This window comes from Anabrus simplex, chromosome 2, assembly GCF_040414725.1.
Source record: "Anabrus simplex isolate iqAnaSimp1 chromosome 2, ASM4041472v1, whole genome shotgun sequence".
NCBI lineage: Eukaryota > Metazoa > Arthropoda > Insecta > Orthoptera > Tettigoniidae > Anabrus > Anabrus simplex.
Window position 1 is genome coordinate 185757914 of NC_090266.1, and position 288358 is coordinate 186046271.

Sequence of the window (288358 nt, forward strand, 5' to 3'; positions counted from 1 at the left end):
TTTCCGGCTTCAGTTCTTGTTTCTTTTTGCCAGTCTATTTACAATGTTAGTGGTGAACAGCCAAAAACAATCTAAGGTAGACGTTATGTTTGAAGCTGGTAGGAATGTTCAAATAGAACAAGAAATAACTGTAGAAGCGCTTGCTAATGATGCAGTAGCGGAGTTTTTCGAACAACCAAAACAGGAGATATCAGCAGCTTATTTTGTGCCTTCTCGGATGAAGAAAATTCGCAGTGCACCGCTACGTAAAACTTTCAAGAAGAAATCAGAAAGGACTCGATGTTCATCCATCAAAAAAGGCGACATCATTATCAAATCTTTTGAAGGATAAATTAAAACGCGATATTAGTAATGATGCATCCAAACGCTACCGGCAACAACGGAAGGCTGAGGAGCAAAAAATGCAACTTCGTCTTGAAATGTTCGAGAAACGTAATAGAGAGTTAATGATGAAATGCGATGAGCTGGAAAGATAGGTGGCTGCGTACGCCTTGATGTTATACCGGCGTCAAGGGTGTGATATTTAATGAATGTATTGGATCCCCAGTGTAAGAATGATATTCTAATAGGATGGTTTTTCTTACAAAAGCAGGAAAAACTATTCCCGTAAGTTCATATCCACATTAAAATAAGTATAAGCCATAATAAATCTGCTGAAATTTTGTTTTGTAAATGTAATGATGATCGTTGTACATTAGTATTATATTAAAAGAGGGAATACAATTTATCATCCCTTTTGTGCACCAGTTTTGCCTTGTATCTTGATTGTTAAATGGTGTTCAATTCCTACCCTTGTTGGATAGACATTAATAGGCCTAGTTATTGCTTCAAAAACAACCATAATTTTAAGAAATTGGATTAATAGTGCACTCTGGTTTTCATTCACCTTTCTAGTTGCTAATTGTATTTTCTTCCACTGAGTACTCATTAGTTCCTTAATGTCAATGGAGATCACGAAGTACCGATGGAGAGGTAGCTTTAACATAGCATTTGTCACGTGTTATCTGAGAGATACACGGTGGTGATTATCTGCTGTAACTGAGCTCATTGAGATAAGAAGCCCAGCTCCCCTCCGAGCGTCCTATCTCGGAAGTAGTGACATTCAATAATGTTGTGATTCAAACAATACAAATGTCACAAGCTGCTGCCAGCTTTATCTCGCAGATACGACCTGAGTAACTTTATTAAGTATTCATGTTTATCTCTAACGCGTATGATTTACTGTGAATTAGTTCGTAATTGTTTGTGCTAGTGCTTGCGCTCAAGATCGTTTGAAATTGAAAATGAAGATGACGATTTTTAAAACTGTTTTGTGTTCAGTAAGGTGTTTGACTGATCAGTAACATTACGATCTCAGGATCCTGAAGATAGTGAAAAGAACAATGAGACAGTTAGTTTAATTGTCTCAAACATGCCAGTGTCCTTTCTTAATGTTTCAATGGATATGTTGTAAATAAACCTTAAAGTGCATTTTATGTTGGTTTCTATTTTCCACAAATTATATGGGGTTTGTGTAGATAGACTGAATTTATGTAATCTCTCAGATTAGACGCGAGCACTAATGCTAATTTTAGGATGCGCCTGATGCAGTCTTAATGTACAAATGTTTGTGGACACTTTTCATATAGGCCCTAATGTAATAAGAACTTAACCCCTTCAAACCTGAATGATTTTGTGCAATGGAAAAATATTTTAATACTATTTTTTGTTTATTATACTCAATTATGTAACATGATTTACCTAATTTCTCTGGGTGTAATGTCTAAATTGCCGAATTTTGATGTGCATAATTATGCACAATTCTTCCCAAACGTTGCATATTCAAGGTGAACAGCTACTGGTTGATCAGTAATACGAATTCATCTATTAGTTGTAAAATGTTTATTCATATGTTAAAATAGCTTATATACAACACATTAGAAACAATGAAATACTAGAAATATATTATTAAAAAAAAGAATTCAATCCTGTTATACGTCACAGCAGTCTTTCGAAAGTAACAAGTCACTTTACTTTGTCACTGTAATTCTGCCAGGAGGTGGAAATCAACGAAACAATTTATGTCCTTCGTAATACATAAGTGTACCATACAGTTGTCGCAATAGAAATGTGCTTTTTGACTGCAAAGTTTGTTTTTACACCGTTTGCCTTCCTTGTTTCCATCTAAATGTGGCATGTGGTCAACAAGGTCTTGACGAACGTCTGGAATACGACGCTGTTCCTCTTTACTGCACTTGGGATTGTGTTTAGGTTGACTTTCTCCACAACTTGGTCTTCCACGTTTCTTTAATTGGGTTTTTCCTGCCTTTATAAGACTTTCTGCAATACGCATTCTAAAATGCAGAAGATCAAGAATGTTTTTCACTGGAACACCAACGGCAGCACAGTCGCGCTTATATTCCAACCAACTGCAAACAATAGCAAAGTCAATAATGTGGAAAATAAGTCTGAAAGTCCACTTCCTTAATCGAATATAAATACGATACAGAGCAATCAGCTGATCCAATAGATCGACACCACCCATTGCGTGATTGTAAATTCTCACAACCTCTGATCGTGAAACATTTACATAGGTTTTCAGTACTCTGTCCCACCTTTCAACTAGGTCTAACTCACTAGACCCAACAAAATTGGAAGCAAGTGCTACTGACCGATTGTCCATCCATTTAACCACTACTACATCACCATCAGCACAAACAACTTGATCAAAACTTCCTTGCCCCTTCTTCTTCACGTCCTTATCACATAGGAGAGGAGGGTTAGCAAACCTGTTGAGCCTTGCAGTATCTCCTGCACATATCTTTCTGCTTTTTAATAGCTGAAGAAGATTGTATGATGAGAAGAACTGTTCGTAAAATAGTTGTGACCTTCTCCGTCTATTCGTTTTGCTAGGTGTAGAACAGGAGCTCCCATTCCAAATTTCTTGAGGGTATCTTGATCAAGCTCAGGAAGTCATAGGCCTGACCTGAATTCTCACACAATAAAAAAATCTTTACTCCCCAAGGAGTGGGCTTTCCTTTCCTCCAAAGGGCACTATTTATTCGTCTACACAAAGGTTTTCTTCCAAACTTAACTGAAGACATTGTTCCATAACAGAATTTTACAAAGGTCTGACTTTGAACATTTTATCTTGACATAATTCGGGTCTGTCAAGATTGTTGACAATGTGTAGGTTTGTACGTAGTTTGAAAAACCTCTCTTTAGACATAGAATCTAAGAACAAATTCATTCCAACGTACTGATCCCAAAACAATCTAACCCTTGGAAGCTTCAAAGTACCAGTTGCAATCTGTGGGCCAATTAGAGTCTGAATTTCGAGCATATCTGTAGGGTTAAAATTTAATACATTATTCTGTAGGGCATAAATGTTTGTAAAATTTGCCATTTGTTCAAAAATATTGTCAGGAAGATACAACTTGAAATAATTGATAGGATTCATGTGCACTAAATCAGTTTCAGATTCAGACTAATGCCAAAGATTGTGAAGTTTGTCAAATGAACGCCTTCTGCATTTTATACTTTCTTTTCAGTCGTCTATAAATTATCATTACTTTCACTATCCACATTGTCTCTATCAAAATCCCTATCCCAGTTATTTGCTGCACCATTTTCTTGCACTATATCTTCAGGCAGCACTCTATCACCTCCTTCACGAATAAAAGATTTATTGGACTGTACATCAGGTTCCACATTATCATCTTCATCACTCAGATCCGAATCCGATAGGTTTCCAGATTCTAGGCGCTGTAATATTCTGTCCACATCATCTGCACGGAACACCTCTGCAAAAAATACACCTCTGTAAAAACAGCTCTATTGACAGAGTTACAAAATTCATACTGATTTCGAAGGCAGTGTCAGCTGAATAAAGGTAGTGAATATCTCTAAAATAATTAAGAGATTCATTAAGAATTAAAAGATAGCAAAATGATAGGAAATGTGATGATTCCACCACACAATAATAGACAAGAAGTCAAATTAGGCTAGTAATACACCATTACTACAAGTAAACATTTTACCTAAACAATGCAACCTTTCAGTCTGGGTGGTCATTATGATGCACATCATTTTCAAGATGAGAAAGTGGAGTATCATCTGGCTCAAATTAAGTATATTATGACGTACAACTATCTTATTAACTCTCTTCTGTAACATTCATTACAGATATTTCAAAATTGCAGTTGGATTATATTCTATAAAAGCAAAAATATGTGAGCTTACCTTAGTCAGTAGAGTAGCAGTCCGCCATGCTTTCCTCAATGTGGCTTAGTTCCCTGTTTTCCACACAGGAAGGACCACTGCTGTTGTTATGAGTCTCAGCTCATGTCCAGAATTGTGAACAAATCTTCTGAACGTTTGTAAGGATAACATGCTTCCATTTAAGATGCTTTAAAACTGATGTGCATAATTATGCACCGTAGGTCTGAAGGGGTAAAAAAAGGATTCCTTTCCCAACCGGGGAAGTTTATATCAGTTTTTTATTCCTTGCAGAGGCTTGGTGTTATGTCATAAATTATGTAGAGACCAGAGGCATCTACAGTTATAGCCGGAACGTACGCTTGGCAACTCTGTATCTACCTCTCAAGTGGAGGCCGAGAGAAAAGGGGGCTGTCCGACTTTGAATGACTTCACCCATATTCACTACATTTAGACCAACAAAGTGACTATAAGTGCACACTCTTCGTAAAATTATACTAAGAAACACACACATCAAAAAATGCATTCACTGTAGTTAGAAAATACACATTTTACATGAATAAAAACACAACACTTTAAGAAAAGTTCTCAGAAGCTCAGTTATTGTGGAGCGTTGCTAGCTACCTCCCCTTAATGTTTTAATCCCCACTGCTGACATAACTCCGGGGTTTCATCTGCTTTATATAATCATTTAACATGGCACTGGAAAATACATACAACAAACAATCTATCAAAACATTATTGTCACACCCACAATGACCACGTTCAAACTAGAACTACTGATTTTTCATTTCTTCCAAAAGCATCTCGGGATAGAGAGAAGACACATTCTTTACGATTTTCACAATCCAGGTAGTCTTCCTTGTAGTCTTAACATACCAACGAGGTAAATATTCCTGTCACTGTTACGCAGACACACACAGCACAAGCTGATGGCACCACAAACCCACGTCTCTGTAGTTCTTTAAAATAAGGGTCATCTGTTTCATTACTCTGCTGGAGACCTAAACATGTGTCACACTTTATCTTTCTGGATATTATTCTTGCCGCATACCCAGTGTTGTATATTAACCCTGGCATCTCAAAATACCCACCAAAAAGTTCACATGATAAAAGTGAGTCTAACTTGTTTATTTCTTCCATATTGTGCCTAATATCACGTGTCTCGATGGAATCAGACATTTCTAATAGACTACAGTCAAATTCCACTTTTCCATACCATCACCACTGCAAGCCTAGAACACGCTTAATCCTTTTTTTTCATCTCACTTACTGGGACTTCAATTGTAGTAACTGTTGTGTGTGTCCTCCGACGCCTGCAAGCTCCGCAACCCGCCCACCCTTCGACGCTTCTAGATACCACGAGGTGTGGACTGCAGCGCGCTGACGTAATCGTGTGTGACGTCAGCCAGCGGGTATAAATTGGGCGACGTCTTCTCCACTCCAGGCACTCCACAGTGTCCAGCGATCAGACTACACTGTATGTCAGACACGGAGATACCCTCTCAAAAACGTGTTCTGAACAGGTGGACTAATTCTGATCGGGAGGTCTCACCTCAAGACATCTTCGCCTCAAGTGATCCTGCCTCCCGTATCACCGACATATATTCCACCTAGCATTCTGCTATTCATGAACTTTACCACAAGTTCCCTGCAAGCTCTCCAACTTCTGCCTAGCATTCTGCTACACAGAATTTTACTCCAAGTTCCCTTTATAATTCTCCAAACTACAGATAGTCTCAGCTATCACGAACATTCGTTCCTTCGAGCATCCTATCTTATCAAGATAGATATCATTGTACATATAAAATTCCAGGTGTATAATTTTTTGTACATATTTCTCAGACCATCAGTCAACTAGTTTATGTTGTTATTTAACGTGTACAGCACTTCAAGCAACAAGACAAATTTCATTCATTTTGTGTATACTGTGTAAATATTTATAAACTAATAAACTTTTCTGTTGTGCTTTGTATACCGTGATTCTTGTATACAACAGTAACTTTGTAGTTACAACCACTAATTAATCAATCAATCAATCAATCAATCAATCAATCAATCAATCAATCAATCAATCAATCAATCAATCAATCAATCAGTACTGATCTGCATTTAGGGCAGTCGCCCAGGTGGCAGATTCCCTATTTGTTGTTTTCCTAGCCTTTTCCTAAATGATTTCAAAGAAAATGGAAATTTATTGAACATCCCTCTCGGTAAGTTATTCCAATCCCTAACTCCCCTTCCTATAAACGAATATTTGCCCCAATTTGTCCTCTTGAATTCCAACTTTATCTTCATATTGTTATCTTTCCTACTTTTATAAACGCCATTCAAACTTATTCGTCTACTAATGTCATTCCACGCCATCTCTCCGCTGACAGCCCGGAACATACCACTTAGTCGAGCAGCTCTTCTTCTTTCTCTCAATTCTTCCCAACCCAAACATTGCAACATTTTTGTAACGCTACTCTTTTGTCGGAAATCGCCCAGAACAAATCGAGCTGCTTTTCTTTGGATTTTTTCCAGTTCTTGAATCAGGTAATCCTGGTGAGGGTCCCATACACTGGAACCATACTCTAGTTGGGGTCTTACCAGAGACTTATATGCCCTCTCCTTTACATCCTTACTACAACCCCTAAGGTATCGGTACCGACCAAACCGTCTTTCTAAGTCATCACTATGAAACTTAATAGTAAATAACTTGCTTTCACAGTTTCGAATTAATTTTTGAGTAACTCTTCGTCTTTTTAATGTAAAGTTCGAATCATTTCCTTAAAAATATAACGTAGGACAAAGAGTCTGTGCTTTCACTGCATAACTTACGAAACTCTATGAGCTTGCCGAGTATTTTAAATACATTTCTTTGTACACATTCAAAACTAACACTTCTAGCAGTGGCTCCGGTGTAATTTAATAAATATTCAATTAATTGAGACCACTTGGATATTTAATCATCAGCTAAACATGTCATTCCTTTTACTGATACCTGATAACTATTAACATACAGGGTGAACAAAAAATGCCGCACGTGGAGGTCGACATGCGGTTCCTCGTCGAAATTCACGACAAAATTTTATCTTGCAAAACCTAGTCCCACCAATAGGTTTAATAGAAATGCGAGTTAAGAAACAAGGCTCTGGCAACGCTCTAACGGCGTGCAGCGTGGCCAAGCATAGGTTGCATGAACTCGGCGCTCTGCCGGAGCTGTCTCATTAGCTCAATTGTATCCGATGTACACCTCCACTATGCAATACACTATGTTCTGTCTTACCGTTACAGTTACCTTTATTTAAACATTCGAACATAACATGAACTTCTTACAGGCGTAAACGACCACTTTGTTTCGCCCATGACGCAAATAAAGCCAGTACGTAGAATACAATAGGGAATACAGCATCATCGTCTCTATCCAATGCGGTACAAGGAAACACAATACAGTACAGTAGGTAGGCTACAATGGATTGCCCATTATGCTACGCACAATAATTCCGTAGTGTACATGTGACGTCCAGTCTTATCTTCACAGAGCCGGTACGTACACTTAAGAGCAACTTTCACTTCACAGCAAACACATCGCCACTCGCTGCAGCATACTTTGCCGGACCCTACGCAACACACCTGCATTCACCATTGCCGATGCAGCATGCTATTAGGTCTTGTACATTCAGGGGTGGAGTACTACAAACATGTTCCTTTAAGTGTCCCCACAAATAAAAATCTAGTGGATTAAGGTCCGGGGAACGTGGAGGCCAGAACATTGAACCTCCACGACCAATCCATTTCCCTGGAAACGCTTCATTTAACAAGTTACGCACAATCATTGCAAAGTGTTGCGGTGCACCATCATGCTGAAACCATAGCTGTCACCGAACACCAAGTGGAACGTTTTCTAAAGCGCCAGGCAAATTACTGCTCAGAAACGTACGATAGCGGGGCGCATCTACTTGTCCGGCAATAGGTAAGGGCCTAAAAGCACTCCCCCACGATTCCAGCCCACAGGTTTTTGCCAAAGCGTGCCTGAAAGCCACGTTCATGGGTGACATGTGGGTTGTGGATAGACCAATAATGGCTGTTGTGATGGTTGAAAATACCCTCCCAAGTGGAGCTACGTTCTTCACTCCATATCACATTCTTTATAAAATATTCGTTATCTTCAACTTGTTGCAAAAGCCATTCATAGAACTGTACTCGTTGAATGCGGTCTTCTGGCCGCTGATGTTGAGTTAACGTGTAATGATATGGATGCAATTTTTCGTCATGCAGTACGTCAATAACCAGTGTTTGAGATACCTGGAACTGCCTAGCAATATCACGGGTACTTCGCCGAGGTGATTGGTGAACGGTTTCAAGAATGTCGTCCTCTGTTTGTGGAGTACGTTTGGTCCTTGGACGACCTCTGTCCACTACTTGTGGACGAAGATTATATGTTTCCCGCGGGCGTTGCTCAAGGCGACGAAAAATATTGTAATCGGGATGGTGCATTTGAGGGTACCGTGCTCCATACTCACGAGCAGCAGCAGAAGCTTGGTTATCGGATGCACCCAACACTAGAAGCATATCGACGTATTCGCCGTTTTTGTACTCCGTCAGGAAGCCGCCCTACATGCACTTGGCAGGACCAGTTATGGTTGTGCACTGCGTGGTTAGTCGACTCATGCATTCAGTTGAATGGATCACACTGTCATGTGTTCGACTATTGTCATATGACAACAGGATGCCATGCTTACAAACGCAGTTACACGACGGGAACTAGGGACCTGACGTCACACACACACACACACAAGGAAAAACACAACCTGATGTAGATTCGAGCCGTAGCTCCACGGTGCATGTGGGTTTGATAACCGAGTCATATACTCAGTGAGCTGCGACGACGGGGTGCGGTAGAGAGGGATGATGCACGTTTCTCTATTACATTCCGATGCGCTGCAGGATGTGGCAGTGTTGCCAGCTTCTCATTTTCGACTTGTTTTCCAACAGCACCAGATCCGATTTGGCTATATAAACTTTTGTCTTGCAATGGGATGAGGAATCGCATGCCGACCTCCAAGTGCGGCATTTTTTGTTCAGCCTGTATACAGAGACATTAATATCTTGGTTAATTTTGAGTAAGTGGCTTACATTTGGCAAACCATCCACTTTATTGTTTTCCCTACTTTCCATTTCCAGTCTCCTACCTTCAGGATCTATTCTTTTAACACTTTTCGATGACAAATATTTTGGAAAATTTGGAAAAATAATTTGATATGTACCGTATCGGGAAGAAGCTCATTAGGTTTAGGTGGTAGTATAGTTACGTTGCCTTTACTATCACTGACTATATCCCCTGTTGAAAAATTTTCGTCTGTGGAATGTCTTATACACACGACTGAATCCCTACCAGGTTTCCCAATTATCCCGTTTAAAGCGAGAAATCCATTTTTATATTAATTCCTTGTCTGAAGGAAACCTAAACGATGTAACAAAATCTTATTTTTCTAATACTATAGTCAGTGATTTAGTTGGAACAAAATATTTACAGGAACTCACATTATTAATTCAGCAATTTCCAAATGGACTCGCATTGGGTGCCAAAATCAGCGGCTTCATGTTTCCGACAAGTTCTTTCATCAGCTGAACGTCTCCCCTTTCGTAGCCATGACTTGACATATGGTTGTGGGTTAAATAAATGCACAGGAGGTCCAACGCTGCTTATGAAAGTAAGTCCGCTTGATCTTTCAACCAGCAGTCTATATCTCTTTTCGATGTGGATCACATTATGGTACTGAAAGCTCTTTCAGATTCTGCTGAAGAAATGGGAATGATCTGTACAGTCTTGATTAAAGGCATCAGCTCAACTGGAATTTCCTTGGTCTCGACATACTTTCTAAAAGCATTAATGTACCTCCTCTTGTCTGACATGTGGAAAATGTCACAAAGGTTGCCAACACTCTCATCACTATAGCAGATATCCAAAGTAGAAGTGGAGGGCCAATTAGTTGAATCACTGATAACTTTTGTCATTCTCTCATATCTCTGCTGACTAGAGCTGGAAACAGGATGAGATGATGTCGACACATTTCCCATAAGCCTGTTATTTAAATTGTTCACAAGACTTCTGAAAAACTGCTATCTGTCAATTTTTACAACTTTGTTTTAGAATCATGTAATCCTATGTTTCTAAACTTTTGGTTTTCTGCTGCTTTAAGAACTGTTCTGTAGTATTATCCAGAAGATGAGTTACACGTAGATTCACACACTTTTATAGTGCGGTTGATTGCATTTTGAGCCTCTGTCAGACTTGTCTCTCTTTTCTGCGACTCTAATGACAAATCAACTAACTCAACAAGAGCATCATACATAATTGCAATATTTTCTAGAAGTTCTACAGATGATAACATATTTTCTAGACCTTGGAACCTTGCCCTTTCTTTGGAGTCTCTCTGCTGGTCATTTTTGGCCTCACTAAAATGTTTTACTGGTGCACTATAGTTTTTCCCAGACAGCTTTTACAGTTCTCTGGCTTGATGCTACCCATATTATTGTAAATATATTCCCAATCTTCTTAACTCTTTGTTCCAGTGAAGCAACACAAATGTTGAGTTCCCTTTGATTTTCGGGAGACATGCTGTATAAAGAATACAATTTGTCAAAGAAAGAATGGAAATGGTTAACACCTGTAACTTCATTTCTTGTATCAGAAACGACCAATTACAAGCGATGGTTTAAACAGTGCCAGATTATTAAATCTGGATATAACTTTAAAAACTGTGCTCAAATCCGTTTTTTTTCTACCTAACATTACAGAGGCTCCATCACATGCTAGACCAACTAAATGTTCTGCCAGAAAGTTTTCATTCATCCCATACGAAGAAAGATTCTTCAATATCTCTCGAGTAATAACATCTGCTGTAGTTGATTCAAGTTCTATCAAGTCCCAGAAAAAAGGAACAACTTCAGAATTATCTGAAAGAACACATCTCAAACATAATACTAAAACAGATTTTTACACTAACTGTTGTTGATTCGTCAATCATAATACTGATTCTTCTCTAATTTTCTGTTATAGATTTTGCTATTTTATTTCTCATTTCCTGTGAAATGTGTTCAATAATATTAGGTCTACGAAGGGTCTATTTCTTTTCGCAATTGAGTATGCTGTTCGAAATACTCGAACGGTGGTTTCTAGGTGTTTGACAATCATAGTGTCCAAGCAACTTTCAAATATCTTTTTATTAGATTCTGATTTCTGCAGCATAGCTTTCATGTGAGATTCTGAATGTTTGTGCTCAAATATTTTTTCCGAAGGCTTGTTTGTTGTTGATTAATATTATTTCCGTTGGGATGAACGTTGCATTCTACCCATAATTTCATTAGCTTAATTCCTGCCCGTTTAAAAACTCCTAATCCTAATTTACTTTCCTCTTTACATATATTGCAGCCTAAAATTTTATTTTCTACAAATAACCACTTGTTCTCTGACAAAAAATAACTGTACTGAGACTAGTTCGAACAGTCTGGAAAATCTTGTTTTCGGTAGCTGGGTCCTTGAATTTCACAGTCGATGGTAGAAGGTGTAGAACCATAGCCCATATTCTCCCTTGAATCTGCATCACACGTTTCAGCAACATTTAACGCAGGTTCTGTCTTTATACTTACGTCTTTAATGATACTAATGTTCTCGGAACTCCATTCAGTTTCGTTTTTACTTGAGCCATCACACACCTTTTTAGTATTCTTTGATTCTTCGTCTTCATTCCCAGCACGTTTTTTAACCCAGCCACTTCAGTAAACTCATGGTCTTTACGATTTCACTGACACTTTGCGCTCTCTACATCCCCCATATACGTTGCTCAGATATTTCTTTCCATCTGTCCAAAGTCCTACACTCTCACATATATCCACCCCTCCGTCGTTCCACTGCCCTCTCCTGCTTATCCCTTATATGTTGGCCCGGTGTGTATGTTTTGTAGAAGTCGCTGAGACGGCCACTCTAGCGTGAAGATTAGTATATCTTGTGTCCCTGTGCTTTTCCTATATCTCCTAGTCTTGTATACGTATTTCCTCACTCTCAGTTGTCTAGGTGCTACGTCTTTTCCTGAACTACTTCAAGTGCTTTGAACCCATTTTGTGAGTCCGCTGCATGGTCTACTTCCCTCAATCTTCAAGTACTTCGTACTCAGAAAACATTGTAAACTGCATTGGTGTACTACTTTATTGGAATTGTGTGCGCGTGTAGAACTAGTACAAATATATTACAGTATTGTGTCTGGGTGAAATAACGAGCCCATATCAACATCACGAACAGAACAGAACAGAACAGAACAGAACAAACTCATGGTCACACTCACAACTCACTTTCACAGCCACTGGGAAACTTGGAAGGTACTACGGGGCTACTGATGTCCATTGAATGCAGAGAGATTCCATAATATTTGCTTCAGAGCAATACATTGAGCAAAACATAAAATAAAACTTGGATTCACACAAACGTAAGGAGTGGAAGAAAGGTATTGTGCTCACTTCCCGCTCTCCGAATCCAACAGCAGTGTAGCCAAACTTAGAGGACCAGAAAGCCGCCCAGGAGTGTAAAAACGACCGTATCTTATGAACATAAAACTGTAAGGTTCGATATTAGTCAGCTAGAGTACACCCATGACGTTTCAGCGATATGTATAGATTATACGATTTTCTTAGTGAATGTAAAAATGTTACGTCATTCTAGAGCGGGAAAATATTTTCCGGAACGGCGTTCTGGCCCGTTCCGGTCCAACTAAACCACTGACTATAGTTGCTACGATACAAATCCAGTTTGCGCGTTCACAAATAACGATGTTACTTTAATGTCCCAGTGATTACTTTTACGTTTCTGGGAGACGCCGATATGCCGGGATTGTGTCCCGTAGGAGTTCTTTAACGTGCCAATAAATCTACCGACACGAGGCCAACGTATTTGAGCACCTTCAAATACCACCGGAATGAGCCAGGATTAAATCTGCCAACCTGTGCCTTCCCTTATTCAATTACTTACCTACTTATTTATACTCGTGGAAAATGAAATGAAACACAAGAGGAAGTTCACCACATATCAACATAGCTCCCGCGCTTTCACATTGGCCTCCGCTTCACGTAGCCAAACTTGCATGATTCCGGCTTGTAACTGTAGTTGGTTATGGTAGGGACTGTACCTTTTTGTATAGCGATAATTTTTATCTCCATATGTACGGTGTTCATGAATGAAATTCTGGTGTGAAGGGTTTTTCCTTACTTATTTTTTATTGCATTAGGCCACTATTATGTCATATAGCAATGCTGGTTTTGCTGTTGCTGTAGCGTTCCTGGTGGCTGTGTTTGGAAATTATTATCTTTGGAATGTTTGCTATCTTGCCGTATCTGAAATATGTTACTTCTGTTGTTATTTTTTTATTTTTGTGGTTGTTTATGTTTTGCCGGTAGCTGTCAAAGTATGCACTATACGAATCATGCAATCATGAGCCTGTAGATATTGTGGGCAAAGTTTGCCCCAAGTTTTTTACGGAATTAAATAATAGTGTGCTGAAGACACGTGAAATATGTTGTTTTTATTGTGATTGTTAACCTGTCAAAATGGCTTTGACAACTCTGTCAAATAATCCTATGAACTTCACAGAGAATCAGCATGGGAACGCTATACTGGAGAAACTTAAGTTACAGAAGGAACAAGGAAGATTTTGTGACGTAACTTTGTATGTTGAAGGAAAACAGTTTAAAGCACATAGAAATGTCTTGGCTTCGTGCTCACCATACTTCGATTCTATACTTAAAATGCACAGAACTGTGAAGGAACGGTTAACTGTTACCTGTCAAAATTCGGATGTATTTCAATGTCTTTTAAACTATATGTATACTGGTTCTGTGGTTATTGACAAGAATAATGTTGCAGAATTATTAAGACTTGCTAACCACTTTCTTGTTTCTAAGATCAAAAGTTACTGTGCGGAATATTTAGACAGATATCTAGACATTACAAACTGCCTGTCAGTCCGAGAAATGGCAGAAAAATATAATATGCCAGCATTATTGAAGGCAGCAACATTATTTATACAAGTAAACTTAAATAAAGTAATTCATCAAGATGAGATTCGGAATTGTCCATTGCCTAAAATTGAAGCTTTCCTTTCAGAAAAGGTGATTATTCTTTTATTTCCTTGCATTGCATGTCGGTTAAATGATCGTTAATGATGAAATTTGTTTGAAATTGTAAAGAATTTAGTTTGCTGGTGCTATTATGTACTGGTGTCTTTGTCTTATTAAGCTATGTTCATTACTTAGAAGGAAACCTTTCCATCTGCTAATCTCCGATCTGATTGAGATTTGGTACGATAACTTCAGTAGGAATGTTTTATTCAGCCATATCAAAATTAGTTGCCCAGTCGTATATTTAGCACCTGTCTTGGGGTGTCAAAATTTGCTTATTTAAGCACCGCATAGGCAAGAGTAGCGGTGAGGCAGCTGGCTGATTCATGTGTCGTGCTCTCACTTCTTCTCTCTCTCTCACCCACATACATTACTTCCCTAGCCTCGGCAATCACTGGCACTATGCGGTGAATGGGACCGCACTGTCCTGCGTCATATATACATAGTATGTAAACACGGACACACTACCGTGTAAAGAAAATGACAATTATTGATTTATAAAACCTTTTCTTTTATGATGCATTAACGTGGCAGTAACACATTGAAGCTATTCTGTGATGCAAGGACAGGAAGGTGTTAGGAATGTCAGGGAAGCGGTCGTCGCCTTAATTAAGGTACAGCCCCAGCATTTGCCTGGCGTCCCATTCGCCTCGATGGAGTGGCAGCGATTGCAGAGTTTAGGGAAGTAGAGAGAGGGAGAGAGTGTGTGTGTGAAAGAAAGAGCGACAGTGTGACACATGAATTTGCAGGCCACGCCGCATGTACCTGCTTCCCACCGCTACTTCTTTCTATGCGGTGCTTAAATGAGCAAACTTTGACACCCCTGAAACAGGTACAGTACTAAATATATGACTGGACATCTTCTTTTGATATGGCTGAATAAAACATTCCTCCTGAAGTCGTCATATGAAACCTCAATCAGATTGGAGTTTAGCAGACGGAAGGGATTCCTTGTTAGTTCATGTTAAAAATTTATGACTAGAAGTGGTTAAATTTGCTTGTCAGGCTTTGATTTTATCTAATGAAATCTTTTAGAGGGACAACACATATTTATCATTCCTGCATATTCCTTACCATGGGAAAAATTGGGGCTGGTATTTTAGAGTCTGAACCGTGGACTTCGGGCATGATACGTTATACATCCATTAAATTGTTCTTAAGAGTGGTGATTGTGCTGCTGATTATTTTAGAAGGAAGTACAACTGGGCAAACTTATTAGGAGTGATGATGAATTTTAGAACAAATTTCTTTAGTATATTTTACACTGGCATTGTTAGCTGGTATTGTTCATCATTACTTCCCTAGCCTCGGCAATCACTGGCACTATGCGGTGAATGGGACCGCACTTTCCTGCGTCATTTATACATAGTATGTAAACACGAACACACTACTGTGTAAAGAAAACGATGAAGGACCACTCTCATGCAAAGTAGCTAGTAGAATACACTGTTATTTCATATATGTATCCTGTGTTGACTCCTTTCCCTGAAGGCTGAATTGTAGAGACAGTAGAGTAATCTCCAGCTTCGTGCCTGACTGGTCATTGTCTTCACCCTTGGGTCTTGGGGTCCCAGGTTCATTCTCGGCCATTTCATAGGATTTTAATCATGCATTCCTGCAACTCGCATATGTGCTTCCATCCATATTCTCCACCACAATACCACTCCATTTCTGACATGCAATAAACTGAGTATGGTTCATGGTGTGGGTTACTGTAGTCGCGCCCTAGTTTGTGAACCATGGGCAACGGCTGAGTGGCCTAGTAAGTGGTCCTGAGAGTCGGGATACCAGTTGCTACGGAATTGGAGTGGGCATCTCGGATATATTCTGAGTCATGACCCTCCTTGTGCTCAGGCGGCTAGGACTAGACAATCCACCGGTGGTCAATAACCCATTAGAGTAGAGATCCTCACTTGGACTATGTGTAAGTAGGGTAGCATCCTGCTTCACAAATTTACTGAGCTCAAAACATTTTAAGCAAGCCTTGGACCTATGGGAGTAACGGGGTCCCACTCCAATTTGACAGGCAAGGGACTCCTTGGAAACAACTTGGCGAACTAAATGGAAGTCGATGGGGAGCGATCAATATTAATGGGGCTTATGGAAGAAGGAAAGTGGAACTGGCTGATTTGCAAAGAGGATGCATCTGGATGTGCTAGGAGTAAGTGATATTCGGGTAAGGGGAGATAACGAGGAAGGGATAGGAGATGATAAAGTGTACTTGACAGGTGTTAGAAAGGGAAGGGCAGAGTCTGGGGTAGGGCTCTTTATCAGGAATACCATTGCACGCAACATAGTTTCTGTTAGGCACGTAAATGAGCGAATGATGTGGGTAGATTTGCCAGTTGGAGGAATTAGGACTAGAATTGTCTCCGTGTATTCACCATGTGAGGGTGCAGATGAGGATGAAGTTGACAAGTTTTATGAAGCATTGAGCGACATCGTGGTCAGGGTCAACAGCAAGGATAGAATAGTGCTAATGGGCGATTTCAATGCGAGAGTTGGGAATAGAAATGAAGGATACGAAAGGGTTATTGGTAAATGTGGGGAAGATATGGAAGCTAATGGGAATGGGAAGCGTTTGCTGGACTTCTGTGATAGTATGGGTTTAGCAGTTAGGAATACATTCTTCAAGCATAAGGCTATTCACTGCTACACATGGGAGGGTAGGGGTATCAGATCCATAATAGATTATATCACAACCGACTTTGAATTCAGGAAATCTGTTAGGAATGTACAGGTTTTTCAGGGATTTTTTGATGATACAGGCCACCATCTGATCTGTAGTGAACTAAATAGGCTATCTCTACACCTAGAATGGAGAAAGTCAAGTCTGTCTGCAAATGAATAAGGGTAGAAAATCTCGAGGACGAGAAAATTAGACAAAACTACATGGATGTGATTAGCGAGAAGTTCTGATCAGTGGACAGTAAGCAGGTTCAGGATATAGAAAGAGATGCTGTAGCAGAAACAGCAAGGGAATGCCTAGGAACACCTGTGTGTAATGATGGGAAAAAGCGAACATATTGGTGGAATGATGAAGTGAGAGCAGCTTGTAAACATAAAAAGAAGACTTATCAGAAATGGCTCCAAACAAGGGCTGATGCATACAGGGAATTTGTATGCAGCTGAATGAAATAGAGCGAAATAAATAGTTGTTGAATCCAAAAAGAAGTCTAGGGAAAATTTTGGTAATCACCTGGAAAGGCTAGGTCAAGCAGCAGGTAAACGTTTCTGGACAGTAATAAATTATCTTAGGAAGGGAGGAAAAAATGAAATGAACAGTGTTTTGGGTATTTCAGGTAAACTCATAATAGGTCCCAGGGAATCACTTGATGGTTGGAGGAAATATTTTGAAAATCTTCTCAACATAAAAGGAAATATTCCTGGTGGTGTCGCGAACAACCAAGCTCACGGGGAGGAGGAAAATGATGTTGTTGAATTTACCCTTGAAGAAGTGGAAAAGGTGGTAAATAAACTCCAGTGAGATAAAGCAGCAGGAATAGATGAAATTAGACCTGAAATGGTGAAGTATAGTGGGAAGGCAGGGATGAAATGGCTTCATAGAGTAGTAAAATTAGCGTGGAGTGTTGGTAAGGTACCTTCAGATTGGACAAAAGCAGTAATTGCATATCTATAAGCAAGGGAACAGGAAGGAATGCAACAACTATCGAGGTATCTCATTAATTAGTATACCAGGCAAAGTATTCACTGGCATCTTGGGAGGGAGAGTGCGATTAAAAGGAAGTTGGATGAAAACCAGTGTGGTTTCAGACCACAGAGGGGCTGTTGAGATCAGATTTTCAGTATGCGCCAGGTTATTGAAGAATGCAACAAGAGGAATAGACAGTTACGTTTATGTTTCGTAGATCTAGAGAAAGCGTATGACAGGGTACCAAGGGAGATGATGTTAGCCATACTAGGGGACTGTGGAATTCAGGGTAGATTATTAAAATCAGTCAAAGGCATTTATGTTGGCAGCTGGGCTGCAGTGAGAATTGACGGTAGAATGAGTTCTTGGTTCAGGGTACTTACAGGGGTTAGACAAGGCTGTCATCTTTCACCTTTGTTGTTCGTAGTATAGATGGATCAGCTGCTGAAAGATATAAAGTGGCAGGAGGGATTCAGGAGGGTGGAAATGTAGTAAGCAGTCTGGCCTATGCTGACAACTTGGTCTTACTGGCAGATTGTGCCGGAAGTCTGCAGTCTAATACCTTGGAACTTGAAAATAGGTGCAATGAGTATGGTATGAAAATTAGCCTTTCGAAGACTAAATTGATGTCAGCAGGTAAGAAATCCAAGAGAATTGAATGTCAGATTTGTGATACAAAGCTGGAACAGGTAGATAATTTAAAGTATTTAGGATGTGTGTTCTCCCAGGATGGTAATGTTGTGAGATTGAATCAAGGTGCAGTAAAGCTAATGTAGAGAGCTCGCAGTTGCAATCAACAGTATTCTGTAAGAAGGGAGTCAGCTCCCAGACGAAACTACCTTACATCGGTCTGTTTTCAGACCAAGTTTGCTTTACGGGAGCGAAAGCTGGGTGGACTCTGGATATCTTATTCATAGGTTAGAAGTAACAGACATGAAAGTAGCGAGAATGATTGCTGGTAAAAGCAGGTGGGAACAATGACAGAAGGGTACTCGGAATGAGGAGATAAAGGCTAAGTTAGGAATGAACTCAATGGATGAAGCTGTATGCATAAACTGGCTTCGGTGGTGGGGTCATGTGAGGCGAATGGACAGGGGTAGGTTACCTAGGAGAATAATGGACTCTGTTATGGAGGTTAAGAGAAGTAGGGGTAGACCAAGATGACAATGGTTAGACTCAGTTTCTAACAATTTAAAGATAAAAGGTGTAGAACTAAATGAGGCCACAGCACTAGTTGCAAATAGAGGATTTTGGCAACGTTTAGTAAATTAACAGAGGCTTGCACACTGAACGCTGAAAGGCATGATGGTCTGTAATGATGTATGTAATAAACTTGGTACTGCTTTGCTGACTGATAATGTTTCATGGTTCTAAGAAATGAATAAATTTATCATGTATTACTGTACATGTTTAATGAGTAGTACAGGATCAAGAAGACATTGCCTTTTTTGTACTTCTCAGTTTGGGGAAAATATTAAAAATAAGGTGTAGGCTAAAGAATAAACATGTGTATCAGTAATCTCTATGGAATTACTGTGTAATTTTTCACTGGCATTGATTTTTATCTCAAAATAATAATAAAAAAAGAAAGATGATGACTATTTAAAGTCGAAACCAGTCCTGCAAGCTAACTATTACGGTAATAATATTGTATTGATAAGGTGGAACCTTTTCTTGTCTATACATAAGTGAACTATCAATACGGAAATGAAACTAGTAAATAAAGATTAACCAATTATGGTTAAAATTCCCGACCCTGCCGGGAATCAAACCCGGGACCCCTGTGACCAAAGGCCAGCACGCTAACCATTTAGCCATGGAGCCAGACTGTAAGGGATAAGTAGGCTTCCCTTTTTTTAGTAATTAGTTTCAGAATGTTTTCTTTATTATCATCAAACCAGTCATTTATCTTCATTTTCTCATAGCCAGTTGTTTTTTCTGCCGAATCTTTGAAGATAGTTTGAAGTGTGGCCCATTCCAGCTCCACATCCTTGGTATTGATTGGCTTGGAAGTCAGCTGCTCTGTTATGGCATTTTGGAATTCTTTAGCAAGAGTTTCATTTTAAAGTTTGGTGGTATTAAATTTCTTCCTTGAAGGGTTTGTGAAACAAGTGTGTGGTTTCTGGCGCACCAAAATTCTGCTGATAAGAAGTCTATGATCCATCCAACAGTCATCGATGTTTCTAGCTGTCTTTGTGATGAGGACGTCGCTTTTGTCCCGTTGTCAGGTTATGACGTAGTCAATGAGGTGCCTGTGTTTTGAATGTGGCTGCATCCATGTAGTCTTGTATCTGGTTGGTAAACAGAATTGTGTGTTGGTGATGAAGAGTTCATGCTCAGCACAGAGGCCAAGAAGAAGTAATCCATTTACATTGCAGTTTCCTATGCTTTGATTGCCTATGACATTACGCCATAGCCGATTATCTCTACCCACTCTAGCATTGAAGTCGCCAAGTAATAATAATTTATCCATGGTGGGCACTTTGGAAAGTATTATGTTCAGTTGATGGTAGAATTGATTCTTAGAATTTTCAGAGCTGTCCAAAGTAAGCGGAGATGAGAGTGATGAATTTATCTCCAGAGACTGGTATGCGGAGGGTCGTGAGTCTTTCATTAACTGCAATAGGTCTTAACCTAAGCATGTTTACCAGTTTAGTTTTCACTGCAGATCCAACACCATGAATTTGATGTTCACCTTCATTTTTCCCTTTCCAGAAGATGGTACAGCCTGAACTAGATTCAGTAAGTTTTCCCTCATTCAGTAATGTAGTTTCACTTAATGGGGCAACTTCGATTTTGCTAGCTCATGAGTGACGCCGTTCGTCTTCCAGGTCTGGTATTGCTGGCTACTGGTAGTAATGTTCTGATATTCCACGATCCTATAATCAAAGTTCTCTCATGGTTATTTCCACAAAATTGGGGTGTCCCTCTGGGTGTGGTTTCCCAGCTGGGATATGAGTGTGGCTACCGATCTTTAGTACAGTTTACGAACTTTATCGTATGGATCCGTATTGATACAGTTAAAACTAAGAAACAATGTTAGGTTTTGGTCCAATGTGCAGGTCCAGACTAGAAGCTTCAGATTTCCCTAAATCTGCTTCCACCATCCGTATCCCATCGCCGTTTGACTTTGTAGGAGTAGCAGGAGAAAATGCCATAAGCATGACTTTGTTTAAGGTGAACCTCAACTTGCAGGGAGGAGGTCCACACACTGTGATTTCAGAGCCTTTCACCGCAGCACATGTAGTATGAGACAGGCAGTAGCAAGCTCCAAAACTGCAATGGACTGCCGCAGACTCCAAATTAGTTAAGTAGCGCCTTTATAGCCAGTCCGTCTGGCTTTATCCCTTTCCACCTCCACAGCCGTTGGGAAACAGTAACATTGGAAATGGATCCTCTTCTGCCTGTTTTGCCATTGGGCACGTTACCCTGTTGCCCTCCAGTGACAGTAAAAATTACTGACTAAATTTTGGTAATTTTTTTTATGACATTAATTATCATCCTGGTGCTATCAACCAATTTTGTTTACATACAAGCTCCCATGATTTTGTTTCAATATAGTAAAGAAATATGGTGACCTTGCTAAATTGTGGCAAATAATAATAATAATGATGATGATCTGCATTTAGGGTTGTGGCTTAGGTGGGCAACTCCCTATCAGTGGTTTACCTAGTCTTTTCTTAAACGGTTTTAAAGAAGTTGGAAGTTTATTGAACATCTCCTGGGGTAAATTATTCCAATCATTTATTCCTCTTGCTATAAACACATATTAGCCCCAGTGTGTCCACTCTAATTTCAAACTTATCTTCATGTTATGCATGTTGTGATAAGAAATATAAATATTTTAAAATATGAATAACATGTTACAGTCAGCTCATTTGAAAAATTAGTAATAATTTTATACTTTATATTGCACGTTGGACCCATGGTGACAGTATTCTTTGTCATAATAATTGAATCATTTGTTCCTATAACTATTTCTTTGGTTCAGGAATTGTCTAAAACGTAAACAAGACTTTAGTTATTGGCTAGAAGAACAATTTCAAGTAATGATTTGCAGAGCAGTTAAATCCGTTAACCAATGTATGACAAATATATTTGCAAACACATCATTGGGCCTTGGGATTCATAGGTAGGATACTGGGGAACCCAAGTAGGAAATAAATTTAATTCAAATGATTCAGTTTTACAAAGTTATTTACCGCTAATGTAGATGATATTCTTCAACATTCCTAAGAGCACTAAACCAATGACTACCATGAAATTCAGGATAACTTTTTTTCTGCCTTTTGCTGTAGGCTAAAGCTACATCGTGCCTGCGTGACTTATTGGAAATGTTGTCTCTTGAGGGCCACTCACTAAATCCTTGATACCCTCTTGGCTGTGGTTTTATTAGTTGCTCTCTTTTATGCAGTATAGCCAAGCTGAAATTCATGTCACTTCAGAAATTTTCTTCTTTGATTTTTCTTTGTGCTCTTGTTGTTAATGGTGAGGCCTCATTCTAGTCTTCAAAATTGATCACAGTACTGCCAATGCCTCCTTTAGTTTCATTGTAAAGAAAAAAAAGATTGATTTCAGGTTTATTCATCATACATCATACTCTAGGAGTGGATAAATTTGTCATGACCGGGCGAGTTGGCCGTGTGGTTAGGAGCGCGCAGCTGTGAGCTTGCATCCGGGAGATAGTGGGTTCGAACCCCACTGTCGGCAGCCCTGAAGATCGTTTTCCGTGGTTTCCCATTTTCACACCAGGCAAATGCTGGGGCTGTACCTTAATAAAGGCTACGGCCACTTCCTTCACATTCCTAGGCCTTTCCTGTCCCATTGTCGCCATAAGACCTATCCGTGTCGGTGCGACATAAAACAAATAGCAAAAAAAAAAATTTGTCATGTAAACATGCATTCCTACAGTACGATACAGTAAGGTTCATTTTCTTTTACACATATGCATAGGAAAATGAACTGAACGAAAATTCTTCTGTTGGATTACATATCAGTATGTGGCTGGGAGGCATGACCAGTCTTAAGGGAAATAAATAATAATAATGTTATTGGCTTTACATCCCACTAACGACTTTATGTTTTTTGGAGACACAGAGGTGCCGGAATTTAGTTCCGCAGGAGTTCTTTTATGTGCCAGTAAATCTCCAGGCACGAGGCTGACGTATTTGAGCACCTTCTAATACCACTGGACTAAGCCAGGATCGAACCTGCCGAGTTGGGGTCAGAAAGCCAGCACCTCAGCTGGCTGACCTTAAGGGAAATAGTGGATAGGAAGAGCATTGTCACATTCACGGTTTTGGCACAGCAGTGAGGATATTTGTTTCATGGTGAACTTGAAGAATGGATTACTGCTATTTTAAATATGATGTGAGTTCTACTTGACCAGCATTCATTCTAGGTAGTGGTTGACAATGGTCTACTAAATTCATTGTCCTGAAGCTCCTGTACCATCAGTAAGTAGCAGATGTTGAGTTCAACTAGCAAAAATTTGTCATTGGTACATCATTTGAAAATAGAACATACAAAAGTGATAGGTTATAAATAAAGAGACAATTGCTCCCACCACTTTTGTTTGCAGGTGATCATACCATAATGCAGGAAACTTTAGATGATCCCTTAACGAGTAAGTCACATATTACATATACTGTATCCTGCTAATGGTTGTAAATTATTGACAAAGTAGACTATGATAACGGCTTTTGCTAGAAAAATCCAATTTTTGCTTTTTCTTCTTATTATTATTATTAGTATTGTACCCTGCGTAGGTTTACAAACATTCCCCCAGAAGAAGGAAGGAAGGAAGGAAAAGCATACGGCCCCGGGCCTGTTTCAAGATAACATTGCTTTTAGAAAACCACATTTATTACAAATTCAAAACCCCTCAGTGGGTTTTCCCTTAATGTAGAACAATACAATTTAAATCTCAATACAGCCTCAGGCTGTGAAAGGAGTACATAAATACTGGACATTAAGTCCCAAAGGTTTAATATAACACCTCAACCAGGACATTCAATCAAGTTCGACATTCCAAAGCTGCCCTCCATATGAAAGCACACAGTGCATACAATACCAGGAAAAAACTTGCTTCGATTCATCATCTTAAACCATTGACGATGGAGGTGGCAGCTAATTTCCAAAGTGCCTGCACGTATACAATTACATTAAAAAGGCACTGAATTACAATTGTGTCATACGTCTGAATGTTTTACATACCCAGTAGTGAGATCCTCCCTTCGTCCTACCCCGTGCTAATACTTCAATTTTATCTAGTTAGTAGGGCTTACCTCCACTCCGTGGACAAGGCAGGGTTCGAAACCCAAGTGGACCAGCCGCTGTTACTGAAGGCACCGAGAGTATCTCCGGCCGCGGGCTACGAGTGCAGTCAAGTCAAGTCCCTGACCTCGGTCCGAAGCTCAACACAGGCGAGCGAGCGGCAAGCGGGAGGGAGGGGAGGAATGCCAGTCCCATTGGCTGGAAAAGCGGGGAAGGCACATTGCCATAGTAGCGCGATGGAATGACGACGGGAGAAAATCAACCTTTAGAAATACGTCGAAAGAAGGTGCTAGTTAGAGACACATCTGTAAATAATAACCCGTAAAAGGCCGATCATAGCTAATATTAATAATAAATGGAAAAAACAAACATCAATCTTAAAGGCGCAACCAGGCAGCCAACAAAGCCCAAAGAGGGCGGGGGAATTGCCTAAAACATACGGCACAGATCTCCCCTCCGAAGACCCGTACCGGGAGGGGGGGTAGTTTGGGAATCCCTTCACAAGAAGGGGCATCATTTTCCTTTTTTTCTTTCCTTTTGAAGAAACATACAAGAATTTTACACAAATATACAACTTGATATACAATTTTCATCATTTTGTTTTCGACGAACTCTTCCTTGTGGAGATGAGAGATGAAATATGAAGAGATGATATGTCTTCCGGGGATGACACGATGACAAATGACAGAGCTGATGAGTCCCAAAACACACAGTTGGACGAGACTGGCGAGCATTGGCAACAAGTCCGCAAGACGGTAAGGCGTAGGAGTAGGCGGCCCAGCACATCACCCAACAATGGTGATAGATGAGAAAGTTCGAAACCTGTAACTTAGGGCAAGGCGATACATGCTGCAGTTTGCAAGAATCTGCTGCTGACACACGGCCTCAGGAGAGTAAGATGCCCAGGAACCAGCTCCAGCGGGGGGCCCTCCCTCGAAGCTTGGGGCACAGGCGACGATCTTCCCGACACTGCAAACACAAAGCAGAGAGCCAGCAGCACATCGAAGCAAATAGATAGGCGATGAGGCGGAACGTCAGTCGAGGCGCCGCAGCGGCACAATCAACGGTGTGGAGGTCAAGAAAAGGAGGAGATGGGGGAACTCCAGGAGGATTTACAAACATGCTCAGATAAAACAACAATTAAGAAGGGCAAAATTGCCCAGATAATTAAATTACCCATTAAGAATAGGAAAACCCACCGAGGTGGAAGAAAATCAAGAAGTAATAAATAACAGAAACATGAAAAGCACGAAGGCCAACTCTCAAGCGGGTTTAACCTGGGACAGGTGCACTCTCAAAACTCTCGGTCTTCGGGTCACTGACCAGCAAGGTGACGGGGGTGAGGAAATCGAGAATAGTACAGGGGCTTCTGAAACGGGGAAGTAACTTACCAGATGGCACAAAGTTTTTAATAAACACCTTGTCACCAACAACCAAATCGGTAGGTCGGTGGCCTTGATTGTAGCGGGCACACTTCTGCTCGTAGGAGACCTTAAGGTTGTTTGGCTTTTTTCCAAATTTCCCTAATGTTAGAAGGTTCAATCTTCTCGGGAAGCAACTCATTAATATTCCACAAGTTCGAAATAGGAGAATTTGGCATGAAGGAACACATTAGGAAAACTGGAGAAAATTTGTGAGCTTCATGGACCGCGGAGTTGAAGGCGAAGGCGAGCCAAGGAAGGGCGGTATCCCATCTCGACACATCCTGATGGTGGAAAGCAATGAGGGCCGAACGAAGAAATGGAGAAATCGTGACATGGAAAATCGAAAGATTGAAACAAAACCTTCTAAACAAATTCGAAGTAAATGCCCTAGCATTGTCGGACACCAAAAATTGACACGGCCCAAAGGATGAAAAGATGGACTTAAGGTATCTAATAGTAGTTTCGGCAGTAGCAAGTCTGGTGGGAAAAAAACCAAGAAAAAGGGGTAAACCGTCCACACAAACCAAAATAAACCTATTCCCATCGCCCTTTGACCAGGGGAGGGGTCCCATGTAATCAATTTACATCCGCTCCATGGGACTAGTAGCTTGGTGGGACAACAAGAGACCCATTCTCTAATTCACAGTTGGCTTGCTAAGGCCACAGACCTTACAGGCCTTAACCATCTCGCGAACTTCCCCATCTAAGCTTTTCCAGATGAAATTCTCCCAAATCTTCTCCCTAGTCTTGAACATTCCTAGATCACCTAAAGGAGTTTCGTGATAATATTAAAAAATCACCGGAACCAAGACTGAGGGGATAACCACTTTCATTTTCTTATCGGACCGGGAAGGACAATACAGAACATCGTTTCTCAGGACGTAGGGGGCAATATTCTGCCCGGTTTTAAGATCCTGAATAATAGGGCCCAACACCGGATCCTCACCCTGAATTTTAGCAATCTGGTGGAACAACAAAGGGGTACCCAATAGGATACCACCAGAGAGAGGTAATGAGAGCACAGGTTCGGACCATGGGGAATCAGAAGAACCACCGTCGTGGTCAGAGAACATTCGACTTAAGGAATCGGCCACGACATTTTCCGTCCCTCGGATATGGTGGACATCGAATTGGAAAGCGGAAATGCGAATAGCCCATCTGGCTAAGCGACCGGTCCTTCTAGGCTTACCAAGGACCCAGCTAAGCGCCTGATTATCGGTTTCGAGCAGGAACTTAACATGCTCCAAATACATCCTAAACTTCTCTAGGGCGAATAAAACCGCTGAACCCTCAAGCTCATAAACGGAATACTTTGACTCGAGCGGGGACAGCATCCTAGAGGCGTACACAATAGGGCGCCTACCCAATTCCGAATCCTGTAACAAAACCGCCGCGACAGCGGAGGTGTTGGTTTGAACTACAAAAAGCTTGCTAAAATCTGGCATAGCCAGCACCGGGGCGTTAGCTATAGCCATTTTCAAGTCCTCAAAGGCCGCCTGTTGCGAAGACCCCCATTCAAACTTAACTCCCTTACGACGAAGCGAGTTAAGCGGGGCAGCACGATTAGCAAAGTTTGGGATGAACTTGCGAAAGAAATTGATCAACCCCACAAACCGAGCGACTCCTTTAACATCCGCAGGGGGCCGGAACTGGTGAAGAGCCTGGGTGTGAGATTGCTCAACCGAGACCCCGCTAGGGGAAACGATATGACCAAGAAAGGACATCTGAGGCCTAGCGAAAGAGACCTTAGAGAGCTTAACCGCCAACCCGGCTTGACGCAACCGAGTTAAGACTTCCTTGAGATGCTGAAGATGATCTTCAAAGGTTTCGAAGTACACGACTACGTCATCCAAATAATGGTACACGTAGCTGAATTTGATGTCCGAAAACAAGTGATCAAGGAGCGTGGTCAACACGGCAGCACCCGTAGAAATGCCAAAGGACACGCGGCAAAATTCGTACAGGTTCCAATCGGTCGTGAATGCAGTTAAGTGACGAGATTCTTCGGCCAAGGGGATTTGGTAGTAAGCTTGGTTCAAATCCAAGACAGTAAAATACTTGGCCCATTTGAACCACGAAAAACATGAGTGCAGATCTGGGAGAGGAACCGATTGCAATACGATCTTCTTATTTAACACCCTGTAGTCAAGAAAAGGGCGAAAGCCACCTTGCAGTTTGGGTACTGGAAAAATGGAACAGGAGTATGACGAAGTAGGAGGACGTATGATTCCGTCATCCAGCATTTTGTTAATAATTTGCTTCAACGCCTTTATTTTGGGGGGCGAAAGCCGATAAGGCGGAATCTTCACAGGGACGGAATCGTTGACTTCGATCTTATACTCAAGTATGTTAGTAACTCCCAATTTTTCAGTAAAAACGTCAGGAAACGCACTACATATCTCCCTAATGCACTGCGCCTTGTCCTCCGGCAAATGGCTAAGGTCAGAGGCCATTTCACCTTGAGGGGGTGCGGCACATGAAGCTAAAGCAGAATTACGCAAAGACAAACTGATTTTTTTCCGTTCAGCAAACTTGAACCAGCAATGGCTATTTTGCATGTCTAACACAAATCCAGCGTAAGCAAAAAAATTAGCCCCAAGAACCACAGGACACGATAAATCCTTGGCCACATAAAAGCAATACTTCCATGTAAAATGGGAAATGCGAATCTTACATTTGATTAAATCAGTTACTTCAAGTTTAGACAGGTTGGCCGAAATACACGAAAAGGATACAGGCTGAATATTAGCAATTTTACAAATGGCCATGTGTGAAATAACCCAAGATTCACTCACGAGAGAAAAGACACTTCCCAAGTCCAGGAGTGCCTGGGCAGGTTCATTATTTAACTCGATCGAAATAAAAGGAACGAAACCCTTAACATCACCTGATATTTTCAAGCATTCGGGCGGGCAATCAAACCCTGACTGAAGGGGAAGATGGGAATCACGTCTCTCAACAACAAGGGAAGAAGGGTTGGCTCGAATGGAAACTAACTCCTGGCCTAGTCAGAGCTCTGCAGAAGGATTAGGGCACCGCCTCGCCATGTGTCCCCTTAATCCACATCGAAAGCAGACGACTTCCGATAACCCCGTATTATTCCTCTCACTACCACCGGCACTAGGCGAGAAATTGGTGGAAGTACGAGGAGGACATCGATTACGCAAATGATCAATTGCCCCACAGGCATAACACGTCCTAACAAGAGCAGGCTTCCCAGACGAGGGTGGCTGAGTACGTTGGTTTGACAAAGGTACATTCGACTCGCGGAGAGAGTCGGCATGCCAAACTCCCTCGGCAGATACCATCACAGCCTCGAGTTCGATAAATGTGTGAGGGCGAGTAGCAAAGCACAGATAAGACTGATAATTAGGGGAGATGCCTTCCACGATCGTAGACACCATTTGTTCTTCAGAGTAACCAAGTGCGAACACCCGAGCATAAAATTTAATATCAAAAATAAAATCAGACAAGCTCTCACCTAAACGCTGCACTCTAAAATAATGTTTCTGAATTAGGGAATTAAGGGCACGTGCCAGAATAAAATATGTGCAAGGAAGTTTGGGCCGCTATGGCATCCACGATTTTATCAGCTAACACACAGGTGGTATAGGGGTAAATAATTTGGAGGACCTGTACGTTCGACATTCCGAAGACCAAGGCATGGTCCTGGAATTCGACCAAAAATCAAAGGAACAACACAACCTCACTTGCCGAGCTGACCGAATAACGAGAAGCCTTTTTCAGCACAAGACTCAAGGGTTGAGGAAGACTAGAAAACCCCGCGTTATAGAGCACCTAAATAGACTGCTGATCCTTGCATGAAAGGCCGTCAAGATTTCTTAATAGAGGCATAGACAAAGGGTCCGACTGCCCGTTTAGCTCAACTCTGTCAACTGCCTTATTCGATTCACCTTCAGCCGCAGTAACGGAAAGGCAAGTGTTCTTAGGTTTAGCTGACAACCTCATCAACCATGAATCAGCCTTCTCCATTAATGTGGAGGTTTCCGATTGCAATGCCTCAACCTGACCCTTAAGATCATCCTAAAGTTCTAAGGAGTGCAGATCTTCGATCCTATGTAAATAGTGGTTCAGACGACCTTGAACCCACTTTAACTGATGAACTGAAGCAACAAAAGTTTCCAAAAAATCCATGACTGGGATAATCTCTGTTAAGTTTGCCCGGATCAAGGACGTCACCCCACCGACCTCGCTATCAGTATAAACAGGCACAGTAATAGGTTTATCAAGGTTCGATCTTAATAAATTCTCATCGCTTTCCACAGTTCCTTTTGACTCCAAGTTCCTAATGGGCATTTCATACAATGACTCTTCCTTTCGCAAGGACCCTGGATATGGGACATCTCGAGCCGCCATAATGTTCTAACACTGTTAGACCCACAGGTTGAAAGAATTCCAAGAGTACACTCAAAGATAAACGGAATAATACTCGAATTGAAACCAGGCCCATTCAACCACGCTCCGGCTACCACTCTGTACCCTGTGTAGGTTTACAAACATTCCCCCAGAAGGAGGAAAAAAGGAAAAGCGTACAGCCCTGGGCCTGTTTCAAGATAACATTGCTTTCAGAAAACTACATTTATTACAAATTCACCACCCCTCAGTGGGTTTTCCCTTAATATAGAACAATACAATTTAAATCTCAATACAGCCCCAGGCTGTGAAAGGAGTACATAAATACTGGACATTAAGTCCCAAAGGTTTAATATAACACCTCATCCAGGACATTCAATCAAGTTCAACATTCCACAGCTGCCCTCCATATAAAAGCACACAGTGCATACAATACCAGGGAAAAACTAGCTTCGATTCATCATCTTAAACCATTGACAATGGAGGTGGCTGCTAATTTCCAAAGTGCCTGCACGTATACAATTACATTAAAAAGTCACTGAATTACAATCGTGTCATACGCCTGAACGTTTTACACACCCAGTAGTGAGATCCTCCCTTCGTCCTACCCCGCGCTAATACTTCAATTCTATCTAGTTAGTAGGGCTTACCTCCACACTGTGGACAAGGCAGGGTTCGAAACCCAAGTGGACCAGCCGCTGTCACTGAAGGCACCGAGAGTATCTCCGGCCGCTGGCTACGAGTGCAGTCAAGTCAAGTTCCTGACCTCGGTCCGAAGCTCGACACAGGCGAGCGAGCGGCAAGCGGGAGGGAGGGAAGGAAGGCCAGCCCCATTGGCTGGAAAAGCAGGGAAGGCACGTTGCCATAGTAGCGCGACGCAGGGACGAAGGGAGAAAATCAACCTTCAGAAATACGTTGAAAGAAGGTGCTAGTTAGAGACACATCTATAAATAATAACCCATAAAAGGCCAAACATAGCTAATAATAATAATAATAAATGGAAAAAACAAACGTCAATCTTAAAGGCGCAACCAGGCAGCCAACTAAGTCCAAAGGGGACGGGGGAATTGCCTAAAACATACGGCACAATTATTATTATTCAATCAACAATTGATTTTTGAGAAGAAAGAAGTAATCCAACTGTATTCTGCCATTTCTTAGGTCTCTTAATGCATTTAAAAGGACCATATACCGGTAAGACAGAATTGCTTATGGTATACTTTATCAAACTGTGTACAGTGAAAACTGCTTGTGTTGAAATACCTCCTCTACGATTGGTCACTGTCCTTTCTCTCTCTCCTTTGCCCTGTCTGTCTCAAACTACACTCTGTGCCAGGTTGAGTTGCTCAGATAAGTTAGAAAAGGCTGGCTTTTCTGAGCCGAGGATGTTGGGTTCAATCCTGGCTCAGTCTGTTTTATATTTGAAGGTGCTCAAATACACCAGCCTTAATTTGGTAGATTTACTGACATGTAAAAGAACTGTGGGATAAAATTTCTAGCACTTTGGCGTCTGAATGGGACTGTATAACAGCACATTTGTAGCTTATTTTATTACTATTTGTGGCAAGAGTTGGGTATATCAGGAGCATTTATACAATTGACTGTGAACCTTGAACTGTTTTTCAGGTTTGTGCCTGTCAGACATGACTGCAGTTTACGCCTAGGTATACAGTTAACACGTTGAGTGCCAGACCAAAATTCACCCCCTGTGTGAGGGAGATACAGACGAAGAATACACCCACGGTATCCCCTGCGTGTCGTAAGAGGCAACTAAAAGTGTAACATCCCCTGCGGGTGGGGGACGCAGATATAGGAAACACCCCGGTATCCCTTGCCTGTCGTAAGAGGTGACTAAAAGGGGCAACCTTGGCGCGGACATGGATCGCGGTTTGGTATCGTGTGTTGGACCCCCTGTGGATGGGAGGGACTGAATACATTCACAGGTAATCCCTGCCTGTCGTAGAAGGCGACTAAAAGGGTCATGTGGCCATGGTCCCCTCATTCTTTTTTATTGTTTTTTGAGGGTAACTTGTAGACCAATTCAAAATTCTTGTTGTGAGTGCTGCTCGGAGATGTGCCTCTTATATGTGCATTTACGCCCGAAAGCCCGTGCAGTAACCACCCAGGGAGCGGCGGGTTGGGGCCTCATGTACCCTTGCATTAGTATCCGCCAGATAAACAGGTCCCCACACAGCTGAATGCCAGAAGGACATATTATTTGTTTTTTATTTTTTCTCTATACTTAGTACTCTGTATACGCTATGGGGTACGTGCTGTTGCGGGTGACTCTAGGAAGGGAGTCCTAGTGCTCATTGCCTCAGTCATTCTGTATTAGGCATCATCCAACATCGGACGGCTACAGAGACCCCTGGTCGGAGTGGATGGCATTCGAGGAGGATGATTTCGGGCATGGCTTCGAAATGTCATCGCCCAGCCCAAGGTGGTCCCCCACCGAAGTCTTTAACATTTGATTCCTCGAGGGGTTCAACCATCTGGGTACAAGTGCAGCGTGAAGGAATGGGATCCAGCTTTCCTAAGTTTCTGGTTGCTACCAGAACTGATGGGAGTAACTTCAAGCTGGTAGAGTAAATTTTGTTTAGTAGGCACGTAGAAGGTGTCTACGGCGAACTGGAAGATCTGGAAAAAGAAAAAAAAATGTGCATTGGTGGTTAGTTGCTATAGACGCATACTGCCGTGCAAGCTGATCGGTTGCACAAGTGCGACCTCTTTGGCGATATTCCCGTCATAGTGGAGGAGCACAACACCTTGAATCTGGTTCATGGAGTTATGTTCCACCGCGATCTCATCTTGAACACTGACTATGAGTTGATGGAAGACGTGAAACACTGTGGTGTGAGACACGTCCGGTGCATTATGCGCAAAGTCAATGCCGAAGACATTCGTCTCCTTCAAATTGTCAGTGTTACCAGAAAAAATCAAGGTAACAACCTATCGCTGCGATGTGAGGGCGTACATCCCGCCTCCCATGCACTGCTATCATTGCCAGAGGTTCAGGCATATGGTATCTCGTTGCTCAAACAAGTTTGTGTGTGGGATATGTGGCACGGTGCGGAAGAGTGCACAACTCCTTACAGGTGCTCTAACTGCCCTGGTCTTCATTCTTCACCCCGAGATCAGAACTGTCCGGTATATCTCGGTGAGAAGAAGATCCAGGAGATCAAGACCCTGGATAGCCTTTCCTACCAAGAAGCACGCCGTAAGTTCGGTTATCGTAATCTATAATCTTCATTTCCCTATTGACGAACTACACAATTAGAAATAGGAAAGGATTTCCACCTATCAGTACTTGTTTATTGCACTTATTATGCTATAGGACCGGTTTCGACCCTTTACATAAGGTCATCTTCAGCTGAACCATACATACATATCTATGTGATGAAGCTATGATTAAGATAGTATTGTCAAAGGAATGCCATACGATAATAAACATTAGGTCACATCCAAATGGGGCATGTCGTAACGTGAACTGGCATATATGTCACTATGTACAACAATGCATTGTATGTCTAAAATAGTATGTTTAAGGTCTTAAAATTGTTTAAGGTCTAATTGTGTAAGTTCGGTTATACGAAGGTCGATCAAATATAAACAGGATTTTTGTTCCTGAACATCAACAGTTGGTAGGACTGGCCCCATGCTTCTGCTATGCTTAGGTGGGTCCCTTAGGAGCAGGGAGAATATGCTGTTAGATATTTCCTGCTGTTTGGTCAGTAATACTCACAATGTTGGAGCAAGAGGTGCATCCCTCCACTGCACAATGCATAATTATAAAATTTCTTGTTCGTGAAGGAGTTACAGTGGCGGAAATTTGCCAGAGATTGACTGCACAGTTCGGTGATCAAACATTGTCAAGGACGCGTGTGTTTGCCTGGCATAAAAAGTTCAAGGAAGGATGAGAACGTATGGAAAATCAGCAACACGATCGCTATCCTCGGACCAGCATTACAAACGAAAACATTTGTGCGGTTAAAGACATTATTAACGACGATCGACTGGCGAGAGTATCAGAAATTGCAGAACAAGTCTGAATCAGTTGTGGGAGCTGTCAAGCAATCATCACAAATGACCTACAGTTCTGTAAAGTGTGTTCCAGATTGGTCCCTCACCTTTTGACCGAAAATCCGAAGTTGATTCGTTTGCAGGTCTGTTAGAGGCTTACAGCAAGGTTTGCAGAAGAAAGTGATGCATTTTTGAGTCAGACGTCACCTGCGACGAAACATGGGTCCACCACTACACTCTCGAATCCAAAGAAGCCAGTAATGAGTGGCGGAGAAAAGGGGAAGCAGCACCAGTGAAAGCCAAGACTCGACTGTCAGCTGGCAAGGTTCTTGCAACTGTTTTTCTTGTTTGGCAAGGCATTTTGCTGATTGATTTTTTTGCAAGAGCGACGCACAATCAATGCTGCTTACTACTGCGAGCTGTTGAACAAGGCGAGGGTTGCATATTGCCGCAAAAGACGAGACCACCCAATTCAACAGGTCATTCTCCTCCACGACAATACGCGGCCCCATACTGCAGCTCTAACTCTCTCCAAGCTACGTGAAATGCACTGGATTACACTTGATCATCCTCCTTACAGCCCAGACTTATCGCCGTGCGATTTCCATTTGTTCGGACCGCTTAAAGAATCTCTAGGAGGGCAGTGATTTGAAGATGACGAGAGTGTGGAAGACTTTGTGCGCAACTGGCTGGTGACACGACCCTGTTCTTTTTACGATGAGGGCATCAAGAAGCTGCCCATGCGCTGTGACAAATGCATTTCCAAAGCAGGAAACAATGTGGAAAAATAAATTGTAATTGCCTTGTGTTTTTCATTAAATGAATTTAAATAAAAAATAAAATCCTGTTTATATGAATGCACCCGCCAAGATGCTATACTACACGAAGATAGCACAGAGTCTTCTAGGTTCATCATTTACTTCTTCTAAACCTGTTATGATTGCTGCGCCCAAGGTGGCTGTTGCTCCTGAGAGCAAAGCTACAAAAAGTAAAAGCTTGAAGGGGTAGCACCCCACCTTCGACCACAAACAAGTCTCTGGCTGGAACTCCTAAGCCGGTGCAGCTGGGGGGGGCCAAGTCTCACCCCCACAATGAGGTTGGCGAAAGCCATTCCCAATGTGGTTTTCGAGCCACTCAATCGACCACTGACCACTTGGTACGCCTGGAGAGTTCTATCCAGGATGCCTTTCTCCGAAAACAGCATTTGGTATCCATCAGTCCTGCATCAGTGGAGATTCCAAGGTAACTTGCCGGTATTTATTGCAAGTTTTTTGTCCCTCCATCTGTTCCATGTCCAAGTAGGGAGTGCATACTCACAATAACACATTCAGGAAAATGGAGTCCCACGGGGATTGGTTCTTACTGTCACTCTGTTTGCGACTGCCATAAACGGTATTGTCACTGCTGCTGGTTCAGCAATAATATTGTCACTATATGTGGATGATTTTGCTCTGCATTATAACTCGCACAATGTGGCAGTCGCAGAGCGACAATTACAGCAAGCTATTAGGAGAGTGGAGCAGTGGACTTTAGAACAAGGCTTTCGGTTTTCAACCACAAAGACCTCTGTTGTACACTTTTGCTAGAAGTGCACTCTTCATTCAGATACTGAGCTTTTCTTTGGGAATGTCGCTCTTCCTGTAGTTGACACATACTGATTTCTTGGGCTCCTTTTCGATAGCAAATTATCGTGGGAGCCACACGTGCGGCAGTTAAAAGTGCAATATATTAAGAAGTTGAATATTTTGAAGTTTCTTAGAGGCAGTACTTGGGTGTGCAGACCGCATGGTGCTCTTACGATTTTATAGGGCACATGTTTTATCCAGGTTAGACTATGGCAGTGCAGCACATGGATCAGCAAGGCAAAGCATCCTTGCCAAACTGAATAGCATCCACCACAGCGGGGTAAGGTTGGCAACGGGAACTTTCCATACATGCTAGCCTGCTCACTGAATCTGGTGTGCTGCCTTTACACCTGAGGCACTAGCAAATGCTTCTGTCCTATGCTGCAAATTTGCGACAGATGCCACTTCATCCAAGCTATCCTTGCGTATTCCACCATGAAAACCATCGGCTATACTCTGCTTATCCTTGAGCAACGCGGCCGGTTGTAATATGCTTAGATAGCAGTCACAGATTGTTTGATGTACCTTCAGTTCCCTGTCTTGTCAGACAATCAAGTGGGGTACCTCCATGGATAATACAACGACCTGAAATAATCCTGGATCTGCACACTGGCCCAAAGGAAAACATGGACCCCTCGATTTATCGGAGGCTCTTCCTGTCCGTTGTTGGCCGGTATCCAGATTCAGTCGTTTACACGGATGGTTATAGGGCAGAAATGAAAGTGAGCTGTGCATTTGTTGTCGATAATGATAGGTTTCTTTTTGTTCTCCCGGAAACCTGTAATGTGTTCACAGCAGAGCTCTATGCTATCTGTGAAGCTCTGCGGTACGCACTGTCGGATGAGCGCTGACACTTTCTGCCATGTACCGACTCATTGAGCTTGCTACAGTCTGTTGATACATGTTTTCCTCTGGTGCAGCAGATCCTGGACCTACTGGCCAGGTGGTCAGATGCCGGCATCAGAATCACTTTTATTGTTGCTCTCAACCCACATGTGTGTAGAGCGAAACGACTTAGCTGATAAGGCTGCCAAGGAGGCTGTTACATTGCACCCGTTGCCGTACAAGGTTCCAGCAAGTGATATTTAGTTATGTCCAACTGGGAGATGGAGTGGCAGTGGCAGTGGCAGGCCACTCCACTTCCAAATAAGCTGAGAGCTATAAAGGAACAACAAAGGTATGGAGGACTTCCCTTCAGGCTTCTCGGAGGGAAGCAGTGGTATTAGGTCGTCTTCAAATGAATCACAGTATAGTAACGCTCTCCTGTTTACTGAAAGGAGAGCACCGTCTGGTGTGTACTTGCGGCAATCATCTTATCATGATACACATCCTTACGGAATGCATGGACCTGGTCGATCTGCGCCGTAGGCTAAAACTCCCAAGTACCATCTCATCCTGCGAGATGACGAGCAGTCAGCAGACATCCTCATCCGTTTTATGAGGGATAGTGGTTTGTTTTATCACATATAAATTAGTGTTTAGTATTAGTCTTTATATTATTGTTTACTGTGTTTTATTAAATTGACTCTGTTTTAGTTTGTGTTTGCATATTTTAATGTGTTTTTTTTTAAATAGTAGTTTGGATGATATATTATTGCATTTTAAGGCAATGTCTTAATCTACAATAATCTATCATTATACCGAAAATAAGGCATTGCGAATTAGATCCACTGATTGTTTTAAACTCACACTCATTGTTCAATATCATTTGTTTCAAATTCTAGTCAGTGGATACATTTTAAGATTTTAAGTATCATATCATGTTGTCCTTCTCGTACCATTAGGGGTTAATGACCTTAGATGTTAGGCCCCTTTAAACAACAAGCATCATCATCATCATCATCATCAGATCAAAATTCCTGGGATTGCCATTTAGTGCTGTGAGCTAATAACACTGAGTTACTCCCTGGTGCCAAAATGTTCCATGGTATAACTGAGCAAGTGATTGCTGAAACGAGGATATACACTGACTGACAGAGCAAATGCAACACCAAGAAGGAGTGGTCAGAACTTTATGCCAATTGCAGGGTAGACTGACGTCACTGAGGTATGCTCATGATGTGAAATGCGCCGCTGTGCTGCGCACGTAGCGAACGATAAATGGGACACGGCGTTGGTGAATGGCCCACTTCGTACCGTGATTTCTCAGCCAACAGTCATTGTAGAAGGTGTTGTCGTGTGCCACAGGACACGTGTATAGCTAAGAATGCCAGGCCGCCGTCAACGGAGGCATTTCCAGCAGACAGACGACTTTACGAGGGGTATGGTGATCGGGCTGAGAAGGGCAGGTTGGTCGCTTCGTCAAATCGCAGCCGATACCCATAGGGATGTGTCCACGGTGCAGCGCCTGTGGCGAAGATAGTTGGCGCAGGGACATGTGGCACGTGCGAGGGGTCCAGGCGCAGCCCGAGTGACGTCAGCACGCGAGGATCGGCGCATCCGCCGCCAAGCAGTGGCAGCCCCGCACGCCACGTCAACCGCCATTCTTCAGCATGTGCAAGACACCCTGGCTGTTCCAATATCGACCAGAACAATTTCCCGTCGATTGGTTGAAGGAGGCCTGCACTCCCGGCGTCCGCTCAGAAGACTACCATTGACTCCACAGCATAGACGTGCACACCTGGCATGGTGCCGGGCTAGAGCGACTTGGATGAGGGAATGGCGGAACGTCGTGTTCTCCGATGAGTCACGCTTCTGTTCTGTCAGTGATAGTCACCGCAGACGAGTGTGGCGTTGGCGTGGAGAAAGGTCAAATCCGGCAGTAACTGTGGAGCGCCCTACCGCTAGACAACGCGGCATCATGGTTTGGGGCGCTATTGCGTATGATTCCACGTCACCTCTAGTGCGTATTCAAGGCACCTTAAATGCCCACCACTACGTGCAGCATGTGCTGCGGCCGGTGGCACTCCCGTACCTTCAGGGGCTGCCCAATGCTCTGTTTCAGCAGGATAATGCCCGCCCACACACTGCTTGCATCTCCCAACAGGCTCTACGAGGTGTACAGATGCTTCCGTGGCCAGCGTACTCCGGATCTCTCACCAATCGAGCACGTGTGGGATCTCATTGGACGCCGTTTGCAAACTCTGCCCCAGCCTCGTACGGACGACCAACTGTGGCAAATGGTTGACAGAGAATGGAGAACCATCCCTCAGGACACCATCCGCACTCTTATTGACTCTGTACCTCGACGTGTTTCTGCGTGCATCGCCGCTCGCGGTGGTCCTACATCCTACTGAGTCGATGCCGTGCGCATTGTGTAACCTGCATATCGGTTTGAAATAAACATCAATTATTCGACGTGCCGTCTCTGTTTTTTCCCCAACTTTCATCCCTTTCGAACCACTCCTTCTTGGTGTTGCATTTGCTCTTAGGTGAACTTCTTATTTATAATTAGTCAGATAGTGGGACCCCGAATGGGGATGTATTGTTGATTATGAATTATGCACATACAAGCAGCCCTGTGTGGAATTGCACTTACACCATAGTTAATATCAAAATGGTAATGTCCCATTACTTGACCAAATTTATCTTTTCCTCTGAAGGGATGGATTATATATAGTTTATGATGAGAAGCTTGCAAGCTTGTCCTTACAATGAGTTTGCCATATCCTAAACAGTATTCAGATTTGTAAGATGGACGACAAAGCAAATTTCAGGTAAAAGACAAACAGGATCTCAAATTTTATTTATTTTCAACATACGAAGTTACATAAATGGAAATTTAATCATTTTGTATACATGATATGTAAAATAATATAGGCTACAATAACTAAAATTGAATTGTTTTGTATTGGAGGCAATAACTGCATAATTTCTTCTTCATCCACATCAGAAGTTATCTAGGGAAAAAAGAGTAATTGCCAAACATTGTCGAGAAAACAGTTGTTTCTTCATTACATACTAGGAACTTCATATTCATCAGCCCCATGTGCTTGTGTGTAAGAAACCTACCTGAAAACCTGTCTTGTTGCAATGTCTATAGTATTGTGAACATAAACCATTGCTGAAATTGCTTACTGGTTTTTGTTTCAGTACAATTCAGAGCAGTTAACACACAAGTAGAACTTGTCAGGACATGACATGTAGACCATGGACACTTTCATTATGCTTCTTTATTGCTTATTGTCCGTCTGTACTCCTTGTAGCATTACTTGCAGAATCCACAATGTGCATAAAAAAGTCAGGAAATTTGATGTTGTTTACTTACTGTAACAAGGGGGTTGCATGGGAGACATCAGATGGCGTGAAGGAGCATATTGCTAGTAAAAACCACCATGCTGCAACGAACATGTGTAAATGACAATGCACAATGTTTGAAAGTATGGAAGGAGCAAAGACAGTTAAGGTATGCAGTTTAGGTTATGTTCTGCAGTCTCTTTCAGCATTAAATAAAATATCAAAGAGTATAGTTATTTTATTTATAACCAGTACATTGTGTTCGGTAGAGGTGCAACCTTAGCAAGAAAGTATATTATTTTATTTTGAGTTAGCAAATAAGTGGAGTGCATTGGTACATTGGAGATGATTGTGGAAAGCAAGTTATAGAACTGGCTTTTAGTATCTTCATCAGCATCTAATGTCAGAACATAAGCAGAGATGAGAGTCATGTAACTATTTCCGGAGGGTGGTATGCGGAGAGTCATAAGTCATAAGCCTTTTCCATCTGCATAAACTTAGATCCATCTTGAACATCAAAAGGGAGGACTGGGTCACCAACCTTCCAGTTCTTGAGAAGTCATATGCTATAAGCATTGAGGCTACCATCGTTGGCCACCATCTCAGCTGGATAGGGTACGTCCATCGCATGAGTGAAACCAGGCTTTCTCGTCAACTTCTGTATGGTGAACTCTGCTCCAGCACAAGACCTCATGGAGCCCCTTTGAGGCGTTTCAAGGATCAGCTAAAGCATACTATGAAAAGAGCTGGAATTAACACTCAATCCTGGGATACAGTGGCTGAGAATCGTACACTTTGGCGCCACACTGCTTCTACATCAGTTTCGGTGTTTGAAGAGGAATGACGGTGACGTGAAGAGGATAAACAACAAGCAGGGAAGCTCTGTCAAGCTCATTTCTGCCCTCCCCTGACCATTTCATGTGATATGTGTGGACGTCGTATGTTTTGTGCCAAGATTGGGCTACTGAATCATATGAAACATATTCACAAATCTTTGTGAGGATGAAAATGTAAACTGCTGAAGAACATTGTTTACTCAGATATGAGTTGCAGCCACGGCCGCGACTTTAGTTTGGGTATCTTGATTTCTAGGAAGCAAAAGTGGACTTCATCACCTCCACCATACAAATTATAATTTCCGCAAATATTCTGCTGGAAAAAGTTGACCATCTGGCATTTAAAGTGCGGGTAAAGCAAAACGCGGTTAGTGGAGGAGACCTTCCTGGAAGCAGTGTTCTACGAAGAAAATATCTGCCCTCCCTTGCAATGAAGAGGAAGAAAGCAACAAGAAGAGCTTTGAAGGACAAAAAGTTGCAATATTGTCTGATGAAATGACCGACAAGTTCGGTAGAGCTGTTTTTGTAATACTTTTGGCCATGGTCGAACCCTATAGCACGCAACAACAGTATATAGCAGCAATGACTTCTCTCGATGAAGTGAACTGTGAAAGTTGTGCTCGTGCTATTACAGAGGCCCTGCAAGGTATTTAAGTGTCCTTCGAAAATGTTGTAGCTTTTATAAGTGACTGCAACGTACATGACTTCACGCTTTCAGGTTCTCTTTATGCTTTTGCCAGAAAGTGCGGTCCACGTTCAGTGTTGGGTGCACAAACTAAATTGGTTGGTGTAGTTCTTACAAACAATCTTCCATCTTTAAATGAGCTTGTGGTGTCAGTAACGGGAATTTTTCTCCATGCAAGTAAGAAGAGGCATTCTTTTCAGCACTTTCTGCAGCTGAAAGGCTCCAAGGCAGGTCTGTTCCCTCTCCCTGTTCCAACTAGGTGGAGGTCTTGGCTAGAATCAGTAGAATGGTTGGCAGATAACTGGAAAATTCTCTTCAAATTCCTTCAATCAGACATCCATACCTTGAATGAAGATGAATGGAAAATCATTCATACAGAGGCTATTTTTGTTAAGTCACGGTCTTCTCTCCTGAAGCCAATGATTTTGAGACAAACTCTAAGCCAATCACTGGGGAAGTTTACCCTAAGTCGAAAAACTTTAATAAACGGCTAACAGTGGTTTCGGAGAATACGTTCAGTGATGTGCTAAATCGGAACTTAAGTGAGCTGAAAAGCCAACACAAAGAGAGGGCTGTCATTGAAATGAAATGTGCTGCAAGGCAAATGGAGGTTAAACTAGACAGTTAAATGCAGGGAGATCCTGCTCGTAAACTTCAACCGGTATCAGAACTGTGGCGAAGTTAGGGCTCAAGGCCCTCTCTTACACTTAACCACAACATTTAAAATAATTAACAGGCATATAATTTTTAAATATAACAAATCTTTTTAAAATTAATATAGTACTAATAGCAAATATGGAGATAGTAATAAAAGAAATAATTATTGAATGTACAGCATAACAATATAAATGAACATGATAATAATAATAAAACTAACACTTAGTAATAATGAAAGAAGGAAATACAGTAAAAACTTATAACTAGCAAATACATTTCTAATTTTTATGAAAATAAGCTCACTCACTCATTCACACATACAGGTCAGCTAGAAGTATTCAGCAAGTGATTTTGGCATTCCATCTTAAATCTCCTACGAGAATGCAAATCCCTGAAAGTAGCAGGGAGGGTATTCCACAGCCTAGAGGCAGTGACTACAAAGGAGCGGTCGTAAGTCCTGAAATGACTGAGAGATATTGTTAAACAGGAGCCAGATAGTGTATCGTGGTTATGATAGGAGGAGAGGTAATTAAAGTTTGATGCGAGATTATTCGGTACACCTGAGTTTAGAACTCCATGCAGAAGAGACAACATGTGGAGACTGTGACGCTCATGAACACGAAGCCATGACAACTCTTTAATAAGATGAAATGTGAGAATCATATTGCAGCCTAAATATAAATCGAATACAGGTGTTTAAACTCCGTTCGAGCATCTTGTTACTGTCTTGAGATATGTCTATAAGTACATTGTCGCAGTGGTCTAGAATTGGTAAGATTAGAGATTTTACCAGTTGTATTTTAAGATGTTTTGGAAATATGGTAGAGTAGCGTTTGAGAGGGAAACAGGATTTCTGCACTTTATGGCATGTATTTGTCACTTGTTCAGTCCAATTTAGTGTCTCGGTCATTATAACACCTAAGTTTCTTAATGACATACAATAGGGCATGACAGAATTATTTAAAATAATTGGGGGTACATGTCTTCTTTTTAACAAATTAAGGTTTCTTTTGGTACCAAATATTATCGTCTGAGTTTTGTTAGGATTTATTAACAGGCTGTTTATTTTGGCATAGTCATTCAGTCGTCGTAAGTCAAAATTTACTCTGTCAGTGGCTATGTCTTGTGGATATCAGTGATAATAAATCTGAAGATCATCTGCATAGAAGTGGTACTTGTTATATTTCAGTGCGTCCCCTATGTCATTCACACTAACAACAAATAAAAGTGGGCCCAAAACCGATTCCGGCGGGACACCTATTGACTTGTTGTGCCATCCTGAGTACATTGTTCCCACTGATACTCGTTGCCGACAGTCAGTGAGGTAGGAGCTAAAAAATTTAAGATATGTCTCATGAAAGTTGAGACTACGGAGTTTCAGCAGTAGTAACCCAGGGCTAACTGTGTCATAGGTGCTGCTTAGGTCTAGTTGTGTTGCTACAGTCGCATATTGTTGGTCTATTGTGATCTGATATTGTCCGTAACCCACAGTAATGCTGTTGCGGTACTATGTCCTGTTTTAAAGCCGGATTGAAAAGGGTCAAGGAGGGAATTCTGGGTCACGTATACAGTGATTTGTGTGTGTATCAGGAGTTTGAGTGCTTTTGCGAAGGGTGGTAGGATGGACACAGGGCGGTAATCTAATGGAGATCAAGGTAGTATTTTTTGGGATTGGCCTTATTAATGCGTCTTTCCATACGTTAGGGAATACTCCATTAATCAGGCAGTAGTTGAATATGTAAGTATTGACAGTACAGCCCCGATGATGTTTAAAATTATAGAGATACTGTCCTTACCTGTCGCATCGGAAGTGATAGAGTACAGCACACGTTTAGCATCATTTGCGTTAACGGTGTGGAAAGAGAACCAGCTGCACTCGGAAGGGCATGCGGAGTTTATGGGATTAGCCGGTAATGGAACTGGTCCGGCTTTTGGCTGAGAAAAGTAATAATTTAATGTATCTGGAGATATGGTGGGAATGTGCTCTTCTACGGCTTTGCCTATGTCCAAAGATCGTAGCTTCTTCTAGGTTTGGTTTAAATTATTATTTCCTGCTAACTGTTGAAAGTAGTGGCATTTGCTGTTTCTAATTAGCTGTTTCACTTTGTTTCTCAGTTTCCTGTATTGCTCAAAGTCATCTTTGTCACGTGTTCGTTTGAATTGTCTGTACCAGCAGTCACGGCTGGCCATAGCAGATGTTATCTCGGTCGTCAGCTAGGGGGAAGGGTGGCGGGTAAATTTTACCTGCCTCTCCGGAGCATGTTTGTCATACAAGTTCAGCACTAATGAGTTGAATCTGTTAACTTTTGAGTCAATGTCACGAAGATTGGGTATGTCATCCCACGGTAAGTTATATGCGTCATTGCGTAGGTCATCTAATTCAATATGCTTTATGTCTCTTAAAATAATGTAGCGTGCTTTATACTTCGGTCCTCGGTTAGAGTAACATAAGTAGAGTAAGTCGTGAGTTGAAATCCCAGGAGCTGGGATCTGTCCGTGCTTAATGACTTTCTGGGGTTGATTTGCAATTATAAGGTCGATTAATGTGTGAGTCGAGTGGTCAGGGTAGTTGATGTGGTTTGTAGCATTAAGTGGTAGGATTTCCATGTTCAAAGCATGGAATATGTGAAACAATTTGTCCGATTCACTGGCTTGTTTTAACAGGTCAGTATTAAAGTCGCCCATAACTATGACATCTTCGTAGATGATCTGTTAAAGCTGCTTCAAAGTCCTCCGTTTGTCTAATATTAGGGGGCTTATGTACAATTCCTATTAATATTTTCTTATTACAGTCGAGTTCAGCAAACATATGCTCAGGTCGCAGGGGAAGGCTTGGGTCTGAGGTGCAGATAATCTTGCATTTGAAATCATTCCTGTAGTAAAAGGCTACTCCACCACCTTGTCTGTCAGTGTAGTCATGTTGTAAGAGCAAGTATCCGTCGAGATTTACAGCACAAGACAGCAAATCTCCACGTAACCAGCTTTCTGGTATGCCAGTACAATGCACCTTATTGATTTTGAAAATAGCCTGTAGTTCTTCCAGGTGAGTTAAGAGGGGAGGCGAAGAATATGGGTCGTTGACACAAGGGATAGATTCGTCTACCAACATACCAGGAAAACTAATAGTAGCATTGATGCAACTGAGAGCAGTTTGAAAGCTCTCTTTGATCAGGTGCCAACCTTAAAGAATCTATCACCTGATGTAGTAGTACATGTGTACAGTGAACTGAAGGACATAGTTAAAAAATAGTCCTGGCTTTTCAGTGCATGAAGGTTTGCTGTCATTGCATGAAGATCACAGTGATTTTGTGGACAGAGCACTCCAGTCTATATGGGTTCCAGTTTGTAATGTTGACTGCTGTGAACGTTTCTTTTCACAGTTCTCATGTGTGGTAACAAAGACCTTACAACCTTACAATAACAAACTTAGAACTGTTGTCTGCGTACAACTTTGAGTATTAAATAATGTGAAGTATCTTAGAACTCTTGTCAACATAAAACTGAATATATAATTTAAAAATTTCAGGTTTACTCAAGAATTTCAAACCTTTTCAACCAAGAATTTTAGCCCTACTTATTCAAGTATTTTGACTCTCTACCAATGATGTCGCCTTTTTATTAACAGTCCTCTTTATGGAATCACAATTTTACAACAGCAGCACTACATAACATCCAATACAAACTAACATTATCAAGACCAAATAAAAATCCATTGTTAGTAGACATAACAAAAAAGAAGAAAAAGAAAGGTACTGCCTCTCTGCATGGCTTAGTTGCATGATCTTAATGGTGTGTGCTTTTGCTGTCCTATCTAGTGTGAGACCTGACACTCGGCAGTAAGTTGGCAGCTTATACGGCATCTGTTCTTAGGCTTAATGCACAGGTCCTGTCCTAATGTAAGTGTTATATGCTACTGTGATTGTTTCATGACTTAATTGGATTTCTATCATGGAAATACCCTTGGCACTAACTATTCCATCTGTAATCACAGCAATAGAACCAGCTTTTGGGTGGTTAGGCCGTGGGGCATAATGCAGAGTTTCGTCCAGACGTGCCATTTGGACTCATCAGCTGGAATGGCACGCCCCTCCAGGACTCTGCATAGCAGTGGCAGACCAAACTGTGTGGCCCCGCCGAGTTAGCAAATCAAGTTTGCTAACCTGCTAAAGGAGAAAAGATTTCTCCGTTCAAAAAATGCTATACTATACTATACTAAAATATAGAGCTGTAATTGAGATATGTCCCTTTAAACTTTCACAGTGTAGAAGTATTCCCGTGTATAATGAATGATCTCCCTGATTTTTGAACGGAGAAATCTTTTCTCCTTTAGCAGGTTAGCAAACTTGATTTGCTAACTCGGCGGGGCCACACAGTTTGGTCTGCCACTGCTATGCAGAGTCCTGGAGGGGCGTGCCATTCCAGCTGATGAGTCCAAATGGCACGTCTGGACGAAACTCTGCATTATGCCCCACGGCCTAACCACCCAAAAGCTGGTTCTATTGCTGTGATTATAAGATCTGCGGCCGTGAAAGCCTTTTTTTGATATTCCATCTGTGTTATCGAACATACATCCAAGCATATCATTGTACTACTCCTGTATAGGAGCAGGGCTTGATATTTTTAAGTTGTCTATAAACTATAAGTTGATAAACAAAATTTTAAGGTGCTGGTGGACCACTCTATATGATACAAGTATCAAGCCTATACTAAAATATAGAGCTGTAATTGAGATATGTCCCTTTAAACTTTCACAGTGTAGAAGTATTCCCGTGTATAATGAATGATCTCCCTGATTTTATCATCAGTTGTATAATGGAAGGACATAATTATTTTCTGTTGCAGTCATGGACTGTTCCACAAAATATGTTGTTAGAATTAATTGCACATTGGATTCGACATGATATCAGTTCAAGAGAACGAAGTATGAGAGCCTTGCTCACATTTGTTGACTGGAATGCACTGGATGGAGCTAAGATCACTGAGCATGTTGACAGAGAGCCACTTTATTCGACCAGTGAGGTTTCACTGTATTTTATTCTTCAATCTCTAGTAGAAAATAATTTGCTCTTTGCAAAGTATCAAGGTGTCTATCAAGCCCTACAAGAAAAGTTCTCACAGGTAATTAGCATGGTCCTAAAAATATTCTAGAATCTCTTTTACTATATTCACATGAATATATATCAATCTAACTTATTTCTTGTTTTATTGTTAAGACTGGATTTCCTTTGGATAGTGACTCCTTTTTAAACATGGCTGTTTCAACAGCTATTGAAGGACTACAGGAAACAACATCTGAAGATTCTAGTACGACAAATCACCATTCTGAGTTAACTCAGGTAAGATTCTAAAGATTTGAGTGGCTGGGACAGTATATTACATTTTTTAAGAGTGAAATTTCTTCTTCCATCTCACTCTCCCGTTTTTTAAGTTGAAGAATTGGATACAGTGACTGCTTAAATAGATTTACATTATTTTGAGACATAGAAGCATGAAATTTTGAAATGTTCTAAGTTAACAATAATATTTAGAATAACACTGAATTTTGCTTAAAGATATTTAATGGAGTCAGGAAATTAATTTCCCATAGAATATGATTCATTTCTTAGCTAATAAGAAAGAGTTATTTAAAATGTTCTTTATACACTGTTATTGCATAAAGCAGGAATATTATATTTTGTCTTATTCCAATATTGCTCAGCGGAGTAGGAAAGCATGATTGCCCGCTGGAAAGGGGCAGAGGAGACAATTTCTCTCACCTGGAATATCTAAAATGTCTACCAGATACCAAAACCAACAAAAAATTTGTCAACTAAAAAAGTTCTACTTGATTTTCCTTTTATTATGCACTCCTTTCTTCTTTGTTGCTTGAAGGACTGAGAGAGATTTGTTATGGTATTCTCCCCAACTAAGGTATTAGGCTATGGACGGTGTCATCATCCCCCCCCCCTCTCCCTGGAAAAAATTGGGAACTCTATAAAATTAGAAACATTTCTTTCTGAACAATAGTCTTTATTTCTCATTTTGATTACAAAGTGATTTCCTGAAAGAACTAAACAAATGAAGACAAAGAAAAAACAGATCACAAAGTATATTATTCAGATTTTGACTTTGCATTACTTCCTTGTTTAAAATACCATGCAAATACCATGTCTGACCAAAATCGTGATGATTCATCTTCACATACTGCGTCGTTAGACTCTGCAGACTCCTTACACACAGACATGATTTCCTCATAACATTTTCAGGTTTTAAGTATTGCATTAGTGAAAGAACATCAAGCCTTTTGGCTGCTTTTACACCAGATTTTCTTACATTAAGTAGCCTCAAATCATTATGACTGAGAAAGCCAGCAGTCCTCTTCTGTATCATGAATCTGTGCTTTCAGCAGAGGGCATTCTTAGAAACAGGTCGAAGTGCTGATACCCAGTCTCTTACTAACTGTGATGCCATTAATGCACTGAATGGTTCTGGATGTTTCCCACTGTCCATAATGTTCATATATTTTTCAAATGTTTCTATGCTTTCAACATGTTTTAGGAGAATGCCATATTTGCCAACATTCTATCACACTGGCTAAAAGAATACCCTCAAACAGGAAGAATATTTTCAGTCTTGACTTTCAACTCTTTTTGACAACCATAGCATTATTTTTATTTTGGCCACCACATGAGTCAACATGAGCACAACTTTTCTTTTGATGGGCATTTTCTGTAATTTTGTTATTTAAAAGAGCACACTGAATTGGGGTTCTTTCTTGAGTCACTTTCCAGAAGGCAATCAAAGGAACTGCCGCCATCATTGTGACAATACAAATAGAAGTTAAAAAACACCCACCTCTTGTAGAATTGAGCTGTTCATTAAGTTGAGGTTAAGGCAGGTTTTCAGCACAGTCAAATTCACTGTCCACTATCACATATCTCCCCGCTCACTTCCCATGTGAGCTACTGCGACACTTGACCTATGGCACTCACTTCTCAGCCTATACAGTGCCGTGCTCCCGGTCTGTGCGTCTACCTCTTGTTTTGAAGTATGTGTTCTGCGTGTCTGTACTCGTTTTACGGGTTCATTTGAGGTACCCATAATGAATTAATAGTGGCGCTCATGATTCCTGCTGTCTTCTAGCCCGTTAACACACACATCTCGTTATATTACCCCAGTTTAGGGAGAGGGACCGATGTCTTTCAGAATTGTAGTAAATGTGAAGGGATACATAAAACTGGACTGCAAGGGGCTGGTGGACCATCCGGTATATAATTTACCAATGTTTAATTTAGAGTTTTTCGAAGTATTTCCTGTTTATTTTTGCCCTGCATTCCTGAGCTTCCTGATGGGCAATCAGCCCCAGTGCTCTTCCGCAAGCTGCCTGACTTTATCTACAATTTTATTTGGACGGTTGTTGTGTTTGCCTCTATGATTTTCCAGAGCAGCACCTATAAAATTGAATTTTAGTTACTCCTTTGCCAAGCAGTAACTATGACATGTACATCTATATTTGCATCTATTTCCTATACCATATTAAAGCTATCTGTTCGCAAGGATTGTTGCATGATCTTTAGTCACGTTTCTGATATTTGGAATACAGGGAGCAGGAATGGTCAACAACAGGCTTCTCGTCATGTTCCACTTTTCTCCAGTAATTTCATACATTATCTCTATTTTTAGTTTTGTTTTGCTTTTAAAAGTTCTTTTCTTTCTTTTTTACATGTAACCCAGCAAAGCTGCATCCTGAGGCAACTTGTCCCCAGTCTCCCAAAATGATCTAAAAGGAATTCTTCCGCCCTTCATGCGTTACAGTTTCAAAACACCTGAAAAATAAGTAAAATGTATGAGCAACCCTTATTCACAATGCCACTACAATAACAGAATGAAATACCATTCTAATATTTATTTTTTGCTAGTGGTTTAACGTCGCACTAACACATCTAAGCTTTACGCCAATGCAAGGATGAAAAAGGGCTAGGATTGTAAAGTAGCGGGTGTGGCTTTAATCGGTACAGCCTCCGCATTTATCTGGTGTGAAAATAGGAAACAACGGAATACCATCTTCAGGACTGCTGATGGTGGGATTCAAACCCACTATCTTCCAAATGCAGTCTCACAACTATGTGATTTTCTGGAATATGTTCAGAAATTTCTTCTTTTCGATTTCTTTTCCACTTGTGAGAGAAACATGACTTGTGGCACTGTTTTCTGTGCGCTTTACAATATTTCTTTTCCGTGGATCGGTATCTTTCTTCCCCTGCACTTGGGCTTAAAACTCTCATCTAAAGAGGCAGTGTCATCAGATACTTCTGAATCACTTCCTACTGATGTCTCAGAAGTGACATCAATAGAAATATCAGCTCCAGCCACAAATCCTTTCCTTCCAATTGCAGACATACCCTCCAACCAAAGAACTGGCGGCAACTGAATGTGCTGCTTGCGAAGCATGCCTCGTGCAGTAATAGCATAGCACATGGCACCGGTTATAGTAAGCTCCTGACCTCTGGCAGCAACCTAGCAAACTAAGACCTAGACTAGGAAATTCAAAAACGGTGTTCATGCAATAACAGCATATATAGACTTAATGCTATTACAGTATTACATCTAACTCCTCAATTAAGAAGAAACATGATAGTAAAAAATTCTGTTGTAAAAAAATTTCTGACAAAAGATTTCACGGACAGCAAATGGACATATGGACGATACATGGTCTTACGAGTGTGGCTGGGAGGTGATGCTTAGAGTCTGTGTTCAATAATCACATAAGGGTGTGTTAGCTGAGTGTTAACAGTCACTGGCTTCTCACCAAGGCAGTTGCAGTTCGCATCCCAGCCAATGTGTGTGGGATTTTAAAAATCTAAAGTCACTTCCCTGTTTTTCAGATTCCATGTAAAATTGGAGGTCCTGTGGCTATGATCACGATATCAACGGTCACATAGAACTACGAGCTTGCTTTTTAATCGCAATATGAAGAAGGATATATTCCCTTGTTGAAGAGCTTGTGTTAGGTACATAAATTGGTAGACTGAATACTAAGAGGTTTTAGATTTTCTGAATTATTGTAAAAGTTAAATACAAATATTTTTCTCCATGTACAGTATTTGTTTATAAGGCAAATCAACATCATTCTTAGCATCTCCTGTAGCTTGATCATCCTTATTTCTTTAAAAGAATTGTTTTAACTTTTTGTTGTACCAGGTACTTATAGCCTATAAGGTCATTTGAACATTTCTGTATTCTGACTTCTGTACAAAAACAGTTGAAATGGAGATGAAAAATATTGTAATTATATTTCTTCGCTCTATGGGCCTCTTATAGAATCGGTCTCCTGTAAGGTAATTGCCCATTCTTCTCTGTCTCCTTCTCCAACTCTGCACTTCAACTCTCTCAGATCTTGCCCCACATCCTCCATCCATCTTATTCTTGGTCTTCTTACTTTTCTCCGTCCTCTAGGTTTGCCATCCAACACTCCAGCAATCTGGTTGCATCTTTTCTTATCACATGGCCAAGCCATTGTAACCTTCTGCTTTAATATCTGTCACTATGTGTTGAACTTTGTACTGTAGTTTCTCTGTCAGTGACATATATTTGAACTGTTGAAATTAGGATAAGCTTTATTGTATGTGTACTTAGTCTTATCGTTAACACTGCTAGAAATTCTGATGGTAAAACTCAACTACTTCTCATGGTGGAAAAGAATATGCTAGTCCTCATTTGTTCAACTGTAGAAGTAAGCCATTATTTATGGACTTCGGTAATTTAGAAAATGATGTGGATGTTAAAGCACTGCTTGAGGTAGGGAATAGTCCAGATCCATATCATATGAGAGATAGTGTTTACAGTGCTGTATGTATTCTGGTATGTGACAGAACACGTTTGTTACTTTCATTTATCTAGTCTCATCTTTGGTTTCGTATGAAAATATGAGCTATGCTGTTATTTTCTTGATTGGCGATAACATGTATTTTTCACTGGTGGCAGTAGAATTTCTTCCAACACTTGTCCCATGTGACCATTATCCTTGAATAGATGATAGATGATAGAAAGGAATGTTCATTTTGTTTTTAGGTTGTGATGAAGTTCTTCTTTCATCTTCCTGAACAGTCTTTACCATAATTACAAAATAATGCTCAAAAACATGTCTACCACTTGGTAGGTATGAGCTATGCTATATACTCCAGTAATTAAAACTTGAATAGATATTCTTTATGTCTGGTCATTCTGTAGAAAGAAATGAGTTTGCAATAATTTGTTCTTGTGGATGGTATGGAAATGGTTTTCTTTTCATTTATTAGCTTCCACTCATAAGAGTATTGGAGACGTGTGAATTTCAATAAATCAATCAATCAATCATGACATCTGAATTTAGAGATGTTGCCCAGGTGGCAGATTCCTTATCAGTTGTTTTATTATCTTGAATTATTTCAAAGAAGTTAGAAATCTATTGAACATCTCCCTTGGTAAATTATTCCAGTCCCTAAATCCTCTTCCTATAAACAAGTGTTCACCTTAATTTGTCCTCTTAAATTCCAACTTCATATTATGATCTGGTCCTTCCTACTTTTAAACACTATTCAAGCTTATTCATCTAATAATGTCATTCCGTGCCACCTCTCCACTGACAGCTTTAAACACATAATTTGGTTGAGCAGTTCATTTCCTCTCTACCAAATCCTCCCAGCCCGAAGCTTGCAACATTTCCTTAACACTACTCTTTTGTCGGAAATCGCCCACAACACATCGTTCTGCTTTCCATTTCTTCTTTTCTAGTTCTTGAACCAAGTAATCCTGATAAGGGTTCCATACTCAGGAACTATACTCTAATTGTGGTCTTCCCAGTGACTTATATGTCCTCTCCTTTACATCCTCAGTACAACCCCTAATTATCCTCATAACCGTACAAAGAGATCCATAGCCTGTATTTACAACTTCATTAATGTGATAATCCCAATGGAGGTCTTTTCTCATACACTGACTGACAGAGCATTCTTCAGCATGTGCAAGACACCCTGGCTGTTCCAATATCGACCAGAACAATTTCCCATCGATTGGTTGAAGGAGGCTTGCACTCCCGGCGTCCGCTCAGAAGACTACCATTGACTCCACAGCATAGACGTGCACGCCTGGCATGGTGCCGGGCTAGAGCGACTTGGATGAGGGAATGGCAGAACGTCGTGTTCTCCGATGAGTCACGCTTCTGTTCTGTCAGTGATAGTCACCGCAGACGAGTGTGGCGTCGGCGTGGAGAAAGGTCAAATCCGGCAGTAACTGTGGAGCGCCCTACCGCTAGACAACGCGGCATCATGGTTTGGGGCGCTATTGCGTATGATTCCACGTCACCTCTAGTGCGTATTCAAGGCACGTTAAATGCCCACCGCTACGTGCAGCATGTGCTGCGGCCGGTGGCACTCCCGTACCTTCAGGGGCTGCCCAATGCTCTGTTTCAGCAGGATAATGCCCGCCCACACACTGCTCGCATCTCCCAACAGGCTCTACGAGGTGTACAGATGCTTCCGTGGCCAGCGTACTCTCCGGATCTCTCACCAATCGAACACGTGTGGGATCTGATTGGACGCCGTTTGCAAACTCTGCCCCAGCCTCGTACGGACGACCAACTGTGGCAAATGGTTGACAGAGAATGGAGGACCATCCCTCAGGACACCATCTGCACTCTTATTGACTCTGTACCTCGACGTGTTTCTGCGTGCATCGCCGCTCGCGGTGGTCCTACATCCTACTGAGTCGATGCCGTGCGCATTGTGTAACCTGCATATCGGTTTGAAATAAACATCAATTATTCGTCCGTGCCGTCTCTGTTTTTTCCCCAACTTTCATCCCTTTCGAACCACTCCTTCTTGGTGTTGCATTTGCTCTGTCAGTCAGTGTATTAACACTCAGGTACTCGCAGTGATCCCCTTGAGGCATTTTCACCCCCATCATCATCATCATCATCATCATCATCATCATCAACCATCTCCATTTGCCTGGGTGTGGTGCATGAGGCCCCTCCATCTCCTTCTATCCGTGTACTACTCTCCTTCCACTAGTCATGTCTTCTCTGCAGTACATCCTTCTTCACTAAGTCAATCCACTTTCTTCTTGATCTGGTTAACTTCTTCCACCTCTTTTCTAAATTCCTTCCTTGCAGTTCTGTTGGCTGGCATCATTTTCATGTGTCCAAAACATTTTAGTCTTGATTTCTGGATCTTACTGAGGAGACAATCTCCTATTCCCACTTCTTCTCTAATCTTTTCTTTCGTGACCTTGTCCTTTTTTGGTCTTTTGTACCATGGTGTGAAGGAATTTCATTTCAGCTGCCTGGAGTTTAGAATTATCCCCACCGGGCGAGTTGGCCATGCGCGTAGAGGCGTGCGGCTGTGAGCTTGCATCCGGGAGATAGTAGGTTCGAATCCCACTATCGGCAGCCCTGAAGATGGTTTTCCGTGGTTTCCCATTTTCACACCAGGCAAATGCTGGGGCTGTACCTTAATTAAGGCCACGGCCGCTTCCTTCCAACTCCTAGGCAGGCCTTTCCTATCCCATCGTCGCCATAAGACCTATCTGTGTCGGTGCGACGTAAAGCCCGTAGCAAAAAAAAAAGAATTATCCCTGTTGGTCATTGTGGTGGTTTCAAAGCTGTATGGAGGAATCAGTTTATAATAAGACTTGTAGTGCCATCTTTGTTTTCAAAGGTGCCTGTTCATTACCATAGCAGCCACCTCATTTTGTGTAGATTTGTGTCTCCTTATTGATTCGGTTGTTCACCTCATGTTTTGCCAGATTGTCTTTTGAGTGCTGCCAGTTGTGACCCTAAGGATTGGACAGGCTGGGGACCTGGGTTTGATTCTAGGAGTGATTGACACCAAATCAGATCGATCATTCACCAAGGATTAACACCATATACTGACGTATAGTATTTCTCTGGATGGCACTTGGGAAACTTCCTACCCACTGTATAGTTTCAGTTCCGTTAGTAATAAACTAGAAACTTGGTCTCTCACATCAGTCCTTGATCTTAAATACAATTAATACTTAGCTCAGTTGGGTGATTTCTTTCTTCTTCTTTCTCTCTTCTCTTTCTTCCTCTTCCTTTCTTTCCTGAAGCTGTTGTCGCCTCGGACGCCTGGCTAACTAGTCAAACGAAAATGCAGATCCTCACACTCAAACTCCTGCATCTTTACTTCCTGTCCCCACTCCACTCTGAACTATGAATAGAGCTTCTCTCCAAGTATGAACCTTGTCACAGCTATGGGACTTTTACTCAACATGAACTTGACCACAGTTGCAGAACTTCTCCCAATACAAACTATCAAGCTTCTCTCACGACATGAACACCATCAAAGCTGCCAGGTCTTTCCCCGACGTGAATACTACCATAGCTCCCAGATTTCTCCCTCCTCCAACGTGAACACTGTTACAGCTCTTAGGCTTCTCTCTCTACATAAACACTACCACAGCGACCAGGATTCTCCCCCCTACGTCCTGTAATTCACACTTATAATATTCCGTCTCTCCTTCTGGATGTTACCAGAATTCTTACCAAATCACAACCCCTACTACTCGATGAATTTTACGTGCTCTATCCTGATTGGCTTTCGTGACCCTCCTACCACTGTAAGGGTGCTGTGGTCCCTGGAAATTGCTAGAATATTTTTCTACAATGTCAAGTTATTCTGGGGTTTACGTGACATTTTCTTCCAATGTTTTCGGGAACTATCCCTCAGGGCCTCATGTTGCGTTCTAAGTTTCTGTACCGGCACCTGCCTGACTGGAGATTTTGTTTTACAATATTACACATAGCACTGGACTTCTGTTTCCACGAAGCTTTGCTTTACACTGAATATGTGAATTATACTCAAATAAAATTATCACTCGCTTGCTCACTTCACTAAACATTTGAAACACTTAAAAAAAAAAATTAAGCTCTTTAAGCTTTTTCAATTGTGAAATTACCAGCATTTCACCCTAGTGTAGCAGTGGGCTCATCAGTTGGATTGCTAAACCTCTCCAAAACGCTGGCAGCTAGTGCGCCATTGAGACACCACTGCAAGCCTCTTATGTAGGACAATGCAGTGACAGTGCACTAGGGGAAGCACATGTCTCCACTTGTATAAATACCTGCCTTTGGCCTTTATATAAAAAATAAGGTTCCTAGTACTTCTTGCGCTGGGAAATATTTTCTTACATCTTAATACAACTCCTTCTTTCTCGGAGGTCGCAGATTCAACACTCACTCAAGTTCGTTCACTCCGTAACAAGGTACGAAGAGACACAATGTGACCCGCGGTTATGACATACCCAAGTATGTAAAATCTCGGACACTGTCCGGCTTTGCTTCATCGATCATGAAAACTGGTTTGTCTCCTTCCTTCTGTACCACCATTACCACTGCCTTTGTCTTGCTGATGTTTAGGCTGTAGCTCTTAAACTCATTACTCCAGCTTTGCCGTCTCTCTTCCAGTTTCTCTTCTGATTCAATCCAGATGGCCACATCATTGGCAAATATGAAGTATTATAGGTTAGTGTGTTCTTTTCTTTTAAATAATTCCGTTATGACATCAATCATGATGATGAATGAAAGAGGTGACAGCTAACTGCCCTGCTGCTTTCCTCTCTTTTCATTTTAAACCAGTTTGAAAAACCACTTGTTTCAACATAATGTCTGTTCCCACTGTATAATTTCGTCAGTTTGTCTGTGAGTCTGTCTCGTGCCTGCATTTCTTTCATGCATTACCAAATTGTTTTCCTTGGTACACTGTCTTTGGCTTTCTCATGGTCTGAGGCTTCATTCTATCAACCCAGTAATTAAAACTGAGTGGACTTTTCCTCTTGATGAAACTTACAATCTGTCTTTTCACCCCATTTATCATTATTTCGTTGTCTGCTGTCCATCTCACAACATTGTCAAAGTCCTTTTGCAGTTGCTCACCATCTTATAACTTATTTGTTACTCTATACACTGTAACATCATCTGCAAAAAGCCTTATCCATGATTCCAGTTCTCTAATCATATTATATACTGGGTGGTCCACAAGCCCCTTGCGATCCAGTTTTAAACATCCCTTCACATTTACAACAATTCTGAAAGACATTGGTCCCTCTCCCTAGACTGGGGTAATATAAAGAGATGTGTGTTTACGGGCTAGAAGACAGCAGGAATCGTGAGCGCCACTATTAATTAATTATGGGTACCTCGAATGAATGAACCCATAAAACGAGTACACAGAACACGTACTTAAAACAGGAGGTGAACGCACAGACCAGGAGCATAGTACTGTACGGGCTGGTAACGTAACCACACAGACACACACGAGATGCTGTCAGTTGGTACAATTAATTTTATTCACATATATACACAAATTAATACCCACATAACCTTAGTCACCGTATCACAAAACAAAAACACTTCACTTGTAGGATATCAACAAAGCCGCCATCTTCAAGCAGTTTACAACTGACACCGAATACCACGGAGGTTTCACTTTGAAACACAGTTAAAAACAGATGACTACCAGTCAATTCAACATGGAGACTGCCTCGCTCGGCATGTCACCCACGTGCTACTAAACAATAACTCTCTTCCAATAACTTCCAAACCACAACTCGTCCAACAACTGTCACTCACTTCACTCTCAAGATCGTCTCTTTATATATATGCTGGCCAGTCTTCCAGAAAGATACGTTACAAAAAAAACCTTCTTGAATATTCCAGAGTGTTCAATACATAGATTACAATGTATAGAATATTCTCAATTGTTCTTGTGCATATTACCATTCTGGAAGTTACAGTGTGTTTCACAATTATGGATTACAAATTATACAGGTAAGAATAAATTATAATATTAATTTACAGGTATTTACATTAACTGAACTGATATCAATGTCTATGTACAACACGTTTCATAACCTCACACACAATATGATCATTCGACTACGTAAATAATAATAATAATACTTATACTTTCATGACATAACCTTACACACAATATGATCATTCAACTACGTAAATAATAACACAAATACTAACATGATGTAACACTTCACAGCCATATATACAAGTAATAATAATAATAACCATACTCGTAAAATAATAATAATAATAATAATAATAATAATAATAATAATAATAATAATAATAATAATAATAATAATAATAATAATAATAATAATAATAATTTGAAGGTGCTCAAATACGTCAGCCTCGTGTCGGTAGATTTACTGGCACGTATTAGAACTCCTGCGGGACTAAATTCCGGCTCCTTGGTGTCTCCGAAAACCGTAAAAGAGTAATTAGTGGGACGTAAAACAAATAACATTAATTAATTAATTAATAATAATAATAATAATTCAAGCTCGATATCTGTATTCATTACCCATGGGTAAGAAAAGATTGTTTTCAAGTTATACCTGATATCGCACTAGCTTCAATATCCCCCCTATAACTTGAAACAATTTCCCCACTTTGTCACACTCTCTTGGTCCACACCATTTAACTGCACACAGATTCCCTCAGTCACGCAGTCCTCTTGTTAGCACTGTCGAAATCCACCGTGCGCAGCCCGGCGATTCCATCGGGGACCACCACCTTCCCATGGTGGGTCTGCTGGGTCTGGTCAACGGTGTCTTCGTTCCTGGTGATGGTGATCCACAGGTCCTTGTGTGGCATTCGAAGCTCCGCTGGCTTTCGACTCGTTCGTACCTTGGTGTTCTATCAGGTGGCACCCTCGTTTGGTGGTTGTCGGTTCAGACCCCATTGGTTCTCTGTCTTGTAGAGGGGGTCCCACTGGCTGTGTCATTGCCATCACTGCATCCATCTCATGGGACATCATCTGAGCCTCCCCATAGTTCTGTTCCACGTTGAACATCCTCTCTGGGTCGTTCACATTGCCATGGAGTTTACTGCAGCTGTCGAGCGCCTTGCTCTTCGTGTCATGCTGGTACGGCCCATTCACCGTTGCGTCGTCGGGTTGTTCGGTTTCGGCGTTGAACACCCGCGGCGTTCCATCGGCGTGCTTGCGCCCCCTCCCGCAGCTGGACTCGGCAGACAGCTCCCGGCTGGTGGACACTGCCGTGCGCGCCGAATTCTCGCACAACTTCCTCGCAGGTCGAACATGGCTGCGGGCTGCATCGTGCTTCCATATCCTGCTCATGAAGTCCAGCGATCGGGTATTCGGTTCCCTCTTCTGACGTTGCTCCGGTCTTGAACTGGGCCCCGGTTTTCTCCTCGAGTTTTTCCAACTGGGCCCCGATATTCTTCTCGAGTTTTCCCAACTGGACCTCGATGTATTTCTCGCGTTTTCCAAACTGGTCTTGAATAAAGGAAGTTAACTGTTTAAGCATCACCACGGTCCTCTGGTCGTACTTCATTTTCGAGTCCAATAGATTCAATAGTCCTGTCACGGTCGCCAATTAACGTATCCACACAGATGTACACGAGATGCTGTCAGTTGATACAATATATATATATATATACTAGCAAGATACCCGTGCTTCGCTACGGTATTATACTGAAATTTATAATTGAATGGATATCGATTTATATATAATCTGTCAAAATTCGAGATCTGACTCGTTTTCTGAGAGATTACGGCAAGTTCCCTCCCATTTTTCAATCTTTCTTTCCAGCAATCGATTTCGTACTTCCCGGGCTAGGACCATGTATTCCACCCGGTCAGTTCGATCCCTAAAAGTTTGCCATCTTTTCCTATAAGCATTTTTAATATGGATCAAATTCTTGAGGAGATTCGGCGTGGTGTCTTCTTGGGTGCCTTGGCAGTACTGAACCCGCGGCCGGACTGCATTTGTAGTCATTACCCGTCCAGACCGGTTTCCAGCGCGGTCCGCACATTTGACAACGGTCCAGAAGATTATTATTATTATTATTACTATTATTATTATTATTATTATTATTATTATTAGAGATGTTCTGGACCCCACAGCAAGATGCAAGGCCGCTAATTGGCGGTAAATTCTATCTGCTGCCATTGTCATTTTTGACATTGTGACCAGCACCATTGTCGCGCGTAGGCAAGTACGCGGAATTTCTGGCGATACGAATGACATACTTCCGTGCATTATTGACCTTATTATATAGGTGAACAATTGGACAGTCAATCTCATTCCTATCGTTTATTTCAAATGTTTTTAATTTTTATTTATATGCCAGGAGAATCTACTGTAATCAAAGAACGTTCTCCGAAGGAAAAGATGGCTCTTGAAAACGAACCCAGGAAAGATTAAAAATGATCGGTTTATGCTCAGAATAAGTACATCGAAAATCCACAGCCTGTTTCCAGTCATTCGACAGGGTCAGGAATGGAATGAATAAACAGTAAAATCAAATGCTCTAACCTCCTTTTACACCCCACCGTCGTTTCATTTCCCCCCCCACCCCGCAAAAAAGAAAAGAAGGCGTGTTTCTTTATGTTTAAAAGAGATTCCAAACTCCAATGTTCACGTCTATAACCTTCAGTTTTGAGATATAAGTATCCCCATAAAAATAATTCACTTTTTTCACATCTTTCACATTCCCCCCCTCCCCTAAGTGAATTTTCCTGCAACAAACTCGTTTCTTTAATTGTAAAGTATCTTCTAAATACCAACTATCACGACTCTAACTTCTTCAGTTTTTGATTTATGTGTCCTCATGAAAGGAACTCAACTTCTTTTCACTCCCGCCCCCTCCAAGATTATTCCCCCCCAAAACGCGTTTTTCTTTGATTTTAAAGGAGATCCAAATACAAATTTTCACGCCTGTAACAAATATAGTTTTTATTAGATGTAAGTATTCTCATACAATTAAGTCTATTAATTTTTCAATAATTTCACCCCACCCCCTCATTGGAGTTTCGGAAATTACGCGTTTCTTTACTTTTTAAAGCAGATTCAAAACATCAAATTTCACGTCTGTAACATCTTCATTTTTGAGATATCAGTAGCCTAATTAAAAGAAATCAACACTGTCTTCAGTCAATTTTACCCCCCCTCCACCCAAGTGGTATTTCCGAAATCTAAAAATACACTTTTCTTTATTTTTAATAAGATAAAAAATACAATTTTTCAATTCTGTAACATGTTAACTTTTTTGAGATATACTGTAGAAATTCTCATTTTAAAATTTCACCACTTTTAGTTCCCCTTAAGTGGTGTTTCCAAATACAAATCACCTATGTTTCTTTACATTTACAAGAGATTCTAAATACACACTTTTTACATCTGCAACAATTTACGTTTCTCAGATATTCTGTAGATATAGTCTTTCAAAAAATTCACCCCGTTTTGTCACTCCTGTTCAACCGCCATTAATTGGATTTTCCAAAAGCAAAAAAATACGTGTTTCTTTGTTTTTAAAGGAGATCCCATATACAAATTTTCAGTTCTGTAATATCTTCAGTTTCTGAGATATATGTATCCTCATTAAAGGCATTCAACCATTTATTCACCCTTTTAAACCCATCCTATTGGGATTTACAGAAAACAAAAAAATACGTTTTCCTTCAGTTTTAAGGGAGATTCTAAATACGAATTTTTACATCTGTAAACTTTTAAAGTTTTAATATGTAGACACACTTATTTTAAAAATTCACCCCCCCATTATTTGGATTTTCCAAAAACGAAAAAATACCTGCTTCTTTAGTTTTAAAGTAGATCCCAAATACCAATTTTCAGGTCTGTAATATCTCCAGGTTCTGAAATATAAGTAGCCTCATTAAAGGCAATCAACCTTTTTTTCACCCTTTTCCACCCTTCCTATTGGGATTTTCCAAAAACAAAAAATACATGTTTCTTTATTTTTAAAGGAGATTCTAAATACCAATTTTTACATCTATAAACTTTAAAAGTTTTGAGATATAGATACACTCATTTTAAAAATTCGCCCCCTTTTCACCCCCCATTTAATTGGATTTTCCGAAACTTAAAAAATACGTGTTTCTTTAAAGGAGATCCCAAACACCAGTTTTCAGGTCTGTAATATCTTCAGGTTCTGAAATATAAGTAGCTACATTAAAGGCATTCAACCCGTTTTTCACCCTTTTCCACCCATCCTATTGGGATTTTCCGAAAACAAAAAAAATATGTTTCTTTATTTTTAAAGGAGATTCTAAATACCAATGTTTACATCTATAAGCTTTAAAAGTTTTGAGATATAGATACACTCATTTTAAAATTTCACACCCCCTTTTCACCCCCTTAACGACGGAATATCCACAAATCCTCTCTTAGCGAGCACCTACATCTTAATATGAATATATCCTCAAAATTTCATTCATTTATGTCCAGTAGTTTTGGCTCGGCAATGATGAATCAGTCAGTCAGTCAGTCAGTCAGTCAGTCAGTCAGTCAGTCAGTCAGGACAAGTTACTTTATATATATAGATATACACAAATTAATACACACATAACCTTAATCACTGTATCACAAAATAAAAACACTTCACTTGTAGGATATCAACAAAGCCACCATCTTTAAACAGTTGACAACTGACACCGAATACCACAGAGGTTACACTTTGAAACACAGTTGAAAACAGATGACTACCGATCGATTCAACATGGAGACTGCCTCGCTCGGCATGTCAGCCACATGCTACTAAACAACAACTTCTTCCAATAACTTCCAAACCACAACTCGTCCAATAACTGTCACTCACTTCACCGTCAAGATCGTCTCTTTATATATATGCTGGTCGGTCTTCCAGAAAGATACGTTACAAAAAGAAATTACCTTCTTGAATATTCCAGTGTGTCCAATACATAGATTACAATGTATAGAATATTCTCAATTGTTCTTGTGCATATTACCGTTCTGGAAGTTACAGTGTGTTTCACAATTATGGATTACAAATTATACCGGTAAGAATAAATTATAATATTAATTTACAGGTTTTTACATTAACTAAACTGATATCAATGTCTGTGTACAACACGTTTCATAACCTCACACACAATACGATCATTCGACTACGTAAATAATAATACGAATACTTTCAGGACATAACCTCACACACAATACAATCATTCAACTACGTAAATAATAAGTAGGGCCCGGATTCATATGCACTAACAACTCCAAAAATATGCATGCTCATAAGCACAAAAAATGTTGAAAATATGCACAAAAAATTAAACAAAATACAATTACCAAACGCATTATTTATTCTCAACTCCGTGTTAAATTGATAAACATGTTTCATTCCTTGCAAATGATGCATGGCGGTAGGTTATCTACAGTTTTTTCAATGTTTTCAGGGATCAATGACTTTCTGTTGTCGGACAGAGTTAATTTATTCACTGAAAATGATTGTTCTACGTCGACGGACGTAACTAGGCAATACTTGAATATTGGCAACGATTGCTTGGAATATTCTTTGGGCAAAGACTGCCTGATTCCATTTATGGATTGAATCTTTTTCAGTCCTGGGTTTGAGTCCAACACCGCACTGAGTTTGTTTTTAACTTTTTCTACTCTTTCACTACGCACACCATTTAAAGAACTAACGGGTGTTTTGAATTAAATAAAAGGATTCGTGTAGGGGTGCACCACGAGTTTCTAGGCCCTTTATCGCCTTTGAAAGTGACGAATCATGCCCATATTTACTGTATATAAAGTTACACTTTGCTTCACAAACACATGCAGTATGACTATTATCAATATTTTTAACTACACCTTTCACTGGATTCAAGTTCTCCTGGTAGAATGATATTGTGGATAACCAAGTTCCCCATCTTGTTAGAACAGGTTCCAGCGGAAGAGAAACCTGAGCCAGATGAGTTTTCTACAACTGTACACGAACTGGTGCTTTTAGGAACAGATTTTTTCCCCACTTGAAAATACTTTGTTGACAGATGGAAAGAGAGTACTATCTTTTCTGCAATAGGGTGCCATCCATGGGCCAAACATGTGACATTGATGCGATTTGGAAAAAAATACTAAAAGAGACTGACCAGCTTTCATCATATACGAAGCTGCATCTGTGACTAAAAGGCGCACTTTGTAACAATCACTCTCCGATTCACTAGGCTGCAGAAGTCGCAGGGAATCCTTAACAAATCTTGCAACTGTAGCGTGATCGGATTTTTCTAGCACTTTGCGTGAAAGTAAATGAGGTTTGCCGGATTCTTCTGGACATAATTTACCCACTATGAAGTTCGCAATGTATTGACCACACGAATCGGTGCATTGAAAGTAAATAGTTCTTCCTAAGGGTAGATTCATCTGATATCCTTTGGTTAGCACAATACTTTTCAAGAAACGAGCGTAGATGTGGATTATACAACCTTCATACAAAAATTTTACAGATATCAGCGGAAGCTGTGTTTTCACGTCGGTTAAAAGTAGTGTTGCATATTCTTACTCTGTTTTTTAAAAATCTGAGATGTGAAGTTGTTTTTGAATGCTGTTCAGTATGAAATTTTTTATCGGATTTTACACTCTTTGTCGCACACTTGGCAGTACACTACATCACCCTCACTTATATAGTCGCTATTGCCTGATATCCACAGTTTAATTAAAAAAGACCTAGAGCTCTTATCTTTAGGCATTTTTACATTTTAATTTTATAAATACACTGCAATGGATGAAGAGCAAGTTAACAGATGAACGCACTTGTTTAAGCAAACTTTGGGAGACTACTGTAAGGAGGAAGGAATGTCAGAAAGAACGAAATAGCTGTTATGAGAAGTATCATTACCCGTATACCTGCTTGTATTACGACACTGAAAGCATTTTCCTTCATCAGGGGAGGCTTCTCGTGTTGCCAAGGGATGTAGCCTACAACATATAGAGTTTATTAGATTTTCATTTCATTCAGAAATCTTAGATAATCGATCACACATAAGAGAAAAATATATCTGTATATGCACTAACATTCAAAATATGCATTTGCATATGCATTGGCATATGCACATATGCATTGGCATATGCACATATGCATTGGCATATGCACATATGCATTTTTAAATAATCCAGGTCCTAATAATAACACACATACTAACCTGATGTAACATTTCACAGCCATATATACAAGTAATAATAATAATAATAATAATAATAATAATAATAATAATAATAATAATAATTCGAGCTCAATATCTTTATTAGTAATGAAATGTCGTATGGCTTTTAGTGCCGGGATATCCCAGGACGGGTTCGGCTCGCCAGGTGCAGGTCTTTCAATTTGACTCCCGTAGGAGACCTGCGCGTCGTGATGAGGATGAAATGATGATGACAACACATACATCCAGCCCCCGTGCTGTAGGAATTAACCAATTAAGGTTAAAATCCCCGACACGGCCGGGAATCGAACCCGGGACCCTCTGAACCGAAGGCCAGTACGCTGACCGGTCAGCCAACGAGTCGGACATCTGTATTAGTTACCTATGGGCAAGAGAACATTGTTTTCAAGTTATACCTGATAGCGCACTTGCGTCACTGGGAAGTGGGTGCCGTAGGTCAAGTGTCGCAGTAGCTCACACGGCAAGTGGGCGGGGAGATATGCTTGAGATAGGAGGTTTGAATTCCACATAAGAATTTTTTTTTAACAGCCAGTTGCCAGGGATATGGTAAGATTGCATACTTGACAGCTTCCAAGGACTGATTTGTTTATTTTACACTTAAAAGACTGTATGTACCATTGCATAATAGCCACTGCAGTAGTACTAGAAGAAATGTGTTGTTGTTTGAGTCATCAGTCCATAGACTGGTTTGATGCAGCTCTCCATGCCACCCTATCCTGTGCTAACCTTTTTATTTCTACGTAACTATTGCATCCTACATCTGCTCTAATCTGCTTTTCATATTCATACCTTGGTCTACCTCTACCGTTCTTACAACCTACTTTTCCTTCAAAAACCAACTGAACTAGTCCTGGGTGTCTTAAGATGTGTCCTATCATTCTATCTCTTCTTCTCGTCAAATTTAGCCAAATCGATCTCCTCTCACCAATTCGATTCAGTATCACTCCATTTGTGATTCGATCTATCCATCTCACCTTCAGCATTCTTCTGTAACACCACATTTCAAAAGCTTATATACTCTTTCTTTCTGAGCTAGTTATCGTCCATGTTTCACTTCCATACAATACCACGCTCTACACGAAAGTCTTCAAAAACATCTTTCTAACTCCAATATCAATGTTTGAAGGGAGCAAATTTCTTTTCTTAAGAAAGCTCTTCCTTGCTTGTGCTAGTCTGCATTTTATGTCCTCCTTACTTCTGCCATCGTTAGTTATTTTACTACCCAAGTAACAGTATTCATCTACTTCCTTTAAGACTTCCTTTCCTAATCTAATATTTCCTACATCACCTGCCTTCGTTCGACTGCACTCCATTACTTTTGTTTTGGACTTATTTATTTTCATCTTGTACTCCTTACCCAAGACTTCATCCATACCATTCAGCAACTTCTCGAGATCTTCTGCAGTCTCAGATAAAATAATACTATCATCGGCAAATCTCAAGGTTTTGATTTCCTCTCCTTGGACTGTGATTCCCTTTCCAAATTTCTCTTTTATTTCCTTTACTGCCTGTTCTATGTAAAAATTGAAAAGGAGAGGGGACAAACTGCAGCCTTGCCTCACTCCTTACTGGATTGCTGCTTCTTTTTCAAAGCCCTCGATTCTTATCACTGCAGACTGATTTTTATACAGATTGTAGATAATTCTTCGTTCTCGGTATCTGATCCCTATCATTTTCAGAATCATAAATAGCTTGGTCCAATCAACATTACCAAATGCCTTTTCTAGATCTACGAATGCCATGTACGTGGGCTTGTCCTTCTTGATTCGATCCTCTAAGATCAGACGTAAAGTCAGGATTGCTTCACGTGTTCCTACATTTCTTCTGAAGCCAAATTGATCTTCTCCCAACTCAGCTTCAAATTGTTTTTCCATTCTTCTGTAAATAACACGTGTTAAAATTTTGCAGGCATGAGATACTAAACTAATGGTGCGGTAGTTTTCACACCTGTCAGCACCGGCTTTCTTGGGAATAGGTATAACAACATTCTGCCGAAAATCAGATTGGACTTCTCCTGTCTCATACATGTTGCACACTGAATGAAATAACCTTGCCATGCTGGTTTCTCCTAAGGCTGTCAGTAATTCAGAGGGAATGTCATCAATTCCAGGTGCCTTGTTCCTATTTAGGTCACTCACAGCTCTGTCAAACTCTGACCTCAAAATTGGGTCTCCCATTTCATCAGCATCAACAGCCTCTTCATGTTCCAGAACCAAATTATCTACATCTATACCTTGATACAACTGTTGTCTGCCATCTTTCTGCTTTGTCTTCTTTCCCTAGAAGTGGCTTTCCATCTGAGCTCTTAATATTCATACACCTAGATTTCCTTTCTCAAAAGTTTCCTTGATTTTCCTGTATGCAGCATCTACCTTTCCCAGGACCATACAGCCTTCGACATCCCTCCAATTCTCCTTCAGCCAGTCTTCCTTAGCTACCTTGCACTTTCTATCCACTTCATTCTTTAATTGCCTGTATTCTTTTCTGCCCTCTTCATTTCTAGCATTCTTGTATTTTCGTCGTTCATCAATCAGGTCTAGTATCTCCTGAGTTATCCACTGATTCTTAGTTGATGTTTTCTTCCTTCCTAACATCTCTTCAGCAATCTTCATAAAAGGAAAGAAAAATTCCACCTAATCAATACATTTATTTTCTTGTAAACTATTACAATCTAGGACCGGTTTCGACCCTTCATAGGTCATCCTCAGCTATATCAGAATCACATTTGCATTTCTATCTTATACCTCTGAAAGACCTTCATGATGTATTGTTTCATAATTTTTCAGTGAAAACTTATCTAAAAACTTACAAATTTCTAAGCGTTGTGTTAAAATTAAAAATTAAAATTACAAAACTTTGTCTATTATATACATGCCCTTGGGCTGACAGAATGCATCCTTGGGTTGATTAAGCATGTATCTTAAGTATTGCTTATTCTGTTGAATCGAAACCCTTTTATACTTATGTACAATCGTGAATAGACTATCAGTAAAATTTGATAAATAAAGCTTGCGTGATAATTATAATAAAATATCATGTTACATCTTTATACCTTATTGCTGGAGTGATATTATTTTAGGCAAAATATAAATGCGTGTTAACCTCTATAAAATATTTTTACATAAACACACTAATGTACTTTAAAGTCTAATCATTGTACTTTAAAGTCTAAAATACTTATTGCTTGAATCTTGCGTTGTTATGTGGTAAAATATTATAACAATTTGTCTTGTATAACATCAGATATTGATAATGTTTGAATATGCCGTGTATGGTTGGCTTTTAAACCTAATGATGAAATGTCAGTTCCTTCTTGCATAAAATTACAAGTTTCATATTATGTTGATTATGCATTGTATAAAACATAAATGTCTATTAAATTGAATGCTTATCATTTACTACAGAAGTTTTAAAAAACACTTGAATGTCTAGTAATATAGTCAGTGTGTTTAGTGACACTGAAACGTGTTGGCCTTGATTCTTGCGTTATATTTCCATAATTTGCCTTTTCCTATATATGTCGAATGTTGAACTTTATAGGTTCCATTTGTATAACTGTGAAATGGATCAATATAAGCTTGATACGTGTTAAATTATGGAATATATGTATGATTCAGTTCTGGCCTAACTTCTGGAGTTTTCTCCCATCAAATGTCGTAAGACTGTGGTGGTTCCTTTCCCTTTTTTTAAGGCTGGTAAAGTTGCTGGATGTTTGAAATGCAAGTTTCTTGGCCGTTTGACGAGTAATGTACCTCGCAATAAGTATTTTAGACTTTAAAGTACAATGATTAGACTTTAAAGTACATTAGTGTGTTTATGTAAAAATATTTTATAGAGGTTAACACGCATTTATATTTTGCCTAAAATAATATCACTCCAGCAATAAGGTATAAAGATGTAACATGATATTTTATTATAATTATCACGCAAGCTTTATTTATCAAATTTTACTGATAGTCTATTCACGATTGTACATAAGTATAAAAGGGTTTCGATTCAACAGAATAAGCAATACTTAAGATACGTGCTTAATCAACCCAAGGATGCATTCTGTCAGCCCAAGGGCATGTATATAATAGACAAAGTTTTGTACTTTTAATTTTTAATTTTAACACAACGCTTAGAAATTTGTAAGTTTTTAGATAAGTTTTCACTGAAAAATTATGAAACAATACATCATGAAGGTCTTTCAGAGGTATAAGATAGAAATGCAAATGTGATTCTGATATAGCTGAGGATGACCTATGAAGGGTCGAAACCGGTCCTAGATTGTAATAGTTTACAAGAAAATAAATGTATTGATTAGGTGGAATTTTTCTTTCCTTTTATGAAGATTGGTAAATGTCAATACGGAAAATGAAATTCATAAATCAAGATCTCTTCAGCAGCCCTACTGACTTCATTTTTCATGACTCTCCACTCTTCCTCTATAGTGTTTCCTTCAGCCTTTTCATTTAGTCCTTTTGCAACATGTTCCTTGAAACAATCCCTCACACTCTTTTCTTTCAACTTGTCTAGATCCCATCTTTTTGCATTCTTTCCTTTCTTCAATTTCTTCAACTTCAGATGGCATTTCATGACCAACAAGTTGTGGTCAGAGTTCACGTCTGCTCCTGGGAAAGTTTTGCAATCCAACACCTGGTTTCTGAATCTCTGCCTAATCATAATAAAGTCTATTTGATACCTTCCAGTGTCTCCAGGTCTCGTCCACGTTTACAGCCGTCGTTCGTGGTGTTTGAACCAAGTATTCGCAAGGACTAAATTATGAGCAGTGCAAAATTCAACCAGCAGACTTCCTCTTTCGTTCCTTTGTCCCAATCCAAATTCTCCTACTGTACTACCTTCTCTTCCTTGGCCTACCACTGCATTCCAGTCTCCCATCACAATTAGATTCTCGTCACCTTTTACATATTGTATTAAATCTTCCATCTCCTCATATATTCTTTTGATTTCTTCATGATCCGCTGAACTAGTTGGCATATAGACCTGCACTATTGTGGTGGGGATTGGTTTGGTGTCTATCTTGACAACAATAATTCTTTCACTATGCTGGTCATAGTAGCTTACCCGCTGCCCTATTTTCTTATTCATTATTAAACCAACTCCTGCATTTCCCCTGTTTGATTTTGTGTTGATAATTCGGTAGTCGCCTGACCAAAAAACTTGTTCTTCATGCCAACGTACTTCACTTATACCAACTACATCTAACTTTAGCCTATCCATCTCCCTCTTCAGATTCTCTAACCTACCACAACGATTCAAACTTCTAACATTCCACGCTCCGACTCACAGAATGTCAGTATACATCTTCCTGATAATCGTCCCCTCTCGTGTAGTCCCCACCCGGAGATCCGAATGGGGGACTAGTTTACCTCCGGAATATTTTACCCGGAAGGAAGCCATCATCAGTACATCATTCATACAGAGCGAGCTGCATGTCCTCGGGAGGTAGTAACGGCTGTAGTTTCAGTTGCTTTCAGCCATGCAGCAGTATCAACACAGCTAAGCCATGTTGAGTATTATTACAAGGCCGTATCAGTCAATCATCTAGACTGCCGCCCTTGCAACTACCGAAAGGCTGCTACCCCCCTTTCGATGAACCATTCGTTAGTCTGGTCTCTCAACAGATACCCATCCGATATGGTTGCACCTGCGGCTCGACTATCTGTATCATTGGGACACGCAAGCCTCCCCACCGCGGCAAGGTCACATGGTTCGCAGAGGAGGTAGAAGCAATAGCAACAGAAAATGTCAAAATATACACCTACGCAGACGACATGGTAATTGTACCCCAAGAACTTCAGAATGCCCAAGAAACCTTCAACAAACTCATAGCATGGGCACAAAGAAAAAAAAAAAAAAAAAAAAAAAAAAGGGGGCTTGAATCTAAATGAGAAGGAAGCAGTGAAAATGACATTTATAAGGGGAAGGAAACTGGCAGCGAATGACTACATCCTGTATAAGGGAAATCCACCGCAAAATGTATCAAACTTCAAATACCTAGGAATCACGCTGCAAAGTCGAGGGGACACATACGACCTACACATCAGAGAACACGCCTCAGCAGCCAGGATGGCAGCAAATAGTACAAAGAATCTGAGAAAACTATCTTTGGAAACAGTGATGACCGTATTTCGCCTGAAGATCACACCATTTATGACCTTCGGATTAGGGGTAATATGGAAGAACCTAAACAAGAAAAATCTAGAAGACACAGAAAAAGGCAAAGCTCACTTCCTGAAAAGAGTTCTAAGTCTATCACGCCTCACTTATGTGCTAACAAAGGAAAAGTTCTTCATAGAAGAACTTTGCCTAGACCTGCTCCTGCCAGCCACCAAAGCCTACAAAGATCTACTGAGGAAACGCACCAAGAAGAAACAAGAGATATGGCCGGGTTCTTCGCCATGGATGCTATGATCTACAGGGACTGGACTGAAGCCAGATACGACCTACGACACAGCATAACGAGAAGAGCGGTCCATGGGTTTCACCACCGAATATGCACAACAGAGAAATACCATAACCCAGAAGACAAGTGCAAGCTATGTGGGTAAAATTACAACCGATACCATGTAATGTGGTGCAAAACAGAGGAACCACACCAACAGACTTCTGTAAGACATAGAACGGAGTAAATATTAAAAAACGCAATTTACTTCATATCACCTCTCGTAACATGATATTACATCTATATGGCCATTGGCTGCAATAAAATCTATTATTATTAAAATGTAACTGCATGTGGACATACCCTTTGAAAACCCGTCATCGAACTAAACCTATCCTTTTATTAAATTCTATTAATCCCTTTAAAAGTAACAGTTAAACTAAGACGTTCCTTGCATCTCTACTTCAAGAAAAGAAAGTATGAACCACTGATTAAACAAACAAAAAAGTAATTCTCATAAATAATGTGAAAACAGTCTTGCAGGGAAGCCATTAGGCGATTTGTAACACATTTGCCAGGTGTACGCCTTCCACATAGAGAGACCGTGGAAACTCATAAACAAACTGAGAAGAACTGGTTCTTTACTCAATAAGAAGCAAAGTGTTACAAAACGTGTACTTAACAAGGAAATGAAATCGCAGAAAGATTAGAACATACGTCTACAAATTCCCTAAGAGGATTTGGACGTGAAGCCGGAGTTTCGAAGAGCTCAGCATGATGAGCTACGAAAATATTAAAATTGAAACCATACAAGGTAACTGTAGTACATGAACTGCGTCTACTTGATCATGATAAGTAGGTATGATTTTGTAATTGGATGTTGCAAAACGTTCATGATGAAATAATTGATCCACGCTTAATATTTTTCTCTGACGAAGCATGGTTTCATTTACACGGGTATGTTTCGACGCAGAATAACAGATACTGGAGTACAGAAAATCCCCATCGCATATACGAAATTCCTCTACGTGATGAATGGATCGTAGTATGGTGTGAAGTGAATGGATACAGAATTATATGACCTATCTTCTTTCAGGGCACAATTAATGCACAAAGATACAGGGATAATATACTCAAACTAATTTTTGACGAACTGACTGACACTGACTGTCGAAATGGATATTTTCAGCAAGACTCTGCCACCAAACATACAGCTTAATTAAACTTAATTGAGGAAATTTTTGAAGACCGTGTTATTAGTAAGGACTTATGGCCATTACGGCCCCCCCAGATTTTACTGTTTGTGACTTTTATTTATGGGGGAGCTTAAAAAATAAAGTGTATGCAAGAAACCCTCTCACGTTGGACGAACTGAAAGAACATATCCAGTGAGAAATAGCCTCTGTTATGGAAAACAAACTTATGCGTGTGAATCGGAGTTTCCTAAGACGATACCAGAAATGTGTGGATGCAGGAGGAGAACATTTCGAACATCTCCTGTCATAAGGTACAAGCTTATTTTCTTAATTATTAATTACTAATTTTGCTAATTCTTATTTTTGTGATTTTAATTATCTCATGTCATGCACAGATAAAGTGAGTATAGTTTTTTTTTTCTGACAAAGCTTGGTTTCAAGAAAAATTACCTTAGTGCCTGTGAATATACATATGTACATGATCAGATGTTCTATTTTACAGTGTGGAACAATTAAAATCTTTGTTCAAACACGAGTATACATTATATTTTCTATGCTGAGGACGAGTTTTGCTTTTACAGCCCTTTTGGCGGCAGCACCTTTTCTTCAGGCCTGAAAGAAAACTGGAGGTGTGAATTTATGTTTGTATGTAAAAAATTTACTAAAATGCTTTCAAATACACGTTTTTACAGTTTATTTTACAAAATAAGAACTTTATAAAATAAAATATTTATAAAATCCTCCTATCAATACAAGTCAAGTCATCTGTTAGATGAAGCAAAGTCTATACATGTTTCAGCCTAATCTCAAGGCCATCTTCAGTAGTATAACAATGTTTACATAATATACAAACAAATTAAAAATCGTAATGATGTGAAGTGACAGTGATCATGATTAGTGAGTTAAAAACACATTGAGGTACAAAGTCCTCTCGTCTAATAGATCTTGCTGACTGTTAAATAAAAACACTATGCTGAGGAGTGTAGTGAGACCGTCAATACTATTGTAGAATACTATTGTTATACTACTGAAGATGGCCTTGAGATTAGGCTGAAACATGTATAGACTTTGCTTCATCTAACAGATGACTTGACTTGTATTGATAGGAGGATTTTATAAATATTTTATTTTGTAAAGTGATAACCGTCAATATGGAATGAGATTCATAACTTGCAAAAATAAGAACTATCGTCTGAAAAACAGCACCCACACAATTGTGCGTGTTAGGACTTAATTCTCTACTTACAAAAAAGAAAAATTTTAAAAATTCAGCTCAGCACATGTGAACATACACATGTACATGATCAGGTGTTCTATTTTACAGTGTGGGATGTTTTAAAACAATTAAAATCTTATACATTACTTTTCTCACGTAGAATACGAATTCTGCTTTCACAGTGCTTTTTGTGGCAGCATCCAGCACTCCCGCATGCATTGTCTGTAGGAAAACCTAGCCCGCACAATTGTGCATACCAACATTCAAAATCACATGATATTACGTACGATGTTATAACTTCACAATTTTACGGTTGCTAAACAATTTACACATTTCTTAGATTACATTCTGATATTCAGTGAAGCTTCTAGATTATTATGAATGCAATAAATAAATATTCACTTTAGGCTTTACTGCTTCCTGCCACCTTGCCAATGAACTGCATTTTTAAACTCTTCCTCCTGCCCCCTGGTGGCCAAGCGCTAAATAAAAACAACTGAAGTACATGCTACATGTCCCGCACAATCACTGCAGTCCGGTCTAGCGCCAAGAAAACGTCAAATAAGCTCAGACATAAATAAAATACGAACCCACACAATTGTACGTACACGGTCTGAAAGGGATATACCAAAAAGTAGCATTTCACATAAGGATCAAATTATACAGTAAACTACCATGGGGCATCAAATTTGTCCCCAAAAATAAAGACATTTGAAAGATTATTAAAGGCATATCTGGTGTACCATTGTCTTCATGCTGTAATTATAAGATTAGAATATAAAATGTACATAACAATTTATTTGTTTTACAGCATATAGCTTTAAGACATGTCCAATATCACAATGTACTTTGTATACACCATATGATTTAATCAGTTAATAAATATAATATTGCCTTGCGGAACCCCTCCTTTAAACACTATAGGATCAAATAATGCTTCATATACTGTAATTTTCTGAGTTCTGTTTTCTAGAAATTTAGCCACCCAGTCAATCACTCTTTTGTCTAGTTCACTAGCACTCATTTTCTTCAGTAGAGTCTTCCATGATCTATTCTATCAAAAGCCTTGAATGGATCATTAATGAAACAGTCCATTTGCCCTTCTGAATCTAAAATATCTGCTATATCTTGCTGAAATCCTGCAGTTGGAATCTCAGTGGAATAATGTTTTCTAAACCCAAATTGCCTTTCATCAAACTAGTTAGTGATTATGAAAATGTGTCTGTAGAACCATTAAAGAATCTACTTTATGAGTAATCTTCCATTATGGATATTTCAGGATCTTCGTAGTGAAGAAAATGGCAAATGCACCCCTCTCTCAGGAAGCAGAAATCCATTGAAGCGTAAACGTGGTGAGCTGTATAATTTAATGTGAAATTTTTGATTGTTTTACATATATTATCTTGGCATGGAAAGATATTTCATTTTGCTTCTTCTTCAACAGTTTTGAGCCGGTCTCGTCGCAGGTATAAGCAGAAACTACTTGGTATTCGACCTGGAGCTCGTTTGGCAGCTTTGAAAGCGGCGTTGGCTACTCGGCGAAACCGTCTGAATAGGAATAAAATTATCTCGGACCAAGGTGGAGAGCATGGTATGTTACTTGGAAGTATGATTCATTAGGTTAGCTCATAACCTCATAACAAAAACCAAGTACTATTGTGAGAAAAGTATCTGACCTTGTGGTTGGGTGAAAATTTATTATACCTACTTCTGTCATTTTCACCTCTTGGCATTTAGCACTATATCATACACTGACGTGCCAAAAGTAATGGGATAGGGGTTTAGTATTATATAAGCCCTCTTCTATCTTGGCCAAGTGCAGTAACTCATTGTGGCATCAATTCCACATGTGGAAAATACACCTCTGGAGAGATTCTGACCCATGCTGTTTGGATAACTACCCACAGTTTCCTGCTATTTGTAGGTACAGGGTCTTGGGTGTGAATGGACCTCACCACCACATCCCAAAAATGCTCGACAGGGTTCATATCATAAATCGGATCAAAAATTAGATGTATGGCTTTTCAGGCGTTATGCTCTATTAACCAGCATTTCGTCTTAGGTCTGACACTAGACTCGTCAGAGTGGGATGTGTCAGACCCTACCCACTTATGCTGGGGTGTATGCAGGTGAACTTATCAGAATTACCATTTGGAATTGCTAGACGGGCATTAATTCCATTGTGGAGTTTTATCTCCTGTATGCAGTTATCAGACTGTGCCATATAAGAGGCTTCTGATAAGTTCACCTGCATACACCCCAGCATAAGTGGGTAGGGTCTGACACATCCCACTCTGACGAGTCTAGTGTCAGACCTAAGACGAAATGCTGGTTAATAGAGCATAACGCCTGAAAAGCCATACATCTAATTTTTGATCCGATTTTTGATATGCTCTATTGGTGGAAATATATCTAATTCCCTCCATGGGAATTTAGAATTACCATTTAGGGTTCATATCAGGCGAGAGAGTTGGCTACAGCAGTCGTAATGCCCCTCATATCAGTTCTGGACAACTTGGGCCCCGTGACACAGCAAATTATCCTGCAGGAATATCTCATGGTTGAAGGGGTTTGTGAATCAATCATCACTACTGATCTGCATTTAGGGAGTCGCCCAGGTGGCAGATTCCCTATCTCTTGTTTACTTAGTCTTTTCTTTAAAAATTTAAAATATTTTTAAAAATGGAGAAATATGTATAAAATTTCAGAAATATTATGTTCAGTATTGCAACTTGGTAAATACCTAAGTTTGAAAAAATTACGTACCTGTCATGTTGAGGCAGTGGTTGCAGTAATGAAGTATAAAAACTTTTTCGAGTTTTCTATCACAAACCGATGTCGGTTGCCTCGGAACAATGCACGTTACTGGGAGAAGGACCATTCAACATCACGAGAAGACGGTCTTGTATATTTCAACAAAGGAATGTCACTGGCACTCAAACTTTCAATTTCACCAACATGTTCTTGCCCTTCCGAAACTTTGGCACATCATGGAATCGTCATTATTTTAAACACACTTTTATATTTCTGTTTGATAGATTTCACTTTAGGACTTCTGGTTGAATTCATTTTTTCGTCACTGTCATGCACCTCATTAACTGCGTCAGTTCACAAGTTGGTTGATGTTGCTAATTTTTTTAATGCAGGAAGACAAAAAACTAAGATTTGCTGATATATAAGATAATTCATTTTCTTATATATTATGTAAGTTCTGAAAAATGTGGATTGATTAAGCATCGTCCTTATTTAGTTCATCTATCACTGATTTAAAATTTTCAAAATTGTTTGCATAATACACTACTGTTTCTAACCATGTCCCCCAATGAATAACAATGGGTCTAGGTGGAAATGCAAGATCTTGATTTTTTGCTCTGAACAAATCAATTCTTGTTGATGCTTTCAGAAAGCCTTTTTTATCCCCCCCTCATTTGAAGTCGATTTGTCAACTTTAGGATGAAATATACGTATCTGCTCACATACTCTGTGTAAACCATACACTACACAGATTAGGTATATCATGTTGGGAAAGCTCACAGACAGACCATCTGCTGCCTTCTTCATATACTGAGCAGCATCCATAATTAAGAGTAAAATATTATCAAATTTCACCCCATTTGGCCATAACAACTGCATAGCTTCATTGAATAAGTGAGCCGTTGTTACATGATTTGATGCTGATATTTATCTCCATGTTAGAAAACACCTCTTGGGAACTGTTTCATTATTTTCTAGCACGCCTACCACAATGTTTCCCGATTCTCTACCACTAGGGACTGGTGATTTGTCCATACTTACCTTTATTTTTTTATTTTCACATTCTGCTCTGACCTTTCCCAGCATTTCTTTGTAACACACAGAGACATACCATTTTCTTAATGTTGACTCAGCCTGTGTTTCAAAATTTGTGTACATTGTAAGAAACTTTCTAAACTGTTGACTTGTTAATTTATATAAAGGAATATCACAAGAAAAATGTTTGCATAAATATGCATAATATTCAGAACTTTTTGAATCTGGGGTATGTGAAGAGGGAGCTGCTTCACACAAAAGAACTTGTCTCGAGGTAGTACGTGAAACGGCTATTTTATGTTCACTTCCTGCTAAATGCTGCAAGACTTGTGATCGCTCTTCCACACTTAGAGGTTTTCCACATTTTTAGCAGAATAGAATTTTGCCATTACTTGTAAAAATTCCACTGAATTTGGCAACATATTGCTGCAAATGAGAACATATACTTGATTGTCCTTTCGGCATTATATCGTCAATCACAATCACTTTACACTTCACTTAATATACCAGTACTACATAGATGGTGTGGTTCAAACTTGCCAAGGAGAGTGACTGACTGAACTGAAGGATATTGCGCCGCATCAAGTGCATCACATTACATCAGACCACATGAGGGATTCCCCTTCGACAAAGGAAGCCAGCACATGCGGTCAAGGTTAGTCACTCATTATGCAAAAAGTTTATGAAATTCATTTGCATTGCATTTTCATTAATACAAAAATATATGAAGTATGAGTGTTTTTAAAATTTAAAAATTAGAACAAAGAAAAAATAACAATTTATGTATTTTTATTCAAAATATTTAACATATTTATTTACATAAATAATTTCAAAAATATTTATTTTTGTGTGAATTAAAATTTCATGTACAGATTACAGTGTTTGAGTTCGGAATTTCCGTTGTAGTTACAGTCTATTAGCTATAAGCAAAAATAATATTTATTTATATAAAAATCTGATCCCTACTAATTGCAATGGGTTATTACTACGCCCAAACAAAAATGAAAATTGCTGTTGGAAGTTGAAATTTGGAAGAACTATACAAGGATTACACAACAAAGCTAAATAAGTAGATATTACTATAATTATTATTGCTATTTTTCCCTACTCTGCTCTAATAGAAGTAAAAACTGCCATCTAGTTAAGTGCTGAAATATCAAAAGGGTTACCATAGAATTTTGCCATTACTTGTCAAGATACTATCTATTAAAATAACTTCACATTAATTACACCACAATTGCTCGACGCTCACACAACAGTAAAGTCAACAGTGTACTATCTAATAAAATAACTACACTACAATACTGCTTAAGCGTATTATATTATTATTTTTATCCAATTATGTGCTAACAGAAATGAAAACTGCCATAATTACAGTACTGAATATCGAAAGGAATATACAAGAATTATACAACAGTAAATAATAGAAGGAAGATACTACCGTATCTGATAACTATACCACAGTATTCTAAACTGCGCTAAAGAGTATATTTCAACAAGTTTACTTAAATAACAGAAGAATAGAAATGTGGTTATGTGATTATTACAACTGGTAATTACTATTACCGGGCGAGTTGGCCGTGCGCGTAGAGGCGCGCGGCTCGTAAGCTTGCATCCGGGAGATAGTAGGTTCGAATCCCACTATCGGCAGCCCTGAAAATGGTTTTCCGTGGTTTCCCATTTTCACACCAGGCAAATGCTGGGGCTGTACCTTAATTAAGGCCACGGCCGCTTCCTTCCAACTCCTAGGCCTTTCCTATCCCATCGTTGCCATAAGACCTATCTGTGTCGGTGCGACGTAAAGCCCCTAGCAAAAAAAAAAAAAAAAAAGATTACTATTATTTTCATGAAGGGCTGCAAATAGTCTCCAAGCAGTTCAGGTGGATCAGCAGATCCAACCCATGCCACATGAACACACCCCACACCATTTTGGAGCTACCACCAGCCTGTAAAGTGCCTTGTTGACAACTGGGGTCCATGGCTTCATGGGGCCTGCACCATATCCAAACACTACGATCAGCCCAAAACAGCTGGAACAGTGACCCATTAGACTAAGCTACATGTTGCCTGTTCTGTAGGGTCAAATTAACATCACATGCCCAGGTGAGTCACTGTGCCCAGTGTCGTGGTGTTAACAAGGGCATTCGGCTAGGTCTTCTGCTCCCATATCCTACTGAAGATAAAGAACACTGATCTGCTGGATATACCTCTTGTACCTCCTGTATCGAATGTGGATGTGATTCGGGCCAGGGTGGCTTGTCTGGTTCTATGGAAAATTCTATCCAGATGCCGCTAATTGTGATTGTTCAGCATCCGTGGTTGGCCAATGAGCTGTTCACTGTCGGCGGTAATACCTTCCATGAGGTATTCCTGACACACATGTGACACTATTGATAGAGGAATGTTAAATATCCGCGCAACTTCAACAATGGAATGTTCCATCCATCTGGCCCCACTGTCATGCCTCGTTTGAAATACAATAATTCACAACACCTTGCCATGACCGGCACAGATGGTGTTTATGCTTGCTCTCGAGATGTCAGACCGCACATGATACAAGTTTGGACACTTCCAAAACATCACAGTATGCTGGCACCACCAACTTTTACCTTTAAATACTGCTATCCCCTGACTTTTGACATGTCAGTGTATTTGTAGCAATGGCTTTCTAACGACACTTATGGAAATCATCTACATCACATATTTGTTACTTGCTGTGGTTTCTTCCCGAGGTCAGTTCGGTTGCTGCTTTATACTGAATTCATATGCTGCTCTTACTGACTATGGTTCAGATTGTGACATATTATGAAATAAGCGGGAAGATAAGGTCTGTAATTAGTGTATGTATGAACTAGCAAAATACCTGTGCTTCGCTGTGGTTTTAAATTGAAAGTTATTATTCGAAGTTTTACATTTTGGAGAGTCCACTGTTTGCTGAGCCTGTAAACTACACTCTCAATCTGTACGTCACACAGATTTTGGAAGAATGGTTATTTATTTTCTGATCTAACTCTTATTTGAACCCCATACAGAATTGGAATGTTTTAAACCCAATCTTATTTAACATCTAGGACATAAAAGCGCCCGAGCTGTGAAATTTTGATTTTGTACGTCGAAGAGTAATGGAGGAATTAATGCTTTTTTTGGGGTGAATGTTTTTAAAATATTTATTAACATCTAGGATATAGCAGACCACCCTTTATGTAAAATTTTAAGTTTGTCCCTGAAACGGTCTCAGAAGAATGGATATTGTGTTTGTGAGAGTCAGCCACCATCTAAATCCCTGAAGGTAGAAATATTTTGAAGTTTACGATATTTTACACCTAGCTCATAAAATTACAACTTAGTACATCAAACGGTTTTGGAGGGATTAATAATTTCTTTTGAGGAGCTAATCCTATTTAACACTTTAGGGGTGGAATTTTTAAAAATATTTCCTATTTCACACCTAGGATTTAAAATACATACAGCTATTTGGAATTTTGTCTTCGTACGATAAACCGTTTCGAAGGAAGGAATGAATATATTTTTTTTCAAATCTTAATGGTTTCATCTAAATGCATATTTTTGTCATAATTCCTCACCTACAATCAAAACCCCTTAGGGGTGTATTGTTTTAAGACCACTTCTTATTTAAAATCTAAGATAGAATTTTATGTTTATAGAGAGTAGCACCCAGTAGCGGTGATTGGGAATTAAAAGTGTGGGGGCAAAATCATGAAGAGACAACAACCAGTACCTGGATTTGTTAGATATAATGGACGCAATGTACATCAAAACTAAAAACCTATACAATGTAAGTTTTGAAACTCTCTGAGCGAATTTCGACAGGGAGGTAAAGGTTGACAGTTTGCCAACTTAAGTGCGGTGATAATAGTTTCAATATTTTGATTCAATACTATACAATAAAACTTTCACCAAAAGAACGATATTACACATGTATTACAATTAAATAGAAATACGGCATAATTATACAATTTAAAAATCCTTTGTTAATTGACTCACACTAAGAAACTAATAGACACTAAAGAGACTACCAGACTAACGAATGCGCGCAGTAAGAGGATGAATCATACCTCAGTGTCCATGACCTTGTCCAAAAAATATACCCCTGATACCTTTCCTCACAGCGCATGAAAAGTCTCAACTACTTGCCGTGGTGCTATGCAAAACGGTTAGCCGGAACAAACGACATTTCGTGTGAATTTCCGCAAATAATTTTCTTTATAATTAAATAAATAAATAAATAAATAAATAAATAAATAAATAAATAAATAAATAAAGGAAAGAATTAGTGGTAAGACAACAAGGCTTGTACAAATTGCTTTTATAAAAATAATTCCTATAATTCCTAATTTCAGCTGATAAAATGGAATAATAATCCTATGTCTTCTCCACAAAGTGGGGGGGCAAGTGCCCCCCCCTTGCCCGCCTTTATCGCCGCTACTGGCAGCACCGACCTCTGATAAAAATCGAGATGAAACCTCCAGTACTATTTAGGCCTAGTATATGTATTAAGCTTGTGGAATTTGATTAGTAATTTGAGAGGTTTAAATCTTTAAAAAATTAGACATTCAATGTGTGCAAGAATCCTAAGATTGGGCCCTTAGGAAATTTGAAACCCGATGTGGGTAGAGTTTCATCCACCAATAATTCTTGTCAATACTGTAGGTCAAATAGGTATATCTCCCAACAGGACCTGGGCGTCCTGGTAATAGTAATTACCATTACTGCCTCATAAAATATTGTGTACTAAGCTTAAGATTATTTCAGTTAAACCTATGAGTTTTACAAATAATTTTTTTAGGCAATAAAGAAGGAAAATCTGAAATTTAGTCTAGTACCTTGGCTGTTGTGAAGACTTAGTTTTAGAACTTCATCAACTTCTACAGGGTCCCAATAAATATATACGTGAAATATTTTGAATTTTATCATATTTGAAACCTACGACAACCGAAGTTCTTGTAAAAGTACAAATTCATAGATCAAACGGTTTGGAGGGATGAATAATCCCTTAGGGGTGTATTGTTTTAAGACCTGTTATTATTTAAAATCTAAAACGTATAGGAGCAGCCATCTTGTGAAATTTTGACCTCATATGTCAAATGGTTTCAGAGAAATGAATATTTGTCATCAGAACTCACGCCCGGTTAAAACCCCTGGAGGGTGGAATTTGATTAGTAATTTGAGAGGTTTAAATCTTTAAAAAATTAGACATTCAATGTGTGCAAGAATCCTAAGATTGGGCCCTTAGGAAATTTGAAACCCGATGTGGGTAGAGTTTTTTCATCCACCAATAATTCTTGTCAATACTGTAGGTCAAATAGGTATTTCTCCCAACAGGACCTGGGCGTCCTGGTAATAGTAATTACCATTACTGCCTCATAAAATATTGTGTACTAAGCTTAACCCTTTACTGCATACTGTTGCCCTCAGGCAACATACAACTTTACACCTGTATAAATGGATACAGATTGTGGACAGGTAGTTTTCCGGCACACCTTTAACTGTACAGTCATTTAAAGACATATACCAGTGATGCCTTTTTTTTTTTACATAACATAAGACAAAACAGCCCTACAACCAAAGGTACTCCTTCCACCCCACCTATGGTCGTGCAAGTATACTTGCGCCCTGCAATACGTACCCATGGCCAGTAGGCAGTAATGTTCAGTCTTTGAATGTTAAAAGCTTAGCGTGAAATCGTGAAAAATCGTATATATACCCTGTTATGGCAATTCACATCACATACGAGTGTTAAGCTATTAGCCCCAGTTAAGAATTGCTGGTAAATCTAAAACACTGAACGTAAGTTGAACATTGAAGCTTGAAATTTTCTTCACCAAACGAAAACGAAAAATAATTCATGCAGTAAAGGGTTAAGATTATTTCAGTTAAACCTATGAGTTTTACAAATAATTTTTTTAGGCAATAAAGAAGGAAAATCTGAAATTTAGTCTAGTACCTTGGCTGTTGTGAAGACTTAGTTTTAGAACTTCATCAACTTCTACAGGGTCCCAATAAATATGTACGTGAAATATTTTGAATTTTATCATATTTGAAACCTACGACATCCGAAGTTCTTGTAAAAGTACAAATTCATACATCAAACGGTTTGGAGGGATGAATAATCCCTTAGGGGTGTATTGTTTTAAGACCTGTTATTATTTAAAATCTAAAATGTATAGGAGCAGCCATCTTGTGAAATTGTAACCTCATATGTCAAATGGTTTCAGAGAAATGAATATTTGTCACCAGAACTCACGCCCGGTTAAAACCCCTGGAGGGTGTGTTGTTTTAAGACCACTTCTTAGTTAAAATGTAAGGCATACAGGTGCAATCATCATGTGAAGTTTTAACCTCGTACGTCAAAAGGTTTCAGAGAAATTAATATTTTTTCATCAGGTCTCAAACCTTGGCCGAAACCGCTTAGGAATATATTGTTTCAAGATCACTTCTTATTTAAAATCCAAGATATATGGGAGCAACAATACTGTGAAATTTCAACCTCGTATGTCCAACAGTTTCAGAGAAATAAGTACATTTGTTATCGGATATCACCCTCCCGAGTTAAAACCCCTTAAGGGTGCATTGGTTGAAGACCACTCCTTATTTAAAATCTATGACATTGCGAAGTAACCACTATGTGAAAATTCAACCTTGTATGTCAAGCGATTTCAGAGAAATGAATTTTTTTTGTCATCAGGCCTCACACCCACCCCCAGTCAAAACCCCTCAGGGGGTGTATTGTTTTAAGACCACTTTTTAACTAAAATCTATTACATATAGGAGCAACCATCATGTAAGTCAAACAGTTTCAGAGATATGAGTATTTATATTTTCAGGCCTTACCCTCCCAGTCAAAACACCTTTGGTGTGAATTATTTTAAGACCACTTGTTATTTAAAATCTAAGACATATAGGACAACCATCATGTGAAATTCAAACTCGAATGCCAAACGGTTTGAGAGTAATATTTATGTCATCAGCTCCACCCGCAGCAGTTGAAATCCCTCAGGGGTGTGTTATTTAAGGTCATGGTTTATTCAAAATTTAATACATATAGGAGGAACTATCATGTGAAATTTCAACCACGTATGTCAAACAGTTTCAGAGAAATTAATATTTTTGTTTTTGGATATTAACCCCCACTGAATTTTGTTTCTGTACTTGTGGTATTTAATTTCTAGTTCATAAAGGAGCAATCATTGAGTGATATTTCAATTTTGTTCAGAAAACGGTTTCAGAGTAATGAATATTTTGGTTTTCACGGATTCTCCTCTTTTCATCCCCTTAGAGGTAGAATTTTTTTAAGCTCTTCCATAGTGGGTGCTTACATTGTGATAGCAATGTATCCCCAAAATTTCATTTGTTTATGCAGAGTAGTTTTGTCTGGGCTTTGATATACAAGCAGCCATGACATTGCTATTTATATATATATATATAGATAAGTGTCATAATAAAAATACTTCAGCACCTATTTCACTTATTTTCAACCCCACCCCCTTAAGTGGATTTTCCCAAGACAAAAGAATATGTGTTTATTTTTAAAGAAGATTCCAAATACCAATTTTCATGTAAGAAACCTTCGGTTTTTTGAGATATCTTCAGAAAAAGATAATTAAATCTTTTTTTACTTCCTTTCACCCTCCCCCTTAAGTCGATTTTCTTAAAACCAAAAAATATATGTTTCTTTATTTATAAAGGAGATTCCAAGTACCAATTTTCACGACTGTAACATCTTCAGTTTTTGAGATAGATATAGATAGATAATGCCTTTATTGGTGGCGAAGTTAGGGCTCAAGGCCCTTTCTTACACTCAACCACTAGAAGAGTATACATTTACATAATTACAAATACGAATTAAACAAATAATAATAATAATAATAATAATAATAATAATAATAATAATAATAATAATAATAATAATAATAATAATAATAATAATAATAATATCCTTAATTTTAAAATACACAAAATAAAGTACTCTTAAAAGATGTAATCACAGTAAGCCATTCATTTTATCTCATTCACGCCTTACACTCAACAATTATCCAGCACATCAGCGGGACCTACTCAGCAAATTCTCACGGCAAGCCACTTTAAACTTGTGATGAGAGGGATTGTCCCTAATGTTCGCAGGTAGCAAATTCCTTGACCTGGACACAGAGATTATGAAGGAGCCGTTGTAAACAGCAGTGCGGTTTATAGGCATGGCCAGAGAGGAGCCAGATCTTGTATTGTGGTCATGATAGGACGAGAGGTAAGGAAAAGATGAAGACAGACAGTTGGGAGTATTAGTGGAAAGTATTTTATGCAGAAGTGATAACGTGAAGTTCACGGTGCTGGTGCACTCAAAGTCACAACAGCTCCTTACAATAAGGTGATACATGAGCATCATATCACAGATTAAAAATATATTACACATCCTCATAAAAATAATTCAATCCCTTTTTCACCCTCCCCTGCCCATTAGGTTGATTTCCCCCAAAAATATGTGTTTATTTTTAAAGGAGATTCCAAATACAAATTTTCATGTCTGTAACATATTCAGTTTTTGAGGTATAAGTATCCTCAAAATAAAGAATTTTTTCCAACCCCCCTTAAGTGGATTTTCAAAAAAAAAAGTGTTTGTTTATTTTTAAAGGAGATTCCAACCACCATGTATTGTGTCTATAAAATCTTCAGTTTTTGAGATACCAGTATCCTAATAAAAAGAATTCAACCCCTTTTTAGTCCTCCCGACCCCCACCCCTCATTAAGTGGTTATTCTAAAACAAAAAATACATGTATCTTTATTTTTAAAAGATCAAAAATACGAATTTTCACATCTGTAACATGTTAAGTTGTTGAGATATACTGTAGATATACTGATTTTAAAAATTTACCCCCTTTGTCACTCCTTTTAAGTGAACTTTCCAAAAATAAAAATATGTATCTTTATTATATTCTATAGAATATTATATAAAATATAAAGAAACATGTATTTTTTGTTTTTGGAAAAAACCCTTACGAGTGTTGAAAATAGGTGTATAAAAACTCACCAAATATTTGAGTTTCATTTAACACAGCCTCTTTGTAAACCATATTTGTGGCATTGCCTTTTGGGGCTAAGATAACCAGGCTACTGGCAGAGGTACCTCTGGAACATGCAACATAGAACTGTTCATATGAGAAACAGTCCTATCTCAAGTCAAAATAAAAAAATACGTATTTCTTTATTTTTAAAGGAGATTCCAAATACCAATTTCTATGTCCGTAACATCTTCCGTTTTTGATATATAGGAATCCTCATAAAAAGAATTCAACCCCTTTTTCAGTCCCTTTTAATCGCCTTCAGTGGATTATACATAAAACACATGCCTTTATTTTTAAGGGATATTACAAATACCAATGTTCATGTCTGTAACATCATCAGTTTTTGAGATATAAGTATCGTCACAAAAAAATTTCAATCTTTTTCCTCTTCCTTTTAGCCCCACCCCACCAAAGTGGATTTTCCAAAAGCAAAAATATGTTTATTTTTAAAGGAGATTCCAAATACCAATTTTTACATCTGTAACTTCTTCAGTTTTTGGAATATAAGTATCCTCATAAAAAGAATTTGACTCCTCCTTCACTTCTTTTCACCCTTCCCCTTAAGTGGATTTTCCTAAATGGTTAGCATGCTGGCCCTTGGTCACAGGGGTCCCAGGTTTGATTCCCGGCAGGATCAGGAATTTTAACCATCATTGGTTAATTTCGCTGGCACGGGGGCTGGGTTTCATCCTCATTATGACGTGCAGGTCGCCTACGGGTGTCAAATTAAAAGACCTGCACCTGACGAGCCAAACTTGTCCTCGGACACTCCCGGCACTAGAAGCCAGAAACCATTTCATTTCCGAAAACAAAAAATGTGTGTTCCTTTATTTTCAAAGGAGATTCCAGATACCAGTTTTCACGTATGTAACATCTCAATTTTTTTTTTAGATATTAGTATCTACATAAAGAAGATTAAACCCATTGTTTAGTCCTTTTCACCCTCCTTAAATGGATTTTCCAAAAAAAAAAAAGTTTATTTTTAAAGGAGTCTCCAAATACCAGTTTTTAAGCCTGTCACATGTTAAGTTTTTGATATATACTCATTTAAAAATTCACCCCCTTTTTCAATTCTTTTCACCCCCCCCCCGCCCCACCTTAAGTATTTTTTTTCCTAAAGCAAATATATATAGAGCGTTCCAACCTTAAATTGCAGTACAGCATAGATGGAGCGCGCTGTTGCGAAATCAACTCGTGAAGATCACGCTCGAGTGTGACTCAAACAGGGCGTCACAGTTCCACATTTTTCGTTTGTAATTTTGTAATTTTAAGTTCATTCATTCATAAATTAATATTTGTAGGTTGGTAAAATAAATACAACATACCTTAATCACTGGCATTGCTCTCAGACATTGGACGTACACCTTATATCCTTTCTGCAAGGCCTGATATTCCCGCTTTGGATGAACCGGGTTCGGGAGATGAACTTGAGGATGATCCGGGCGATGAAGAAAGTCGTATTAAAAACTTTTCATCGTCGACATCGTCCTGTAATTCGTCTGCTTTCCACAAGTCTCTTTCATTTTTCTCTACTTCATTCACATAATTTGCCCATTTGTCTATGTTTTTATGGCATAAAAATGTTAGTTCAGCATTAGGAACAAAACCATGTTTATTGCCCATGTGGACTAAGGCAAATCACGGTCCTCGGCTTTTCGGTGGCCTAAGTCCCGAACTCACCCCTTCAATGGCGGCCTGCCATGCACTTTTCACTGTCGTATCCTTCCATTCTTTTGTCACTGTCTGCCCAATATTTACCCACGATTCATCTGTAAATTATAGCTTTATTTTGTGCCCTCAAACGTTTTATCTCCCTGAGATATCTGTGCCTCCAATTAATAATTTCATCGGTTTCAATGAAAGCTGCTTTATAACGGAAGCCTGTAGCATGTAAGAAGCGATACAACGTAGTTTTGGAAAATCGTGGTAAAGAATCTTCTCCATTTACCAGGCTCAAAATCACATTCAATGTCGGTGATATGTTAGCAAATAAAAGAGAGTGAAGAACCCGACGCACTCCACTTCGCACAATTTTATCATGTTTAATTTTCCTTGCATTTTTCTGCCTTCCTTCTCTCTTTTTTTTTTTTTTTTTTTTTTTTTTTTTTTTTTTTTTTTTTTTTTTGCGGGAGTTCGCAAAGGACCATGTGTGTGTTCCTTCCTAATAGCATAGATTGTTCTTTCGGAACAACTTCTAGCTTTAGCTGTTTCACCGACTGCACTGCTCATATTCATAGTCTTTAAAAAATAATCCAGAACACTCATTATAATATTGCGTTCTTTTCCCCTGAGTTTACCTGCAGAATGTTTCTTTTTAATTTGACGATCCATGTACATCCTTCTGCACTTTTTCTTCGAACTAAGAACCCCCCCAGCACGAGCACAAACTGACAACTACACAGACTACACAAACACAACAAACACCATCCACTTGTCCTCAAGAACTATACATTTATCACCGATCTTGTCCAGCCCCATGGCTTAAATGATTAGCGTGCTGGCCTTTGGTCCAGAGGGCCCCGGGTTCGATTCCTGGCCGGGTCTGGGATTTTAACCCTCATTGGTTAATTCCAATGACTCAGGGGCTGGGTGTATGTGCCGTCTTCAGTATTAGAATTCATCACAGGTAGGGCCACATTCTTATAGACGCACAGGTTGCCTATGCGGCGTCAACTCGAAAGACCTGCACTCGGCCTCTTTGGAGGCCACACGCCATTAAATATTTTATATATGTATATATCACTGATCTATATTTAATCAATCTTATAATACTGATTAAGTGAACACCACTGCACACGGCTGTCAGTATATTTAAAATCTCAGCCAGCCGAGTCACTTGTGAAACGTAAACAAACGAGGCGTTCTCCCTGTCATAAATTAAGAGATAACGAGATAAGGACTTGAGGTATGATTTAAAAATAACTTCCATATCCGAAAACCGTTTACTTTGCTTTAACCACGCCATGATCCTTCTGCACTTTTTCTTCGAAATTAGATCCCCACGCACGAGCACAAACTCACGAACCACACAAACGAAATACACTTTCCCTCAAGAATTGTACATGTCACTGATATGTATTTAATCAATATTATACATACTACTGATGAAATGAGCACTGCACTGCATGCGACTGTCTGGAAATGTTAAAAGCGCATGTTTGGGAGATCATTACCGGTACTTCAGCCAGCCAGACAGACAGCCAGCCAGCCAGCCAAGTCACACGTGAAACCAAAATTCAAGGAGATATTCTTCCTGTCATAAATTAAGAACTAAGCAAGATAAGAACTTAGGGATTGTTTTAAAAATAACTTCCATATCTGAAGACCATTTGCCTCACTTTGACCCCCCCATGCAAATTCAATAAGAAAGACGCTGGCCAGCGACTGACTTTCTTGTGCCTGCACATAAAATTCCCTGAACATGACTGAAAATAAACGCATTTTGTTATCATTTAAATTAAAAAAGAATCTTACCTACATTGAGCTGAAATGTTTCTTTACCAGCAGTGAAAAAATTAGGAAAATTATGAATATAAAATAGGAGTTATGACATAAAAAGTTCTATGCAATGAAGATTTTACATTTGGCGTAACTTTCCATTATATTACCATTTTCATACTAAATTATTTTTTTACATATTTTTTGGAAACGGCATCAAATGCGTCTTGAAATTCTGTGCATAACACGATATTCACCCATTTTAACCGATAACATTCTGATTTACAGATATTTGGCAAACCCGCTGCATTAGAGTAGGACAGCACTACCCGCAAAACATGGGAGAAGGAAAGAGACGGAATTATCCCATTACTGCTGTACTGTAATTTAAGGTTGGAACGCTCTATACATGTATCTTTATTTTTAAAGGAGATTCCTTGTACCAATTTTGACGTGTGTAACATCTTCAGTTTTTGAGTATCCGTATAAGGAGTCGACCCTCATCGCACTTATTTTTAACCCCTTACGTGGATTTTCTGAAAACAAACATGTGTTCCTTTGTTTTCAAAGGAGATTCCAAATACCAATTTTTACATCTATAACATGTTAAGTTTTTGAGATATACTCATTTTTAAAATTCAGCCCACTTTTCACCCCCTTAGCGATGGAATATTCAAAAATTCTCCCATAGTGAGCACCTACACTGTAATATAAATGTATTCCCAAAGTTTCATTTTCTTAATGTCCAGCAGTTTTGGCTCGGCGATGATGAATCAGTCAGTCAGTTAATCAGGACATGTTAATTTATATATACTGTATAGACTAGCTGCTTCGCTCGCGTGGATTTCGTAATTTGGTAAAAGTAATTGTTCATCGGTACTGCACTAAGACATTATCTGAAAGTCCCTGAAGTATAAAAACTGACCAAAACAATGAGTTTCATTTACCCCAGAAACTCTTTGAAACCATGTTTTTGGTATTGCCTTTTGGGGCTGAGACGATCATGCGACATAGAACTGTACATGTGAGAAACTCTCTCAAGTTGAAAACAAAACAAAATATGTGTTCTTTCCACGTCTTTAACATCTTCAGTTTTTGAGATATAAGTATCCTGATAAAAATGATTTAACCCGTTTTGCACTTACTTTTATCCCCTCTTAAGTGGATTTTTGAAAACAAAATTTTTTTTCCCCTGTATTTTAAAATGAGATTCCAGATACCACTTTTCACTTCTTTAAACTTTTAAGTTTTTCAGATACAGATAACTTATACTCTTAGCGACGAAATATCCAAAAATCCTTGATGAGCACCTACACTGTAACTTAATATAAATGTATCCCCAAAATGTTTTTTTTGTTATGTCCAATAGTTTCGGCTCGGCAATGATGAATCAGTCAGACAGTCAGGACATACTATTTGATATTATATATGGGTAGATGAGAAGCTTAGGGAAATTATTGGGTAGGGGAGCATGATTAACAAGAACACAGGCATATGAAATAAGGAACAAATATTAATGCAAACATTCCTATATAATAACAACATTCAAAAACAAACAGAAAACAAAAGAACAATAATAGAGCTTGTTTCTCATGAATGACTCTTATGTACAGAATTTTCAGTAATATTCATAAGTAAACAGAACAATAGAACTTGGTTCATAAATACAGTTAATATTTTGAACGAATGTTTTATGTACAAAGCTATAAAAAATCATCACATGTAAAAAAAATTAGAATTTGCTTCATAAATCCATTTTCTTAATAAATATCCTATTACCGTACTGTATATTATGCATTTCTCTGGCCTAGAAAGCCAAGAATAACGACCAAGAGGATTTGTTGTGCTGACAACGATACCTGATAATCTACTGGCTTTCGGGCTGAGAGCAGTGGTCGCTTTATAGGCCATGGCCTATCGGGGCTGTTGCGCCATGGGGTTTGGTTTATATTTTGCATTTCCAATGGGAAATGTAGTTCTCTGAAGAAATGCCCTCTTTCTAATCTTATTTGTTGATATAAAACCATCTACCACCTTCTCTAGATTTAACGCCTTAGGAGTCCCTGAACACTGCAAATCTCCACGTTTTAAGGGGAGTTAACATCTAGGAGGAGAGTTTTTTGGGGGGCAAAATGTCATTCTGCCCCCCTAAGATCATTGGGGGGGGGGGGGGGCAGAAAACGCCTTGCACCCTGAAAGTCGGCACCACGGTGAGAAGCAGATGGAGGGCAGAAATTTACCATGTAACCATATGAGGATAAACATAAAAGGACATGGTTCCAAAATTTTTGGCTGGAGCCTTCATCAGTAGAGGATGGAACAAGAATGTAGTGGACATGGTTGACAAGTTGATGCTGTTATGTAGTAAAAAGAAGGGGGAAACATGCGATACAAGAGAATGGAGGAAAGGAGCAGTAATGTAATATTCAGGCCAGGTGTTTCTCTAGACCTGAGCACCGGTTGATGTCCAACTTCATAATCGCTCCTTTTTCTTCTCACTTTCATATTGAAAAAGAAAAACATCACTGCCGGGCCAAGTGGCTCAGGCGGTTGAGGCATTGGCCTTCTGAGCCCAACTTGGCTGGTTCGATCCTGGCTCAGTCTGGTGGTATTTGAAAGTGCTCAAATATGACAGCCTCGTGTTGGTAGATTTACTGGCACATAAAGGAACTCCTGCAAGACTTAATTCCGGCACCTCAGCATCTCTGGTAATCGTAAAAGTTGTTAGTGGGAGGTAAAGCAAGTAACATTACTATTAAAATATCACTTTTGGAAGATTTACTAATGTCTCAGGAAGTCCAAGGACATTCATTCCATGGGAGGACTGAGTGAGTTGGCTGTCTCAAACATTCCATAGAAGGCTTCTGATAGCCATGTTACAGTTTTTAATCTATAGAATTCCTGTATAAATGATGCACGAGTATGTTTATTATGTTTTTTGTTATGTGCTATTTGATGTTTTAATTAAAACTTCATTATTCTTCCCTTGACAGGTGTCGAGAGTGGTGTGAAATGTCATCTGTGTTCTCATTTGGCACGTGATACAACTCACTTAGAGCAGCACCTTGCTGTGGCACATGCCAAGGATGTAACATACAAATGTGGTCTGTGTGGCTTCATGTGTCAGTGGAATAAAGACTACTACAGCCATATGAGAGGGCATTTTCAAGGACCTCCTTTCAAGTGTGATTCATGTAAATAGTTCCTTTTCTTCTTTGTTTATGGATTAAAACTGTGAATTTGTTTGCAGTCAGTATGACATTTTTGCTTAGATTATTAAGCAAGGAGATATGGATTAAGAGTGTGACAGCTGAGTGACAAATTGATTGTGGCAAGGATTGGGAAGAAAGCATATCCATACCCCAAGATCAAGAATTGAAAGAATTTAGAAATGAAAAGTCACATTCCTGTGATTCAGATTCCTCGTAAAACTGAAGGTTTCATGGTTGTCAACAGTTGCGTAAAAATACACACTTACTTGTTTAATTGATTTTTTGTATTAATGATTAAAATGGTGATTCTCCAGAGCTTTGTCCTAGTTAACCCTACCTCTGCTATCTAGAGAACAGCTTGCCTCTGGAGTCATGATAAAAAAGCATTGAAAGCAAACATTCCTATGAGCTGTTAATCACTCTTTTTCTTTCTGCCTTCTAATGACCTTTGCAGTAATATTCTTCATATTTAGGCCTGTTTCTTATTTATCCCCCGTAACTCATTTTCAAGGATAAGCACCATATTATTGTTGCTTCATTTAAGGGGATTGGAATAACTTGATCATCAGCCTATATACTTTTGTGTGTGACCTTTTTTTCAAATAAGTTGTGGCAGTACTAATATACACGTATCTTTAATTGAGTGTGGCAAGGATTGGGAAGAAAGCATATTTGTACCCCAGAGATCAAGAATTGTAACTCTATTTTTAGTGATATTGAGGCTTTGTTATTGTGAAGATTGTTAGAAAGAAGTCAGTTTGAAGGTATACTGTAGTACCTCCCAGCATTACTCACATCGGTTGTAGATTGCAAAAAGGAAGCCATATGTTCCACAACACTTAGTGGTATGGAATAGTTATACAAATAATGAAGGAAATAAAATAATAAAAGAATAAACGGTTATATGTAAGAAAAAAGTCTTAACAATGTGCCAGTAATAAGTGTGCATGAAAGTGTTTTTCTCCTCTCTTGAAAAGTGTGAGAATTGTGAGTTACGACTCAATGTCTAAGGTACAGATAGGTACTGTAGGTACCATCTCAGTATTCCCCTGGAGTTGAAGTTGGAAGACGTGAAAATCTACTTCTAGGATGACTAACAGTGGACTTTGCACCCAATTCTCTACTCAGTTATGTTACCTGGCCTGAGTGCAATTGTTCCAATTTATTAAACTGCTAGTTCTAAGTGTTGCAGAACTGGGAATTGAACCTGTGTCAATTGGACAGAATTTACCCCTATTCATTGTCAGTGATGTCATATTTTTTACATTGCTAATCAATTGCATTATTGAACTGGAATAGTTTCTTCATATAGACATGAGGATCAGTTTTAATTACACTCAGTTCTGCATATTATGAACTTATATTGTGTAATGTATTGCATATGCCAGTCACAATCACTGCTGTATTGATCTAGATCACTAGGTAGTCATTTTCCCCTCAAGTTCATTAATTCTTTTTTACAAGCACCATGTAAGTTCCAAAAAAGTTGTTCTTCAGTTTTTTATTATTATACTCTTTAGATAATCTACCATAACTTTGTGATCTGGAAAAGAACACCAATTTTCCTAAGTGTTTCTTGTAGCTTTGCAATCATGATATTCCTGCCATGAACACCGGTTTAATCACCATACTTCCTGAGTTATCCTGGGCTGTTACATGATTTTACACTGTGTCGGGGATCCGGATGCAGATGAAAATATTTGTCATATATCCTCGATTTTCCTTGTGAAACTGTACTTAAGAACCTCTATTTACATATTTTGTGGCAGTCTGTGAACTGGGGGTGTTTCTAAGTGAAATATTTGGACTTTGTTCAACAGTAGGGCCTACTAGTATTTCATAAATGAAACTTTGGCTAGAAAATAGTTTTTCTGACTCTATCCAATTAAAGTAAACCTTGCTAAACAACATTTTGTTGTGGCCGGAGGTTGAAACTTCAGCCAATAACATCAGTTCAAAAGTTAATTTAAAAACTGATACAGAGATGAAGTGTCTTCAATAAGCAGGATTTTTATTTTAAAATTTGACCAATTAGATGAATTGAAACACATGGGATTGTCACAGAAATGGTCAGAATTTTTTCAGTTTTCTCAAAGAACTGTGATGTTGACACTCCAAATATCCTCAAAATTAAGGAATAGTCCAACATATTGTATTTTCCTGGAACATCAGCATGTATAGAAATCTCTTCTCACTGATGAACTGCTGGAGAACAGAACGAGTCAGCTTGATGATGGAAAGTGTGAAGTCTTTGCTAAAAATGAAATTTAACAGTGACTAAAGCTGCAGTGACAAATGAAATAATAAAAAGTGTTGAAGTTATCATCAGAAAGCTCTATCTTTGGAAAGGATGTACAGGAGAGGGCATGCAAGGTAAAACAAACAAACAAAAAAAAAAAAAAAAAAAAGCACTGAAACATTTAAATTGTCCTCGATTTTTCTTTTAGAAATATGGTAGCCCTAATTTAATCTCCTTGACACTGGTAGAATATCATAAATTTAGAAAGCAATAGAATAAATTTTCAAGAACTGAATGTATTATTAAAAAACCAAACCCCACAGCACCTTACGCCCTTGAAAGGGCTTTGGCCTGCCCAGCGACTGCTGCTCAGCCCAAGGTGTGGTGGTGGTGATTATTGTTTTAAGTGGAAGTACAGCTGGGCCAGGAGATTATGAGAGGCCATGTGGTCAGCACGACGCATCCTCTCGGCCGTTATTCTGGGCTTGCGAGACCGGGGCCACCATCTCACTGTCAGATAGCTCCTCATTTCTAATCACGTAGGCTGAGTGGACCTCAGGTCAAGAGGAAAATCCCTGACCTGGCCGGAAATCAAACCCAGGGCCTCCGGGCGAGAGGCAGGCACGCTACCCCTACACCATGGGGCTGGCTGAATGTATTATTAAGCAAGAAATAAAACTCACAGGCAACTTAAACTGGTAATACACTATGTCAGATCTGTACTATGTTATATAACTCCTACAACCTCTGGCTATTTCTTAATGGATGCAGTAATTCTGCATCTTTCTCTTGGCACTGGCCATAGTGAAATGAATCTTCCACCGAAGATTTGGTTTCATGTATGGCTGTGGTATGGTGCTGCGTAATGACTAGTGTGTGTGTAGATGGTGTGAAAAGTGCTACTCATAGGGTTAATTGTGCTGCTGTAGCACTTTCTGGCCCACAGAGGAAATCAATGGCACACTGCCTTGCTCCTCATTTTGCCTAGTACGCCTCGTTATGGCATTTCCATCAGTGTTTTCAGTTTCCTTATAACTGCATTACCTTTGGGGGTGCTATTTAAGGATACAGTGAGCCTTTGGGCTGATTTCTTGGCAGAAAGTCATATGTAACTCATTTATGCAGGTACAATTTTTTTCCAGGTGACTTCACTTGTGATCGAATCCACTTAATTCTTACCCATCGTATGAAGCATTCAGATGAACGACCATACCGTTGCGATGAATGTGGATACAGATGTAGAACTCGACCAAATTTAATGGTGCACATGAGATGTCACTCTGGAGATCGGCCATACAAATGTAAGTTGTTCTGTGGAATGATGCAGAAATGAATTTAGATTTATTTTATGCATGACAGTGGAAAAAAATAATAAAAGAAACTGGAAGCTAGTGTTTTAGGAAAGCTTCCTGTAAACATTTTTAATTCTTAACTCATTAAGCACCACAGTGGACACCAGTGCTTATTTTAAATTCTTGTGCTAGGCTAAAAATTTCATAACGTATACTCACTTGTTGGCTTGTATACAGGATTTAACAATTTTGAGTAACTATCAAGCCCCCTTCAGTTTTAATTCACACAACAGGTTCTGATATTGTACATTATTTATTTATTTAGTGTACATTCAGATATGAAAACATTTATATATTGTACATATTACAGCAGAAACAAACTTACTTTAATCCTGTGGTTGGGTCTCAACATGCAAACCAAAGAGAGAAGTTCATTGTTTTTATGCAACTTGTATGAACTTGTAATCCAATATTTTCACTTAACATATGCTTACCTCAAGTGTCTCACTCTGGTTTCTTTCTCCCTTTGCTTCATCGTGCAGGGGTCACAGGCTGGGAATCAGACAGTATTTGGCATGCACTATTAGTGATAATTTGGATGGCTACCATGGCTCCAGCCAACACAAGTTTCCCAACAGTCCACAATGGACACTGTGGCCGGCTTACTTTATTTTCATTTTTATTTTCATTTTTGATGTAATTTTTAACTTTCCAGTTAAATGCTTGGTGGATTATTGCTACGGTAATTATCCCATTTGTATTCATTTCGTACTCATTCACACTTTTTGTCTTATTGAACCAACAGGTTCTCTGTAGGTGGACCTTATGGTCGCAGACAAAACACTTCCTTTCTCCCATCTGTCTTTGTCCTTCCCAACAATCAGACTGTTTGTGACCTGTTCTGTTACAATTGTAGCATCGGATCACTGCACAGATTTGAATCTCCAAGCCAAACCCCATGGCACAACAGCCCCGAAGGACCATGGCCTACCAAGCGACCGCTGCTCAGCCCAAAGGCCTACAGATTACAAGGTGTCGTTTGGTCAGCACGACGGATCCTCTCGGCCGTTATTCTTGGCTTTCTAGACAGGGGTGGCTAGCTCACCGTCAGATAGCTCCTCATTTTAATCACGTAGGCTGAGTGGACCTCGAACCAGCCCTCAGATGCAGGTAAAAATCCCTGATCTGGCCAGGAATCTTAATAAAGAATGTTATTTGCTTTATGTCCCACTAACTGCTTTTTAAGGTCTTCGGAGACGCCGAGGTGCCGGAATTTAGTCCCACAGGAGTTCTTTTACGTGCCAGTAAATCTACCGACACAGGGCTGTCGTATTTGAGCACCTTCAAATACCACCGGACTGAGCCAGGATCGAACCTGCCAAGTTGGGGTTAGAAGGCCAGCGCCTTAACCGTCTGAGCCACTCAGCCCGGCGTCAGGAATCTTACCCGAGGCCTCCGGGTAAGAGGCAGGCATGCTACCCCTACACTGCAGGGCCAGCATGATTTGAACCTCACAGGTACTATATTTAGCTTTTCCTCTGTGTCTGATCCTACATTCTTTTTTTTGTGTGACCTGTTTTATTACAGTGTCTGCATAATGGAGGTTTCTTTTCATGAGGCTTTGAAATTCTACAATCACAAGATATGTGTCTCTTGTGGTTACAATTATAACATATCACATGCGCATCAGCCTCCGTATGATATTTCTGAATACTCAATCTATGTGTCTGTTGTAGTGCCTGTGATCTTAGCTTCAACTGAAACTCATTTGGCCACCTAGTTTGACCCATCATTTGTTGCTTAGCCCTTTTAGAGAGGATGGCCATTTCTTCCTCTTGCGCAATATCAATAGCTTGTTCAAGCATTTGTGCATTCCTGCTTTCAATCAGACCTTGTATTCTATCATCACGTAATCCTTTAACTAAACTAGCTTTCCGAATTAAGCGGGCTTGGTGTTCTCTAGCTAACGGAAGTGGAAGTGGAATCAGAGATCAGGCTTTTTGCAGATGATCTTATTTTATATAGAGTAGTAAAAAAAGTTACGAGATTGTGAGCAACTGCAAAATGACCTTAATAATGTTGTGAGATGGACAACAGGCAATGGTATGATGATAAATGGGGTTAAAAGTCAGGTTGTGAGTTTCACAAATAGGAAAAGTCCTCTCAGTTTTAATTACTGCATTGATGGGGTGAAAGTTCCTTATGGGGATCACTGTAAGTGCCTAGGTGTTAATATAAGGAAAGATCTTCGTTGGGGTAATCACAAAAAATGGGATTGTAAATAAAGGATACAGATCTCTGCACATGTTTATGAGGGTGTTTAGGGGTTGTAGTAAGGATGTAAAGGATAGGGTATATAAGTCTCTGGTAAGACCCCAACTAGAGTATGGTTGCAGTGTATGGGACCTTCACCAGGATTACTTGATTCAAGAACTGGAAAAAATCCAAAGAAAAGCAGCTCGTTTTGTTCTGGGTAAGTTCCGACAAAAGAGTAGCGTAACAAAAATGTTGCAAAGTTTGGGCTGGGAAAACTTGGGAGAAAGAAGACGAGCTGCTCGACTAAATGGTATGTTGCATGTAACTAACTTCATTAAGTGGTATGTTCCAAACTGTCAACGGAAAGATGGCATGGAAGGACATTAGTAGACAGAAGGACATTAGTAGACAAATAAGTTTGAGTGGTGTCTTTGAAAGTAGGAAAGATCACAATATGAAGATAAAGTTGGAATTCAAGAAGCCAAATTTGAGCAAATATTTGTGTATAGGAAGGGGAGTTAGGGATTGGAATAACTTACCAAGGGAGATGTTCAATAAATATCCAATTTCTTTGAAATCATTTAACCCATTCCAGTCTGGGCCTTAATATCCCTAACAAAAGTTCTGGACTGGGCATTTTTAAGGATTTTTAAAACATTATATCTCTGTACCTGTAGGAGATATTTGAACCATTCTTTTTTCTTTGTGCTTGTTTGAGCATCTAATTTTGGAAAATGCTGTTTGTATCATGTCAACTATCACTTGAGATTTTAAAATTGTTTATATATTACACCATGTTTTGCGAATGGAGGAAAGGTCTGACGGATAACTAAGCAAGTACAGTTTACTGAAATACTGTTATATTTACCTTATTTTGCTAACATGAAATGTGCATTGCAACTACAAAACAACAAAAATAATGGGTACGATATAAAAATAATAATTTTTCAATAGTAATAGCAATAATTACAGTAATGAAAATGGGAGTTCTTATGAAATTTTATTTTAATTGATAAATTTTGTCAAAAGTTACTCAAATGTAAAATTATTGTTCCATTTACCACAAAAGACTTCTGAGAAAGAGAAAATACAGTCTTCTAAACAGACAACTTCACTAATATGTAGACAATCTTACATATTCACGCAAATATGAAATACGCGGAACATGCGCTAGGCCGTAAAATGAACTCTAATCATAATGAAATGTAAGAAGTTGTTTTGAATTTATATGTCAATAATATGTTCATTTGCGCGTAAACTTATAATATATCATAAAATATCGAAAATATTACTTTCGTCAAGCACATGTTTGCCGCGAGACGCCATGTCTTAGAGCTCATTGAGTGACAACATCTACTGATGCATGCTGATCGAATACACTACATCACTAATCGGTGTACTTCAGTGATCTTAAGTGAAATAATCACATCTTATGTATACTAGAACCCCTTAATCTGACACCAACAATTTTAAGTCCACCTGTTGTGATCCTAAGGATTGGCCAGCTGGGGACTTGGGTTCAATTTAGGAGCAAAACACAACAATTCATATTGACCTAACACCAAAACCTTCACCTTATATTAATAACTCTTAATAGTTACACACACTTTCTCTTATTTACAAGATATACAAAAATGTACTTTTCTGGTTGTTAACTGAGGGAACTTCCTATCCATAATTTAATGATTGAATTTAAAAGTCTTTCAGTTCCCTTTGAAAATATCTAGAAGTACACTCTCACTCCTTAGTTTCTGAAATACAATTAATACTTAGCTTGGTTGGGCGTCTTCTCACTTCTTTCTTCTCTCTTGTGGACAACGGTACAACTTCGGATGCCTGGTTAACTATTCAAACAAAAAACGCAGTTCCATAGACTCATATTCTTGGCCTTCTAAGTGAGAGGCGAACCACCTTTAAATCTAGGTCTTCCCTGCTCACTATACTCCTGTTCATTTAAATCCCTTGTTGTAACTATAAGATGCACACACGAGATGCTGTCAATTGTATACACTGTTTTATTTACAAATTATATACACATCATACACATATGATTCTTGCACTAATAAACTGCCATCTTTGAACAAAACACTGATACGAAGTAGAAGAAGAGGAAGAAGAAGAACAAGACGACGACTCCAACATTCGCATGTCAACCAACTACCAACACAACAAGATCAAAACATAAGTTCACATGACTAACGACTTTCACTAGCAACTCTCACTAACAACTCTAACTCCAACTCCCAAGACTGCCTCTGTATATACATTGCTTGGCTAGGCTTCTAGGAAAGTATGACACAACACGTTTTCTCATAATTTCTAGAGTCTCCAATAACCTGATTACAGATGGATCGAATGTTCTGTAACACTCTAGTGGCAAGATGCGTTGTTCCGGACTATTACTGTGTGTTGCACAACATGACACTGGATTTATACATCATATTTACAGGCAATAATAAATTATATACTATTAATTACGTGTTCTTACATTAAATAAACTCACATTAATATACATACAGCAGACATGTCGTGACAACCTCACGTTTTGTTATGGCCACAATTTATACCAAATAAAGTCCGTGCATAACTACGTAAATAATAATAATAATAATAATAATAATAATAATAATAATAATAATAATAATAATAATAATAATAATAATAATAATAACTGGACTAAGGGTTATGAAACAATGTCCCCAGTTTGGAACTGGGTTTATAGTCCATGTGAAAATAATAGATTCGATAACCGATTTTCAAGCCATCTCACCTAGAATTGCAACTTGGAGTTTAAAAGCATCCAAAAATATGTATACCGTCATAAATGCCCATGCCCCTACTAATGAAAATAATTTTCTAACAAAGACTAGGAAAGAAGTGGAAAAGTTTTAGGATCTCCTTGACCAAACTGTAAACCAAATAAATATTAACAACGTTAAGATCCTGTTAGGGGACTTCATTGCCCAACTCGGAAGAGAAAAGAAATACCAAGATATCATTGGGAAATGGGCTCCACATAAACATACAAATAAGAATGGTCAAAGACTTGTTGAACTCTGCAGAGAACACAAACTGATCTCAAAGTCCACATACTCAAAAGGAGGCCCAACAAGCTTAAAACTTGGAAACATCCTGATTGGAGAAAAGGGGAATGGCAGCTGGATTACGTATTTATGGACAAAACCTTCCACGGAGAAATCTACAATATTAAAGTATTAAGAGGAGTAGATATAGGTTCAGATCATTACATAGTCAAAATCCAAATTAAGTTCACACCACTAAAAAAGAAACCAAAACACAATAAATGAAAGAGGAACCTTGATCCACACCAATTAATTAGAAATGATAAATATAGAGAAGTCACACAAAACATAAAAGTAACAGATAACTTAGAAGAACTGGTTCCAGTTCTCAGGCAACAAGCTGAAAATTTAGCCCCATTGAACACACATAAAAAACATGCCTGGTGGACCTCAGAATGTGACAAAATTCATGCAGAAAGACATCAGGTATGGTTAAAATTTCAAACACACAAAATAGAAGAAAGTGCAGCCAACCTAAAAAATATCAGGAAAAAAGTTCATACAAATTATCAGGCAAACCAAGAGACAATCACAGAAAGATCTAATCAGCTCAGTAGAAGAAAATCACCACAAAACCAATTCCAGAGACTTTTGCAAAATGTTTGGAAGACAAGTACAAAAATTTGCCCCTCCCACGTAAATGTTGAAAAGTGAGGATGGAAAAACAACACATAATGACAAGGAAAATGCCAAAATCATGGCAAAAGCATTCATTAAACTTTTGAATTGTGCAGAACCCCAGGAACTTTTAGCAATTGATACAGACACGCTCATCAAAACCCCGCCTGAACTCATAAACCCCCAACAATCCAAGAGGTGGAAACAGCACTCAGTGAGTTGAAAAATTATAAGGCATGCAGAGAAGACCAAGTTTTCACAGAAATGTGGAAATATGCCAGTGATACAGTTCGAACATCCTTACACATGGTTCGAAGAAACATCTTGATAACAGAAAAGTTCCCCGAACATTGGACCACAGCCATAATCCACCCACTCCACAAAAAGAGAGATAAAAGCAATCCAGATAATTACAGAGGTCTCTCTCTCTCTTAGACTGTACATACAAGATTTTCTCCAGAATCCTATACAGGAAGATCAAAGAGCAACTAGAGGAAGAATTAGGTGAGTACCAAGGAGGCTTCAGACCTTGGAGAAGCTGTGCAGAACAAATCATCACCTTAAAATTAGCCATAGCATATTACAAGAAGCAAAACAAACCTCTTGCAATAACCTTCGTGGACTTTAAAAAAGCTTACAACTGTATCCATAGACCTTCAATGTTGAAAATTTTAAGAAATTTCAGCCTCCATCCAAAATTAATCAAATTGATAGAACTCAACCAACACTAAATCAAAAGTCAAGTTCAGAGGGGAATTCTCTGAGCCATTCATCATAAAAACAGGCTTAAGACAAGAAGATTGCTTGTCACCACTGCTGTTCAACTGTGCCTTGGAATATATAATGAGGGACTGTACAAGATTAACCCAAAGAATATCCGAATTGGAAGACTCAAAGACAACATAAGTTTAAATTGCCTGGGATTTGCCGATGACCTTGCTCTCTTGTCCAACAATATTCAGGAAACCAGACAACAAGTTATATCACTACAGGAAATAGCACAGAAAATTGGTCTTGGAATATCTTCTGAAAAGACAGTAATCATGTTTACTGACCCACCACTCATAAACAAAATTGCCATAGGAAACCAAGAAATCAAAATTGTAGATAAATTTAAATATCTGGGAGAAATCATAACATATAACCTCAATGAAAAGCCAGCATGGTGTAACAGAATAAATAAATTGACTAGAGCACAATATGTCACCAAGAATACCTACAACAAAAAGGGCCTGTCAATAGAAACAAAATTAAGACACTACATAGTAGTCACTCAGCCAGAAATAACATTCACATGTGAAACCATCTTCAAAACAACTAACACTGCACAAATAGACAAAATACTAAAGATAGAGTGAAGAATCATTAGAACGTGCATCAACAAATCATACCAAAAAGGTGGACATTGGAGAGTAGCTTCTAATGAAACAGTCTACAAGAAAATAGAACCAGTATTGAGCAAAGTCAGGAAGAAACACATTTCATTTTTTGGACATCTAATAAGGACTCCAGAGAATAGGATCATCAGGAGAATAATAGTAAAATTATGGAATACTAAGTGCAACATTAAGTGAATTACAGAAATCAAGAAAGATATGGTATGAACTACAAATTACAGCGGAAGACCTAAGAAACAAAACCGACAAAATCAGGGAACTCACAGACAAGCAAACCAGACAGCAAACCAGAATCAACAAACAGACAATAGGAAGGGTGTTTTCCGATGAAGAAAGAAGGATAAGGTCAGAGAGAATGAAGAAGTACTGCGCTGACAGGAAACTGAAAAATTCTTTGTATAAAGTTGCCTAGAGTGGTCCAATGAAGGCCATAAAATATAAATAATAATAATAATCAAGCTTGATATTTTCATTATTTACCCATGGGTTAGGGAATTGTTTCCAAGTTATACTTGTCCATTACACTTGCATCAGTATCTCCCCCTATAACTTGAAACAATTTCAACAGTCTATCACATTCGTCGACTTTGCCTTGGTCGTAGATTATATCATCTCTCTTCCTCGATGTTGCTGGATGTGCTCTCCTCTTGACCGGATCATGCCATGTCAGAGGTCGCCGTTGCCTTGCTGTCAGCCTCTTTCTAGGTGGTAGTCGATGCGATCTCCTTTTCATGACTGGATTGTGCTGTGTCATTAGTAGCCTCTCCTCCAGGTAGACCCGTGGCAGTACCAGGCTTATTCTGAATGCGCAGCAGTTGGGCGACTCACCACAACTTCGATGCATGTACCTTGACAGGAGGGTTGGTTTTTAGTAAGTAGACACCATGGCCCAGTTGCTTATTGACCTCGACGGGACCAACCCACTTAGGTGCAAGACCTGCATGAAACCCTCTGATCTTATTACTGACTGGGTGGTTACGTCGCAGTACTTGTTGGCCTGGTATGGAGATCTGAGTCTCTTCGACATCTTGAGCCGTGGCCTGGATAAGGAATGTCCTCTCGGCCAAAGCTTGCTTTTCCTTGATGTCCTGCTGCTGCTTATGCTGCCACACTGCTAGGGAAACAGCTGCATCATCTTGACCAGAAGTGGGTGGTGGACGAATCTCCCAATCCCTGGTGCCATATAGCTGATGACCAAGGAACTGCTCCACTGGGGAATAGCCAGTGACACGGTTGATGCATCGTTGCAGGGCAAAGAGTGACTGCGGTATTTGACAGTCCCACAGTCGATGTTCCTTGTCTATTAGGTGGACCTGTAGCATCCATTTTAGCTACTGGTTCTGTCGTTCGATTGGATTGGCCCTTGGGTTGTAGATAGGGGGTGGTCCAGTGCTCCACACCCCATTCATTCATCATTTGCTGCCCCTTCCTTGACGTGATCTGACTCCCGTTGTCTGACAGATTGCACCGTGGATAACCGTAGCGGCTGAATACCTCATCCTGTAGAAGACTGGTGATGCGTCCCATCGTGTCATTTTTATTGGAAAGGCTTCAATCCATCTTGTGAAGAGGTCGGTGATTACTTGGAGTCCTGTTTTTACTCCTTGGTGTTCAAGTCCAGGGCTATAACCTCCCAAGGGCATTGCGGCCGTCTTCCCTGCTGACTGGAATCTGCCTTCCTGTTGCTCGCCTTGGTGCAGGCTCAGATGTAGCACCCTTTCACATAATCAAGGATGTCTTTCCGCATGTTGAACCAGAAGAATCTTTGTCGAATAGACTGGTATGTCTCTTCACATCCTGGATGTCCGGCTTCAGTTCTGTTGTGGAATTTCTCGAGGATATCCGACGTGTGCTGTCTAGGGATCACCACTATTGCAGGCGTGTCGGAGAGGTACGATCTGTACATTAAGAATCCTCTGTCAACCCGGAAGTTCTTGTAGCACATCTTGAATTCCCTCGGGACGAGTCTACTATCGGTGTTCTGTCTCCTAATCCACTGCATCATGATCCTACAGGGCTTGTCTTGTTCTTGCCATTGTTTGATTACTCCCAGATCCAGTTCCTTCTTGTTGGTCATAAGAACAGGTTCACTGGGTTCGCTCTGGTGTTTTTGCGGAAACTCCCTCTTGACAATGGTGCTCATGGCTTCAGGTTCCATCACCGGGTACCTAGATAGACTGTCTGCTCCTATGTTCTTCAATCCTGGGACATGATGCACATCGAAATCAAATTCTGCGATTAACAGAGCCCATCGCATCAGTTTAGATTTTGAACCAGAGACTGAGTTCAACCATTTGAGAGCTGTGTTATCAGTGTACAGCTGGAACTTCCTTCCCTCCAAGTAGCCTCTGAATTTGCGTATGGCCCACACCACGGCTAAGGCTTCCTTCTCGGAAGTGCAGTAGTGTTGTTCGGTGGGAGATAGCTTTCTGCTGGCATAATCTGTGATGTCCCTTCCGCCATCAGTCCTCTCCTGGAATTACACTGCTCCTCAGCCGGAGTCACTGGCATCCGTCTGCAGGCACATCTTCCATTGAGGGTTGGGATATGATAGACCAGGAGCATTGCATATCGCAGCCTTAATGCCTTGAAATGCTGCCCCTTCCTTGCTGGTCCATCAGAACGGGAGGTTGTTATGAAGTAGATCGGTGAGTGGTATTGCCTTCTCTTCAAATTGTGGCACGAAGCTGCTATACCATCCACACAAGCCAAGGAACTGATGTATTTGTCGCTTGGTCCGCGGCCGTTCAGCTTCCTCGATAGCTGAATTCTTCTCCGGTTGCCTTTCTAAACGTTCAGTTGTTAGGACATGGCCATGATATTCTATGCGGGACTGGGCGAAGTGGCACTTCTCCAGTTGGCAGGTCAGTCCATGAATTTGCAGTCGTTCCAGCTCTTTCTTCAGGTTTATAAGGTGTTCTTGAAAATTCTTGCTGTGGATTAAGATGTCATCGAGATACACTTGGCAGAAATCTCCAACATATCGTGACAGTACCTTATCTATAAGTTGCATGAAGGTTGCAGGAGCATTCTTCAGTCCAAAAGGCATTACTGTGAACTGGTACAATCCTCTCGGTGTCATGAAGGCGGTCAGTGGCCTAGAACTTTCTTCGACCTCCACTTGCCAGTATCTGGAGTTGATATCCATTGTGCTGAAAATCCTAGATCCACTTATTTGTTTCAGTGAGTGTTTCAGGTCAGGCATGGGGTAGGCGTCACTAACAGTCTTCTTGTTTAACTTGTGGAAGAGACTTGTCTCATTACCAAAAATTGATGCCTGCCTGGCCATCAGATGATATAGATGTCTCTCATAGTGCATTGGCACTGCCGGTGGCTCCAAATAGCCTACGCAGTGGCCTCCACGGTATGCACTAGCTATGTGTCTTGGTGGGGTGTGCTATTTAGCAACTGATGAGCCCGACTTAGCACACTAGGGTGAAATGTTGGCAACCAAGAATGAGTTAGCTGGAAAATTTATAATGTCCAATAACGGACCATTTATATTGGTATTATATATTTACTCATTCAGGACAAGTATTTCGGGTACCGTATGGGAATCAGCATCTATATCATAGGCAAACATGTTCTTAGATTACATTCTCCTCCCCCCTCCTCCCTCCTCCTCCTCCTTTCCTCTTATCCAGCTCCTGCTGGGTGGGGGCACTTATGGCACTTCTTCACCATCATCCCTCCTTCCACCATTTCTCTTCCATCATTTTGACTCAGTCCAGGTTTCTTCTTTTTGCACTCCTCTTTATCCAATCGATCCACCTTATTCTAGATCTCCCGCTTGCTCTCTTTCCATCAAACTTCATCTCCATCATCTGGTTTTGTATTCTTTCCTTCTGCATCCTCTTAACATGTCCAAACCATCTAGATTACTCCTATCAGTTCTGTCATTGAGGTTTCCATTCTGACTTCCTCTCTCAAATCTTCATTTCTCAAAATGTCTTTCCTGTAATACTTCTAACGTATTTCTTTTCACTGGCTTGAATTCTACTCCCCTCTTACTTGTCATTATCCAGGTCTCAGCCACATAGGTCAATGTGGGTGCACAGTACATTTTGTACATTATCGTTTCACACTTCCTTGGTACTTCCTTATTCCAGACGAGGTTTCTTATGCTCTGGTAGAATGCTTTGCCCAGTTGCACTTTCTTGCTAATCTCCCTGTCCAGTCTTGTATTCTTCATCAGTTCACTCCCTAGGTATATGAAACTGTCAGTAATTTCAAGACTGTGACCACCAATTTTCACAATGCCTTTCACTATCATTCTCCTCTTGGTATCACCACGGTCTTGCTTTTCTCTGCACATATTTTTATACCATACTTTTCAATTTTCTTGTTCAGTGCATCAGGTTGTTCTTGTACTTTGCTGTTTGTTCTCCAGACCACAGTATTGTCTTGAAATAGTAATAATTTCATCTCCCTATTCTATGTGCTTCCTTTGTCTCCTTTACAATTTTGCATTAGAATCAAAAAGGACAAAAGCACACTCTCAGGTCTTAGTCCATTTTCATTTCTAAACCATTTTGTCTTTCCAAACAAAGTATGTATGTACGCTGCTGACACAGTTTTTGCACCTTTTCTGACCATGGTTTCCCACATCTTCTCCCGGGGAACACTATCATATACCATTTTTTAGATCTATTATTATTATTATTATTATTATTATTATTATTATTATTATTATTATTATTATTATTATTATTATTATTATTTCCCTTAAATTGTACATGTACAATCTAGGGGTGGTAGATGGAGAAAAGGAAAGCCCCATATACACGGAAGTGCCTCCATCCCCACATGTACCCTACCGCTCATTAATTTCAATACACCATCGGGCTGAACAGCGGTCACTTGGTAGGCCACGGCCCTTCGGGGCTGTTGCGCCATGGGATTTGGTTTGGTTATCTGGTATTTCAGATATGAACACAAAACAAAATTTATTTCTCCAAAAAATGTAATTATCTAAATTTAAACATATGTAATACAAATAGAATAAATATATTTTTCTTTCATCAGAGTATCATCCCTTGGAGTTAATGACTGCCTCACAAGCTCAAGGCATGCGGTCAATAAGTTTGTGTAGGTATTTTTAGTCTAGATGATTCCACACAGCCTTAACAACGTTCCAGAGATGTTCCTTGCTGGATATATGAACTCCTCTGATAGGTCTGTCCACTTCATCCCAGACCATTTCAATTGGATTATAATCCGGGCTTTGGGAGAGAGAGACAATATGTTTTAGTACTTTCTGCTTGCCTCTGATGCAATGTACTTCTTACAGAACGCTGACTGATGTTTTTGGGTCATTATCCTGTTGTAAGGTTAACCCTTTCCCTATTAAGCACAATCCACATGTTAATGTATGGTACTGAAGTACACGGTTGTAGTACTTCTGATCCATACATCCTTCTATTTTCACAATGTCTTACACTCTATCTCCTGCAAAATACCCCCAAACCTTACTAGAACACCCACCGTGTTTAACTGTAGGTAGAACACACTGCTGGGCCACCTTTTTTCCTTCACATCAACGAACAAATATTCTCCTTCTGGTTCCAAAAATATCAAACTTCGATTCATCTGTGGATAACACTTTCTTCCACTCTTCATGTGTCCAATTACGATGTTTTCTAGCCCATTCAAATCTCTTCTTGTTATTTATGGGCTTCAGAAGGAGTTTCCTTGCTGTCACACATCCTTTCAAGCCAGCTTCAATCAGTCTCCTTTATACTTTTGCAACCGATACTTGTTTATTGTTCATTTTTACCAATTCTGCACGAATTTGTGGTGCTGTTTTGAACCTATTTCTCTTACTAGTTATTCTGATGAATTTATCATCACTTTTTGTTGTTTTACAAGGTTTTCCTGGTCATGGTCTGTCCTTATTGCTACCTGTTGTTGTGTGGCAGTGAAGGGTGTATTGTACTCTTCCTATAAACACGCTACATGTTTTGCAATTTGATGAATTGATAAACCTACTTGTCTGAATGCTACAATTGCAGCATGTTTTTCTATGGATATTTCCACTCTTAGAGCCATAATAATGATGTGCACACTGTCAACTCTCACTAAGAAACTGAAATGCAGGAACCAAATGGTGCATATCTTAGCAATACTTGAAGTACATTGCTGACATCACAACACTACAGGTAACAACAGAGGTGCTCCGAATTGGCCTCCAGTCGTCAACTAGGTAAACAAACATACCAGTTCAGGTATTTATTGTTTATGTACAGAACATTCTTTTGGGGTAATATCGCATCTAGATGAAAACAAACACATAAACCTGACATGTTTACAAGTGTTTTACTATTCCTTTGCTTACTGAAGCATAATATGGTATTATGCCGTATCTAAAGGGAATTAGATGTAAATTATTAGGTGTAATGAAATTAATGAGTGGCAGGGTATGTTTACATAGACTCTACTGAATATTTACATATGTATACACAATTTTAAATTTACATATTTTCACTCCAAACACTGTACTAATAGAATAATAATTATCTTGATTTATACTATAAATATGAAAGTAAGAAGACCCAGTCATTTATACCTTCACTCATACCCCTGTATACACACTCATTCACTCCCACACCTCCACTCATACACATTTGCACACATTAAACAGTACTTGCACACATCATTCTTGAAATTCTAATTTATACAAGTTATATACTGTACATCACATATGGGTTTCTATTTATGTACAGTATACATTTTTTTTACTGCATGGAAGAAGTGAGGAAGAGTATTCTGAAAGTGCTTACAAATTTTGGCAGTTTTACTAATAACACTATAAACTTCATTGTTGACACACGAGTTGTCTGTTAAGTCATGTCTGTGTGGCACATTCACTACAACATTTATATGGGTGATTTTACTTAATATGTTTTTAAGGTTATACCTTAACGCTGGTGTCTTTCTTGTGAGCTAAGTAATTTGTTTCATTGGCCAGTGCTGCAATTTCTTTGTTGTTCATCTCACTCGCAGTTCCTCTTGTCTGGCTATCACCAAATATAAGAATCTTAGATTCTTTCACTGGTGCATTGTGTGGGTTTTTGAGCCTAAGTTTGCCATGTTTCATAATGGGGTTAGTGTACTCAATTTTGGTGTTTCCCCTACAGTTCGGTCTTTTTGAATCACACGTCACTCAGAACTGAAAATCTGTTTTTGGTATATATTAAAGAGCCATCTCCACTGACTGCACACTTTTCCTTTTAGAACCTTTAAAAACTTGACCACGTGCTTGGGTTTGTTGAATCACTCGTGGACTGTTAACTTTTAATTCTAGTAAACACACTTTCTCCTTTAAGCACTCATTCTCTGCTTTTAATGTTAATAAGCCTTGTTGCAATAAATATAGAACTAAATGCATATTATCATTACTTCCTGCATTTAACAGCGGACACTGGCAATTCACTGTCCATTTTAGATCTAATTTTATGTCCATCATTCAAATTGCTGTCACCACAGCTCAGGCAAGTCTAAGTATCTTCAGGTACACTGGAACTAATGCAACCTACACATTAAAAATGGTACAAAATGGCACTGGATACACTTATTTTTTACTACACACTTATTACTAAATAATTTACAAGAAAACAAGGAACTGCCTTCACAGATGCCTTCTTGAAATAAATACTTCTGATGTGGTACATCCCTAGAAATGTTATCAATTCCAGCTGCTTTTCTAGTTTTCAACTTTTGTATTTTTATAAATATTATAACATTTTGGTTGGGTAGATATATGAAGACAGAGCCTGGTAGTGTTCTATTTCTAAAATTTATTAACCAGCTACTAAGACTACAGATTAACACACAGGATTATGAAGCTCCCAACTTAACCCTTTCCCACGGACTATCTTTGACTCACTATCTGGCGAAACATAGAGTAATAATTTGGTTGTCACGTATAGTTGTGGAGTACCTTCACTAAATAATTTATTCTGTAAAAACCACTTAAGATGTCGCTTTCACATTTTGTAATAATGGAAAATACTCTATAGTTATTCTAAAATGATGCAATGAGATCACCTAATTACACGCAGGAACCCCCCTCCTGTTCAGATTGATACATCAGGAAGCATCCCATATGGTGCATAATGTTAAATTGCTTGTTCTTGAAGTCATTCTGAATTGCTGGACCTGATAGGGCACTTACTTTCTTGGTAATGCAGAGAACGCAGGAATTCACACTGAATCTCCCAATTTATTTCATTTTCGGGATCCGTCGGATGAAGATATTTGTATGTCCTATCGGACATACAAATAATAAACAATTTTTCACTGAATGGTATTGGAAGATAAATTGACATTAGTTGGAATATTATGTAATTACGTAGAGGCTCATAGTCCGAGACAGAATAAACTGGAGAATTAAAACTGATAATTATGTTTTGTACAAGTAGGCGTAATACACTGACTGACAGAGCAAATGCAACACCAAGAAGGAGTGGTCAGAACTTTATGCCAATTGCAGGGTAGACTGACGTCACTGAGGTATGCTCATGATGTGAAATGCGCCGCTGTGCTGCGCACGTAGCGAACGATAAATGGGACACGGCGTTGGCGAATGGCCCACTTCGTACCGTGATTTCTCAGCCGACAGTCATTGTAGAACGTGTTGTCATGTGCCACAGGACACGTGTATAGCTAAGAATGCCAGGCCGCCGTCAACGGAGGCATTTCCAGCAGACAGACGACTTTACGAGGGGTATGGTGATCGGGCTGAGAAGGGCAGGTTGGTCGCTTCGTCAAATCGCAGCCGATACCCATAGGGATGTGTCCACGGTGCAGCGCCTGTGGCGAAGATGGTTGGCGCAGGGACATGTGGCACGTGCGAGGGGTCCAGGCGCAGCCCGAGTGACGTCAGCACGCGAGGATCGGCGCATCCGCCGCCAAGCGGTGGCAGCCCCGCACGCCACGTCAACCGCCATTCTTCAGCATGTGCAAGACACCCTGGCTGTTCCAATATCGACCAGAACAATTTCCCGTCGATTGGTTGAAGGAGGCCTGCACTCCCGGCGTCCGCTCAGAAGACTACCATTGACTCCACAGCATAGACGTGCACGCCTGGCATGGTGCCGGGCTAGAGCGACTTGGATGAGGGAATGGCGGAACGTCGTGTTCTCCGATGAGTCATGCTTCTGTTCTGTCAGTGATAGTCACCGCAGACGAGTGTGGCGTCGGCGTGGAGAAAGGTCAAATCCGGCAGTAACTGTGGAGCGCCCTACCGCTAGACAACGCGGCATCATGGTTTGGGGCGCTATTGCGTATGATTCCACGTCACCTCTAGTGCGTATTCAAGGCACGTTAAATGCCCACCGCTACGTGCAGCATGTGCTGCGGCCGGTGGCACTCCCGTACCTTCAGGGGCTGCCCAATGCTCTGTTTCAGCAGGATAATGTCCGCCCACACACTGCTCGCATCTCCCAACAGGCTCTACGAGGTGTACAGATGCTTCCGTGGCCAGCGTACTCTCCGGATCTCTCACCAATCGAACACGTGTGGGATCTCATTGGACGCTGTTTGCAAACTCTGCCCCAGCCTCGTACGGACGACCAACTGTGGCAAATGGTTGACAGAGAATGGAGAACCATCCCTCAGGACACCATCCGCACTCTTATTGACTCTGTACCTCGACGTGTTTCTGCGTGCATCGCCGCTCGCGGTGGTCCTACATCCTACTGAGTCGATGCCGTGCGCATTGTGTAACCTGCATATCGGTTTGAAATAAACATCAATTATTCGTCCGTGCCGTCTCTGTTTTTTCCCCAACTTTCATCCCTTTCGAACCACTCCTCCTTGGTGTTGCATTGTCACTGTCAGTCAGTGTATTTTAAAAGGAGATGGTACCTGAATGAACATTTCCTGTCCTGTGCTGTATTTCGATTTCTCTCACATTCATATCCTATCCCAGCTGCTTCCCATACTTTTTTTTTTTTTTTTTGCTAGTTGCTTTACGTCTCACCGACACAGATAGGTCTTATGGCGACGGTGGAATAGGGAAGGGCGCTGGGAGTGGGAAGGAAGCGGCCGTGGCCTTAATTAAGGTACAGCCCCAGCATTTGCCTGGTGTGAAAATGGGAAACCACGGAAAACCGTTTGTTAATTATCATACCTACAACTTTAAACTCACTGCCATTGCATTTGTCAACATATTGATCTAATTTGTAACAAATATCTTCTGCACTCAACTGGTTATGAGCAGCCATGTTGCTGCAATGTGTTTACATTCAGTCAGCTGTCTGTTCTATCTAAGAAAACGTATAAAAGAACACTTTATTTTAGGATTCCGTGCATGCCAGTGGTATCTAGAAAGCGTAGGGAATTCCCTGGTTCCAAAAAGTTATATGTTCAGCAGACAGTTGGCAGAGGAAGTCAGTTTGAAAGTCGAGTACGCTTTACTACACAACCCGCGGGAAAGAGTTAAACTCATGACACACAATTACATAGTACACACTCTCTCTCTTAGTACTCACTGTGTATTTACACTAATACACACAGACTATGGTCGCCAGTACTACAGTCTCACAGTCACACAGGTTGGCGTTGGCACAGTCCACAATTTGCAGCCCGCACATGACAGTCTTGCAGTTGAGGAAGATGTTCACTGCCCACACTCCAGCAGAACTCAGTTTACAGACCCTTGTCTGACACCCAGTGTCTTCTTCCATGCTGCACAGGAACACGACACTCGCTCACAGCAGCTGGCCCCAAGAGACACACACAACAACAGGTAACACAACCAGTCTTCAGCTCCAACAACTCCAATGGACTGGCACACACAGACTGACTACACTCTTTGCCCTCTTCACTCACTCACTGCGTCCACTCACTGACTGAACTACCACTGGCTAGTTGGTCCTGTCTTATATACCCACGGCTGGCTCTTCGAGATACATCGGCCTCTTGAAGCTTGTGGAAGACTCCAGATATGGAAAACTCTTGGTCCACAGGACTCGCAGTTTTCACATCCCACGAGACGACAGCGACATAGTGGCCAGTGTCTGACCAATAAGAGCTGGCCCACCCCCCCATCAGGTTGGCTGAGCAGCCGGAGGTGCGGCTGTGGCATGTCTTACACCATACACAGAGCGGGGCCACAACTGATTGCGGCCCTTTTCAGCCCCGCTCCGCAAAACGGCAAATATACTACACTACTTGACGATATGGCGCTGGACAGTTTGATTGGATGGCCACCGCCTTCCCATGGGGGATCTGCTGTGTCTGGTCGACAGTCCCCTCATTACAGAGACTTACAGTAATTGAAAATCTTCCACCTTTTTGATACTTTTTATTTGCTTTTTAGCATATTAATTAATTATAAACAGTACATGTTTCGTTCTCACTTGAGAACATCTTCAGCTGTTGTTAAGCTTAGGTGAATCGCTAAGTTTCTGAGTACATTATTTTCAGGTACATTGTTCCTCTTAAAAACTATTTGAATATAAATTAAATGATGTTAAAACAATGTGGGGGTTAATGGGTTGATGAAATGAGACAGGATGAATACATAGTTAGCCTACTTAAAAAACTATATCTATTCATTGGAATAGTTGTTAAAAGTTTCAACTCTGTTACACTAAAAATATTGGTTTGTCTTCCAGTTAAAAGTTTTTAAAAAATGATTGACTTCTTGACACTGTTCTAATTATTGTTGAATGTTCATTTCTTTCACTCCTTCCAGGTTGGCTGTTATTTATTTTGAGCTTGCTTAATGTGCCCTAAATTGATTCTAATACGGAGCTATGAAGCTGATTGCCATTCATTTTTTGAGAAGGGAGCTTCGTCTCAATTTCTGAAATGAAATGAGGAAAATGGGAGCTTCATAGCTCCGCATTAGACTCAATTTAGGGCACATTAAGCAGGCTCAAAATAAATAACAGCCAACCTGGAAGGAGTGAAAGAAATGAACATTCAACAATAATTAGAACAGTGTCAAGAAGTCAGTCATTTTTAAAAACCTTTTAACTGGAAGACAGATAGATATTTTTAGTCTAACAGAGTTGAAACTTTTAACAACTATTCCAATGAATAGATATAGTTTTTTAAGTAGGCTAACTATGTATTCATCCTGTCTCATTTCATCAACCCATTAACCCCCTTATTGTTTTAACATCATTTAAATTATATTCAAATAGTTTTTAAGGGGAACAATATACCTGAAAATAATGTACTCAGAAACTTAGTGATTCACCTAAGCTTAACAACAGCTGAAGATGTTCTCAAGTGAGAACGAAACATGTATTGTTTATAATTAATTTGCTAAAAAGCAAATAAAAAGTATCAAAAAGGTAGAAGATTTTCAATTACTGTAAGTCTCTGTGATTAGAGTTTGATACGGAAAATGAACCTGATTATTTGCAGTCCCCTCATTCCTGATGATGACGATTCGCAGGTCCTCGTGTGGCAGCTGAAACTTCAGTGTCTTTCCCTTCGTTCACACCCCCATCTACTTCCAGGACCTGAGTGCCTTCGTAGTCCTTGGGTGTGATGCCTGGAGCTGGCTCGTTCGTTCCAGACATTGCCCTGCTGTATTTCCTCTTATTCCGGGGTGCCGAACTCGATATTCGTACCGGCTCACGTCGGCTGTCTCGTGCTTGGTATCACCTTGGGGCAGCTCATCCACATTCGCGTCACCTGGTTGTTCGTTCTTGGTGTTGAATACCTGCAGCGTTCTATTGGCATGCTGAGTCCTCTCCTGCAGCTCGACGCAGTAGATGGCGCTCAGTTGGTGGACACCGCCAGGCACGTCGAATTCTCTCACAACCTCCTCATAGGTCGAACATGGCTGGGAGCTGTGTCGTTCTTCCACCTCCTGTCCACATTGTCTGGCGATTGTGTATTCCACTCTGTTCTGTCCCTCACTAGAAATTTCTGTAGATTCAGAAATACACCACCAGCTTCTTTCGAATCTGACACCAGTTTTACCATACCACTTCATCCACTAGTTTCACACTTGTCCATCACCACTTTGGATGTCGGTTGTAACGTGCTGGCAGGGTAAATAAATGAGTACAGAACCTGGTAGTGTTTTACTTTTAAAATTTATTACCTAGTTGCTAAGAATACATATTAACACTCAGGATGTCCGACTCGTTGGCTGAACGGTCAGCTTACTGGCCTTTGGTTCAGAGGGTCCCGGGTTCGATTCCCGGCCGGGTCAGGGATTTTAACCTTAATTGGTTAATTCCAATGGCACGGGGTCTGGGTGTATGTGTTGTCTTCATCATCATTTCATCCTCATCACGACGCGCAGGTCGCCTACGGGAGTCAAATAGAAAGACCTGCACCTGGCGAGCCGAATCCTTCCTGGGATATCCCGGCACTAAAAGCCATACGACATTTCAACACTCAGGATTACTGAGCTCACAGCTTACACTCATGACACACTATTACACAGTACACGCTCTCTCTCTTAGTACTCACTGTTTATTTACACTAATACACACAGACTATGGTTGCCAGTACTACATTCACACTGGTTGGTGTTGGCACAGTCCACGGTTCACAGCCTACACTCAACAGTCTCGCAGTTCAGGAAGATAAAGAAAGTAAACTCGTGTCTTCATCCCGAGGTGGTGCAGCTCTTTTTAGGCACACCCCTAATGGAGGTGAGCTGCATGTAGCATTTCAACCACACACCAGCCCTCCTGCCATTCTTAAATTTCTGGCAGTACCGGGAATCGAACCCGGGCCCCCCGAGGACGGCAGCTAATAACACTAACCGTTACGCTACGGAGGCGGACAGTTCAGGAAGATGGTCGCTGCCCACACTCCAGCAGAACTCAGTTCACAGTGCCAGAACGTTAGACTCGCTCACAGCAGCTGGCCCCAAGAGACACATGCACGACGACAGGCAACAGAATTAGTCTTCAGCTCCAACAGGCAAACACTGCAACAGACTGGCACACGCAGACTGGCACTCTTCGCCCTCTTTGCTCACTTGCTGCATCCACACACTGACTGAACTGCCACTGGCAAGTTGCTCCTGTCTTATGTACCTGCGGCTGGCCCATTGAGATACATCACCCTCTCGAAGCACATGGAAGACTCTCGGTCCATTGGTAGTTTCCACATCCCACGAGACCACAGTGACATAGCGGCCACTGTAGCAGTGTCTGACCAATGGTATTTTTTTACACTTGCTGTCAAGGTGTCAGATTACACCTGATACAGGTCTGAGCACTTCCTAGACATCACAGTACGGTGGCACCACGAACTATTACCTTTAAATACTGCTATCCCATGACTTTTGGCATGTCAGTATATCTTAACATACTGGTGAGTAAATACTTCCTTCTTTGAATCCTCACTTAGGCCTATATAATCACCTTGTTCATTAATGACTCCTGGAATGTCCTTCCTGGAACTCCCCCTCAGGTTGGCTGAGCAGCGGGAGGCGAAGCCCTGGCACGTCAACGTCACTCACGTGCGGTGCCACAACTGATCACTCCCCCCCACACCTTCAGCCCTGCTTCGCAAAACAGCGAACAAACCACAATATCTTTATTATCATAGGTAAATTTCAATAATTTGATTTTTTTTTTTTTTTTGTGCTAGTGTTTTATATTTGCAATAACACATTGAAGTTTGGCAAAACCAAAACCAAACCAAACCCCATAGCACTACAGCCCTTGAAGGGCCTTGGCCTCCCAAGCAACCACTGCTCAGCCTGAAGGCCTGCAGATTGCGAGGTGTTGTGTGGCCAGCACAACGAATCCTCTCGGCCGTTATTCTTGGCTTTCTAGACCGGGGCCGCTATCTCACCGTCAGATAGCATCTCAATCCTAATCACGTAGGCTGAGTGGACCTCGAACCAGCTCTCAGATCCTGGTAAAAATCCCTGACCTGGCCAGGAATCGAACCCGGGGCCTCTGGGTAAGAGGCAGGCACGCTACCCCTACACCACGGGGCTGGCAGGTTTTTGGCAATGTAAGGATGGAAAATGGCTAAGACTGGAACAAAGGTACAACCCCAGCATTTGTCTGGTTTGAAAATGGGAAACCATGGAAAACCATCTTCAAGGCTTCCGGCAGGATTTAAACCCACTATCTCCTGAATGCAAGTTCACAGCTTTGCGACCCTAACCACGTGGCAAACTTGCTCAGTTGTACTAGTAATAGTCACCTCCTCAACTTAGACATTATCCTTATGTCGGACTACACTGACATGCCAAAAGTCATATCATATCTTAATATAGTATCGTTTGGTCCCTCTTCTAGCTAGGCCAAGTGCAGCAACTCATAATGGCATCGATTCCACAAGTGGGAGAAACACCTGTGGAGAGATTCTGTCCCAGGCCGTTTGGATAGCTACACACAGCTTCCTGCTATTTGTGGATGCAGGATCTTGGGTGTGAATGGACCTCATTACCACGTCCCATAAATGCTTGGCAGGGTTCATAACAGGCAAAGTACCGGGCGAGTTGGCCGTGCGCGTAGAGGCGCGCAGCTGTGAGCTTGCATCCGGGAGATAGTAGGTTCGAATCCCACTATCGGCAGCCCTGAAGATGGTTTTCCGTGGTTTCCCATTTTCACACCAGGCAAATGCTGGGGCTGTACCTTAATTAAGGCCACGGCCGCTTCCTTCCAACTCCTAGGCCTTTCCTATCCCATCGTCGCCATAAGACCTATCTGTGTCGGTGCGACGTAAAGCCCCTAGCAAAAAAAAAAAAAAAAAAACCAGGCAAAGTAATTGGCTACAGCAGTCATTGAAAGTCTCCAGAACGCTCCTTAAATCAGTTCTGGACAACTCGGGCCTGTTGATACAGTGCATTATCCTGCTGGAATATATCATCATTGTAGGGGTATGTGGAGTCCATGAAGGGCTGCAGATGGTCACCAAGCAGTTCAATGTAACATTCACTCATCAAAGATCTGTTCAGGTGGATCAGTGGATCTAGCCCATGCCACATGAACACACCCCACATCATTATGGAGCTACCACCGGCCTCTATGGTGTCTTGTTGACAACTGGTATCCATGGATTCATGGGTCTTGTGCCATATCCAAACCCAGTGATCAGCTTGGAACAACTGGAATAGTGACTTATTGGACCAACCTACTGTCACCAGTCCTCCAGGCTCCAATTAGCAACGTCACATGCCCAGGTGAGACGCTGTGCCCGGTAACTTGACGTTAACAAGGGCACTCTGGTAGGTCGTCTTCTCCCATATTCCACAGATATTAAAGAACACTGCACTGATCTGCTGGATATGTGTCTGGTACCTCCTGCATTGAATGTGGATGTGATTTGAGCCTATGTGGTTTGTCTACAATCGAGGAATGTTAAATATCCGCACAGCTTCAACAATGGAAAATTTTATCCATCTGGCCCCCAGTGTCGTGCTCTGTTTGAAAGGCGATAATTCACGTCGCCTTGCCATGACCAGCACAGATGGTGTTTAACATTCGCTCTCAAGGTGTCAGATTACACGTGATACAGCTCTGAGCACTTCCTAGGCATCACAGTACAGTGGCGCCACCTGTCCCATGACTTTTGGCATGTCAGTATACATAGGTGGTTTGAAAAGTTCTCAGAATGTACTAGAAGTATCTTACCTCGGTGGAACTGTTTTTATTTTTCAACATAGTCTCCCTGTAGACTAATGCATTTGGTCCAGCGATGTTCCAATGCCTTGATCCTATCTCAAAAATGAGATTCCTCCAGGCCTGCAAAATACCTCTCCAATTTGGCTGTCAGTTCTTCCCTTGTAGAAAATCTCCATCCACCAAGGAAAATTTTCAGCTTGGGGAATAGATGAAAGTCTGATGGTGCCATATCAGGTGAATAAGGTGGATGTGGCAACAATTCGTACCCCAGTTCATGAAGTTTTGCCATGGCAATAACACTTGTGTGCGGCAGAGCGTTGTCCTGATGAAAGATTACCTTTTTCCTTGCCAAACCAGGCCTTGTTTCGTGTATCTTTTCCTGTAGTTGGTCTAGGAGGTTTGCATAGTATTGCCCTGTAATTGTTTGGCCAGTAGGAAGATAATCTATCAGCAGAATGCCTTTTGCATCCCAGAAAACTGAGGCCATGACCTTTCCGGCCGAACGCACTGCGTTTGCTTTCTTTGGTGGTGGTGGTGAATTAGCATGTTTCCACTGCTTTGACTGCTGTTTTGTCTCTGCAGTATAGTAGTGGACCCAAGTTTCATCTGTAGTCACAAACTGGTGCAAAAAATCTTTGTTTGGACATTTCCAATCTGGTGCGTTTATTGTCCAATGTCAAGAGCCGCGGCAGCCATCTTGCGGATAATTTTTTCATACCCAATTCTTCGGTTAAAATATAATAGACCCATTCAGAGGACATCCCTGCAGCTTCAGCAATCTCCCGCACTTTCAGTCGACGATCCTCCATGACCATTTTATACACTTTTGCGATAAATTTTGGGGTCGTAACACTTTTTGGCTGTCCACTACGCGGATCATCATCCAAGCTCTCCCGACCAAATTTAAACTCTCTGGTCCACTTGGCAACAGTTGAAAATGAAGGAGCAGAGTCCCCCAGTGTGTTCTGAAAGTCGGCATGAATTTCCTTTGCTTTCATACCTTTCTTTACAAAGTATTTAATCACTGCTCGAATCTCAGTTTTTTCCATTGTCACAAATCACTATGCGGGAACAACAACAAAGAGTCGTCACTACCACACTCCTGCAGCTAGAGCATTGACGCGCCATGTGTTCACTCACAAAGGATGTGTGACTATTGCGTGGGAACCTCGTTGCTCTAGCACTGACATCTAGCGGTGATTCTGAGAACTTTTCAAACCGTCCTCGTATCTTAACATACTGGTGACTAAATACTTCCTTTTTTGAATCCTCACTTAGGCCTATATAATCACCTTGTTCATTAATGATTCCTGGACTGAGCTCGATAGCTGCAGTCGCTTAAGTGCGGCCAGTATCCAGTATTCGGGAGATAGTGTGTTCGAACCCCACTGTCAGCAGCTCTGAAGATGGTTTTCCGTGGTTTCCCATTTTCACACCAGGCAAATGCTGGGGCTGTACCTTAATTAAGGCCACGGCCGCTTCCTTCCCAGTCCTAGCCCTTTCCTGTCCCATCGTCGCCATAAGACCTATCTGTGTCGGTGCGATGTAAAAAAAAAAAATAGCAAAATAGCAAAAATGATTCCTGGAATGTCCTTCCAGGAACTTTTTTTTGCCTTAAAGTGCCTAACTTTATGTGACTGCCTATTATGCTTGCCATATTGTTATTCTTAGCTGACTTCTTCCCTAAATTCAATTTCCTGGCAAGTTCTTTCAATCTCTACTTACCTCCACAACCATTCCTGACTATTTCTTTCTAACCTTCAACTCCTTGTTAATCTCTTTATTTCTCTGTTATAATATAGTGGGCCTTTACCATTCCTTACTATGTTTAAAAGTACACACCTGTTTTCACACTCAACAGCTGTTTTAAACCCATCCCATAGGCTGTTTACATTTTTATTTATGATTTTCCACCAATTGTAATTACTCTTTTTTAAACTTCCTCATGCCTCTCTTAACAACCATATGGTACTGCTTAATAATCCTTATTTTACAACCTTCTTTTCTATCACATATATTTTTAATGAGGTACAACTAAATCAGTTTTGTGATCACTTGTACTATCGATCCCATCATAGGCTAAGCCTAGGAACAGATGGGGAGCAGTGACTTACCATGTAGCAACATGTGGATAGAGTACACAAAGGGAAGAAAAAGGTTAAACATTTTCAGCTGCAAAATCAGTGGAGGACAGAATAATAATTGTTGTGGTCTTTGTTGACAAGTAGATGCTGTATGAGGTAAAGGGAGTGGGGAGACAGACAAGAGGTGGGGAAAGAAAAAATGAAAAAAAACAACAACACGCTTATATAATGTTAAGGCTTCCCTAGACCTGAGCACTAGTTGATGTCCGACTTCGGAATCTGTAAGGGCAAGAGGGTGGGAAGTCGGAAATAAATGTTTCAGGACTTGAACTGTGCAACAATCATTAGATGTTGTTTGATAGTGCTGGGTATGAATGGGGACAGCTTAGTTGGATGCTTGAATGTCACTGTGGGGCTTTTTGGAAAAGGACCACGGATGTAGGGTGAGGATGAGGGAAGACTGAATGTTTCCTTTAAAATGTGATAGATTTTGTGTAGACCAGGATGGTAAGTGGGTATGAAGGGAAGGAGTTAGGTTTCTGAGGGAGTCTGGGGATGGAGTTCTTGGTCTAGGAGATCTGGTGGTACACCAGTTGGGTGGGGTAACCCCTAGCAGTAAAGGCCTTCCTCAGGTTGTTATTGTAAGAGGCACGGGCTTTAGGGTTTGAACAAATCCTTTTGCTCCGGATGCAAGTCTGAATGGTAGATATCGTTTTTTGTGATATGGATGAAAACTCTTGTAATGGAGTTACTGCTGATGGTTGGTGGGTTTGCAGAGTGCAGAGGCATCAATTCTGCCATCCTGGAGGTGGACGTTGACATCAAGGAAAGTGAGAGAAGAGGGGGAGAACTGCCAAGTGAAATGGACACAGTAATTAAAGTTGAGGAGGTGCAGGAATGATTCAAGTAAGCTTGGTTCATGGCACCACAGAAGAAATTTATCATCGATGAACGTCCACTACACTAAAGGCTGGAGAGTTTCAGTGGCGACGAGATCCTTCTCGAGTTTTCCCACGAAGAGTTCGGCATAGGATTGGGTCATCATGGTGACCATTCCGGTGTTGCAAATCTGAGAGAATAATTGCCCCTTGATGTTGAAAAAGTTGAGTGAGGTAGATGAGGAAAGCATTGGGTTGTTATGTGTTCAAGAAGGGCTCAATAGCCCTATGTCCCTCTGCGTGAGGGATATTGGTGTATAGTAAAGCAACATCAAAAAACTAGAAGGCAGCCTGAGGGGAGGTCGCTGTGAGCTTGCATTTGGGAGATAGTGGGTTCGAACGCCAATGCTAGCAGCCCTGAAGATGGTTTTCCATGGTTTCCCATTTTCACACCAAGCAAATACTGGGATTGTACCTTTTATTAAGGCCACGGTCGCTACCTTCCCACTCCTAGACTTTTCCTATCCCATCATCGCCATAAAACCTATCTGTGTTGGTGCGACGTGAAGCAGCTTGTAAAAAAAAAAAAAATCTGCAAATCTCACTCGCAGTTTCCTGCATACCCACTCCATAGTCTCATTGAAATCCCTGATCACCCTCCATTTAGTATCCCACTGATAACAATCTCCACTCCCTCAAACTTCTCTTGCACTGTGAAAACCAGATTCTACACATCCCCACCTACGTTGGTACCTTTTCCTGCTTGTACCAATATGAAAAACTGCCTTCCTCTCCTTACCATCCTCCTTCCTGTTGTATGTCCGGCGCTCCCCTTCTCGCTCCTCCAGCCAGCAGCACGCGCGCCTGTGTATCATTCTGCTAGCTTCGACGCGCAGCCCTCAGTGCGCGTGCCTGACCATCGAGTGTACTATAAATAGGAGCTCCCTGCCTGCTCAATTGCCCACTTGCCCCGGTGTCCAGCTCCAGAATACACCCTACGTCGAGCACGGAGGCTACTCCTCTTGAAAATGTGCTTCGACCAGGTGGACTGAATTTCTGGCAGTACGAGGTTTCACCTCTGGTCACCGCTCCCTTACCTGTTTCCGCTGCCTATGTTCCGTAATTCTTTTACAAGCCATTTTCATTCCCTAATTTATGCAAGCTCCCTTAGTTTCGCTAGGTGGAATTTCTTCAATCAATTGAACTTGCTTTTTAGGAATTCAGGCACTTCAACAAACAAGGACTCTCATAGACATTTATGTTAGTGTGCCAGATAGTTCTCGACTATCAACGTGTCAATTCACGAAGACTATCTTTTCAAGATAGAAGTGTATATAAAGACTGCAAACCTGTACATATTGTATAAAGACAGACTTTTCTCAAGATTCAATATTCCTTTTTGCTTCAAAATAAATTTCAGTTATTTATGTAAATATCATAAAGTGAAGCAAATAAAAGTTGTGTTCTGTAAATTTCAACCTTGGTTACAACACAACTCTATGGCGACGAGGTAAAAACGCACCAACCTACAATTCTTCGACCCCAGTTGCCAACTCTATAGCGACGAGGTAAAAAAGCAACAAACTACACGTCATCAGCCCCAATCGCCAACTCTATAGCAACGAGGTAAACACGACACTACAATTCAACAGGCCCAGTTGTCAACTCTACGGCGACGTGCTCAACAACAACGACACTCCAACCAGTTCTGACACACTGCTTACCTTACTCTTTCTTGCACGCATCTCGCAATGGCTACTGCGGAACAGCTCGCTACGGTCTTTCAAGCCTTACAGCAGCAACAACAACAGTTTATGCAACAACAACAGGCAGCATTACTTCAGGCTATTCAAGCTATTTCTGTCTCTACACAGCCATCAGCTATTCCTCCGTTCTCTGCTTTTGACCCGGCTAAGGAAGAATGGTCAGTTTATTTAGCCCGTTTACAACAGCATTTCATCTGCCATTCTGTCACAGATGATCAACGCCGCCGCGCACTATTTCTTAGTTCGGTTGGCAATGCTACGTGTGACTTACTACGTAAATTAAGTCCGGAAGAACACTTATCTGAGGTACCCTTCACGCAGCTCTTGGCCCGTCTCACGGAACACTATGCCAAAGCTCCTCACATAGTGGCTGCTCGCTATAAATTTTTTCAGAGCAGAAAGCAACCCCATCAGACACATACTGAATGGATAACTGAATTGCGTGGTCTAGCTAAACCCTGCCAGTTCATCTGCTCCAAGGACGGTTGTGGTTCATCCTACACTGATTCTCTCATTCGGGACATGATAATCTTACATACTCCTGAAGACAAAATACGTTTTGACGCTGTCAAGCACAGTAACCCTTCTTTAGAAGACGTCCAGCGTATTGCTACGGTTTATGAGCTTACTACCAAGACTGCCGCAGCCATAGCTTCTCCACACGAAGTTGCACAAGTCTCGCCTCAGGCCCGCAAGTCCTCTGCTACAGTGAACCGTACGGATAAGGCGCTCTCCACCAAGCATTCTCACCAGGTTCCCTCTCGTCATGCTACACGGAAGCCCAATTCTAAAAGCACCTCGAAACTCCTGCCTTCCTGCCGAGGTTGTTTCAAGCATCATGAACGTCGTGACTGTCGTTTTTTCAAAGCTACTTGTCAACGATGTAATAAACTTGGACACATTCAGACTGTCTGTCAAAGTTCGCTCCGCCCTGCTAAGACTACTGCAGCGCGCCGGAAGCATATACAGCCCCGCCAAGACATGGAAGTTGATCAGATCAATCTTATTCTTCCCACAAAGGATTCTCACAAAATCGTCATTCCTCTCTCATTCTCTGATCGATCTGTCGATTTTCAATTAGACACTGGATCACCTGTCTCTATTATTAACCTGACTACCTACCACGACTTAGGTTCACCTTCATGCTCTCCAGCTGACATCCAGCTCGTGACATTTAACAAGAAGAAAATTGACATCAAAGGTCAAATCAAGCTCCAGGCTAGTTATAAAGGAATTCAGAAGGCCATTCCTCTTATCGTAGTTAACAACTACACTGCATCAAACATTATGGGCATGGATCTATTTAACTTATTTGGTTTCCAGATACATGACAACATTAACGTCGTATCTACATTGCATCCTACTTCTGACGTTACCGCTCTCCTAGCGCAGTTTCCTGAAGTCTTCGACTCTCAGCTCGGAACAGCAAAAGACTATACAGCTCACATACAGCTGAAATCCGGAGCTAAGCCTCGCTTCCTCAAAGCACGTCCAGTACCCCTAGCACTTCAAGACCAGGTCACGAAAGAATTAGAAAGATGGATACAAACTGGAATTGTAGTACCAGTTACTTCTAGTCAATGGGCTACTCCACTCGTGGTAATCAAGAAACCTGATGGTAATGTTCGACTTTGTGGCGATTTTCGATCTACAGTCAACGCCCAACTCGACACAGATATCTTTCCTATTCCACGTCCAGAAGACTTATTCCGTCGTCTCTCTGGTGGACAATTCTTCTCTCGAGTTGATCTTAAAGAAGCATATCTCCAGCTACTTTTAGACGAAGAATCTAAGAAATTTCTCACACTCAACACTCCTCTCGGACTGCTCCAGCTCCAGCGGCTCCCATTCGGTGTTTCATCCTCAGCGGCTATTTTTCAGCGCTATTTGGCTCAACTCACCGCCTCCATTCCCGGTTGTGCTAACTACCTGGATGATATTATTGTTACTGGAAAAGATCATCAGGAACATCTAACCAATCTCCGACTTCTTCTCCAGAAATTGAAAGACAATGGCCTACGAGCGAATCTCGCTAAATGTACCTTCTTTCAGCCTCAAGTTCACTACCTCGGACATATACTTGATAAGAATGGAATTCGTCCTAGTATACAGAATGTCTCCGCGATAGTAAACATGCCAGCACCTCAGAACCTCAAGCAGCTTCAGTCCTTCATAGGCAAAGCGAACTATTATAATAAGTTCATTCCACGCTTCGCTACAGTGGCAGCTCCATTAAACGCTCTACGTAAAAAAGGTGTTAAATTTCAGTGGACTCCGCAATGCCAACAGGCATGGAAAACAATCAACAACGCCTTAATTCAAGCTATACAACTCACTCATTTTCAGCCCGACAAGATCATCACGCTAGCTACTGACGCTTCAGACTACGGTGTCGGTGCCGTTCTCTCCCAGAAGGATCGTCATGGACAAGAACGCCCCATCGCCTTCGCTTCGAAAACACTTCATGACCATCAACGTCGATACTCACAGATAGAGAAAGAAGCTTTAGCCATCATCTTTGGTATTCGCCGTTTCCATGAATATCTTTATGGCAACCATTTCCTGATCATTACCGATCATAAGCCTCTCGTACACTTATTCCATCCTGGTAATAAGATCCCAGAGAATTCCCTCAGAAAGCTTCAAAGATGGTCCATGTTCCTTTCTGATTATTCCTATCAGATTGTATATCGAGCCACATCCCAGCATTGTAATGCTGATGCCCTCTCCCGCTTACCCGTTGGTCCTGATACTGCCTTCGATTCTCAAGAATCTGACTGTCTTCAGTTGGACATAGAACTTGAAGATACTGTATCCAGTTTTCCTATTGATGCTACCTGCATAGCTAAAGCTACGGATAAGGACAGTACACTTGCTACTGTACGTACTTACATCCGCAACGGTTGGCCTCTTCAGAGCACACTTCCTGCCCACCTGGCACCTTATCATCGTATGCAGCATCGTCTCACGACTCGTGCCGGAGTTATACTACTAGAAGCAGGCACCATCTTCCGAGTGGTTATCCCACTTAGCCTACAGAAACAAGTTCTCGAGTTATTACACCAAAGCCATTGGGGTATCTCCAGAACAAAGCAACTCGCCCGTCAACACTGCTACTGGCCCGGTATTGATGCCGCCATCGAAAAGCTAATACGTCATTGTGAGCAATGTCAAACGAATCAGAACGCCCCGTCTTCTGATCTTGCTTCATGGCCTCCTGCTACTACTCCATGGGAACGAGTTCACATCGATTTCGCAGGTCCTTTCCTCAATTCCATGTGGTTAATAGTCATCGATTCACTGTCAAACTTTCCATATGTCGTGGATATGCATTCGACTACTACCACCGAAGCTACCATTCGTGCTCTCCAGAAAATCTTTACTACAGAAGGTTTACCGCAAGTACTCATTTCAGACAACGGACCTCAATTTACAGCTACTGCTTTTCAGAACTTTTGTACACATAATGGCATTCGTCATATCCTAGCACCACCTTTTCACCCTCAATCTAATGGTGAAGCTGAACGCTTCGTACAAACATTTAAAAGAAGTATGAAGAAAGCTGTCTCTTCAGGCTTAACTAAAGACCAAGCCTTGCTCCAACTCTTAAACAACTACAGAACTCTACCAGGCGCTGATAATATCACTCCAGCACAGAAGCTCCATGGACGACCTCACAGAACTTTACTTTCTCTGTTACAGCCTCTTCCGGCCCAGCATAAGACCTCACCAACGAAGTTCTCCCTCAACGACAAGGTCTACACCAGGACATTCAAATCCAACCCACTCTGGATACCTGGAGTCATCTGCAGATCTTTGGGTCATCGTCTCTACGAGATACAGACTACGGAGAAACGTATCTGCCGCCATCAAGATCAGATACGTCTGCGCTACCGCCCCTGTCCAGCTATTGATGCTATTGCTAAACCTGATAAATCTATTGCAGAACGAGCTTTAGATCATTTAATAACAATGGGTTCCTTTCAGGACGAGACAGCGCCACTCCGCCCAGTTCCAGCTCCGGACAATACAACAGAGACTTCAGCAGCTCCGCCCCAGCATCGCAGTCGCCGCCAGCGCCGCCGCCGTTTCACGCCGTACCGGCGTATTTAGGAGGGGAGGGTGTTGTATGTCCGGCGCTCCCCTTCTCGCTCCTCCAGCCAGCAGCACGCGCGCCTGTGTATCATTCTGCTAGCTTCGACGCGCAGCCCTCAGTGCGCGTGCCTGACCATCGAGTGTACTATAAATAGGAGCTCCCTGCCTGCTCAATTGCCCACTTGCCCCGGTGTCCAGCTCCAGAATACACCCTACGTCGAGCACGGAGGCTACTCCTCTTGAAAATGTGCTTCGACCAGGTGGACTGAATTTCTGGCAGTACGAGGTTTCACCTCTGGTCACCGCTCCCTTACCTGTTTCCGCTGCCTATGTTCCGTAATTCTTTTACAAGCCATTTTCATTCCCTAATTTATGCAAGCTCCCTTAGTTTCGCTAGGTGGAATTTCTTCAATCAATTGAACTTGCTTTTTAGGAATTCAGGCACTTCAACAAACAAGGACTCTCATAGACATTTATGTTAGTGTGCCAGATAGTTCTCGACTATCAACGTGTCAATTCACGAAGACTATCTTTTCAAGATAGAAGTGTATATAAAGACTGCAAACCTGTACATATTGTATAAAGACAGACTTTTCTCAAGATTCAATATTCCTTTTTGCTTCAAAATAAATTTCAGTTATTTATGTAAATATCATAAAGTGAAGCAAATAAAAGTTGTGTTCTGTAAATTTCAACCTTGGTTACAACACTTCCCTTCTACTTTCCTCAATATCTATGTTAACCTAATTTCTAGATAACACACTACCATGGTTCCTTTTCCTCCATACACTTTTCCCATGTGCCTAGCAATGGAGTCCCCATGACCTGTGACTCATCCCTAGCCACCTCATTAGATCCCTTCTCTCCTGGTCTTACTTTCCTTCCCTGATGGTTGCAGAACCTACTTCCCCCTTCTTTTTCTCCCTCTTATGACCCTGTTACACCTCACTATTCCTATCTTCTAGTCAGCATTTCCCTTTCCTACCTTTTCCTTTCTGTTACCTCCCTCTTCCTTTGTATCACTTCCCTGTTCCTCATCTTCCCTCTGCTGTTCTACCAGCAGTGGCTCATGTCGATTCCTAACCAGTACCTCTCCTGAGTATCCTTAGCGTTCAATTTCCTCCCGCTTTAAACATTAGCCCACGTGTCATCCACAAATTCCCACTTACCTTTGGTATATGATTTTGTATCCTATATAGTTATCTCTTCCCATCTGGCTCCTTGTCTGAATGGTCAGTGTCGAAGCCTTCTGTTTAGAGGGATCCAGGTTCGAATCCTGGCTGGGTCAGGGATTTTAACTGTGTATGGTTAATTCCTTTGAATCAGGGATTGGACGTTCATCCCAATAGACTCCTCATAATATGTGCACAACACCACACATACTACCAACTGCCACAGACACATGTAATAGTGAATACATCTCTCTACATATGTTTGGCATCAGGAAGGATATCCAACCATTAAACAGGACTCAGTCCACATTTGTGACAGTTTGAACCTATGACCCCTCTAGGCTGTAGGAAAAGCAGCAGAAAAGAGATGATTTATTATCTCCCCATGACAGTTGGGTTCTGACTTCTACTTGTAATCTAAAAATTTATTCTGCAAACATTTCTCAATGCAGCTCTATTTTTAAGAGGATTCCTTTTATTTCCTGTGACTACTTTCTCTTAATTTATCTGAACAGGTAAATATTTTGCATAGATATTTAAAGATATTTTTAATGTTTGTTTTGTTTAGCACTTGATCCATACTGAAACTTTTGTAGTAAAATATCACTTTAATTCATCTATCTCCTCCCTAAACACCATTGATGAGTTTACCTGGAACATTAACCTATGATATATTTGGTAGTTGTTGGAATATTTCAGGTTTTCTTCTTCCCTGTTGTTTACATTGGTTTGAATACATTTTATACTGTGAGGGGAGCATAGCTAAGGTGATAAATGCATTCTCAGTTCATCCAGAAGAACATGGGTTCGATGCCCTGTCAAGAAGTTAAAAAATTTAGAGACAGTACTTCCACTTCTGGAGAGGCATATGGCCCCTGGGGTCTACATGTGCTTAACTCATTTAGGCTAACTGTTCTATCCCACCTGTTGCCAAGGTTATGAATACTGGAAGCCTTACCTTCCACTCCTCCAAGGGCTTTCATGGCTTGTATGGAAATAACTTTGTTTTTGAATGAAAGCCCTTCAAGGAGTGGAAGATAATGCTTCCATTTTTCATAATCTTGGCAACCGGTAGGATATAATGGTTAGTCCTAATGAATTAACCACCTGTAGACCCCAGGGGCCCTGTGCCTCTCCAGAAGTAGAAGTATTGTCTCTTTAAATGTCTTCTGATGTCTTCATCAGTAGGACAGAAAGAATAGTCCTGTGTCTAGCATTACTATACATATGTTGTCAGTAGGTAACTCTTGCCTAGAAAAACTTCTATTCTCACTACTATTTCCTTATTTTGATGCAGCTTTTATTGTTCACTAATCCATACTGCCTTTATTTCTATAGGTGAGATGTGTGGGCGAGCATTTGCCATGAAGAGCACCTTGGAACAGCATTTGGCAAGCCATAGTAGTGATAGACCTTATTTATGTGATATATGTGGTTTTTCTACAAAGTACCTGAGTCATCTAATTGCTCACAAAAGAATACATACAGGTTAGTAGGAATTCTGTCAGCCTCTTATTAGGAATTAAGATGGCATATTTCATTCTGATTCTCATTACTGAAGAGTATTTAAAAACATAATCGTAATATAGTCCTTTTTTTTTTTTTTTTCAGTTGGCTTTAGGTCGCACCAACACACATAGGTCCTATGCCAATGATGGGATGGGAAAGGGCTAGGAGTGGGATGGAAACAATCACGGCCTTAATTAAGGTACAGCCCCAGCATTTGCCTGGTGTGAAAATGGAAAACCATGGAAAACCATCTTCAGGGCTGCCGACATTGGGGTTCGAACCCACTATCTCTCGAATAGAAGCTCACAGCTGCGGGCCCCAAACTGCACGGCTGACTCACTTGGTGATATAGTCAACTCTTATACAAAATTTGAACCAACAAAAACATACACTGCAGTGCTAAAGAAAAGCATTAAAACAAAATTACCAATTAAAGTAATTGACCTTACCTTAAAATCTGCAATACTTTATGCATGTTCATTAGGTTGAAAGGTGAAAACAGTTCCTTGCACAATTCATAGCTACCAGTAAATGAGAAACACATTTAAATACTGTACTGTAAATGCAGTACTGTAGAACACATTAGAATTTCCATTCTATTCTTTAATGCTAAGCTAACGTACGTGCCTCGCTTTGACATAGCGAACAGTGTGCACTGAAAAGTTACAACTTAACAATGGAGGATCCCTTGGCCACTAACTTCCGTAATTTGCGAAGATTTTCACAAATTGTTTGTTCTTACAACTCTGTGGCTAGTTGGGAAAGGGGCTGAAGGATGTACTGTATGGGTACTGTAGCTGCACACAAAAGAGGTGGATAATCCCACACTAATGAGGAGAGGGTGAAGGCTGCATACAAGCAAATAAAATCTTCTTTTCCCTGCAGCTGTCTCTGAACAACTGTAAGCCCATGGGAACTATGTACAGTACATTATTCTGTTTGCTAACAGTCCAGCTCTAGAAATTCTTAGATTTACTCATGAATTTTCTAAATTTTACTGACATTCAAGTCCAGGAAAATATACTGTGTTAGTGAAATCCTGCCTTTCAGTTGTCCAATAGACAGATCAAAACTCTGAATTACATACAAATTTTCAAAATAATGTTACATAGGAATTTCTAAATTGAAATTATTAAAATTGTCAGCCATTATGTGTGCTGTTTATTTTAAAAAATGGCATGAGATGGGTTACATCTGAAATAGGAAGAAGCATTGTATGAAGAAAGTAGGGAAATTTGAAATAGAAAGTCGCCAGGAACAATCCAGAGGTCCTGGAAAACAAATTCAGGACAGAGATCAATTACATTATTGAAGCTGAGTTACGAGTGTTAAGTGATGTCAGATGTCAGAACTTCTGTTCGAATTACCCAATCATTCAAATTATCCAAGCCTCCGTGGCTCAGACGGCAGCGCGTCGGCCTCTCACCGCTGGATACCGTGGTTCAGATCCCGGGTACTCCGGTTTTCCCTGTCATCTTTCATTCCAGCAACACTCTCCAATCTCATTTCATAGAATCTATCAGACATTTATAAATCACTTTGGGAGTGGCGACCCCATCGTACTAATAGCCTATATCTGCTTCATTCATTACATCCCAGACCCGGTCAATGACTGGAAAACAGGTTGTAGGTTTTCATTTCAAATTATCCATGTTTAAATTACAGAGAGTCCTCTGTACTAGTTACTGGATGCTTGATACTAGCAAGTTAAAGGTATGATTGAGCATTATTTTCAGTATAGTAAGCTTTTTATTTTCTGCTGGTATGTATAAAATGAGCAATATGACTACAATGATTAACAAAATAACATCTATATATATATATATATAAAATAAGAGTTTTGTCTGTACATTGCTCAGAATTTAAAAAGGATGGTATTTCTGTATCAGTCATGTCCACAGCAACAAGGAAATGCACTTTTTAATTTTCCGTAATTTCTGTCTGTCTGTCTGTCTGTCTGTCTGTCTGTCTGTCTGTCTGTCTGTCTGTCTGTCTGTCTGTCTGTCTGTCTGTCTGTCTGTCTGTCTGTCTGTCTGTCTGTCTGTCTGTACACGCATCACGAGAAAACGGTTGAAGAGAATTTAATGAAAATTGGTATGCAAAGTCGGGGAATAAGTCGCTACAATCTAGGCCATAAATAATTTTATTCACGCTGAGTGAAATGGTAGTTTAGGGTGAGGGCCTAAAATTTAATTCTCAAATATGTATGTTATTAGTGGTCGTATCTTAATAAAAATTGGTATACAAACTCGGGGAATAAGTTGATATAATCTAGGCCGTAAATAATATTATTCACGCTGATTGAAATGGTAGTTTAGGGGCAGGCCTAATTTTAATTCTCAGATATTTATGTTATTAGTTGTCTTATCTTAATAAAAATCGGTAGGCAAAGTCGGAGAATAAGTCGCTATAACATAGGCTATAAATAATTGTATTCACGCTGAGAAAAATGGTAGTTTAGGGGAAGGCCTAAATTTTAATTCTCAAATATTTATGTTATTAGTGGTCGTATCGATAAATACTACATAACTAAAGTTATATAGTATTAATTTTCCGATCATCTATGTCTTATACATTGTTACAGTACTGGCTACTATCACAGAGATATTCATGAGTTTCAATTTTTGTTACTGAGTCCATATCAGCGCCGAGTCATGAGAAAATGGGTTAACAGAATTTAACGACAATCGGTATGTAAAGTCGAAGAATAAGGAACTGCAGTCTACACTATAAATAATTTTATAAGACGCCCTAATATCATAGAGTCGAAAGAAAACTAAATGTGAAGGCCTACAATATAGAAAGCTTATAAAATTGATCAACAATACATTTACATTGACCATTGTTTGTTGTGATGTATTTTGTGTCTTCTGTTGCCACTCATCTCCGATAGATAGGATTACTGCTGCGTACCGAATATTTTTTAAATTTCCTTTACGTTGCACCGAACGATGGTGACGATTGGATAGGAAAGGGCTAGAAGTGTGAAGTAAGCGGCCTTGGCCTTAATTAAGGTACAGCCCCATCATTTGCCTGGTGTGAAAATGGGAAAACACGGAATACCATCTTCAGGGCTGCCAACAGTGAGGTTTGAATCCACTATCTCCCGGATTCAAGCTCGCACCTGCGCGCCCCTAACCACACGGCCAACTTTTCCGGTTGTACAGAGTATAACAGCCTGCCTGAATATTGGCGGGAAGTAGCTGGGGAGTTAGATAAATTTGTTCTTTTGCAAGCCATTTCTCTGGTTCATAAATTTCTTGATACTACCGGTACTGGTACGTTACACACTGGTTCATCATAGCTTCGAGCTATTCAATCCCTACTCTGTGGCACTGATTGGAATGAGCAGTGCGCAGAGAATGGAATAATGGCAGAGGAGTGTTCACCGCTCTCTGGGGCCTGGTCCTTCCAGCTCTGGAACTTTAGACTGTTAGATCGGCACCGTAGTACTTTTAGTTGAAAGTGAGAAAATGTGCGGTTTTTCATTTGATCAAATGTTTTATGTGATAACATTGCTTTCAATCACTACATTCCTACTGATGTTTCTGTAATGACCTATGTTGACTTCAGTTAGGAAAACCACAAAGTCTGTCTTTATGAGAATCCCGTAGCGAAACACGGGCACATCAGCTAGTTAAATATATATTTCATCAGAATCCCTAAATACATAGTCTTCGAGCTAAGAGTTAATGGCGTAATAATAGTACACGCAAGTAGAGGGCAGGGAGGAAGCATTTTCTGCCTCCCATATGCGTATAAATCACTCCCTCCCAGCTTAATAGAAATTGTGATCTTAATAATAATAATGTTATTGGCTTTACGTCCCACTAACTACTTTTTCAATTTTCGGAGGTGCCAAGGTGCCAGAATTTAGTCCTGCAGGAGTTCTTTTATGTGCCAGTAAATCTACTGACACGAGGCTGATGTATTTTAGCACCTTCAAATACTGCCACACTGAGCAAGGATGGAACCCGCCAAGTTTGGGTCAGAAGGCCAGTGCCTCAACCGTCTAAACCACTCAGCGTGGCAAATATGATCTTATGTGAGCAATAAACTTGATGAGTGCAGTTATAGCTTATAAATCTCATATTTTGTCCCATATTGGCTCAACACAACTAAGGTTATGTTACAAGGAGATTCCCACCTTCTCTGTCCAAAGAACACGGAAGCAAATACTTAAAAACATTAATTTTATCCTCAACTAGCAAGATGCCCGTGCTTCGCTACGGTATTATACTGAAATTTAGAATTGAATGCTTATTCTTTTATATATAATCCGCCAAAATTCGCAATCTAACTCGTTTTCTCAGAGAATCCGCCAAAATTCGCGATCTGATTTGTTTTCTAATAGATTACGGCAAGTTTCCTCCCATTTTTCAATCTTTCCTTCTAGCAATCGATTTCATACTTCCCGGGCTAGGTCCAGGTATTCCACTCGGTCAGTTGGGTCCCTAAATCTTCGCCATCTTTTCCTATAAGCATTTTTAATATGGATCAAATCATTCAAGAGATCCAGCGTGGTGTCGTCTTGGGTGCCTTGGCGATACTGAACCTGCGGCCAGACTGCATTCTTAGTCATTACCCGTCCGGGACCCGTTTCCAGCGCGGTCCGCACATTTGACGATGGTCATGAACATTATTATTATTATTATTATTATTATTATTATTATTATTATTATTATTATTATTATTATTATTACAGATGTTCTGGACCCCACAACAAGATGCAAGACCGCTACTTGGCGGTAAATTACATCTGCTGCCATTGTCATTGTTGAGAATGTGACCAGCACCATTGTCGCACGTAGGCAAGTGTTTGGGATTTCTGGCGATACGAATGACATACTTCCATGCATTGTTGACCTTATTATAGAGGTGAACAATTGGACGGTCAATCTCATTCCTATCGTTTATTTCAAATGTGTTTAAATTTTTATTTATTGCCAGGAGAATCTGCTGTAATCTAAGAACGTTCTCCGAAGGAAAAGATGGCTCTTGAAAATGAACCCAGGAAAGATTAAAAATGATCGGTTTATGATCGAATAAGTACATCGAAAATGTACAGCCAGTTTCCAGTCATTCGACAGGGTCGGGAATGGAATGAATAAAGCCCCCATCTAGCGGAGACAATAGGAATTGTGCCGGTTGCCGAAACCTGTCGCACTCCTCTGGGGCAATGATTAATGAATGACAAATGAAATGAAATTATATTGGACAGTGTTGCTGGAATGAATGATGACAGGGAAAACCGGAGTATCCGGAGAAAAAGCTGTCCCGCCTCCATTTTGTCCAGCACGAATGTCACATGGAGAGACCGGGATTTGAACCACGGAACCTACCTGTGAGAGGCCGGCGCGCTGCCGCCTGAGCAACGGAGGCTCCTTATAAATACATTATGAACAGTAAAATCAATTGGTCTCACCTCCTTTTACACCTCACCGCCATTAAGTTTATTTACCCCCCCCCCAAAAAAAATAAAGAAGGCGTGTTTCTTTATGTTTAAAGGAGATTCCAAACACCATGGTTCATGTCTATTACCTTCAGTTTTGAGATAAAAATAATTCACTTTTATTCACTTTCACACTCCTCCTCCCTCCCCCTAAGTGGATTTTCCAGCAAAAAATACTTGTTTCTTTAATAGTAAAGGATCTTCTAAATACCAATTATCATGACTCTAACTTCTTCAGTTTTTGATTTATTTGTCCTCATGAAAGGAATTCAACTCTTTTTCACTCCCACCCCCCAAGATGATTTCCCTCCCCCCCCCCCCCCCAAAACGGGGTTTTCTTTGTTTTTAAAGGAGATCCAAATAACAATTTTCACGTCGTTAACAATTTTAGTTTTATTAGATGTCAGTATTCTCATACAATTAAGTCAATTTTTCAATTCCTTCACCTCCCCCCCTCCCTCCTTCATTGGATTTTTTGAGAATACGTGTTTCTTTACTTTTAAAGCAGATTCCAAATATCAAATTTCACATCTGTAACATCTTCATTTTTGAGATATCAGTAGCCTAATTAAAATAATTCAACACCATTTTCAGTCACTTCTACCCCCTCCCCCCTCCACCCAAGTGGTATTTCCGAAAATTAAATATACACTTTTCTTTATTTTTAATAGCGATAAAAATACCATTTTTCACTTCTGTAACATGTTAAGTTTTTTTAGATATACCGGTACTGTATATATTCTCATTTTAAAATTTCACCCCCTTTTTAGTTCCCCTTAAGAGGAGTTTCCAAAAACAAATCGCCTATGTTTCTTTACATTTACAAGAGATTCCAAATACCACTTTTTATGTCTGTAACATTTTACGTTTCTCAGATATTCTGTAGATATAGTCTTTCAAAAAATTCACCCCACTTTGTCACTCTTGTTTAACCACCATTAATTGGATTTTCCAAAAGCAAGAAAAATATGTTTCTTTATTTTTAAAGGAGATCCCATATACTAATTTTCAGTTCTGTAATGTCTTCAGTTTCTGAGATATATGTATCCTCATTAAAGGCATTCAACCCATTATTCACCCTTTTACACCCCTCCTAGTGGGATTTACAGAAAACAAAAAAATATGTGTTCCTTTATTTTTAAAGGAGATTCTAAATATCAATTTTTTCATGTGCAAACTTTTAAAGTTTCGAGATATAGATACACTCGTTTTAAAAATCCATCCCCTTTTCACCCCCCAGTATTTGGATTTTCCAAAACAAAAAACAAAAAAAAAATTCTTTATTTTTAAAGGAGATCCCAAATACCAATTTTCAGGTCTGTAATATCTTCAATTTCTGAGATATAAGTATCCTCATTACAGGCATTCAACCCCTTTTTGCCCCTCCTATTGGGATTTTCCAAAAACAAAAAATACCAATTTTAAATACCAATTTTTACATCTGTAAACTTTTAAAGTTTTAAGATGTAGATACACTTATTTTAAAAATTCACCCCCCCTTTTCACCCCCTATTATTTGGATTTTCCACAAATGAAAAAATACCTGTTTCTTTATTTTTAAAGTAGATCCCAAATACCAATTTTCAGGTCTACAATATCTTCAGGTCCTGAAATATAAGTAGCCTCATTAAAGGCATTCAACCCATTTTCACCCTTTTCCACCCTTTCTTTTTTTTGCTAGGGGCTTTACGTCGCACCGACACAGATAGGTCTTATGGCGACGATGGGATAGGAAAGGCCTAGGAGTTGGAAGGAAGCGGCCATGGCCTTAATTAAGGTACAGCCCCAGCATTTGCCTGGTGTGAAAATGGGAAACCCGGAAAACCATCTTCAGGGCTGCCGATAGTGGGATTCGAACCTACTATCGCCCGGATGCAAGCTCACAGCCACACGCCTCTACGCGCATGGCCAACTTTCCCGGTACCCCCCTTTCTATTGGGATTTTCCGAAAACAAGGAAATACATGTTTCTTTATTTTTTAAAGGAGATTCTAAATACCAATTTTTACATCTATAAACTTTAAAAGTTTTGAGATATAGATACACTCATTTTAAAAATTCACCCCCTTTTCACCCCCCCCCCTCATTAATTGGATTTTCCAAAAACAAAAAAAATACGTGTATATTTTTAAAGGAGATCTCGAACACCAATTTTCAGGTCTGTAATATCTTCAATTTCTGAGATATAAGTATCCTCATTAAAGGCGTTCAACCCTTTTTTCAACCCTTTTCACCCCTCCTATTGGGCTTTACCGTAAACAAAAAATGTGTGTTTCTTTGTTTTTTGTTTTTTAAATTCTAAATACCAATTTTTACATCTGTAAACTTTCAAAGTTTTGATATATAGATACACTCATTTTAAAAAATTCACCCCCCCCCCATTTCACCCTCCCATAGGTCTTATGGCGACGATGGGATAGGAAAGGCCTAGGAGTTGGAAGGAAGCGGCCGTGGCCTTAATTGGAGTTTCCAAGAACAAATAAATGCTTGTTTCTTTATTTTTAAAAGAGATCAAAAGTACCAATTTTCAGGTCTGTAATATCTTCAGTTTCTGAGATATAAGTACCGGTATCCTGATTAAAGGCATTCAAACCCTTTTTCACCGTTTTCACCCCTCCTGTTTGGATTTTCTGAAAACAGAAATATACGTGTTTCCTTATTTTTAAAGAAGATTCTAAATACCAATTTTTTACATCTGTAACCTTTTAAAATTTTGAGATATTGATACACTCATTTTAAAATTTCTACCCCCTTTTCACCCCCTTTGCGATGGAATATCCAAAAATCCTGTTTTAGCGAGCACCTACATTTTAATATGAATGTATGCCAAAAATTTCATTTCTTTATGTCCAGTAGTTTTGGCTCAGCGATGATGAATCAGTCGGTCGGTCGGTCAGGACAATTTATTTTATATATATAGATGAGCTGTGTGTTTAATAGTAAAAATTGTTAGCGTAAATTGCATAATATTGTATTCTAGGAAAATTTTCTTCTTCTCTTGTTAATTTAAAATTTAGTGCTGGACAATAATGTATTTTAGTGTACCATTTGCCACCGAGGTGGACACCTCATTTGCAAATAAAGAGATTTTGATTTGATTTGAAAAATGTATGGTGATTTCTGGTGATTTGCAGGATTCCAATGTTGTGTGTCCGCTTTGTAAAATACTAGAATAAGTTCTTAGCCCAGAGAATTGCGCATATGCAATATTGTGATGTATAATTAATGTGATAAAGTAGACTTTATTAGCGACAAGCACCAACATGATTTTCATGACTGGATAAATGCCCGGAATTGTATTTCATAAAATGTCACAACACGACGACACTAAAATATTATTGTTTTTCTCACGAGAATGCTATTCTTTTCATATAATCTTTGTGTTGTCATGTAAGAATGTAGTGGATACCCACGGGTATCAGTATTTTGATGGAGGGGCAGATCCCTATTGATTAATAATTGAAATGTATATGGGCAGTGTTAATGAGTTAATTTGGGAATGCCAGAATTAGATTCAGAATTGACAAAGACTGATAAAAGACATGTAACTGCATTACCCATATGATAATGTTCATTGTTTAACAATTGCCATGTAGGCAATAATTTGGCATTTCTCGTGTGTATAGATATTTTCATGTGACTCTATCAGTAGTTAAAATTGTGTTTTTGAATTGGGAACAATCCATTCTTATTATTTAGTAGATTAGCATATTCCTCTGATTATAGCACCCTATTTTCAATATGTTTAGATTAAGTGCCCACTTTATTACAAACAGAACCATTGACCCATATGCTCTTGAGCGTAGCTGTTCTGCCATTTGCAAGTAGGGAGGATGGGACTACGATGCCCGGGTTTGCTCTCCAAAGTTCTAGAAGATTTCCATCCAACATGATATTAACAGTAATAATGTTACTGGCTTTACGTTCCACTAACTACTGTTATGGTTTATGGAGATGCTGAGGTGCTGGAATTTAGTCCCGCAGGAGTTCTTTTACGTGCCATAAACCTACTGACACGAGGCTGACGTACTTGAGCACCTTCAAATACCACTGGACTGAGCCAGGATCGAACCTGCAAAGTTGGGGTCAGAAGGCCCCAACCGTCTGAGCCACTCAGCCTGGCAACATGATATTTGTGAAATTAGATTTTATATTCAGCACTCTGTCGAACCCGGGACAGGTGCACTGAGTTTATCCCCCTCACTTCTGTCATGAAGCTTTTCCACTCTGATTTTGTTCTTGATGTCCTGATTTCTTACGCTGTCCCTTTTTGTATTTCCTGTCATACTTCCTAAAAATTTCAGCTCACTGACTGGGATTTTATTCTGTCCTTTTGTCAGTGTCCATGCTCGTGCTGCATTTGTCAATATTCGCCATTAATACATCTTATAGATCAGCGCTTTACACTTCATTGGTACTTCCATCCTCTACAACAGGTTTCTCACACTCCGGTAGAATTGTTTTCCTTGTTGAATCCTTTTACTGATCTCCATATCTACCCCTATGTCCTGCAACAGTTCACTTCCCAAGTACTTGAAGCTCTCCACAATTTCAAGGTTTTGTCCCTTTATTTTTATAATTCCTTTCCCATCCCTTTCTCCACTAGTAAACACCATTGTCTTACTCTTTTTGACACTGATTTTCGTTCCATAATTTTCAGTAATCTTACTCAACATTTCGAGTTGCCCTTGTGCATCCTCCCTATTTGCTCCCCTCACCACAATATCATCTGCAGGCAGCATTACCTCCAGCTCCCTGTCCCTATATTTTACCTTAGTCGCCTTCACAGTTTCGTCCATAACCATTACGAATAACAGTGGGGACAGCACACTTCCTTGTCATAGTCCAGCTTCATTCCAAAACCACTCTGTCCTTCCCATGTGTGTCTGGATTCTGCTGCAACAATTTTTGTACATTGCTTGCACATATTCCATCATTTGTTTTCCAAATCCTTTCTCTTGCATTACTTTCCATACTGTTACTCTTGGTGCACTGTCATAAGTCTTTTCTAAATCAAGGGATGCCATCACCATATCTCTTCCATATTTCCAATGTTTTTCCAGTTACTGCTTTGTACTGAAGATGATCTTCCATTTTGAAAGCCTTATTGCTCTTATTGTAATTGTCCTTCCACCTTTCTTCTCATTCTCTTTTCTAGTATTTGCTGGCTGTGATATGAGTGTAATTCCTTGATAATTATCATATATCTTCATGTCACCTTCTGGGTATAGGTATTAATACTCTAATCAGTTTTCTATCCAAATACATCTAGATAACCTGTACAGCCATTATAGATCAACAGGTGCTGCTGCTTTTTTCTTTTATCATTTCCACAGACAATTCATCCAGTCCCGTTGCTTTTCCCACTTTCATTCGTTTGACAGCAGTTTCCACCTCTTTCAGTGTGATTTTACCCTTAGATTCTGTCTCTTCACACTGTACCTCTTTCATTTCGTCAACACCCTTTCCCACATTCAGGAATTCATTGAAGCAATCCTTTCATCTATTCCTCATCTCCTCTAGTTGCATTATTATCTCTCCTTTTTTCCCCTTTCACCTGCTTTGTGTAGACCTTTTCTCTTCCTTCTTCCAAGTCCATATAGCAACCTTTTACTGCTTACACATCCTCTTCCAAGTCTTCTGTGTAAATCCTTCCCAGCTTTTCTTCACTTACTACTTTCTTGAACCTTCTTTTCATTTCCTGATACTTCCTTCTCCTTCTGTTTTATCTTTGTCCCATACTTGCCATGCTTTCTTCTCATTTTTCACTGCTTCCTTTACCCTCTCATTCAACCTTGGAGTCTCTTATCTTTCACTCTTCCAGCTATTCTGCCACAAGCACTCTCTGCAGAGCCTAGAGATGCCTTCTTGAACATGCCCAATCCCACTTCCATACTTCCGTCGCCATAAGACCTATCTGTGTCGGTGCGACGTAAAGCCCCTAGCAAAAAAAAAAAAAAACTTCCATACTTTCTATCTCACAAGGTAATGGCATGTACCAGGGAGTTCCACACATGTTAAATGAGCCAAGAATAACACAATGGCCAAAATACTTATTTCGGAGATTAACTCATGTGACCTACAGAAAGCGTTGATGTTCATATGTTTTAATTGGTGCGCTCGGCTACGCAGTACTGCACCGCATGCTGGGTTCACTCATCGAGAGGCCGCTATTCCATACCCCACTTGCACTGTTCAGCAGCTGATTTTGAGGCCATACTGAAATATGCTTATAATCGTTGTGTGGGACAAGTGGTTGTGTGTATAATGGTTATCAACAAAGGCAAAGTTATTTTTGTGTTGGAAGAAAAATATGGAACATGTACTGTAATATTAGGTCTTTCAACGTTCAAGAGCGTGGTGTGCTGGACGCTATTGACGGTATGTTGATGGGTCTGTATATTTGTTGGTTTGCATTTATTTCAAAGCTTGTGTTTAATTTTTTACGCACTAATATTTACAGGTGTCATCAGAAGCTGCCTCAAAAATGATGACGTTTGCATAGACAGTATTTCGTGTCTCACTTTTGCCTTGAATTGCATGGCACGTGATCGTGAAGCAAACAATTCTGATGATGAGTATTTGGTAGAAGGTGATAGCGAACTAGGGAGCGCTAAAGATGAACTTATGGATACAGATCATAAAAGGAAGGCTGTTCAATATTGGAGGAGTGTTGAGTGGGGCCTGCTTTTATTTTTCGTCGGTGAGACAAACGTTCCATTGTGTCAAAAGCAAAAAAAATATATATATTGAACCCGAGTGACTTAGGCCCATAATCAATCATGATTTGATCGGTAAAATAATATGAGACATTTATTGAAATACAGAGGAGTGTATTTGAAAATATTTCGTTTATGTAATGTTGAAATCAGAGCGAAGGAAGGACGACAGACTGGAGCCTGACGGATTAGCTCAACCCGACAACTTTTAGCTACTTCACAGCAGGGAATATCATTAGTTGGCGTACAAGGAAATACAGAGTCCACAAATAAGTCTTGGTCAGAAAGAGGAAGGGGGAGAGTCATACAAAGAAAACTCACCACATGAGTAAGACCTTGGGATATTTTTGGTAGGACGGAAATTCCATGACCTCATGGAAAATTACAGCGGCTGAGTGTACGTTCGCTAGCCTAAGTTCGAGCAGGTGGAGATTTAAATCACGTGACCGCTTGCCGGCCAATAGTAAAAATTTGATGGGAGACTCAGTGATACCATCTTAAGGAATGATGGATGAGATATTTTCGTAACTACAAAAGTAATCAGTAATAAATTAATATGAGTACGCGGATGGATGTAATGAATTTATTAGATGTCACGCATGGAAAAATAATCAATACTTATTGGCAAATTAATTAAATTGAAGGCTGGATTTCTTGGAAACCGGACAGCTTGAATCTCATTGGCTGAAAGAAGACCACGTTGTCAGGGACGCTTACAAAGGCGCGAAATGTGAGGAGCTAAATCCATCCATATCTCCTAAATCTGTGATCACCTGGAGTTCATATTTTATCCAGCAGATATGCTAGCGGAGTGGATTAATTTGATGTAAATTTTAACTTCCAATTCGGAGTGCAAGTACCGATATTAAAATCCACCCCCTCCCTAAGGGGCATGACGTCAACAAATCCGCGGGAAAAAGGCTTCATCCATATATACGGAGCTGAATTGACGGTCGCGAGTAGAGATGGGCGAAGTTGTTCTTTTTCCGGAACAGTTCCGGTTGTTCCGGTTCCGAAAAAATACTATGTTCCGAATAACAGTTCCAAAATAACAGTAAAAGGTTTAGGCAGTGGGGAATTAGAAAACATTAACGAACCTCATAAATGTTCATTCTAAAACTGGCTCCTCACTATTAGTTTCATGCTTTACTCTTTATGTCTGTACAGAACGCTGAAATATAGTTTTTATCAAAAAAGTGGGTATTAATGAAGCCTGAGAAAGAAACACCTTAATTAAATTGAATTTAATTTTCAGCTGTGATCAGTTGTTAAATGTTTCATTTTTCAGGTATCTTACAGCCTAATAAATAAATAAATAAATTAGTTTCGACAGACAGAATAACAGTTATAGATTAACTAAGAAGAGAGGTACCAGTAAAATATGAAATGTTTAGGCCTTTTCAATAACATAGTGGATAGCGCAACACAAACAGCCGTAAATCGCGCTAAAAGAATACTATGACGACGCACGTGGTTTCACGCAGCAAGAATTCATACGAATAAAGATTAAAAATCAGTGCCATGCACACTTTCGCTGTCTCTCAAAATACTGACTGAGATGCGCGCCTCTACGTCTTACAGTTTCATATTTTGTGGGTTCCTTCCCCTTCCATTAATGCTCCAGTGCAGTCAAGTTTCAAAGAACTTCAAAGCCAGCGTAGAGAAATAGCACTCACTTTCGCCCAGAGTCGGAACAATCAGCCAACCAGGATACAGAACACTGTTCTTTTGGAACAGGGTGTTGCTAGACCAGTCCCGCCGAGTGCAGGCGATACGGAACACTGTTCTTTCGGAACGGGGTGTTGCTAGACCAATCCAGCTGAGTGCAGGCGATACGGAACACTGTTCTTTCGGAACAGGGTGTTGCTAGACCAATCCAGCTGAGTGCAGGCGATACGGAACACTGTTCTTTCGGAACAGGATCTTGCTAGACCAATCCCGCCGAGTGTACAGTAGAGCCCCCTTTCATAAAACATTTTTCACTAATATTATTAGTAAGAAACCAATAATATTAACTAATATTATGAATATTACGTTTCATAGAGTTATTATGTAATAATATTAGTTAGGCCTATTCGTTTATGAGTAAAAATTATTAGTAGATACTCCTAATAACATTTGTAAACAGTTTCAAGGACAATATGACTAATAAAAGTTACTCATATTATTGGAATTATTTCCATGAGTGTATTTCGACTCATAATCTATATTATTAGTGAAACCAAAGCGAGTGGACCGAGCTCGATAGCTGCAGTCGCTTAAGTGCGGCCAGTATCCAATATTCGGGATATGGTGGGTTCGAACCCCATTGTCGGCAGCCCTGAAGATGGTTTTCCGTGGTTTCCCATTTTCACACCAGGAAAATGCTGGGGCTGTTCCTTAATTAAGGCCACGGCCGCTTCCTTCCCACTCCTAGCCCTTTCCTGTCTCATCGTTGCCATAAGACCTATCTGTGTCGGTGCGACGTAAAGCCAATAGCAAAAAAAAAAGAAAAAGAAGCAAAGTGAGTGGTATTTTAATATTTTGGCATTAAATTGTGAAGATCAGTGAACAGGTTGACTCTGATTCAAATAGTGATGAGGAGCGAATGTACTGGTGCGGAACAAACATATGAATACAGTGAGAGATTTACGTCGGATTACAGAACATCTGAATATGTGCTTGATAGGAGAATGCAAGGAATGAAGCACTAACCTCAAAACAGCAGCTTCAGATTGCACTGAACTGGTTAGGTAGTGGTACACAGTAGCATTCTGTTTCTGATATACATGGTATTTAAAAAACTACAATCTGGAGAGTTATGTCAGCGCCAGATGACACCCTTCCTCATGATGTCGCATGTTGGTTAGCTGACTATGGCGAAGTGCTGCATTTGTCATATTCACTGAACTTGCCGGTATTCCTTTAGTTTGAGGAGTACTTGGTGGAACGCCAGAAATTGATGCACCAAGTGCGTATGAACCAGCATTTGCTGATTGGTATGGGAAACATTCCTTGAATGTAATACTCATATGTGGGCCAAATTTAGAATTATACTGTTGATAGCGTGGTTTGGCGACCACGGGGCTCATAGCTGAGTCCTGGCATTGCTCCCACTTACTTGTGCCACTTCCAGCTATCCTATCCGACCTCCCTTGGTCAACTCTTGTTCTTTTCTGACCCCGATGGTATTAGGTTGCCAGGCCTAGGTAGTCTTTCTTTTTCACGCCCTTCATGGCCCTTGTCTTCCGTTGGACGATACCTTCACTTTTCGAAGAATCGGATCCCTTCCATTTTTTATCTCTGATTAGTATCATATACAGGATGATTGCCTAGTTGTACTTCCTCTTAAAACAATAATCATCATCACCACCACTTAGAATTCTATTATGTTGTGAGAATTGGCCTGGTAGTGTCAACGATGCTAAGTGACTTGAACAATAAGATGATGATGGATGGAGACCTTTTTCTGGTGCAGTTCTGCTCGGAGACTCAGTCTATCCTTTTATGCTCCGCTTATACCACCGGTAAACCAAGATGTTGCTAGTCCATCTCAATAGAGATTTTTAAGAGCACATTAAAAAGGAAAATAATGGAGGGTTATAGAGTGTGCAATAGGCTGCAGCCCAAAAACTTTCCTCAAAGAACATTTCTTCTCTCACATTACTTCATAAAAATATTTATTGGTTAACCAAATTCTGTTTCATAAAGGTGTATACATGACTAATAAAATGTCTTCACTAGTTAACTAGTCATCTGATCCAATTGGAGGTTAGAATCGGTTTGTTGCATATGTTCTTGGTTTGTGTTTGTTCCCAGCAGTAGGCTATTGCTTGACTACAACTGGATATTAATCCATATCTTCAATAGGGTCACTTGATATTTTCGTTGTTCTGACTTTCGGTACATAGGAGAATGGGTACCGGTATTTACATGCGTAAGCGAGTATTGACTGGGTGAAATGTCGTAGACACAGCCCAATAAGCATCAGCAAGCAAGCAAGTCTTGAATCGTTGGAGCTGAATTGACGGTCGCCAGCCACTTGTCTTGAATCGTTGGAGCTGAATTGACGGTCGCCAGCACACGTGAATTGAATATCGGGAGTTGAACTGTTGGTCGCCGGTAACTTAGAATTCTACGGACGTACAGTCATTTAATGGCGCGAGCATCTGCCAGTGTTTGTAAAGTGTGATCGCGCTCAAGCAACATGTTAAATCTGGAAATAGTTAACGTAGGATAGTGTTTGTTATTTATGAATAATCAGTGACGTAAAGTAATTATCCTGCAAGAGAGTAGTATAAAATATATCACCATAAGTACGTACATAATAGACTGTGTGACGAACAGTACTTTAAGGAAGTAGTAGCCTGTACTTAGCTATACCGAACCGATGTCATGAACACGTCAAGAATGCCGTATAAATCGGGCGTATCGCGACGGGCGAAATAGTTGACACCACGTCGTACGTGTCCAGGTCCATTGTGCGGTAGGTGGACGAAGATTAAATAGTGTAAATATATTAAATTCTTGGGTCTAGGATAGGAATTTGTTGTATCCAAATTAAAGTATACAGTGTTAACGTAGTAAATGGTGAAGGTTTGTGGTAATCAAGATATGAGTGTAAAATAATAATAATGTGCCAGGAAATCTTTTGTGAAACTACGCCATCAAGGATGGAGGAGTAAAACGCAGAGAGGGGCTGGATGGAGCCTCTCGTCTGCAAAGCTGCAATGGAATACCGATAACTAAGATGAGTACTAAACTGTAAAATATATTTGGGAAATGTTATCGTGATGGGAAAAATGGGAATAATTTGATTATACTTGGTTACCTTCTGTAACAAGATGGGTCGCTTAACGACCCCATCCTAAAGTTGTAGCACGGACAGTAGTAAATCATAATAATGTAAATAATCGGGTCTTTTATGTATTCAGTTTGTTGGAGATGTAAATTTGTATATATAGTGTAGTACGTTAAGTCATGCATGCATTCATAGTTTCTTTGTAGTCGATAATTTTCTTTACATTTGATTTTGATTATGCTAGTTAAATAAGACCCGATATGTGCTTTTATGTTTTGTCATTTTAACGAGCCATTTAATGACATGGAAGGAAAATCCAGCTTCGCCATACCAAGTGTGTTTTGTTGAAATTAATATGGTCATATTTTCAAAGTGAAGTTGTTAAATTTGTGAGATGCGATTAATATAATATTTCCAAGTAAATCATATCGGGAGTGATTAGTGCCAGAATAAATTGACTTTGTACAATGGGTTATGCGTTAAACATAATAAGAGTGGACTACCGTATTACAGGCGAAATTATTATTTTTTTTAAAATATTAATAATAATAATAAATAAATAATATAACTACTTTTTTTGTGAAGATATTTTTTTTTTTTAATATGATTTGGAGATAATAATAATTTATGTGATCAAGTGTTGAGTTTATTGGGAATTATTTAATGACGGGAGGTCGTTTTTTTTTTATTCGGAATTAAAGTGCGTGATAATTTAATTTGATCGATTAATAATATTGAAATGTAGATCGGTGTTAATAATCCGTACATGTTAATGAACATGTGGTTTAAATTACGGTCCAATATTTTTTTACGTATAAATGTCGCGTTTTGAAGTTGCGATTCATTAGCCGGAACATGTAGTGCTAATATTACGAGACCATGATTGTCAAATTTTGGTAAATATAATTTCAAGATGTTACGATTATTTGTGGAGAATGAACTAAGGCATAGATCCAAATGAGATAGAAAATGTGAAAGAATTTGCAGTCAGATAATAAAAGGTCGTACGATGTCCGAAATGAATAAATAAATCAGTTGATAATTCTGTGAGGAATAAATAAATGAATCGAGGAATATTGAGATAGAGAGGAAAATAAATTCCGTACGAGAGACACTTAGGATATTGATATGAGTGTAAAATGTACGGGCAGTGTCACAGAGAAATACTGAGTTACGCAGCGGGTAGAATTCGAACCCGTGACAGCATGTACGAAATAAATAGACTGCACAGCTATTCGTTGAGATACAACGGATTTAAGGATAATAAGAGTTCAGATTCCACAGAAATGGTCGTATATTGTATTCATTGTAATAACGAGTGAGGACAATCATGATGTCGTGATAATAATAATAATAAATATTGCAGATAAAGGATTGGACCGCCTTAATTAATTGAGCGTTGATAACGATGTTAAACGGGAATATATTGAGAATGTGCAACCGATAATAATAATAACAATGTAAGGACGATGTTACAGTCATACTTGCGTGTTTGTTTACTTCGCTCGCGATGTGAGGGGGGGCCATGGCCACGGTATTTCCCACCGCTTCTCGTTATCTCATCTGTGGCAGTAGTCTACTGAGGCTAACTGGTGACAATTCAGATCACATGTAAATAATATGTATATGCTAATTCATTGGTATGGCATCAGCTGGATATCGTAAGATAGGAACTGTCCGTGGAATCCAGTTTTCGCACTTCACGAGAAACATTACCCAGTCCGAGTACCGGTCTCGGAAAAATGTATATAGCCGGAGTACATCATCTTAGTTAAATCGGGAAGCCGACCGTAACATGGGTTATGCTCGGGCTCCCGATAGAAGGAAGCTATATCCTTGAGTAACGGTTCGATTCAAATGGAATCGATCCGTAAATTATACCTCCAAAATGTCATTTTATTTCAGAAGCAACGCAGCAAGATATTGATACCACTTGCGGTATGGCAAGTGATTTATATATGTAACATGTGTGTAAATTCAAATATTGTTGCCACGTGTATCAAAGTTTTATACGTCAAATGGCGTAATAAACCGCTCCTTCTGGCAAATTATTTCAAAGGAAACCACTCTCATAATCTTTTTATTGTAGTTAGATAATGCCCTTTTTAAAGTAATAGTCACTTCCTAGTCCTATCATGGAGTCCTTAAATTCAAGTTACAATCGAGCCTTCCCCATTTTAATTTTAAGTTGCTCCGTTCATCCCCGTGTTCTATTATGCCGTTATATTTATATTTGATGATTTAAATAATGAACCGACACCCCTGAGATAAATGCTAGTCTGGGACTCGGGAGGTGGACGGGTGCAATATATATAATTTTTTTGGGAAAGCCATGTTAAGAACAATGGGATGCACCATGAAAAATTGAGGGCAATAGCACACACTGTCAAAAAAAACCTCTTTTGCCCATCAAAATAATGAAATAATTCATGATGTGTCCATCCATCAGTGGGCTATGCAAGTTGCTCACGGAGAACAATGCGTGGGGTTTAAAGCATGCCACACATGAATACGCAACTTTAAGGTGTGCAGTGGTATTGCCTCGTGGGAAATAACATCTCTAACAATGATAAAGAAGACCAACAGAGAAATAGAAACCATGGTAGTGGCAGGAATATTCGTAGAAGTAGTAAAATCTGTTACAAGAGTCCTACTGCACCGAAAAGTGTGTAACAGTGATTAGAGTGCCTGGAGATATGTGCAGGAAGGGCTTCTAAAAGGGGAAAAAAATTGGTTACCGTCACAAAGCAATCTGTGGTATACACCACACACAGTTACACCATAATATCAACAGTTACTGCTGTCTCCAACATCCCCGCAAGTCACACACCACACGTAAGACTGTCCCCCACCACAATAACACGCAGTTACCTACACATGGCAGATGCCGCCCACCCTCATTGGATTGTCTGCCTTCTAAGGGCTGCACTCGGCTAGAAATAGCCACACAAAATTTATTTTATTATTATTTTCTTTTTACCGCAAGGGCAAAACTTATGTGAGAGTCGAAATGTGCGTTTGGTAAGACGGTGAAAAAGAACATGTTTTCACATGAAAATATTCATGTTGGTTACACTAAATAAAGAAAAATGGGATCTATACAAGTAAATGATTGGTTTAATGGCGTATTCAAGCAAAATGCCCTCATTCTCAACTTCTTTACTGGACATAAATATGTACAAACTGAAGATACGGTAGCCTATAGCTCCCTCCTGGTCTTGCAGCTTACTGTCAACCACTAGATGTATATGGGTTTAGAGTATGAAGAGGCGTTCTATGTAGATTACTCTGCCTGACACTGTTTGATTATTGAATTTGAATATTGTTTTGGAGCAGATAAACACCAGCTTGAAAATTCAATCTCTGATATACCACCTCGTTTTCGTCATATGTGGCAATATGCCTGGTACCTAAGCCAGTACTTGTCCATAAACCTGGGGGCCTTTGAGCATCCTATGGAATAATTTGATAGTGGTGACTTAAAGTTTTCCACTTGCCCATATCCTTGCTTTATTAGGTGTGGTTGGTGTAGAAACTCTTTGTGCTTTCATCATTCTACCACGAGCATCATTGTTGCAGAAACTATAAGGAAAACTTGCTTTCATGTGTAACATCCCTTGTTATGTTTGTTAACCTTTATTTTCACAATATATTGCAGCTAACAGGTAGGGACCCTCGCCCAGTCAGAGAAGATTTGTGGCAAAACTTTGTCAAGAGAGAAGGAAAAGTTGACACCTTGGTGGAATGAAAAGGTGATGGAGGTTATTAAACACACCGGGCGAGTTGGCCGTGCGCGTAGAGACGTGCGGCTGTGAGCTTGCATCCGGGAGATCGTGGGTTCGAGCCCCACTGTCGGCAGCCCTGAAGATGGTTTTCCGTGGTTTCCCATTTCCACACCAGGCAAATGCTGGGGCTGTACCTTAATTAAGGCCACGCGGCCGCTTCCTTCCAACTCCTAGGCCTTTCCTATCCCATCGTCGCCATAAGACCTATCTGTGTCGGTGCGACGTAAAGCAACTAGCAAAAAAAAAAAAAAAAAGTTATTAAACAAAAGAAGAAAGCATGGCAAGAATGGAATAGAGATAGGAAAGAAGGAAGTAAGATTAAGTATCAGGAAATTAAAAGTGTAAAAAAAATTTGTAAATGAGGAAAAGAAAAAAAAATGTTGGGAGTTATTCTCACAAGAGTAGGAAAAGATGTAAATGGTGAAGAAAGGATGACCGGGCGATTTGGCCGTGCGGTTAGGAGCGCGGAGCTGTGATCTCGCATCCGGGAGATAGTGGGTTCGAATCCAATGGTCTGCAGCCCTGAATATGGTTTTCCGTGGTTTCCCATTTTCACATCAGGCAAATGCTGGGGTTGTACCTTAATTAAGGCCACGGCTGCTTCTTTCCCATTCCTAGGCCTTTCCTGTCCCATAAGACCTATCTGTGTCGGTGCGACGTGAAGCAAAATAGCAAAAAAAAAAAAAAAACAGAAAAAAAAAGGATGTTGTATGGATTGATAAAAAATAAGAGAAAAGAAAAAAATCTACACAAAACAAGTGAAGGAATAGAGTGGAAATGTATTAACAGACCCAGAGGAGATAAAAAACAGGTGGAAAGACTATTTCGATAAACTCCTGAATGTGAGAAATGATGCTGAAGAGAGTGTAGTGGTAAGTGAGGATGATCCAGAAATGGAGTGATATTGCAATGGCAGAGGTTGAAATGGCTGTTAAACAAACGAAAACAGGAAAAGCAGCAGGGACGGATGAAATATGTATGGAAATGATAAAGGCAGCAGGACCTATTGGTCTACATTGTTTATATAGGCTGCTGAGGTGTATATGGACGAAAAAGCAAGTACCTAATGATTGGTATAAAGGTGTAATAATACCAGTATTTAAGAAAGGTGACAGGAAGGTATGTGACAGTTATCGAGGAATTACACTGTTGTCACAAGTAGCCAAAATATTGGCCTCAACTGTTTGTCTGTAAAATTTTTTTGTTTCATCTGTCACCTTAGATAATATATCTTTGATGACAAATAGTTCCAAATGATCAAGTTCAGGGCATTCTGAAGTGTGGTTAGTATTAGTCATACCTGGTTCTGGCACCTGAAATCCATGCACATTGGAAACAAATTTATCGTTGGTCTATGTGAATGGTAATTGTATTTCTGGATCACTCATCCTTCTGCCCGAACGCATATGTTCCCGACTGTCATTTTCTGAAGATTCGCCAACACCACCGCTATCACATCCATCACTATCAAAATCAACACCGGGCTCCTCTTCTCTAAAAGAGTACGAATATCCTCTGGGCGCATGTTACGATCATAAGCGGCAGCCATTGTGGAAACGCTACAGTATTTGTTTACATGAGGTGAAGAAAGAAAAATGTTTATACTTGAAATGTATGGTGATTATGTCTATGTCAAGCAGATTTTAACTAGTGAGAAAATTAGTGAATGGACTTCAAATAACCCATAGCCAACTCAAAGGTGGGTTTAAATGATCTCCCATTTCAGCTTGAATCCTGTGCTATTCTTAAACTTACTCAAGTTAGTGGAGTTTCTCTTCTGCCTTCCAGGCTCAGTGATGCTATTGAAAGAGTATTTTGCCACATGAATAACTTAAGGATAAGTTAGAAAACACAGCTTACTGTAGAGACTATGGAAGCAATGTTTAGTGATTAGAGCGATTTATGACAAAAGTTGTGTTGAAAAAATGTGTGTGAATAAATGAATTCCATCCCCTGGTCTAAGGAGTTTGGACAGCCAAAGTAGGGGACTGCCTGTAGGGGTGAAGTACAGTGGGGACTTCGAGGGCCCTGGGACCGCTACGGTAGGTGTGAAGGCCCTTCAGGAACTCTGAAAAGTGGTGGCAAAAGGGGCTCTGGTTGAGACGCAGCAGGTCTTTAAGCTACTTAGGTTCCAGAATGGGTAAAAAAAAAAAAAGTAAATAAATGCAATGTAAAGTTTAATCTTATACCAGTTGTATAGTATCATTTGAAGTAATTCCACATATTGTATATCAGTTGACTATATTTGTAAGTAGTACAGGAGATATTATAAGTAGAATTTTGTAAACAATATAAATTTATTAAGGATGAACGGTGTGTTTAATAGAAAACATTGTTAGCGTAAATTGTACAATATTGTATTATAGGAAAATTTTATTCTCTTGTTAATTTAATATTTAGTGCTTGACAATAATGTATTTTAGTGTACCATTTGCCACCGAGGTAGACACCTCATTTGCATATAAAGAGTTTTTTTTATTTTTTTATATTTTTTATTTTTTGTACATTTATAGTATACTAGCCATCGCAACTGTCCCTGACAGGTCGGCCATGTAAGTGCTTCAGATAAATGGACAAAAGCAATCTGATTCACGGCTGGAGTGAATGTATGAATAAGGTGGTCTGTAAAAGAGCAGACCCTTTAGTAAGTAAACTATTAACATAAAAGTGAGAGTAATGTGGAATGTGTGAAATACTTGGTGAGAGCTACTGCGTAACTTAACACGTTCACTGCCACCTTACTTAATCCTATGAATTGTCACAGGAGCGAATATGTTTTTCTTTCATTCTATAGTTAGAAGATAGCAGATGGTAGTAAAAAACATCACAAGTGAATTCTTTATACATACACTAAAAAAATCATCAGCACTGAAAAACGATATAATCTTCTATGTGCTTTCTGTCTATTTACCCTTTCCTTTATACACAGGGGCTACTATAGCAACTCTCCATTCATTTGGTATAGCTCCTTCATGCAAACAATAATCGAATAAGTACTTCAGATATGGTACAATATCCCAACCCATCGTCTTATCGGAAACCTTACAAATTCCAGCTGCTTCTTTAGTTTTCAACTTTTGTATCTTACTCTAAATGTCATTGTTGTCTTAGGTAAATTTTAATACTTCTTTAGTTTTAGTCACCTCCTCTATCTGGACATTGTCCTTGTAACCAATGATCTTTACATACTGCTGACTGAATACTTCTGCCTTTTGAAGATCTTTACATACACACTCACCTTGTTCATTAATGATTCCTGGAATATCTTTCTTGGAACCTGTTTCTGCCTTAAAGTACCTATACATACTCCTCCATTTTTCACTAAAATTTGTATGACCGCCAATTATGCTTGCCATCATGTTATCCTTAGCTGACTTCTTTGCTAGATTCAATTTCCTAGTAAGTTCCTTCAATTTCTCCTTACTACTACAGCCATTTCTAACTCTATTTCTTTCCAACCTGCACCTCCTTCTTAGTCTCTTCACTTCTCTGTTATGATAAATAGTGAGTCTTTACCATTCCTTACCACCTTAAGGCTGATTCTCCACGAGCAGGTAAAACGCCGCTGTTCGCCCGCTACAAACCTGCTTGCGGAACAGAACCATAGGGTATTTGTAGAGTTGTCTACACGGGCGGTTTACACGCCGTGGGTCGACGCGTCCATGAAGCGGGCAGGCGGGTCTAACGCCAGCAGAGGCGTTATTCCTGCTAACGGTAGAACAGCGAATCATACTCCACGTGGCGGCAGTGAGCAGTTCACCCGCTTCTGTCGCACGATAGGAACTACCTGAAGTGTAGTATATTCTTTACTAGCTGATGTACCCGTGCTTCGCTACGGAATTCTACATTGTAAACAGAATTCTAGGTTAGGTACTGTACACGTTGTGAGCAAGATTGTATTAAATTCCATAGCTCTTAACGTTACCCTAGAAACACGACGTGGAAGTCACCAAACGTCTTTTCTCATATGAAGACTGGTTTAGGGAATGTTCATTGTAACGGTAGGCCCGCTTGCCTACTATTAGTCACAATCAAGTTGGGGAGCATTATAATGGCAGACACTCAATCTCCACCTGCCTTTTTACATCCTCAGAAAGAGTGTCAGTCATTTTCCCAACTGAAATTAACATTGGTCATTACAGTGATGTCAGTACGAACGACACAACTAAAAGCAATGTTTTCATATGAAATACTCGATCAAATGAAAAATAACGCATTTTCTCACTTTTAACGAACAGTACTACGCTTCCGATCTGTTGTCCTTTGAGTCATCAGTCCATAGACTGGTTTGATGCAGCTGTCCATGCCACCCTGTCCTGTGCTAACCTTTTCATTTCTACGTAACTATTGCATCCTACATCTGCTCTAATCTGCTTGTCATATTCATACCTTGGTCTACCCCTACCGTTCTTACCACCTACACTTCCTTCAAACACCAACTGAACAAGTCCTGGGTGTCTTAAGATGTGTCCTATCATCAAATTTAGCCAAATCAATCTCCTCTCACCAATTCGATTCAGTATCTCTTCATTCGTGATTCGATCTATCCATCTCACCTTCAGCATTCTTCTGTAACACCACATTTCAAAAGCTTATATTCTCTTTCTTTCTGAGCTAGTTATCGTCCAAGTTTCACTTCCATACAATGCCACGCTCCACACGAAAGTCTTCAAAAACATCTTTCTAATTCCAATATCAATGTTTGAAGTGAGCAAATTTCTTTTCTTAAGAAAGCTCTTCCTTGCTTGTGCTAGTCTGCATTTTATGTCCTCCTTACTTCTGCCATCGTTAGTTATTTTACTACCCAAGTAACAATATTCATCTACTTCCTTTAAGACTTCATTTCCTAATGTAATATTTCCTACATCACCTGCCTTCGTTCGACTGCACTCCATTACTTTTGTTTTGGACTTATTTATTTTAATCTTGTACTCCTTACCCAAGACTTCATCCATACCATTCAGCAGCTTCTCGAGATGATCTGCAGTCTCAGATAAAATAACAATATCATCGGCAAATCTCAAGGTTTTGATTTCCTCTCCTTGGATTATGATTCCCTTTCCAAATTTCTCTTTGATTTCCTTTACTGCCTGTTCTATGTAAACATTGAAAAGGAGAGGGGACAAACTGCTGCCTTGCCTCACTCCTATCTGGATTGCTGCTTCTTTTTCAAAGCCCTCGATTCTTATCACTGCAGACTGATTTTTATACAGATTGTAGATAATTCTTCGTTCTCGGTATCTGATCCGTATCATCTTCAGAATCATAAATAGCTTGGTCCAATCAATATTATCAAATGCCTTTTCTAGATCTACGAATGCCATGTACGTGGGCTTGTCCTTCTTGATTCGATCCTCTAAGATCAGACGTAAAGTCAGAATTGCTTCACGTGTTCCTACATTTCTTCTGAAGCCAAATTGATCTTCTCCCAACTCAGCTTCAGCTTGTTTTTCCATTCTTCTGTAAATAATACATGTTAAAATTTTGCAGGCATGAGATACTAAACTAATGGTGCGGTAGTTTTCACACCTGTCAGCACCGGCTTTCTTGGGAATAGGTATAACAACATTCTGCCGAAAATCGGATGGGACTTCTCCTGTCTCATACATGTTGCACACTAAATGAAATAACCTTGCCATGCTGGTTTCTCCTAAGGCAGTCAGTAATTCAGAGGGAATGTCATCAATTCCAGGTGCCTTGTTCCTATTGAGGTAACTCACAGCTCTGTCAAACTCTGACCTCAAAATTGGGTCTCCCATTTCATCAGCATCAACAGCCTCTTCATGTTCCAGAACCAAATTATCTACATCTTTACCTTGATACAACTGCTGGATATGCTCCTGCCATCTTTCTGCTTTGTCTTCTTTCCCTAGAAGTGGCTTTCCATCTGAGCTCTTAATATTCATACACCTAGATTTCCTTTCTCCAAAGGTTTCCTTGATTTCCCGGTATGCAGCATCTACCTTTCCCAGGACCATACAGCCTTTGACATCCTTGCACTTCTCCTTCAGCCAGTCTTCCTTAGCTACCTTGCACTTTCTATCCACTTGATTCTTTAATCGCCTGTATTCTTTTCTGCCCTCTTCATTTCTAGCATTCTTGTATTTTCATCGTTCATCAATCAGGTCTAGTATCTCCCGAGTTGATCTTTTCTTCCTTCCTAACATTTCTTGAGCAGCCCTACTGACTTCATTTTTCATGACTCTCCACTCTTCCTCTATAGTGTTTCCTTCAGCCTTTTCATTTAGTCCTTGTGCAGCATGTTCCTTGAAACAATCCCTCACACTCTTTTCTTTCAACTTGTCTAGATCCCATCTTTTTGCATTCTTCCCTTTCTTCAATTTCTTCAACTTCAGATGGCATTTCATGACCAACAAGTTGTGGTCAGAGTCCACAACAATCCAAATTTTCAGAGCTGGAATGACCAAGCCATAGACAGCCGTGATCCGTGAACACTCTTTGTCTTTTTTTTCGGCGGTTCGATGGTGGGGGGAGGCGTCGAATAGTGGAGAGTCCCAGGGCAAAACCTATGCCCTTTTACTACTCTATTTCCTACGAATACACGATGAATTGGAAAATCTCAACTCAATACACTGGCGGGGGAAGAAACTATCTGACTTGGAGGCAAATTCTTCCTCAAAGCCAGAGGTGAAAGTCCCTCTTCACTGCTAATTTGGAATAAAATTAATATAGATTTAATAAAAGTGAAGTGGAAGAAGTTTTTCTTAAGAAACGGCTTTTTTCAGGGTTGAATTTTGAATTATTTAGTGAATTGTGGTGCTATAATTTGGAGTAGACTAAATTGTAATTCTAGACAAGGTCATACTACTACTACTACTACTACTACTACTACTACTACTACTAAGTGAGCCTCTGCCTTAAATGTGCACACTGCTCATTCAAAACAGCGGGTCAGAGTAGGGATCGAATAGCTGGAATACTATGATGAACCGGTGTGTTACGCACTAGCAGTATCAGGAAATGTATGAACCAGAGGAATGGAATGCTAAAGAAGAACGTTTTCTAACTCCCCAGCTATTTCCCGCCAAAAATTCAGTCAGGCTGTTATACTCTGTATGCAGTAGTAATCCCATCTATCGGAGGTGAGTGGCAGCATAAGAGACAAAGAACATCACAACAAACAATGGTCAATATAATATTATTGTTGATGAATGTTGTGCGCTTTCGATATTGTAAGCCTTCACATTTAGTTTTCTTCCGACTCTGAAATACCACTTTTATAATAGTCGGTGCAGTAAAACTGAATAAAACATAAAGGTAAGGGTGTATTCTGCCCGAAGACAGGTCCGAACCTCCGCAGAGGTGTGCCTGAGCCGGAGTTTACATGCTGTAGGGTGGCCAGTTCCTTTCCGCTCCTCCATTCCCTCACCCCCCACCAAAAGCGCGTGGCAACCCATCCAAATCTTGATCACGCCCAATGTTGCATAACTTTGGAGATCTCACGGGATCTGGTGTTTCAACATGGCTACGGCCGTTGGCAATAAAACATAAATGATCGGAAATTGTATTCTCTCTAACTTTTGTTATGCAGTACTTTTCGATAGGACCAATAACTTATTGTAGGTATTTAAAAATAAATTTTAGGAGCCTTTCCCTAAACTGCAATTTCATCCAGGCTGTAGTTTCTTATTCCCTGACTCTATGTACCGATTTTCATTATATTCTGTTAACACATTTTCTCCTGTGGTGCGGCGTTGATATGGACTTAGCAACAAAAATACAAATTCATGAATGTCTCTGTTATCATAGCCGATACGGTAAACATGCATGAGATATAAATCATAGGAAATTTAATTCTATATAACTTGAGTTATGTAATATTTATCGATAAGAACACTAATAATATAAATATTTGAGAATTAATTTTCAGGCCTTCCCCTAAAGTAGCATTTCACTCGTTTAGTAATATGCACCTTAATAAGTTCAAACAGCTCATCGAATGAAGCAAATGACATTCTATAATATTGAAAAAACATTTCCGGATAGCTCATGTGTTCACAAAACGTTAAATGAAATTGTCCAGTGGTGAGCCGATTTGATAACGCAGAGTGAGTCCACCAACGTCTTTTCTTACCAGGTTTCTTTTTCAATATTGCTAATAATTGTAGTTGAACAGCTCCGACAACAAAACCTATTTGTACGACATCGTCCATCATTATAGTATGGCAGGTTTATCGCTGGTGGAGAATGGCTGCGCGTGTCGCTGGCGTTTTTGGTGCTGTTTACAGGCGTCAGTTCAACCGCTCATGTAGAATAGGCTAAAAGTTTGAGCCGTCAGGCGGGCGAACAGCGGCGTTTTATCTGCTCGTGGAGAATCAGCCTTAATGGTACAAACCTATTTTCACATTCCTCAAAAATTGCTTTAAACCCATTCCAGAGTCTGTTTATACACTGACTGACAGTGACAATGCAACACCAAGGAGGAGTGGTTCGAAAGGGATGAAAGTTGGGGAAAAAACAGAGACGGCACGGACGAATAATTGATGTTTATTTCAAACCGATATGCAGGTTACACAATGCGCACGGCATCGACTCAGTAGGATGTAGGACCACCGCGAGCGGCGATGCACGCAGAAACACGTCGAGGTACAGAGTCAATAAGAGTGTGGATGGTGTCCTGAGGGATGGTTCTCCATTCTCTGTCAACCATTTGCCACAGTTGGTCGTCCGTACGAGGCTGGGGCAGAGTTTGCAAACGGCGTCCAATGAGATCCCACACGTGTTCGATTGGTGAGAGATCCGGAGAGTACGCTGGCCACGGAAGCATCTGTACACCTCGTAGAGCCTGTTGGGAGATGCGAGCAGTGTGTGGGCGGGCATTATCCTGCTGAAACAGAGCATTGGGCAGCCCCTGAAGGTACGGGAGTGCCACCGGCCGCAGCACATGCTGCACGTAGCGGTGGGCATTTAACGTGCCTTGAATACGCACTAGAGGTGACGTGGAATCATACGCAATAGCGCCCCAAACCATGATGCCGCGTTGTCTAGTGGTAGGGCGCTCCACAGTTACTGCCGGATTTGACCTTTCTCCACGCCGACGCCACACTCGTCTGCGGTGACTATCACTGACAGAACAGAAGCGTGACTCATCGGAGAACACGACGTTCCGCCATTCCCTCATCCAAGTCGCTCTAGCCCGGCACCATGCCAGGCGTGCACGTCTATGCTGTGGAGTCAATGGTAGTCTTCTGAGCGGACGCCGGGAGTGCAGGCCTCCTTCAACCAATCGACGGGAAATTGTTCTGGTCGATATTGGAACAGCCAGGGTGTCTTGCACATGCTGAAGAATGGCGGTTGACGTGGCGTGCGGGGCTGCCACCGCTTGGCGGCGGATGCGCCGATCCTCGCGTGCTGACGTCACTCGGGCTGCGCCTGGACCCCTCGCACGTGCCACATGTCCTTGCGCCAACCATCTTCGCCACAGGCGCTGCACCGTGGACACATCCCTATGGGTATCAGCTGCGATTTGACGAAGCGACCAACCTGCCCTTCTCAGCCCGATCACCATACCCCTCGTAAAGTCGTCTGTCTGCTGGAAATGCCTCCGTTGACGGCGGCCTGGCATTCTTAGCTATACACGTGTCCTGTGGCACACGACAACACGTTCTACAATGACTGTTGGCTGAGAAATTACGGTACGAAGTGGGCCATTCGCCAACGCCGTGTCCCATTTATCGTTCGCTACGTGCGCAGCACAGCAGCGCATTTCACATCATGAGCATACCTCAGTGACGTCAGTCTACCCTGCAATTAGCATAAAGTTCTGACCACTCCTTCTTGGTGTTGCATTTGCTCTGTCAGTCAGTGTATTTTTATTTACCATTTTCCACCGATCATAGTTACTTTTTAAAAACGCCCTCATGCCTGTTTTATCAGCCATATGGTGCTGCCTAATAGTCCTAATTTTAATATCTTCCTTTCTTTCACATTTATTTTTAACTACCACAAAAACAGCGTGATCACTAATACCATCTATTAATTCGGTTTCTCTATAGAGCTCATCTGGTTTTACGAGCACCACATCCAGAATATTCTTCCCTGTGTTTGGTTCCTTCACTTTCTGATTCAGCTGTTCTTCCCAGATTATATTGCTTACCATTCATTGGTTATAATTTGTGTCAATCGTATTGTCTTCCAAGTTAACATTTACTAAATTGATGTCTCCTTCTTTAATCACGTGCCTTTCTGTGTCATTCCCCATATAATTGATTATATGATCAAATAATTTTGCATCAGTGTCAGTGTCGCCCTGTCCACGTCTGTTCACCCCAAAAATATCGTCCTATAGAGATGAGCATTACACCTAAAATTTCATGTTTCTCATCCTTAACTTTTTAAAGTTTAGAAATTCTTCTTGGACCAGTATTAATACTCACCCTCCTATCAAACCTATCCTGTCTGTATGATAAACACTCCAGTTCCGAGTGAAAATTTCCACATACATAACATCACTTCTTAGCCATGATTCAACTGCTATAACAATTTCTGCTAAGTACTGTATAAATAAAACTGTTCAATTACTTAATTCTGTTCCTTTTCATTTGTCTAGTTTTACAGTTTAACTCCAACTTTCTTTCATTGTTATTTGACTTTTAGTTCCCTATACTCTCATCACTCTATTTCCCACCCTGTTTGCCCGAATTTACCTCCCTCTAACACTTCTAAACAAACTTCCGAATTTATATGTTACCCCTGTGGTTTAAGTGAAGGCTATCTGAGTGTAGGTCCCTTATCTCCTACACACCTATTAGGATGTACAAATCTCCCACCCAGTTTCCAATGCACTCACTCCATAGTCTCATTTAAATTCATGATCACCCTTCAGTCAGTATCCCTTCTGCGATGGTTGTTAACTTGTAGTTCTTCTTAAAACCACCACTGCTGCCGCCACTTTGTACTTATTCCTGTTTGCCGATGTTGTTGGTACCAACGTGGAAAGCTACCACCTTTTCCTTTCTCTCCTCCTTCCCTTCTACTTTCTTCAACATCTGCCTTAACCTAATTTTCAGATTACATACACTGTGGTTACCTTTCGTCCACACACTTTCCCCCCATGTTTAACAATGGAATCTCCCATCACTGAAGCCTCATCCCCACCCACCTCATTAGACCCCTCCCCTCCAGATCCCTCTCATCTTTCATGACAGCTGCAAAACCTACTTTCTCCTCTTTCTCTCTCTCATGACCCTGCTTCACCTACCTCTTCCTATCCTCTACGCTACATTTTGCTTCACTGAGCAAGTTGGCCATGCGATTAGGTTTGCACAGTTGTGAGCTTGCATTCGAGAGGTAGTGGGGTTCGAACCCCACTGTTGGCAGCCCTGGTGATGGTCTTCCATGGTTTTCCATTTTCACACCACGGCCGCTTCCTTCCCGCTCCTAGACCTTTCCTATCCCATCATTGCCGTAAGACCTACCTGTGTTGGAGCGACATAAAGCAAATTATAAAAAAAAAGTTTCCTCTTTTTGGTCATTCGTATATCCTCCTCTGTAAACACTTCCCTGTTCTCCATCTTCGCTATGCTGTTCTACCAGCAATGACTCACATCAGTACCTCAAAAGCAAATTATAAAAAGATAAACAACGTTTCCTCTTTGGTCATTCGTATATCCTCCTCTGTAACACTTCCCTGCTCTCCATCTTCCCTATGCTGTTCTACCAGCAATGACTCACATCAATACCTCACTGATACCTCTCCTGAACTCTGTCCTGACTAGATAATTTTATTATTATTATTAATCATATACAGTCGTATCAGCACACTCTTTTTTAAAACATAACCGGTTTTCGAACACTAAGGTCCATCATCAGTGTTAGAATTTAAATTTAATTCCACATGAGTGTGTTGTTGTCAAAATTAGTTGAAATGAGTTTAAAAAATTTAAATATAGCCCTGTTGACATCAGCTGTAAAGTAAGAAAAAGAAAAAAACAAGTGTAAAAGAATGTAAATAATACATATAAACTTACAATAATGCTGTAAAAGGTATGATCATACCATAGGAAGGGACTACTCGTGCTCAGGCTGTTGGTCAAGTACTAACAAATGTTCAGCTTTAAGTACGGAAACATGCTGCAAGCACATGATGTTACGTCAACTCAAGATTGTAAACAAAATGTTGCTTGCGACTGTTTCATTTAAAATTTTATCTGGATTCCTTGTCTGCACCAAAAATATCTCAATGTTGTCACGGGTATTTAATTCAAATCCATAATACATACATTATCATTATAGACTGTTATGCCTTTCAGCGTTCAGTCTGCAAGCCTCTGAGAACTTACTAAACGACGCCACAATCCTCGATTTGCAACTAGTGTTGTGGCCTCATTTAGTTCTATACCTCTTATCTTTAAATCGTTAGAAACCGAGTCTAACCATTGTCATCTTGGTCTCCCTCTACTTCTCTTACCCTCCATAGCAGAGTCCTTTATTCTCCTAGGTAACCTATCCTCCTCCATTTGCCTCACATGACCCCTCCACCGAAGCCGATTTATGCGTACAGCTTCATCCATCGAGTTCATTCCTAAATTAGCCTTTATCTCCTCATTCCAAGTACCCTCCTGCCATTGTTCCCACCTGTTTGTACCAGCAATCATTCTTGTACTTTCATGTCTGTTACTTCTAACTTATGAATAAGATATCCTGAGTCCACCCAGCTTTCGCTCCCGTAAAGCAAAGTTGGTCTGAAAACAGACCGATGTAAAGATAGTTTCGTCTGGGAGCTGACTTCCTTCTTACAGAATACTGCTGATCGCAACTGCGAGCTCACTGCATTAGCTTTACTACACCTTAATTACCCTCAAAAATTAATTTAATGTCCTTTTCGATCCCTAAAAAGCTGTGGTTATTGTTATAAATATGTTCTGCAAAAGCTGAATATCTGTCATACTTTATAACCTTGAAATGTTCTTGATATCTTTGATTTCGGTTTTGCCCATTTCTTCCTATATAAAACATTTTACATTCGTCACAAGTGAGCCTATATACTCCCGAATTAGTATATATATCTTTTTTATTGATACTATGGGCCTTATATATAAGTTCTGATATTTTATTTCTGGTTCTAAATGCTGTTTTGAGTTGAAATTTCTTAAATATATTAGTGATTTTGAAAACTTGATTTCCAAAATATGTAAATATTACAAATTGACTACGTTCAGAGATTTTCTTTCTTTTCTCATGATTTTTTTTTTTTTTTTCTTATTTTCTTTCTTACATATAATATTGTCTGTCATTTCTGATTTGTAGCCATTTGCTTTAGCAATTTGTTTTATTATTCTAATTTCTTTCAATTTGTTTTCATTGCTCAGGGTAAGTTTTAATAATCTATTAATATACCTGTTGTAAGCTGCTTGTTTGTGAGTTCCTGGGTGGTTGGAGGTTTTGTTGATGGTGGTGATGGACTGTGTGGGTTTCCTAAAAATATTGAAATCTATCCTGTTAATATGAGGTCCAAGAAATTTAAGTTTTTATCATTTTCTTTCTCCATAGTGAATTTGATGTTGCTGTCAAGCAAATTTAAACAACCCAGAAGTGTTTCGGGAGTAATGAGGTCTCCATTTAAAAATATTACTGTGTCGTCAACATAACAGACCCATAATTTTATTTCTTTCTGATATATGTCCAAGATGGTTTTCTCAAGGTTATTTAAATAAATATTGGCTAAGAAACCTGATAGTGGACCCCCCCATTGGTAAACCTGTGTTTTGCTGGTAGTACTTCCCATTGAAAGTGAAGTAATTTTTTTCTAGTATTAGACTTAATAAATTTATTGTTTCATTAATTTCTATGTGACTTAGTCTGTCTTGGTTCTGTAAGTTTTCTTCTATTAAGTCTATAGTCTCTTTAATAGGAATGTTGGAATACATGTTGGTCACATCATATGATACCATTATAGTTTCCTCGTTTATTTCTGTTGATTGTATTTTGGAAATGGCTTCCAAAGAATTCAATATTGAATTGCTGTTTTCTAATTTGATGTGTTTCTGTAGGTGTTTATGTAAAAATTTAGATAGTTGAAATGTGGGGCTGTTTCGACAATTAATTATGGGTCGAACAGGGTAATTCTCTTTGTGGATTTTTGGGAGAGACTTTAAAGTTGGGCATCTTTGGTTCATCGGGACTAATTTTTTGTTTGTCTTTTTTGTTTATCATGAATTGTGTCCTTCAGGTTTTCTTTTGTTTTTGTATTTAAATTCCTGGTGGGGTCCTTCTTTATTTCCTTTATGTTGTTTCTTTCTATGAAATCAATTGTTTTTTGGATGTAGTCATCTTAATTTATGATAACTGTGATGTTGTCCAGGTCTAAATCCTGCCAACACAGTTACTAAGCTTGTTATTGAGTCAGAAATGGCTATTGGTAGAATGCCACATGACCTCCAAGAGGAAATCAGACTTGATATATAAAAAAAAAAATTTTAAAAATTTAAAAAAAAACTGAATAAAACCTTTCTTTCTGAAAAAACATGCATTAGCCCCTGATAATAGTAATATTAGAGAACCTTTTAAAGTAAGGAAGAAAATTCAGGACCTCAAAAAGAAAGTATCTGTTAATAACCTTATCATAACAAAAGCTGATAAGGGCAACACAGTCGTTGTTATGAATAAAACAGATTACATACAGAAAACCAAATACTTTTTAAATAATGATACTTTTTCAATTATAAAGAAAAACCCTACACAATTCATTCAGTGACAGCTAAAACAAATCTTAAAAGATTCTTCCTTCCCTTTTACAGAACAAGAAAAACAAAAGTAATTAATCATGAACCGGAGTTTCCCGACAGTGTGATCACTTCCCAAAATTCACAAGGCCGGTGTCCCTATTTGACCTATTATAAATTATAGACCCATTCCTCTTTACAAGCTAGCACAGTTCATTCAAACGTTTCTTGCTGAAATTACAAATTTTTTCCAAATAACTCTCTTAAGAACACCACGAAATTAATTAATAGATTGGATAATTTTGTTCTTCGTCCCTTTCACACCATGCACTCTTTCGATATAGATATAGTTAATATGTTTCCCAGTATAAATACTAATTCACTTTTTCCCATCATCAAGAAGAATTTTCTTGCTAATAGTCAACTCAGCAAGCTAGAAGTTCTCAATTGTATGAGTCTTCTTAGCTTGCTGATTAACAATAATTACTTTACACTTGATAATATCATTTATAAGCAGAATGGTCTGGCAATGGGCCTCAGTGATTTTGGCAGAAATGTATTTAGATTTTTTGGAAAATAATCCTATAGTCAGCAATTTAATGTTCAGCAGTATTCATTTCTGGGACAGATATTTGGACGACATTTTCATAATTCTCGATGAACGGTCCACAAATGCACAATCTACTCTTGATAATCTCAACAGTTTAGATCAAGATATAAAATTTAATTTAGAATCCGAGAATAATAATCGTTTAAATTTTTTGGACTTAACAATTACTCGATCACTATCTTCTTTTTCATATAATATCTATAGAAAGCCTACTCAGACTATTATCACCATGAGGAATGATTCTTCCCATCCTCAGGCTCATAAAAATGCTACTTACAATAGTCTGGTTGACAGAGCCTTTATAGAGTTCCTTTGTCAAAAAGAATTTAAATAAAGAACTCAATTTAATTTGTGTGATAGCTAGAAACAATGGTTTCAAGAATGTCTTCATTGAGAGAATTATTAACAAGTTTAAGTACCACCCTAGTACCACCCTTCTGAGAAGTAAACCCCAAGCTAATACTTTTTCGACTTTCACTTTTACAAATAAAATACACAATATCACCAACGTCTTCAAAAAGCATAACACCATAGCTTATAGAACTAATAATAGAAGCATTGATATCCTGCATAACTCCACTTCAATAAATGTTTTTCATAGTTCCGGAGTGTACAGATTATGCTGTCACGACTGCAGCAGTTCTTATCTGGGACAAACAGGAAGGAATTTTAAGATCAGATACACAGAACATGTTAATGCCGTCAGATACAATAAGTTTTCAGCAATGGGGCAGCATATGAAAGATTTTCAGCATAATTTTACTAACATTGATCAGGATCTCACAGTTCTACAGGTTCTCAATAAGGATACTTTGCTTGACATCACTAAGAGTTGTTTCATTCACCTGCATCAATATTTCAATTCTAGTTTAAATCTCAACGATATTTCTGAGAAACCAAAAGTATTGTTTGATTTTTTGACAGCGTTTCTCAGACTCAGAAAAGTTTCAATAGCAAATCAGTCTTTCAAAGCATACAGAAAGCATTTTCACGCCACGCCCTCTCACCACATCGCCCTACATAATTCCCCTTTCTCTTCCCTCCTTCCTTCCTTGCCTTTAACTCAAAGCCCCTCCTTCTCCTTTGCCCCATCCCCACCTATCCTGCTACTTCCCTTCAATACCTCCCCTGATCAAACTTCTCCCCCTTCCCCTCCAACACAGGTACATTGGTCACGGTGTCGTACGACTCTCAGTGTCTTCTCTAACACCTGATTACATACGTCATACACGCCGCCAGAGGTGAGTCTCATATTCACGTTAATTTTTAGGACAGGACCTTATCTTTTTTCAAGAGTTTTTCTAAATATCCCCCTCTTTTTTTTTTTTTATCTGCTTCAGGTCCTATTTTGAACCGAGAACATCGTTTAGCACCCTGGGGAAATCATGGCGTCCGCCTCATTTTCATGCAAAAACTTGCTGTAGAATACTCAGTAGACAGACTCCAGTCACAATTTCTGAAGTTAGAGAAGACATGCGTTTTACCATGTAAAAACGGAGTTTGAAGTTCCTTCATGTTCTCTTGAGATTTATAATTTGTTACGTCTTAAGACTGGTTAAGCTTTTTTAATGTCTGATGTTTTTCAATCAATGTCTGTCTGTCTGTTAAGTCATCAGCCCAGAGGCTGGTTGGATCCTCATATAGCATCACCAAAGGCTATGCAGTTATAGCGAAACCACAAAAACCAATGGCAGTACCAAAATGAGGCGTACTAGGGTAGATGAGGAGTGAGGTAGTTTGCCATTGCTTTCCTCACTGGGCCAGACAATGCTATTGTAGCACAACTAACCCTATGAGCAGCACCTTTCATGACACTCACACACACTGGTTGTGCTCTGAATGTCATTAATTAGCACCACCCATACCCCAGCAGCTTCCATATTGTCACAGCCATGGATGAGACTGGGACTTCAGTGGAAGCTACACTTTGCTCTGGCCTGTGCCAAGAGATGGATGCAAAAGTACTGTATCCATCAAGAAATGATAGCAGGCAGATTTCAATCAATAGTAAAACAAAATGTTTTTGATTGAAGTTCTTAACATTTGCAACATTTATTTCAAGACTTTGTGAATGTTCATCAAGAAGACTTTCATACAAATATTCTCATGAAAAAGAAATATGGTGTTAGACTTTTAAGATAGTGATATAAGTTATTGTCCTCAGCTCATTGTTAATCAAGTCACATATTATTCAAAGTTTTTAAGATTCAGTGAACTCTTGTTAAGAGGACATTTACACAAAACTTTAAGATAATAATTGGTGCTATAGTTTTAGAAAAGAGGACTTTTAGGTTAATGTTACAAGTTAATGTTCACGGCTCATGTTTTTAACCATGTCATTCCTCCTATCATTTATAAGATTAGTGTACACTTTTATGCATTGCTTTTGCAACCTTAAGTTGTCATTGTATGTTTATCTAATTTTGTGGCTGAAGATGATGCACACCAGCATTAAAACCGGTCCCATTAATAATAAAACGTTATCATTCATCTTATAGCATTGTATTGTATTGTATTGTATTGAATAGTTGGACCCCACTTTTTTGTTCCCATTAGCCCAATCCCATGAAATTTCTTACGTGCGTATAGAATGCTGTTGTGCTGTTGGCACAGTCATGGGATAAACCAATTATATCTTTAACTACTTATCTAGCTCAGGATATCTTCCTTAATTTCAGACCCTTTAAATTATGGAAGCTTCAGAAGTACAGAAGTATAAAAATACTAGTTATCACACAGCATTTTGAAAACAAAAACAAAAACAAAACAAAAATTAAACTGTACAAATCAGTTATATATTCTTTCTTAAGAAATGTTTTAAGCAGTTTCAGCTGTTACAGGAATTGCTTTAAAAAATGGTTGAGTATTGAGGTATTTATAAAACTTTTGGTGTCATTAATCCTGCAAGGCTGATGACCCCTTAAAACAGCAATCATCATCATCCTGCCAGTTGACAGCCAAGTTTTTTTTTATTTTTACAATTAGCTTTATTCTGTCACACCGACACCGATAGGTCTTATGATGACGATGTGATAGGAAAGGGCTAGGAATGGAAAGTAAGCAGCCATGGCCTCAGTGAAGGTGTTAAAATGGGAAACCACTTCAGGGCTGCCGATAGTGGGATTCGAACCCACTATCTCCCGAATGCAAGCTCACAGCTGCGTGCCCCTAACCGAATGGCTACCTCGATCGGTAAAAGCTATTTCTATGATTAGTCCTTGATGCCATACAATAGTATGGTCTAAGCAGGTCAGCGTGGTGGTGCTGGCATGTAGAACACTTTTTCAACATAACAGCCTTTATCTTTTGCAAGACATTTTACTAGCCTGCAGTTTGCAGCCTTACTATGCGTAGCTGGTGATTGTGCTGTGTAGCTGTTGAGTATTGTTTGTATCACCTAGTATGTCATAGAATACCACCTTTTGATGAATAATTGTGTAGAAATTACAAAGCATTGCTCCTGTACCCTTAAATGTCTTTGAATATGAAAATGCATTGACATATTTTACATTCTTGTTGACTGAGTGTGTGACTAAGAGACATCAAGCATGGTTTAGGAAGTCCCATCCGATGAAATTTTACGATGAACTGTTTTATGTCATTGACAAAATTAAGATGTAGTGCTACTGAAAATCTCTGCCGGTTTTTTTAGTGGTCTGTACATAGAAAATGATGCTGTTCATTATCTTGTAGATATATTTATTATTCAAAGGAATTTGTTTGTAAACCACACATTTTTGTCATTGCAGGTGATGTTTATCGATGTTCATATCCACAGTGTAAATATTCGACTCCGAAGAAATCACAGTTAGGTTCTCATGCTCGGACACATGCTGGCGTGCGTCCACATTCATGCAATATTTGTGGTCGTGGCTTCCTAGAAAAGAGTCATCTCGTACGTGAGTTATTCAGCTTTGTCATATACTAGATTCCGTAAGGGGAGTCGGAATCCTTAACATAGAAAACTTGGACATTTGTGGTTTATTTAAGTTTTCATGATACTGTTGGTGTATAATATGTTAAGAAACCTCATTTTTGAAACAAATTGATGATATTTACCAAGTTATAGGCAAAGATTATTCAATTTTTTCACTGGATTCTATTGAAATGGCTCCATTTCTTAAACAGCTAATGCAGAGGGCCATGGTTTCTAAGAATTTGTAGAGAAAGTTTATTTCTTTATGTTGACAACATTGTAATAAATTTTTTGCTTAGTATGTGGTTAGCAAATAAGTGGCTCATAGTACATTTGAACCTGCTTATAGAGGAAGCTGAATTGTATGCAAACCTGCCTTTATCAATTTTTTGTGTGTGTGTGTTGTTTTTTTTTTTTCTCCCCGAAGAAATTCTGTTAAAATCCATGTAAATTAACCCTGATTAAATGGAAACTGTCCAACATGGAAACAGAAGGGAAAATCGAGCATATATAACAAAAATTATTACATTAGAGTACAGTTGAATATTACTTAGTGCTCCATCTGCACTGAGTATGTGCAAAGTTGTTTTGATGACATAGGCTACAGGAGTGACTCAATCACTTCCTTGGCATGCTGGATGGTTGTCAAGTACACAGGTTTTAGTAAGGGTGTGAAGTAGAGGGCACATAAGTCACTGGGAAGACTGTAATTAGAGTATGGTTCCAGTGTATGGGTGACTTTCACCAGGATTAAATGATTTGTGAACTAGAAAAGATCCAAAGGAAATTAGCATGATTTGTTCTGGGTGATTTCTGACAAGAGAGTCACGTGTTTTTTTTTTTCCTCTCCTTTGTAGTGAAAGCCCTTTATTCAGATTTTATTTAGTTAATCTGTAACTGTGAAGTTTTACAGTCTGTTGACACTAACTCAGGATAAATAAAATTAGAATATACCTGAAAAAGACACAAGAACATTCCGACTAAATTATTTTACTGATCCTTTCCAGTATTGTCTTATCAATAAGGGCTCCAGTACAACTTTGAAGCTGTTTGATCAGCATTTTATTGTCAGTATAATGCCATTCTTTAATTAGCTGCACTTGTTTTTCCACAGTTTCCACTGTTTGTGGTTTTGCCACTCTTAATCACTTCGGAGAGTTCACGCACACCACATTTCTCATGTTCATGATAGGAGTTAAACATTACCTTGGAGCACTCACAAAAATATGTACTGTACAGTATACCTGAATAACTTCAAAGCCATCAGCTGTCATAGATGGCCTAGGCATCACTGAAGAGGCGTACTAGGGAAATGAGGAGTGAGGTAGTTTCCCGTTGCTTTCCTCACCGAGCCAGAGTTGCTATTACATATCAGTTTGCCAAGCCCACTGAAATGCATACACCTACTACCGACCATATGAGCAACATTTTCACACCATTCATAGCAGGGACTGGCTGCATAAGGATTGGCATTACTAGTATCGCTCATACCTCGGTCACTTTCACATTGTCAAAGCCAAGGATAAGACAGAGACAGATCTATGAAAGTAACAACAATACTCTAACCTATACCAGAAGAAATTGTAATGATTAGCAGTGATGGAACTAATAATTCTATGAATATTAATGCAAGAAAGAGTCTGGATGATGAGCATACTCCATGTGCTAAGAATTTAGAGCCTAATTATTTTTTAAAATTTTACACATACAGCAGTTCATCCCAGATTTTAATGTCAACTGTGTGTTTGTACATTTGTTTTTATGTCAATTGTGTGTTTGTGCATTTGTTTAGTTAATAGATGTATTACATTAAGCTGAAGATGGCCAGTCAAGACCGAAACTAGTCCCTAGTTTAGTAATGTAATTTAAAAATATTGCATAATATAGTATCGAAAAGGTGGACCATTACGACATTAATTTTATAATTATCATTGTAAGATTTAATGACAAACTCTTCTGAGTGTTATCCAAAGCAGAAGTTATGATTATGATGTATGAAGTTTTTAGTTCAGGTATCTGTTTGTATCAATCAATCAATCAATCAATACTGATCTGTATTTAGGGCAGTCGCCCAGGTGGCAGATTCCCTATCTGTTGTTTTCTTAGCCTTTACCTAAATGATTTCAAAGAAATTGGAAATTTATTGAACATCTCCCTTGATAAGTTATTCCAATCCCTAACTCCCCTTCCTATAAATGAATATTTGCCCCAGTTTGTCCTCTTGAATTCCAACTTTATCTTCATATTGTGATCTTCCCTACTTTTATAAACACCACTCAAACTTATTCATCTACTAATGTCATTCCACGCCATCTCTCCACTGACAGCTCGGAACATACCACTTAATTAGAATAATATTAGTGAGTTATTTATTAAATTGACCACCTAATCAATACAATAAGTCATATTCTTGGGTGATTTACATTGATTTATTACCTAAAACTAAAAATGGTACATGTTTCGCCTAGTATGAAGGCATCATCAGCCATAGTCTTAATCTCGGAATAAAAATAAGCACTTGAAATAACATATAATAAGATGAAATTGATTTTAAAATTCTTGACGAGACTTAAACTAAAAATAACTTTCAAAATAACAATGTTGGTTTTAATTTTTTTTTTTTTTTTTTTACAATGTGAAGAATTACAAATTTTCCAACATCTATATCATAAGTGGTATGTTCTGAGTTGCCAGCGGAGAGATGGCGTGGAATGACATCAGTAGACGAATAAGTTTGAGTGGCGTCTTTAAGAGTAGGAAAGATCACAATATGAAGATAAAGTTGGAATTCAAGAGGACAAATTGGGGCAAATATTCATTCATAGGAAGGGGAGTTAGGGATTGGAATAGCTTACCAAGGGAGATGTTTAATAAATTTCCAATATCTTTGAAATCATTTAAGAAAAGGCTAGGAAAACAACAGATAGGGAATCTGCCACCTGGACAACTGCCCTAAATGCAGATGAGGATTGATTGATTGATTGATTGATTGATTGATTGATTGATTGATTGATTGATTGATTGATTGATTGATTGATTGATTGATTGATTGATTGATTGATTGATTGATTGATTGTCATTTTGCAGTTACTCACAATCTTATAACTTATTTATTATTCTATGCAGAATAATATAATCCACAAAGAGACTTATCTCTGATTCCACTTCTTTACTCATATCATTTATATGTATAAGAAAACATAAGGTTCCAATAATAATGCCTTAAGGAATTCCCGCTCTTAATTATTACATAGTCAGATAAAGCTTTGCCTACTCTGATTCTCCCAGATCTGTTTTCTAGAAATATAGCCACCCATTCAGTCACTCTTTTGTCTAGTCTAATTGCACTCATTTTTTGCCAGTAGTCTCCCATGCATTACCCTATTGAATGTCTTATACAGCTCAATCGCGATACAGTTCATTTGACCTCCTGAATCCAGGATATCTGCTCTGTCTTGCTGGAATCCTACAAGTTTAGCTTCAGTTTAATAACCTTTCCTAAACCCAAACTGCCTTCTATCAAACCAGTTATTAATTTTGCAGTAATCAGAAATCCTTGTAATCAGAAAGAATGCTTTCCCAAAGCTTACATGCAATGCATGTCAAACTGACTGGCCTGTCATTTTCAGCTTTATGTCTATCACCGTTTCCTTTATACACAGGGGCTACTATAGCAACTCTCCATTCATTTGGTATAGCTCCTTCTTGCAAACTGTAATCAAATAAGTACTTCAGATATGGTGCTATATCCCAACCCATTGTTTTTAGTATATCCCCTAAAATTGTATCAATTCCAGCAGTTTTTCTAATTTTCAGCTTATATCTTATTGTAGATGTCATTGTTGTCATAGGTAAATTTTAATACTTCCTTAGTATTAGTCACCTCCCCTGTCTGGACATTGACCTTGTAACCAAGAATCTTTACATACTTCCGACTGAATACTTCTGCTTCCAGAAGATCCTCGCATACACATTCCCCTTGTTCATCAATGATTCCTGGAATGTCCTTTTCGGAACCTACTTCTGCCTTAAACTACCTATACATACCCTTCCTTTTTTTTCACTAAAATTTGTATGACTGCCAGTTATGCTTGCCATCATGTTATCCTAAGGTGACTTCTTTGCTAGATTCAATTTCTTAGTAAGTTCCTTCAATTTCTCCTTACTTCCGCAGCCATTTCTAACTCTATTTTTTTCCAGTCTGTACGTCCTTCTTAGTCTCTTTATTTCTTTATTATAATAAGGTGGGTCTTTACTGTTCCTTACTACCTTTAAAGGTAGTGATGGAACCAACCAGAGGGAAAAATATTTTGGATGTGGTGCTGATAAAACCAGATGAGCTCTATAGGGAAACTGAAGTAATAGATGGTATTAGTGATCATGAAGCTGTTTTTGTGGTAGTTAAAAATAAATGTGATAGAAAGGAAGGTCTTAAAAGTAGGACTGTTAGGCAGTACCATATGGCTGATAAAGCAGGTATGAGGCAGTTTCTAAAAAGTAACTATGATCGGTGGAAAACGGTAAATAAAAATGTAAACAGACTCTGGGATGGGTTTAAAGAAATTGTTGAGGAATGCGAAAACAGGTTTGTACCTTTAAGGGTGGTAAGGAATGGTAAAGACCCACCTTATTATAATAGAGAAATAAAGAGACTAAGAAGGAGGTGCAGACTGGAAAGAAATAGAGTTAGAAATGGCTGTGGAAGTAAGGAGAAATTGAAGGAACTTACTAGAAAATTGAATCTAGCAAAGAAGGCAGCTAAGGATAACATGATGGCAAGCATAATTGGCAGTCATACAAATTTTAGTGAAAAATGGAAGGGTATGTACAGGTATTTTAAGGCAGAAACAGGTTCCAAGAAGGACATTCCAGGAATAATTAATGAACAAGGGGAGTGTGTAAGTGAGGATCTTCAAAAGGCAGAAGTATTCAGTCAGCAGTATGTAAAGATTGTTGGTTACAAGGATAATGTCGAGATAGAGGAAGAGACTAAGGCCAAAGAAGTAATAAAATTTACGTATGATAACAATGACATTTACAATAAGATACAAAAGTTGAAAACTAGAAAAGCGGCTGGAATTGATCAGATTTCTGGGGATATACTAAAGACAATGGGTTGGGATATAGTACCATATCTGAAGTACTTATTTGATTATTGTTTGGCCGAAGGAGCTATACCAGATGAATGGAGAGTTGCTATAGTGTATAAAGGAAAGGGTGATAGACATAAAGCTGAAAATTACAGGCCAGTAAGTTTGACATGCATTGTATGTAAGCTTTGGGAAGGCATTCTTTCTGATTATATTAGACATGTTTGTGAAATTAATAACTGGTTCGATAGAAGGCAATTCGGTTTTAGGAAAGGTTATTCCACTGAAGCTCAACTTGTAGGATTCCAGCAAGATATAGCAGATATCTTGGATTCTGGAGGTCAAATGGACTGTATCGCGATTGACATGTCTAAAGCATTTGATAGGGTGGATCATGGGAGACTACTGGCAAAAATGAGTGCAATTGGACTAGACAAAAGAGTGACTGAATGGGTTGCTATATTTCTAGAAAATAGATCTCAGAGAGTTAGAGTAGGTGAAGCTTTGTCTGACCCTGTAATAGTTGAGAGGGGAGTTCCTCAGGGCAGTGTTATCGGACCTTTATGTTTTCTTATATATATAAATGATATGAGTAAAGGAGTGGAATCGGAGGTAAGGCTTTTTGCGGATGATGTTATTCTCTATAGAGTGATAAATAAGTTACAAGATTGTGAGCAACTGCAACGTGACCTCGAAAATATTGTGAGATGGACAGCAGGCAATGGTATGTTGATAAACGGGGCTAAAAGTCAGGTTGTGAGTTTTACAAATAGGAAAAGTCCTCTCAGTTTTAATTACTGCGTTGATGGGGTGAAAGTTCCTTTTGGGGATCATTGTAAGTATCTAGGTGTTAATATAAGGAAAGATCTTCACTGGGGTAATCACATAAATGGGATTGTAAATAAAGGGTACCGATCTCTGCACATGGTTATGAGGGTGTTTAGGGGTTGTAGTAAGGATGTAAAGGAGAGTGCATATAAGTCTCTGGTAAGACCCCAACTAGAGTATGGTTCCAGTGTATGGGACCCTCACCAGGATTACCTGATTCAAGAACTGGAAAAAATCCAAAGAAAAGCAGCTCGATTTGTTCTGGGTGATTTCCGACAAAAGAGTAGCGTTACAAAAATGTTGCAATGTTTGGGTTGGGAAGAATTGAGAGAAAGAAGAAGAGCTGCTCGACTAAGTGGTATGTTCCGAGCTGTCAGCGGAGAGATGGCGTGGAATGACATCAGTAGACGAATAGGTTTGAATGGCGTCTATAAAAGTAGGAAAGATCACAATATGAAGATAAAGTTGGAATTCAAGAGGACAAACTGGGGCAAATATTCATTTATAGGAAGGGGAGTTAGGGATTGGAATAACTTACCAAGGGAGATGTTCAATAAATTTCCAATTTCTTTGAAATCATTTCGGAAAAATGCTAGGAAAGCAACAGATAGGGAATCTGCCACCTGGGCGACTGCCCTAAATGCAGATCAGTATTGATTGATTGATTGAAGGTACAAACCTGTTTTCACATTCCTCAACAATTGCTTTAAACCCATCCCAGAGTCTGTTTACATTTTTATTTACTGTTTTCCACCGATGATAGTTACTGTTTAAAAACTCTCTCATGCCTTCTTTGTCAACCATATGGTACTGCCAAATAGTGCTACTTTCATGACCTTCCTTTCCATCAAATTTATTTTTAACTATGACAAAAACAGCTTTATGATCAATAATATCATCTATTACTTTGGTTTCTCTATAGAGCTCATCTGGTCTTACCAGCACCACGTCCAGGATATTCTTTCCTCTTGTTTGTTCCATCACTTTCTGAATCAGCTGTCCTTCCCATATTAACTTATTTGCCATTTGTTGGTCATGATTCCTGTCGTACCCACTGTGGGTGGGGGACGCAGAAGGAAAATACACCCACGGTATCCCCTGCCTGTCGTGAGAGGTGACTAAAAGGGGCAACCAAGGGATGATTGTCTGGGAACCATGAAACTACTTTTGATTAGTACTATCACGCGGGGAACACAATGGGTCGCCTTTACTTGCGAGTAGTACCACTACAGTATATTAAGTACAAAATAGGTTTGTGCTTAGTAGCAGCAGTGGGTGTGGACTGTGGGTTTCCAGTACCCGTGAGTCGTACCCACGTGAGCAACACCACGGGTCTGGGCATTGCCTGTGATTAGTACCATTATATGAGTGGCACCGTGGCTCTGCGTTGCTTGTGATTAGTATTCACTATGTGAGGAACACCACGGGAATACCCGCGCCCGTGATTAGTACACCTAGGTGAGGAACCCCATCGGTTTGCGTTGGCTATGATTGGTGCCATTGTGTGAGAAACACCATAGGTTAGCGTTACCTATACGACATACAATACTTGTGAGAGTAGTACCATCATGTGTGGAACACCGTGAGTCTTCGCTCCTTTTGATTAGTACCCCAACATGACACATACCATGGTTCTACTTTACTAGCGATAAGTATCTTTCTGAGGGGCCTTTGACCTGGATTTTGGACCCCTTTAGACATCAAGCATCCTCGATTCAGGATTGTGCTTTAGAAGTGGTCCCTTGATCAGTAATACTATTACTTATGATAGATTTTTTTTGAGTCGGATCCACTGATTGTTTTGGGTTCATGTCCATCCATTCATTCTTCATGACATTTTTTATTTTTTGGTCAGTGGATGATTTTGAACTTTTACTTTGTTATTTAATTTTGTACCATTAGGGGCCGATGACCTTGATGTTAGGCCCCTTTAAACAACAAGCATCATCATCATCATCATCATCATCATCTGATCGTTTTAAATTCATATTCATCTATCCATTCATTCTTCGTCCTCACGTTTTCGAACTGTGGTCAGTGGAGAATTTTGGGTTTTTAATTTGTCGTTTCATTTCATCTCATTTCGTATCATTAGGGACCGATGACCTAGATGTAGGCCCCTTAAAACAACAAGCATCATCATCATCATCATCATCATCACGATGCCTGTCATTCGCATTACCTTCCCAATTGACATTTGGTAAATTGAGATCTCCCGGTACAATCACATTCCTCTCCATGTCGTTTCCCACATAGCAGCCTATCAAATAATTCTGAATCAGCGTCAGCGCTACCTTCTCCAGGTCTGTACATTCCACAGACATCAGGTTGCCTATTATCTTTAGAAATGAGCCTTACACCTAGAATTTCATGTTCGTCTTTAAATTTTTCGTAGCTTGCAAATTCATCTTTCACCAGAATGAATCTCCCCCTCCTACCATTCCTATCCTATCTCTACGATACACACTCCATTTAAAAGGAGAACAATAAAACTTTGATTTCCACCTATTCAGTACATTAAAAGCAATTTTAAAATTAGGATCTCATCCTTATTTTATACAATTAAGCTGGAATCCTACAAGTTTAGCTTCGGTGGAATAACCTTTCCTAAACCCTTCTATCGAACCAGTTAATAATTTTGCAGTAATCAGAAATCCTTGTAATCAGAAAGAATGCTTTCCTTAAGCTTACATGCAGTGCATGTCAAACTGACTGGCCTGTCATTTTCATTTTCATTTTTACAATTGAGCAATAAAATAAGGATGAGATCCTAATTTTATATTTGCTTTTAATGTATTGAATAGGTGGAAATCAAAGATTTATTGTTCTCCTTTTAACAGACTTTCAATACGGATAAAATAAGCATAGTCTCTTGCAACACACTCCAGTTCCGCGAGAACATTTCTGCATCCATTATATCATTTCTCAGCCATGATTCAACTCCTATTACAATCTCTGGTAAGTATATATCTATTGAATTACTTAATTCTATTCCTTTCTTTACAGCACTTCTACAGTTCAGCACTAACATTTTTATGTCATTCCTCGCCTAACTTATATGTACCGTTGCAGTCTAAGTGAAGGCCGTCAGAGCGCAGATCCCTATCGCCTACACACCCATTAGGATCTAGAAATATCACACCCAGTTTCCCACATACCCACTCCATAGTCTCATTTAAGTCCCCAGTTACCTTCTGGTCAGTATCCCTCCTACACAGTATTCCACTGATAACAGTCCCCACTTCCTTAAACTTGACCCATGTTGCATTTACCAGTTCCCACGCATCCCCAGCTATGTTGGTACTTATACCTGCTTGCCTTACATTGTTGGTACCAATGTGAAACACTACCACCTTCTCCTTTCCCTCCTCCTCTTCTCCTTTCCTCAACATCTGCTTCAACCTAATTCCTGAATAACACTCTTACCTGGTTCCCTTTCCTCCACACACTTTCCCCACATGTCTAACAATGGAATTCCCCATGACCAGAGCCTCAACCCTACCCACCTCATTTGATCCCCTCCCCTCCTGGTCAGCCCTATCTTTCTTGACAGGTGCAGAAGCTACTTCCTTTTCTCTTTTCTCCCTGCCTTTTCCTATCTTCTGCTCCACATTTCACTTTCCTACCTTTTCCCTTCCTCCTAATTCCACACTTCTCAGTAACAGTTCCCTGTTCCTCATTTTCCCTCACTTGTTCTACCTGGAGTGACTCATACCAATTTCTGACAGGCACCTGTCCTGAATTCTGTTCCTGAATAGAGCCCTTAGCCTGCAATCTTCTTCCCTTTAGAACATTTGACTACCTGTCTTTTACACTTCCCCCCTTTCCTTCCCATCTCTCTTTTATACCTACTGTTTCCTGTACAGTGTTTGAGGAAGGCCTGCCTTGTCTTCTGAGAGAATCCTAATTATCTTCGTCGAACTCTCCAACTTTTCCGTCATACTCCTTAATGCGTGGCCACGCTCCCAGTTCCTATACTTGCCCTCTTTAGCCATTCTTTATGGAAAAATGAAAATAAAAGGAAAAATAAAATTACTTATTCTGTGCAAAAAAAAAAATGAAAGGAAAGGAAAGAAATATTGTCTAGGGTAGTACGCAAGGATCACACGACAATAAGGTAATTAATATACCTATCGTCGCCATAAGACCTATCTGTGTCAGTGCGACGTAAAGCCAGTAGGAAAAAAATTAATATACTGCTACGCTACAGTACTACTTAGTTGTACTATATTTTTATCCTACAACACCCTAACAGGATAAAAACTGCCGTTAATTACTGAATACCGAAATGAATACACCAGATTGCATGAATTAAACTACCCTTAAGTCTATCTTAATTACAACAGAATTCTGGTAAGAGGGTTTCTACAGATACTTCTACTATACTACCCAAATATTTTACAATAATAGAATAAGCATGCTAATTTCTAATAATATACTACAAAGCATTGATATTTAGAAATTTCATGATCTTTATTGAAGTGGGATTACAATAATTGAAATTATTAGGGATCCTCCTATTCAATACAAAGACATTTACTGATGTGAACTGATCACATGTCATTCACATGAGGTACTAGTTTTGGCACTTAACTCGTGCCATCATCAGCCAACGAGTCACATCAGGCAAACACAAACAACTTTAAAACACACTGTAACACCTGCATAGATGAATATTAAATAAAATATGGTACATGATGATATTGCACTTTAGTATAAATTTTTTTTAAAAATGATGATGACTCTGTTGTTTTATACACATGATGATTTGTCCAGCTTGTAAATGTCTTTAGTTCTTTAATCCTGTTGAAAATACGCTGCAGAGTTTTAATTGCATGTGAAGTTGACACTTTGTTTGACCTGTGGTTTGGTTCCGAAAAAATATAAACGTGCATGTGATGGACTTGGTTAGATACAAAGAATTAATTCTCACTACCATATGGGGTTTTGGAACCTGGAGAAGAAATTAAAAGCCAAATTAGGCAAAAGATAGGAAGGAGAGAATAAAAAGAAATGTCTAGAAATGATGAGAAACGACTAGAAACGAACTCACCTTGAGCAGCCTGTTTGATCGGCGGACGGAGCTGGACTGACGGATGCGATCATTAGGTTAAGGGCCGTGGCGAATGGGAGGAGAAGAGAGGGGAGGGGAGGGTTGGAGGCGGAGTAACTGTCAGGGAGCTAGGGTGTAACAGAAGGATGTGGTAGTGGGGGTAAATTATGAGGATATATATTAGGTATGGTTTGAAAGATAGAGTTGTTTTCTGGCGGTCTAGTATTTTCTAACCATTTAATTAAGTGATCAAAAATATTAGATCTCTTAGAAATTTCATTGAAATTATAGTGAGGATTGAAATATTGATCGCAATGAATAAAACAATTTTCGATAATGTTCATGATAGGCCCTTTGTTTGCTATTTGAAGTATCTCAAAGTCATGTTCAGTGTTAGTGAACTTATGATTAGAGTTGTGAATGTGTTGGCCTGTAGCAGAAAACTTATTATATCTTACTGCATTGACGTGCTCTGAATATCTGGTTGTGAAGCTGCGTCCTGTTTGTCCCACATAAGAGGCGCTGCAATTATTACACTTGAATCTATAGATTCCGGATTTAGAAAATCTGTTAGAGATATTGACAGATGCTGAATTGTGTATCATTTCTGAAGTCCTGAAGAAAATTTTTACGTTATGTTTTTGAAAGAGATTGGTGATTTGATGGACATTGTTATTGAATGTAAAAGTAGATGAAATTGTAGTTTTAGGTTTTTCTTTTGTGAGAGTAGTCTTAAGCCAGTGTCTGAATTTATTGATTATTTGTTCTGAAAATGATCTGTTGTAATCGTTGAATTTGGCAATTGCCCTTATAGTGTTGCATTCAGTATTGAGGTCTTTCTTAGTCATAAGTATCGTGAATGCACGATGAACCATACTATTATATGCTGCACGTTTGTGTGTTTGGGGGTGTATGGAATCTTGATGAATGGTATTGGCAATTTGTGTCTGTTTTCTGAAGATTCGATACGATAGAGCAACAGGGTTTCTGAAAATAGTTAAATCTAGGAAATTAATTACTTTATTATTTTCGGACTCAAGCATAAATTTGACGTGGGGGTCGGTGTTGTTTAGTTCCTGCAGGGTAGAGGTCGCATTCTTGATTTCTTCACTCTTTATAACAAATGTGTCGTAAACGTACCTGGCCCAAACAAGGATGTTTGGAAAAGTGTTGTTATTTATTTCTGTATATTCCAGAAAGTCTAAGTAAATGTCCGCTAGAATTCCCAATGCCGGTGATCCCATGGCCAGTCCAATTTGTTGATAGATGGTTTTATCAAACATAAAGAAATTATTATTAATGACCAGTTTCAGAAGAGAAATGAAATCTTGTATTTCTAATTTGCTGAGAGAGCTCTGTTTGTTTAAGTAATTTTCAATAATGGAGGAGAGTTTTTTTTTTTTTTTTTTGCTAGGGGCTTTACGTCGCACCGACACAGATAGGTCTTATGGCGATGATGGGATAGGAAATGACTAGGAGTTGGAAGGAAGCGGCCGTGGCCTTAATTAAGGTACAGCCCCAGCATTTGCCTGGTGTGAAAATGGGAAACCACGGAAAACCATCTTCAGGGCTGCCGATAGTGGGATTCGAACCTACTATCTCCCGGATGCAAGCTCACAGCCGCACGCCTCTACGCGCACGGCCAACTCGCCCGGTGGAGGAGAGTTTAGTTGTAGGTATGCTTGGATACATATTTACTATGTCGAAAGAATGAAGAGTATGGTTGATTTGTACATTAAATTACTTCATTTTATCAATTAGTTCGGTGGAGGTTTTGATGGATTTTTTAGAGAGAAATTGATAGTTCTTCATTAGAAAATGTTGAACAAATTGAGAAACTTTATATAGAGTGTTTATATAGCATATTTTCAACAAGATTAAAGAATTAAAGACATATACAAGTTGGACAAACCACCATGTGTATAAAACAATGGAGTCATCATCCTTTTTAAAAGGATTTTATACTTAAGTGCAATATCATCATGTACCATATTTTATTTAATATTCATCTATGCAGGTGTTACAGTGTGTTTTAAAGTTGTTTTAAAGTTGTTTGTGTTTGCCTGATGTGACTCGTTGGCTGATGATGGCACGTGTTAAGTGCCGAAAGTAGTACCTCCTGTGAACTACGTGATCAATTCACATTAATAAATGTCTTTGTACTGAAGGGGAGGACCCCTAATAATTTCAATTATTGTAATACTACAAAGCGCTACAATATTTTAAACTACATTCAGACGTATCCTAATTACAATATGTTATTACTAAGCACAAACAGAAATGAAAATTGCAAGTTTGAAATTCGCAAGAACTACTTAAAGATTATCAACAAAGCTAAATGCGTAGACACATTATTATTAGTACTATTTTATCCTACTATGCTCAAATAGATACACACACAAAGGTACGCATGAATATAGCAGGCAAGATACTATCTAAAATACCATATCTACACTACAGTTCTCAACTAAAATGTGGTTATATGATTTTTACAGCTGGTGGATTACTATTGTTTTCCCTACTACGTGGGACGGAGAATAAAAGTGTCCTTAAATGCTCAAAAAAAAGAGGTTGTCTACAATAATTTCTAAAAAAAAAAATCCTAAAAAAAATGTCAAAACTATGCTGGTGACTTGAATTGCAATATTATTGGGATATAGGAATTTGATTAACTTGTTAACTTTTACTCGATGAATAAACGAAGATGCAAAGTACAAAGTACCATATGCCAGGGACTTAGAACTACAAATTATCAGAATACAGCAATCAGCTGATTCTTGTATTTGTTTCTTCTTCTTCTTTTCTTCATGGGGCCTCTAATTATTAGTTCCTAATTAGCGTCGACCTCTAAGATCTTTTGCTACCATGTTTTTCCTTCATTTCCATCTAGATATACCTGTTCCCTTCACAAAGCTGCAGGGTGTTCTTATTGGGTCTTCTTGGATTTTTTCTCTCTCTTCACCCGGTAGTCCTAGAGTGGAGAGTCTGATTCTACCCAGTGCCTCACATTCAAAAAGTATGTGTTCAGCTGATTCCTCTGCTTCATTGCATTACCTACATATATTGTCTCTTATTACTCCAATTCTATGTAGGTGGTTTTTCAGTTGGCAGTGTCCTGTCAACAGTCCTACTACCCATCTTATATTTTCTCTGCTGACTTTCAGTAGTTCTTTAGTATGCTTCTTCTTTGGGCCTTTCATCAGTTCCTTTGCAAGCCTGCATCGTGGAGTATTTTTCCAGTTTTCTATTTGTTTCTTTTGTACCCTTTTTCCTATGTAGTGTTGGGCTTGTCCATAGGAAATCCTGCATACAGGTTCTGGGCCTACAAAATGTATTTCTGCCCCTTTCCTGGCCAGTTTATCTGCCTTTTCATTTCCTTCTATACCTGCATGCGCTGGTACCCATATTATTTTGACAATGTTGTACTTTGAGAGCTTCAGGAGAAGTGAGTGGCAATATCAGACAATTCTGGATATTATTCGGACTGCCTGTAGTGCCTTAATGGACGTTTGGCTGTCCATAAAAATGAAAATGTTCTTATTCCTATAGTTCATTTTCAGATTTTCTTCAATACATGTTGTGATAGCTATCACTTCAGATTGAAAGACTGTAGTGTGTCTGCCCAGGCTCATCTGGATTGATCTCTCAGGTCTTCCCACGTTGATCCCTCCTCCTGTGCCATCCTCAGTCTTTGAGCCATCAGTTCACCACACTGTATCTTCTCTATCAGTATTCCACTCGTTGATATCCCAGTCTTCTTTTTTTCTTATCTGGGTCTCAAATGGTTTTTCAGAGTTATACTTTGGTATCATATAATCAGAAGGCATGTGTAGAACTTCCTCTGTTATTACTCTGCTAATTTTACAGTGTCCTAGGTTGGGTCTTTGTGCATTCCAACACTGATTTTGCCAATCTATATGCACTCATTCTAGCCTGTCCTTTTATGAAATTGCATAGTGATGGGAGGTCTAGTAAAGTATTCAAGGCTTCTGTCGGTGTAGTTCTCATAGCCCCAGTTATGGCTATGCATGCCGTTCTCTGTAGGCTATTTAATCTACTGCTGACTTTTCTTTGACTGACTTTCTGCCACTAGATGGTTGCAGCATAGGCCATCAACGGTCTGATGATCATTGTGTATATCCACATTACTAGGGTTACCAGACATCCGTATTTACCAGGACATGCCCTTATTTTTAGCATCTGTCCTGGCATCCGTATTTATTTTTTTTAAATTATTTGCTGATTGTCTGTATTTTCATCTAATAATGTTAAAATGAACTTTTTCCAACTGGAAACCCATTTTCATAAGCTTAGACTCACTTATTCCATAACCTTTGACTTCAGCTGCAGCTTGAGCCTTTTAAATTCCTGTAGTCTTTGACTAGTATATTATCGCTGGTCATAGTCGATAGTCGAAGTTGGCGATAGCATACGGAAACGGAAGCTAAAGACAAATAATTTTCGTCCATATTGCTGCTTAGTTGTGCCACAATCCTTGTGATCTACTCTACAATATCTGTTGTGATCTGTTGGTACGTTAAATGTATTATGGGGAAAAGAAAGTGTAAGTTCACTGCTGAATTGGAGAAAATATATAAATGCTTCAAAAAGGGCCGCACTGACGAAGAAGCCATGTGTCTAGTATGTAAACCAGGAACATACGTTTCTGTGGCTAATCGTGGAGCTATGGATTTAGAATTTCACATTACAACGGGCAAACATAAAGCTAATGTTCAAAGTGCATCAACTTCAACTTCAAATAATGTGTTGACATTTTTCAAAAAGAACACATCACTATAAACAAAACTGCAATTGCTGCAGAGGGAGTTCTTGTGTACCACAATGCTGTTCATCATGGGAGCTACAAAACTATGGGTTGTATGTCTAAGCTTCCATCTAAATTATTTCCTGATTCTGAAATAGGGAAAAATATTCACTGTGCTTGTACAAAGTCTGAGGCCATTGTAAATAATGTACTTGGACCTCCTGATTAGAAAGTGCCAGTAAACAAGTCAAAGACGTGTCATACATTGGTGTTTGTACGGATGGCAGCAATCATGGGAATATAAAACTGTTTCCTGTGCTCATGCAGTATTTCGACTACAGGAATGGAGGGCTGCAAGAAAAGTTAATTGACCTGCACAGTGTTAGTAATGAAAAAGCTGCAACAATCTCTTCAGTGGTGTTAGATGTTCTGCAACAAAATGAAATTTTGGAGAAGTGCATTGCTTTTGGAGGAGATAACTGCAATACGAATTTTGGTGGCCTGAAAAGAAGAGGAGATAATGTATTTTCTAATCTCAAATCTCAGCTTAATGAAACCTTGATTGGAGTAGGCTGCCCAGCATACGTGTTGCATAATTGTGTTCAACATGGAGTTGATTTATTGTCGATTGACATTGAAAGCATTGTGTTAAAAGTGTTCAACTACTTTTCTACATTTACTAAAAGGAATGAAGAGCTAAAAACTTTTTGTGAATTTGTTCATGTGAATTACAAATCTCTATTGAAGCATACAAAGACTCGTTGTTTGTCACTTTTTCAGCTGTTGAAAGGATTCTTGAACTGTATCCAGCACTTCGGTCTTATTTTCTATCTGTGGATAACCCGCCAACAATTTTGAACAAGTTTTTCACCAATAAGTTAAGTGAAATGTATTTAATATTTTGCCACTCTTTAATGTCAGTCTTTCAAGAGAATATTCTTCATGTTGAAAAGGAGAATAATTCCATTATTGAAGTGAAACAGGCACTTGAAGAAACTGTTGGCATTTTACAAGCTTGTTTTTCAAATAATTTTGTTCCTATGAAAATGAAAGAAATGATGAAAACTTTGAAGGAGGAAGGGTTGCAGGAAGACAGTGATTCCTTCATGAAAGAAGTCCATGATGTATATAATGCATGCCTGGAGTACTTTGGAAAATGGTTACAACCACTTGAAGAATTCAGTACTTTTAAATGGATGATCTTAACTTCAGATTTCACTGGACTGACCTTGAAGATACTGTTAAATATCTTAGTGCTAAAGGTGTACACATTGATGATGTTAGATTATTTGACCAATTTGTAAATCTTCAAAAGTATGTTGAAGTGCAAAAGCAGAATGAAAATTTCTTGAACAAACCAGTCCATAAAAAATGGTGTCAATATTACATGTTCTTCCGAGCTACTGAAATTGGCAGAAGTGTATTTTGCAATTCCTGCTCATAATGCCAACGTAGAAAGAATTTTTTCTTTAATAAACGCACAGTGAACCAAAGAAAGAAATAGGTTAAGTGTTGACTCTGTGAAATGGTTGGTGTCAGTGAAGTTTAACATGAAAGACTTCACTTGTAACCAGTTTTATGACTATTTGAAAGACAATAAGGAGTTGCTCAATAAAATAAGTAGCTCTGATAAGTACAATCAACATGAATAAGGTGTCAGTGACATTCCTGCTTTCGAGACTTCACTTGTAGCCAAGCAATATGAATAAGGTACGCTAAATAAATGGTTTTAACAAAAAATTTAAGCAATTTTAATGCTGTCCTGGTTTTGTCCTGCTTTTTGAACTCAAAAGTCCTGCTTTCGAGCCGTTGTCATCTGGTAACCCTACACATTACCATTGATGATTTTAGGCCCTGTGTCTTCCCGATGGCTCTCTTACATGCATACGGCAAGTTCTTGGCCCAGGTTATGTTCGTTTCTATATGTGGATTCCAGGTTAGATTTTTATCTAACACTACACCTAGGTGCAGTGCCTGTTCTTCCATATATATTTCTTTCTCAAAAAGCTTCAGTGATCTCTTTCCCTCTAATTTTCTCCTTCTTGTAAGAGGGACCAGAGTTATCTTGTTTGGGTTGACTGATAGTTGTTTTTCCCAACACCAGTTCTCCACAGGGTTAAGTGATCTTTGCATGAGGTCCTGGATAACACTCATCACCTTACCTCGCACCACAGTCACTAGGTCATCTGCATATCCTTGTGTATAAAAATCCTGTTCGTTGAGCATGGCTATGATTTTGTTCACCACGAGGTTCCACAGCAGAGGAGAAAGAACTCCTCCCTGAACACAGCCTTGGGTGGCCCTAACCGACAGCATTTCTTCAAACAGGGTTGCTTTTATCTTCCTTCCGTCTAACATGGATTCAATCCATTTGACGACCCTCACCTTGCTCTTTTCCAATGCTTTGATCATAGAGTCATAGGTTGTATTGCTGAAGGCTCATTCTATATCTAGAAATGCCGCCAGTGCAATTTATTTATATTTTAGGCTTTCCTCTAGTTTACAAACCAACTGGTGGAGTGCTGCTTCAGTGGATCTGCCTGGTCTATATGCAAACTGGTTTTCAAGTAACATTGAGTTCAGTTGCACTGTTGTTCTGATATATTTATCCAGAATTTTCTCCATTGCTTTCAGCATGAAGGAGGTTAAACATAATGCTCTGTATGCTTTGGCTTGGGCATATTTTGCCCTTCCAGGCTTAGATATGAATACCGCTTGAGCTTCAGACCATAATTTCGGGACGTACCCTAAAGCTAGACTAGCTCTGAAGAGGTCCGTCAGGGCATTGATGAGTATCTCCCGTCCTTCCTGTAGGAGTATCGGAAGTATCACATCTGGCCCCGGAGCCTTTATAGGATGAAACTTGTCGATTGCCCATTTTACGTGGTTATGTTTTATTATTCTGTTGGCACAGTTCCAGTCTGCTCTTTGAGCTCTGATCTCTGTTCCAACTGTTTCTTCTTCTGTCATCTCCTCAGCCTCAGGAAAGTGACATGCCATTAGTATCTCCAGAGTGTCCTTTCCTGCCTGAGTAAATGACCCATCTGGTTTCTCCAGTGTCCCCACTTGATTTATATGGGTTGCTTTCAGAACCTTCTGTAGCCTTGCTGTTCAGTGGTGTGTGATTCCACTTTCTCACAGAACAGTCTGCAAGATTTTCTTTTTGCTTTCCATATATCTAGGTTATACTCAGTGAGTTTCCTATGATATACGTCCCACATACCATATCTAAATGATATTCTATACAACATCCTATCAACTGGGCGAGTTGGCCGTGCGGTTAAGGGCACGCAGCTGTGAGCTTGCATCCGGGAGATAGTGGGTTCGAGCACCATTCTCGGCAGCCATGAAGATGGTTTTCTGTGGTTTCTCATTTTCACAACAGGCAAATGCTGGGGCTGTACCTTAATTAAGGCCACGGCCACTTCCTTCCCACTCATAGCCCTTTCCTTTCCCATCGTCGCCATAAGACCTGTCTTTGTCGGTGCGACGTAAAACGAATAGCAAAATAGCAACATCCTAACCTCTTTTTTTCATTTTGGCTAGTTTGTTGTTCCACCACCTTACTTTTCTTTGGTGTTTTTCTTTTCTTTGAGAGGACAGTTGTCATGGAATGAGTCTATAATGGCCTCTTCTAATAGTTCCTCTGCCTCATCCAATTCTTTGTCCTCTCATGTTGGAATTTTTTGTACAGCCTTCCCTAGAACTTTTCTGTATCTATCCCAGTTAGTTATTTTTGGATCTCTGTACATCTCAATCCCACATAGTCTCGCATCTATTGTAAATTGGATGTGCTGGTGGTCTGCCAATGATGGTTCCTCCAGCACCTTCCAGTCTTTGATAAAGTTTACAATATGTGTAGTGCTTAATGTAATGTCTATTACCCCCCTACGAATTTTATTTATGAATGTAGGCTTGTTTCCTAGGTTTGGTATCATCAACTCAGTTCCAATAATAAACTCTAGTAAAGACTCACCTCCTGCATTGCAGTTCTTGCTGCCCCATGCCATGTGGTGTGAATTTGCATCTGCTCCAAGGACCAGGTGTTCGCCTTTCCTCTTTGCGTTGCAAATTAGGTTCTCAACTTCTTCTGATGGGGGCGGATTAGTTGAGTCATACGGGAGGTACGCAGAGCCTAGGGTTATTTCTCTGGGTCCCTTCCACTTTCCAAGTTTAACCTTGGCCACGGTTAAGTCCTGTGAACAGTGTTCCTGCAACATAACACATATTAGTTTCCTGTTCACAAGAAGACATATTCTGGGTATTGCCGATGTTGTATCGGACATCAGCTTACCTCCAGATTCCACCAGTCCTGCTACTCTGCCCTTGACTACCTAAGGCTCTTGAATAAGGGCCACGTCAATAGCCTTGGCCTTGAACTTCCTGGCTAAATTGGCCAGAGCTGCTTTTTTATGCTGAAGATTGGCCTGAAGGACCTTCAGCACCATCTTTATCAACATTGGGTTTCGTTTTTCCGTTGACGACCCGTAACTTGATCTGCCCAAGTCCAGGCTTAGGCTTAAGGCTTCTCTTTTTGAGTTCCTCAAAGTCTCACCAAGGGCCAAAACGACTGTCCTTCCTGTTTTGTCGATTGAAGTGGCTTCCAGCACTCTCCACTCTTGCGTTAGAAGTTTGGTATCGTGCTGATTGATTTTGACAAGAACATCCTCCACTTTCATCTTGTCAAAAGGAGGTGGGAACTAGGTGATGACCTTGGTCGTGTTCAGCACCTTTTTTGCGTCCGCCACCTCTAGGGTCTCCCCTTTCCATGGGTTACCTTTTGATACTGTCTGTTCCAGCCAGCTTTTAGTTTCTGGATTTGCACAGATCAGTACCACAGCCCCACTTTCCAGCCTTGGTGACTCAAGGAAGCCTGGCAGACATCCATCTGACAGCAGCTTCATTTGTGCTATCAGAGCAGATGACAATTCAGTCATGTCCTCCTCCCTGAGTTTTCCATCTGGAAAGGTCTTAGGGATTATTGCGACCTTAACTGAGGATAGTCTTTCCGAGAAGGACATGAGTATTTCCTCCTTCTGTCTCTTAGAGGGTGGTTTTATAGCCGAACTTGATGGCGTGCTTTCTTCCGACCTTGGCCTTTTGGGCGTAGTCATGGGCATAACATCTTGCCGATCCCTGTTCCTTGGCTTCTCTTCCACCCTAGTCCCAGCCGGTATCTTGGCTTCTTTCCTTGCCTTCTTCTTTTCCCTGTAGTAGGCACTTGTGCAAGGTGGTCTATCTATATGCATCCTATTTAGTTTTGATGCCAATATCTTCAGGTCTTTCTCAGTGAAATCTTCTGTTTCCTTTTGTCCAGAAGTCTGCTTTCCTGTTGCTTCTTCTGTTTCTTCTTCAGATTTGGAGTCAGCCTGCCCTTCTGTGACTTCTGTTCCCATATTTTCCTCTTGGGCCTCCTGCTGGACCTGCTCTTCTGGAGCTTCCATAGTTTCCCTTGGTATTTGTTTGGGTAGTTCATTTGGAATGTCCGTGGTTCCATATGATGTAGGGTTTTTTCCCCTTCTAGGGTCCTGAGGGGCGTTCTCACCATCCGTGATGAGGCATTCCACCAGACATTGTCCTCCCGCAACTCAGGCTCTCCGTAGCAGGTACCACGCCCCTCAGCCCTCCATCCAGGAGTCCGCTCCTGGCCCGAATCCGACCGGGTTTGTTCTACCTTCAGTAGACCTACTCTCATTGTTCCCACTTGGCATTCCCATGACTGTTTTCACAGCCATGGGTTCCCCCGAGGTTGGGTTCTCCCCTTTTCTAACTCGCGGCTCGTTCAGGCTACGTAGGGCAAACTGATGCGTTGGTTCCGATATACAGAAGTGAGCTTTCATCTCAATCACCAGCACCCACTTCACCCGAACCACTGTATCACCCATGTGGAGGTAACATGGATGCCTCTCTAGCAGGTATGGGTGAGGCTTCCACTTCCAAGCCTTTGACTTGAGCTAGTAACCGTGGGGGTATTCTTATGCCCCCCTCCCACAGGGGGTGGGTGGTGTTTTGGCTTCCTCATTCTTGTATAGTGTCTGGTTACCGTTGTGGCTCCACACAATATCTCAAGAAAGGAGCTACTAGTCCTCCTCGCAACGTAGAGGATCTTCAATTGTATCGAGTAACCTAGATTATCCCGGTGCATCTGTAGAAGCACCTGGAAGGGGTTGTATTTGTTTACTCAACTACCATATACTGTTTGATCTTGTCGGAATGCAGCAAACAATCGTCAGCAATCCAAAGACTGGTGAGAACTCTCCAGTGAAATACCATGTATTCTCTTTTTCTTTTTTAAAATTGAAGTTTACAGGCATATCATGTTATCTAATTGAATAAATTATTATCTTCTTGATATTTTGAACAGATATCTATACGAAATGCCAGGTCTGTTGTCTGCACCAATGTAAAAGGTATGGTAATTTTAACTCCTTATTATAAAATGTCTTTGTAAGCATTATACCTACAAACCTACAGATATTAAAAAAAAAAAAAAAAACTTAATGTTATTACCTAAATTATTTCCTAAACCTAAATTTGAAACAAAGCACACCTCGCTAGCCTACTTAACATAGAAAACATAATCTATTGAACACCAACTGAATTACTTGATATAAAATTCAAATAAATATACATCTCTCTCTCTCTCTCAAAAGCACATCCAGCAATGGGAAAAAGCCAGTCATTCCAAGTAAGATTTCATTAATTTCTGCTTCCGTACAGTATTAGAGATGGGGTAAATTTTTACCTAATAATATAAGAAGAAGAAAGAATATTGTCCATATATACATGTGGTTAAAAGTGATGTGATGGAATCTGAGTATGTTTACATAGAATGAAACATGTCATTCTGTTACTGATACATTTTTACAGGATTATTGCAGTGTTTTAAGTGTTTTATTTAATGTTTTGACAGACTTGAAGAATGTATATTATACTGAGTCGACACTGAAAAGGAATGGCTTCCTTCTGAACAAATTAACAAACTAAACATTTGGCTATACCCTCTGTCCTGAATTAGATTCTCCTACATCAGACTTCCCATTGCCTATACAGAAAGTAATATAAATTACAAACACTAATAAATGTAATGGATTTAATGTAACATGGTATATGTTCCAGCATTTTATTTTAGGATGAAATGACTAGTAAATTTCATGTGTTCTCTCTTCATCATAGTATTCTACACACCTTCCCATGACTACAGTTTATTTCTTTTTAAAATCTCTTTGGACAGATAATTAGGCTGGCTTAGCGGTGAAGGATTGAACTAAGCGTATTTTAACAATGATGTTGAAACCATGACAACAAATTTTCCACGCCTAGAATGCCGATATCCTGCCAGATCAGAACATTTATTCTGGCGTCTTGGTTACAAGATTCTAGGATCATTTTCACAGCATACTGGTGATCCATTTTCCATACTTGGTTACCTTTTGTTTCACAAAGAGCTCAGGTTGTTGTTTTTTTTTTTTTGATGTAATGCCAGTTTAGCAGTTTTTATCTGGTTGAGTGTTGGGGTCTGCAACAAAATAATGATATTAATCAAGATTGAATTATTGTATAGGAAATCGTTGTAAAGTGCCAAGGGTATTCCATATCTTCAGAACTGTATTCCCTGGCTGTCATACATACATCTGTCAAAAACATTGAGCATGGAAGGTAAATTTACAAACATTGAACTGGGGTGGACGTTATCCACTTAGAGTTCGGCAATCCTTAATAGGTGATGTCTCCAAATTTGGAATTTTCAAAACTAACTAGAAATTTAATTGAATGACAGCTTTCTGATTTTGTTTCAAACCAGGGATAGGGGCGTTGAACAGTACATAGCCTACTTGTCACCTGAACTCATATGGATCAAAATAAAAATTCACCTGCTTTAAGTTTTCTTTGAACTTTATACAAACTATGCCACACAGTGTTAGGCTCATTATTTCTATGACAGTATTGCATTACTTTATAAATTCATTTCAAACCTCCATCAACCATCCTGTTGAAGTCATGGAAGCTGTTAGAAATTAGTTACAGAATATCACAACTTAACAATTTGAAAAATAATATAAAATGTTCTTGGTAATATGTTGGTTACTTTCATTGTTTTTAAGGTGAATTTTTAAGGTGGATAGTTTCACCAGGTGAGTTGGCCATGCAGTTAGGGGCGCGCAGCTGTGAGCTTGCATCCGGGAGATAGTGGGTTCGAATCCCACTGTCGGCAGCCCTGAAGATGATTTTCCGTGGTTTCCCATTTTCACACCAGAAAAATGCTGGAGGTGTACCTTAATTGAGGCCACAGTCCCATTGTTGCCATAAGACCTCTCTGTGTCAGTGCGACGTAAATCCACTAACCAAAAAAAAAAAGTGGATAGTCATATTTCACTGCTTTTCTTCCCTGATTCTTCTTTTTATCATATATGTTCACTCCATGCTATTTCTAACGACTCTCTATTTTAGGCATGGAGTCAGTTATTGTCTCTCAATCATTTTTTACAATATAGGAGTGAGATATAACCTTCAGTGAGTGTTTTAGGTATATTTTATCTAATGCACGTGTTTAATATCTTAGGTAAGACATGAGCGGATTCATTTGGAAGAGAAGCCATTCAAGTGCAGCCAGTGTGAGTATGCTAGTTCCAGACGAGATAAACTCAAAGAGCATTTTGGTCGGCATCATGGAGAAAATGCTTCAGCAAAAGTACCATATAAAGCACGACCAATGAGAGGATCATCTTCATCATCATCATCCGGAAGAACTGGACATAAAACTTGCCAGGTAAAATTTTGTGGTTATCATCGGTGTGATTGATTAGATGTCATGCTTCTCAATGTTGACTTGTTAACAGTGAGGATGTGAAACATTTCCAGTGTGGTGGAACACATTTTATGAAAAACTTTAAAAATTAAGATATATGTCCTGAAATATAATCATTATTAAGCATTCACATGTCCCATCCAGTCAAGTGGATATCATCAAATTACTCAAATCACACTAATAAGTTCGAGTTAGTAAATGCATCTACATATAAAACTTCTATAGCTTTTACAATTAATGCAGTTTGAGGATGCCCACTTTGTTGGACAATAGGTGTTCTTTGATAACGTTCTTGTTTCTGCTCTTATGTTATAACATTTCATTTATATTATACATTGTGCTCTACTGCCTGGAAACCTTGTACATTCTTTCATGTCATCTCCAATAAACCGATTTCTTTGAATTTTGTGTGGTCTTAAATTAACTGAATTTATTTTAGTCCATATTCTTTCAAACATTTATTTACATCAAATATTATAATAATAATAATAATAATAATAATAATAATAATAATAATAATAATTTTTTCGTGTGGCTATTTTAGCCGAATGGAGCCCTTGAAAGGCAGACCCTCCAATGAGAGTGGGCGGCAACTGCCATGTCTACATAACTGCGTGTTATTGTGGTGGAGTATAATGTTATGTGTGGTGTGTGAGTTGCAGGGATGTTGGGGACAGCACAAACACCCAGCCCCTGAGCCACTGGAATTAACCAATGAAGGTTAAAATCACCGACCCGGCCGGGAATCGAACCCTGGAGCCTCTTAACCGAAGGCCAGTACGCTGACCATTCAGCCAATGAGTTGGACATAATAATAATAATAATAATAATAATAATAATAATAATAATAATAATAAAAAATACCCAGTTAGCTTGCGAGGGTGTTCTGCACTGAACTGAGAAAAGGCAGGCCATAACCTTGCATGAGACACAGAGGGGGGGGGGGGGTCCTCAACCCCTACACGGCATGTCCAAATGGCTGTAGATATACAGGACAGGTGTGAATAAGGCTTAGCCAAATAAACACCTTCCTATCAACTGATGAACCATTCATTAGTCTGGTCTCTCGACAGATACCCATCTGATATGGTTGCACCCACCGCGGCAAAGTCACATTGTTTGCAGGGGAGGACATATATATATATTTGTTTAATTGTCTGTCTGTCTGTCTGTCTGTCTGTCTGTCTGTCTGTCTGTCTGTCTGTCTGTCTGTCTGTCTGTCTGTCTGTCTGTCTGTCTGTCTGTCTGTCTGTCTGTCTGTCTGTCTGTCTGTCTGTCTGTCTGTCTGTCTGTTAGGTCGTCAGCCCAAAAGCTGGTTGGATCGTCAGATAGGACTACTAGTGTTATGCGGTTATAAGGAAATTGCAAAAACACCAATGGCAGCACCAAAATGAGTACTAGGCAAGATGAGGAGTGAGGTAGTTCACCACTGCTTTCCTCCCTGAGCCAGAAATTCCTATTGTAGAATGATTGACCCTATGAGCAACAATACCTTCCATAATACTCAGACGCACGAGTCGTACTCTGAATGTCATTACTCAGCACCACACATACCCCAGTAGTTTCCTTATTATCACAGCCATGGATGAGACTGGGACTTTGGTGGAATCTACATTTTGTTCTGGTCTGTGCCGAGAGATGGATGCAAAAATAATGTATCCATTAAGAAATGGCAACAATTAGTATTTTAAATTATCTAACGTAAAAACGGTGGTGATTTACAGCCCAACTGTGCAGTTCTAAATCATATAAAAACTACTTTCCTAGCTTAATAATTTCTGATGTAGACATGATATAGGCTTTTGAGCTTATGCCAAGAAAATAAGGTGAAATTCCTTACGTTTCGCAGAGAACTTTGCTCTTCGTCTTCAGAAGAAAATCTCGACTGTTCATAAGAATGGCTTCTCAAACAAATTTCTGATGTTATAACCATTTAATTTTGATGATGCTCTATCTAAAGGCTTAGAATACTGTATATAGTCCATACGCAAATGTCTGAGTACCTTCAAACCCACAATCTCTTTAATACTTTCCGATCTGGTTTCCGACAAGGACATAGTCCAACTACACTGAGGATGTTCAGCAAGCAATAGACGGAGGATGATTCACAGTTTTGGTACTACTAGATTAAAGTAAAGCTTTTGACCATTTAGACATTGACATTTTATTTGTAAAACTGAAGGCTCTACGATTCTCTCAGAGTATGATTGTTTGGATGCATTCCTATCTTTATGGATGTCAACAATACCTTTGGATGTCAACAATGTGTGAAAGGTAATAATGAACTCATTTCCTTGTGGCACCACTTGAAAAGAGGAGTTTCTCATGGCTGTGTATTCGGACATCTCCTTTCTGCATTCTTTGTGTATGACATATCATTGAATCTAAGACACTACAAATACCATATGTACCCTGATGAATTTCAACTTTACATAGACTCCACAATATGAGACCTTTAGGAAAATTTTGACGTACTGAACATTGACTTCATATAATAACCTCAAAAAGAAATAATTCTGGTTCCACTTTATTCAATACTGTTAAAATTTTGACTTACTAAACATTGACTTCATATAATAACCTCAAAAGGAAATAATTCTGGTTCCACTTTATTCAATGCTGTAAGACAGTGTACACGTGAGCAAGTTAACAGTATACAGATCCGCATGACAACATGAAATTTCTTTTATGAATACTACTAGTTCATTCACCTAATGTTTACGTTGTTCCATGTTGGTGGTATTATATCCACATTTTAAAGCTGGGCCAAAGATTTTTGAAGTTTCTGTTGAGCATTTTAACATAAGAGCATAATAGCATAATGAGATAATACCCATTCCATTGAATCACCACAGTTTTAGTGGACACTGTAGTTAATATGCACTGTAATTAATGTACACTGTAATTAATGTGCACTGTTTACGTTTCTTCATTCAGCTAGTCAATACATTTTAATTGGGACAGTTTAGTCTAAGAAAACTATTTTATGTAGATGATTTTCTAGTGAATATTTATTTTTAATGTAATGAACAAATTAGTATGGAAGTTTTTTATGTACAGTGTCTGATGTCTTTTTAAAATTCCTAATCATGTATCAGTTATTTTTATCAAGTGCAATAGCTGAAGATGTCCTGTAATATGGACAAAACAGGTACCAAAAAATGTGCAATTTGTAAATGTTAATGGTAATAATAATAATAATAAGTTAAAGATTTTAAGAATCTGATTGGTACTAAAAAAGATGGAACCAGAATTATTTCCTTTCAGTGTTATTGTATGATATTGGTGTCAGTATGAAACAGCGAATATGGGACTTATCAAACATTGACTTACAGGCTGTTGGTGACTGATCTGTTGTTCACGGCCTAAGTCACAAGTAATCCTTCTTGGCCACCAAAATCAAATGACAACTATAAATAAACGTTTGTTGCCCAGAATAATCCTTCAAGACGTTCCAGTTCTTTTGAATCACAAGTGAAATATCTTGGCGTTACCATGGATGAATCAATATTAAAAAAAATATTTTTTTGATTAGGTGGTCATTAAAAATTTTATTAAGAAAAATAAGTCATATCATCAATATGGGCCTAATAATTAATTTCATTGCTTATATCATGGACGAATGCATGACTTGGTCTGCACATGTCGTATATATCTACTAAAACATTTTCTCAGTTCTATATTCTTGATATAAACATATCATCCCAAGAAGATTTAAAAAGAAGTTAATTGAAGCTCTTGCAGTGCCACATTGTGATTATTGTGATTTTGATTTCAATGATATCAGACCAGAATTGTCCCTAAGGCTGTAGTGCGCTCGAAATTCATGTGTGATTTATGCATGTAATTTAAGAAAGTATTATCATGTGCCATCATCTTTCCTAGAATTAGAGTGGTCTCCACTCCATGTTCATCGTAACCATCATACTTTCTCTCTCTTCCACCAAGTTCTTACTACATCTTCCCCATCTTACTTTTTTTGAGTTCCCGTTACTTTTTGAATATTTATAACAGAGATACAAGGGCTCAAACATCAAACTTGCTCATAATTTCTCACCATCAATCTGGCACATATAACAGCTCATTTTCTGTGTCTGCCGCACAAGAGTGGAAGTGTTTACCTAATGACGTTGGAGAAATACCAACCACCGTGACATTTAAAAGAGCGTTAAGAGGTACAGCAGGACGGGAGTGATCTGTGCAGTTCTAGTTATTTATTGATTGCGTTATTACAATATTATATTTGCTATTGTCATTAAATTAATAATAATAATAATAATAATTTTACAATCGTGTACCTGCGTATGTCTCACTGGGGTGGAATTCTATTTCAGTTATAAACTACGTTGATTGTGTTGGGAGTAACTGTGCTTTATTTAGTATGAATTATGATTCTGATGTACAATAATAGGTGTAGTGTAAGAGAAGGCCTACTGATGTACTAGGGAAATGAGGACTGAAGTGGTTTCCTGTTGCTTTCCTCACTGAGCCAGAATGTGGTATTACATCTCAGTCGGCAAAGCCCACTGAAATGCCTTTTTGAGCAACATTTTCACAGCATAGCAGGGACTGGCTGTATAAGGAATGGCATTAATAGCATCACTCATCCCTCGGTCACTTTCATGTTGTCAAAGCCAAGGGTGAGACTGAGACGGGTCAATGAAAGTAACACATATTTTCCAACCTACACCAGAAGACATAGCGCACATTAATCACTGGGTCTTGCCAGTAAAAGGCCATATAAACCTCCAAATTTTCTTATGTAGGAACTGCAATATCCTAGAGGGAGTGTGGTGGCCTCATTAACATCCCATTTGTCTCTTCATTCTGGCCTGTATATTTGCAATAGTGTTCTTATTAGGCACAGAGATAGTGAGAGCTGCAGGAGAGGTGGGGAAAATGGTGGCTGTATCGGGTAGTGAAAGTAGTGTGAAAGGAAAGGAGGACTGCTGAAGACTGGAAGAAGGGAATGTTCAAACTGATCTTCAAGAAAGGAAAAAGAAAGAGGTGTATAAATTACAGGGGAGTCACACTAATGTCTCACTGTGCAGAAGTGTTTCAAAAGATCCTAGAGAAAAAAAATCAGGGACAGGATGGAAAGAGAGATGAGTAAAGAACGGTATGGCTTCTGATCTGGGAGGTCAACAGTGGACCTTATATTTGCTGTACATGATGGTGGTGGTGGTGGTGGTGGTGATTATGATGATGATGATGATGATGATGATGATGATGATGCTTGTTGTTTAAAGGGGCCTAATATCTGGATAGTTGTAAGGCAGTTACAAGAATGACATTATGAATATGGGAAGGATCTGCTGATGGCCTTGAGAAGGCATGTAGTGTGAGTAAAAGCAAGGTATGAGAAGCACTGGAGATCAAAGTAACCCTCCTCTTCAGTCCCGACAACAGACAACATGCAGAAAAATATATTTGTTTATGAATATTGTATATTTTAGACACAAAGTGACAGAATATAGTCAATTTTACATTTCAAAATGTCAAGTTTTTGAAAAAAGCATGGTACACATATGTGGACCTTGGGTCTCAGTTGAAATTGACAGTCTGGAATGTATTTTTGCTTTAGTTCTTATGATACTTCAGAAAACAGTTGTTCTTTAAAACACAAAGGTATACATTACACTTAAGACATACAACTCTTGATCGAGATCTACAACCTTGAAGGCGACATTTCGAGGCATTTTTATCTTCTTTGTAAACCGGAAAATGTCCCACTTTATCGTAACGAACCTCAGGAATTGGTTGTGCTATGATCTTCCGCTGTTTGATTGCAGGACCTCCAGACTCATCTTCTTTACCACTTGCTGACTGTAGCAATTCGGTGGAAGTACGAGGCCTCCCACGTTGCGTCCCTGCATTTATGGTGCCACCTTCAAATTTCATCAGGGCTTCTCCAACATGTTTCCGAAAAATTAAGAGTCCGGGAATGTCCTTCTTTGGCACTGAATTCTCTTTGTAGTATCTGACATGCATCAGCTAGCAGTTAACAATGACGAGGTCAACAAAGTGATTGAAGGGACGTACTGGCCACTTGCGGGTTCTGATATCACACCTGTAGTATGATATGTACCGGTCACACAGGTCAGTTTTTCCCATGTAAGTGTTGTACCTGTTTACGAGTGCTGGCTGGTCAATGTTTACCTTCTTCTCCTTCCCTTTGGACCAGCGTTTGCACTGAGAAACTGGCTCACTTCCAATGCATGTTGACAATAGGATAACGCTCTTGTTGTCTTTCCATTTCACTAAGCACATCTCACCATCATCTCGTACTAGTTCATCCCACTGACCTCTTTGAAGCACATTATCTCCTTTTAGTTTCTTCACAGCGTTGCCTACTCTGTTTTTCATTACAGTGCCTGTCTGATATATCTGATGCTCGAGAAGACTTTCAGTACACATTTGACGCTTGTGAAGAAGCGGTCTGTGTAAATGACATGATTGCCATCATTACGTACAGATTTTACTAGTAATCTCACAATACTAGCTCCTAGACCAAACATTCTCAAATCCTCTTCAGGAACAGTCCCTTTTCCGTGATAGATTTGGAAGTCCAACACTAGGCCATCTCTTGCGTTAAGAACAAAATTTTTCAATCCAAGAGGGTTAGGTTTGGATGAAACAAATTGCCGGAAGCCACAGCATCCAGAGAATGAGATCATTTGCTCATCAATGGCCATATGATTTGACCATTATAGGGACTGACACTTCACCTGAATTTCATTGAGAAACATACGAACTTCTTCTTCTTCTTCTTCTTCTTCTTCTTCTTCTTCTTCTTCTTCTTCTTCTTCTTCTTGCGTTACGGCCTCTGTAGGACCACGGACAGCTCCTTCACCGATTGCATTTTCTTCTTCTCCTCCCAGAACCTCTTCATCCTTTCTCTTCTTCTCTCCCGCTCTTCTTCCGAGATATTCAGTATCCTCTTCTCTTGTCTACTCCACTGGTGACTCTCAATCCTTTTCCTCACTTCGATCCTGCAGGTTGTCAGCAAAATGCAAGAAATTTAGCAGTTCGAAAAACCGATCACGTGGCATGGTATTAGCAATTAATGGCACTGCAATATCTTGAGACCAGTATTGACGGACCTGGGGAAATTTAAATGTACCCATTAACATATGCACGCCTGTAAAATTCATTATTTCAATGTAGTTCGTGTTGACGGAACGATGCCGGCTTTGCACTGAATATAGGTTAGTTTCGTATGCAACCTTCTTACAAAAATTAATGCTGAGATATTCAAGAAATGATTCCAACACTCTTTTTGGCTCTCTGTGGTCAGCTACTAATCTTTCTGGAACAGGAGGTCCACGGGATTGCATTCTGTGAAAGAATGAACAATGCACAGGTTGTAGAGGCAATCACAGACATGCTATTGTAATTTATCATCACCGTATGTCCTAATAACACAGAATAGTACAAAATATTGGCATAATGTAGATAGGGTGTACTTACTTCTTAGATTTCCACACGGGATCTCTGTTTCTAGGCTTTTTTGGAATGGGTTTCTCTCGCGATTCTTCATATTCTGAGTCACTGCTTGAAGGACTATCACTACTGCTGAATACTGGTAAATATGTTCCAGATTCATCATCACCATCTTCATCCGACACATCCACATCACTATTATTCAATATTTCAGCAATTTGTTCATCTTCCAGCAACCCTACATGCAATTGGGGAAGAATATCAAACATCGTTCAACATAACCTAGAACATTATTTCAGGTAACTGAGACCTAAGGTACACATACGTGGACCCATTTTTATTAGCCTCGCAGAATGTCATGAAGTGACCGAACTCAATTTTCAAAGAGGTTAAAACATTACTACATATTCCCTCCACTCCCTGCAATGATAATATAACACTAAAATGTGCAAGTTTTGTTGAATGATTCAGTTACCTTCTTGGGTGTAGTGCTTGGCCGCCATTTCGTGAAAACACCAATTTCTTACGCGTGCAAACGGAGTAAACACAGCAGGAGGTTCCATCTAGTGACTGAACTTAGAAGCTTGGACCTACACATACGTGGATACTCGGTTTAAACTACAAAAAAAGTTCACGAACCGCCAGCAATGGACTTTAAATCAAGGTACACATATGTGTACCTGTGGAATGAAGAGTGTAAATAAATTGAAGTAGATGTACCAAGGGAGCACAAGTTGTGTGAATGTAGGAGGACAAAGAAAAGATTGGCTAGAACAGAAAAGTGGCTTGAAACAAGTCAGTGCACCATTCATTACGGTAATGGACAAGATATTGAAAACAATAGCAAGAATCAATCACTACTGATCTGCATTTAGGGCACTCACCCAGGTGGCAGATTCCCTATCTGTTGTTTTCCTAGCCTTTTCTTAAATGATCGCAAAGAATTTGGAAAATTATTGAACATCTCCCTTGGTAAGTTATTCCAATCCCTAACTCCCCTTCCTATAAATGAATATTTGCCCTAATTTGTCCTCTTGAATTCCAACTTTATCTTCATATTGTGATCTTTCCTACTTTTAAAGACACCACTCAAACTTATTCGTCTACTGACGTCCTCCCACGCCATCTCTCCACTGACAGCTCGGAATGTACCATTTAATCGAGCAGCTCGTCTCCTTTCTCCCAAGTCTCACCTGCCCAAACTTTGCAACATTTTTGTAACGCTACTCTTTTGTCGGAAATCACCCAGAACAAATCGAGCTGCTTTTCTTTGGATTTTTTCCAGTTCTTGAATGAAGTAATCCTGGTGAGGGTCCCATACACTGGAACTATACTCTAGTTGGGGTCTTACCAGAGACTTATATGCCCTCTCCTTTACATCCTTACTACAACTCCTAAATACTCTCATAACCATGTGCAGAGATCTGTATCCTTTATTAACAATCATATTTATGTGGTTACCCCAATTAAGGTCTTATATTAACACCTAGGTACTTACAATGATCTCCAAAAGGAACTTTCACCCCATCAACTTATCAGTTAAAACTGAGAGGACTTTTCCTATTTGTGAAACTCACAACCTGACTTTTAACCCCGTTTATCATCATACCATTGCCCACCGTCCATCTCACAACACTATCGAGGTCACCCTGCAGCCGCTCACAATCTTGTAACTTATTTATTACTCTGTACAGAAGAGCATCATCTGCAAAAAGCCTTATCTCTGATTTCACTCCTTTACACATATCGTTTATATATATATATAAGAAAACATAAAGGTCCAATAATACTGCCTTGAGGAATTCCCCTCTTAATTATTACAGGGTCAGATAAAGCTTCGCCTGCTCTAAGAATTGGAGAGGGAAAAATGAGAGCAATAATGCTTGCAGATGATTTCATAATTTTGGGAAACAAGGAAGAGGATATACAGGAGCTTACCGGATGCATGGGAACAAACTATGGAAGAATATGTGATAAAGTTTGGCATAACAGATAGCAAATTTGTGGTAACTAGAGGAAGAGAAAAAATCTCAAATGGGGTAATCTTCAGTAAGAAGAAATTACAATAGGTAGAGCTCCAGGTATCAAAGAATCGTAATTGAGGATACAGGGAGGAATAAAAAGGATATAAGTGGGCACGTGAGACAAGCAGGAGCTGTTTGAACAGCCGTTTATTAGAATAAAATTGTCTAAAAAGCTAGATCCGTTCTTCCGTGTCAAGACATTCACCTCAAAAAACTGTCAGAGACAACCAGTGTGCAGAACTAACTCCTACATTGATATCCTCATATAACAACAACAACAAAAGGACAGATGTCTCGAAGCCACCCCGAATAAGTATGACAAGTACATTAGTATTACAATTGCATGTTTTTTGTGTTTCATTTATTCTTTTGGACCAGGAGTTTTGGTTAAGCGACTATAGAATTATCACCACAAAATCAAACAGGGGAAATGCAGGAGTTGGTTTAATAATGATTAAGAAAATAGGGCAGCGGGTAAGTTACTATGACCAGCGTAGTGAAATAATTATTGTCGTCAAGATAGACACAAAACCAATGCCAACCACAACAGTGCAGGTCTATATGCCTACTAGTTCAGCGGATGATGAGAAAATCGAAAGAATATATGAGGAGATAGAAGATTTAATACAATATGTAAAAGGTGACGAGAATCTAATTGTGATGGGAGACTGGTGGAATGCAGTGGTAGGCCAAGGAAGAGAAGGTAATACAGTAGGAGAATTCAGATTGGGACAAAGGAATGGAAGAGGAAGTCGGTGGTTGAATTCTCCACTGATCATAATTTAGCCCTTGCTAATACTTGATTCAGACACCACAAACGACGGATGTATACATGGACAGGACCTAGGGACACTGGAAGGTATCAAATAGACTTCATTGTGATTAGACAGAGATTCAGAAACCAGGTGTTGGATTGCAGAACTTTCCCCGGAGCGGACGTGGACTCTGACCACAACTTGTTGGTCATGAAATGCCATCTTAAGATGAAGAATTTGAAGAAAGGAAAGAATGCAAAAAATGGGATGTAGGCAAGTTGAAAGAAAAGAGTGTGAGGGATTGTTTCAAGGAACATGTGGCACAAGGGCTAAATGAAAAGGCTGAAGGAAACACAATAGAGGAAGAGTGGAGAGTCATGAAAAATGAAGTCAGTAGGGCTGCTGAAGAGATGTTAGGAAGGAAAAAAAGATCAACTAAGAATCAGTGGATAACTCAGGATATACTAGACCTGATTGATGAGCGACCTAATAGATGAACGAAAAAAATACAAGAATGCTAGAAATGAGGAGGGCAGAAAAGAATACAGGCGATTAAAGAATCAAGTGGATAGAAAGTGCAAGGTAGCTATGGAAGAATGGCTGAAGGAGAAGTGCAAGGATGTCGAAGGTTTGTATGGTCCTGGGAAAGGTAGATGCTGCATACAGGAAAATCAAGGAAACCTTTGGAGAAAGGAAATCTAAGTGTATGAATATTAAGAGCTCAGATAGAAAGCCACTTCTAGGGAAAGGAGACAAAGCAGAAAGATGGCAAGAACATATCCAACAGTTGTATCAAGGTATAGATGTAGATAATTTGGTTCTGGAACAAGAAGAGGCTGTTGATGCTGATGAAATGGGAGACCCAATTTTGAGGTCAGAGTTTGACAGAGCTGTGAGAGACCTAAATAAGAACAAGGCACCTGGAATTTATGACATACCTTCTGAATTACTGACTGCCTTAGGAGAAACCAGCATGGCAAGGTTATTCCATTTAGTGTATAAGATGTATAAGACAGGAGAAGTCCCATCCGATTTTCGGAAGAATGTTGTTATACCTATTCCCAAGAAAGCCGGTGCTGACAGGTGTGAAAACTACCGCACCATTAGTTTAGTATCTCATGCCTGCAAAATTTTAACATGTATTATTTACAGAAGAATGGAAAAACAAGTTGAAGCTGAGTTGGGAGAAGATCAATTTGGCTTCAGAAGAAATGTAGGAACACGTGAAGCAATCCTGACTTTACGTCTGATCTTAGAGGATCGAATCAAGAAGGACAAGCCCACGTACATGGCATTCGTAGATCTAGAAAAGGCATTCGATTATGTTGATTGGACAAAGCTATTTACGATTCTGAAGATGATTGGGATCAGATACCGAGAACGAAGAATTATCTACAATCTGTACAAAAATCAGTCTGCAGTGAAAAGAAGCAGCAATCCAGAAAGGAGTGAGGCAAGGCTGCAGTTTTTTCCCCCTCCTTTTCAAAGTTTACATATAACAGGCAGTAAAGGAAATCAAAGAGGAATTTGGAAAGGGAATCACAATCCAAGGAGAGGAAATCAAAACCTTGAGATTTGCCGATGATATTGTTATTTTATCTGAGACTGCAGAAGATCTCGAGAAGCTGCTGAATGGTATAGACGAAGTCTTGTGTAAGGAGTACAAGATGAAAATAAGTAAGTCCAAAACAAAAGTAATGGAGTGCAGTCGAACGAAGGCAGGTGATGCAGGAAATATTAGATTAGGAAATGAAGTCTTAAAGGAAGTAGATGAATATTGTTACTTGGGTAGTAAAATAACTAATGATGGCAGAAGTAAGGAGGACATAAAATACAGACTAGCACAAGCAAGGAAGAGCTTTCTTGAGAAAATACATTTTCTCACTTGAAACATTGATAGAGAAATCAGAAATATGTTTCTGAAGACCTTCATCTGGAGCGTGGCATTGTATGGAAATGAAACATGGATGATAACTAGCTCAGAAAGAAAGAGAATAGAAGCTTTTGAAATGTGGTGTTACAGAAGAATGCTGAAGGCGATATGGATAGATCGAATCACGAATGAAGAGATACTGAATTGAATAGGGGAGAGGAGATCGATTTTACTAAATTTGACCAGAGGAAGAGAGAAAATGATAGGACACATCTTAAGATACCCAGGACTTGTTCAGTTGGTTTTTGAAGGAAGTATAGGCAGTAGGAACAGTAGGGGTAGAGCAAGGTATGAATATGACAAGCAGATTAGAGCAGATATAGGATGCAATAGTTCCATAGAAATGAAAACGTTAGCACAGCATAGGGTGGCATAGAAAGCTGCATCAAACCAGTCTGTGAACTGATGACTTAAACAACAACATGAAGGAAAGTAGAACTGGCTGAATCTGCAAAGATGATTCATCTCGATATGTTAAGACTACATGATATTTGGTTAATGGAAGATAATGAGGAAGAGATAGGAGATTATAAAATGTACTTGACAGGTGTTAACACTGCAACCAGTGACTATATTTCCTCCTACTGCTAACCATTTCTAGGAGTTTTGCATGCAGCTTTTCATAGATTCACACAAAAGAAAATAGTTTACTAATAATTAAGTATTACATGTCATTTTATTCAGGAAAATATAGAGAAAAATATAGTAAGAAATCAAACTCACCAATTTAGTTTTTTAAGGGTATGTTGATGAAATATTCCGCACAAAAGGAAAGAAAAGTCTGAATAGTCCATGAAGTTGTAGGAAACACAGAGGTAAAAAACAGCTTTATCACTGTTATATTATATACAAAATGTGCACCATTTCATGCTGATCAAGAATATATACAGTTTTCACTATTCTGAACCGTTCTAAAGATAAGAGAAATAAGAAAGGACTGAATAATATAATACATGCACTTCACTCCAAAAAAACAGACCGCTTAGTTGGCCTCATCCTCGGCATCTTCAGGGTGGCTTCTCTTTCTTCCTGTCTTCATGGGTCTCCAGTAATCTTCTATTTTATGATAGCAGCGTTGATGAACACCACAGTTACATCCTAGGCATGAGAAGTGGCTATGTGATTTTTTCTCTGGAATCAAAGAGACAGGGCACAAGCGCATTTCTTTCCTGGATGGTGTATCAGCTCATGTCGGAATCATCGTTTCCTTCTTTCAGAAGGGCATCACTATGTTCTTTGCCTTTTAAATCTAATACAGTCAGGAATTTCACTGCTTCGTGACAATTCAGTCATTGTAGATGCAAACACCATGGAAACACGCGCTAGGTAACCACAACAAATGTCTGCAATATGTTCTTTTCTCTGCGAGTTTGCCAGTCTTCTCCATGATACTACATTACTTTACAAATGTGTTATAATTATAAACAGACTTTCCTCTTTAAAGTGGTGTATAATATCTGTTTAGTACATTGACAATGAAGGAGCCATCGCAAGATTAGTAAGCGCTGACATAATGCGTCGCGATGGCGACTTTAACGGAAGAACTAAACAGAAATATGTAGGGTTAAAAAGGGAAGGGCAGAATGTGGGGTAGGACTGTTCATCAGGAATACTATTGCATGCAGCATAGTTTCCTTTAGGCATGTAAATGAATGAATGATGACGGTAGCTTTGGCAGTTGGAGGTATTAGGACAAGGATTGTCTCAGTGACATTGTAGTCAGGATGAAGTGCAATTATAGAATATTGTTGATGGATGATTTCAATGCAAAAGTTGGAAATAGAACTTAAGTATACTAAAGGGTGATTGGTGAACGTGGGGGGAGATTTGGAACCTAATAGGAATGGGAAGCGTTTGCTGGACTTCTGTGCTAGTATGGGATTGGCAATTATGAATACATTCTTCAAGCATAAGGCTATTCACCGCTACACATGAGAGGGTAGGGGCACCAGATCCAAAATAGACTATATCTTGACAACTTTGAATTCAGGGAATCTGTTAGGAATGTGCGGGTTTTCCGGGGACTTTTCAATGATACAGACCACTATCTAATCTGTAGTGAACTGAGTATCTCTAGACATAGGATAGAGAAATTGAAATCTGTCTGCAGGTGAATAAGGGTAGAAAATGTCCAGGAGGAGGATATTAGACAGAAGTACGTGGATATGATTGGTGAGAAGTTCCAAACAGTGGACAGTAAGCAGGTTCAGGGTATAGAAAGAGAAGGGTGGCATATAGGGATGCTGTAGTAGAAACAGCAAGGGAATGCCTAGGAACAACTGTGTGTCAAGGTGGGAAAAAGGGAACATTTTGGTGGAATGATGAAGTGAGAGCATTTTGTAAATGTAAAAAGAAAGTATATCATAATGGCTCCAAACAAGGACTGGTGCAATAAGGGAAATGTACGCAGATGAAAGAAATAGAATGAAACAAATATTTGTTGAATTCAAGAAGTCGTCATCGGAAGATTTCGTTAATAACCTGGAAAGGCTAGGTCAAACAGCAGGGAAACCTTTCTGGACAGTATAAAGAATCTTAGGAAGGGAGCAAAAAAGCGGAAATGAATAGTGTTTTGGGTAAATCAGGTGAACTTATAACAGATCTCAGGGAATAACTAGACAGGTGGAAAGAATATTTCATTAATCTTCTCAGCGTAAAAGGAAATCTTTCTGGTGACATCGCAAACAGCCAAGCTCATGGGGAGGAAGACAATGATGTTGGTTAATGTGTTCACAGACGCACACAAAATGCTGTCAATTGAGTACACTGTTTTATTTACAAGTTATTTACACATATTCACATGCACTAATAAACTGCCATCATAAACAAAACACTACTACGAAGAATAAGGAGAAGATTGCAACAGTTGCATGTCAACTACCAACCCAACAAAATTCACATACTTGACTTCAAACACTCGGCTATCACGACTTCCACACAACTCTCCTTAAAGCAACTCAACTCTACTCCCAGGACTGCTTCTTATATATACGTTGCCCGGCCAGGCTTCTAGAAGAATATGACACAACATGTTTTCTCGTAAATTTGATAGTCTCCAATAGCCTATTTACAATGTAAGGAAGTTTCTACATAATTCTAGCTGCACATAGCGTTGTTCTGGACTTACTACAGTGTTGCACAATATCGCAGTGGATTATACATCACATATACAGGTATTAATAATTATATACTATTAATTACATGTTCTTACATTAAATAAACTCATATTAATATATATATATACACACACAGCAGATTTTTCATAACAGAATCTCACAAATAATATGATCGTGATTTATACCAAATAAAGTCCGGACATAACTATGTAAATAATAATAGTACTAATACTCATAGATGTAAACAACTTCATAGTCACAACTTACAAGTAATAATAATAATAATAATAATAATAATAATAATAATAATAATAATATAATTATATATATTATTTCCAAGTTATATTCGTCTATTACACTTGCGTCAATATCACCCCTATAACTTGAAACAATTTCAACAGTCTATCACACTCGTCGACTTTGCCTTGGTCGTAGATTGTATCTTCTCTCTTCCTCGATGTTGCTGAATGTGCTCTCCTCCTCTTGACTGGATCGTGCCGTGTCGGGGGTCAGTGTTGCCTCGCTGCCAACCTCTTCCTCGATGATAGTCGATGCATTCTCCTCATGACCAGATTGTGCTGTGTCATTAGTAGCTTGTCATCTAGGTGGACCCGTGGCAGTACCAGGCTTACTCTGTATGCGCAGCTGTTGGGTGACTCGCCGCAACTCCGGTGCGTGGACCTTGAGAGGAGGGTTGGTTTTTAGTAAGTTTACCCCTTGGCCCAGCTGCTTATCCACCTCGATGGGACCAACCCACTTAGGTGCGAGACCTGCGTGAAACCCTCCAATCTTATTACTTACTGGGTAATTAGGTCGCAGTACTTGTTGGCCTGGTAGGAAGATCTAGGTCTCTTCAATATCTTGAGCCTTGGTCTAGGTAAGGAATCTCTTCTCGGCCAAAGCTTGCTTTTCCTTGATGTCCTGGTGCTGCATATGCTGCCACTCTGCTAGGGAACAGCTGCATCATCTTGACCAGAAGGGGGTGGTGGACAAATCTCCCAATCCCCGGTGCCATATAGTTATCGACTGGGGAATAGGCGGTAACACGGTTGATGCGTTGTCGCAGGGCAAAGAGTGACTGCGGTATCTGACAGTCCCACAGTCGATGTTCTTTTCCTGGCTGGTGGACCCGTAGCATCCTTTTTAGCTCATGGTTCTGTTGTTCCGTTGGATTGGCCCTTGGGTTGTAGATAAGGATTGTCTAGTACTCTGCACCCCATTCGGTCATCATTTGCTGCCACTTCCTTGACTTGAAATGACTCCCGTTGTCTGACAATTCATCGTGGATAACCATAGCGGCTGAATACCTCATTTTGTAGAAGACTGGTGATGCGTCCCGCTGTGGCTTCTGGTATCGGAAAGGCCTCAATCCATCTAGTGCAGTCGGTGATTTCTAGGAGTCCTATTTTACCCCTTTGTGTTCTAGGGTAAAGACCCATCAAGTCCAGGGCTATGACCTCCGGAGAGGTCCAATAGACTGATATGTCTCTTCACCTCCTGGATGTCCGTCTTCAGTGCTGTCGTGGAACTTCTCAAGGATGTCCAATGTGTGCTGTCTAAGGATCACCATTATTGCAGGCGTGTCAGAGAGGTGCAATCTGTACATGAAGAGTCCTCCATCAACCAGGAAGTTCTTGTAGCACATCTTGAATTCCCTCGGGACGAGTCGGCTATTGGTGTTTTGTCTCCTAATCCACTGCGTCACGGTCCTACAGAGCTTGTCTTGTTCTTGCCATTGCTTAATTACTTCCAGATCAAGTTCCTTCTTGATGGTGATAAGGGCAGGTTCATTGGGTTCGCTCTGGTGATTTTGTGGAAACTCCCTCTCGACAATGGTGCTCCTAATTTCAGGTTCCATCGCCAAGTGCCTAGGTAAACTGTCTGCTCTTATGTTCGTTGGTCCTAGGACATGACGCACATCAAAGTCAAATTCTGCGATTAACAGAGCCTATTGCATCAATTTAGATTTTGAGCCAGAGACAGAATTCAACCATTTGAAAGCTGCATTATCGCTGTAGAGTTGGAACTTCCTTCCCACCAAGTAGCCTCTGAATTTGCCTATGGCCCACACCATGGCTAAGGCTTCTTTCTCGGCAGTGCAGTAGCATTGCTCGGTGGGAGATAGCTTTCCGCTGGCATACTCGCCGATGTCCCTTCTGCCATCACTCGTCTCCTGGAATAACACTGCTCCTAGCCTGGAGTCGCTGGCATCCGTCTGCAGGCACATCTTCCGTTGATTGTTGGAATGAGCTAGACCGGGAGCGTTGCATATCGCAGCCTTAATGCCTTGGAATGCTGCCTCTTCCATACTGGTCCACCGGAATGAGCGGTTGTTATGGAGTAGATCAGTGAGTGGTATTACCTTCCCTTGAAAGTGTGGCACGAAGCTGATATATCATCCACACAAGCCAAGGAACTGATGTACTTGTCGCTTGGTCCGCGGGTGTTCAGCTTCTTTGATAGCTTGATTCTTCTCCAGTTACCTTTCTAAGCCTTCAGATGTTAGGACATGGCCAAGATATTCTACACGCAACTGGGCGAAGTGACACTTCTCCAGTTGTCAGGTCAGTCCATGAATTTTCAGTTGTTCCAGCACTTTCTTCAGGTGTACAAGTTGTTATTGAAAATTCTTGCTGTGCATTAAGATGTCATCGAAATACACTTGGCAGAAATCTCCAACATACCCTGACAATACCTTACCCATCAGTCGCACGAAGGTTGCAGGAGCATTCTTCAGTCCAAAAGGCATTACTGTAAACTGGTACAATCCTCTCGGTGTCATGAAGGCGGTCACTGGTAAGAAACTTTCCTTGACCTCCACTTGCCAGTATCCGGAGTTGAGATCCAGCGTGCTGAATATCCTAGACCCACTTCTTTCAGTGAGTCTTTCAGGTCAGGCATGCGGTAGGCATGCGGTATGTATTGCTAACGGTCTTCTCCTTCTGCTTGCGAAATGGCTGTGGAAGTAAGGAGAAATTGAAGGAACTTACTAGAAAATTGAATCTAGCAAAGAAGGCAGCTAAGGATAACATGATGGCAAGCATAATTGGCAGTCATACGAATTTTAGTGAAAAATGGAAGGGTATGTATAGGTATTTTAAGGCAGAAACAGGTTCCAAGAAGGACATTCCAGGAATAATTAATGAACAAGGGGAGTGTGTATGTGAGGATCTTCAAAGGGCAGAAGTATTCAGTCAGCAGTATGTAAAGATTGTTGGTTACAAGGATAATGTCGAGATAGAGGAGGAGACTAAGGCCAAAGAAGTAATAAAATGTACATATGATAACAATGACATTTACAATAAGATATAAAAGTTGAAAATTAGAAAAGCGGCTGGAATTGATAAGATTTCTGGGGATATACTAAAGACAATGGGTTGGGATATAGTACCATATCTGAAGTACTTATTTGATTATTGTTTGGTTGGAGGAGCTATACCAGATGAATGGAGAGTTGCTATAGTAGCCCCTGTGTATAAAGGAAAGGGTGATAGACATAAAGCTGAAAATTACAAGCCAGTAAGTTTGAAATGCATTGTATGTAAGCTTTGGGAAGGTATTCTTTCTGATTATATTAGACATGTTTGTGAAATTAATAACTGGTTCGATAGAAGGCAATTCAGTTTTAGGAAAGGTTATTCCACTGAAGCTCAACTTGTAGGATTCCAGCAAGATATAGCAGATATCTTGGATTCTGGAGGTCAAATGGACTGTATTGCGATTGACCTGTCTAAAGCATTTTATAGGGTGGATCATGGGAGACTACTGGCAAAAATGAGTGCAATTGGACTAGACAAAAGAGTGACTGAATGGGTTGCTATATTTCTAGCAGAGAATTAGAGTAGGTGAAGCTTTATCTGACCCTGTAATAATTAAGAGGGGAATTCCTCAAAGCAGTATTATCGGACCTTTATGTTTTCTTATATATGTAAATGATATGAGTAAAGGAGTGGAATCGGAGGTAAGGCCTTTTGCAGATGATGTTATTCTCTATAGAGTGATAAATAAGTTACAAGATTGTGAGCAACTGCAGCGTGACCTCGAAAATGTTGTGAGATGGACAGCAGGCAATGGTGCGTTGATAAACGGTGTTAAAAGTCAGGTTGTGAGTTTCACAAATAGGAAAAGTCCTCTCAGTTTTAATTACTGCGTTGATGGGGTGAAAGTTCCTTTTGGGGATCATTGTAAGTATCTAAGTGTTAATATAAGGAAAGATCTTAATTGGGATAATCACATAAATGGGATTGTAAATAAAGGATACAGGTCTCTGCACATGGTTATGAGGGTGTTTAGGGGTTGTAGTAAGGATGTAAAGGAGAGTGCATATAAGTCTCTGGTAAGACCCCAACTAGAGTATGGTTCCAGTGTATGGGACCCTCACCAGGATTACCTAATTCAAGAACTGGAAAAAATCCAAAGAAAAGCAGCTCGATTTGTTCTGGGTGATTTCCGACAAAAGAGTAGCGTTACAAAAATGTTGCAATGTTTTTGGGTTGGGAAGAATTGAGAGAAAGAAGAAGAGCTGCTCGACTAAGTGGTATGTTGAAATAATAACATTAAGTTATTTATTAGACCACCTAATCAATACAAAATCGTCTTGGATGATTTACATAAATTTGTTAGCTAATAGTGGGACATGTTTCGCCTTCTCTGAAGGCATCATCAGCCATAGTCTTAACCTTAAATTAAAAATAAGCGTCTAAATAACATGTAGTGATGAAATGAATTTTAAAATCTTGAAGAGATTTGAAGTAAAATAACATTAAAAATAACAATGATGGTTTGAAAATACAATGTGATGAGATACAATAGTGGAAGTATTAACAAAATTAACCTTAGAAGGCTGCTAAAATAAGTACAATGGAATAAAACAACAGATTGTTATACAACAAGTAGTAAGATTGCATAAAAGTAAAGTTGATAGTAATGGCGGTTATAATTAGACGATGGCGAAAAATCTTATGTAATCAAAGTAAAGAGGAGAGAGTAAAAGTCAAAGTTAGTCGAGAGATCCGAAGTTCATTATGATCTTGAAGATAAAGGATGAAAGTCAGATGCATATGGTGAAGTTGTAGAACACGTTGAGGATATGAAGTTGGTGAATAGAAGTTGAAGAACAGTTTCAAATAGGATCACTATGGACCATCTCAAAATTTGAAGTGATGTTCAAATGTTGTAAATTGTGAGTTTGTAGATATTCTAGTTGAAAAAGCATATACAAGTGGAATTACTTGACGGTGACAAAGATAGCTTGTAATATTATGAGTAAGAAGTATTTGCAACAGTAGACTTCTTGAGCAAGAAGTCTACTGTTGCAAATACTTCTTACTCATAATATTACAAGCTATCTTTGTCACCGTCAAGTAATTCCACTTGTATATGCTTTTTCAACTAGAATATCTACAAACTCACAATTTACAACATTTGAACATCACTTCAAATTTTGAGATGGTCCATAGTGATCCTATTTGAAACTGTTCTTCAACTTCTATTCACCAACTTCATATCCTCAACGTGTTCTACAACTTCACCATATGCATCTGACTTTCATCCTTTATCTTCAAGATCATAATGAACTTCGGATCTCTCGACTAACTTTGACTTTTACTCTCTCCTCTTTACTTTGATTACATAAGATTTTTCGCCATCGTCTAATTATAACCGCCATTACTATCAACTTTACTTTTATGCAATCTTACTACTTGTTGTATAACAATCTGTTGTTTTATTCCATTGCACTTATTTTAGCAGCCTTCTAAGGTTAATTTTGTTAATACTTCCACTATTGTATCTCATCACATTGTATTTTCAAACCATCATTGTTATTTTTAATGTTATTTTACTTCAAATCTCTTCAAGATTTTAAAATTCATTTCATCACTACATGTTATTTAGACGCTTATTTTTAATTTAAGGTTAAGACTATGGCTGATGATGCCTTCAGAGAAGGCGAAACATGTCCCACTATTAGCTAACAAATTTATGTAAATCATCCAAGACGATTTTGTATTGATTAGGTGGTCTAATAAATAACTTAATGTTATTATTTCAATCTACATCATCAATACGGACCAAAAATGATATTTATTACATGTAAGTGGTATGTTCCGAGCTGTCAGCGGAGAGATGGCGTGGAATGACATTAGTAGACGAATAAGTTTGAATGGCGTTTATAAAAGTAGGAAAGATCACAATATGAAGATAAAGTTGGAATTCAAGAGGACAAACTGGGGTAAATATTCATTTATAGGAAGGGGAGTTAGGGATTGGAATAACTTACCAAGGGAGATGTTCAATAAATTTCCAATTTCTTTGAAATCATTTAGGGAAAGGCTAGGAAAGCAACAGATAGGGAATCTGCCACCTGGGCGACTGCCCTAAATGCAGATCAGTATTGATTGATTGATTGATTGATTGATTGATTGATTGATTGATTGATTGATTGATTGATTGATTGATTGATTGAAAGTCCACACACAGTCGATACTCCCCATTCTTCTTTATCGGTAGGACAATAGGCAAAGCTCAACAGGATGTAGAGGGTTGGATGAGATCTTACCTTTCCATCTCTTGGATCTTCTGAATGACAAATTTGCACTTATCCTGGTTGATGAGGTATGGGTGTTGCTTGATGGGTGAGGAAGTGCTGCATTCACTGTTATGCATTACAGTGGTAGTCCAGCCTATTTTATTGGGGATGATTTCCGGAAAGTCCTATAAGGCGCGTCTCAGCTCCTCTTCTTCACTTGGTTGAAGATGCGTTGACTGGGTATCTCCCAGGTCAACGTCAATTTCTGCATCCTTGCGAGTCTGGAAATTTCCATTGTGCCAGGTGACCCTCAGATGTCTGTCATTTCCCAAAAAGACTTCATGAGCTGCATAGTCTAGTATCACCTTGTATTCTACCAGAAAGTCATCATCTTATATGATGTCAGGTATTAGGTTCTGAATCACTGCAACGTCAGTTACAATAGGCAGGTCCATGCATTTAGCAGTTCGGTTAGTCGGTCCTTGTTTGGAATAGGTTACCCCGTCTGCTGCTTCCATAACCTTTCTGAGATGGTGAGACTTCATAGGGGGTAGTAATCAGGCAACAGTCCCATTTACAAATGGGTGGCTTGCTTGGCTGCCTTTGGTTGTGGTACCATACACAACCATTAACCCGACTCAAGGGAGATAGGGCCACCTTCCCTATGCTCCACTTGAGTAACTCCTGCCTGGCGCATCCACGTTGCGGGTGTGGGCATCCTCTACTAAAAGGATGGCTAAGTTCAGGTGGGGACCCAGTCCCGCAGGGTATAACGCGGAATCCATGCCCAGGGTTGCGGGTGAGGACCTTAATGGCGGATCCAGCGGAGAAGGAGACCTTCGGAATGGTGGAAAAGGTGGATGAGGCAACCCATCCTCACTGGGGTTAATTATTTGAGGACGTAAGACGGGGCAGACGGGACTCCTTAGTCGTGGTGAAGACAACCTGTCTAGGTGTAGGATGCTCCAAAATCAATGTCCCCAGCCAGTGGATAGGGTTGAGCGTGGGGTTAACGGCCTCACCTTGTAAAAAAAGCATCGTTCAGAAGACTTCTACGAGAAAACCGGACGGAAATCAAAGATGACAAAAGCTTAGGAAAAGGACACGAGTAAGGAAAGCGGATATAAACATGGCGACATGGAATGTAAGAACAATGTTGAAACCGGGAAAAATGCAAGAAATAGTAAATGAAACAAAAAGATTTGGATACGACTTAGTAGCGATTCAGGAAATAAGATGGAAAGGGCAAGGATGTATTGAAAAGGAAGATTATTACCTCTATTACAGTGGGCCGGAAGAAAGAACAGGACAGTTCTGTACGGGATGTATAGTACATGGGAAATTGAATAAGAGTGTAATAGGATTTGAACCCATCTCAGATAGAATATGTAAGCTTTGGATTAAGGGGAAGTTTAGGAACATAACTGTTATATCAGCACATGCACCAATTGAAGATGCGGATGAGGAAAGGAAGGAACAATTTTATGATGAGTTAGTACAAACCGTTGAAGAGGGATCAAGATATGACATGATTATTATTTTAGGAGATTTCAATGCCAAAGTGGGAATGGAAGAGTGTATGAGACCAATAGCAGGGAAATATACACTACATGAAGAATCAAATGAGAATGGTTTTCACTTGGGACAGTTTGCAACTACGAGTGGTCTTATAATTAAAAGCACGTGCTTTGATCATAAGAAAATACATAAAGGAACGTGGAAGATGCCAGGAAGCACAGTGGTAAATCAAATAGATCATGTACTAGTGACTACGAGGCATGCAGCATCCATTATTGACGTAAGGACATGCAGAGGGCCAAACTGTGATTCTGATCATTATTTAGTAAAAGCAATAGTGAGACAAAAATTGGCAACAGAACAGAGGAGACAACCTACAGAAAGAAGGAAATGGAATTTGGAAAAACTACAACAACCAGAAGAAAGACAAGAATTCCAGTCAAAAATGAATAATACTTTACAGACTATTGGACAAGTATCTGGAATAGAGGAAAGGTGGGCAAAATTTCAAAGGTGTATACAAAATGAGGCACAAGAAACACTGGGTATAGCTAAAAAGAAAAGAAATATTTGGTTTGATATGGAGTGTGAGGAAGTGATTGGAAGGAAGAATGCAGCAAGAGCAAAAATGTTACAGAGAGATACAAGGTCAAATAGGGAAAAGTATGAGAAATGCAGATGTGAAGCTAATAACATCTGTAAGAAGAAGAAAAGAGAGATGATTAAGAAGAAACTAGAGAGTATAGAGACACAAAGGTTACAGAAGAGGACAAAGGAATTCTATAATGAAAATAATTATTTCAGGAAGGAGTATAAGCCAAATTGAATGGCTGTAAGAATAAAGCAGGCAAGCTATTACAGAATGAAGACGAAATAAGTGAAAGATGGACCGAATACTTCCGACAGCTCCTTAACAAGGAAAGAGAAGAGGTGGAAGAAAGTGAAAGGCATATGGAGCAGAGTGGGCCAGAACAATGGATAAATGCCCCCACATTGAAAGATGTAGAAAATGCTATTACAAAATTAAATAACCATAAAGTAGCAGGAGAAGATGGAATAGATAGATAAATAGATAGATAGATAGATAGATAGATAGATAAATGTCTTTATTGGCGTAGTTAAGGCCATTAGGCCTTCTCTTACACTAAACCAATTTGTACATAGAATCAAAGTTAACACTACCGTAATTAATACTAAGTATAGCACAGTTAAAGACAATCTAAATATTTTATAACAGAAATAAAATTCCACCCCAGTGAGATAAACATACTTACAACAATAATAATAGGCCTAATAATAATAATAATAATAATAATAATAATAATAATAATAACAGCAATAATAATAATAATAATAAGAATAATAATAATAATAATAATAATAATAATAATAATAATAATAATAATAATAATAACAACAACAGCAATAATAATAATAATAATAATAATAATAATAATAGCTAGTAGTAATAATGTACTAACACCATCAGTAAAGGACTAGAAATGCACAGTTCATTCGTATCCTGCTGTACCTCTTAACGCTCTTTTAAATGACCTGGTAGTTGGTATTCCTCTGACATCATCCGGTAAGCGATTCCATTCTCGGGCGGCAAACACAAAAAATGAGTTATTATATGTTGCAGTTCGATGGTGAGGAATGACGAGCAGGTTTGATGTTTGAGCCCGTGTACCTCTGTTATGCACATTTGAGAAATAATGGAAATGCGAAGAAAGGTAAGTTGGGGAAGATGTAGTAAGGACTCGGTGGAGGAGAGACAGAGTATGATGATTACGACGAACGTGGAGTCGCGACCACTCTAGTTCTAGGAAAGATGATGACACGTGGTCATATTTTCTTAGATTGCATATATACCTCACACATGCGTTTTGAGTGCGTTGTAACCTTAGGGACAGCAGTGGCCTCACATCATTGAAAACAACATCGCAATAGTCGAAATGTGGCATTACAAGAGCCTCGATTAATTTCTGCTTAAGTTTTATCGGAAATATGTATTTATATTTATATAAAGAATGAAGAGCAGAGAAAACCTTCTGGCAGATATGTGAGATATGTCCAGACCAAGTCATGCGTTCGTCCATGATAACGCCGAGGTTCTTCACTTGTGGTACAAAAGGAATTGCAACATTCTGAAGGATTACTCTCGGCAATGGACGTTTATTGATACTTGCCATTTGATTTTGGTGGCCAAGAAGGATTACTTGTGACTTTGTAGGGTTCAATTGCAGGCCGTGGGCAGCAGACCATTCACTAACAGTCTGTAAGTCAATGCTTAGTAAGTCTGTATTTTCCTGAAGGTCTTGTGCTGTAGAGTCTGTGTAGAGTTGAAGGTCGTCAGCGTACATGTGGTATTTGCAATGTCTTAAATTCGATGATATGTCATTCACAAAGAGTGCGCAAAGAAGTGGTCCAAGTACAGAGCCTTGAGGGACTCCTCTATTCACGTGACGCCATGATGAAACAATTCCATTATTACCTTTCACACATTGTTGACGTCCGTAAAGATAGGAATGCATCCAAGCAATCGTACTTTGAGAAAAATGTAGAGCCTTCAGTTTTACAAGTAATATGTCAATGTCTACGCTGTCAAAAGCTTTACTGTAATCTAGTAGTACTAGAACTGTGACTCGTCCTCTGTCTATTTCCTGTCGAACGTCCTCAGTCACTTTGAGTAAGGCTGTAGTTGTACTATGTCCTTGTCGGAAACCGGACTGGAAAGGATTAAGGAGATTGTGCGTTTGAAGGTACTCTGACATTTGTTTATGGACTATATATTCTAAGATTTTAGATAAAGCTGATAAAATACATATTGGACGATAGTCTCCCTCGTTCGAAGGCGTTTGACTTTTCGGAAGAGGTAGCACAATAGCCTTCTTCCAGAGAGTTGGATAGGTGTAGTATAGAAGAGAGAAATTGATTATATGGGTTAAAGTTGGTAATATAAAATCAAGAATTAGTTTCACCATGTCAGTCCCAGTGTCATCAATTCCTTTCGCTTTTGTGCTTATCTTAAGGACTGCTTTACTGACTTGGAGGGGTGTCACGTGACTGAAATAGAATTTATCTCTGTCGGGGGTGGGGTGTACATCGTAATGGTTCATAAGTTTCTGTTTGTCGACAGGTCGTACTGCGGAGGAACTAGCAATAGAGTACTCGTTAAGAGCCTCGAGAGGTACTGTAATTTCGTCTTTGTTTTTGTTCTTCGTAAGTCCAAGGTTATTAATAGATTTCCACAATGTCGTCGCTGTTCTACCGTTAGGCGTAATTAAACTGTAAGCGTGCCGCAGTTTAGCATTCCGTATTTGTTGTGTTGTCTTGTTTCGTAACTTCCTATATTCGTCAAAATTTTGTACAGTAGGGTCATTTTTGTATTGTCTGTGGGCGCAGTCTCTTTGTTTCATTAGTTGTCTAATTTTGTCATTTAACCACGGAGAGGGTTCTTTAGATATTCTCGCTCGCCGCTTTGGGGCATGCTTGTCAAATAATTCCGTTACTTTGCTGTTAAAGAAAGTGACTTTGTCGTCTAGTTTGTTATATGTCGTTATGTTATGCCAGGGTATGTTGCTTGCGTCCTGGAAGAGTCTATCTTTATTTATATTTTTCAATGGTCGATAGGTAATAAATTTCTGGGAGCGTTTCAGTGGCCGGAGGTCATACGAGATGTATATTGCGTCATGTGCAGAAATACCAGGTACAGAGGTTTGACCAACATTGACAACTCTGTCTGAATTGCTGGTAACTATAAGATCTAACAGAGTGTGCGAATGAGATGTGTGGTGAGTTGGAGAGAGAGGCAAGATGTCCATATTATAGGATTGAAACAATGTTTTAAGTCGCGTGGTTTCGGGAGAAGTTACGCCAATTATGTCCGTATTAAAATCTCCCATAATTATTGTGTGGGGGTAGTCTGGCAGCAGTTCAGTTAAGTCAGCTTCAAAGTCTTCTAAGTGGCCTATATTCGGAGGTTTGTAAACTACTCCTACAAATGCTTTAATCCCGTTTGCTGTTATTTCTATGAACATGTATTCTGGTTTTCTCTCATACCTGCCTGGTGAATGACCTAACATTTTGGGTTTGAGGCTGGTTAAGAAATAGCCACATACCCCTCCACCTCGCTTGTGTGTGCGGTCATTTCTCAGAAGCGAGTAGCCTTCAAGTTGACACAAAGAAGACGGGCTCTTATTTGTCAACCATGACTCAGACACTAGTAGGACATGGAAAACAACTGGGGTGAATATTTCTGTAAGCTCATCCATTCGATTGGCAGCTAATAAGCTTTGGCCGTTTATATGACAGACGTGAAGGGCTCTAGGATGTTGCGAGACGAAGTTCTTAAGAATGTTAGCGGTACTTTGGTCAGGGTTGGAACTAGAGGGTGGGGGGAGCGGGGACAGCGGAAGGAAAGGAGAGGGTACATGGCCTGGTGGCTGCTGAGATAAACAGGTGACGTCAGAGGAATGTCCATTGTGACTCGTGACAGTAACCAACTTGGTAGAATGTAAATCACCAAAATAGACAAATAAACACTAGGGGCTAGGAGAAAATTATCGTTAACTGAAGTACAAGGGTGCAGGTAATGAATTAACTGTGCATAAAATTACCTAATATTTTTAAAGGACAACTAAACTAGGGGTGTCTTGTCTTAAATTAATGAAGTATATATTACTGCTAAAGTATTGAAACTATTTAAAAATATTACATTAATACTAATCATAAAAAATAAGAACGCAAATACACGTATTTGGTTAAATTCAAAAGTTAATTAAAATTAAAAATGAAGTGTTACGAATAGGAAATGTATATACAAATATGGTAATACTGAAATTTCAAAGTTACAGTTCAGAATAGTGGGCAACGGAGTTTCATAACTATGGAAAATAATGTTATCTTAATATTTACAATGTGATGTGTTCCATCCGTGTTGCTCGGATTTTGCTGCCGTCTGGTTTCCGAATGATGACCGTGCAGTCTTTGGTCCACACGTTACGCAGTCCGTGGAGCTCCACTGCTGCACGAAGGATGCTCAGCCGGCAGGTCGTCAGATCTTCCTGGATGGTGACCCCACTCCCTTTAAGCTTCCTCTTATTATGAAACAGTCTGCTGTGATATCTGTATGACACAAATTTAACTATTATTGGGCGAGGTTTATGCCCCGCCTTCAGACCAACACGGTGGCTGCGCAAAATATCGGCTAACTGAATGTCAGCTCGTATTTTTCGTGCAACATCCAGTACAAGATGGTCAGTGTCTTCCCCTTCAGTCTCAGGCACACCAAACACTCGCAGATTGTCTCTCCTCTGATACTGCTCGAGGTCATCAGTCCGAGAGATAATTTCTTCTTTAGACGATGTCCTTAGCTCCTCCAAGCTTTGCCTCAATTGTTCAATTTCACTGTCCTTTAAACTGAGTTGTTTTCTAAGTTCCTCATTCAAAGTCTTGAACTCGGACAGTGCCTCCTCCACTCTATTTAAAATTTTAGTTTCTATGCTGGCTGCAATCGCATCGGCTAGGACCTTCGCTACGTCCGGCTCCTGGAGTACGCGCCGAATGGTGTCCTCCACGCTAGGGTTGGCAGCACTTCCTCTGGGCTTGGATGCAGGCATGATGCTACTTCACAAAGCAATCAATAATTTAAAGATAATTATGAAACCGTAGCTTTTTCGTATGTGGTACTTAGCTATCAGTTAAACACGCTTTACACACGGAACACAAGCACAGTTTCAATGCACACTTCACTGTTTTACCCCTCCTATTTTTACTTTCTCCAGGATGCTACAAGAGGTACATGAACTGATTATTAAGATTTGGGAGGAAGAACGGATACCTGATGAGTGGAATACAGGAGTAATTTTCCCAATATATAAGAAGGGAAATAAATACGAATGCACTAATTATAAGGGAATTACATTACTGAATATCATCTATAAAGTATTTTCAAATATACTATTACGATATCTGATTCCATATGCTGAAAAGAGATTGGATGAAGTACAGTGTGGGTTCAGGCAAAATAGGAGCATATTGGATCAAATATTCGTGGTATGTCAAACGATGGAAAAATGCTATGAGCATAATATAGATCTACATATTTCATTTGTAGATTTTAGACAAGCATTTGACAGTATATACAAGGATAAGCTATATGAATATATGGAGACGATAGGAATACCACAGAAACTGATTGGGATGATCAGAATCACTTTAGGAGAAGTAAGGGCAAAGGTGATGGTGGATGGAAGAATAGGAAATGAGTTTGCTCTTAATACAGGAGTCAGACAAGGTGATACACTCTCAGCTACTTTGTTTAACCTGGCAAATAACCAAGTCCTTGAAAAAATAATGGATACCAGAAATATTGTATATAAATCTAAACAAATTTGTGCGTATGCAGATGATGTAGTCCAGGAATGATAGATATTTGAAGGAAATGTTTCTTGAAATGGAGGAAGCAGGAAAACGGATGGGATTGAGGTGAATGACAGTAAATCTAAGTATATGCATGTGACTGTTATAGAGGGCAGAAGAAGTCAAGATAATCTGACAATAAATGGGCATAATTTTGAGAATGTACGAAGTTTTGAGTATTTGGGAACCATGTTGACAAACAATAATAGAATAAGTGAGGAGATACATCGTAGAATAATAGCTGGAAACAGGGCCTATTATTCAAATCTTACATTATTTAAATCTCGTCTATTGTCTAAACCTACAAAATTCAAAATATATAAGACCCTTATTAGACCTGTAATGACATATGGCTCAGAAGCCTGTAACCTTTTAGTTGATGATACAAATAAATTAAGAATATTTGAAAGAAAGATTATTAGACGAATATATGGCCCAATTCAAGACCAAAATGGTTGGAGGATAAGGACAAATGCTGAAAAACAGAACATATTAGACCAGGAGGATATAGTTAGATTTATTAAGGCACAGAGACTGCGATGACTTGGCCATGTGGAAAGAATGGAGGAAGATCGAATGCCAAGAAAAGTAGTTAAATCCCGAGTAGATAAAAGACGGCGACAAGGAAGGCCCCGTAATAGATGGAGCGATGAAGTTGAAGCCGATGTGAGGGCAATGAACATCCGCCCATGGAGAGCAGCCGCTCAGGATCGAAGTGGATGGCGGACTATCTTAGAAGAGACCATGGCTCACACAGGGCTGTAGCACCGGGTAAGTAAGTAAGTAAGGCTTGCTTGACTGTCGAGTATGGCTGAAAAGTTCTCATTGCCTATCCTCAAGATGATAGCTGAGTGAGGTTGGCCTGTTCTGCTCACAGTCTGACCAATCCCTCTTGTGCTTTTCCAGGGCTGCTTGTCTGTGAGGTCTTGAGGTGCATTCCTGTTCCCGGTCCCATCCCTCCTCAATCCAGAATGGGCCAGACCTAGTTTTCCGACGTCAGGATTGGGCACTTGTTCTTAAGGTATCCCGTTTTTCCACACTAGTACACTTCCTAACTGAGCTGGTCTTTTCCGTAGCTTTGCTCTTGTATTTTTCTTCCAACTGGGTGATGATTCTATTCAGATCATCAAAGGATTCTCGGTTGTGACACTTTCACTAGAGGTCGAACCTTATCGTGGAGTAGCTCTGTGATGTCTGGTAAGATCTCGTTCTCGCTCTCTTCCGGGTGCAGCCCCTTGAAGAGCTGGTACTTCTGGAGGATGAACGCGCTAGCTCTCATATAGGTGCGTTGTGCTTCAGTCAGTAGCTTGCTTTTCACAGAGCTCTTCACCCTTTCGGAATTAAACCTAGCAAGGAATTCCCTCTTAAAGTCTGTCCAGTTTAAATTTAAGCCCTTCAAGTTATTCCACCAAGTAGCGGCTTGCCCCTGTAACCACTGTGTGATGAGTTGAACGAAGATGTCCTCCAGTAGATTAGTCCTTCCTAGTAGACCGATTTCTCGATGAAGCTAGTTGGTTGCAAGTGACAACTCTCATGTTGATCCGTATTGAAACTGACTATAAGCAAAATTATCACAAAAATAATTTTTATCACCACCTATTCAATACATGCCACGTGTTACATGGTTGAAATTTACATAATACTACATAAAGTTCTCAGGGACATGTTTTGCGCCTTCTTAAGAGCATCATCATAATTTTAGAGGTCTTTAATATGTAAAGGAACTTTCATTGTAAACCATTTATGGATAAACAAGGTTTCAGACATTTGACCTTAAGGTTGCCTACAGGCTGGTGATGCCCTTAAGAAGGGGCAAAACATGTCCTTGAGAAGTTTATATAGTATTATGTAAATTTCAACCACGTAACACGTGGCATGTATTGAATAGGTGGTGATAATAAATAAATTATTTTTATGATAATTTTGCTTGAAGCTAGTCGGGTTCTCTTCCAGTTGTCCGTGGAATTACAGATGGCTCTCTATAATCACCTTCGGATCTAGGTGTCCTGTGTTGCCGGTTAGGTTTGAGGGGGTTGAAGGTGTAGTGATAGGTCCTGTTCAAGTTAATCTATCTTCTACCGCGTGAAGGATGCTCTTCCTCATATCCTGCATATCACACTTGATGGTCAAATTCTGGTTTTCTAACCTTCCGTCAACAGCAGAAATATGGCTTTAAAAATTTCCTCCACGGTAGATATTCTCCACTCATCCTGTTGTTTTATGCCAGAAATCAGGGTTTTCACCTTCTCCTTGAGGTTTGAGATGTCCCCTTCCAGCGGGCTTATTGTACTATCTATCTTCTCAACCTGTCCCAGTTTTGACTTATAGTCCGATATCTGTTGTGTTAATTGATTGGTGATCTCACTAATTTGGGATGAAATGTTATCATCTATGGTTGAAATTTTCGAACCGAGCTCGATAGCTGCAGTCGCTTAAGTCCGGCCTGTATCCGGTATTCGTGAGATAGTGGTAGTGGGTTCGAACCCCACTGTCGGCAGCCCTGAAGATGGTTTAACATGATTTCCCATTTTCACACCAGGCAAATGGCGGGGCTGTACCCTAATTAAGGCCATGGCTGCTTCCTTCCCATTCCTAGCCCTTTCCTCTCCCATCGTCATCATAAGACCTGTCTGTGTCGGTGCGATGTAAAGCAACTTGCAAAAAAAAAAAAAAAAAAAAATTTATTCTAGGCCATGTTCTACTTTGTAAACCTGCTTGTACACTTGTGATATTTGTCCGGTTAAAACTGAATTAACTCGAAAAATTTTGTCTCAAAATTTTGTCTGAAAGTTTGTCATTCTATTCCGTTAAGGTGGAATTAACTTGTGAATCAACGTCTGAGAATTTGTCATTGAGTGCCTGCATTATGCTTATTAAGTTTGAACACATTTTGTTAATATGTACCTCCTCTTCCGATGCTGAGTCCGATGTTTCGTCCACCTCGATAAAAAACTTTTCGGGATCTTCGCCTTTTCCGATGAGATCTTCTCGTAACCGCATCTTCAGTTATTTCTCCTTGCCGTTTGTCAGAAGATTTCACCTTGCGAGTTCATCTTTAAGTTGTTGTGCAGACATATTTTCTAGTAAAACTTGCATTATGTTCTAATTCGCACTTACACTCGTATTCACTCGAAAATTATTCTTTAGTCCTGTGATGGTCGTCAGCTTATGTATTCACAAAGATGCACACAAAATGCTGTCAGTTGTGTACACTGTTTTATTTACAATTTATTTACACATATCCACACACACTAATAAACTGCCATCATAAACAACACACTACTACAAAGAATAAGAAGAAGATTGAAATAGTTGCATGTCGACTACCAACCCAACAAAATTCACATATTTGACTTCAAACACCCAGCTAACACGACTTCCGCATAAGTCTCATTAAAAACAACTCAACTCTACTCCCAAGACTGCCTCTTTATATATTTGCCTGGCCAGGCTTCTAGAAGAATATGACACAACATGTTTTCTCGTAAATTTGAGAGTCTCCAATAGCCTATTTACAATGTAAGGAAGTTTCTACATAATTCTAGTCGCACATAGCATTGTTCTGGACTTATTACAGTGTGTTGCACAATATCACAGTGGATTATACATCATATGTAGAGGTAATACTAAATCATATAATATAAATTACATGTTCTTACATGAAATAAACTTTTATTAATGTATATACACCAGATGTTTTATGACATAACCTCACAAGTAATACGTTCGTAATTTATACCAAGTAAAGTCTGAACATAACTACGCGAATAATAGATGTAAACATCTTCATAGCCACACCTCACAAGCCATAATAATAATAATAATAATAATAATAATAATAATAATAATAATAATAATAATAATAATAATAATAAATATTCGCATTATTTACCCATGAGTTAAAGGATAACAAAGACATTTACAATAAGATACAAAAGTTGAAAACTAGAAAAGCGGCTGGAATTGATAAGATTTCTGGGGATATACTAAAGACAATGGGTTGGGATATAGTACCATATCTGAAGTACTTATTTGATTATTGTTTGGTTGAAGGAACTATACTAAATGAATAGAGAGTTGCTATTGTATCCCCTGTGTATAAAGGAAATGGTGATAGACATAAAGCTGAAAATTACAGGCCAGTAAGTTTGACATGCATTGCATGTAAGCTTTGGGAAGGCATTCTTTCTGATTATATTAGACATGTTTGCAAAATTAATAACTGGTTTGATAGAAGGCAGTTCAGTTTTAGGAAAGGTTATTCCACTGAAGCTCAACTTGTAGGATTCCAGCAAGATATAGCACATATCGTGGATTCAGGAGGTCAAATGGACTGTATCGCGATTGACCTGTCTAAAGCATTTGATAGGGTGGATCATGGGAGACTACTGGCCAAAATGAGCACAATTGGACTAGTCAAAAGAGTGACTGAATGGGTTGCTATATTTCCAGAAAATAGATCTCAGAGAATTAGAGTAGGTGAAGCTTTATCTGACCCTGTAATAATTAAGAGGGGGATTCCTCTAGGCAATATTTTTGGACCTTTATATTTTCTTATATATATAAATGATTTATGTAAAGGAGTGGAATCAGAGGTAAGGCTTTTTGCGGATGATGTTATTCTCTATAGAGTAATAAATAAGTTACACGATTGTGAGCAACTGCAAAATGACCTCGATAATGTTGTGAGATGGACAGTAGGCAATGGAATGATGATGAACGGCGTTTCACAAATAGGAAAATTTTGGGTAAGCATGGCATCGGAAACAGGAATGATAATGGTGTGATTCGTTGAAGTTTATGAAATATACCACAGGTAGTGGTATAGTCTGCCCTATCAATATTTATTATAAAAGACTTTTATACACTTATATTCTGAATTAATACTTATTACTTAATACTCGTACATGTTTCAAAAGATATCCACTTTCTTCATCAGCGAGCTTCATAAATATAAAATCAAAATTTCCATGTTCTAAGATCATCTTAATCTAACGTATGTTAACACATATAAATACGTAGAATGTGTGATCAATGTTCGATAAATTTCCAATTTCTTGGAAATCATTTAAGAAGAGACTAGGTAAACTATTGATCAGGAATCTGCCACCAGGACAGCAGCTTAAATGCATTGATTGATTGTTTGATTGATTGATGGATGGATGGATTGATTGATTGATTGATTGATTGATTGATTGATTGATTGATTGATTGATTGATTGATTGATTGATTGATTGATTGATTGATTGATTGATTGATTGATTGATTGATTGATTGATTGATTGATTGATTGATTGATTGATTGGAGCAGGGTAATGTCTTCATGAAACATAATATTTTACATGTCATAAATTATATCTATAATATGAAGTGTTATATGTGAATTGTTCTATCCAAGTGGTAATTTATTATTTCCATGACTTAGAATCCTACAGTGTTGTGTGAGCCTCACATAGACAGGCCAAATGTAATCATTTTAATTACATTTCTTTCCATTTGTTACTTAGCAGGTTTACTTAAATCAGGCTTTTATTTAACAGGATAGTCGAAGTAGTTACAACAGCAACAATGTCGAGCGTACTCCTCATCAAACAATGGCAGGCAGCGGTGAGCTTGAGCTTATGATGCAGCACCATATTCCAACATCATCTGCAACAAATAATCCCACAACTCCTCATCAACAACCCCCGGCATATCCAGGCTTTCCCGATTCCCATCATTCGTCACTTGATTTCCATCACCATCAATTGCTCAATTCTAGAACATCATCAAAGGCTGATCATCACAGTGTTCATCATCATCAAGCTCCACCTCATCATCATATGCTCCCCCCTGCACGTTCTCAGCATTCAGCAGCAGTTGCAGCTATGATGTTTCATCACGCTAATCCTGGAGGGACGTATCATCCAGCACCACCACCTGCCTCTATGGCAGCAATGGTTGCACAGAGTGGTGCAAACCAAAATCAGGCTTTATCTGGACAGCATCACCAAGGAGAGTACCCTTGCATGCCTCTCTTTTAATTGTATTATATTCTCGACACAGTTGCATATACACATTTTTTTGTGAATCTGTATTGTGCATAGTTAACCCTACAATGCATGAATTTTTATTTTTGAATTTAAAAATTTATATAGATTAGGACATGTAAATAAAACAAAGGAAAAATACTAGAAAAATTCTTGACAACATTTTCTTGATATTTTTATCCTTTTCTAAAATGTGCCAAAAGGCTACACTATGCATTGAGATATATTAAAAATGATTATATATGCACTTTTAAATTATAAATAAAGATGAGTGTCTTTGCTTAAATAATTTTGAATCAGACTGTTAAAACACTTTTTTCATTCTTTCTAAATAGTGCAATGTGCAATATGATGAACCAACATGCATGGTGAATCACATTTATCTACCCTACGTGGAACTTTTTGAAATAGTTGCTCACTTTCTTCAAACATAAAGGCACTTGACATTTTTCACACTTAATGGTTGTGAATCCCTTACAGGAAGGATATTTACACCGCTGCTTGGTTTCGATGATACTCGTCCAATGATCAATGGAGTCTTTGCGAACATCAGGAGGAGGAATCCTAGCCACCTGACTCTTTCTCATTTTAGGAGGCATAAGTGCTTCGTGAGATTCATTGCTTGGACGACCTCTTCTTTTACAATTTGAATATCCCAACTGGCATAAAGTTTTTCCCAGCTCATTCCTGAATTCTGAGAGTTTGATACATTTCTCCTTCCCATGCACACGGCAGAACAAGATCCATGCATTGATGACAGCAAGATCGGGAATATGGTAAAAGAGGCAGGAGTACCACTTTCTACTTCTCATTACGATAAAACCTCGTTAATTCGAAATCGTTGGGACTAAAAAATCGGACTTCAAATTACGTGATTTCGAATTAACCGCCAGTTCGCAATTCAGAAGTGCTAACCCTGTACTTTGAATTACAAATTATCTGTATTTCGAATTAAACAATTTAAATAACATGCAAAACTGTAGCTCATGTTTCCGGGAACGAGAGCTTCTTCGAATTAGGCGGGATTTTGAATTAACGAGGTTCTGCTGTATTATGTTATACCTTCCTAGCAAGCTATTGAGGAGATCTATCCCTCCCATATGTTGGTTATATTTCGAGATAAGGAATGGACATGGAACTAATTCATGTTTCCTTTCCTTTCGATTAAATCTTTTCACTCATCTCATTGGTTCACTTCCAGCAAATGTTGAAAGCAGCATGATGACACACTTATTATCCTTCCACATAGTGTTGGAAAGTTTGGTACCATCTTATAAACTGGTTACATATTCGTATGTTGTACCCTTTGGTTCTTTCTTTACGTCTGATTCGGATGGTAGCTTACACCCTGGTATCCTTTTTCGCCTTACTGTTCCTAGAGCGAGTATGCCTCCTCCTGACAGATAGAACATAACATGAATCGAGGTATAAAAGTTGTCAAAATAAGCCTCATGGTACTGGTTTCTAGGCACTTTTCTTGTCAACCGAATTACAGTACCATGTTGCTACTAGCATCAATATCAGGTTCTGAAAGTGGACGTTTGTAGGGATCATTTTCTTGTCCTGTGTATATCTCCATCACATAATAGTAACCTGACACTCCACTCAAGATAAAATGTTTGTAACCATACTTATGCAGTTTATCAGGCACATACTGTTTCAGATGATGTCTTCCACATCTGTTCATCAACACTCAATCTCTCTTCAACTTCAGGGTATCATAAACAGGACGTATTTTATGAAGTTTGTCATAGTTTGGCTGGTCATGAGGTATTTCTGCAGCGTTGTAATTAAAATGCAAATACCCTCCGAGTCTCTCAAACGCACTTATTGGCATTGCTTCAGTTATGATATTTACCCCTATATCACTATTCAATAAGTTTCTAACATTTCTCATAGGAATGACAGATGAAATGATACAAATCCGTAAGAATTTCCTTATATCTAATGCGTTTACTTGAAATGTATCACCCTGGGTTTTTTTGTTTAGTGTAAAGGTTAGTTTGGTCTGCAATATGATTTAATAGATCATCAGTAAAGAAGAAACTAAAGAAATCATATGGTGTGCATAATTCAGTCACTGAAGAGGGAAGACAATCGCTGCCACTGAACTGTCTATTTGTATTAGAACTGATAGATCCTCTGCACCATAGCAAATCTCTCTTCTTTGTTGCATCAACAGTAGCTGCATGTGAATCTGACTCAGGGGGTGTAGCTTGATGGGGTGAAGTTGGAGAGATATCATTTGCCTGAAGTACATTCCTTTCACCACTGCTCTCTTCGTCACTCTCAGATGGAATTTCCTCTGGCAATAAACTAGGTTGGAAATCTAAATCAAATCATCACTACTGTTGTCGTAGAACTCATTCTCACTCCCCGAAGGAGTTCTGATGTTCAGAATATCATCTTCTGTCAAATTTACTAATCGTTCTTTCAGAGAATGAAGCTTTGTTGTGTTATTCATAATAGGCCTAAAATAAAACAGAAATATTTTCACTCTGCTGTCCCTGATTATAAATGGCATTGTAACTGTTGCTTATAGCATTCATTTAAACTGTTTCAGCTAAGCTCCTGGCACGCAGGAATATAAAAACACTATTTTCAATATTCTACTGAAATTCTAACCTATATCTGCCATGTGCTCGTAAATACATACTGTAGTCAAAAGGATACAAACATATAACTTGCAAAAAGAATGACAGTGTATCTTGCAGATATAATTAAAATGGTTCATATCACTCAGAAGACACCGAACATAATGTACATAATTTTAAAACCGAGATTCACTTTGTAACTCTTTCGCACTTAAATAATAAATAACACTCCCGCGCAAAACTACTGTATGACTCAGCCATGGAATAAACATGACACGGCTATTCTCTAGCAGGGCTGCCAATACATGCATATAACTTTTGTCTGCACGCAGAAAGGCCACCTCATCACATTCTCCACCATGTGGTGACATCTGCAGTCCTTTTCAAGCACTTGTTTGAATTCAAACCTGGTGTAGCCAAAAGGCTTGTACGATCTGCTGCCATTTTGTAATACTCTGGTACCATTTTGTAAATGAGGGGGAATAAGGGGCCGTGGTGATGATGATGATGATGATGATGATGATGATGATGATGGTAATAATAATGTACACTCTAATGACAACTCAAATAGAAATTAAGAACAAAGCAGTGGAACCAATAACTGGGAATACAAAGAATAAGGTTTGAAATATATGTCCGAATCAAACGAGGAGCACAGTAAACAAGTGTTAGGCTCAGAAGAAGGATTGCCAAGGCAAGAGAAAAGAACACCGCTAGCTTTGACAACAAAATCTATTTAAAAAGGACAATACCAAAATTTACAAATTTACAAGCAATCTACTGATCTTTACAAATATTGATTGATGTTTCCCAACCATTGCACATACTTTATATCGAAAAGACAAATAAGAGATTAAAAAACAAGGGGAAAGGGTGGGGAGGGGTGGGGGGAGATAACAGAGATAGATACCTGCCTAAAGGCAAAGTAGTAAACTAACCTGGAATATAGCCACAACACTTTACATAATTTTAAACATCAAGCGGAAGAAAACGTTACTAGCGGAAATCTAAAACAAAAAGAAAAAAAGAACACTTCAAAGATGAAGTTCATTGGTTACACATGTAGAAAATATACATTTCAAAAATGAAAGAACGTGAACAGAAAACTGCATCCGCTGACTGTCTATCGGCAAGTGTGAATAAATATTAGCAATGTCCACTAGGTTATCAAAAGTTCCAATTATCAGCTAGGGCTGTTCAACGACAGTCTCAATTAATCTTAAATGGTGCAGAACGGGAAAACAATTGTATGGATCAAAATATATTTCATGCTTACAGACGAAGCGAAATCGAAGGCAATGGAAACCAAACGCACACACACCTCAGAAAGCTTGAAGCCTTATTCATCATGCGTACACTGGTCAAGAAAGATAGAGGTTTTGCTTGGAAACGGCATGCTCCCCATTAGCCATTAGGTAAATAAATGTGCTCATTTGCCATATTTTAAGATATAAATAAAAATGTCAGTCATACCTTACGTCCAAGTGCATGATACCGGAGCAGGAAGAAGAAAAATTATGTACACAGCTCCATAAGAAAGAATAAAAACACTCCTTGTTCCACCCTCTACACAGGCTAGTAGTCCATCTCAGTTGGATATGAGCAAAGCCGCAATTATATACGATACTGCAGAGGGGGAGAAATAAGGGGAGGAAGGACTAGCACTTTCTGGAAGGTTTTAAATATTACGGCAACATGTGGAAACAGCTGTCCATTGTGACGTCATCAGGGTATCAGGGTATCAGCTGACATGCAGAGCAGTTAGTTGGCGATGCACAGCCGACGTGAGTAGCTGAGAAGATGAAGGTTATGTGTATGCGGCGTATTTCCATTTCTCGGAGATATTGGCTATAAGGTGAGTCCATTACAGGCTACACTATGCATTGTAGGGTTAAAAGTTGACCTTTTAGAAATCAGACTTGGAAAAAGTCTTCATCTTTGTTTCCAAGTCAGATATTTTGCAGTGCCTAAAGGTTTGTGAATGAAATATGTAATTTGTCACATTTTCCCCCCCTGATTCCTGATTGAAAGATGGAACAAAGTTCGACTTTAAGTCAACCTGTTGCCTATAAGGTTATTGTTGGGATGTCAGTTGCTCATAAATGAGACAAGTTTTATAATGTGATCCTCCTATTTAAGAAATTTTATGCAAAAAACATATTTATTTATCCTTTCATGTTATGTATTTTCTTTGTTTGGTAATTATTTTTGTTGCTCTAATTTACTCATATGAAAACCAGGATTTTGTATAAGAATTTGATTCTAATGTTAACCTGTGTTCATTATTCTACGTTGCAAAGACTGTTGAGTACAATATAATTTCTTATCAGTGTTCTGAGGGACAAATGTGTTTCTCTTTATAAGTAATTAATGGATGTTCTTTCCTTTCTTAAAAATTGACAGAGTATGATCATGAAAAGAAGTGTATCTTTAGAAAAATGAATCATGATTGTTATTTATGCAGACCGTAGTTTAGAACTATGTTGGTGTTTTTACTCTGAAACTCAAGTTTGAACAGTGTGTTCTAGTTGTAGGGGCCTAGTTGCTAGAGCTTAACAACTGCAGCTCATCATTTGATTTTGTGTGTTTCCTTGAAATTGCTTGTGGCACTAAATTTGTTGATGAATTTTATATTGTTTCTTAAGTCACATTCTTCCTCCTTGTTATATAACTAAAAATAACCTTACCGAGCTCAATAGCTGCAGCCGCTTAAGTGCGGCCAGTATCCAGTATTCGGGAGATAGTAGGTTCGAATCCCACTGTCGGCAGCCCTGAAAATGGTTTTCTGTGGTTTCCCATTTTCACACCAGGCAAATGCTGGGGCTGTACCTTAATTAAGGCCACGGCTGCTTCCTTCCCACTCCTAGCCCTCTCCTGTCCATCGTCGCCATAAGACCTATCTGTGTCGGTGCGACGTAAAGCAACTAGCAAAAAAATAAAAAATAAAAAAAATAACCTTTACATTCTGCTGTAATCTGTTGGAATATATCAATGTATTATGATGGGAAATGATCACATATCACACCGAAGGGAAAATAAGTGACTTATCTGTAGGTAAAAAGAAAACCACATTAAATTTGTTATTTCATGTGTTAGACTTTGTATTACTCGCACACTTTTTAGTGATAGATTTATGTACGGGGTTGAGGAGTAAGGAGGGAGCTCTCCCGGTTCTGGTAATATTGCCAACTGAATGGAAATGAAATCTGCCTTGAATTGATAATATGATTGATCGATATGAATTTTCTAAACCTTTATTATCTTACACCAACAACTGTGTCACACACATGTTATATAACATTCCTCCATGCAAATCTTGTTCCTAGCATGAATTCTATAGTTTGGCTTTGCTGTGTAAACAACAACAATACTAGTACGTAAAGTGTATGCCAGATGTTGCACAGCGATGCATAAGCAATTTATAGTTTGTGTTTCAAAGGTTGCCAATACGAATCTTGAAGATTGTCAAGGTCGATCGATTCAGCACTAGGGTGTCCATCTATCACGAAAAAGTGTGTGAGTAATACTTGTTTCTTATGTTGAAATTAATACTGTTATTGGTGTCCAAACTGTCTCTCCTCATTTCATGTATGTACCATAATTATGTAGGGAAATGATTTTACATGAAACTTCTTCCATTGAATTGTACTACCTATATTATGTAATATAAATATTCTAAAGGTCCTCCAAAGAAACTTGGTTGTAATAATGTATAGTTCTTACTATTACAATGTTTAATATGCATGTCTTTCTGGTCAGAAGTTGGTGGAGCAGTTATATGGGCAGGTACTGAAGTCTTCTTGGTAGATTTTGACTCGTATATTCACAGACTGATGAGATTTTTGACTATAAGAATAAAACATTTAGTTTTCCTTCTGAAGAGACATTTCTTCCTTTCATGGGGAAGAGAGGAATATGTACAGTTAACTCTTTTGCATATAAATTAAATTTTCATGATTGTTCTTGTATAGGCCTCATTGTGGAAATTATGGTTGATTACCAGAAAGATTTTGACAGGTTTTGCATGAAGGAAATGCATTGATTACTCCAGCAAGGAACACTTAGTAACCTCTTTCCATTCTCCATAATTACACATTTCACTTACATTTACGGTAAACCGTCTCTGCATTTTTCTTATTTTTCTTGCTAGTTATTTAATGTCACACTAAAACAGATATATTTTTGGTGATAATGGGAGAGGAAAGGAACAGAATTGGAAAGAAAGCAGCGTGGCCTTCATTAGCTTGAAAATGGGGTACTACTGAGAATTGCAGGGCTGCTGACAGTTGGTTTTGAAACTAATGCAAGCTTTCAGCTACACAACCTGTACTGTATAGCCAACGTGTTCAATCCTCTATATATTAATTGAAAGTGCTCACTGGATATTTTAGAATCTCTGTTGTTTCATTGTTTGTCATTTGGCTCTCCTTTCAATGTACAGTATGTGTTCTTACTTCAATGTACTCAGCTCATTAATTTATGATACAGTATGCAAATTTGGCTAATGTGGAAATGGGAAACCATAGAACCCATCTTCAAGGCTGTCGACACTGTGGTTCAAACCCACCTTCCGAATGCAAACTCACAGTTGCATGACCTAAACCGCACAGCCAACTCGCTCGGTCTTTGTAAGTTTCTGCTTGTGGTCTGATGATCACTTAAGTGAAATAAAGTCTTTGAACTGTACACAGGCCAGGAAAACTGCTACTAAAGAAAGCCATTATTCTGCATGTTATCTATACTTGAAAAATTACCTAAAAGTTGAGAGATTATGAATTCTTTGATCACTATGAACCTTATACTTTGCCGTTGTAAGGGAAAGGAAGGATATACAGGGTGTGTTTTAAATAGTAAAGGAATCCAAGCTCAGAATAATGCTGGGTGGGAAAGGGTGTTAACATAGATTATTTTAGACTGTTCTACGTTGAGCAGTTTGGGAATAAATTATGAATTTGGCAACAATGCAAAATACCTTCGCATCGCCATGTTATAAACAGTGCAGGAAAAGCAAATGCGTGTGTAGTATGTGAGTCATCTGCTGACTTCCTCTGCTGTACAGTTATGACATGCGAGACAAATGGAGCAACTGCCTGACTGAGCCCATGCCAAGCTGCTTCTGTGTTATGTGCCGGCCACAAACGTTACTAACTCCTCACATTCACCACTATTTCAATGGGCTGTATCTTCAAAACTACATCTCTTGCGATTTTGCGACAGTGTGTGTCACATTTTATTTTCAGAGAAGTCTCATGCTCCTTTGGCTTGCTCTACCATTTATTGGGCACTGTGTATATATCTGAGTGACTTAGATGGTTGAGGCACTGGCCTTCTGATCCCAACTTGGCAGATTCAATCCTGTCTCAGTCCGGTAGTATTTTAAGGTGCTCAGATATGTCAGCCTTGTGTCGGTAGATTTACTGGGACGTAAAAGAACTCTTGCAGGACAAAATTCCGGTGCCTCAGCATCTCCGAAAACTGCCAGTTCATCAGTTGGATGTAAAAACCAATAACATTGTTATTGTATATATCTGCTTAATTATTAGCCTTTCCATGAAGGTCCTTGTCTCTTGAACTTCTGAGTTGTGGTGTTTTGGACAGTGAAAATTTCTTTGAGATGTCACTCCTATTGACATACTTACTTTACTTACTGTTGTTCCTCGTGGAACATAGGGCATCAACAAAGCATCTCCATCTGGTCCTGTTGACAGCCAGCCTCTTTCCCTCACTCAAGATCTTGCCTTCTTCCATCGCTTCCATGTGAACAGATCTTCACCACGTTTGCTTGGTCTCCCTCTCTTACTTTTACCTTGCGGATGCCAGTCCAGTGCCTCTCCCTCGATTGCTTCCTTTCCCTTCCTCAGTGCATGCCCGATCCATTTCCGCCGCTTTATCTGTATGGTCATCTCATTCTCTCCCGTCCTACTCCATAGTTCATTGTTGAAGATGTTAAGAATCCTTCGCAAACAGTGGTTAACAAAGGTCTGCAACTTAGATGTAATTACTCCAGTGCTTTTCCAAGTCTCAGACCCTTATAATAGAACAGATTTGACATTACTTTAGCAGATGTGGAGTTTGGTCCTGATAGATATTCTGTTGTTCTTCCACACTGGATAGAGCCGAACAAAGGCACCATTTGCATTTTGAATCCAATGCAAGACATCTTGTGCTGTTCTCCCATCTTTGGCAACTGCACTGCCCAAGTAAGTGAAGCTATCCATATCCTCGATAGATTCACCATTGAAAACAAATGGGTCTGATTTGTTGGTGTTAATCCTTAGGGCCTAGGTCTTCTGTGAGTTGATCATTATTCCCACCCTTTTATTCCCCTTCCTCTACCAAATCTTCGAGCTTTGCTTGCATTTACCCATGTACGTCAGACAGGAGACAAATTGTCAGCAAATTCCAGATCTTCAAGACTGTTGACTAATCCCCATTGGATACCATGTTTCACATTTTGAGTCACATTCCGCATTACCGCATCGATCACAGCCAAAAACATATTTGGCGACAAGATACACCTTTATAATACCAATATAAATGGTCCATTATTGGACATTATAAATTTTCCAGCTAACTCATTCTTGGTTGCCAGCGTTTTGCCCTCGTGTGCTAGGGTGGGCTCATCAGTTGGTACCTAGCACACCTACCAATACGCTAGCTAGTGCATACCGTGGAGGCCACTGCGTAGGCTAACTGGAGCCACCGGCAGTGCCAATACACTAAAAGACTTCGTCTCATTACCAAAAATTGATGCCTGCTTGGCCATCAGATGATATAGATGTTGATTCCCATAGGGAATCTGATTTATTTGTCCTGAATGAGTAAATTTATAATACCAATATAAATGGTCCATTATTGGACATTATAAATTTTCCAGCTAACTCATTCTTGGTTGCCAGCGTTTCGCCCTCGTGTGCTAGGGTGGGCTCATCAGTTGGTACCTAGCACACCTACCAATACGCTAGCTAGTGCATACCGTGGAGGCCACTGCGTAGGCTAACTGGAGCCACTGGTAGTGCCAATACACTAAGAGACTTTGTCTCATTACCAAAAATTGATGCCTGCTTGGCCATCAGATGATATAGATGTTGATTCCCATAGGGAATCTGATTTATTTGTCCTGAATGAGTAAATTTATAATACCAATATAAATGGTCCATTATTGGACATTATAAATTTTCCAGCTAACTCATTCTTGGTTGCCAGCGTTTCACCCTCGTGTGCTAGGGTGGGCTCATCAGTTGGTACCTAGCACACCTACCAATACGCTAGCTAGTGCATACCGTGGAGGCCACTGCGTAGGCTAACTGGAGCCACCGGCAGTGCCAATACACTAAGAGACTTTGTCTCATTACCAAAAATTGATGCCTGCTTGGCCATCAGATGATATAGATGTTGATTCCCATAGGGAATCTGATTTATTTGTCCTGAATGAGTAAATTTATAATTCCAATATAAATGGTCCATTATTGGACATTATAAATTTTCCAGCTAACTCATTCTTGGTTGCCAGCGTTTCGCCCTCGTGTGCTAGGGTGGGCTCATCAGTTGGTACCTAGCACACCTACCAATACGCTAGCTAGTGCATACCGTGGAGGCCACTGCGTAGGCTAACTGGAGCCACCGGCAGTGCCAATACACTAAGAGACTTTGTCTCATTACCAAAAATTGATGCCTGCTTGGCCATCAGATGATATAGATGTTGATTCCCATAGGGAATCTGATTTATTTGTCCTGAATGAGTAAATTTATAATACCAATATAAATGGTCCATTATTGGACATTATAAATTTTCCAGCTAACTCATTCTTGGTTGCCAGCGTTTTGCCCTCGTGTGCTAGGGTGGGCTCATCAGTTGGTACCTAGCACACCTACCAATACGCTAGCTAGTGCATACCGTGGAGGCCACTGCGTAGGCTAACTGGAGCCACCGGCAGTGCCAATACACTAAAAGACTTTGTCTCATTACCAAAAATTGATGCCTGCTTGGCCATCAGATGATATAGATGTTGATTCCCATAGGGAATCTGATTTATTTGTCCTGAATGAGTAAATTTATAATAACAATATAAATGGTCCATTATTGGACATTATAAATTTTCCAGCTAACTCATTCTTGGTTGCCAGCGTTTCGCCCTCGTGTGCTAGGGTGGGCTCATCAGTTGGTACCTAGCACACCTACCAATACGCTAGCTAGTGCATACCGTGGAGGCCACTGCGTAGGCTAACTGGAGCCACTGGTAGTGCCAATACACTAAGATACTTTGTCTCATTACCAAAAATTGATGCCTGCTTGGCCATCAGATGATATAGATGTTGATTCCCATAGGGAATCTGATTTATTTGTCCTGAATGAGTAAATTTATAATTCCAATATAAATGGTCCATTATTGCACATTATAAATTTTCCAGCTAACTCATTCTTGGTTGCCAGCGTTTCGCCCTCGTGTGCTAGGGTGGGCTCATCAGTTGGTACCTGGCACACCTACCAATACGCTAGCTAGTGCATACCGTGGAGGCCACTGCGTAGGCTAACTGGAGCCACCGGCAGTGCCAATACACTAAGAGACTTTGTCTCATTACCAAAAATTGATGCCTGCTTGGCCATCAGATGATATAGATGTTGATTCCCATAGGGAATCTGATTTATTTGTCCTGAATGAGTAAATTTATAATTCCAATATAAATGGTCCATTATTGGACATTATAAATTTTCCAGCTAACTCATTCTTGGTTGCCAGCGTTTCGCCCTCGTGTGCTAGGGTGGGCTCATCAGTTGGTACCTAGCACACCTACCAATACGCTAGCTAGTGCATACCGTGGAGGCCACTGCGTAGGCTAACTGGAGCCACCGGCAGTGCCAATACACTAAGAGACTTTGTCTCATTACCAAAAATTGATGCCTGCTTGGCCATCAGATGATATAGATGTTGATTCCCATAGGGAATCTGATTTATTTGTCCTGAATGAGTAAATTTATAATACCAATATAAATGGTCCATTATTGGACATTATAAATTTTCCAGCTAACTCATTCTTGGTTGCCAGCGTTTTGCCCTCGTGTGCTAGGGTGGGCTCATCAGTTGGTACCTAGCACACCTACCAATACGCTAGCTAGTGCATACCGTGGAGGCCACTGCGTAGGCTAACTGGAGCCACCGGCAGTGCCAATACACTAAAAGACTTTGTCTCATTACCAAAAATTGATGCCTGCTTGGCCATCAGATGATATAGATGTTGATTCCCATAGGGAATCTGATTTATTTGTCCTGAATGAGTAAATTTATAATAACAATATAAATGGTCCATTATTGGACATTATAAATTTTCCAGCTAACTCATTCTTGGTTGCCAGCGTTTCGCCCTCGTGTGCTAGGGTGGGCTCATCAGTTGGTACCTAGCACACCTACCAATACGCTAGCTAGTGCATACCGTGGAGGCCACTGCGTAGGCTAACTGGAGCCACTGGTAGTGCCAATACACTAAGATACTTTGTCTCATTACCAAAAATTGATGCCTGCTTGGCCATCAGATGATATAGATGTTGATTCCCATAGGGAATCTGATTTATTTGTCCTGAATGAGTAAATTTATAATTCCAATATAAATGGTCCATTATTGGACATTATAAATTTTCCAGCTAACTCATTCTTGGTTGCCAGCGTTTCGCCCTCGTGTGCTAGGGTGGGCTCATCAGTTGGTACCTGGCACACCTACCAATACGCTAGCTAGTGCATACCGTGGAGGCCACTGCGTAGGCTAACTGGAGCTACCGGCAGTGCCAATACACTAAGAGACTTTGTCTCATTACCAAAAATTGATGCCTGCTTGGCCATCAGATGATATAGATGTTGATTCCCATAGGGAATCTGATTTATTTGTCCTGAATGAGTAAATTTATAATACCAATATAAATGGTCCATTATTGGACATTATAAATTTTCCAGCTAACTCATTCTTGGTTGCCAGCGTTTCGCCCTCGTGTGCTAGGGTGGGCTCATCAGTTGGTACCTAGCACACCTACCAATACGCTAGCTATTGCATACCGTGGAGGCTACTGCGTAGGCTAACTGGAGCCACTGGCAGTGCCAATACGCTTGTAATGTGATACTTTCATCTTTTGGTTTTAAATTGATATTTAAGCTATAACTGATGTTGTCCACGATATAAGGACAAAACACGTATTAATTGGTTTCATTTAAATTGGCGTTTGTATTGTAAGGTGGGACTTCTATGAACTTTCTTATAAGCTAATAATCAAATTAGAAATGATGCTATTGTTTACAGTCTAACATGCATTGTAGTACATAGTTTGAATGTGTGTTTTAAATTCTCTGTTTACTGTTAACTAATGTTCATTGTTGTTGCCAGTATCAACATAGTAACTGGGGGCTTTCTGAGTTTTTATTGGTAGAAGTATATTCACTATGAAGATTAAAGCATTGGAAAACATTGTTATGGAAAAAATTGATTGAATGAAAGTCCTGGATCGGAAAAATGAAATGGCATATGGCTTTTAGTGCCGGGAGTGTCCGAGGACATGTTTGGCTCGCCAGGTGCAGGTCTTTTGATTTGACTCCCGTAGGCGACCTGCGCGTCGTGATGAGGATGAAATGATGATGAAGACAACACATACACCCAGCCCCCGTGCCAGCGAAATTAACCAATGATGGTTAAAATTGCCGACCCTGCCGGGAATCGAACGTGGGACCCCTGTGACCAAAGGCCGGCATTCCAACCATTTAGCCATGGAGCCGGATGCCAGGATCAGAGGTTGCACATATTATTGCCTTCTGCTACCCTGAAACATATCCTGTTTATGGCACCATACTGATACATCTCCATCTTTATACTAACTTATATATGTGCCTAAAATTGCAGTTTCATATTCTAAAAATCTGTATATTGGCCTAAATTATAATTTCACAATTTATATGTTGTTGATAAATAAAGAATTGTTCACTAACAAGGGACACTCTTGACCTTGAATGCCCTGAACTGCACAAGCAAGTATTCACTTAGAACTACTCCTGGACATACAGTAACTAAAGTTGAGAATGGATGCATTAGAAACATCCTTAGAATATAGATTGTTCATCACAATAACAGTAATCCGAGTCATTCTGATGCAAAACAGTGCATTGTACCATAAGGGACATCTGAATAATCATCTATTTATATCCTAAGAGAGGAACTTGGGTAACATAAGGAAATGATATAATATAAGGAAAAGCACGCACAATTCAGTGCCATGAGTATGTTGTTGCATTTTCCATCAGCAGTGTCACAGACCCTCTGCTTAAAGTAGTTGTGATATGTACAACAAATTTGTTCTACTGACCTGGTAGTGCTGCTATTAGTCTTCAAAGAGCTGATGTGAGATTTCAATGAAGTGATTAAACCAAAGTAGAAGCGAACAATATGCACATCTCACTAAGGCCTCAGTTTTACGGTCACCATAATTTTTGCATTCAAGCAGTCCAGTATCAAAAACCGTACTAATAACATTTCAAATAATTATATGGGTATGTCATTGTCATAACCTGCCCTTTGGCAAGAATATTGCAGCATAGGCTTGTGCCTTGTTTCAGGAAATTAATTGTGTATCACAAAGAGTGAATTTGAATGATGAAATGCTGATTATGCAAATTTGCTTGTGGTTTTTTGCATTGTAGCGATCCTTTTCATATACAGCTGATATTGACAAAAGTGACACACATCAAGAGGTTGGCAAAAGTTTGTTGTTTTTGGTGGCATTGTATTGGAATGCATAGTCACAGGATTCTGTTAATTGATACTAGTTAATATGGATCAAATAGAACTGAATATGGTCAAGTTTATTAACATGTGTATCTGTGTTGTCCCCATTTGTTTTGGCATTATTATGGAATGCTACATAACATATTTGCACCTGGTGAGTTGGCTGTGCGATTAGGGACGTGCAGCTGTGAGCTTGCATCCGGCAGATAGTGGGTTCGAATCCCACTGTCGGCAGCCCTGAAGATGGTTTTCCATGGTTTCTCATTTTTACACAAGGTAAATGGTGGGGCTGTACCTTAATTAGGGCCATGGCCACTTCCTTCGCACTCTTATGCCTTTCCTATTCCATCCTTGCCATAAGACCAATCTGTGTTGGAGCGACATAAAGGAAGTAGTTGTTGTTTGTTGCAAGTTGCTTTACATCACACCGACACCGATAGGTCTTACGGCGACGATGGGACAGGGAAGGGCTAGGAGTGGGAAGGAAGCGGCCATGGCCTTAATTAAGGTACAGCCCCAGCATTTGCATGGTATGAAAATGGGAAACCACAGAAAAACATATTCAGGGCTGCCGACAGCAAGTAGTTAAAAGGAAAGACCAAACACACTTGCGAACTCCATATCCTCCACTCCAATTACATTTCCATTTTCATAACGTCGCAATTTTGTCTCCAATATTTTGACAACATTCATGAAATTCATTCTCCTCATGATGCCAATGTATACAGTTCACACTGTAACCTGCAAACAAACACTCCAAGAGAGAGACTCTTACTCCAGCTATACTTGTCAGTGTGTCTACAACATATCACTGTCTAATAGTGCTAGTTTTGTATAGAAAATTCACAAACTACTGTATTCGGGAAAAGTGATCTATATTGTAAGCATGTTTCTATGTGGTTTGGAATGTATGAGGTCAAGATTGTCACTTGTAAGTGGAATGGAAGTTCCAGACTCAGGTCTTCCTCTTCGTATTGTATGTTTGTCAGATCATAGAAGATCAGTTTTCCCCTGTCAGATTACGTATTGTTGTGCCTAGAAAATCTGCTATGTGGTAATATTTCATCTTAGAACTCTGATCAGAAAGGTTCTGTTATCTAAGTTTCAGTATTGCATGAAATATATCAACAACTTTTTTTTTTTTTCAAAGTTATGCATATACTGCGGGTCAGTATTTCTCCCCTCAACATTGTCACATAGCGGTATTTTGAGGTGCAAAAGTGATATATAAAATAAGATCGTTGAAGTTTTACTGTGACAAATAGTTCCCTAACTAAATTAATTATGTCATCATAACAGTATGAACTGTATCACTTTTTGTAAAATAAGTTTTTCAGTTGTCTTGATTTTTTGTAATGTTACTTTATCATTTGAGCTATTCATTTCTTTAGATTTAATTTTGATGTTCATTTTTGTGCAATATTCGCAGATCTGCTTGGTAATTTTTTGATGGTGTTCATTCAAGGGCATCGTTATTTGTTGAATTTCATGTATAATTACAACTTCGTTGTTATAGATATGAATAAATAATTGCACCAATTTCAAGTGTCTCATTGTATTGATTTATTTCTTTATATTTCAGCTTTGTACTTGTAAGAATTGTGATGTAAGCTAATATTTTTGCTGAGAAATCCCCAGTAACCCTTAAACATATATGCCAAACAGAAAGACACCATATCGATTTCAGAGAACATTGAAGTTTGATTGAGGTAAAAAACTGTCTCTCACATTCAGAAACCAAAATTCTCATAAAGTTGTAAGATTCACAAAATTTCAAAAACAAACCTTGCAGTCAAGTTTTTTTGATGTCAGAGTTTTGTTTTAGATGTTGTGCAGCATCAGCATATTTTTGTAAGAAATGTTGGCGATGAAAATCCAGGATCAATGCTGCTTGGAAATTTTATTCATTTCAAAATTTAATTACTTACTAACTTGTTCTGAATATTTTATTCATTCATTCATTTTGGAGGTATTGAACTAAATAAGGCCACTGAACTCATTACAACTAGAGGATTGTGGCAGCGATTAGTAAACTCACAGAGGCTTTCAGATTGAACGCTGAAAGGCATAAATGTCTATAATGAAGTATGTCCTGTCTGTCTGTCTGTCTGTCTGTCTGTCTGTCTGTCTGTCTGTCTGTCTGTCTGTCTGTCTGTCTGTCTGTCTGTCTGTCTGTCTGTCTGTCTGTCTGTATTGTACCAGGAATGCTGGTCCAAGATAAAGTCCCCGCACTTTGAACTTGAATTTTGCACTGCGCGCTGACTCAACAGCTAGCTGCAGCATGCAGTCCGTATGCGACACGGAGCTTATGACGTCACAGCCTACCTCACCTTGCGACAGAAAGATTGCATCAGCCAGAGAACGTTCGAAATGTTCACTTTCCTTAGGATAAGAATTAAATTATGAGAACAACATTATCATGTTGCCAAATTTTATGCCTCCATATCCACCAAGTTTTGTGTAAATCTGATGAAAGCTAAAGAAGATATTCAATGAAATACAATTGCTGCTATCTTCACGATTTGCGTATATAAGGAGGGCTAATTCCCCAGGCAGATCAGTGTGTCAAGTACCATGGTCGATCCCAGTTGGTCGGCTTGTGGCAGTCGTGATGTAGTCTATGACTTTCTTCAAGTGTTGAGTGACAGTTTAATTTCTTTGCGTTCAGGAACTTTAACTCTACAGTGTTGAAAGTGGACTTATAAATAAATTTTCTTCGGTATTCCTGTTCGTGAGTGGTAAAATTTTTTACTCAAGCTGAGAGCGATATTATACAACTTGTGCTTCGCCGACATTAACATTTACAAGTGATTGATTATTTAGGATGGGTTTTTTAAGACGTGTGTTTATTTTCCAAGTGCTCATCAAAGTGAATGAGACATTCTGTTCAGTGATAGATTTTGGAACGGTGCTTGTATTTCGTCAAGCGATTGAAATATTTCGACAGTTTTCATTGATATAATAGCGCTATAAGACTTGGAATTCCTCAAGTGTCGAACACTGACAGGTGATTGAATATAAAGTTAATTTAAACTCTGTAACTACGTCACCGGACTTGCACTTTTCTCGTGTGTAAATAATTCTCAAACACTTGGAAATATTTTCATAGTAGACTCCGAACTGTATATTTGAACTTGTATTTATCAACCTTATGAGTGATTGAACCAAGGACTGTTAACGAACAGAGTCAGTTTCAATTTACTTTTCAATTAATACATGTGAACAGGACTAATTTCATAAGTAAAATATTTTTGTTTCCATCCAATCAAAGTGATTGCCTTCAAAACTGTGTAAAACTTAGGAATATTTGTCAAGCAAGAAAACTTCAACTTATGCCAAGTGTCGCATTCTTCGAACTTACTAGGTTGATTTCATTGACTTTCGGCAATCCAAAGTTACATTATCATATAGTTTTAAGTGGCTATTTATTTTGCGAGTTCGATTTTATTGACATTCAACTCCGCTTACTTACCTTTCAAGTGTTAAGACTGAATTGCGTGTTCAATTTTATTGACATTCGGCCGCATAGAATTCACTTCAAATTATTAGTGTCAGAACATTGAGTAGATTCTAGTGACATTCTACCGTGTGATAGTTACTGATTAATTCTTTGAGTACATGATTTGCACGTGTTATAAACCTTGTTTAAGATCATTATTATATCTCTTTCCCATCTGTGCAAATGCCGCTTTCCAAATTAATTCATCCAGGGCATAAGCGCGTGTATTCACGTTCATCCTATATGTGACCAATCTTGATGCCCATACTACTAGAACTTCTAGACCATCTAGACCTTCTAGAAATTCCAGACCATCCAGAATGTCTAGAATTTCCATCGAGGGAGGAATCGTGGTTCCATGTGTACCATTACATTACATTCAAGGCGATCGTACGCACGAAGAAAGGAGTGGACAAAATGGCGCGCGGCAGCTTCATGCAGCACAGACACACATGAAGTATCACTGAGATGCAAATCAATCTTAGAAGACGGAGAATCATAAAAGACCATCGAAAAGGAGTTTCAAGATGGAACAACTATTGTTTTGAAAAATAATTGAAATCAATTAATTCTTAATACCTTGAGAAAGAAGATCGCTTTTAAAATATAATCCACTTGGAAGCAAGAAGAGGTTGTTATTCAGCTAACAGGAAGAGAACTGCGAAGTAAAAATATAAATATTTATGAAGGATTCAACCATACATAGCTAAAGACTAAGTCAAGTCGTAGAGAATCGAGTACCTTTCAATTTAAAATTATTAGAGAGAAGGAACTTAAGAGCCGCTGCAGGAAAACGAGAAAGGGTGCTATAAGTGACTGATTATAGTCAAGAATATTTAAAATAATAACTAGAAGCTGCAGTCATCCTGAAGAAAAAGATATATTTAATAAGAATAAGCCGCGTTTGAATAAATATAAACGCGCAGTTTCGAGATATAAAAGAAAACACTAACATTTATTCATATCTGTTAAAAGGCTTAAGATGAAGGAATCAGTTATTTATTCTGCCCATATAATATCATTTTCTTCTTTCATGGACACCTGCAGTATGATGAGAACCACCTAAACAGATGGGAAGAAGATTGCCCAGGCCACCATAACGAGGACCAATACTGCAATGCCGAGAAACCAGCTGTGATGTGTCCAGAGGTGGAATCCAGCTTCATAGAGATGGCATAGCACGCAAGCAGAAGCCAGCAGCTGCCGGAGACGAGACGAGATATGAGATAAGCTTCCTATATTAAAATATTAGTAGTATTTGTTGAAGTTAATTTATATCAGTGGAATATTACCTATAAATGAATCATATGTGCCAAATATTGAATGTTGTGGTAGGTCCTAAGCATTTAACCGCAAGTGAGTGCCAATTTAAGTAACAGATATACTCAAACATGAAATGATAGGGTTATGTCAACATATGTGATGTGTGTATATCAATTTCAATGTACCAATCTACACGGAAAGTTTAGTTAGCTAAGAACTGGGAGATATTGAGAAGAATTCATGAATTGCAGAGTAAAGTCTAGTTTTTGAGGAAAACAGATTGACAGACATGGTCGTAATTACTTTATTAATACAAAGAAATGGATCATACTGGGAATATGTGTTTATTATGAAGAATATATCATCGAGGGAGTATCGGACCATAACAAAGTTGATATTTAAACTAAGCGAAATTAGATTATATATATTCAGAAGGATTAATAAGAAGGGATGGATGTGAAATATGTGGTAATGAGAGTATTGAGATGTAATGTTTGTTTTGTCGTAAGGTTATATGAAGGAAGTTGTTGTTACAGATTCATATGATAGATATTGGTAATGCATGATAAATAAAATGAAGGTGATCAGGTTAGGTTATGTTGAGATGAACATGGAGCAACAGTCTAGCTGTTTTAATGTCGATTTGTGACATAACGTAACAGATTATGTATAGTTATTGAGTTTCAGATACTTATTGGTGTAGATATAGGGACATTAAGAATTATCATCCTACAGAGAATAAATGTCTCCCAAATAAATGCTAGATTGAGGAATTAAATTACATTGAATTATTGGCACAGCGGTATATGAAATGAGATCATTCATCATTAATGATAGGACATATATAAATGATTGGCACAATTTCTCAGTTAATATTGATAGATTATTTTATGAAAAGCACTGATTAACTATATATTATGATTTCCACTGTCGTGAACGAGTTGATATAGCAATGTCTAGTTAATTTTTCTAATTATAATGATATTTTAGAGTGTGGTAACAGTTAATAGCCACAGTTAGGAAACTTGTTGAATATCTCATATCTTGTAAGTTACAGTAAAATACCAGTATAACAAAATTTTGGGGACCTCTGAAATTAATTTGTTATACTGAAATTTTGTTATACTGAAATAAGTCAATTCGTAAGAACTCGCCTAGTATTATATCCGTCAGTTATTGTTGTTTTTAGGGGCGGAACTACGAGGTCATCTGCCAAGTTATATCAGCTGCAGGATCTATGTAACTTCAAAATACCATTATAATAATAAGAGTTACAGTACTGACAGATGTTTTCAGAAAATCTATTTTTACATTGTACCAGCAAGTCTACACACACTGTTCCAGAACATCATTTTATGAAAAAGTCTCTGATTTTCTCCTGAACAGATCCAGACACAAAAGCTCGTTCCAAATAGTCACCAACCACTGCACATGAAGTTAAAACAGATTCTGGCACATCACTTCGTGACACAAGAAAATCTTGAAGGCTACGTGCCATGTTCGTTGCCTGCTGAAGAGTCAAGCTCTGTCGATCACAATCATTTTGGGGGTTGTCTTCCTCCTCATTGCATGGATCTCTATCATTCATAATGTCCTCCACAATTTCCTCATTTGTGATTTCTTTGTGGACTATTACATCACTATCTACATTGATGTAGTCGGTAAGACTTACCGTAGATGGCACATCCAACGTTGTACACAAACGCTACCAATTCTCCTCGGTTTCCACATCATCCAACACTTCACTTTCTGCGATGTCTTCTGTAAAAACCACTCCAGCTTTTCTAAAGCAGTTTGTGATGATGTCTGCATTCAGGGATTTCCATGCAGCATTAAACATCTGCATTGCTTCCAATATATTGATGTTAATGGCTCTATTCGTGGCAACGTTGCACAGCATTCGACGGACTACACGAGCTCGGTAATACTGCTTTACTGCATGAATTATACCCTGATCCAGTGGCTGCAGAATTGAAGTTGTATTTGGAGGCAAAAATAAAACTTTTACATGCTCCAAATGGCGAGGCACACAATTATGAGAAGAGCAATTGTCCAATAATAGAAGAATTCTCCTCTTTTGGCCTTTATCCGACGTTCCAAGTCCAACAACCACTCTTTGAATAGCACAGATGTCATCCATGCCTTAGAATTGTGCCTGTATTCACAGGGCAGATGTTGCACTCCCTTGAAACACCTTGGCTTCCCAAATTTCTCAATTATGAGAGGTTTCAGTTTGTCCGTCCCTGTGGAATTGGTGCACAAAAGAGCCGTGATACGTTCTTTTGAACGTTTGCCCCCAAAACACTTATTTCCCTTAAAATCAAGGGTTTTGTTCGGCATTAGTTTATAAAATAAAGCAGTTTCGTCTGCATTATAAATGTCTGCCGGCGAATATTCTTTCAAGGCATCCTTTAGAGTCTCCAGCCGCCATGAAGACGCAACTTCCTTCGGGGCATCGTTAGCTTCACCATTTATAATTTTGTGGGATATGCCATATCTCTCCCGGAACCTATGAAGCCAACCAGCACTACCCATAAACTCAGGTGACCCAAGCGAACGTGCGAAAGATCGCGCACGCTCACATAACAGTGGGCCATTTATTGGAATGTTTTTACTCCGCATTTCCACAAACCACGTAGTAGTCGGCTGTCCTGATCTTCTTACGCTGTGGACCTAGGGCATCAGCATCAATGTTTTCCTCTATCTTGCTTTTCTGTTTTAAAAACGCAGAAAGTGTTGACGGCTAATGCCATACTACTTCGCTACATCTCCTTTCTTTCCGCCTTTCTCTACTTCCGCAAGTATTTTACGTTTTTCAGTCAACGAAAACTGCTGTCGCTTCTGCCTATCCATTTGCGATGATATGTACGGTACTTATTTATTTAACGAAATGTACACGAAATTTGCAAGTTTAATTATATAACCTTAACAGCAAGAAGAAGTAGTTCTCCAAGAGAGAAAGAGAAAACAAGCAGAAATCAGCCTGGATTTTTATTCATCTGATTGACCGCAGCTGGACCGGTCCAAATAATGACATGAGAAGTGCTTTGGATAGGCTTTGCGAATTAAATACGAAGAAGAAACATGCAATGCATCCGTCGCGTTCATTGGTGGATTACAAACATCGCGATCCTACTCAGCCAATAGTGTGACGTCTTACATTGGTTGATGGGCCAAGCCTATTGGTTGCGCAAAGCGTAACGTTCATTGGTGGATTGCAAACTTGGCGCTCGTACTCAGCTAATAGAGTGACGTCTTACATTGGATGACGGGCGAACCATATTTATTTATTTAATAGCGTACAAATGTGCATTAAAAGAAAAAATACATTAATCTTTCGCATATTCTAGTGAAGATTTCGTTCTTTTGTTGCACTTACTGAAATGATTGCGATCGCAATGTTTATCACACAATGTAGGGACGGTTCATGAAAGTCTGATCGCCGGCATAGACTATGGTGAAACTCATGTACCGCCCGCCTATTCAAAGCACTTCTCACGTCATTATTTGGACCGGTCCAGCTGCGTCAATCATAGCATCAGCTGAATAAAAATCCAGGCTAATTTCTGCTTGTTATCTCTTTATCTCTTGGAGAACTACTCGCTGCGTATGTGAAAGCTGCATTCTTATTTTCAAATCTTCCCGTAAAAAAAGTTTCTTTCGATGATTCATACGCAAGTCGTGATGGTGACATCCTGGAGATGCCCAGTATTCGTTTCAGAAATCTGGCCTTTACATTTTCAATAGTTCGAAGGTCGGACACCGTTAGTCTTTCCCAAATAAGTTCCATACCATATGTGAGAACTGGGCGAAGCGTATTGGTTACACAAAAGCGATTGCCTTCTCGATCGCGTACGGTGCATGTATGGAAAATGGCGATCATATCGTCTGAATAACGAAATAATGTAACAAGAAAAATGTTGGTCATAAAACAGGATGAATTTTGGTTTTAATTTGAGAAAATATGGTCAAACTGGTAAATAAATGAGCTCAATTTTAATTCGTTAAACTGAAACTACGAAATTCGTTAAAATGAAATATTTTAACATACAACAAATAGGGAAAAAGGAAGGGACCAAAAAAATTATTCGTTATTCTGAAAATTTCGTTATACTGGTGTTCGTTACAGCGGAATTCTACTGTATATACGAAGCCCAAAATATGAAGAATCCTCCGTATCCCAATAAAAATAAAGGAAATGACCTTGTAAAAATAACCCCATGACCAATTATCAATTTTATTAAGCAATTTGGAACATTGAACATTATTATTCATGTTATCAACATGGTTAAACTTTAGCTTTTCGCTACTTGAACTGCATCACAAGTTAGGAAGGCAAATGATGGATTTAATTAATTCAGTGAAGCGTTTATTGGCAAATAGTGTGTGTATGAATACAGAAGGCCCCATTTCAGCTGTGTCAACAGCAAGAATCAATGTAGATAGGATGATTATTTATCAAATATCCATTTTCTTTTCTCTACAAGAATGATTTCAGTTTTATTTTCTTTTTCCCAAAGTTAGCATGCTAATAAATTAGTGTAAGAATTATTTCAGAGTCTTTATTTTGAAATATAGGTTTAGATATGCAGCTGTAAGGTAATATAATCATTGATGTTAGAAATTATTCATGATATATGACGAATGATGAAGTCCACTGGCAGAGTTTGGGGGTTGAATAATATCTTAGTGGACATGCCTCTACTCTTCAGCGGAACCTGCGATATTATTATATTTTAAGGACGAGGTTAATGTCTTACCCTGAGAAGCTACAGGGAATTTATACGAATGCCTACTTGGATGGGAATGGTATACATGGTAGTATGAGAGTAGCAGCCGAATTTCAAGGAATGTCGCCAGCCGTAGGACAAAGAAAGGACATTTCCCAGTATTTCTTCTGTACAGAGGTGATATGAAATTAGAACTTTTGTTAATAAACTCAGTTTTTGTTGAATCAGACATAGTTTCAACAAACCTCTCTCCCTCTGTAGCACTCCATTTCTGTACCGCACATGCCCTGCATTGAAGCTTATGCTCTTCCAGCCCAAGTACGGCATTTATGGTTACAGTATGTATGTATGTATGTATGTATGTATGTATGTATGGGAGTGAAAGTGTTACAATAAGAGGCAACCTTTTATTACATATTTAAATTGAAAATTAGGTTTACATATTTTCCTACATGTACATACTGGATTTCTGTGAATTTTTACATTGGTATTTCATGCACCATTCATCATATTCCATGTTAAAATGTTTCAAAAGCTTCTCTCAGTTTTATTTCATGCTGCACAGTAACTTTTCTTCTATCAACTACCCTATATGTTGAGAAATTTCTTCTTATTACTACTAACACTGTTAATAAGTGCGCAATGTTTCACTGTACTGCCAAAGTCATGGAAGTTAGATTCCTATATTAAAAGTTTTAAGAGGAGAAAGAGCTTCAGTACGTAACCCTCCTCCTGTATTAAACATGAAATCAGTTATGTCTCTTCAGAACTTTAGCAAATAATTACTGTAGATGAGGTGCCATCAAGTAGTCTGTTCTTTCTATAGTAGGGAAAAGGAATAAAATATATGGAAATGTGACTGATTATGTACTTGCTGAAAGTTGGAAATAAACATCTGCGCACTTTCATTAAAAATTAAGTTACCTGTTTGGTTAGGATATAGACCATGTACAGTGAGTTTCTCTCATCGGTTGGCCAGCAAGCGTGCCCAGATCATCTGCCTCCTATTGACTCATCACTTCTTGCTCCGCAGCATAGGAACAAGGACAGCACTTCGCTCACTTTATCCATGCATGACATGAGATACAATTAAAATTAAGAAAATTAATAATTGAGAATTAAGAAAATAAGCTTGTACCTAATGACAGGAGATGTTGGAAGTGTTCTTCTCCTGCATCTACACATTTCTGGCATCATCTTAGGAAACTGCAATTCACACGCATAAGTTCGTCTTCCGTCTCAGTTTTAACATTTTCGTAGCCCGCCATGCTAAACCCCGGCTTCTTGTCCAATTCGTCTTAGTGATTTTGTAGGCATATGTTCTAATCTTTCTGCAATTTTATTTACTTTTCCTTGTTAAGTCCATGTTTTTTAACACTTCACTTCTTATCGAGTAAAGAAAGAGTTCCTCTCAATTTGTTTACGAGTTTCTGCACGGTCTCTCTATGTAGAGGGCGTACACCTTGAAATTGTGTTACAAATCGCCTAATGACTTCCCTGCAAGACTCTGTTTTCACATAATTATTGTACATAAATACTCCTTCCTCTACTGTGTACACATGTGGAGGCATTATGAGAATTATACCCCGAAGTAACACTTCACAACTCAAGAACAGTTGGTGCGACAGATCAGCACTTAATACATGTCGCTGCGTTGTTTAACGGGAAGTGATGTCTCAGCGGGAGGTAGATAAGCTGGGCGCCTGCCAGCCAACCGATGAGAGAAACTCACTGTATATTTTGAAAGTCATTTATATCATGCAGTGCATATTACAAAGTACTATAGTGTCTTCATTACTATTTACTGTTAACAAGTTAAAACACATGATTGTTTGCAATCATTTACTTGTTCAGAGAGGAGATTTATAGAAGTCCGACTTGTTGGCTGAATGGTCAACGTACTGGCCTTCGGTTCAGAGGGTCCCGGGTTTGATTCCCAGCCGGGTCGGGGATTTTAATCGGTTCTGATTAATTCTTCTGGCTCGGGGACTGGGTGTATGTGTCCGTCCCAACACTCTACTCATCATATTCAGACAACATACTGTACCCTGATGAAATAGGCCCTAGTTTCATGATTTGGTTTTTTAGAAGATAAATACAGATATATAGGAATATTAAATTGAATACAGTGTCAGTTTTGTGTGGACGGGAGAATGTCAACATAGCCAGCCGTGATCGCGACAAGCCATCGCCACAGTTAAGCTTGTCATTATGGGGAGAATGTTTCTTGGCCAGAAGCTAAGAGGATTAAATCTAGAGCTCACAACAACAGAATAATGACTACGAGGAAGTGAAAGAGTATATATTTCGGACCAAGGGCGAGCAGATGTATCACCAGTACCGAGAATATGACGACCAGTTTTTCCACGCCCCGAGGCATTTGGTGTTGTCATGTTACAAGGAAGAGATTTTAAACTAACCAATGCGGTGTTGACCAATGGGAAAATTTATCATAGGCCTGCAGGTAAACCAACATAAGAAAAACTCAGAGTGAACTCCAGTTAGCTTCTCCGATAACAATAATTAAATTATTCCAACCACATAATTGAATAGAGGGGATTTTTGTGATATCGTTCCCATGTTGATTAATTGTAATCGTAATAAATTAAAGTAATGAATTCGTGGAAATGACCCACGCTATCTCGCCATTGGTCGAGATGAGCACGCCATCAGGGACGCCGAGTTAGCGCGCGAAAGGTGGAGGACAGGAATTAAGTGAAATTTCCATGATCACCGAACGATATGAGTTCAGAATACGACACATGAATGTGTATCGCCAGTTTATTAAGTAGGATAAAGCAAGAGATCCAAATCCACCTGCATATGCCGATTTAGGATAACCAACCAGCCTCCCCAGGAGATGACCGCGGATGACCCCGGCGGGAAACCATATCGTCCATAAAAGTCCAGTAGTGGGACCTCACATGACCCAGTCGTTTGAAGTCACCAGTTGTGACCGGTCGAACCTCACATCACTCAGTTCTTACCAGTCACCAGTCGTTATCGGTCACCAGTCGTGTCAGTCGTATGAAGTAGTTGAAACTCTGAGACGTTGACTCTGTAAGTCAGTACCTCGGGACGCATTCGAAGTCAGTCAGAGCTGAAAGTGCGTGAGTTATTAGGAGAATGAAGACGAACAGTGAGATTATTCATAGTACCGAGTGTAAATAATCAGTACAACTGTATGTTGAATTTAATAAATGTCATGTGATTAAATAATAAATAATTAACGGAACGCCGATAGTACCTTTGGAAGGCAGTGTGTGGAGCCTGAAGTAAATAGCTCAAGATAGACAGTGAATAACCATCCGAGCAGGGAACTATAGGAGTTAGGCGATTATCAAGACGGCTTAGAAATAAACCAGGAAGTGCCGGTTGAAGACGCGATACGCGCCGGTTCAAATGAACTACATTTCGTCGTAATGTGTCACGACGTGTGTTTCGGGCATATATGAAGAGTATATTGTGCGAGTGTCAGGGGTCTAGGAGCACCTATAAGTGTTTTTTTTATTAGTATTCTTGTATAAAATAGTGTAATAAGGTGTTAATCATGGGTAGTCACCCAGAAGTGTTTTATTGTGTTAAATTTATATTGTGCGACATGATGGACGAGTAAATCACCATGGGGCCGTAAGGCCTATATCTCATCCGCTATGAGACAATGGAATTCTACATAGGAATGAGTACACAAATTTGATACTTGGGGATGTTATCGCAACTAAACGGGGTTCAGTGTAAATTAATTATGGTTACTTAACATGGTCCGCCTCCCGAGTCCATGATTTTATTTTTTCGTTAGACGGACGAACTAATTTATATTAACGTAATAATGGGTTAGATTAATTAATTTGAGTATTTGTTTGTTGTATATAATGTAAATATGGGATGTATTTCTTTCAATTAATGCATGCTGTTTGTAAGACTTTGACTTAAGTTCATTTCAAGTGTTAAATGCTAACCCATTTAATTGATTTTCAATCACTGCGGTGATTATTTGTATGTTAGTTAGGAATATTTTCTACCTGATAGCCAGATTATGAAAGTGCCGGAGTATGTAAAATTTGTGTTGCGTACGGAAGGTCATAAATATAATAATGGTCTATCTGCTGTGGGCGTTCGTAAGTTCTATATAATAATAATAATGCTCGGTGTGTTTGCGAGAAAGAAATAATAATCATGTTTGTGTGTTGACAAAGGAAAGTAAATTAATAATAATAATAATAATAATAATAATAATAATAATAATAATAATAATATTTGTGCGTTTGCAAGTTAAAGTATAATAATAATAATGACAGTGCTTCGTGAGTTGGCTAGTGCAAATAATAATCAATGTGGAGATGACATGTAGCGTTAAAGACTTTCATTCGCGTAATCAGTTTGATTTTACGTAAATTTTTGATTTCACGTTTTTGGACTTTAATTTAACCATTAAAATTTGTTTAAAAGCGATAGAGGCACGTGAATTAGAATGGTCACGATATGTTAAAAGCCCAGAATGATTTGAGCCCATATTTAGAGTTGGAAGTCATGAGGGACGAATATCCGGCGTGAAATAAATTGAGCCGTATTGTTTGTAATGATGAAATAGATGAATCTCAAGGCCTAAGATGATATAAAATGCATATGCCAGTGTTATTAGTGGTAGAATCCACGCACCGAGGATTAATTTATGAATTAAATGTTTGAAGAGTTCCGATAAAAGGAAATGGACTTCAAATTGGAAGGAATAGTTCAGCAATCGCCGGCATTGGAGGTATTTGCCCAGCTGCGATGTGCCATAGGTTGTGAGATGTGTCTTGGGAGGACGTGTGTCCCCATATAAAATTAACGGCAGTACGAAATTGAAGGTACGGTCCCGAATACCGTGTTGTCCCGACCGATATAAAGCAGATCTTAGTGGTTCATAACGGGATTTAACATATGTGACTAAATTCTAAAGAGTGGAAATTAAAATATCATCTTTCCATTTTTAATAATAATAATAATAATCATACTCCAAGTGAATCTTGTCGTAAATCAATTGCTTAGTGCCAAAGTAGACTGAAATTGTGAAGGTTTATACATTTAACCATAAATATCGCTAACGGTAGTGTAAACGTGAAATAATAATAATAATAATAATAATAATAATAATAATAATAATAATAATTAATAAATATTTGAAGAAGGAGAAGAAGAAGAATTTACTTTTTATATTTTGGACATAATAATGATGTTGGGAGTAGAAATGAAAAATTTGAGATTTTTAACTAATAATAATAATAATAAATAAAATATTTGAAGAAGGAGAAGTAGAATAACCAATGAAGCTACTTTTTTTTTTTTTCATTTTTTGATGAGAATAATAAGAGCGAGAAGTTGAAGTATTATAGCGAGGATGATTACGGGTTGCGATAATCACGATTTCCACTATTAATAATAATAATAATAATAATAATAATAATAATAATGAAAAGTTGAAGAAGCAGAAGATAAAGAACTTGCAATAGTAACTTGAGAATAATAATTATGATGAAAGGAAATTAAGATATTTAATGGGCGATGATTCATTGTTACGAATATAATAATAATAATAATAATAATAATAATAATAATAATAATAATAATAATAATAATAATAATAATAATAATAATAATAATAATATTTTATGAGGAAGCTGATCATTAAATTGTGCGGATAAATTACGAGGAAGAACGAACCTTCGTTTGAAACGTCGGCAAGGGTTGGCACATAATCATCCCGGATGACAAATGATAATAATCAAATATAGGATTATAATTGAAATTAATGATAATAATAAATTAATTGCTGGTAGTCACAGAATATGATAATGATCAGATAAAGAATGGTAATGATATTATTTAATAATCATAGGAGGATATGATAGGGACAGTCGTCCTGTGTCGAACTGCTCAGAACCAGATGTTGGGTTTTCACGGGGAGATTGTTAGCGGTAGATACGTAAATAACCCACGGGCGGCACATGTCTTCATTGTCAGAGCATAGTAATGAACCTTTCTGTACGTCTTGTCGTATTGACAAGTGTAAATATTAAAATAGGCTTTGAGTTAATGAACTCTACCTGGCGTGTTTGTGAATCTGGAAATAATAGGCTAGAGTTTGTCCGTACTATAAATTCCCGTTTTTTCGAGACGATAACATTTCCACGGTGGGTGTCCGGCTCACCAGAATGTACATACCGGAAGTGTCTCGTGTCCAAACGGAACGAGGAGGTGACAGTAAAAAGTTACTGTCCTGCCTTCGTCTCCGAAAGAAGATCTCCAGCGGTGAAACGTCCACTCATACGGATGTGAATTCGATCCCAGTAACCAGTTGGGGCGAATTCACCAGATGTTTACACTACCAGAGTAGTGAGGTAAATCCAAGTAGTATGTCATTTATTTTTCAGGATGGAAGTGTCCCAATGTAATAATTGTCATCAGGTGTAGTATGCAAAATAAGTGAATAAATTGCTCCTCATTGCAATTTCAATAGGAAACAGTTTCCATATCTTTTTATTGTAGTTAGTCCAGTATGCCCATGGAATTTAAGTTGTTACTTCCCAGTCCTATTGTGGAGTCAAAAATTTGTATCCATGAATGAGTTATCCCCCGTAACCTAAATTTGCATGCCCCGTTCATCCCTGTGTTCATTTGATGCGCCGATATATAATTTGATTTTCTTTATATAAATTTTTTTTATCGTTTTCGAACTGATCACCCCTGAGATAAATGCTAGTCTGGGACTCAGGAAGTGAGCGGGTGCAATACAACACTACCAATCACCACAGAAACACGCAATCATGATTACATTCCTCCATATAGGGTTGGTGTCAGGCAGGTCATCTGTCTGTAAACAAAGGCCAAATCCACATGTGCGACACAGTTCGCACCTGCGACCCTACAGGTATGGGAAAAAGCGGTAGCGAAAGAAGAAGAAGAAGAGATTTATGGAAAAAAGTGGAAGGCTGAAATAACTTCTTGGATATGCTGATTTCTGTGGATCTTCCACCAATTGAATGCATTTCTCCTTCATTTTGAAAGTTGTATTTTCATTCATTGAGTTGATCTACATGGATGTTACCTTAATGCCAAAGCGTTGTAAAAGTTCCTCAGATTCCAAAGAGAAGTTATGTACCTAGGTATGATCAAAACACTTGTTCACTTGTCACATGTTCAATTGTTTTAACTGGTTGTTTACAGTGATTACATGAATTACCTTCTTATTGCTTTATTCTTGTCATTGATAATCAGAGTATACTTGTTGCTTAACACTAGAGGCTCATAACTATGCAGACTACTACTCCTGACATGAGACCCCTCTTTACCGACTAATGTATACAATAATAGAGATACAAGTACTTCAGCTAATTTGATACTCGCACATTTATGCGCTTGTTACGTAATATTGAAATACAAAGAAGGATGGAATGGGAAGTAGGTGGAAATATAATATAACTTATGGTTTTCAGTCTGACAAAGCACAAAATATAATGCTTAGAAAATTATAACAGCTGGGCTGAGTAGCTCAGATGGTAGAGCACTGGCCTTCTAAGCCCAACTTGGCAGGTTCGATCTTGGCTCAGTCTGGTGGTATTTGAAGTTGGTCAGATACGTCAACCTCACGTCAGCGGTTTTACTGACATGTAAAATCACTCCTGTGGGACAAAATTCTGGCACCTCGGTGCCTCCAAAACCCAAAAGGTAATTAGTGGGACATAAAAATCAATAAATTATTTCACAATAGCATATATGAAAAAACTTTTAACAACAGAATGACATGTTTTGTTCTACAAGAACATCAATTGTATCAAATCCCTTTTAATCATGCATATATACTGTATGTATAATCCTGATCTGCATTTAGGGCAGTCGTCCAGGTGGCAGATTCCCTATCTGTTGTTTTCATAGCCTTTTTGTAAATGAACCGGGCAAGTTGGCCGCACGGTTAGGAGCGCGCAGCTGTGAGCTTGCATCCAGGAGATAGTGGGTTCGTATCCCACTGTCAGCAGCCCTGAAGATGGTTTTCCGTGGTTTCCCATTTTCACACCAGGCAAATGCTGGGGCTGTACCTTAATTAAGGCCACAGCTGCTTCCTTCCCATTCCTAGGCCTTTCCTATCCCGTCGTCGCCATAAGACCTATCTGTGTCGGTGCGACATAAAGCAAATAGAAAAAAAAATTCTTAAGTGATTTCAAAGAAATTGGAAATTTATTGAACATCTCCCTTGGTAAGTTATTCCAATCCCTAACTCCCATTCCTATAAATTAATATTTGCCCCAATTTCTCCTCTTGAATTCCAACTTTATCTTCATATTGTGATCTTTCCTACTTTTAAAGACGCCACTCAAACTTATTCGTCTACCAACGTCATTCCACGCCATCTCTCCGCTGACATACCACTTAGTCGAACAGCTTGTCTTCTTTCTCCTAATTCTTCCCAGCCCAAACTTTGCAACATTTTTGTAACGCTACTCTTTTGTCAGAAATCACCCAGAACAAATCAAGCTGCTTTTCTTTGGGATTTTTCCAGTTCTTGAATCAAGTGAACCTGGTGAGGTTCCCATACGCTGGAACCATACTCTAGTTGGGGTCTTACCAGAGACTTATATGCCCTCTCCTTTACATCCTTACTAAAACCCCTAAACACCCTCATACCCATGTGCAGTCTGATCTTTTTAATTCCTTATATATGTCTTACTGAGGATGACCCTATGCCAGGTCAAAACATGTCTATGTAAAGTTTTGTCTTAATTGGATGTAAATATTGTAACCTTGACTAGGAGGATAGTCAACATAATTTTGTTTGATTCTGTAAGAACATCACTACCTTATCGAAAGAATTGGACCAAACTCTGGCATTTTAGATTGCATGTTCCATTCATGCGGAATGGTGGTTGAATATGCAGCACGGCGCATCTTGCCCCGTCTCGCATTCGAATAATGCACACCTCTAGTATCCAAGTAGGTGTTCATTCTATCTATAGTTATTCACAAATTATGTAGGGTTATTCAGCTAAGATGTCACCTCAAGCAAGTCTTGAATAGTTTAAGATAATGGCATTCTGTTTTCCCTTTCGTTAATGGTATTAAGGGGTTCATAGTTGAACATGCAGTACTTTTCCAGGCTTTTGAAAAAATTTATCGGCACACATGTTTCCATATAAGAACATTATTTCATGCAATAACTGCTGATATACTGTCAAACTTACACCCGTTGTTACTGGAACTTCGCACAGATCGCAGCACATGAGAACCGGTCTCGAGATCTGTGACATCACTTCTGCATTGGTTTGGAGTGATGGGAGGTTTCTTTCTTTTCAGAGGCTCTTGGTGAGAGAACATTGTGAGAACACCATTACATTTTAGAATTCCTTTTCCACCCTCCCGTACTTTCTCCCCACTTATGCGGCTGAAAACGTCCATAGTGAAATAAAATAACATGCCAGTCATTCCAGCAAACTACATTGTAGGTACTGAGATTATCTCAAAAAAATATCATTATCATGGACTTATTTCATATGAACAGGATTCATCAGTATAAGACCACCACCCTTCTCTTTTAACTACACCAGCCCCTTGCTTCCTTTGAATTGGGTTCCTGGGAAACACATCCATGATAAATCTTTTCTCTGGCCTGTTAATACAGCTGACATTTTCACGGCATTTTCACCAACTCTGCAAACTACGACCATTAAAACAATATGTTTACAATACAGTGCTAAGGAAGAATATGACAGATCGAGGGCAAGTCCAGGTGCGGAAAAGCAGAAACAAACCGACTTGGACATATTGTATCAATATAATCACTGTATCTAGAACAAACAATGTGGACAGTATTATAGTTCCACTTTTGTTTGACTCCTGGGCAGTTAATAGAGATAATGAACTATACAACTCTTCAGTTCCTAATGGCATTGAATTAATCAAGAAGCTACTTCTAGTGAAGTGTACAAGCATTGTACAGCCTGCTGATATTTTCTTCTTCCATCCATACAAAAATATTGTGAAATTTAACACGGATACAATTATGGTATCTTCTGGCAATAACATTAACATATGGCAATCATTGTTTGTGTATTTCCAGTTCCGGGCACCAAGAGTCTCTAAATCAAATTTGTAGACATTATAATAAGCTTTTGGGCGAAGAATTTAGTATTTATTTTAGCGCTTTCGTCCCTAATTCGCCTGATGACCTTGCTGTTTACTTCGCACACACATACGATGGAACAAGAAACATCTTAACTCGAGCTCAGAAGGCCATCTAGTGACGAACGTAAGTACCACTTACTCCAGACCAACAGTAAAGCATTCTTAAATTCAAAACTTCATTATTAGAGAAGTCTTGCTCGTGAACAGACGAGATTTTCTTCTGAAGGCGCGGAGCAAAGTTCTCTGCAAAACATAAAGAATGCCACCTAGTTTTGTGACGTGGCATAAGCCTAAAAGCTTTTTATCATGCCTATTATTAAGGGTCGTGAAAGCATAGATTCAAATATTAATAATTTTTTTAAAGACTTTCCTGATGTATTCAAACGCTCTTGTAGTCTGCTTCAAATGGGGATTAATGGAAGAGTGTTTCTGTGAGAAATGTGACCAACCTATTTTCATCAAATAGGCACACTGCGAGAAATGAATACCTATGCTTTAATTGTTGACTTGCATAATTTTTGTCTCTGACTGTCTTGTCAGGTCAAAAAACTCTGTTGTCGAATTTTCGATATCGTATTATTGACTATTCGTCACAAACACCATAATCAATTTGTTTCATAATAATTCATATGTCGTCTCCATAGTCATAGTATTTTCATCGTCACTATGACGACTCATATCTCCAGTAGTAATAGTCCATAGCAGCTAAAATTTATATGGTGTATGATATTCTGTTTCCCTATTTTTTTTTTTTTTTTTTGGCTAGTTGCTTTACGTCGCACTGACACAGATAGGTCTTATTGCGACGATGGGACAGGGAAGGGCTATGAGTGGGAAGGAAGCGGCCGTGGCCTTAATTAAGGTACAGCCCCAGTATTTGTCTGGTGTGAAAATGGGAAACCACGGAAAACCATCTTCAGGGCTGCCGACAGTGGGGTTCGAACCTACTATCACCTGAATACTGGATACTGGTCGCACTTAAGCGACTGCAGCTATCGAGCTCGGTGTATACTATACAGGTGTATCCGTGATGATCTTACAAACTTTCAGAGATAATGGAGGATGACAAATGGATCAATTTGTGATAAGGAACCGTCAGTAGCGGCGATTGGGTATTAAAAGTGCGGGGGCAAAAAAAAAAATATACAGACAACAAAGTGCCTGGGTTTGTCGGATATAGTGGACGAGGTGGGGAGGGGTTTTTTTATTTTTTTATTTTTTTTATACGTTTACATCAAAGATGGTTCATGTTTGTGGGTTACTGTAGTCACGTCCTAGTTCGTGAACTATGGGCAGCGGCTGAGTGGCCTAGTAAGTGGTCCTGAGAGTCGGGATACCACTTGCTATGGAATGGGAGTGGGCATCTCGGACATATTCTGAGTACTGGCCCTCCTTGTGCTCAGGCGGCTAGGACTATACAATCCACCGGTGGTCCATAACCCGTTAGAGGAGAGATCCTCACTTGGGCTATGTGCAAGCAGGGCAGCATCCTGCTTCATGAATCGACCGAGCTCAGAACATTTTAAGCAAGCCTCGGACCTATGGGAGTAACGGAGTCCCACTCCCATTTGACAGGCGAGGGACTCCTTGGAAACAACTTGGCGAACGAAATGGAATTCGATGGGGAGCTATCAATATCATCTGGATGTGCTAGGAGTAAGTGATATTCGGGTAAGGGGAGATAACGAGGAAGAGATAGGAGATTATAAAGTGTACTTGACGGGTGTTAGAAAGGGAAGGGCAGAGTCTGGGGTAGGACTCTTTATCAGGAATACCATTGCACGGAACATAGTTTCTGTTAGGCATGTAAATGAGCGAATGATGTGGGTACATTTGTCAGTTGGAGGAATTAGGACAAGATTTGTGTCTGTGTATTCACCATGTGAGGGTGCAGATGAGGATGAAGTTAAGTTTTATGAAGCATTGAGTGACATCGTAGTCAGGGTAAACAGCAAGGATAGAATAGTGCTAATGGGCGATTTCAATGCGAGAGTTGGGAATAGAACTGAAGGATACGAAAGGGTGATTGGTAAATGTGGGGAAGATATGGAAGCTAATGGAAATGGGAAGCGTTTGCTGGACTTCTGTGCTAGTATGGGTTTAGCTGTTACGAATACATTCTTCAAGCATAAGGCTATTCACCGCTACACATGGGAGGCTAGGGGTACCAGATCCATAATAGACTATATCTTAACAGACTTCGAATTCAGGAAATCTGTTAGGAATGTACGAGTTTTCTGGGGATTTTTCGATGATACAGACCACTATCTGATCTGTAGTGAACTAAGTATCTCTAGGCCTAAGGTAGAGAAAGTGAAATCTGTCTGCAAACGAATAAGGGTAGAAAATCTCCAGGACGAGGAAATTAGACGGAAGAACATGGATATGATTAGTGAGAAGTTTCGAACAGTAGACATTAAGCAGGTTCAGGATATAGAAAGTGAATGGGTGGCATACAGGGATGCTGTAGTAGATACAGCCAGGGAATGCCTTGGAACAACTGTGTGTAAAGATGGGAAAAGGCAAACATCTTGGTGGAATGATGAAGTGAGAGCAGCTTGTAAACGTAAAAAGAAGGCTTATAAGAAATGGCTCCAAACAAGGGCTGAGGCAGATAGGGAGTTGTATGTAGATGAAAGAAACAGAGCGAAACAAATAATTGTTGAATCCAAAAAGAAGTCATGGGAAGATTTTGGTAACAACCTGCAAAGGCTAGGTCAAGCAGCAGGGAAACCTTTCTGGACAGTAATAAAGGATCTTAGGAAGGGAGGGAAAAAGGAAATGAACAGTGTTTTGAGTAATTCAGGTGAACTCATAATAGATCCCAGGGAATCACTGGAGAGGTGGAGGGAATATTTTGAACATCTTCTCAATGTAAAAGGAAATCATCCTGGTGGTGTTGTGAACAGCGAAGCTCAAGGGGAGGAGGAAAATGATGTTGGTGAAATTATGCTTGAGGAAGTGGAAAGGATGGTAAATAAACTCCATTGTCATAAGGCAGCAGGAATAGATGAAATTAGACCTGAAATGGTGAAGTATAGTGGGAAGGCAGGGATGAAATGGCTTCATAGAGTAGTAAAATTAGCGTGGAGTGTTGGTAAGGTACCTTCAGATTGGGCAAAAGCAGTAATTGCCCCTACCTATTAGCAAGGGAACAGGAAGGATTGCAACAACTATTGAGGTATCTCACTGATTAGTATACCAGGCAAAGTATTCACTGGCATCTTGGAAGGGAGGGTGCGATCTGTCATTGAAAGGAAGTTGGATGAAAACCAGTGTGGTTTCAGACCACAGAGAGGCTGTCAGGATCAGATTTTCAGTATGCGCCAGGTAATTGAAAAATGCTATGAGAGGAATAGGCAGTTGTGTTTATGTTTCGTAGATCTAGAGAAAGCATATGACAGGGTACCGAGGGAAAAGATGTTCGCCATACTGGGGGACTATGGAATTAAAGGCAGATTATTAAAATCAATCAAAGGCATTTATGTTGACAATTGGTCTTCATTGAGAATTGATGGCTGAATGAGTTCTTGGTTCAGGGTACTTACAGGGGTTAGACAAGGCTGTAATCTTTCACCTTTGCTGTTTGTAGTTTACATGGATCATCTGCTGAAAGGTATAAAATGGCAGGGAGGGATTCAATTAGGTGGAAATGTAGTAAGCAGTCTGGCCTATGCCGACGACTTGGTCTTAATGGCAGATTGTGCCGAAAGCCTACAGTCTAATATCGTGGAACTTGAAAATAGGTGCAATGAGTATGGTATGAAAATTAGCCTGTCGAAGACTAAATCGATGTCAGTAGGTAAGAAATTCAACAGAATTGAATGTCAGATTGGTGATACAAAGCTAGAACAGGTCGATAATTTCAAGTATTTAGGTTGTGTGTTCTCCCAGGATGGTAATATAGTAAGTGAGATTGAATCAAGGTGCCGTAAAGCTAATGCAGTGAGCTCGCAGCTGCGATCCACTGTATTCTGTAAGAAGGAAGTCAGCTCCCAGACGAAACTATCTTTACATCGGTCTGTTTTCAGACCAACTTTGCTTTACGGGAGCGAAAGCTGGGTGGACTCAGGATATCTTTCTTATTCATAAGTTAGAAGTAACAGACATGAAAGTAGCAAGAATGATTTGCTGGTACAAACAGGTGGGAACAATGGCAGGAGGGTAATCGGAATGAGGAAATAAAGGCTAATTTGGGAATGAACTCGATGGATGAAGCTGTACGCATAAACTGGCTTCGGTGGTGGGGTCATGTGAGGCGAATGGAGGAGGATAGGTTACCTATGAGAATAATGGACTCTGCTATGGAGGGTAAGAGAAGTAGAGGTAGACCAAGACGACGATGGTTAGACTCGGTTTCTAACGATTTAAAGATAAGAGGTATAGAACTAAATGAGGCCACAACACTAGTTGCAAATCGAGGATTGTGGCGACGTTTAGTAAATTCACAGAGGCTTGCAGACTGAACGCTGAAAGGCATAACAGTCTATAATGATAATGTAATGTAATGTAATGTAAAATGTTTACATCAAAACTGAAGCCGGGCTGAGTGTATCAGACTGTTGAGGTACTGGCCTTCTGACCCCAACTTGGCTGGTGTGATCCTGGCTCAGTCCGGTGGTATTTGAAGGTACTCAAATACGTCAGCCTGTTGTCGGTAGATTTACTTGCACGTTAAAGAACTCCTGCGGGACTAAATTACGGCACCTCGGCATCTCCGAATACTGTAAGAGTAGTTAGTAGGGCCTAAGACATAAAGCCAATAACATTAATATAATACAAAACTGAAGAAGAAAGCTATAACATGGTAAATTTCTTATGCTCTCTGAACAAATTTTGACAGAGAGGAAAAGGTTGACAGTTTATACATTTAAGTGTGGTAATAATAGTTTTTTGAGATTTTGATTGGATATCTATATATATAAAATAAGAGTTTTGTCTGTACATTGCTCAGAATTTGAAAAGAATGGTATTTCTTTATCGGTCATGTCCACAGTAACAAGGAAATACATGTTTTACTTTTCCGTAATTTCTGTCTGTCTGTATGTATGTACACGCATCACGAGAAAACGGCTGAAGAAAATTTAATGAAAATCGGTATGTAAAGTCGGGTGATGAACCTCTACAATCTAGGCTATAAATTATTTTATTCACACTGAGTGAAATGGTAGTTTAGGGGAAGGCCTTAAATTTAATTCTCAAATATTTATGTTATTAGGGGTCGTGTCTTAATGAAAAATGGGATGCAAAGTCGGGGTAATAAGTCGATATAATCTAGGCCATAAATAATTGTATTCACGCTGAGTGAAATGGCAGTTTAGGCTAATGCCTAAAATTTAATTTTGAAATTTTTTTTTTTTTTTTTTTTTTTTTTTGCTATTTGCTTTACGTCGCACCGACACAGATAGGTCTTATGGCGACGATGGGATGGGAAAGGCCTAGGAGTTGGAAGGAAGCGGCCGTGGCCTTAATTAAGGTACAGCCCCAGCATTTGCCTGGTGTGAAAATGGGAAACCACGGAAAACCATCTTCAGGGCTGCCGACAGTGGGGCTCGAACCCACGATCTCCCGGATGCAAGCTCACAGCCGCGCGCCTCTACACGCACGGCCAACTCGCCCGGTAATATTTATGTTATTAGTGGTCGTATCTTAATGGAAATCGGTAGACAAAGACGGGAAATAAGTCGCTACAATATAGGCTATACATAATTGTATTCACGCTGTGAAAAATGGTAGTTTAGGGGAAGGCCTAAAGTTTAATTTTCAAATATTTATTATATTAGTGGTCGTATCTTCACAAAAATTGGTATGCGAAGTCGGGAAATAAGTCGCTATAATCTAGGACATCAATAATTTTATTCACACAGTGAAATGGTAGTTTATGGGAAGGCCTGAAATGTAATCTTCTACATATATATAAAATAAGAGTTTTGTCTGTACATTGCTCAGAATTTGAAAAGAATGTTATTTCTGTATCGGTCATGTCCACAGTAACAAGAAAATGCACTTTTTTCTTTTACGTAATGTATGCATGTACCGGTATGTATGTATGTATGTATAGTCCGCACACTTTATGTTGGTGCATTTGTGTACGGGGTGAGGAGTAAGGAGGGAGGTGTCCCGGTATCGATAGTGCTACCAACCGAAGGAAAATGAAATCTGAATTGAATCGAGAATATGATCGATCGATACGAAGTTTCTAAACCGTTATCATCTTAAGCCAACAACTATGTCACATACACATTATACAACATTATAAAAGATTTCTCGATGCGAATCTTGTTCCTAGCATGAATTCTATACTTTGGCTTTGTTGTGTAAAGAACAACAGTACTAGTACGTAAAGTGTACGCCAGATGTCGCACAACGATGCTTAAGCGATTCATAGTTTGTGTTTCAAAGGTTGCCAGTACGAATCTCGAAGATCGCCGAGGTCGACCGATGCAGCACTAGGGTGTAAATGCACCAACATAAAGTGTGCGGATAGTATGTATCACTAGAAAACGGCTAAAGAGAATTTAAAGAAAATCGGTATGCAAATTTGGGGAATAAGTCGCTACAATCTAAGCCATAAATAATTTTATTCACGCTGATAGAAATGGTAGTTTAGGGGAAGGCCAGAAATTTAATTTTCAAATATTTATGTTATTAGTGGTCCTGTCGTAATAAAAATAGGTACCTTACGCAAAGTCGGTAAGTAAGTCGCTACAATCTAGACTATAAATAATCTTATTCCCCCTGAGTGAAATGGTAGTTTAGGGGAAGGCCTAAAATCTAATTCTTAAATATTTACGTCATTAGTGGTCATATATCATTGAAAACTGGTATACAAACTCGGAGAATGAGCCACTACAATCTAAGCTATAAACCATTTTATTCACCCTAGATGAAATTGTGGTTATGGGCAAGGCGCCTAAAATTTAATTTGGGTCCTATCGAAAAGTGCTAGATAACAAAAGTTACAAGGAATACAATTTCCGATCATTTATGTTTTATTCAGTTTTACCGCAACGACTATGATGGGTGGTATTTGAGAGTCGGGAGAAAACTAAATGTGAAGGCCTACAATATGGAAAGCGCATAACATTGATCAACAATAACATTACATTGACCATTGTTTGTTGTGATGTTATTTGTCTCGTATGCTGCCTTTCAACTCCGATAGATGGTTTTACTGCTGCGTCCCGCGTATAATAGCCTGAGTGAATATTGGCCGGAAATAGCTGAAGAGTTAGAAAACTTTCTTCTTTAGCATTCCATTCCTCTGGTTCATACATTTCCTGATTCTGCTGGTATGTAACACGCTGGTTCATCATAGGATTCCAGCTATTCAATTCCTACTCTTACGCGCTGTTTTGAATGAGCAGTGTGCATACTTAAGGCAGAGGCTGACTTAGTAGTAGTAGTAGTAGTAGTAGTAGTATGACCTAGTCTAGAATAACAATTTAGGGCTATTACAAATTATAGCACCACAATTCACTAAATAACTCAAAATTGAACCCTGAAAAGAGCCGTTTTTTAAGAAAAGCTTCTTCGTCTTCTTTTTCTGCACTTTTATTCAATTTTACATTAATTTTATTCCAAATTAGCAGTGAAGAGGGTGTTTCTCCTCTGGCTTGGAGGAAAAATTTGCCTCCAATTCAGATAGATTTTTCCGCCGCCAGTGCCATGAATTGATATTTTCCGACTCATCGGGTACTCCTAGGAAACAAATTAGTAAAAGGGTATAGTTTTTGCCCTGGGAGTCTCCACTATTCGACCCTCTCCCCGCCGAAAGAAGACGAAGAGTGTTCACGGATCACGGCTGTCTGCGGCTTGGTCATTCCAGCTCTGGAACTTTGGACTGTTAGATCGGCATTGTAGTCCAGTTCATTAAAAGTGAGAAAATGTGTGGTGTTTCATTTGATCGAGTATTTCACATGAAAGCATTGCTTTTAATCGCGACATTCCTACTGACGCCATTGTAATGTATGTTCATTTCAGTTGGGAAAACTACTAAGACAGTCTTTCTGAGGATGTAAAAAGGCAGGTGGAGAGTGAGTGTCTACCATTATAAGGAAAACTCCCCAACCTGATTGTAGCTGATGGTATGCAAGTGAAAATTCCCTAACTCAATCTTCATATGAGAAAAGACGTTTGGTGACTTCCCAGTTGCGTTTCTAGGGTAACGTTAATTATGAGCTATGCAATTTAATACAATCTTGCTCACAACGTGTACACTAGAATTCTGTATGCAATGTAGAATTCCGTAGCGAAGCACGGGTACATCGGCTAGTTTTCTGATATTACTGGTACGTAATACACTGATTCATCATAGCATTCGAGCTATTCAATCCCTACTCTGAGGCACTGATTGGAATGCGTAGTGTGCATATTTAACGGAATAATGACAGAGGAGTGTTCACGGCAGCCTGCGACCTGGTTATTCCAGCTCTGGAACTTTCGACTGTTAGATCGGCACCGTAGTACTGTTCGTTGAAAGTGAGAAAGTGTGCGGTTTTTCATTTGATCGAGTATTTTATATGATAACATTGCTTTCAATTGCTACATTCCTACTGACGTTTTTGTAATAACCTATGTTGAATTCAGTTAGGAAAACCACCAAGTCAGTCTTTCTGAGAATTCCGTAGCGAAGCACGGGTACATCAGCTAGTTATACAATAAAACTTTCCCGAAAGGAACAATATTACACATTTATTACAATTAAGAAGAAGTACGGCGAGATTATACAATTAAAAATAATCTAGTATTTGACTACACACTAAAAAAGTTACAGACACTACAGAGACCGCCAGACTGACAAATGCGCGCGGTAAGCGGGTGAATTAGATCTCAATGCCCATGACCTTAGCATAAAAAGTATACCCCTGTTGCCGTTCCTCACAGCACATGCAAAGTCTCCACTACTTGATGTGGCGCTATAGGACTACAAATCGCTTAGACGAGTCGAACGATATTTTCTGCGTATTTCCGCTAATAATTTAGTTAATAATTAAAGAAAATAAAGGAAATAATTAGCTGATAACTATTAATAACCTTGATCATAGTGGCCGGTATTTGATCCGTATTAACTTGATCACAACAAATATGTAGTTGGATGGTCGGCCTAGTCAATACTAAATATTAATTATTTATATTTATTTACATAAGTCTAGTACATGTTTCGAGAATCTTAATACATTCCCTTCATCAGCTAGTCAAATTAAAATTCCTGTACACAAAAAGACCTAATTAAAAGGGGGCCCCCATTAAGAAATCCAAAACTGTTGCCAATACAATTTGACATTTTAAAATCGAAGAGTGGATGCATGGAATTTAATTCCATCCAGTCGAATACGATAAAACACAATAGAATAAAGTCTGTATGAATTAAAATGTTGATCACTATTTTCTTGTTATGGCGTTAGATCACTGTGTACTTGATGATCCGATGATATTCTTGTAAAATTCAATTGGAGTTAAGAATAAGATAAAATAGTGCAAAAACTTTTAGTCATGCCGAAACCATCCGTTAATGGGTGTGTTATGCAGCCAGGTGATATGAGCTTAAAATGATCTGTAAGAGGGAAAAGTAAAATAGAAACTATAATTGGAAGACTATAACAAACAAAATGAGAGTACAACGCATAAAATTATTAAAACTTACCAATATAACGATACAAGAGTACGTGAGGCTGTCATGTAACTATTAAGGATATATAAAAGGGGCTGAAGTAGTTCGGCGACTGATTGCGGAGTTGCAGTGGGAGGCGCGGTGACGGATGGAGGAGGGGAGAGTGCTGCCCCTGTGTTCTAACGTCATACCTCCCCTCTTACGCGCTTTTCTTCCTTCTCTTTTGCTCTCTTCATAGCGTATTCGGTCACCAACTTAAACAACTGGTTATCCTCTGCCATGTACTCATTAAGGCCATTTTCATTATCAAATTTTTGTAACATGTAAATTTCTAATTTCTCAAGGGTATTAATTTGTTTACCTTTGTTTGGCGGGTGTAATAGAACCATGTCCCGTTCAATATCAATGAAGTGATGATTGTTTTCGTGCATGTGTTCGCACATGGCAGAGTATCTAGAATGTCTTCGTGCATTCACATGCTCTTTATACCGTACCGACACACTCCTTCCCGACAGTCCTACATACTTTTTTCACAGTCTTGGCAAGATAGTTTATATACTCCTGACTTACTGAAAATGCTATTGGTGTTTACGCTATTTGAGTTGAACAAAATTTTATTATTATTATTATCGGTCCTAAAGGGTACATGGATGTTGTGTTTCCTAAAGAGTTTAACCAAGCCATATGATTGTTTATTAATATAAGTGAATGTAGCAAATTTCTTCTTTTCTTCCCTCTTTACAAGTAGAGTGTTAGGCTGTTCGCGACCTTACTCTTTATCCTATTGACATAGCTCGTAGGGTAGCCATTTCTTCTGGCAATGTCGTGGATAATGTTTATCTCTTTATAAAATTCACTTTTATATAGTGGCGTTCTTACTGCTCTGTTGATCAAACTATAAAACGCCGCTTTCTTGTGTTCTCCCGGGTGATTTGAGTCTTTTCTGATAATAACATCTGTATGTGTAGGCTTTCTGAATACATGATAAACAAGGTTTTTATTTTCTCTAGTTACTGTTACGTCTAGGTAGTTTAGGCTTTTATTATCTTCCGATTCAATTGTAAACGTTATGTGTTTATCTAAGTTGTTGAACTAGTCTAACAGTTCGTTTGGTTTGAGGTCCTGTTCGTTAATGATAACGAACGTGTCATCAACACACCTCAACCATAAATCTAATCCTCTTATTTTACCGACTATTTTATTAGATTCCATGTGGTCTATATATATATCCGTGAGGATGCCAGACACTGGTGATCCCATGGCCAACCCGTTAACTTGTTTATACACGTTGTTATTAAAAGTAAAAAAGTTGTTTTCTAGTGTGAACGTTAATAAGTTGATGAATTCGTCTATCTCTACTCTACTCAACGGGCTGTGCGTATTCAAGTTATCTTTAACGATGTTAATAGTCTCCGTAATCGGGATATTCGAGTACATATCTTTAACATCAAAGCTATGGATGGTATTATGTTGCGATAAAATGACGTTTTTTGTCCTATCACAAAAATCTGTGGTGTGCGGAGGGTAGTGTCTACATTAAATATATAGTATTTCTTTAAAAACGTGTGTTTAATTAAATCTTTTTGTGCACAGGAATTTTAATTTGATTAGCTGATGAAGGGAATGTATTAAGATTCTCGAAACATGTACTATACTTAGGTAAATAAAAATAAATAATTAATATTTAGTATTGACTAGGTGGACCATCCAACTACATATTTGTTGGAGTTAGCTGATAAGACAACAGGGCTTGTACGAATTGCTTTGTGTAATAATTCCTATAATTCCTAGTTTCAGTCGGCTAAAATGGAATAAAAATGTAACATTTTCTCCAAAAAAGTGGGGGGTGGCCACTGCCCCCCTCATCACCCTAATTGCCGCTACTGGGAACCGTAGTCTGGAAATGTTCGAGTCAAAAGTTATTAATAATCCGAGTTGTTTAGCGTCCGTTCGTTCTTAACAGACGCCGGGGTATCGGAGTAGTTCTTTAACGTGCTGGAAGCCAACGACATGGGGTTGAGTACGAGACACCTGTCGAGACTGAAGAGGATCTCTTTCCAAGAATTCTCGCTGCCTGCGTCGCTGTTCAAACCAAAGATGTTAATATTACTTATCAAACGACACCAGGGATATTCGAGCTGGTACGACAGAACTTTGTTCTAAATGGAGCAGCTTGTGAAACATGTGCAGGTAAACGGATTTAAATGAGTAGAATGTTGTTTAACTGTTGACTCTATCTTTTTCGGATATGGTTCCTTATCTCAAATTGATCCATTTGTCCTCCTCCATCATCTGAAAATTTGTAACATCATCGCGGATACACCTGTATATTAAAGCCTAGCGCGACAACATATTGTGAGCCTCCCTTGTCAGAGAGAGCGAGAGAGAGAGAGAGATATGATCTGCCTGTCACGGCAAGGTGGGAAGTGCAGTTCGACGTAGCCACCTTGATACTTGCACAGTGTTCTTCGTGCGTGCAAGAATCCTTTGCGGCTGACTTAGATTGCAATTGTGATCATTAACTAGCATTAACGACGGACACCCGCTAAGTGTAACAACCCGATTTCGCAGAAACTTCGCTCAGCGAAAGAGGGGTCGTAATAAGCTTACACATGTTTCGGCTTATCCCTAGGCACTTGACCGCTTCCGAGATAATGACAGTTGAAGTTTCCGACGTGCTTTATGTGCCTATTAACGCGTAGCGAGTTCAACTGACGCTGAACTTCACGCTTTTTCGCCCAGTGTTCAAATCCCAATTATACTGTTCTTTTTTGTTTGTTTCTTTTATCTACTTATGACCATTGACGATTCTTTCTTTTTCTCAATCTGTTTACCTTCCAGGGTTGGTTCTTCCCTCGGACTCAGTGAAGGATACCACCTCTACCGCCGCAAGGGCAGTGTCCTGGGGCGTGAGACTTTGGGTCGGGGATGCAAGTTGGAAAGAGGATTAGTACCTCGCCCAGGTGACTTCACCTGCTATGCTGAATAAGGGCCTTGTGGAGGGATGGGAAGATTCGAATGGATAGACAAGGAAGAGGGAAGGAAGCGGCCGTGGCCTTAGGTTAGGTACCATCCCGGCATTTGCCTGAAGAAGTGGTAGAGCACGGAAAACCACTTCGAGGATGGATGAGGTAGGAATTGAAACCACCTCTAATCAGCTGACCTCCCGAGGCTGAGTGGACCCCGTTCCAACCCTCGTACCACTTTTCAAATTTCGTGACATTGCCGAGAATCGAACCCGGGCCTCCGGGATAGGCTGCTAATCACGCTAACCACTACACAGAGAGGACTCCATTGACGATTTCTACACGAATGTTTCTTATCAAGTTAGTGTATACGAGGGCATTATGTTGATTGTAAAAGTACAACTGTTTTTCACAGTAAGTGTTATGTATTTATTATGTATATATGGTATTTTTCAGGGATTACGATGTTTTGTAAGTTCATTCTTATATTAACACTTCAGGGAGATGATATTCTGGGCGGGAATGTCACTCGATATGGAAATGTCAGTACTAGGGTTATGCGGGTTTTAAACCACCTCGTCAGCATTTTTCTGCTCAGTCAGCACCCGAGGTCAAGGACATTCACCCCATGACGTCATGACCACGTGACCAGCTACGTGCTATTGTTTGTAAACAAAGCCACGTGCTTTTGACAGCTGTCATCTTGACAGACCATAACCTCACTTTTTTGGACAAGAGAAAGAGGAGGATGCGGTAAGGAGAAGGCAATACTTATTACACTTTTCAATTTTTTTTACATATTCATAACAGGTTTTTGTTATAAAATAATAAATAGATCGACAAAGGAAGAGGAATAGATGTGTGATAATAATCTATTTTAGTAAAAATAAAACAATATACCATTTTTGTTTTTCGTTGATAAAAGAAGAGGAGGGAGCGGTAGATCAAAGAGGAGGATGCGTTAACGAGTAGGTAATACATTTTTTAAATGATCATAACAGCGTTTTGTTCCAAAAATCGTAAATAGATGGACAAAGAAAGAGGAATAGATTTGTGATGATAATCTATTTTAGTAAAAGTAAAACAATATGCCATGTTTGTATTATTTATCATCATTATCATCATTATTATTGTCATCATTATTATTGTCGTCATTATTTGTGATTTTTGAATATTCCAAGTTAATCTATTATAGTAAAACTAAACATTATAGCATTTTTGTATTAATCATTATCATCATTTTGAACGTTCCAAACAACTATTATTGATATTATCATCACTAGTTGTGATTTTATAAATATATACGTAGGTGGATCAAAAGGTTAGTTGCACTAACGCGCCGCAGCAGCGCGCTGTGTGTCGCAAACATGGGAACAGCTGAGAAAGGGACAGACACTGCCCACACGTCTGTTAGGCAGGTCGCTGTGGTGTCTCGTCTAGTATTGTGTGAATAGCGGTCAAATGCAATGGCGCGTCAACTGGACGTTCACTCCAAATATAAGGTGCGTGCGACAATCCGATTCCTATGGGCCAAAAGGAAGAATTGCACGGACATTCATCGTGAAATTAGTGCTGTGTATGGGGAGCGGGCCATTTCCCGGCAAGGTATCGTCAAGTGGTGTCAGCAATTAGAAGCCGGACGCACGGACATCACGGACAACCATCGCGAAGGCAGGCCCGCAACGTCCAGGACCCGTGCAAAGGTCAGCCGTGTGAATGTGATCATTAGACAGAACCGGCGCATTAAACTGAGAGAAACATGTCGTATGGCAGTGTGTTCGACATTGTTCACGAGGACCTTGGATATCGTAAGCTGTGTCAAAGATGGGTCCCACGTCTTCTCACCGATGAGCACGAGGGACAACGTTTCCAATCCTCCCTGGCAATTTTGCAACGCTATGCCGCAGACGGCAACGCGTTTCTGCGGCGAATCGTCACAGGCGACGAAACGTGGGTCCACCACTTCACCCCCGAAACGAAGCGAGGATCAATGGAATGGGTGCACCCCTCATCACCACAACGAAAGAAGCCCAAGGTTCAACCTTCAGCCAGTAAGGTTAATGCGACAGTGTTCTTTGACATGGAGGGTTTGCTGCACGTGGAATTCATGCCGAAAGGAACGACGATCAACGCGGCGTCGTATTGTCAAACATTGCACCGGTTGCGTAAAGCGATTAAAAAGAACAGCCGGGGGGAAATTGAGTGCCCGTGTGATTTTGTTGCACGATAACGCAACACCTCACAAGGCCCGCCATACGAGAGAACTGCTGCAACGTTTCAAGTGGGAGGGCTGGCAACATCCACCCTACAGTCCCGACCTAGCGCCATGTGACTTTCATCTGTTTGGTAAGCTCAAAACTGAGCTCGGTGGTCGACGTTTCCAGACCGATGAGGAGGTGAAGGCCGCTGTGTCCGAGTGGTTGCAGAACGCTGGAGGAAATTTCTATGCATCCGGCATCGACAAGTTGGTTGTGCGTTCTCAGAAATGTTTGGAGTCACTTGGAAACTATGTGGAAAAGTGACGTTACAGTGTATGTCGTTATAGTCGTGTTGCTGTTGTACAGGCGGTGTAATAAATGGCCATAACTGGAAAGTGCAACTTATTTTCTGATCTGCCGTCGTAGAAATGATATAATGTTCTGAAAAAGTTTTGCATATTCATTATTTTCAAAAATAAACATAATGTAAAATTTTGAATATGTGATTGATATTTTATATCTTTAATGTATAAATAAAAATAGAATTTTAAATAAATGATTATGTAATAATATTTTGTAGATAATCTTCTTCCCTTCTTACACATAATTATTATATGTACAATATTAAAAGTTTTATGAATATTATTTACATAAAAATCATGTTGCTGTTGTTGTGCCCCCATGGTACACTAATAAGAGAATCACTATTCCACACACGTTTATTATCAAATGGAATTAATTAACATTTATTCTGCTCAATAGTAAAAACATGATGTGTGCATGATTGTATTCTTATCTGTCTACAAAACATAGCAGTTTTAGATGCTAGTACATTGCGTTAGTTTTGAACAAGTAAATGACTAACTACACCTGAACGTACGTCTTTTGCCTTTTTTACAGATTGTGAATTTTCTGTCTCAGATGCATACGTTGTTGGTGCTAAACCAATAAACTCTGTCATAATATTTATACTACTTTCATCTTTCATAAGACCTATAACTTTCTTATTAAGTGGCTTAATTTCAAAATGATTACATGGTGAAAAGGAAGAAGTGTCAAAGTATTCAGAATGGTTTCGCATTACATTGTAAACGTCTGTATTCTGAATATGGTAAATAAAACTATATGTATCCATAAACAAAAGTGAAAGATTTGAAAACTGCTGCTTTGCAAATCCATAATGAAAATCATACATTTTTAGTTTTGAGATATCTACTATGACCATTACCAAATAAATTGGCTTCGCATAAACTGTCAGTTTTTCATTTCAACAGTAATAAGGTCACGATCAATGACGTGATAGGGTTTAAAATTCGGTTTTGAAATATACTTGCGTGCCCCATACCATCCTTCCCATTGATTAATTAAATGAGTATCGCGATGTTTGCGCATATTTCTCCATACTATTTTCCATAGATAGAGTTATTCATGAGTTTGAAAAACGTACTCTCAAATGTTGATGTAGCACGTTGACGATGCTCTGTATTTAAATTCATATACGGTTTAAGCCATGCTTCCTGCTTAAACGCGATAATACGGTGAATACACTCTAATTGTAACCCATATTCTACACACTGAACAAGACATTGAATGTGATTAACATACCGCTTTTTTGGAAATTGAGTAGCTAGCAGTTTAACATGCCTTGGTGTATGATCAGGCGGAATCATTTTTTCAACGCAAAAAGGAAGATCAGAATGTGAATTATTCACATTAGAAGGGTATGCAAGTGTAAACTCTAACACGAAATCGCGATTAGGATCTTTAGCAGCTACAAAAACATTAAAATGTTCAATTTCAGTTTCTGTTAGCCATACAAAATCTTTATATGGTAACGCCTGTGACATTCATTAGCATCAAAATACATACGATAAGAATCTTCTTTCTCTGAATCATAATTCTTGAGGTATGGATTATTTGCAATTGCATGCCTGTTAACAAGCGAAACAAGTACATCGCGAATTCCGCGTCAAAAAACAAAAGCATGTTAACATCGGTAAGAAGATCAAGTTTGTATGTATGTTTAGTCATCAGCCCGAAGGCTGGTTGGATCCTCAACAGTTCCGCCATGACCTGTCATAGGTGGCCTAGGCATCACTGAAGAGGCGTACTAGGGAAATGAGGAGTGAGGTAGTTTCCCGTTGCTTTCCGAACCGAGCCAGAAATTGCTATTACATATCAGTCTGCCGAGCCCACTGAAATGCATCCACCAACCGACCCTATGAGCAATATTTTCACACCATTCATAGCAGGGGCTGGCTGCGTAAGGAATGGCATTACTAGCATCGCTCATACCTCAGTCACTTTCATTTTGTCAAAGCCAAGGATAAGACAGAGGCAGATCAATGAAAGTAACAAAATTGCTCTAGCCCATACCAGAAGACTTAGTGCACTGTAAACACTAGGTCCATCCAGCAAAGGCATAGATCAAGTTTAACTCCAGTATACTTTAACATTGCATCCCACGAAGGACCGGGTGTCCTGTAATAATAGCAAGGGTCTAATCCATAAAGAGTTAAGTACATTTTACGGAACTTTTCAAGCACATCACAGAGTAAAAATGTGTCTACTTTTAAATACAAGTCTGCACATTCACCTAATGACTTTATATTAAATATTAACCACACATTACAAGCATTCAAATAGTCTTCATCTGAAAACGATAGTTAATGCTTATCATATGAGGATGAGCTTAGTGATGGTGTACTACATTCATTTATTACACTAGTAATTGCAGACTGAGGAGGTAATTTTGTTTCTTCTAACGTTTGAAAGCTTTGAATATAGTCATATGGCAGAATACCTTTCCTTATATAATGTTTAAATTTCTCAGTATCTGAAAAATGCTCATGAGTGTATTTTAAGTCCTCGCTCGAAAGTCCATTTTCAAGTGTATCAAGAGAAAAGTTTATAAATTTATAGGAATCTAGAAAGCGAATGCTAATATCGCCCACACGTGTACTGAATGAAACGTAGCGCTTAGGATTTTGTGCAATTACACTGAACTTTGTGCAATTTAATTGTGCAAATTCTCGAACGATGAAGTGGCTGTCATAGCCTCAAAAGTTATAAAAAAAGCAAGGAATAAATTTGGGAACACGATATAAAATGTTGCATGAATGATGTGCAGGTCCACGATATTTTCCAGTAAAGTGACAGTGATCTCTAACATTAACAACATCAAAATAGCATATAGAACCTCCCACATCAACTCCAAAGTCATTTTCAAGCCACACACTGCCAACAATAACAACATTAATAACGAATATTTGAACTCCGGAGTTTACAAATTAGAATGCCAATCCTGTAATTCCAGCTATTTTGGTCAAACAGGCCGCAATTTTGTCATAAGGTATGCCGAACATCGCAACGCTCTCAAATATAATAGTTTTTCAGCTATGAGTGAACATCATAAAGCATCCAGCCAAGAATACACTTCAATAAATAAATATCTTAAGATCCTGCATTAAGAGCAAGAAGGCACCTTGCTGAATGTTCTCTAGAGCATCCACATGGATTTAAATCAGTATATGAACCCCTCTCACGATTTAAATAAATTCAACGAGAAAAAGAACATTCTTCTTGTAACATTCATTCCATATATTTTTCAGAACTTCCATAATATAAACAAACCCCGCCTCCATCTCTCCAACTCACCACCGCTCCCCCTACCTACACCAGCCCTGCACCACCCTTTCCCCCTTCCGCTCCTTCCATCCTCGCAAACGCAGCTGAACCGGCAATAGACTCGATCGCGCGAACGAGACCGTTAGATTGAGAAGGCCAGGCCATTTGATATGACAACCACCTGCTAAACACCGTAAGTTTAAGCTTTCTACACACCCATTCCACACTCTTTACTTATCAGCCCAAGTTTCTCACACAGCCTCATTTTTTCCCATTACAGATTGGAACTTCATTGAAGGTTTCCACTAGGTCACTTACAGTTTACCATGCATTTGTCATCTCCCCAACACAGCTTCTCAATTTTATGTCGCGGCCCTACCGAACTTTTTTAATAAGGCAAACCAACCAGCCAACATTATGAAACGATAATCAAGAAAGGGACCGCTAGATTGAGAAGATATTGAGAATGTTGCTGTTCTAAATCTTTAAATTTCATCGGTGTTTTTTCCTTGTCACAGGCTTTTCGCCTGCACGTTATATCAGGCTGTTTCTCAAACCTTTTCGCTCCCGCTCCCCTTCTAGCCAATTTGATGTGATGGGTTTCTACAAAAATAGATTTCCTGCCTGAAATTTCGACAGTGATTTCAACCTGTTTTGTTGTTGTTACAAAACCAATATTTTGTACACCATTAGGTTCACAACCTCACTATGTGCACTTATTGTTCAAATACATCTGTATCATTTGTTCTCATTTCTTCTTAGGTTAACACAGTTTTATGTTTCAATTATTTTTTGTATTAACACCTGTTTCACTGAATTTTGTCGCAGTGAGTTGTTTTTTGCTCCACATATTACTGTAAATATTGTATATTATGCTAATTTTTTTCCGTCTAGGCTCTCTTTTTTTCATTTGTTCCTTCATTATGTTTCTTTGGCATTTTTAACGTGCATTATGTAAATTATTTCAAGCCCCCCCCCCCCCTCATTTTTCAATGGAGATGGCTCAGACGAGCCGAAACATGTTTGAATTTGTTTACTCCGTCTTATGATGGAATATATAACGTATTGAATCACGAGGATACACTCATTTTTCACCATTGTAAAGTGTTTACAGATGTGACATCTGTTTCATCATGCATAATCGTATCATCCAATGACATTTCATTTGGAACTAGATGTGATATAAGAAATTGAACACGATATGCTAACACTTGTAATTCATTTAACAAAAATTCAGTACAGTTTTCAAATGATAATGACTATTCATATGAACAAACAACTTTGTATGCTACAGAAAACGGCGTATTCATCTGTATATTATCAGTATATGGTTCAGACAAGTCTTGTTGACAACGAAGAAAAGGTGCTGTAAAACATTCGAAATCTGCATAAACAGTAAACGTAACAGGTTCCTGACGATAATAATTCTTAAATTTCATTTCGGCATTTTCACTATTTGGAAGAACAAGTTTTACGGCTGGGTGTGTTGTACAATCAACTATATTCGTAGCTAACATGCTTTCTGTTGAAAAGTATTGCAAGCATCTGTCACATATAAACTTCTTCTGTTTCTCCGATGAAAGTTGAGAGGTTAACAAACGTGAGAGGTTTGTTATAAGACAGTAGTTGCTTGTGTTTTCATCGCAATCATACAAAAGATGAATATGTTCTTGTTTTGGAGAAGAAGATGAATAAAGTGGCCCAACAAAGCTCTCTCCGTTTACACCGTACACAGAAAATGAAAAATTAGGATTTCTTCTCAAATTTGGAAATATTTGTTAAGTCCATTGGAAAAGAAACCCTGTCAATATTTAACGTATGTTGCAACTCAATAAACATATCTTTATACCGTGAAGTTCTTGAAGGATTATTTGTTGCTGGTTTTAATGCCATTGCGATACACCATAGAAAGCATTAGTCATCATTATTTTGAATATTGATAACAGCTTTTCTATCTGAAATGTCTTTCGTATGTTCAATATATTGTCTACCTGGATTTAATGGATCAAATTTACAGACATTGATTAGAAATATTTTGTAGAGCTTTATTGCTCGCACCCTCTTCAGACTTTTGAAATTTTGCAAGCAAATCATCTACAATGTGTTCGTTCACGAAACCATGCTGAAATATTATCATAACATAACAGTTTTGTCATTTTCGATGATATGTAAAAAGTTTCATGAATTTAATCATTATCTTTAAAAAGAATACATGAACATGCAAGTGAGGCTTTTAACTTCAGCGCAGTATGCGTAGATAGCAAACAAGACACTTTTCCATCAAAAACTTTATAGCATGATATCAAAAACGAATTTGGATCTAAAAGATTAATTGAATTTTTTATAATACCACATAGTACACGTGATGAAAATCATGTATTAATAGTTTCCCATTAGATGCCATGTCATTAAAAATAATAAAATTGATTCATGCTATGTGTGCGTTAATCAAATATCAACAAAACTAAGAATACCTGTATTGTTTTCTATTCCATGATATGACAAGGCAATTGTTCGTTGATTTATATTATCTAATTCCGAATCTGATAACGCATTAAGGGGAAGGTACACCTTTGAAGGTAAAAATTGCGCTTTTTGGTCCTAAGATGGTTAATAGACTTTGCTCTTCTAGTGGTGAACGAAAGTTTAATATATCTGTAAGAGTTTCCGAGATACAACAAAAATATATATAGGTGTCAGCTGATCTGAAGCACTGCCACGCCCACGTGTCAGCGCCGCATCTTTTTTAATTATTTTGCTCGTTTTGAAAATTGGCGCTACTAAATCTCTCTCAGGCATGCTCCGTATTACATTTCTCTTTGTATATGAGGAACGGGAAGTCACGTGATGCTTTTGTTTACAAATATATCTTGGTTCCCGCGGTAACGGAGCACATGTTATCTTGAGAGAAAAAGTTATAATAATTCGCCTGTATTTTAGTACAGTTTTTGCAAGTGGTTGTTCTCAGAACTTTGAAATGGGTAAACGCGAAGCAGTATATAGGCCTATGAAAGCGAATTTCCGTGAAAGCAGGCATACAACTGGAAAAAATAACATTCGTGATTCACCTAACCTAAATAGTGCTTCAGCTAAGAAGCTTCTGAAAGACTGTGGCAATAGCAGTAGTGGTTTTTATGATGTAAATATTATTTTTATCTAAATATTACGTTCGAACAGTTGGCAAAGTGTCTTCGGTGTGTAAGTGGGGGAAATGTGAAACTCAGTGTACATAAAATAATAGGTTTAGGTTGTAATTTGACCATAATGTACAAGAAATGTGGTGTAATTGGTTCGTTTGACAGTTGCAATAAATTAGGAAAAAACAAGTAGGTTTAATCCACAAA

At 39.3% G+C, this 288358-nt stretch overlaps 1 protein-coding gene across 1 annotated transcript; it reads left to right on the forward strand.

The window, feature by feature from the left end:
• The first annotated feature begins 13782 nt into the window (after positions 1-13782).
• Positions 13783-232718, forward strand: LOC136863480 (zinc finger protein 879). The gene is made up of 11 exons (XM_068225955.1): positions 13783-14343; positions 46920-47195; positions 47291-47413; positions 75154-75226; positions 75319-75480; positions 93173-93373; positions 96773-96931; positions 132178-132327; positions 172127-172272; positions 196593-196799; positions 232121-232718. Exons 1-11 carry the CDS (start codon positions 13783-13785, stop codon positions 232601-232603), a joined length of 2541 nt encoding a protein of 846 aa, XP_068082056.1. The 3' UTR covers positions 232604-232718.
• The last annotated feature ends 55640 nt before the right edge of the window (positions 232719-288358 follow it).

Coding starts and splice junctions, on each gene's coding strand:
- LOC136863480 (XM_068225955.1), top strand. CDS start 13,783: ATGGCTTTGACAACTCTGTCAAATAATCCTATGAACTTCACAGAGAAT. Junction 47,196..47,290: donor TACAAGAAAAGTTCTCACAG/GTAATTAGCATG, acceptor TTTATTGTTAAG/ACTGGATTTCCTTTGGATAG. Junction 93,374..96,772: donor TCCTTTCAAGTGTGATTCAT/GTAAATAGTTCC, acceptor ATTTTTTTCCAG/GTGACTTCACTTGTGATCGA.